The sequence below is a fragment of the Cupressus sempervirens genome, chromosome 6, assembly GCF_028749045.1.
Source record: "Cupressus sempervirens isolate cs-2001-9-10 chromosome 6, ASM2874904v1, whole genome shotgun sequence".
Taxonomy (NCBI): Eukaryota; Viridiplantae; Streptophyta; class Pinopsida; order Cupressales; family Cupressaceae; genus Cupressus; species Cupressus sempervirens.
The window spans coordinates 42324986-42613343 of record NC_143123.1 but is presented as its reverse complement, the minus strand read 5'-3'; the positions used below and the strand labels follow the sequence as shown (position 1 = coordinate 42613343).

The following is a 288358-nucleotide window of genomic DNA, read 5'->3' as shown; positions in this document are numbered from 1 at the left end:
AGAATTACACTAGATTTACACTACAAAATAGAAACCACCACACACTGGCTGAAACCCTATGAATTAGCCAAATTCAATAAACAGGGGACAATAAAAAGGGATGGACCAACCAACAAGATTTCTTACAAACCTTCTACACTTCAAGCCCTCCAAGACTTAGGGTGGACTCTCCGATTCCATGATATTTTCACACGTTCACCTCTCTTGGAATCAATTAAGTAGGTAGCTCCACTATTCAACTACAATACACTAAGGATGCGAATATTTGGGTTAGGAGCCTTCAGATCTTCATTTCAAATGTAGAGGATGAAGTTGGAAGATAACTTACAAATAAGTTAAACATGAAAGGGAAACGTATTTTTATATTTGATTTAAAGGTTTCAACAAGATACATGAATGAACCAACAAAGATGCAAACATATGTAGCTTAGGTCAGTGCCTTATCTATTGGTCTTTCAAATCACAAGACATACAACAAGGTGACACAATCTAATTAAATAGCTTTAGATCTATGAAATGATGCCTTACAACCTCTCATAACTATGATTTCAAATCAACCTTCTTATCAAATCCACATGCAGAATCAATGCAACCATAACCTCTATCAAGAAAATTAATCAATCCCTTGGTGAAGCATGAAAAATAGATCATGTATCTCACATGACAATAAAGGAACATAAAACTTTGTTTAATTTCATTCAAACTTCACTAATTTACAAAGATGGAGATAACAAAGATGAAGCCCTTTTTCTCTTAAAATTCATGATATCTCTATCAAACAATTGAAATATGAATCAACAAATCAAAAAACTACAATAGACAAGTAACCAAATTCATTATTTTTCTCTATGGAAAATATGCAATAGATGCTCAAACAAAAGAAAATGCTGAAGAATGGTGGAAACACAAGTTAGAAACTTGTCCAAACACTTGGAACCAACCATCTACAATGAGAAGAAAGAAGAAGATATAGGAGGAAGAAGATGGGTGGATTTGTTCTTTGGATGGAAAATGTCACCTTCAAACTCCATCTGTTGTTGTTTCAAAATCCATTTCATCTCTCCCCAACTAAAACTAAATCAAATCTCATCATTAGTTGCAACAAAATAAGAAATATCTCTCCCAATGACGATTAAAAAAACCCCTTTTAAACTTCCCAAAAGAATTCAAAACTACTGCTATCCTTACCAAACTACCTTTTAAATGTCTCTAATAAAAAACAAATGTTGCTGGGAGAACCTCCTCCAAGTTTGGACAATACCTAGACGACGGTTTTGCCAAAATATATCTCTAATTACCATTAAAAAGTCATGAAGACTACCTGCAAAGTTCAATTAAGAAAACTCCTGAAATAACAAACTTGAGAATATCTTCTTCATAGTTAGACCTGCACTCATTACACATATAAAATTAAAATTATCATCTCAAGAGCTTTCGAGTGGTATATAATACTCATAGGCTTGAACATTGTTTGATATAGTTACCCCTCTATGAAAAATCTCCTTTGCTAGTAAACACATCCCTTTGCTGTGAAAATTTCAACAATAAAATGAATGGCATGCTCCTTATTATTTTCTTTCTTTTCGCCTCTATCATGCACTTTTACTTTACCACAGAGTCTTTCCTCATTAATTTCTTTTTTCCATACACTATATAATGCCACTATTAATTTTTTTCCCATACACTATATAATGCCACTATAGAATATAGCATTCTTCATTAAAATATATGTGCACACATAAATATTTACTTACATGACCCTGCCTGCCATGATTGGCCAGTGTTCATCGATAATAACTCACTTTTCACTCCTTTATGTTCATAGGGATATTTCCTACATTCACTTGATCTGAATCACTCTGATCCTTGATGTCATCTTGTCTGCCCATTTCCTTTATGTGCATTTCCCTCCAAATTGTGGGCAACCCACATTTGATTATTGTAAAAATTCCACATGACAGTTTGCAATTGGCTACTCCATCCTTGTCACTGCTTTGTCACTGTATACACCATCTATCTACCTAAGCAACATGACACGTCACTCTTCTGCCACATCATCCTTAATCGCCACATGAAATGCTGACATTGGTCCCTAGATCTATCTCAACCTACCACCTCATACTAACCATCTGGGCACCCCTCAACATATGTCAAATTCTCGTGAAGCTGGAGAGAATAAATCATGCTGCAACTTTTAATCATGAGTTCATGATAATTATTAGATCTTCATGCCTTGACTAGATTTGACTCACACATCAAAGGGGGAAATAGATAAATGTTGCTTCGTCACAAATCCATGAAGAATAAACATCTTGCACCTTGTCTTCATGGGTTTATGAAAATCTTTGTATTATTTCTGTCTTTAACCAGATCTTGTCTTCTCATTGCAACTCTCTAAGAACACATGTCGTTCAATTGCAAACCTACAACGAATAATCACCTTGCAGCTTTCCATCATGGCTAGAATGGCAATGGGGTCCTCTGATTCTGAAATATGAACACTTCTCGAGTCACCCTTAAACGCAGAGTAGACATCTTAGTGCTTCTCTGAAACCTTATATTTTATAGTTCTTTCCACTATGCAAATATGTATGGAGAGTGCTTCCTTTTTGAGCTTTACCGTTTTAAGTGAAGATAATGGTCCCTTTAATTTTCTATCTCCAATTTATTGCTAAGGCAAGTGGCGACCGTTACACATTTTCCTTCATTGTATGAATCATTGAAAAGAGGTTCTCCTTGAAGACACACCTCCAGTTATTTCGACTGGCTGGGTATGCCATGCTGTCTATTTTGAATTTCTTATTTGCTAGATTATAAAAATAATATGATCAATTTATCAAAAATTAAACATATATTATTTTTCTAATATTCAAATTTATATTTATCTTATAATTTTATGACAATATATTTAATATATAATTAAAGAGTTTTAAGATTTTATATTAGAATTTTATAAATACATATAGATATATATATAAAATAGTAAGTTTTTTTGTAAAAATATTTATTTTTTAAATTATATATATAACAATTTTAATGGAGAATTCTTTTAATTAATCATTTGTATTAAGTTTATTTTTGATAAATTGACATAATTATTTTGATTATTTTAAAGTCATTTATTAGAAAGTAGATGAGAAATAGATTGGATAATATTGTTGATAATCATGATAATAATAATATTGTACATTTTGAATGTATATTGAATATATAATATATTTATTAGTAACTAAGTAAGATAATTAATAAATATTACTATTAAAATAAATCTACAAAACAATATACTACTTTATTATTTCAAACAAAATAAACTACTTTCATAAAAACAAGTTACTTTGACAAAACACATATAAAATGATATTTTAAACTTACATTGACGTCCCATACTGTAGGCAAAGCTGACACAAACCACCGTACCCACCATACACAACATTGAAGCAGGAATGTCAGAGGAGATGGCTGACGGTATGGGAGAGGTCAAACAGAAGGAAGACTTGACGGAGATAAACGACATGGCATACCCAGCCAGTCGAAATAACTGGCTGGGTAGCCGTTGCCTTGATGGAATCTCTAAAGGAATATTCCTTGAGCTCCGAGTATATTTCTGACGGTGGGGTCACTTTATAGTTTTATCGAGTTGCGCCAAAACTGCCTCTCCTCTAGCTGAAAAAGAAGAAAGAGAGGGGGAATTTCAAACAAAGCTTGATCAAGAAATAACATAAGGGATAAGGCTCTGCTTATCATTAGGGGATAGGTCCTATGAATTTTCTAAGTAAGTTGATGCATTACCCAAACCATATTTCCCACACGCACTTGACTCAAGCTCTTTCCGCACCAAGAAAGTGAGGGAGAAGCAGGAGCGTTGAAATCCTAAAACCCTACACCAAAGGGAAATCCACTAAGAAGCAATTTGGGTTGAAACCCGACATAAAACTAAACTCATATTTGAAACTTGAACTTGGTAATTTCAGTTCATCAGTTGGGCAAATAGGCTCAAAAGCTCTTATAGGGGGTATTTTGAAGCAAAATTTTCAATAAGGCACTTAAAAATCCCTTTGAACTTTCAAGTCCCAACATGATGATTTAAGGATCTTAAAAGAAATTGATGAACTTAATTGTGACATTTTAGTTAAAATGAAATTTATGATATTTTAACTAACAACAAAGATAATATTGTAGTTGTAATCATATTGTTATTCGTTCTTATAGTTTTATCATTGTCGATCTTTATGTTTCCTGGTTGTATTTGATCTTTTCTTTATAAAAGGATCTGGACCCTTTCAAAAGATTTTTTTATATCTTTTATAACGGAAAGATGGCAATGTTGGACACGTTGAAATGGATTCTTCTAATTGTGACACTTTAGTGGGAGGATATTTTTGATCGATTGTTTAAATGCAAAGATGTCTAATATATCTATCTTAACACTATTATATCTATAAATAAAATATTTGAGATTATATTGATATTGAATGTAGAGATGTCTAATATATCCATCTTAACACTATTGTATCTATAAATACAATATTTGAGATTATATTGATATATGATTTTTTGAAGTCCAATCTTGCATATGCGTTGAAGTTCATTTAGCCAAATAGTCAACAACACCATTCAACTTTGAGGAATTTCTGTAAAAGTGATATAATCAATAGCTTGACATAGCTAAATAATCTGATTAATAACTAAAGTAAGTGTCAATTGACATTTGTAAGCTTCTACCTAGTTAGCAAGTTCACAACCACTTGAGAATTAACCAGTCTCACAAATGTCCCTACACCAACCACATATACAACATTGTTCCACAAAACACAAGATGGAAAGAACCTCCATGAATTTATTAGTATGAGAGCCCTTGCACACAAAGAAAAGAAACTGGACTTCACTAGAACTGCTTTGCCCAATTCCAACAATGTCTACAAGTCCTGAATTCCTTTGAGAAGAACTATAAGTTTTATTTCAAAACTAAAGGAAAAGGAGGAGTCTGATGCCTCGCAAAACTGACATGCCACAAAGAATATCTAGTCCTACTATTGTAAGACGAGCACCCTTCCCTAAAGAGGAAAATTGAATCGATTGCAAATAATCACATCCTTAGAGTCCATGCCTTCATTCAACTTACAATTAGATAGAGTTGTCTCCCAAAGAGAGTGGATAATTTTTCCACCAAAGGTGCATGACCCTATCCACATATTGCTCTTTAACCAAATATACCAAAGAATTAAAGAAGTACTAATAGCCTAAGCAACCTAAAGAAAAGGGAATGGGAAGAGAGAGAAGGAAAGAGAGAGAGGGAAGGGGGGGGGGGGGGGTAGAGGTAAAGGGAGGAGAGAGAGAGAGAGAGAGAGAGAGGAATGCTAGGGGTAACGAAGGAGGGAGAAAGAATGTAGATAGATGATATAAACATATTTTTATATGTTATATATAAATATATGTATATATCTAGAGACATATTGTATATATATTTAGAGATAAAAATGTTAGTATATATAGATATATAATGTTAATGGAAAGTTACAATTGAAATTACTTTTACACAGATATAACATGATCACATTATGGCTAGTTTAGTTTTACTATGCATAACGTGATCATGTTATGGCTAGTATGGAAATTTAGTTTTACCATGCATAATGCAATCACGTTTTGTTAAAAATAAAAGTGTGGTCATTTTTAGGCTTGGTAATAGACATGTCAAATGTTTTCCCTCCATTTTCATTTCTTTAGACATTTTTTCATCTTTTGAGATCAATTCTCGTCTTTGACTTCATCAAGTTTGTAAATGGTGAAGTGGACATCTCTAAGATTACCACCATAATCTCACACATTTTCTTACCTTCTAGCCATATAAATTTCTTAATTTTTGGACAACATTAGTATTGTGAAGTTATTTTTTCTATATCAATGTCTTGATAGTCCTCTCAGGCATACGTCTACAATTTTTAAATAAATTTTGATACAATTAACCAAATATAAACTAAATTATATATTATTGTTCTACTCTTGATTCTATACAGTTAAAAAAAACAATGTTGATTTCAGTTTATTTTGATGCAAGTTATGCCAAGGACACAAAGAGGTATTTGAATTTTAGGATGGAATCACTTCAAAACATCATATCTAAAAAAATTACTTGGTGGAAAATTACAAAAAAAACCCAACTTCATCCTACCAAAGGGTTTTATAAAATACTAAATATAACTATATGTTTTATGGAGCACACGTAAATAGCTGTGTTATATTTTTTTTAGCAAAAAACATGAATAATTTTTGTGTGTGCAGGGTTTGACCCTCTTAATCTTATCGATTTTTTAAAACACTTAGTAGTTTAGAAACTAGATTTAGAGTACTAAATTTTTTGCATTTTACACCTTTTCTCATTTTGAGTGCATGACCTTCAAATGACTCTTCCAAGATCAGGTTTACTTGATTTCATAAAAAAAGTGTCTACTTATACCCCTTTTTGCACACCATCTTGGTGCACTTACCCATTCCAAACATAACTTAAACAATGCTATTGTCATGAATACATAATCTCTTATTCCAATTTTCAAATTCATATCTTTATTTAAAAGATTCCAATACTTTATCTAAAACTTTATTAGGTTTTCAATTTGAATTAATAATATATTAATTTTTTTAGTCAATAATTTTATTTTATTTTTAAATAAAAGATAGGAGATAAAACTATTAATTACAGCCATATCAATTGATCATTAGGCTCCACTATTATATGTGATTTCCTATATTAAAAAAAAGTTCAAGTCCTTCCAAAAACTCTTTTTTATCCTTAGTAAAGAGAAGAGAAAATATAAAAAATATTGACATGAAATCTACTAATTATGATATAGTTTAGTTGAAGATATTTTTGGATATATTAATCAAATAAGAAATTACACACGCGCGCATGCACACTTGCACACTTGCACACTTGCACACACACACACACACACACACACACACACACACACACCATTGAATACATAAGGACTTGTTTGGTTGCTAGAATAGGAATAGAAAATTTGGAATATATTTTTTGTTTTTTGTTTGGTTCATCAGTTGGAATAGGGAATAGGAATAAATATTCTCATTTTGCCTCTAAAAATGAGCTTATACCCATTCCAAAAACTAGTTGTTATTGAAATAGCCATTCCTATTCCTAATATGCAAATCCTATTCTCCATTCCCATGCCTGCAACCAAATGAATCCTAAAAGAAAATGTTTTAGATTATATTGTTATATTAATTGATGGGGTGATAGTTGTTTATGAAGTCATTCACTCTATGAAAATTTCAAAGGAGAAAACTATGTTCATGAAACTAGATATGGCTAAAGCATATGATAGAGTTACATGAAGTTTTTGGAAGAAAAATCTCATCATCTTTGGTTTTAGTTCGTAATAACTTAGGTGGACTATGAGTTGAGTTACTTCATCATCCTTCTTTTTTATTCTAAATGTGGAGCTTTTTGATTTATTTAGGCTTCTAGGGGTTTTTATCAAGGGGATACTCTTCCTCCCTATTTGTTTATTATTATGGTTGAGAGCTTTATAAATATTATTAAGTCTCAAGTTACCTAGGATGTCATTCATGGCTAGAGTTGGGGTAATAGGTTGCCTAAGCATTCTTATCTCTAGTTTGTGGATGATACTTCTCTTATGGGGATCAATCAATAGTGCGAATTTGAGTCCTTCAGGTATACATTGTATATTTATTTAGCTACTCTACATTAGAAAGTCAATAAGAATAAATTCTCAATCTTTTTTCAATACTTTAGAAACTACCTTGAGGAGGATTGCCAACATCTTGAGGTTTCAAATTGGGTCTCTCGCACTTTATCTAGGCACTTCTATTGTTTTTAGTAGGCAAATTAGGCTTTTGTGGAAGAAATTTCTTGATAAGTTGCATCAGGGGATCAACTATTGGACTAATAGGCAACTTTCTATAGTTGCTTTGATAACCATTCTTCAATTGGCAATTCAAGATCTTTCTTTTTATATAAGTTTGTTATAGGCAATTCTTGTGTATATTCTTAAGGAATTTGATGCCCTCTCATGCTAGTTTCTTTGGGGTGGTAAATTTTGAAATTCTAAATGGTGTTTAATTAAATCAAATTTTGTTTGTTACTCTAAGAATGATGGGGGTCTTGACCTCTGTTATACTATCTTAAGTGGGTAGGCTCTTGCAACCAAATAATACTGATATTAATGCACCAATCAAAATCATATTTGGGCTCACATTCTCACACATAAGTATTTACAAGGAGACAATTTTTTTGGAAGTTTCTCACTATCCTTTGGAGGGAAAGGACTTTATGTTTTATTGCACCCTAAAAATAAGGGTTTGGTTGGTTAAGAGGGAGCTTTTTTGGATCTTTAATAGGGCTTACATAGCTCTCTTTTGGGCAAATTCTCAGGATGGTAATACTCCTCTTCTTTCCATATATCTGCATATGCAATCCATCTATGATTGTTTTATTGTAGTTGGGTGATTCATATGGTTGTGCATTATAAGACTTTTATAATTTAGGCATATTTGTTGGTTATAGATGGAAGGATTCTTTTGAATGGTTGTCTAGGGGTTTAGAGAGGGATCAACATGAATTTTCTCAACTAATTTATTCTCGAGAGTGTAATCCCTTGTTGGGACTAGATCTCCTAGCTTGGGTAGTAAGTCGTGTGGTAAATGCTATGTTTTTGCATAGTACTTGGAGCTTAATAGCCAATTGTTTGATAATATTAAGGTGCCTTGGTGGAAATAGGTGTGGAATAAATTTTCTTGGTCCAAATACAAAATTTTCATGTGGTTGGTAGTTCAAAATCGATGTCTTGCCTGAGATAATTTATGCAATTAGGGCTTTCATGACCATTCCATGTGCATCTTGTGTTATAATAGTGAGGATTTTGCTTCTCATATCTTCTTTCAATACTCATTACCCAAGATGATCTGGCACTTTTTATAGGGTGTTTTAGGTCATACCCATTGGCGTGTCTCCGCTTTGTTTGAGTTTTTTCCTTGGAGTAAAATCCATTCTAAAAATTATTTTCTTTAGATTGTGTAGACTATTGGTCATTGTTTTATCATTCAACATGTTTGGTTGGAGAGGTATCAGAGGATTTTTTAAGAAGCTATGTTGGTTGTGATACACTTGTGATGGAAAATCATGCATTCTCTTTGTGAGACAATTTTGACCAAGCGTGATTTTTCTTGAGTTGCAAATCTAGGGATATTATTTGTAATCGTTTTGACATGTATGTTAGTCAAGTCAAAATAGTATATGCCAACATCCTTTCTGGAGGGGCACTCGAGAGGGTCATCGGATTTCCCCTCCTCACGGAGTTTAAAAAATGAATAGTGACGGTTCACCTTAGGGAATCCTAGGCTGAAAACAACAATGCTCATAATTTTCATGAGAAAAGGTTGCACAATTTTCATAACTATTGTGGTTAAGACCATTATTCCTCATACAATTTTCAACATTTGGACTAATCCGAGGATAAAGAGACATTTCATATAACATAGGATCACTCCTAACAAAGATATCATCTTTATTTCTGTCACAAATAAAATCAGCATTAAATCTATAATGCACAATACAGATTTCCCCTTTCAACTCTTCAAGTACACCATTGTATTTTTCAGCCTCATTTTTAAAAGTTAAATCAGCAGCATCAAATTTGAGCAAATGAAAAGAGAACTCTTCAACTGACATAATATTTTCTACATAGATTAAGTTAATACCTCGGCCTTTTGTGGAAGCGTCTTATCCTTTAATGGATTCCAAGAACCACTTAGTGACTTCATTTTCACAAAGATTATCTGACCCAACCAATGATTCTTGGGACTGCGTCACTTCATTAGCTGAGAAATCATCTCACTTCTTTGATCAGATTTTCAGAATTAGAAGAATCTTCATCAAAACATGGTTTTATCTTATTGTCAACACAAGCTCCATTTTCAGAATGAAAAAATTCTGCAATGGGTTGGTTACAAACTTCCATGTATAGATAATCATCTTTATTCACTGTTTCAGCGAAACCAAAAGTTTCATACTCTGGTAGCATGCTGATCTGAAAAATTTCATCTTTAATATGACCTTTAGGGTCTTCAAAACTAAATCTTTCCACTTCCAATTGAAGAAAGGAATGCTCAGACATTCCTACAGAAAAGACTACATTGTTCTCATAATCACCACTTTTCAGATCACCATTTTAAAGAGAATTTTGAGCATTCAAAACGTCCATAGAATAAAGATAAACTTCACCATTCTTTTATGAAACTAAATCTGAAAATTCTTCATTCAAAAGAGAGATATGAGATGAATGATACCCAAGTTGCTTTGTGCAAGGGAGTTATCTTGTTTAAGAATTGATAGGAACTTGTGTGCAATTTTGCAATTTCTTCTTCTCAAAGAACACCAATGTCCCAACCAACTAGCAACTCTTGGGGTTGCAATACTTTGACAACATGATCCTTTCCTTTATCCACATTCATTTTAATATTCTCCATTCCAAGAGAAGAAAGGGCATCTTCATCATTTGATGGGGAATTGTGTAGCATAAGGTCTTCTTGTACATACATCTCTTCTTCTTGTCCATCCAGCACATACGATGAAGAATATCCAGACTCTTCAATTTCTACTTTGTGTGGACTTTCCTTTCGTTGTTGATTGTGATTTTGAGGTGCAAAAATTCTAATATTGTTGGAGTATGATCTTGTTCTTCAAGAACCGACAAATTGAAAGATACTAATTCTTTGTTTTCTGATTTTTCCTTTGGTGTCTCTGTAGAAACAAATACCTCTTGTTTAAGGCCCTTGAGCTGATAATACCTTTTGTGCACACATTTTTGTAGCAAGGTAGATCTATGATCTTCAGAGGGATTTAATCCATTCTTTTCAGCTTAAAAAATACTTCCTTTAAATGTACTCCAAATATATTGCAATGTTTGATCATTTTCAACATTTAACTCTTCAGCTGCAGGTTTCTTTCTAATTTGTTTTCTTAACTGGAATTCTTTGTCACTCAGAACTGAGAAATTTTGAGGACAAAAAGATTGTGGGACTTCAAGAACTTTATCATCATTAATTCTCAATCCTTGTTTAAGTTTTAATACTCCATTCTCACGAGCTTGCATCTAATTTGTTTCTTCTTCCAACTTCTTCAACTTGTGAAATCTTGCACAAACATTCCCCCATAATAGAGAAGATCTATGATCATCTTCAACGCTTAGATTGGTTTTGAAAAAATGAGAAATACTTTTCTTGTAGTGCTTTAACAAATATTGCAATGTTACTTTATCATTCATCTGAATGATCTACAAGATGATATGATTAAGTCTCATCTTTCTATTTGGCATGGTCATTGCACAAAGTTGCTAGTCCCCTGTACATAGAGACAAATAAAAACCAAGGAACCAAATGTCAGGAACTGATCTTTGCTTCTGGGTCGTCAGTAGAGTTGCCAAAAATATGTTGGTAACATACTTGTCCTCCAAAAAGAAACACAAATAATGACTCAAAATGCCTGATTGAAGGCACAAATGCTACCAATAGTTGGATGAGTTATCATTGGATTGATAACCCTCCTCTATATTGTGAGGTACAACACCCTCATAGAAAGATTTACAATGAATTAAATATGTGGTTATGTCTTTTACTAGAAGACACACAGGTTTTCTAAAATTCATCTAAAAACATGGGATGAATGCGATTATTAGATTTACAAACTAATCAATGAGAGAAAAACTAGAAAAAAACCACAAGACTATCTATCAAGTCTTTCACATAACAAAGGAAAAAGAGTTACATGACTTGTTCTGCAAATTACAGGTTTGTCAACCAATTGATTTAAAAACACACACATACTTGACATAATGCTACATGAATATATTCTAGAATAGGAAAGAAACAATCACATGATCAATTTCAATTAGGAAAATAAATGTTCAAACCTCAAGATATGACATGCAAATATTCCTCTTTATTTCAAGAAAACATAACAAAACAACCATAAGATCATCTTGTCCCTGCCAATACAATCAAATTGCAGAAAATAAAAAAAATCCTATTTATTCCCCTGTAACAATCACTGCTCAGAAAAATTTAATCTTCCTCTTCTTGTAGCCACAAGACTTTGGTAAGTGAAAGGAAACTTGCAACAAAGAAATATAACCATTTCCACATAACCCACAATAGATCTGAAATAAATGTGTAATTAAAATCCGCATGCAAGAGAATAGACAACATACCCACAAAATTGTTACACAAGATATACCTTGGGAAACCCTCATTGAGGGGAAAACCCAGCCTCTAAAATCCTCCATCACTATGTATTATTCAATGAAAATACCATTGCAATAAAACCATGGAAGCCTTCAAATCCATAGCCACAACCAAGCAATCCATGTGAACAATTATGAATTTGCACATCCCATGCCATGCTTCCAACCTTCACAAATGCTTTCTTTGGCTAACCTGTCAAGCCTTGTCCCGCTCAACTCTTATCTTTTCACCTTCTATCTTGTCACACAACTACCTTTGTAGCTGCTTATATAGTAGCAAGTCTCACAAAACCACCAAGTGGTATTACATAAACTATGTGCTACCTAACTCATTGACCCCACATTTAATATTGGACATTCAATTCTTCTCCCCAATATTAAATAATTACATCAAGTTTTATCACAATCTTACAATACAACTTATCAAGTATATTCCATGGGACTCTCTACTTGTTGCACATCCATCTAGGTGGTCCTAGGTGCAACATTACATAATAAAATAAAATAATATAATATAAACAATATTATGCAATGTGTGCAACACCTATTATCTCAACAGTAAGAAGAAGAGCCCCTTCCCTATTATCATTTTGTATATTTATACTTATTTATCTTTTGTTGGTCTTTTTCATTATCAAAACCGATTCTTGTAAATCATCTCCCTCTTATCACTTTATAAAACTTTAATATTTCACTCATTTAAAAGTTACTAAGATAATAAAAAATATGTTTACAAAACTCATGGTTGCTAGTCTACTTGATAGATCTACACATGATTATAACTTTTGAATCTAACGATATTTCACAAATTGCATCGTTGATTATTTAGAAATTTGATTTTGGACAACATATCCAAAAATAAAAAAGATCCAATGGTAAAGCTAAAAGTTATGCTCCCCGCACTAAGACCCACTTTTTTAGTTTTCAGAAAATATGTCGTTACAGGTTTTTGGTGTTAAAAACTAAACAATTTGAACCTACAAACTTGAACCTACACATCTAAAGCTTCGAACTTGAACTTTTGAACCATGAAAAATTATGAATTGTTGGACTAGTTGAGTTTTTGAATTGCTGAACTCTTTAACCTTGAACCTGAACTTTTGAGCCTAAATTTGGATATGTAGCTACTAAACCTTGCACTTTGAACCTTGAACCTTGAACTTCATAGTTTGAGGTTCAAGTTCAATGACTTCCACAAACCTTGTCACTTTGTGAAGCATAACTCCATAAAAATATTATTAGCATGAATCATCATAAATGATAGGAAAATTTGGAGGAATTTATCTGTGGGGCTCAACTTTTAAAAGTTTAAATATTGGGTGCCAAATGCGAGCCAACACAACTGATAATAATCTTGGAAATTTTTTTAGCACTCTCCTTGGGATTCATGACAATTGATTAACCACCTCATGTATACTATAAGTTGATTTTTTGTATCGAGCATTGATAGATCAGTCTTTTGGTGCAACAACAACCCTACTCTAACAAGTGGTATCAGAGCTTGGTCACATGTTTGAATCCTTAGATCCTTGACTAACGCTAAGGGGGGATTGTTGGAAATTTGTTGAGTGCTCCCCTTAGGATTCATGACAAGGGATTAACCGCCTCTTGTGTAGTATAAGTTGATTGTTTGTATCGAGCATTGATAGATCGGTCTTTTGGTACAACAAAAGCTCCACTCTAACATATAAGTCACCAAATTTTAGTCAAGAAGAAACATCTTCAAACTAAGATGGTAGAAGTATTGCTTAGGGACAACTAATAATGGTTAAACTCTATTACGTCTCTGACAAGGTAAAGAAGTGTAACAAGTAAGAAGTACAATACTATCGGTAAAAAAAGATGAACTCTATCAGCTTTAAGACTATCAAAGAGAAGTTATTGTTGTAAATGCATTAATTGCATAGTTTACTATTTTCTTACTTTTCATATTATAAGTACGTGCAAAGGTTAATTCATTCGACATCTTGCTTTCTAAAAGTTACTACACGTAAGAAGTAAAATTCTAAAGTGATTTACTGTGTGCGTTATTGAGAAAAATTTGAATAGAGTTATTCATTCCTGAAAAGTAACAATATGCAAAATACTTTACTTTACATACATCATGTAAAGAATTTTTCTTGAAGAAATGACAACCATGGATAAGATTCTTCTTGTTCTAGGAATCAATGAAAGATTAGAGCTGAAATTTGAAGTCTATCTAGTAGATTTGAGCTTATGTGATAATGTTGGAGCCCTAACATCTCTACCATTAAGGGTAATACTAATCAAGGATATCACTACCTTCATTCATAACAAGATTGTGGTATTGGGTAATCTTGGATTTGAAGATATGTATAGGAAGGAATTATGTGTAGATGGAGAATTGAAAAATGAATATAGAAGCACCTATAAGTTCAAGGCCTCACACATATGGTGCATATACAATTTTTTTATTGATGAATGTATTAGATTCGTACTAAGAAGAGTACATGATGAAGCACTTTGGTTAGAAATGGAGGAACCTATAAAGATTACAAGAAAAAATTGTCAACAAAGTTACGGTTCTATCGATGCAAGGAAAGAAAAGCCCACTGAGAGTTAGTAGTACCAATGAGTTGAGACAGATAACCAAGAGCACCTTAGAAAAAAAGAGCCACGATGATAGATAAAGTGAAACATGCAGGAACAAGGTTCACTGCAATGATAATTGAGTACAAAATATATCAATCGAGTCACCCCAATAGTGTATTGGGAAAAGGAAAATGGACAATATACGAGATCACCACACAGGGTAAATTATATGATCTCTCAGGTATGGTTGTTAATCAGTTAAGTGTAAATATGGAAAGATTGAAGAAGGACTGACAACTGGATATATAATTCAGTACTTTACTTATATGCATATATTTTTATGTTAAGAACTTTTTCCCGGATATAGGAAATGTACAATGGAATAAAAATAGACAAATTATATATCAAATTAACAAGTATGTTGATCAGTTAGGTGATGAATTTAAAAGAATAATGCGGAGCTACTTCAAAGGATTCCAACTCAGAATGCAAGAGCATTATCGGATCCCAGGTAGAGTAGTTGATAGGTATAAAAACAATTTATGTTTTGTTTCTGACACTAGTAATTGCAAGATTCAACTAGTGGAGTCAAGAAATTCTTGGGTTCCTATTAGAAACAATAGTCCACCAAGATAATTTAGAGGGTGGGGCAAGTGAATCAATTATCCAATAATCAAAACATCTGTCCATCTTAAATAATCTTAACCATTCAACCAAAGTAAAAAACAACCATAACAAGATGCACATAGACAATTACACTAGATATGTTAACTAGGGAAACCCTTGATCAGAGGGAAAACCTCGGTGGGAATGATGCCTACAAGATGATGTACTAATATAAATATTCCTTGTTAGAGGATGGACCCTATTAGGATTTTATTACAACATTTAGTACATATGAGTCCATGTTAGGAGACTTTGAATCCTTGTTAGAAGATTCCAACCCTATTAGGAGTTGTAGAAGACAAAAAGAACCACTGTCCTAACAACTTATGGGGCAAGATCATCGAACTCATTGTCCAACTAATCTCTCAACAATTCCTTGAAAAATAATTGTATATACTATACTTTAACTTCTTTCCCCTATCTTGTCAATCGGGCCAATCACTGTCAGACCTTGTAGACTAGATCATGAACCTCGGATCTAAGTATCAAACCTTGGATCACACAATAAAACATCAGCAATGAAGTTTACTTCACTTCCACTCTACTTTTCTTATCTTCACATTTCGCTCTTTGTACTACTTACAATCATTCACATTCTTTCATACATGATAAAGGAAAATGTCCTTCCTTTATACTGAATCCATAAAACAATTCCCTCAGTCAATTGTTACACCTTCTCAATTAATTATTATAGGGCCACACTAAGAACATGTTACACTTAGTGATAACATTAATCTTTCGCCTTGCAATTTGAATAAATTTCCATATACATAACATTATGGTGAGCAAGCTTAGCCATGTCATCACCAACATGTCTTCTTCACATCTTTAACTTCGGCTTCTCAGAATAACAAATATGCTAAGAGATATAACAAGTTTACTAGAACATGCCTCTGTAAACTCTATCTTAGAACAGTCTTCACCAAAACTTGCATAACTTCTTCAAGACTTAATATCTTATGCTTCCGAGGTTAGCTGTGTATACTAGACACATAGTATAATCTCCCTATAACCTCACTACTGAAAGTACTTGATGATTTGTCTGTACCAACTTGATCTTTACCGCTATTCTTCTATCAGATACCACAGGAAACTGCTATGTTCACATCAAAGACAAAAACAGTCATGAATATAACATATCATCATGATAATGATCTAATCATGTTTCTAAAATACTCCCTCATAGGAATATCATCAATATTCATGCTTCCAACAATTCCTTATCTAGATTATAAAGTTTTAGAAAAAGAGTTGGTCAGTTATGATGACCTTATACTAAGTCTACCAAAGAACACCTCAGGTACATGGTTTGGGACTTACGAGGAAGTTTTCAAAAGAAAATCTTTGAAGACCCCATTAGTCAAGACAGAGAAAAAGATAAAGAGGACATCAAGAGTCACACAAGAGGCATCAAGCAGTTTATTGGTGCATGAGGTCACACAAGCTACATTGACATTTCAGCTATCAACATTGATAAGAAAAGGAAAATACATAGATATATAGTCTACAGGAGAAATTATTGTTACTATTTCAGAACAAGAGGAAGAAGGTAGTGGAGAAGAACTCAAAGTTAGTGCTCAAGGAGAAGTCATTGAGGAAAGAGTGATAACAACCAATAAGGGAAACATATTCAAGAGAAGAAATACGCAACATGTTGCTACAAATAGAAGAATGATGGCAGAGAGTCAAGCTCAAGCTCCACCACCAATGAAGAAACCACAAGTTGAATTGGAGAAAGAAGTAAGATCACGAGGTAGGAAATAAGGAAGGAGAATGTATAAGATTCTCATCGATCCTAGAGAATTAGCAAAGTATATTACCAAAATAAGACTAGTTGAAAAGATGGATCCTAACTCATTTGCAAAGTTGATTGAAGAGGACAATAAATTTATTAAAGATTCAATCATAAAAAAATTCAAAGAAGCATAAAAATATCCTGGAGTTGTGAAGGACAAGGTGCTACATGAGCTATACACCACTCTACTAGAAAGATGACGCTCTGCAAGTTAGAGAGTAGAAGAATTGAGGAAGCAAGTACTTAAGGAGTTGCAACCTGACCTATCAATCGATGATGTAGAAGTTTGGATGGATAAGTATCACAAAGCCTTTGGAAAAAAAGTATTGATAACTACAATATTGTTAGATGAAGAGCCTATTTTACTTCAAAATCAAATAAGTTTGAATTGAGGATTTGTAGAAAGAGAAAAATCAAGATTATGAAGAAGCAAAAAATTCAAATGTCAATGATGTATCTATTGCAAGTAAACTACTTGGGACTCTAAGCAAAAAAACTGAGAAGTCTACAAATGAGCAAGTCACAATTGAAGATATCGTAGATAGGAAAGAAGAGTCAGATTCTGAAGGATATAATCAAGAAAAGTTAATAAAAGTCCAAAAAAATATACAAGGAAAAAATATACAACGAGGAGCGAACACATCCAATTAGGCCATAGTTAGCCAATCTGTAATTATATTGATAATTAGTGTAGGTCAACCACCACTTGATCTAACTACTCAATCAACAACATTGTTAGAAGACATTTTAAATTCTATGAGAAAACATGAGGAGCAAATTCCTACAATTGCTGAGTAGCAGTAACCAACACCGACACCAACAATAGGAGCATCAATAGTTAATGAAGGTAACATAAGTGAACATAAAGACAATGGTGAAATATGGAGTCAATCTAAGGACTCAGACACTCAAGGAGAATAAGGAAAGAATGAGAGCACCAACACTCAAGGACCAAGCCCATCCCAATCGACAACTATCAAAGTAGAGATGTCAACCGAAAAAGGAAAATATGGTGATGATGATGAAGATAAAGATAATGATAAGAAGAAGGATCATGATAAGAGCATATGATCAGAGAAAGTCAAAGGTAAAAGGAAATGAGAAAAACAAGAGGATGAGCTAGATGACAATCCACCAAGTGGTGATCCCTAGTTTGACATACTAAAGCCACTAGCACTCAGTTTGAATAAGAAAGATAGATTATTATTCAAGAAAGTATTCGATCTGAAAAATGAGATTGATGAAAGAAGATCCAAAATAATTAAAAGGAAATTATTGAGGAAGACTTTAAGAATTTTTGAAAGTATTATGCCAGAAGTCACAACAGACAAAGAGAAACCAATTCAAAGATAGTTGAAAGTTTATCTAGACAAAATGGAAGCAATAGGAAGCAATCTAGAAGGGCAACTAGCAAAGGAAGTTGCAAGCAAGATGAAAGAGCAGACAAGGAAAATCTTGTTGACAAAGCTTACCAATTCAAAAGAGAAGTTGTAGGATGATCTAATTGCACTATAGGAGATTGTTGACAATGCATTAAGCAAATGCACCTCTTTGTGTAGTTTTGACACATTTACTTCTAATATAGATACTCAACTTAATGGAGTTCTAAATGAAAGACTAAGTCATATCAGGAGACTGGACTCATCAGTCAATGTTGTCCAACATTCATTGAAACTAAAGAAGTTAATTGTAAAAGAAGGAGAAATTATAGCTGAAAGGGATAAGTTGATTGCTAAAGTCTTGGAGTTGCAAGGAATGATAAGTATACATATTGATGTGCTGAAGAAAATCTTATCGAAAGAACAACATAGTTTACAAGTGCTAGAGGAACTACAATGAGTGGAATGAAGAACATGGTAGTAGAATTTCAGAAGCACATTTTTTGACTATCCAGGCACTGAAGAAAACATGGGAAACATTATTACAACTTAGTGATTCTAAATACATAGATATTGTAAGTAAATTATAAGATGAAAATGGACTTTTCACTGCATATTTTTTGCTATTTGGTCATGTTTATTGGCATTGACTACCATAAACAAAAGGGGGAGAAATACAAATATATGGTGAGTTAATGATGAGGAGATAAAGAGATGGAGTAATAACCAGATTACAAGATACACAGGATATTGGTGCATGCATGTATGGGGGAAGTACATAGTATAGGTAAAAATTAAACAACACAGAGAAGAATTTAGCTTACAAGGTTCAGTAAGTTTTTTTTGTCATCAATGACAAAGGGAGAGATAATTGGAATTAGTTAAAGTTTTGTCATTGATGTGAAAATGTCTAAGGAAAAGTTACTATCAATACTACTAAGGACAAGTTACTATCGATGAGAGAAAACAATATCGTAATGTAGATGACACTATTGGAGAAGGCTTATCGGAGAAGTATAAGTGAGATTATTGAAGAAACTTAAGAAAGAGGTTTTGGGGTTGGACTAACCCTAAGATCTATGGTCAAGATTAAGTTTAGGGTTATCAAAAAAGTAATAATATAAGGAAGTAAAGAAGGAACAAATGAAGAGAGATAGGAATAGAAGGAGTGAACACAAAGAACAATGACAATGAAGATTATAGAGAAAGAAAAAAGGAACAAGCTGATCTGACAAGCTTAAGGAGAAGCACTAGACATGACAAGTTATCTTGTATAATACCTAATCAATTTTAACAATATTTTCAAAGTCTTTTGCAAGACTATTAAGTTCGTCCATGAACTATTGTTAATACCTCTAACAAGGTGAATGCCCAAATAGGCAGGATTAAATTTCTTAGTGAGTAGTCTTAACAGGCTAATGATACAATTTATATTGTTTCAGTCACTCTTGATAGAGTGAGTTTCTAAAAAAGAAACACTATTGTATGCCTAATCGACAAACCTTTTTGACTGTAGTGAAAAAGTTGTGGGTTCCATCCCTACCACAATTTCTCCCTCTAACCAAGGGTTTTATGTGATACCAAAATATTTGTGCTATGTGTGTGAATTTTCTTTCATGAATTATTATTTAATTTCATAAATATATGTATTATTAATGGTCAAGTTCCTATGCTATTGGTTAGATTTGGATTATCTAAACAATGTTGTCATATATTATCGGCTAAATAATGAAAAATGAAATTCACCCCCCCTCAGTACTTAACCTTTCCTACCTATAATTAACATATCTAGCATAGATAATTAAAATACTTAAAAAGTGGGCTTATAGTTTACTAGAACCTTTTTGAGTGATTACACAAAGAACCAGTAGAGACTCCGATGAAGCAAAGGTTGAAGAAGTACCACATGAATAGGTGGTAAAGGAAAAGGATAAGGAGTCAAGGAAGCCAAGCTCACAAACTTGAGCACTAGAAATTCAATAGACTCCACAAAGGGAAGTAGAAGAAATAAGGCAAGATGAAGAACCAATAAAGGAGATGTCACAAGTCTCCAATCTTGATGGACCTACTAGTGACAGACACTAGTCCAGTTGATGAAACTAAAAATATGCAAGAAATACAAAAGGTGAAATATCAGGTCTTTGTAATGGAAGTCGCATTTGGGAGATAACAACAACAAGAGAAAAAATACACACTAGAAACAAAAATGGTAAATTATACTCATAAGGACAAAACACCAATAAAACAAGAGATGCCAATAATAGAGCATGTGAAAAGACAAGAACAAATATTATCTTCTGAGAGAGAAAAGACATCGATGAAATCACAGTTGTTTGCAAGCATGTTGAAGGACAAAGGAGTGTGAAGAAGACAAATATAGGAAAAATAAAATTAGACCTAAAAGAAGAATCAAATAACCAAAAGAAGCACAAAGGTAGAGAGGAATCACCAACCCCTGTCTCATCATCCACATCTAAAGATGAAGGAGAATTGTTTGAAGAAGATGCCAAAGAGGAATTAAGAAGAAATCCATCTTTGAGAAAATGAATAAAAAGGAAACATATCTTGATGAAATGGATCACAAGGAAATAAAGAATTACACAAAATTAGTAGAGAAATATCAAAGGCTAAACCTAGCCAGTAAAAGGCATGAAAGGGAAAGTACACTGGTTAATGCTTGTGATCTCATCAGTGAACTACCACCAAGAATCTCATATGATCTTGAAGTTGATCTAATCAATCAACTTAAGGTACTTCTAGACCATCTATATGAAAAAGAAGAAGATTTGACAAAGGTAGCAACACAAAAGATTACACTAAAAAATCTCAATAAATAGGTAAGTCTTGTTGAAGAGAAGAGAGAAACTCTAAGAAGACTGAAGGGTGAGATGTCAAAAGCACTTTAGGAAATCACTCCACTTTTCCAAAAGCTATGCACATCGAGCACCCTCTCAGGTGATTTGACACTACATAAGGAGAAAACTAAATAGGAGCTTCATGAAGTCACCTAGACATATGATCCACTAACTTTATCAACTTAGGAGCACATAGAAAAACTCTAAGAAACTATTTATTTGGTTAATCAGCTGAGAGCGGAAGAAGATAAGAGGGCAGTTCAACTATGGGAGCTACATTGGTTCTTCTCACCATTGGTAGGAGCCATTAAAGAACACATTCAGGTTGTAGAAGAACTAAAAAAGCCACTGCCAAATATTGTGGAGTTGTTAGAAGCACAATTAAGAGAAATATGCAATGAGACATATGATCTCACTAATCTGAAGAAGTCATGGGAAACCCAACTTAACACTGCAAGATACTACTTCAAAGATGTATTTGAAAAGCTATAATAAATTTATCATACACTTTTTCATTGAATTCCAAAAAGGGGGAGATGATTGTGAGATTGTCAAAGCAAATCCCCAAAGGGGGAGATGATTGTGAGATTGTCAAAGTAAAATTCCCAATGGGGGAGATGATTGTGAGATTGTTAGGGAGATATTCTAGTGAGAAAAAGGAGAATACTAATGTAAAAGGAAAATATTAAAAGGAGGATAACACTATTACAAGGGGTAGCTCAAAGTAAGTGAGACAGAGAAGTAAAAACTAGAAGAAAAGAACAATGCATTACGACAGGGGAAGTTCAACATGTGAAACATTGACCATAGGAGACTATGATGGAGAAGTCTTATTCATTTTTCAACTAAGTCCACACCAGCTAGTCAAAGTAAGAAAATAGTTGTTATAAAGTTTCAACCAAGAGTTGATAGAGGTTTTTCGATCAATGCCAAAGGGGGAAATTGCTTGACTTAGTGATTTCACTTGGCATGATGATCGGTGAATGGTGATGACTAATGCTTTGCATATAAAATATTTTGAGAAAAACTATGAGTGTTGTCATTGATTGGAAACTAGTTAGAATATATGGGAAGGTTGTAAGTTAGTACAACCACCGGCAAAAGAATGCACTCATTAAGATTTCCAAAGGTAAATTAGTCAAAGTCATGACAGGTAGACAAGAACAGTTTGTAAAAAAGTCGAGGATCAAGCATGGAGGATCCTTAGTGATGTGACACAACAAAAGGATAGTCAAAGGAAGTGATGTGACAACTTTTCTAGTCATAATGGTTGTAGGACAGAAGGATAGAGGCTAGTTATAGGGTGACTGGTGGATAGAGCAAGCCTACGATGCTAGGTGCATATGCATAGGTGTCATGGGTATTACGTGAAAAGCTCACCTATGGGATTCAAATTTTGAATTCACAATTCGAGCAGGATTTTTGAATTGGGTATTGGTTCCCAAACATTACAACAAAATAGGAAGGATTAAAACACTTAGTGTGTTGTAGTTGATGGTAATTTGAAGAAGAAGAGCTGCTACAAGAGAAAATGAAGAAAACTAGTTGTAGAAGAACAAAGTGTAATAGTAAAAAAGTTACTCATACTAGGAGTTCTATAGCAAGCATGGAAGAGTGATATAGAGGGATTGTGAGGTAACCAAACATAGATAGAGAGAAGATTGAAGAACTTTTAAGGTAAAAACATAAGACATACCAGGCAAGGCGTTCCACCTTTAGGATCTAAATTTAGTTTTATTTCTTAGCATGCAACTATTGTAAGCCTCTAACCAACCATCCTTGAATGAAAGTATTTATAAATCCTATAGCAAGGTATCTATTAGAAAGATATCTTAAATCCTCTAACAAGGTAGCCTTAATAGGTTTTGTAATCCTACTAGATTATGTACATTCCTAATAGGATGTGTTCTCAGAAAGAACAGCATGGAAAGGCTAGTGATTTCTCCCACTATGGTTTTCATCTTATCATCGAGGGTTTCCATGTGAACAATTCATGTGTTATTGATGTATGCATCTTTCTATGCATTTTTTTTTTCTTTTCTTGTTGCTTTCATCATTGTGATGTTAGTAAAACAAATGATATATAGATTATTTGGAGTGTTATCTCAAGTGACCAATTTGAAAGTCTATGCTAATTCATGCCCCCCTTTCACTACCAACTTTGGACAACATGACTAACTTATCCAAGAACCATTTCATTTGGGATAGTCAACAAAAATATGCAAATATAGATGACTTTTCTCTTTAGTATATCAAACTTGTTTTGTTTGTGTTTGTTGAGACACATTATGTATTTTTTGGATATCTATCTTTTTGTTTGTTTACAATCATGCTGTGGGTCAAGGAGGTGTTTTCATCCTCCTTGTGCCACATTGCAAGCCTTCTATTGTAGCCCATGGGTTGAATCCCACTTAGCAAAAGGTTTGGACCTTTATGTCAATGGATCATCATTTATTTGGGATCATTAAATTTTATGCTCCTAATGATGATTTAGAGTGATATTTTTAGTGGAAGTGGATTTTTGATTCATTATAATTAGCTAATTGATTATTTTAGTGGAAGTGGATTTTTGATTCATTATAATTAGCTAATTGATTATTGTGTGGTGATTTTAGCATGGTTGAGGTACACTCTAACAGATAAAACTTGATTTTAAATTATGAGTTTTTTAAATCCCAAAACCTACCAAAACTATCCTCAAAGTGTCATTATTGCAACATAATATTTTTTGTCTTTTGTAGTCTATCAAGATCCATCAATTTTACCTCTCCCTGAGGTAACCTTGTTATACCGTTATCCCTTCAAATTAAGCATTGAATGGTAAAGGGGTCATGTATTCCCACCCAAGACTCAATTTTTCTCAAGTAAATACCTCTTTGATGATTCGTTCACCCATGATGGTCCACATCCAACATGTTTTAAATCTAGAGTGTTGTCTTACTAAGTGATCCAAGTAGATTTCTTTGTGGCATCGTCCTATTCAACACACAACTCACTTTTTCTAAATTTATGGCATGCAATTAGCCATGTACCACTCATTTTCCTATGAAGTGGTAGCTTTAAATGTTTTCTAATTAGTGGAGGTTATTGCTACCACTCCCTTATCTCCTAGCCTACAACTTAGGGTTTCTCAGCTCCATAAACGGAAGCCAATCACTAACAGTTATACCACTCACAGTGCTTGGATCAAATCTAGGAATTCACAAGCAAGGTGGGGGATTGTGCTTCCAAGGATTTCTTTTTCTATATTCATGCATGCCATTTATCATTGGAAATAAAAAAAAATCAAGGAATGTCGTGTTTTTTGAGAAACTTTACATTCTTTAGGCATTTGTTTGCCATTATGAAAAAAATCCCCACTACTTAACAAGCTTTCCCTGACTATGATAGGAATTTGATTAAGTGCCTTGATATTGTTCCCTCTTAGTTATTTGAAATCTAAAAGGTTTCTTGTGGCCAATCACACACCAATGAAGACCTCAAGGAAATGACTTTCTCCATTGCTAATGACAAGGCTCATAGATGTGATAGATTTCCTTATGAATTCTAAAGAGCTATATGGCCTTTTGTGGGACCTAATTTGCATTAGATATATTCAACAAATAACTCTCAATCTCTTGGTAGGATAGTTAAAAAATGGAATATCTAGCTATAACCTAGAGTGGATGATCCTAAGGATATTAGCTCGTGACTTATTACCTTACCTTTTGTTTCCTCTAATATTAAAGACTAGGCGCAAACTCTGGAGATCCATTATTTTCTCATGTAGATTGTTTATCCTTAATAAAATTATTTTATTAAATTAATATTATTGTAGTGTGAGAAGGTATGGATGATCTCATTATTCCAAATAGAGTTTCATCATTGTCAAAATTGAGTGTCCATTCACTTTATATATGTTGAGAGGGTTAACCAAGTCCAATGTGTTTATTTAACATGAATATAGATCTTTCTAGGGAGAATTAATAATTGATTCTTTATGTAAGGAAATATCACAAGTCTCTACCACTCTCACATTCTTTACGAATTTTCACCTAGCGTATCTCGTAACTTCTCTGAAAAAAATCCCAGTACTCACTTCTGATGGTGATATATCCAAAGTACTATTGTGGAAATATTATAATCAACTAAATATGACTACAAGTAGACATCATAGAAATGGACTCAATATGCTTTATGTTGTGTTTATATATTCTCTTTTGATAAAATTTGTAAAAGAGAAAAGTGTTTGAAGTAACTTGGAAGAAAGTAAATGATTAAGGATGCCTATTTTTGTAGTGCCCTATATTCCCTTACAAAAGGGTAGATAGCTTCAATGATCATTTGTATATGTTTGAAAAGTATTCTGTAAACAAGATCATTTTGATCAAGTTGGGAGGATAGTTAATGGTCATACAAGAAAAATAATTGAAAAATCACAAAACTAGTTTTGTCATTTCTACTCAACATTCTCTCACAATTAGAAGGTAATCTTTAACTACCATTGTTAGAACTAAAGCTATGGGGACATAATTTCAAGAGATAAAACTTAAGAAGTGCAAGGTTAAAAAAGGTTTTGAGTATAGATGTATAAAAAATAAAATAGTGTCTTCATTCACGAACACTAGGTGGAAGATTCCTAGATTGATCTTCTCACAAAATAATGTTGGCCTTAGTGTCTTGAAGAGTAGCCGAAAGATCGACTGGTAGACTTAGTCATCAAAAGTCTTGTCATTGCTGGCAACACATGCAATAGAATCATGACCAATAGAGGCACGCAACTGGAAAGGAATGCTAATGTGCCACTTTGACTCACAAGGGTAATCAAAGTAGAGGAGATGTGAAAGACCAATAGAGGCAATGATGAAAGTGTTCCACTTAGACAAAGCATGCTAAGTGAAGTCCACATAAGAAGAAGGAAGAAAAGCGGATGAAACGTAAGACACAACAATGAGTTGACTCAACCAGGTCATCATGATGTGCATGAAGCAAGAAACCCGTGACTTCCTAGTCATGTAGACGGTAATAGTGCAGTCAATGTCATATTTAATAGTGATGGGATAAATGATTGAGGAACAATTGAAAGAATTCAAATTAGAATTATTTCCAACTAAAGCAAGTCATTGAGAACACATGGCACATGTAACTCCTATATGAACACACTACAATCTAACTAGAGCGACACAATAATACAACATGAGACTGAGCTAGTGAGTAGGGTGAGAATTCGTATTTTGAATTCCTAGATCAAATCGTCCAAGCAAAGAAAGAGAAAAGTATAAAAGAAAATAGAGCTAATAGGGTAAAGTTAAGATTTCCAAGCGAATAGCCAAAGAGCCAGAAGATCCGCGCTAAGGTGGAATCTCATAAAGTCAAGAAGAGTGATTAGACAGATCATCTTCAAGGAGTGATTGTGCTAAGAAGAGGATAGTGTGCTTGAACAATATAAAGAGTATTGTGTGCACCAGAAGAAAGAGGTAAGCACGAAAGCGATAAGTGAATGAAGTTGTAGAGTTGAGAGAAGGCAAAGCATAGTTATAGACTAGTCAAGAGAGACAAAAAAGGATCTATGCCAAGCTAAGTTCAATAGCTAAATTGTTAGATCATTTCTCTATTGTTTACTTACCTTTGCAACAACAAATCCCGTCAAGGATGGACCCTAACCGTTTCTTAGTATAAATCCCTTAATAAGGTGACACATTAACTGGTGTTCTAAAGTCTTTTAACCAGGTTGCTCTTAATAGAGCAAGATATTAACAAGTCTCACCTAAATCCCCTAACAAGGTGACACTCATAGTGTTGTTGTAAATTTTTTACACTTCAGAAGAGTGCAAACTTGTGAGGATTGGCTCATGCACCATGGTTTTTACCCTAACTGGGTTTCCACAAGATAAATATTATGTTGTGTTGCTATTTTCATGTGATGTGTTTTTACTTAACCTTGACCAGTTGAGTTATAGCTTGCACTAACCCATAGATAAGTGAGGAGTGTGATCTAAACTAAAAAGTAGAGAATAGTGAGTATAGGAATATGGGACAACTTCCTTATTTCAAAAGTATGACAACCTAAAAAAGAATAATGATAATTTGAAGAGGGAGAATTCTCAAGTTACTATGGCACTTCAAAAGATCACGAAAAATTCTAAGGTAGTTGATCCATTAACATCTTCCATTGTTGAATAATTCATTTAAAGTATAGAAAGCTAGAGAGAAGGGTTAAGAAATAGATTATTGGGTAGACAAGATATTGGAGCGAGGTACTGAACTTGTGAAGAAAGATGTTCAAATTTAGACCAATGTGAAAGTGGTTAAAATTAACTTGAATAGAACCCTAAAGGCTTTCACTCAAAACTTAGAGTCTCTAGAAAAGATTTAGAAATTTGGCTTAAATTTTCAGACTTGAGAGTAGATGTATTGTGTGGGAATGGTGTGATACAATTGGCGAAAGATATATTGAGTCTTTATTACTCGTAGTAAAAACGATCGGGTCACGAAGGATTTGATTAAATATGTAGATGCAACTATTGAGCCATGTGCTAACAAAGAGTAGGATATTATTGCCAAGTTTGAAGAAATATTCTACAAGTCGGTAGGTGATTTCAAAGAACCGCTATCTAAAGATGTGATACTCTCCAATTTCATGTTGATGGTCCACAAAGATCTAGAAGCTTATCAGTTCTCATTAGCTTCCATTGATAAGCTCACAAGCTATCATGTATTCTTGGAGAAAATGACCACATCTATTACAAAAAATACATCTGGGACAAATTTTAATGAAGCACAAGAATTTGAGGAACTCATGGCTAGGGATAAAGATAATGAGGAAGTCTCTTAGGACACTTAATCATAATTTTCATGCTTTCTATGAAATAGTCATGCATTTTTTTGTTTTGACAAATTACATGCGAAAATTAAACATGTAATTGTAGATCACATTGCAAGTCAAAATAGGTTAATACTTTCAATGTTGAATAAGTCAAAGTTAAGATGCTCCCACCTTTTTCTCATAGCCCATCACCTATATATGTATATATATATATATACATATATATATATATATATATATATATATATATATATATATACATATATATATATATATACATATATATATATATATACATATATATATATATATACATATATATATATATACATATATATATATATATATACATATATATATATATATACATATATATACATATATATACACATATATATATATATATGTATATATACATATATATACATATATGTATATATATGTATATATACATACATATATATATATATATATGTGTATATATATGTATATATATGTATATATATATATATACATATATATACATATATATATATACATATATATACATATATATATATACATATATATATATATATATACATATATATACATATATATCTATATATATATACATATATATACATATATATATATATATACATATATATGTATGTATATATATATATATACATATATATATATATGTGTATATATATATATATATACACATATATATATATGTATATATATATATATACATACATATATATGTATATATATATATATATGTATATACATATATGTATATATATGTATAGACATATATATATATATGTATATATATGTATATATACATATATATATGTATATATATGTATATATACATATATATATGTATATATATGTATATATACATATATATATGTATATATATGTATATATACATATATATATATGTATCTATATGTATATATACATATATATATATGTATCTATATGTATATATATATATATATATATATATATATATCTATCTATATGTATATATCATTTATTCATGCACGCAAACTTTGTTGAAATTGTGTAACAATATAACCTTTGTTTTCTATTGCACAGGTGTATTTCCAAATTAATAAAAGGAGGAAGTGTGACTTTAGACTTTGTGTTGAGATATCTTGGTATGCTATTATTGTGTTCTCATGTCACAGTGATAGTATTATCTTATGTTTATTAGGAATATATATGTGTGAGTTTGGTTTTGTTATAAGAGAGAGATTTAATATGATTAATTTCAGACTTTCAATTGTACATTTCAAGTTAAAAGATAAATGTCAGTGCTTGTGTAAATACAATATCACAACCCTTGTGATGTGTTTCTATTTTCTATTAGTTATTGTAAGTTTTTTTATGTTATATAAGTCTTTGAGTTGTACTATATTGTTACCTTATCAATTGATCATTGAGGAATATTACACGATTTGGTGTGGTTGTATAATTTTTTAGCTAAGCAATTCACTAGTATTCTTGGGATTTCATTCTCATTTAATCTCAAGTCTATCAATATTTTTGCTCCAACAATTGCTTTATAGTGAATTTTTGAAAGTATAAGTTTTATTCAAGTTTTTTAGAAAAAAACTAATACATCCTTCTTAAAAAGAAGGAAGTGACAACTTGTGACATCTCATTATTAGTTGTGTTTACAGTACTAGATAAGTATTTACTTAATTTCAATAGCAATAAGAAGGGTGCCTCCCCTTTATGGAGAGAAGGGATTTCATCTCATATATTGTGTCTAAATTATCCATTTTGTAAGTGGTGAGTCTATGATCACTTAAAAATATTTAGCCAACAATATTGTTTTGACATAGAGAAATTATTATTGAAGGAAAGTTATTGGTTTTTCTTCAAATCACACCCACACCTGCATGTGTGTGCGCATGCACACACACATAACCTCCTAAAATTGAAAATGAAAGATGGATCCTAGAGTTCCTTTCATATAAATTTGCAAATGCATCAAATGTAGTTTTCTTACAAATGACAGTATCTTGTAATGATGGCTAATTTGCAATCATGAGCTAAACCATCTTGCTCTTTATTTCAAAAACATAAGTGATTGTAGAAGATAACTTCAAGAAACATTCCAACATGGCTTTGTTGGTTAAATTTACATAATGATTAAGTATGATTTACCTCAAAAGGGAAACCTCTTCTACATTTAATAACTAGGAAATTACCAAGATATTGCAACTATAACAAAAATTAAATTCTATCTTGTTCTTCCTTTTCCAAAAATATGAAAGAATGATAAAGAAAATTGAAACCTACACTTTTTGTCAATAACTAACTCACCAATATTGGTATGAAATCACTCTCCAAATATGAGAATGTCTTCTTACAACCCTTCTTTCTTTCTCACGTCTCTACCAATGCTTCTCATAAAATTTCTCCTTTCTAGAATGGCGCAATTGCTTGTAAAGGGCATGGTGAAGGCTTTTATACCTATCCAACGTCATGCATTTTCCTCAAAATCTTGCAACCTTCTATGTGTTTGATGGTTTCCATGCCTCCTAATGGATCAATCAGTTCTTTTCACCATGCCCATGCCCATGCCCATGCCTTAACCATTTATTTATGGCTATTTCCTAACCACAAAATAAATAAGCGCATTTCTCATTTTTGTGCAACTCATGTTTTTGTAGATGTATTTCACAATTTATTTTTTCATTTGGTATGTTGTTTTGTATTATCCTTTTTTTGGCAGGCATGGGTGAATAGTTTTATTTTCTTCTCCAAGTGCTTTGATGATATAGTTAATGTAGATGTTTTATTTTGTTTCTATTTTTATTTTCATTCGACCTATTTATTTTTTATTAAGGGCATAGGAAATTAATTTGTTTGTATCATCTTATTTCTTATGCCTATATAATGTTTCCATAATAGGATAAGAATCTTGGGCATACCTTTATTTTGGCTTCATTTAGTTTTGCATTTGAAGTAGGCTACCACTCTTCCTTCTTGGCTTACAACCCTTCCTATCACTATCCAACTTACATCTCAAACAACTTGAAACATTACCTAAATCAATCAATGGAATTAGTTGTTGAATAACTTCCCCCCTCAACCACTAATAATCTTTTATGCTTCTATCATTTTTCAATGATAGGATCACATATACCACAATAATTTCCAATATTTTTAAAACTTAAATCTTGTTAATTTTTGTAAATTCCTTTCTTTGTACTGAGTTTAAGGAAATGGCTGATTTGTAATAGCCTTAAATTATTTTGGATTCATCCCTAAACCATCTTGTGAAATAATAAAGTTAGAAAAAACTAGTTGCTTTTCATAGAGCTACACCTATTAAGATTATCTAGTAATATCTCTTTTAATCTTTAAAAAGTTGACCTCATATGCATTAAATCTTCTTTTATTTGACTAAAAAATAAAGCATGACCAAAATATACAATAAAAACTTTACCAATGAATGCTTTCAATACTTCATTCATCAACCTCGTTAAATATACTTGGAGAAATCAAGCCAAACAATATGACCAACCAACATGTAATTCATCTTTTATTTTGACTAAGGTCTTATATTCATCGTCTTTTCTAATTCTTATTTGATAATATCTACTCTTTATATCATTTTTTGTAAAACACTTCCCCATTCAAACAATCTATTGATTCATCCCTTTAGGGTAACAAAAACTTGTACTTAATTGTTATCTTATTGTTCTCTCTTGAATTAATGCACATTCATTATTGTGTGTACTTTTTGGATTTCAATGCTACTTGTTCTAGACATAAAATTAGATATGAAACTCTTATCCAATACTTGCCTATTTATCACCTCATGGTTCAAAGGAGTCATCCTATAAACTACCTTAAAAAAAACTCACTTCTAATATCAAATCCATAAAATGGCTATTACTCTTCAGAGATGGCAGCCCATTGGAAAAGTTATCCATTGCTATATCAACATGTTTTCTTAACATTTACCTAATTTTTCATTATGTTTGTTTCTCTTTATTTATTTTCTTAACCTCCTCAGGCTTAGGAATGAAATAAAAGCATACCTTGTCCTTTTTGTTTCTTTCTAAACTTTTTTGAAATTATACACACTTTTGAACTAATCTCAACTTCTTCTTCCCTATCCTTTATGGACTCAAAACATACTCCTTGCTATCTTTCATTATGGTGTAGGTATTTTCCCTGTCAACATGCATGGATTCAATGTCATTGTCATAGTCCACCCAATAAGGCATAGCGTGCATACATGGGCATCAAAATACCCACGACCTCATTTTAGGACAATGTAAAATTCAATTACACATTGTCCACTCATGAAGAGTTGATGGCCTTTAAATGGACTAAAACACTTTTCCTTCTTCGATTTTAACTTTTCACCATTTCTTAAGAAACTAAATTAACCATATTCCCACTATCCCACCTAATTTTCATATAGTCAAAAAAAAAAAATTACTTTTTTGCATAGGTTTGTGTCTCTCTCTTTTAGGTTTCAAAAGTACTCATTTGGCATCATTGACTCTCCTTCTTATGAGTATTTATACATTTTGATGAAGCTATACTTTTCCCATTAACTTGTGTAGCATAGTTTCTTGCATTACTAATCTTTTTATAATTTTGTCATGCTTGAAGGTAGTCAAAGGCTTAATGACTAACATGTCCACATGACTATGTGTACCAATAAATAATGTTCCTCTACTTGTTCCATAGTAATCCCTTCCTCATGAAAATTTCCCTCTTCGTATTTTGATTGTAATTATTTTATGTTGTGCTTGATTCATCTTTTTTGTTTTACCTTTCTACTATTTAGATTATCGTCCACCTTGTAGAAATATCACCTCATTTCCCTTACCTCTAAATTCTCTTGTTGTTTTTTGGGCAACTTTTCTTTGGTCTCTAAAGCATATTTCTAGGCTACTTCAACTCTTCCTATTTTGACTAGGATAGTCTTCAAGTCATTAATGCACATTACAATGTTATCTTCATCATCTTGAATTTGCTAGGACTGAATTCATTACTTGTAGAATTATATTGCACTAGGGTGATTAATGACAACTATAATTGGAGGGCTAGCTCCTTTGGCTCGTTAGTAGATAAATTTTGTATCTCCACGGACTAATGAATTTAATCTCATTCACATTAAGTAGCAAAGCTTCATAGTTAGCCATGTTGTTAGCACATTCAAAGTTCAATCTTAACATGAACTTTAATTTGTTTCCCTCTAGGGACACAAGCACGCCACTTACACCATTATCACCTTTTGTATATGCATCATCAAAATACATGTTCCATATGCCATCAAAACATAGATATTGGTGTGGGAAAATATAATAAGTTTTATTTCTTTTTGAAGCTCCTCAAAATACCCCATAAAGAAATTAAGAGTCACATCAAGTAACAAAATTCATTTTTGGCTTTGTCAAGATTCTCCATAATCTATATAATTTTTTTCTCCCTATGCAATCGGACTTCTTCTCTATGCAACAATATGGTAGCATAGAATAGGTCCATTTGAATACAAGCACCAATCGAGGTTATGTCAAACAACAATCAATGTTGCAGGGAAATTTTCTAGTGCTCGAATAGTTTAAATCCAAGGCTTGATTGTGCATTTAGACCCAATTTTAAACATCACACAAAACCTTTGAATGTGTATCCCTTGCTCAAAAATTGTGTGTTATTCCTCTTTATTCTTAATATCCCTATTGTATGTTGAAATTCAAAAAATCTCAAAAGGTTTGAAATACAAAGCATTTTGGCCAGTTTAAATATTTTTGCAATATTGTGAACTTTCTATCATCTTCTAAACATCTCATCCAATTTCATTGCCTTCACTCATCTCACTAAAAGTTTATTTTGGTGTGTTAGATACTTTCTTCCTATGTTTTCTTTTACTTCTTTTGTTCGTGAGTTAATCAACTCAACCTTTTAGAGTTAGATTGGTTTTCTTTTCTTTTCTTCTTCTAGACTTCCTCCATTGTACCTATAGAGAGCTGAAATGGTTGTTTCTACCTAAAAATGCATATACGTATGACACAACTACCATCTCAATTAAAAATCTCATAAGAAGTTGTTTGGCCATGTCATGAATCTCGAGGAAATATGTTGGGTGTGTTCTAACAATCTTCCCCTCAGCATTGCTGGAGGAGATTCAAACCCGTGACATTGCTCCAATACCTATTCGAGGGAGTTGAGCTCATTATTTCTCCCAAAGATGCAGTTGTTCAAAATCCCATACCATCCCAATTACAAATCTTATAGGAGGTTGTTAGACCATGTCAGAATTCTCAAGGCTATATGTTGTACATGTTCCAACACCTCCTATTGGGCTTTGACTAGATTTTAGAATTATTTAAATATCATATCTAGGTGTCCACTTATTCATTTCTTCTTATGGAAAGTTCAAACAACCCCTTGATGTGTAATGTCCCCATCTTTTTGGCATCTCAGTGGAGTTCTTAGCCTTTACATTCTTTGAAGGCTAAGTGGAGAAATATGGAGAAATTGATTAAATTCATTTATTATAAAATCATTAAATAAATTAAAATTAAAAGGTGACTCTATATTTAATTAATTTAAATTTCTAGAAGCACAATTAATTATTGTATTGCAAAGGAGAAGCTTCTAGAGAGTGCATTTTCTAGAAATACAACTAATTATTGTATTGGAAAGGAGGAAGCTTCTAGATAAGATAAGATAAATTTATTAATGTCCAACAAAAGACCACAACGTGGGTCTATGGGACTGGAAGCTTACAACAAGGAAAAAGCAGACAAACGGAGCACCAAACGGTGTCCAAAAAAGAACAAGCACAACAAAAGAAGAAGAAAGCAAGAAACATCACGAAAAAGATTAGGTATCCGTCTTCACAGGGAAAAATTCCAACAGTGACTGATCTGTGTGGCTACCAGAAGCTCTATGATGAAGCTGAGTGCCACGAGAGGAGTGCCGTTGGCAAAAAGGTCCCCTGCGGGGTTTCATTGATTTGGAATGGCCCGTGTTAGGGAAACTGTACGGTCGCTTCACACCCCGAGATGGAGTTAAGGGCGAGAAGAAGGTCGTAATAAGCTGTGCCTGGGTCTAACTCCTGGAAAATGAAAGCTGTAAAGTATGGTCACGAAGCTGTAAGGACTCGTGAAGATAGAGTGCAATGCAACGCTGATCGGTGTACCTGAAAAAATTCGAGAGGGATCTACAATCTCTAAACAAACAGTAAAATCTCCCTCTAATCTCATAGTATATGGGGCATTTGAAAAGAAAATGAATCTTAGATTCTGCCTCTGCTAAGGTACAAAGTGTACACACTCGATCCTCTCTAGCAATATGGTGATTGACCTGAATCTAGAGTTTGTGTGAGCCCATCCTAAAGGAACCAAGAGAGATACATAGGGCGTGAGTCCAGTATTTATGTAAGTACTCAGGGCGTACAATAATCCCATCTCGGATAACTAAGAAGTGCTCAGCGTAGAAATCCATCCTTGGACGTAGTCCCCCTAGAGGATCCACCCAGGTCCGTGTGATATACTTCCTGTAAATGTCAAGTCTAACATGCCCGTTCAACTCCTGCCGAGAAGGGAGTAGATGAGCAAGGGCATCCAATGAGAACTGGTAGGGAGGAAGATGATCAATGTCGATCCCCACTGAACTCAGTAGGATAGTAGCCTAAGCATACCAACTGCGGGCTCTAGTGGTAGGATCGATGTCAGCAATAGCAACTGAGGAGCAGTAGGCTAAATAAGGGTATCTGTGTTGGCCTTCCTCCGAGCTAGTAAATCCACGAAGACGGTGGAGAAACCAGATCAAGTCAAAAATGGCTGCAAGTCTAAATGGGTGAGCATCGAACTCGGCCAAAATAATATTGTGGGGGGTAGAACCATGACATCTGATAATTCGACGAAGGAACATAATCTGGGTACGCTCGATCATGGCCCAATCCGAGTCTAAAAGAGGAGGACCCCAAACCACCGAACCATAGAGCACTGTGGGTCTTACTAAGGAATCTAGGAGGGATAGCTTAGACGATGTATCCTGAAAGTGGTGTCTGAAGCACTGTCTCTCGAGCATGGCAAGGGAACCCAACCCTTTATTGATCCGAGGCTGAATAGATGATCTCAAGCTAAAACGAGATCCAAAAAACTTAACCCCAAGGTATGTGTAAGATGATGTAATCTCAACTTCCCGACCCTGGAAGTGAAAATGGAGATGTGAAGTCTTCAGACCGTTGAAGACCATAACCCGAGTCTTCTCAAGGTTCACAACCAGCTGTCTCATATCACAAAAAGATGCAAGTCTATCTAAAAGCCTCTGAAGACCCTCAGGAGAGGAAGCAAGAAGAACCACATCATCAACAAAGAGAAGGATGGAGATCAATACCTAGTGTAGATGACAACCATCACCTGGAAGCGAGGAGTCACTAAGAAAAGCCTTGAGTTCATCAATGTAGATCCCGAACAAGGTGGGCGAGAGAGGGCAGCCCTGCTTCACCCCAATGGTGCTTTGGATAGGATCAGAGAGGCCCTATGTGGTCCTGAGTCTACCAATCACAGTCTCATATAATCTCATAATAGCCGTCAATAAGATCTCAGAAATACCAATATCTCTCAATCTCTGAAAAAGGGCTGCTCTGGGGATGGAATCAAAAGCCTTACGAAAATCCACAAAACAACAGTAGACTTTCTTCGAGTGATGTCGAGCCTCCTCGATAATAGCTCGTAGTGTAAAGATATGATCTATGGTCTGGTAGTCTGTCCTGAATCCTGCTTGACCCTTAGCCCTACAATTCCTCCTATCAAGCTCACTGGATAAAATAGTATTCAAAGCTGTAGCATAAAGTTTGGCAAATGTATGCCCAATCATGATGGTCCTATAGATTCTCGGATCAGAGGTCAGCCCAGACTTATGGATCGGGTGAATAATGTGTCTCAACCAACAGTCCGAAAAACCAAAACAAACCACTCTATTAAAAAGCGTAGAGAGATAAGGGCCCAAGATCGTGGTATCGAGTTTGAAGAGCTCTGCCTGAAAACCCTCCTCATCAGCCGCCCTGCTGCATCTCATAAGTCTGATGGCCTTGTAAATGCTAGAGGTGGAGAATAAGTGACAATGGGGGAGCGGGTTGGGAAGGGGGGCGAGTTGACCCGGGATGTCATACAACGTGGAGATATGGGAAGCAAGGAGATGAAGGTCGGGGGTGGACTGGGGTTGGCTACGCCTAGGGAACATGATGTGCCAAAACAACTTGGGATACTGAATAAGCGTGTCTCGGGGGGATCTGCCCTATGAAGCAATAAATAATCACTTCTTATGGCGAAGAAAGTGTTTGTAAGAGAGTCATAAATTGGTGAAAGCGGGGGAATGAGTATCAAAAGCTAAGCGCAAGGAGCGGTGGAAAGTTTTACAGTCATCATCAAACCACTGATTCATGGGACAAGTATTTCGTCGAGCCGATCTGTGAGTGGTGGAAATGGAGCGGTGAGGGATAGAGAGGAGAGCCGACTCCCAAATCGCGGTAGCTAGTGAGTGAAACATGGTGGACACCTGACTGTAATCCGTGAAGCTAGATAGGCAGAGGAATTTTCTCAAATGGAAAATGAAGAGGTCTTGACCACTATCCTCGAAATAGAAACGAGCGTGGGGGCGGAACCAGGCAGGGTGAGTAGAGATGGGTGATAAAGGGTGGGAAGAAACACGGACCGAAAGGCTAAGAAGGGCATGATCAGCTAAGGGAAGACGGGAGATAGTAAAATTTTGGATGGAGGGGAGGAAGGAAGCAACAACGAGGATGTAATCCACCACGCTCACACCTCCACTATGAGGCCAACACGTAAAAAGCTCAAAACTCGGGAAACAAGAGAGGCCATTCAGAATCACCAAGTTGGAGGACTCACAAAGTTGGAGAAGGTGGCGACCATAACAAGTTAGAGGTCTACTGTGATCCTCGGATAAATGCTGAAGCCCCATACTAGTAAGATCCCTCTCAATAGTACAAATCAAATAAGACCCACAGTCATATTGGGGGGTCTGGAGATCTTTAGTTCGTGCATTAAAATCTCCTAAGATGATGATGTCACCCATAGCCCCAAACTTGGAGATGCTCTTGAATAGGTCTGAAAAAGGGTTCCCATCCTCAACACTATGAATGGCGTAAGGTGAGGTAGTCGGCGGGAAGTAACAAACAACAATGAAGATATCTTTCTGACGGTGACTGGTACTTCCAACTCAGATCCACATAAATCTGGCATAAGTGTCAGAAAGAACCAATGTGGTATTAGTGAACAAATCATCTCTAATCAAACAAGCAACTCCACCGGAACCACACACACCACCCGAAGCTCGGACCTCCTCTCTGCAAACTGAAAGCCACTAATACCTTGTGTAACCTGGAAGGGGCCGAGCAGGACTCTCATCAGTCTCGGTAACAACTAACAAATTAGCATCCCCAACTACATCATGAAGTAAGCTTGGCAAAGACCATAGGGAACCATTGCCATTCCAATAGTTGACAAGCAAAGAGCCAATGGAGGGTTTAGACTTGCCAAACTGTTGGTGCTCATACTGTCATTTGGCTTGGGTATGTCTCTCATCCTAACCCTTGGGAGGTGAGTCACGAATAATTGCCTTTAGATTCCTTATAACTGCCCATTTCCCGTTACTCCTTGCTTCTACCACAAGACTCCTAGAGTGCTTTAGTTCAGCTACCTATGATTTTGTGAGGTCCTCATCAAGAAATATCTTTCTGGGAAGAAGGAAGAGCTTCTTCTTTGCCCTGAGAGCTTGTAGTCGATCAGCCAGTGAGAGAAACCTAAGAAAAAGGGTGCCATCGTGTCCAAACCATGCTTTGTCTAATGTAATATCTGAAATACCTAGTTGCTCGTTGAGAAATGAGTAGCCTGTGGGGAGAGGATCAATGGAGGACGAAGGAAGACCTCTAACCCAAAGGTTGAGTTCCCTGAAGCGCCTAACTCAGTCTTCTACCAACTTCTCTTGGACAATTTTTTCAACCACTGGCAGAGGCGTAGTGCTGGAGTTTTTGCAAGTAGAGGCCCAAGTTTTAATTTGCTGCTTTGTTTCAGTCAAAAGAGATGATTGTTTTTTAACAAGCTCGGTTTGCTTATCCTTGAGGTTTCCAATGTCTCCGAAGTCTTCAATAATGGAGCTAATATCTTTTGTAATGCCTACCATTTGTGTGGTAAAAGTTTCAAAAAGGTCCTGGATGCGTGAAGAATTAGCTACAACCTGCTGGTTCAAGTCATTTAATGATTGAGATAGGGAGTGAATAGTATCATGGAGAGTTTGATTCACTGATTCGAACTTTTGGAGTTGCACTAAGAGACCTTGGGAAACTATTGAGAGAGAAAGAGTTGTGACTTTCAAAGCTGCATTATCCTTCTCTAATAATGCCAAGCGATCAACTATCTGCTGTAATGTTGTTGGATTGGGTGGGGGGTCCATGATTCAAAGCAATACTAAACAATATATGAAAAAACAATACTAAGCCATAATTGAATAAAACAAAACAGAAACGGTACCAAACATAAATCATGCACGAACTGTCTTGTGGGTCATAATCTTATCTAATCTTATCTTATCTTAAATTTATCTTATCTTATCCACTTTTCCAAAAGCTATGCACATCGAGCACCCTCTCAGGTGATCTGACACTACATAAGGAGAAAACTAAATAGGAGCTTCATGAAGTCACCCAAACATATGATCCACTAACTTGATCAACTTAGGAGCACATAGAAAAACTCTAAGAAACTATTTATTTGGTTAATCGGCTGAGAGCGGAAGAAGATAAGAGGGTAGTTTAACTATGGGAGCTACATTGGTTCTTCTCACCATTGGTAGGAACCATTAAAGAACACATTAAGGTTGTAGAAGAACTAACAAAGCCATTGCCAAATATTGTGGAGTTGTTAGAAGCACAATTAAGAGAAATATGCAATGAGACATATGATCTCACTAATCTAAAGAAGTTATGGGAAACCCAACTTAACACTGCAAGATACTACTTCAAAGATGTATTTGAAAAGCTATAATAAATTTATCATACACTTTTTTATTTCCTTCTAGAGAATGTAATTAAATAATTTTTTATTTCCTTCTAGAAGGGTGAAGGAAAAGAATAAATATAGATGAGAGCTTCATTGTTAATCATCTGATTATTGTGAATTGCATTTGATAAGAACTTGTGAGAAGAAACTAAGGTTTCTAATTTCAGTTAGCCATTGGAGAATGTCAACTCTTCAGTGTTGCGACCATTTGAGGTGGTGAAATATCCACTGAATTTGGTATTCAGGAGAGCTTCAATTCAGGAGTTCTATTTGTGCTTAAATTGGAGAATACATTTATTGTTGGCTGCTACAGTATGCAAGAATGATGCCACGCTACAATACTTATGCTTCATTCATCTCCATTCTTGGGCATCACTATTATCAGGTTCATCTTGCAACTATTAGTAGTTAGCATTGTAATTTTAGGCATACGATTTTGCTGTGATAATTCAGAATCAAATTTTGGCATTACTATAGTCATTATTGTAAGCCCATTTGTCTTGGCAAACTCATAGCAACATTGTACATGAGAATGAATTCAATAAAGGAGATATATGTTGCATACCATTTGTTTGACAAAATGTCCATCTAATAGCATATATGATCAACATAATAGTTGTATGTCAATTGTTTGTCAAAATGTTAGTTGGTTGTAGGTATGCATTCCATATCTAGTTTCCATGTATATGCATTGAAAATACCAAAAGAACTGCATTTGCATATTAGTTCATTGTAAGAGGCATTGTAATATCATTTGCGAACATTCTAAATTTCTTAACATTGAGAGGTAGCATACAAGTGTTTGACAATATTCCTTAAGCTAAAATTAGTCAGTTTGGGCAAGGGATACTACATTGGTATTAGAGCTAAATCCTGCCATCCTGAGGGTTTAGCAATCATAAGCCACCTAGGGTTGGCTCTCATAGATTTTTCATTATTAGGCGAGCTTTGTTTGATAGGGAACAAGATTTTGACAGGCAGCTAGACACCATGGGTGACAGGCAAGAGCATAGCCCACCAAGAGACAATAGAAATGAGGATCAAGAAACAAGAGAATTTTTCAGAGCAATGGTTACAGGATGAGAGGATGGCTCAGGTTTTGTAGGCACTCACCGCCATGGTTGAGTGCATGAACCCACAAGATAGATAGAATCAATAACAAGGGGATAACAAGAGTGCAATGGGATCACCTAGAGCTCATAGAACTCTTTTCAAAACAACAAACATGCCCACACATCCTACCTTTGTTAGAGAAAAACCAAAACAAGAACCAATAGAGGAAGTTGGGGATGAGACATTTGCAGATATCCTTATGGCTGCAAATGATGAATGGGAATTATTAGTTCCTCAAGTTCGAGAGAGGATGACCTTTGAATGCTTTGTAAATTAGAGGAGAGAACATTACAGGTCACTCAGACAAGATAAGAGGCATAGGGGTCAAAATAGTGAGCTAAAGAGGGCTACAATAGTGAGCTGAAGAGGGCTATAGGCAAGCTTACTATGCCTACATTTGATGGGAGTTGTAAGATGACAACTCAAGCTTGGATTCATAAGCTTGACACATTCTTGGCACTGAAGCTAATGACAGAGATTGAAGCTATCAAATATTCCACTTTGCATTTGGAGGGAGTATCACATGATTGGTGGTACCACAGTATGGTAACACTTCAGCATAATCAAGTGACAGAGTATCAAGACTTTGTGGATAAATTGGTGGAAAGATTTCACAAGAAAGATCTAGAGGTTTACTTTTGGGAATTAGCATACCTGAGACAAACTGGCAACTTGGAGTATTTCATTGGTGAATTTCAGTGGTTAGCAGTCATGGTGCCAAACATTTGAGAGCGTAGATTGATAGTTCTTTTCATTGAAGGCCTATCTGAACCACTGAGAGATTGGATAAAGGCATTTGATCTCTTTTCTTTACAGGAAGCTATGAAAAAGGCAAGAAGTATGGAACATGTAGTCCCAACAAACAAATTTCAGTCCAAAGGAGCATCTTCTAGTAAGGATAACAAACCATTTTATAAAAAACCAAAAAGGACTGATTTTAAAAATGATTCTAAAAATAAAACTCCAACACCTTTTGACAAGGAAAAATTAAATGATTTGAGGAAGGAAATATAATGTTTCTACTATAAGGGGCCCTATGATGCAAACCATGATTGTCCTCTTAGACCAAAGGGCAAAGCTAACAAAGTTATGTGGGCATACTATGAGGAATCAAAATTAGATAATCTAGACCAACAGTTTGATACAGAGGAAATAGATGGTGAAAAAAAGGAAGACAAGGCTGAAAACTTGTCTAAAATGGAGTCCAAGGATGGGGAGGGAGATGGGCAACTTAGGGAAGCTAGTCTCACTAGTATTAAGCAGGAAGGGTCATTTTGAATGAGAGGAGTACTTGCTGGACAACGAGTTATAACTTTGGTTGATACCAGTGTCACTCATAATTTCAATGATGCTACGTTGGTGGAGAAGCGTGACATACAAACATAGGAGTTTGGGAGAATTAGAGTGAGGGTAGCTGATGGCTATGTCCTCAATTGTGACCATAAGATCACTGGACTCCCATTGGAAGTTAATAATTATGTCTTTAAGGCAGATTTTTATGTTGTGCCTATGGGAGATACATATATAGTCCTTGGGATGAGTTGGTTGCACGATATTGGTGAGGTCACTCTTAATCTCAAGGAGATGGAGATGCGGTTTAAAATGAATGGGAAGACACAAATTCTTAAGGCAATCTGGGACAATGATTTTAGAATGGTCTCTTTCCGAAGGATGGCTAGATTGATTCGACATGATCAGGTAGAGTGGGTAGCAAAGTGCATGTTAATGTCATCATAAGAGGGACAACAGAAGACTGGATATCCTCCTGATATTCAGGAGCTTAGAGTTAAACACTCTAAGGTGTTCAATGACATTCCACCACGTAGATCACTAGACAGGGGTATTGAGCACATTATTGAGTTAGAGGAGGGGGCTAAGCCCATCATGATTACACCTTACAGGCATCCGATGAGGTTGAAGGATGAAATTGAAAAAACCATAAGGGAGTTACTTGCTATGGGCCACAATAGACCAAGTAAGTCTCCTTTCCCTTCTTTAGTGGTGTTGGTGAAAAAGAAGGATGGGACATTGAGGATGTGCATTGATTACAGGGTGCTTAATAGGAAGATAATTAAAAACATGTACCCCATTCCCAAGATCGATGAGTTGATAGATGAGCTTCATGGAGCTTGCTTCTTCTCAAAGATAGATTTGAGATCAAGTTATCACAAGATCAGAGTTAGAGAACAAGAGATTGAGAAGACAACCTTTAGATGTCATTGTGGCCATTTTGAGTTTGTAGTTATGCCATTTGGGCTAACTAACGCACCTGCTACTTTTCAGGCAACAATGAATAGGATTTTCCATCCTCAGTTGAGGAAATTTGTAATTGTCTTCTTTAATGATGTCTTGGTGTATAGTAGATCTTGGGACGAGCACTTGTTTCACCTTGACATGGTGTTGGATATATTGGGCAGAGAATCCTTGTATGCAAAGGAGTCGAAGTGTGATTTGGGTATGACATAGTTGTATTTGGGTCACATCATCAGTGCAGAAGACATACGCATGGATCCTGAAAAGATTCGTGCAATTGTGAAGTGGCCTTCACTGGTGAACCTTACACAATTGAGGGGGTTTATGGGATTATGTGGTTTCTACAAGAGGTTTGTGGATGGATATCCTAGGCATGTAGCACCCTTGATAGATTTGATGAGAAAGGGAGCTTTCTTATGGACTCCTGAGGCACAAGAGTGTTTTGAGAAATTTAAGGAGTTGATGACTTCCTATCCAGTGTTAGCGTTACCATATTTCAGCAAACCTTTTGAGCTACATTGTGATGCTTCCAGAGAGGGCATTAGAGCGGTGCTTATGTAGGAGAAGCACCCTATTGCTTATGAGAGAAGAAAATTGAGAGGGCCAGAGTGGAGCTTTAGCATATATGATAAGGAGATGTTAGCCATTATGCATGCTTTGGCTAAATTCAGGCAATATTTGGTTGGTAGCAAATTTTGTATCAAAATTGACCATAATAGCCTAAAACACTTTTTGGGGTAGCGAGATCTCAATGATAAGCAGCAAAAGTGGGTGAGCAAGTTACAGTCCTATGACTTTGATATTACATATTTTAAGGGGACATAGAATGTAGTTGTTGATGCTTTATCACGAAGGCCCCATTTGAGCTTATTGACAAACATATCGAAGGATTGGAGACACTTGATCCTTGCAAAGTATGCAAAGGATGCATGGACAACTGGATTTATAGATGGAACTATTTAGGGCAACAGATACACCCTTGTGAATGAGCTCATCATTTACAAAGGGCAAATATTTTTGGTCCCAGGCTCAATAGTGAGAAGGATGGTTCTGAAATCTTTTCATGATTCACCTATGGCAGGACATCCTGGTTTCTACAAGGCATACCAATAGATTAGAGAGCGCTTCACATGGAAAGGGCTCAAAGCAGAGGTACTTTAGTATGTTAGGGAGTGTCCCACCTGCCAATAGAATAAGCAGGAACACTCCTATCCAACCAATTTACTTTAGCCATTTCCGATTCTTGATAAGAAGTGGGAGTGTTTATCAATGGACTTCATCACAAGACTACCTAGAGCCCAAGGTAGGGACTACATATATGTGATTGTGGATCGCCTTACGAAATTTGTACACTTCTTTCCTATCACTATTACATACACTGCTACACAGGTGGCAGAGTTGTTCAAGGAGATATTCATATTACATGGCTTACCTCAAAGCATTGTGAGTGACATAGACAATAGGTTTATTAGTCACTTTTGGCAGGAGCTATTCAGGTTGTGTGCAATAGAGCTCACTCTGAGGACTAGCTACCACCCTCAAAGAGATGGTCAATTGGAGATAGTGAATAAATGGGTGGAGGGATATCTTATAAATTATATAAAAGGGCAACTAAAGACATAGGTAAAGTAGATTTATCTCTATGAATATTGCTTATCACATGTCTATTCATATGTCACCCTTCATGGCCCTGTATGGGTATGAGACACCCAATTTTATGGATTTGCTTTTGAGTGATAGTAGAGTGCCTAGTGCAGGTGATTTGTTACAAAAGAGTCAAGACATTGTTAAGACTCTCAAGGATAATATAACCAAGGCACAAAATCAACAAACGTAGTATGCAAACTAGAAGAGGACTGAGCGAACTTTTAAGGTTTGAGATATGGTGTATCTTATGTTGTAACCTTACTATCAATCCACTCTCCAGAAGAGTGGTTTAGAGAAACTTAAGCCACGATACTATGGTCCATTTAGGATTATCAGGAAAGTGGTAGAGGTGGCTTATGAGTTAGATTTGCCACTCTCTAGAAGAGTGGTGCGGAGAAACTTAAGCCACGATACTATGGTCCATTAGGATTATCAAGAAAGTGGGAGAGGTGGCTTATGAGTTAGATTTGCCAGCGAAGAGCAAGGTGCACAACATTTTCCATGTGTCACGCCTCAAGAAGGCGCTAGGACATCATATTATTCCTTCTATAGTGATTCCACCCTTGGATGATGAAGGAAAATTGGTATTGGTGTCAAAGGCTATCATTGATTTCAAGGAAAGGAACTTGAGGCGGTGTACAATAAGGGAGTATTTGGTGAAATGGAAGGACCTACTAGTAGAAGATGTGACATAGGAGAATGAGGAGATTTTGCAGCATCCAAACTTGAAGTTGCTTAAGGACAAGCATTTTCAAGTAGGGCAGACTATGATGTCCACATCTTTTTAGCATCTCAGCGGAGTTCTTAACCTTTACATTCTTTGAAGGCTAAGTGGAGAAATAAGGAGAAATTGATTAAATTACTTTCTTATAAAATCATTAAATAAATTAAAATTAAAAGGTGACTTTATATTTAATTAATTTAAATTTCTAGAAGCACAATTAATTATTGTATTGCAAGGGATAAGCTTCTAGAGAGTGCATTTTCTAAAAATACAACTAATTATTGTATTGGAAAGGGGGAAGCTTCTAGAGAATGCAATTAAATAATATTTTATTTCCTTCTAGAAGGGTGAAGGAAAAAAATAAATAGAGATGAGAGCTTCATTGTTAATCATCCGATTATTGTGAATTGCATTCGGTAAGAACTTGAAAGAAGAAACTAAGGTTTCTAATTTCAGCCAGCCATTGGAGAATGTCAACTCTTCAGTGTTGCAACCATTTAAGGCGGTGAAATATCCACTAAATTTGATATTCAGGAGAGCTTCAATTCAGGAGTTCTATTTTTGCTTAAATTGGATAATACATTTATTGTTAGCTGCTACAGCATGCAAGAACGATGTTGCGCTATAGTACTTATGCTTGATTCATCTCCATTATTTGGCATCACTATTATCAAGTTCCTCTTGCAACTATTAGTAGTTAGTATTGTAATTTTAGGCATACGATTTTGTTGTGATAATTCAGAATCAAATTTTAGCATTATTGTAGTGATTATTGTAAGCTCATTTGTCTTGGCAAACTCATAGCAACATTGTACACGAAAATGACTTCAATAAAGGAGATATATGTTGCATACCATTTGTGTGACAAAATGTCCATCTAATAGCATATATGATCAACATAATAGTTGTATGTCAATTGTTTGTCAAAATGTCAGTTGTAGGTATGCATTCCATATCTTGTGTCCATGTATATGCATTGAAAATACCAAAAGCACTGCACTTGCATATTAGTTCATTGTAAGAGGCATTGTAATATCATTTGCGAACATTCTAAATTTCTTAACATTGAGTGGCAGCATAAAAGTGTTGACAATATTCTCTGAGTGAAAATTAGTCAATTTGGGTAAGGGATACTACATAATGTCACATTTGATGTACAATTCCACATATTTTCTCTCCATTTATTTCAATCAATTCATTCACTTGCTTTTAATTTTTTGTAAATTTTGATAGAGCTTTAGACTTCTTTGTCATGCACAATATTTATATCCAATCCACAATGGAATGCACATTTGGTATTGTAACCTAACAACTTGAATCAAACTTTCACATTTTCTCCTATTGGCATCAACTACTTCCCAAACCTTCTCACAATCTCATTAGTGACCAAATATGACACTATAGCTACTCATATACCATTGACCATCCCAATGATATCGATTCTCTTACAAATTCAATGGTGGGTCATAAAGAATTTCAGCTAACTTTTATAGTAATAGTTGAATTTATTTCCCAATAAACCTCATGTAATTCTAGATTATATGTCCTATAAATATCATGGATCTTTATCTTATCTTGCATGTCAAAGTCATAACACCATGTTCTTTATTGATTTCCTAAAAAGGATTGAGGAAAGGGATATCTACTTCCCTACAAAATACAAAACACCATTAATGACTTAAGAATGAATGTGGTCATACTAAGAAACCATTATCTTGAGTACATTTGAACCAGTCCAAGGCAGACTTGGTGATAATTTTATAAACTTGATATCTACAAGTTTTAATTGGGGACATGTTTCTGACATAATCTGACCCATCCCAAAAATGGGGACATCCTAGAAGCTTAAAAACTTTTAGAAACCCATCCCCAGGGTGTCCCATAATATTAATGTTTCGTTTTTCATAATTTGTTTGACTTCCACTCTCTTTTGAACTTTTAATTTAAATTATTTTACACAAACATTATATGTTAAGGTTTTATAGTGTATCTAAGCATGCTTTATCCATATTTTCATATGAAAATATAAAACTTCCCTATATATTTTAAAATTTTCCTATTTCTTTTATAGTGTCCCCACTGCCATCCCCTGCTCCAGGGAAAAATAAACCATCCAAAAACCTGTTTCCCCCTCCCTTCGTCCTACAAAACCTGGGGTAACTTAGCTATCTACACTTACCATTTCTTTTTTGAATCCATTTTTAGCACTTGCATACATTCATGCAGATCCTAGACTATAACAAGAAAGATCAAGATTTACGCCTGTTATTTGCTCTGTCTTTTGTTGTTTGAAATGCAATGATATTACTAATGCATAAACAGTAATTTCAATTTGAGCTGTCTAAGATTTGACTGACTACTACAACCCAAAAGTGTTGTTATCCAAATAATAAATGTTTGTGGAAGGTTAAGAATCAGCTTTGATTTATTTTTTGGCTTGGGACATTACAGGCATGGGAATAGTATAAGCCATCTTCCCAATTTTTCTCAAGATTTAAATAACAAAGGGAAAAAATGTTCAGGAACAGATGGAAGTGTTTCCAAATTAGAAGACACTTCTCAATCATGATTCAGAGAGCATCATATTAAAATAGAACTTGTATGCACCCTAGATGTGGTGAATGATATATACACATTTTGAATGCTTCCCTTCTTGCCACATTATAAGTGAGGCAGTTTGCTGATGGCTTCCTGATGATTATACAAGTGTATGTTCAATAATGATTTGTAATGTCAAAATGCCAACGCAAAAAATTGAAAATGATCAAAATTTGTGCAACCTTTTGTTTATTTCTGGAAATTGCTATGAGATGAACCCTCTGATTTCTCAGTAAGATAATGTTCCAGCATATCTTCTTCGTCATCTGCAGCAACAAAAAAATAAAAATAAAACTGAAGTAACAATATATCTAATGATCCAAGGGAGAGAGAACTTGATGTTGAAAATGTCAAAGCAGTGGATCTATATTCTGCCCCAACTGACAAAGTCTCAAAGGAATTTGTGTGCTAAGTGGCTTGCCTTGTAACTATTACCAACATAAATGAGGACAAATATCATTAATGTAATGACTAGTTGAGTCCATCTTGAGATGCCTAAGGCTACATGGCTTAAATGCCACAATAATTAACCTACTATCCTAAGATTTAATTAACATTAGGGAAAACGAACAATGAAAAATAAATGTCAACCAAAGAAGTGTATTAGAGATTCTCACCTAAATTTTCCAAAATTATACATTTGAGATTTTAAATATAATTCAGGAAAGAATGAAGCTTGTTGAACCTATGATATTACTATTTGAAACTTTAAAAAACGGAATGAAAAATTGCATTAATAATGCACAAATAAATAGAGTTTTACAAACACTATAAAAAGCATGTACTAAAAAGCAAAGTTGTCTAGATAAAAACTTCAAAAAATAGACCAGCTTAAGATAACTAAAAATAAAGCCTAAATGACCATTAACTAAGGTTCTAAAAGAACAAGCTAAATATAGCAAGAAGCTAGGATGCTAAAATTTTCAAATACTATCAGGATTCAACTGTGTTCTTCCAAGCCACTACTCATGAATCATGGGTCAATAAGTTTGACTCAAAAACTACACAATTGAATCCTGATAGCAATATCATACTTTCTTGCTGAGGAAAATATCTTATCATTAGTTGAGCCTTACAATTTAACGAAACAAAAGCATGTGTCTTGAAACCAGAACTGAACTTATAATTAATCAGCCAACTTCAAAGTTATATGAAAAGCTAAGAGGGAATAGGGTGTGAAGAAACTAGAAAGTATGGGCCTAAAGCACAAAGGGCTGGTCGTAGACATACCATGGACCAAAGGAAACAATTTTAAAGAGCTGCGTGTTTTTCAAAATTATTTTAAATTCCTTAACTGTAACTCTAAACTAATGAAAAAACCTCAATGTGTTGTCTCTTTCTGCCTGTAATTTATAAAAATGAGTCCAGAAAAATAAAAGTACATGTAAAACATATTCAGAACCGCTTTTTGGAGAAACTGTTGAACTTTTAGCATTTGTCGGATATCTAATATCTGACTATTGCTCAAAGGAACAATACACACACACACACATGCATATATATAGAAAGTATTATAATTTACTATACAAGATGATTCGATCTGTTTCAACCCCTGTTATGTGTTAGATTTCTCGGATCAAATGTATTAAACACTGCCTTATTAGGTATGTGTTTTCCAAATGCAACATCCTCTTAGATTTATATATATAGAGAATAGGCCATGAATAGACATGTCCCTACACGTCCCTTCATGGGACATGTCTATTCATTAATCAGATAATTAATAATAATAACAAATTTAATCTCATATATATATATATTCTCATATAACGATGACCTTATATCTCAATAAAAAGAACACACACACATATAAATTATATATAGGCTTATCTGATTGAAGGTATCAAACATCAACACTCCCTCTTATCTTAGAAGGATAAACACATACGAATAAATATTACTACAATGTAATATTACAAATAACAATTTTAAGGATATCTCAAAAGATTTCCACCATTTGATATTACATTCAATATCATGAGTATTGGTCTCTCAAAATATCAACATATGATATTCACCAAGTACCCAAATAAGGTTTGATATCACATTTGATATCAAGAGTATTGGCCTCCCAAGATGTTGAGATGCAAGACATTCACCATGTACTCAATTTGTTTGATCTCATAATACAAGTTATTGTAAGATCATCACCTTACAGGAATTTTTGCAAATACAAGTGACATCATTTGGAAGTCGTCACTTCCTCATGATGTACACAAGGGGTAGGCCCATTAAAATCACATAGCCACGAGGTATATTCATGAATCACAACTCTCTTGATTGCTATAATTTATTGATCACTAAAGAATCCATCTCAACATAGTTTACTCCCTCTGAATAAATAAGACCGAGATCACCGAAGGTTGACTGAATCGCATCCTCTGTATGCTCCCTCTCTTTCAAGGTTGCCTCTAATGAAATGTCAGGCTCCCTCTGAATCTCAATTTCCCACTTCCTGCAAAAAGATCAATGCAAATAGCTCTAGCCTCTTATAGTATGTATTGAAAATTAGAATACTTATCTCATTATCTTGGGTATGATCTTATTCATTCAATGAAATCTCCTTTATTCCAAAACCAATAAGTCTTTTTTTTTTCTTTTATCTTGAAAAGAATGTCTCTCTTTGTAGCAAACATACCATATGATTTTTGTTTTAATAAACAAATTACATTTCCTTCAAAAAATGCAACTCTTTGTTTATAAATTGGCTACCACCTTACATTTTATTTATATAAACAGATTGGAAACCTTTCTTGGAGTGCTACATAGTGAGCTCTTATATTCGTAACCCTCTACGTGGGGTCCAATGACTAATTATAAGCGTGAGGGCCACCCTTGGCCATGTCGGCATGCTGCCCATTCAAAGGAATCTCCAATACTCAACTTTGTATCCACGTACTTTTCTCATAATTGGAATAGTGATGGGATGTGTCAATCTATGTGCACCGCTTAGATGCTTGTGCCCATCCCTTGTGGATTTTATTCTATGTATGCACTTATAGGTCGTGTGAGACCAATATTAATAACCCCACGTCACGTCTGTGTCAAGGGACTGTTATCTTGATTGTCGCGGGCAATGTACGCAATGATTGCCAGGGGTTTCCTAGTTTCCTTTTGTCTTGTTCCTACTTCATTTGAAATCATTCACTTTTCTAACAGACATGTACCTCTTTGAAACCTATTTTCTTTTATATCGTCTTGCACAACATTTGAAATATAAATTGAATAGGAACAACTGCCCTTCTCATCCCTCCAATCTTTGGTTGACATTTCCTTACAACTCCATTTTAGGAAACATGAATTTGTATATGTATGTTTCAATCACATCTACACACTATGAAAACTATTTGGAACAATTTCATAGTCATTAAGTGTCATGGAATATTTGCTTCTCGCACTATGGTCATCTAGTAAGCATTTCTTCGTGACTTATTCATGGCGATCATCTCTTGATTGATTATTAAATTCTGCGATTCTAAAGATCTCACAGCTTGTGTCATGAATGTTGATTATTGGTTGCGATTCACATGAAGGAAACATGTCTGAAGAGAAATTGATTATCATTCGATTTAATAATTTATTGATGCAATGAATTGTAATTCCAATCTCTACTTGTTGAGCATTGTTATTGCAGATGTCTCATTATTAATACGCCTGGGACAATCACATCTCATTGTTGGAGGTTCACGAAATACATATTTAGTGAGAAAACACCAATTGCTGCAGCACATTTTCTATGAATTACCATCTTAGAATATTAGTATTGATAGCAATTATATTGGAACTCATCACAAATGACATACACATGACTATATTCATTTTGCTTCTATGTCAATGGTGATCAATCCTCCACGTAGATTTACTTCTAGTCTGCTTTTTCGAATGTGTATGCAGATTCAAATGGTCAATCTCATTTTACACTTGCAGTTCGACTCTGATACCATGTTAGATTTCTTAGATTTGCTGCAAATGTATTAAGCACTTTCTTATTAGGTATGTGTTTTCCAAATGCAACATCCTCTTAGATATATATATATATATATATAGAGAGAGAGAGAGAGAGAGAGAGAGAGAGAAGGCCATGAATAGACATGTCCCATAATAACAAATTTAATCTCATATATATATATATATATGTATGTATGTATTTATATTATATTAATTTTTTCCCATATAACAATGACCTTATATCTCAATATAAAGAACACACATATCTATAAATTATATCTCATATATAATTATATATAGATTTATCCAATTGAAGCTATCAAACATCAACATTATGATGTAGCGATCATAGTATCATACTGTGATAACATCACAATCTGTGTGAATCATGGATGTGATTCTGTTACTCACCATTCTCCCAGTGTCGTGGGTTATTTTGTTATGTTATCATTATTCTATTCACCAATTGAGATCGGGTGTTTATGAAATATTAGACGCCAATCATGGTTGTGCTTTTGAAGTACATAAACACCGAATGTGATTTGAGTTAATGAATTTTAACTAATGGTTGTTAAGGGTTGTCTCACGTAGAGTCATGTTTCTACATGAAACATGACCATTCCAGTTCTCATATATATTGAGTGGTATGATCGTTTGGAAACACATCAACTACACATGTTAATACCTACGATCTGCACACACACACACACATATATTCACCTGCAATTAATAAGAAAGCATTAGTATTGTTCATTGGGGGATTCAAACACAAGACAGACATCAGAATTCATATAAAGTATTCTATCTATATCCCTACTGTGATTGATACCATAATTGAAGCAGTTAGATCTATCATTATCTGGAAATCAATTAAAGGATAGAATACTACCATTGATCTCATATTCCTTAACATGGCATCAGAGCCTAGTTGGTACAACAAGCATTTAAAACCGACAGTGATAATTGCTTCAAGATTGCTGAAATCTTTTGAACAAATCAATCATGGTGAATACTATTAATGTTGAGGATAGACTAGAAGGCACCTCTAATTTTGTTTCAAGGAAAATTCAAATCATAGCAATACTTCAAGAACTCGTATCAGAGTCATTTATAGAAGAAAATAAGAAAATGCTTGAAGATGAAACATAAAAGACAACATGGAAAAGGCATAACAATAAGGCTAAGAAAATAATCATTGATGGAGTTAAAGACAATATTCTTCCATCAATAGCAAAATTAACTACTGCTTATGAAGTGTTCAAAACTATTCGAGATACATTTGAAATAAATAATGCTAGCATATTGCTTAAACTAAAACATCAACTTGTCAACATCAAAATGGATAAAGGAGATACAATTTCATCATATTTATCAAAAATAACTAAGTTAAGGGACCAACTCTCTACCATTGGAAATAATCTAGACGATGTGGAACTATCTCTAATAGCCCTTAGAGGATTACCATTATCAGGGGAATCTTTTATCCAATGCATTAGTCGTTCCTCTCTACCCAAATTTGATCAACTCAAAAATGATTGCACTCAAGAAGAGTCACTATTAATCTCAAGAGGTTTCGTCTCTAATAAGGAGGAAGAAATTCAAGCATTACATGCAAAATCAAATAATAAGAAGGGTAAATTCAAAAGGAAGAGAGGAAAGAAAAATACAAACTATAAGAAAAGAAACCTATCCAAAATTCAATGTTACAAATGTGACAAATTTGTACATACTCACATGTATTGTCCCAAAAGAAAGAAAAATCCTATCAACATGGTTGAAATCAACGAAGGGGAAAACTCATTAATTTTCCTTGCCTTGTCAAATGAGTCAAACACTAATAGAAACACTTGGATAGTGGACAGTGAGCCTCTAGGCATATCATTAGAATTAGAAATCAATTTGAAAAACTTTAAGGATATTCAACCGAAGAGTAACTATAGGAGCCAACTCCACTTATCTTGTGAAAGGACTTGGGATCTGCTCAGTACAACTGAATTCTGGAGTAATCTTGCACTTAAAAGATGTCCTATTTGTTCCTGGAATCAAAAGAAATCTTATCTCTATATCTGGTCTAGCAAGTCAAGGGTATTAGATTGCCTTTCAAGAAAATGAAGTCTTGTGTTGGTTGAAAAATTCAAACATTAAAAATGCTATTTCTATTGGATTTAGAGAAGAGGGTCTATACAAACTTTGTAATTCCTCAAATCTAGCCCTAAACCAAGAAATTGGGAAAACAAATGAGATTTGGTATAGAAGACTAGGGCACCTAAATTTCCAAGCTTTACCTTCTATAGAGAAAATTGTAAAAGGCTTACCTAACCTTAAACCTGAACATGAAGGGATATGTAAAGGGTGTGCATTAGGAAAAAAACCCTAAAACTCCTTTTCATCATAGTGAACATAAATCAAAGAGCATTCTTGAACTCATTCATACTGACCTATGAGGACCCATGTTAGTACCTTCATTAGGAGGATACTCTTACTACATCATCTTTGTGGATGATTATTCTAGAAATAAAACTTGGATACATTTCCTTAAACTAAAAGAGGTAAATAAGGTTCTATCCAAATTCAAAGAATTCAAAGTCTTAGTTGAAAATCAAACTGGGAAGAAGATCAAAATTCTAAGATCTGATAATGGAGGAGAATATATCTCCGAGAACTTTAAAGAATTATGTATATCTATTCGGATTAAGAGGGAATATATTGTACCATTTAATCCGCAACAAAGTGGAGTAGCAAAAAGGAAGAATAGAACTATTATTGAAGCAACTAAGGGTATGACGAATGATCAAAATATGCATACAACATTCTAGGTCAAAGCATCCAATATTGATGTATATACTCAAAACAAATGCCCTCATGCAATACTAGAAAACATAACCCCTAAAGAAGTCTTCTCAGGGAACAAACCTAATCTAAGTCACTTACGAATCTTCGGTTGTCCTGTATATATTCATATTCCTAAGGAGAAAAGAACTAAACTAGAGCTGTTAGGAAAGAAAGGCATATTTGTTAGCATTATTGATTTGTCCAAAGCCTATAGAGTAAATGTGCCAAGGTCAAGGACAATTGAAATCAGTAGAGATGTCAAGTTTGACAAAGATATTGCATACAAAACTTTTAAAGATGTAGAACCTAATAACGATCCCATTCCTGAGGATAATAAAAATACTATGATTGAGAGGGAGATTTGAACAGAAGATAATGGATCGACAACACCTAATCCTAAGGATAACTCACTCAATAAGAAAAAGCCTTTATGAGCAAGAAAAATATTTGAAGAAAACAATGTGGCCCCCATTGAAATCCTTAGAGAAACCAAGAAGACAAGAAATCATTCATGTTATGTTACTCACCCAAATTAGTCCACTAAATCTGAACCTTTTGATGTTGAAGAAGCCCTAAAATCCCAAGCCTAGAAGGATGCCATGATTGAGGAATATCAATCTAAATTGAAAAATGATGCATGGGATATTGTACCAAGACCCAAAGATAAATCAGTTGTCTCCTCAAGATAGTTATTCAAAATAAAACATGCACCTGATGGTAGCATTGAAAAATACAAGGCCAGGTTTGTGGCTAGAGGATTTTCATAGAAGGAAGGAATTGATTATGATGAAACATTTGCTCCTGTTGCTCGCTCCACATCTATCAGAACCATAATTGCAACACATGCATCCAAAGGTTGGAAGGTACATCAAATGGATGTAAAGACAACATTATTTAACGGAGTCATTAATGAAGAAGTATACCTGAAACAGCTAGAAGGGTTTGTTATCCATGACAAGAAATCACGTGTATAAAATGAAAAAAGCTCTATATGGTCTTAGAAAAGTCCCCAGGGCATGGTATGAGAGAATAGATAGCTACCTTGTCAAACTAGGGTACTCAAGAAATGAAGTAGATCCTAACATGTACTTCAAGAAATCAGATGGAGATATGCTAATACCAGTGCTCTATGTTGATCTTCTGATAACAGGTGACGACCATCTTATGGCTAAATGTAAGAAAGACCTTATATTTGAATTTGAGACGAAGAACTTAGGTCTTCTACATTACTTCTTGGGCTTAGAAGCAAGACAAAAGGAAGAATATATTTTCCTAAACCAAGAAAAGTCTACTATTGACATATTGAACAGATTTGATATGATGGATTGCGAACTGTTATCCACACCTATGGAGACAAATCTTCATAAACTAAAAACTGAAGCACACAAGTCTGAGGCCATTGATCCTACATATTACAGATAGATAATTGGATCCTTGATGTACTTGGTGAACATACATCCTGATATTTGTTATGCTACAAATGCACTAAATCAGTTTATGTTTGAACCTAAGAAGATTCATCTCATGGCAACAAAGCACATTTTGAGGTACTTGCAAGGCAATATTGGACTTGGTCTAAAATATGACAAAGTTGAGTTATAGCTTCATGGATATTCAAATTCTGATTGGGCTGGATGTTCTACTAATTGAAAGAGCACTAAACGATGTTGTTTTAGCCTTGGTTCTGCAATGATATCCTACTTTAGCAAGAAGCAATCTTCTGTCACTCTACATTCCACCGAAGCAGAGTACATAACCGCATCCATGGGACCTCGAGAAGTAGTATCGTTAGTTACTAGTTGGGATATTTGGGAAGCCTCTAAAATCTACAGTTATACATTGTGATAATCAAAGTTGCATCAAACTCTCGGTGAATCCTATCTTCCATAACAAATCAAAGCATATAGAGATACCCTTCCACTACATCAGAGATATGATATATAGGAATGTCATCAAGTTGGAATATATCAGCATTGAAGAGTAGTCTACCAACATATTCACTAAACCTCTTGCAAAGTTGAAAGTGGAATACTTCAGAGGAAAACTAGGTATGGAAAAATTATGATTAAAATTGTAACTCCTGAGACAAACTCTTAGTTTTGTGTTTTATATATATATATATATATATATATTTTCTATTGTTTAAAAGAGTTACTATTGTGCACATGTGGTTATCTATGAAAGATGACGATCTTTCATTTTTATGAGATGTTAGGTCTCTATTGTGAGGTGATGACCTTAACAATGGATTGACTTGTTATCATAGACTTCATTAAATTGTTGTCCCGGACTATGTCAGTTAGTATGATAACAAAAGTATCATGATTGACTCCTGTTGTTTCCCTGAAATGAGCTAGAAATCATGGTGCTACTTGTGTTCTAAATTTGAGTTCTTGATCCTTTTGTCATGATAAGTCTATGTGAACTTGTTGTCCTGGATTGTGCTAGAACCCTTGACAATAAAATAATCATGATAGACTACCTTAGTCCCGGAATGAGCCAGAAATCATGTTTCTATGTTACCTTAAGATCAAGATGAACATTTGATACACTATACCCAATTACTGTCCCAGAATGTGTCGGCTATCAGATAACTAACATCCTTCTAGGATATTTGTATTGATGAGCATTTTTTAACTAAGACTAATGAAACCTAGATCATCATTTTGTGAGATAGTCATATTCTCCCTCGTTAAGAGGGAGTGTTGAACTTGTAGCATCTGTTAGATATCTAATATCTGATTATTGCTCAGAAGGAACAATATATACTCATGTACATATGTATACATGTGTGTACATATACACACCCACACAAATATATGTATATACTTATAGAAAAAATAAGAAAATGCCTGAAGATGAAACATAAAAGACAACATGAAAAAGGCGTAACAATAAGGCTAAGAAAATAATCATTGATGGAGTTAAAGACCACATTCTTCCTCTTATTCCATCTTTCCAAACGATCATACCACTCAATATTATTGCTCAAAAGGAACAATATATACTCACATGCATATATATACATATACATGTACATGTATACACACACACATATGTATATATATAGAAAGTATTATAATTGACTATATAAGATTATTCGATCTCTTTCAATCCCTATTATGATGCAGCGATCATATTGTGATAACATCACAGTCTGTGTGAATCATGGATGTGATTCTATTACTCACCATTTTCCCACTGTTGTGGGTTATTTTGTTATGTTATCATTATTCTATTCACCAAATGAGATTGGGAATTTATGAAATATCAAATGCCGATCATGATTGGACTTTTGAAGTACATAATCACCGAATGTGATTTGAGTTAATGAATTATAACTAATGGCTGTTAAGGGTCGTCTCATGTAGATACATGACCCTACGGGCCCAAAGGGCACATAGACATGTCTCTACATGAGACATGACCATTCCACTTCTTATATATATTAGGTGGTATGATCGTTTGGAAACACATCAACTACAAATGTTATTACCTGCGATCTGCACAGACACACACACACACACACACACACACACACATATTCACCTACAATTAATAAGAAAGCATTAGTATTGTTCATTGGGAGATTCAAACACAAGTAAGACATCAGAATTCATATAAGCATTCTATCTATATCTCTGTTGTGATTGATACCATAATTGAAGCAGTCAGATCTATAATTATCTGGAAACTAATTAAAGGATTAAATTCTACCATTGATCTCATATTCCTTAACATGGTATCAAATCCTAGTTGGTAGAACAAGCATTTTAAAATGATAGTGATAATTACTTCAAGATCACTTAAATCTTTTGAACAAATCAATCATGGTGAATAATATTAGAGTTGAGGATAGACTGGAAGGCACCTCTAATTTTGTTTTGTGGAATATTCAAATCATAGTAATACTTCAAGAACTCGAATTAGAGTCATTTATAGAAGAAAATAAGAAAATGCCTAAAGATGAAACAAAAAAGACAACATGGAAAAGGTGTAACGATAAGGCCAAGAAAATAATCATTGGAATTAAAGACCATATTCTTCTATCAATAGCAATGGGTAAAGTAGACTAAAAAAAGCGAAGCTCTGCAACCGAGTACGAAAGCTGGACACCTAAGTACCTCAGCTCCCATACCCTGCAACCTGGCACCTTTTCTTTTCTCTCTTTTCTCCTTGTGCCCTTTGTTTGTATTGGCCTCGATGCTTTTTCTTTCATTTCAACTTGTATGGTTTATAGTTAATCTTTCTTGTGCTTCTTGTGTGTGTTGCTTGGGCTTCATCTCTATGTGTAAACAAACTCTACCCCGCCATTATTTCCTCACCTTGGATCACTCGTGGGAGAACGGAGGGATACAATCATGAATGATAGTGGAGGAGTTAACTCTGCCGAAATGATGAAAGAAGATGCAGGTATAAATAGTATTCATGGCTAAGGAATTTCGCAGAATAAGGAAAAGAATTTGCATGTGAAACCATCTTATAAGGCAACTGTTTCTAAGGAACTTACAACATCTTGCCCACCGTCGGCTTGTTTTACTGGGAAAGTTTACAAAGTTTCTGTAGATGGAAACCAGAACGACAGACCCCCAACCGATGGAGATAGACTCGGAGATGGAGGAAATGCTGCTCTAGTAACTGTGGAAAGGAGGAAGGTAAGCCTTTGTCCCATGAACTAAGCACCCTCTCTCTCATCGAATGAGGATATGGTAAGAGCTATTAGGGCAGAGCAAGCTTGGTTAAAAAATATTGCAATTTTCTTTGCTTGCTTGGATAAAGATTTCTTACCTTCCCATAAGTTTTTTGATAAATGAATTGTTAATGTATGGGGTAAGAAACTTGGAATTCATGTTTCATTTTGTAGAATGATTCAAAAAGGGCTTTTGTTCTATTTGTCAAAACCCACAATATGCAAGAAAAAATCCTTAGCAAAAAAAAATTGGAATGTGGGTAAATCCCTCTTTTGAGCCTTCCCATGGTCTCCGACTGGAAATGTTGAAGAAGTCTCTGCTAGGGCTTCACCTAATTGGGTAGAAATTAAGAATTTGAATGTTGAGTTTTGGCCATTTATTTATTAGTTATTGAAGCCTATTGGCTTGGTTTTGCAAATTGAATAGTCTAAAATTACCCTTCCACATTTGAATGCTAAGGTTTTGGTTACTCTTGAACCGGGAATTGTATTCCTTGATAATATTTCTCTTACTATTAATTCTGAAGTTTTTTCGTGGAAAGCCTCCCGACTTGGTACCTTAGGTGCTTGTTTTCATTTTAAAAGAAATGGGCATGCAAGAAGAGACTGTCCGGATTTGTCTAGAGCATAGACAACCAATTTTGAGATTTCCAACAATAATGGTAGTAAAGTACCTAGTTTTGAAAAAGGAAAATCTATGGAGCCATCTTCTGGTAACTCTAAAATTAATCCAAGGTTTGTTAAACCTAAGGAGGTTGATAAAAATAAGAGTGTTCATTCCCTCCTAGAGGAAGAATTTGATACAGTTGCCAACCCTTTATTCGAACCTAAGGATGATCCTATCAATGGTGACATCTCTAGCTCTAAGGGCATCCCAGTTTTTCCTAATTGGTTAAAATTCATCATTTGTCAAAAGAAAAATGTAGACCCAGTGCCTCTGGTCGAAACCCCACTAAACTTAATGCCCAACAACTAGACCTTAATACTCTGGCTGGGAGGCAGAGATGGCTAAGATTGCCAATCAGTCACTGACTGGTAAGAATATGCAGTTGAATGGATTGAAGCCTGCAGGGATGGAGATATCTCCTGAGAAAAAAATAGAGTCCCCTTTTGTTGAAGTCACCAATAAAAGAAGCAAGAAAAGAAAAGGAAATGATAATCAGAGTTTAACTAACTCTCATGAATATAAAAGTAAGCAGGGGGTTATCTCTGATTGCTTTAACAAATCGTATAATGGGAAAAACACCTCCAAAAACGATGAACATGATCAACATCCATAGCTGGAATGTTAGAGGTCTGGAGATGAATGATAGAAAATAAATTGTAAGAAGATGGTGTAGTAAGATTATGCAAAAGGATTTCATATGTCTGTAAGAGATTAAAGTAGTTAAATTTTGGCCCACACTATTTTGAAAATGCTTTAGGATCAAGCCACTGCATTCTACTCGAGTCATGGAAGACAGAGAGGGGGAGTTGCTATCCTTGTGGGACCTAAGTGGGCTGATTATATTTTAAACAGAGGGGTCACTCCTTGTCATAGGGCTTTGTGGATTATGTTTAGTAAGGATGGTCAGAACTTTGGGAATTGCAACTTCTATGCACCCAATGATTATAGAGACAGAGCAACACTATGGGAATGGGCCACATCTAATCTGCCTAGTACCATTGGATCTTTTTTGGAAACTTTGATATGGTTGAATATAGAGAGGACAAAGTAGGAGGCAATTCTTTTAGCTGGAAAAGAAATGAACTATTCTTCTAGCACAAACTCGAGAAAGTTTAATGTGCTAGACCCTATACAAAGAAGAAAATCTGAATTTCAAGACATTTGATACACTTGGTGTAATAATCAAAAAAGCCCTCAAATGGTCTATTGTGGGCACTCACTGAGGACTCATTCAGTAGAGGATCTCTAGGTGGGAACATCAATAAAAGCATGATCAAGTTGATCCCAAAGAATGGTGATAAATCTGAAATTAAGAACTAGAGACCAATAACATTATTAAATATTTCCTACAAGATCATTGCAAAGTTGTTAGCTAAAAGAATTGAGGACATGCTTGATAGGTTTATCTTTGTCACACAAACAAGTTTCATTAAGGGCAGATATATATTGGATAATTTAATAACAAGTTGGGAAGCAATGCACTGGGCTAAGAAGAACAATCAAAATGTGGCTATGATCCTACTTGATTTTGAAAAAGCCTTTTGTCATTTGAATGCTCAGAACTTTTGGATTTCCTGAATATTTTTGCAGATGGATAGAGGCATTGTTTAAAGATTCTTCCAGTCATAGATGTGAATGGTAATCTTACCAGTCCTATTCCCCTTGGAAGATCAATCAGAGAAGGTTGTCCCATTGCCCCTTCCTCTTTGTGATAGCAGCTGATGCTTTATTTTATATACTTAGAGCCCCCTACCTTGGTCCTCCTATTAGAGGTCTTCACCTTTCTAATGAAGACACCTTATAGAACTCCAAGTTTGTTGATGACACTGCATTGTTCCTGGAACTTGAGGAAAGGAATTTTCTTAATACCTTGCATAGACTTGAATTCTTTTGCTTAGCCTTAGGTCCCAAAGTTGCTCCACATAAATCCTCAGTTCTAGGTTGGTCTAAGTCTCCCCCTAACTAGATACAGTCAATGTGTTGGCAATGGAAAGGCCCCAATAAGATTGTCAGGTATGTTGGTATCCCTTTTGCTGTCAATCCTTCAACGAAAGATATGTGGTAGTGGGTATTGGATAAAATACAAAAGAAACATATTAAATGGCAACCCCACTATCTCTCTTTAGTTGGGAGGGTTCAAGTTGTGTAGAAAGTCCCATCTTCCCATCATCTCTACATTGCTTCTACTTGGTTGATGACAAATCATCAAATGGATAAGATTGAAAAGATATTGAGAGATTTTTGTGGTTTGATGAGATGGGTAACAAAAAAAGGCAATGTGTGAATTGGCAGTGATTCGGTAAACCCAAACAAATGGGTTGGGATTGAAAGATCTTAAAAAACATGCTATTGCTCTTGCTTCTAAGTGGATTCTAAAGGCTATACATGACAATGAACCTTAACAAGTTCGAATTAGACATAACATTCTGTAAGAATCTGCCTTAGGGCAGAATTTACCCAAGACCAAGGAACTCAAAACACAAGCACAAATTAGACCAGAGTATGATCAAAATAACTGTATAGTATTTAATACAATGTCCAACTACACTAGGAGTGCCTGAATATAAAGGCCTCTAAGATGCATCTAGAATGCCATGGAATCAGCATCATGATAAGTCATACAACCAAGCACATGTCCACCAGATATGGGTTATCCTCCATTAAGCATGGAAGTAAGTGTGATGATGAAAGGATAAGCCTACAATGGTGTGACACGCAAAACAATGTTGTAGACAACATGTACTTAATTAGAGTTGCGTACTTCTGTGTTGTCAACATGACAACTCAAAGAGGTGCACAAACTCCTAAGTGTCTCATAAAAAGAAATAATAAAATAATACAAAATAATAAAATAATACACTTACCTAAGTAAACTTAAGTAAAGTGTAAATAGTAAATACCTATTTACACCAACACCCCCTCCTTAAGTGCAACTTAGGGGATGCACTTAAACTCACTAATGCATTATGGGTCTCGACTACGAGGCCATGTTAGGTACCCATGTACAAAAGCAAAGCTATAATGATGTAAGAATTTGGTATAGTTTTGATACCATGTAAGAATTTGGTATAGCTCTAATAAAATGTAAGAATCTGCCTTAAAGCAGAATTTACCCAAGACCAAGGAACTCAAAACACAAGCACAAATTAGACCAGAGTATGATTGGAATAACTATATAGTATTCAATACAATGTCCAAATACACTAGGAGTGACTGAATATAAAGGTCTCTAAGATGCATCTAGAATGCCTTGGAATCAGCATCATGATAAGTCATACAACTAGGCACATGTCCACCAGATATGGTTTATCCTCCATTAAGCATGAAAGTAAGTGCGATGATGAGACGATAAGCCTACAATAGTGTGACACGCAAAACAGTGTTGTAGACAACATGTGCTTAATTAGAGTTGTGTACTTCTGTGTTGTCAACATGACAACTCAAAGAGGTGCGCAAACCCCTAACTGTCTCATAAAAAGAAATAATAAAATAATGCACTTATCTAAGTAAAGTTAAGTGTAAATGGTAAATACATATTTACACCAACACCCCCCCTTAAGTGCAACTTAGGGGGGAATGCACTTAAACTCACTAATGCATAATTGGTCTCGGCTACGAGGCCATGTTAGGTACCCATGTACAAAAGCAAAGCTATAATGATGTTAGAATTTGGTATAGCTCTGATACCATGTAAGAATTTGGTATAGCTCTAAAACCATGTAAGAATTTGGTATAGCTCTGATACTATGTAAGAATTTGCCTTAGGGCAGAATTTTCCCAAGACCAAAGAACTCAAAACTTAAGCACAAATTAGACCAGAGTATGATCAGAATAACTGTATAGTATTCAATACAATGTCCAAGTACACTAGGAGTGCCTGAATATAAAGGCTTCTGAGATGCATCTAGAATGCCTCAGAATCAACATCATGATAAGTCATACAACCAGGCAAATGTCCACCAGATATGGGTTATCCTCCATTAAGCACGGAAGTAAGTGCGATGATGAGAGTATAAGCCTACAATGGTGTGGCACGCAAAACAGTGTTGTAGACAACATGTGCTTAATTAGAGTTGCGTATTTTTTTGTTGTCAACATGACAACTCAAAGAGGTGCGCAAACTCCTAAGTGTCTCATAAAAAGAAATAATAAAATAATGCAAAATAATTAAATAATGCACTTACCTAAGTAAACTTAAGTAAAGTGTAAATAGTATATACCTATTTACACCAACACATTCAATGCTCTACCATCTCCAAAGGTAAAAATTGGAGAAATGTTCCATTCTATGGCTTGCTATTAGGTGACTTTAAATCAAGATTTATGGATCTAATGTATTTGCTACCCTATGGAAGGCTTGGACCCAGTCAAGGATATTCCTACCAGCCAAAACTGTTGTTGGTTCTTCTCCATCTTATATTGTTTCAGATAGATCAATTTGGTGGGGATTATATTTAAATGGAAAACCTTTGGCACTTGCACAAAGTTGCTCGGCAAAACATTGGAATGTACTGAGTGTTTCATTAATTAGTGATCTAATGATAGATAACTAGTTGGCCACATGGGATGAAATTAGATCTAAGTATGGCATCCCACAGACTCAAAAAAAAGCATTTACACTAATTAGCAAGGCAATTGGCAACTATAATCTTTAAAAGGTTATTGATTCTGATAGCTTCCTCAAACAATTGATGTGGTGTGACGGAATAGTGATTAATGAGGTTTCTTCAAAGAAAATATACAATATGCTTGCCTCGGATCCGGATATCTACCAAAGAGTGATCCAAGGGTGGGGCTTTTGCTCCCCCTTTTTAGATTGGCGTTTCTTTTTTCAGTCAAAAGTGGAACCCAAAAAACTATGTTTTAGATGGTTATTGTTACTTAAAAAACTTGCTCTAGGATCTAATATGGAGTCCTTGTGTCTTACTCCTAGGCATTGCAAGATTTCTGATTCAATTGAATCTTTTGAGCATGTTTTGTTTCATTGTGATTTTGCTATCATGATTTGGACCATTTTTTCCGGTAACCCCATTGTGTGGAATTTGAAACCAGGTCTTTCCTGGAGTGAAATTTTAGCTGGATATGTTGAAGCTTTTGACTCTAAAATTAATTCTTTTTGGTCTGTTCTTACCTGTGAGATTCTATGGTTCCTTTGGAAGGCGAGAAATGAAGAGATCTTTCAGCAGAAGGATAGAAGGCTTACTGGGTTTACTTGTAAACTCACACATTTTTTCATTATGTCTTAGGTGTCACCCTCTCTAGTAATCTCTATGGCTCAGTGTATGATGCTGGTCCGAGATATGATGGACCCGAATAATATAAGGCAACTTGAAAGAATGATGGAGGATATACACATCTCCACTAATACTCAGCAGTCTACTCCTGTTATCAGTGCTAGTGAAGAGAATAAGCTGAATAATGATTATAATTCTAATGAGTACGTTTTAGCAGGATGGAATGATGAACTATTTGATACAGCTTTCCTACAAGCACTAGACTCCAATGATGGATGGGGCTCGACTAGAAAGGAATAGCATGTTTTGAAATTGATAATCAGTCATACTTTTTTGACAGCTTTGTAAATATTATGTCTCTCTAGCTACCTTTCCCAGCTTGGTTAATTGAGATACCTTTTTTTTCTGCCTTGTAAGTAATGTTTAGTGCTGCTCCTAGACTTTAAAGTACTTGATTCAGGAAGTCACTCTATGCTGAACAGTATCAGCTGAACTTATTGTAATCAGTTTTTATACTGCTTTGATATCAAGAAAGCATTAGTATTGTTCATTGGGAGATTCAAACACAAGTAAGACAACAGAATTCATATAGAGCATTCTATCTATATCCCTGCTGTGATTGATACCAGAAATGCAGTCATATCTATCATTATCTGGAAATTAGTTAAAGGATAAAATTCTATCACTGATCTCATATTCCTTAACAGAAACTTGAGAAAAGGCACAATAAAATTGACAAATCATGATTCCTCGTGAATAATGCTACAATGTTTTTTGAAACACAGGAGTTTCATAACAAATAGCTAAGAAAACAGACATATACCACATGACATAGAGTTCCAAGTATTTGATGATACAAACTTTTCATATATGATAATAATGTATTGCCAAATACTTCGAATCCAAATCTTAGGAAGTAAGAGTGTGTGTGTGTGTGTGTGCGCACTCAATCTGCACTATATGAAAATATTAACTCAGACAGACTGCTTTCAATCAATAAGGAGCAACACATCAAGGAGATGCAATTGAATACCCATTCCGACCATTTTTGACAAAAATGAAATATGTCAAGGATGCTCATAAGGAAGCACCAATCAACTCGGTCACAGGCTTTTCTGATATCCAATTTCACCACCATGCTATTTTGATCAGTAGACATTCTTGAGTGAATTGACTTGTGTGCAATTATGATTCCATTAATTATGTAACATGTTCCTTCTTGGAATAAAACCTCTTTGATCTTCATGATGACGCTTGCCAAGATGAGTTCGAGTCTCTTTGCCACCCTCAATATTATTTGTATATTGTGTTGTAAAGGGAGATTGATTAAAAATCAAAAAAGGAATTGAGATCAGTTGTTTTTGGGCTCAAACCAATGAATCTTGTTGAGATTTTTAATTTCTGGATTTGATTGTGTAGATTTTTTTACCATCAATGTTTCGGATCATAATACATGATCCATCATCATTTTTTGTTCTTCATGATCTCTTGCATCCTGATGATGGATCATGTAGTATGATCCGAAACGTTGATGGTAAAAAAATCTACACAATCAAATCCAGAAATTAAAAATCTCATTTTCATGGATTCTGGAAACCTAATAGATATGAATGAATGTTGTGTTTATCTCTTAAGATTCCCCTAATTTTCTTGAATCTTCCGTCATTTCCCATACATCATCACCAATTATATTACAAGATTTCTGAGAAAGCTAGCTGAAAATCCATCTAGACCAAGACCCATGCCCAAGTGCATTTGACATAAAGCAGAATTGACTTCTTTTTACTAAGGCCTTAAGCATTTGGTTATCCTCTTCTGATGGGATCCTGGGGACAAGGTTTCGGAAATGATTTTGACATTCAATGTTTGACACATCTCTGTGTCAATAAATTTTGAAAAAAGCTCACCACTTCTGTCTAAATGTTGCTTGAACCTAGAATGATGAATCATTCACACATTTGTGGAATGTGATTCTATTTTGCAACCTTTATACTTTTATCAAATTACAAAAAAGTATTGTGTTTAGATCTCACTTTAGCCATAGTTCCTGAGATTTTGATTTCCAATAAATTTCTTCTCTTTCTAGTGTTTCATCATACTCCTTCGTTAATTTTATCTCCAGAAAATATTCTTCTTGGAACAAACCTTTCTTGAGGATTATCTGATTAAGACTTCTGGTTCATTTTCATTTCATTCCCTTTCCTGGAAAATATTTTCAAATGTGCTTCTTTTCCAATCGTCTCAGAATTTTGATTGCAAAAAGTTTTTTAGCCATCATGAATATCTTTGATCCATTTTGAAATTGGCCATAAACCACTTAGTCTGGTAACGATTGTCGTCAAGAAATAGTGTATCGGGATGTTCCCGACGGTGTATCAGGAGCTTCCCGATGGTGTATCAGGAGCTTCTTGATGGTGTTTCAGGATGCCCTGACGGTGTATCAGGAGCTTCCTGACGAGGTATCAGGAGGTTCCCAACGGTGTATCAGGATGTTCCCGACGAGGTATCGGGAGGTTCCCGACGATGTATTAGGATGTTCCGGATGGGGTATCGGGAGGTTCTCGACGGTGTATCAGGAGGATTTTGCCAGTGTATCGGGATGTGTGCCGTCAGGCCGACGTGTATTAGGATGTGTGCCGTCAGGCCGACATGTATCGGGATGTATCCAGAAGGTTCTATTATTGTAGTAAACATGTTGTGTGTGGCCGACGGATAGCTTTGAGAAGTTTCCTCAGACAGTATTTATATCTCCCTTCGGGATCATTGTAATCATCATAGGAGTACCTAATGTAATATCTTGGCATATGCGAATAATAAGAAGAGTTCTGCTATTCGAGTTCGTGTTCATTATCTGTGTGCAATTCTTAATTAACCTATGCGGTAAACATTTGGCGCCGTTGCCCGATGGACCTGGAAAGGCAGGAGAATGAAGAGTAATGCCGAATCAGCTGAACAAGAATAAGAACAAACTAAAGGACAAGGATGAAATATGCACAGCACGCGGCGATATGATTTTGGCGCAGCAAGCCAAACGAAGAAAGAGATTCCAGAAGATTGCTGCCGACGGACGCAGAAGCGCGGAAGCATTGTTGGAGGAGACGCGACAGTGGGTGGAATTAGTCGAAGAGGCAAGGGAGGAGTTCTTGAATTGGTGTTGGCCGAGGGAAGACAATCCAGACGGAAGAGAATCGACTCGCACGGCTCGGAGTGCCGAAGGAGCAAGAGCGTGGAGTGAACTCTTCGTCCAGATCCACTTCCAGAAGGAACAGATTCACTTAACGGAGACCCTTCTTCACCAAACACAGCTGTCGAGATACCAAGTGTGAGCGTTAGGATACCAAGTGTGAGCATCGGAATACCAAGCGTGAGTGTCGGGATGGCGGGACCAAAGGAGAAGTTACCTAAATTTGATGGTGATGGAGCAGCTGATCCCATCAGACATTGTAAAACCTATGAAACGATTTGGAGAGCTAATGGCATAACGGATACAAATGAATGGATGAGGCAATTTTCGGCAACCCTACGGGCTGTTGCAATTGATTGGTTTACTGATATCGATCCACAAAAGTTAAACAGTTGGAATAACATTAAAAAGGAGTTCATCGCTGAATTTCAACTTCTGCGCGATGATAATGAAATTGTAGCGGAGATATTCAATACTAAGTAGGAGAAGAATGAAACAGTCCGCGTTTTCGCAAGGAAATTGAAGGACTTGATCAATAAAATGGAGAATAAGCTAGTTGACGGGTTACAGAAGAGATGGTTCATTGAAGGCCTTCACCCAAAGTTGCGGAAGAAGATGAAGATTGTGCCACCATCGACATACATTGAAGCATATAACCGGGCAACGAACTTGGAAAGTGAGCAAAAGACCAAGAAGAAGAAGAAGAATAGTTCATCCGATTCAGATGACGACGCCTCTTCAGGAGAAGATAGCAGTGATGATGAGGGTAGCAGCAAGAAGGTTCGTGCCTTTCAGAAAGACATGATTCGGATGATGAAGGAATTCAAGAACATGAACAAGGAAACTAAGGGCAATGAACTGTGGTTCACGGAGTGCAAGAAGGAAGGCCATACGAAGGGATCCTGCTCGAAAGAGCAATTTTGCGAGATTTGCCAGATTATGGGACACTCGGTAAAGGAATGCCCTTTCAATCTGAAAACAAGAACACTGCAGCAAGTGTTCCTAACACAGGAAGCATCCGTGTCTGGAGGGAGCGGGAACAATAGTACGAAGGGTGCCACATCGGGAGGATATAGAAATAATCGACGTGGCCAAAACAACAACAATAGTGGCAACAACAATAATGGCGGAAGAAGTCGAATCCAGTATGATGCGAATGGCCGACCGATAGTTCAATGCCGCGCATGCAACCTGTGGGGTCACTTCGCCCGAGAGTGTACGACGGCGAACACACCGAAGTTGCTATGCCGATGGTGTGGACCTGGCGATCATGACAATGCTAAGTGCTCAAAGTTCGGAGTAAACTTGATTACCGTCGGGACGGATGAGGAAGAAGTTCTGGCTATCACTCGAAAGCAGGCAAAGCTCTACCCTGATCCGACGGAGGAAAAGAAGAGATTGGAGGAAGCCCGTGTAGAAATCTAGAAAGCAACACAGGGAGAAACGACACACCTGAAGGACACATCTGGTACCTCTGTATGGAACTGTGCAGAAAAAAACATTGTAAGGCAAATATTGCAGGCTGAGGTACTCGTCAGGATCAATGATCTGTTGCTCACTATGCCTCAACTCCGTACGGCACTCACGAATATAGTCCCCATTGCTAAGCAACCAGTAGAGCGAGAAAAGGAGAAACAGGGAGATGCAAGTGCAAAAGACCCGATGTTGTTAGCTCTTTCATCCGGACGCTATCTGGCAGTTGTTGAGATGGGCATTCTCAGAACTGTGTTAACAGACACGATCGTGGACGAAGGGTCTGGTGTCAATGTCCTGCCAGAGGCTACTTGGAGGAAGTTGGGACAGCCGACATTGTGGCCACCTACCTTCTAGTTGTTAACAGCCACTCAACATGGAATCAAGCCATTGGGAATACTCACAGCGCAACCAGTGACAATTGGAACACAACCATTCCTGTTGGACTTCGTTGTGATTCCTCTAAGGCCGAAAGGGTACGATGCTATTCTGGGTCGGGGGTGGTTGATACAAGCCAAGGCAAAGCACGATTGGAAGAAAAATACTTTATCACTTGAAAGCAAAGGCCGGAAGTATGTTATCGATCTACGCACTTAGATGGTCGGGGAAGAAGCCCTATCGTCAGACTCCGAAGGCGAAGAAGATGAAAAGGGGCAAAGTATGGAACCAGATGGTTACTCCTATTGCAGGAGTTTACCTTCAAGATCATCGTACGGCCAGGAAAGAAACATGTAAGCGCCGATCATTTGTCACGTATCAGAATAGGAGAACTGATAGATGGTGTGAATGATGACTTTCCTGATGCACAGTTGTTTCAGATTGCTGCACTACCGGAGTGGTATACAAGCATCGGCGAATACTTGTCAATGGGACAGTTTCCAAATACCATGCCATCGAATGAAAGATGGAAGTTGGTGATACGGAATGGAACATTTCAGCTGATTAATGGACTGTTGTATAAAATGGGACCCGATCAGATCCTGAGGCATTGTGTTCTGGAGGAAGAAATTCCACGGGTACTGAAGGAAGCGCATGAAGGACCGACAGGAGGACACATGGGCCCGGACACAACTGCACGAAAGATACTTCTAGCAGGATTATGGTGGCCAACGGTATACAATGACGCTAGGGAATGGGTTGTTGCATGCGATACATGTCACCGCACGGGGAAACCCTTGAAGAGAGACTTCATGCCTCTGAATCCCTCTCATGCTCAAGAGCTCTTTGAACGGTGGGGTTTGGATTTCATAGGACCTCTGAAGACGAGCAGAACCAATAGGTGCTGTTACATTGTGGTCGCCACGGAGTACTTGACTAAATGGGTGGAGGCGCGTGCACTACCAGACAACTCAGCGGTAAGTACAGCACAGTTTATTTATGAGAAAATTATTACAAGGTACGGCATTCCATTACAATTAACAAGTGAAAGAGGAGGACATTTTGTAAACCATGTGATCCGACTGCTTACCACTGAGTTCAAAATTTATCATTCACTATCAAGTCCGTACTACCCAAGAGCAAACAGATAGGCCGAAGCTACCAACAAAATCCTAGTATCAATTATATACAAATCCTGCGCAGTCGAAGGGGAGGATTGGGAGGAGAAGTTACCTTCTGCTCTGTGGGCTTACCGTACGGCGTATAAAGTTACAACAAGACACGCCGTTTCAACTGATGTTCGGACAGGAGGCTGTAGTACCAGCAGAATTCATGATACCAAGCCTGCGGATAACACTAAAAAACAAGTTGGGCGACATGGAAAGCTTAAGGGAGCGGCTGTACAAACTGAACAGGTTGGAGGAGAAGCGATTGTTAGCACAGTGGGCCACTGAAGTAACCCAGAACAGGCGAAAGGCGTGGCACAATAAGCACTTGAAATTGAATAAGTTTCAACCTAGACAGTGTGTATTGAAATACGACGGCCGGAATGAGATCAAGCTGGGCAAGTTCAAAGTTAAGTGGGTTGGACCGTATCAGATTCGGGAAGTAGGAGACAATGGAGCAATAAAATTATGGACTTTGGATGGACAAGAAGTGCTCCAGGCAGTGAATGGCTCGAAGCTAAAGGTATACCACGGTCGGAAGACTTTGTGACAGAAAATGACCTTCGGGTGACCCCTTCGTCGTTACAGACCAATGATGCCAACGGTCAAAGGGAAAACTGACTGTGCTGTTTTAAAAAACAAGATTTAAATTAAATTTTTTTAAAATTAAAAAAGTTCAAAATTTTAAAAAAATTTTAAAAAGAAGAGCGAGAGAGATCATCGTATGGTCCGTACGGTGGTCACCGTACAGTCCGTATAATGGTCACTGTATGGAGGCCAACCCATGTCACTGTCACCGTACGGTGTTATCCATGTTACTGTACGGTCCTATTTTGTTGTTTGTGTAAGAGCATAAATTGTAAAGAGAGGCCATTCGACCCTCAGTCAGAGATGACTGAAGATTGATCGTTGAACACAAAGGCCATTGTCACTTCAGTTGTTCTCAGTACAGAGCACTTGCGGATTAGGAGAGATAGGGAGAGGGGCGAGAAAGCAAAAAAACGGGGTTGAAGGCGAGAACCTTCAAGATTTATCCTTTTGGCGTTAGGAATACCAACAAGGCCCTTGACGTGGTGAATGAGTAAAAATGAAGTGGAGAGTTTTCAGACTATCATCAGCCCTACTCCGTTTGGATACTTGAAATGCTACATTTGGAATGTCTTTAGCAATGTGCCCTTGCCCTTTCCAATAGCAATATCATTAGAGGTTTCCTTCAAATGTTTTTGCGCTTGTTGAGGGTCGTTAGTGGTTATTTGGAAGCCGTCTAGACCATAGGTTGGAAGTATTGCTTTCAAGGTTTTCATCGGAGGGCACTCACAACAGGAGTTACAGTGCTTGTTTACCGCATAGGTTAATTAAGAATTGCACACAGATAATGAACACGAACACGAACAACAGAACTCTTCTATTATTATTTGCATATGCCAGAACATTACATTATGCTTGAATGATCTCATCAATACAATGCTTCCCGAAGGGGTTATAAATACTTTCCGAGGAACCTTCCCGAAGGTATCCGTCGGCCAGATACATTATGTCCGCTACAAACTATTTACCCGTCAGCTACATAACAAGAACTTTTCCGAAGGGACCCATCGGCTACATAACAATTTCTACCGACGACATCATCCCCCCCAAAAAGAAAAGTCGTCTCCTGACGACTATTACAAAATCTCTGAGAGAAATCAACAACCAAAATACATTGACTGACTAACTGGTCTTCAACACTGTCACCTTAGCTAATCTGACATCTGACCTTGATAGCCACCTGTGCCGCTTTCTGCCTTCCAATTCTAAATACACTGAACCAAGTGTCGTTGCACTGCATCCAACTGGATGATCAACTCACCCTGAGCTCTTTACGCATCCACCAAGACAGCCTCACGGCCAACACCTACTCTCAGTGCCTCTGGTACACAGACAATCCATGCCTGTAGCAGCTCCAAATCTTCTCAATTGGTCAGACTCCCACGACTGATATCCGCCAAGACCAAATTAGCACTCGAAAACCTACACAAAACTGCACGAAACACACCATTTCTGTCATTTTCTGCCAATTCTACACTCTTTCTGGCAATCGTTGATGCTTCCCTTTAGTATCCTCCGTTACTCATTCTAAGCACGCTTGATTTGTCCACTTTTTTTTTTTTTTTTTATAGAAAACGTCCTGTCACTCTTCTGTGCTACCAATGTACAGCAACACCATACATCCTGCCCTCATATCGACTCCTTCCTTATGCAATATCCTGTAATGTCTTCCAAAGTCTGAATGCAATAACAGGTAGAAGCCGTATGCCAAAACCTATAGAATCAATTCGCCACATTATGCAAAAACCGTACGCAACTGGAAGCTTTAAATTTGCCAATTCATATTGAAGCACACAGGGAACTTATCCATTGAAATCCGTAATGTAGCAATATCCTTCCTCATCCTCAACTCTGTGAAAATCCGTACTATAACTACATGAAAGAAGCCGTACTCTGCTTGCTAAAACTCATGTGCTGGCCACTCGTTTAAAAATTCGTACATTACATTCCAAACTGCAATTTCTGTACGCTGCCTTTACTTCCAACTTCCTCCAAATTCCATATGCCGTACGGCCAAAATCCCTACAGTGCCAGTGGCTCTCCTCAAAAATCCGTACAGCACATGTAGAAATCCGTACTGATCAAACCCCCAGAAAATCCGTACAATCACTATACTAGAAATCCGTACCATAACTTTTGTTGAAAATCCGTACTAGGATACCGTACGGTGATTTCAATAAAGTCCGTACGGTGCATGGTTAAAATAGCTTTGAAAACCGTACATTCATGTGTGAAGGAAACGGTACAATTTTATGCCAATTCCAGACTTAATATGAAATTCCGTATGCTCTTGCCAAACTGAAAAATCCGTACGGCAATCTTCACTTAAAAACCGTACACTGTATCATCATTTTAAAATCTGTACGGTACATATCAGACTTGATGCTTTTTCATACACTGCTCAAAACCTCCAAAAAACCGTAACAAGATGCAAAACCTGGTGAAATCCGTACGGCACAAAAATCCGTACATTGGACTGGAAAATTCGTACACTTCCTTCAAAACTGTACGGTGAAAATTTAAGAATCAGTACGGTGCTTTGTTTCCAAAAATCTATACAGTAGCTTTTTCATGACTTTTTTTATAAAAAATTAAATTTTTTTTTTCATTTTTTTTTTCAATAGCAAAGTCAGTTTTCCCTTCAACCGTCGGCATCATCGGTCTGCAACAACGAAGGGGTCGCCCGAAGGCCATTCTCTGACGCAGAAGTCTTCCGGCTGTGGTATACCTTCAGCTTCGAGCCATTCACCGCCTGAAGCACTTCTTGTCCATCCAAAGTCCATAATTTTATTGCTCCATTGTCCCCTACTTCCCGGATTTGATACGGCCCGACCCACTTAACTTTGAACTTGCCTGGTTTGATCTCATTCCGGTCATTATACTTCAACACCCACTATCCGAGTTGAAACCTACTACACCTGTTCTGTGTCATCTCCATATCGCCCAGTTTGTTCCCGAAGTTCGCTACCATGGACTCCGTCAGCTGCCCCTTCTGTCCGTCAATAACACATTCACTTTGTACTGCTACAACTTTTATTGAACCCTTCCTCTTTGTTGCCTGTGCAGACTGTATCGTGTGTCTTCCTTGCCGCCTGTACCTTTCTACTATATCTGTGGTTCGGCGTAATACTTTCTTCCTGTGTAGTCGTACAGTAGAATCTTTCCTTCTTTTGGGTTCGTACTGTATGTTCTATCCTTCAGCTTCAGTCATATCCGTGTTTCCTTCTTCGGCTTCTCTATGTTGCTTTGAACATTCATTTCCTCCTTCGTCTTCTCCATGTTCCTTCAGACATTCATTTCCTCCGTCAGCTTCTCTGTGTTCCTTCGGACATTCATTTCCTCCTTTGGCTTCTCTGTGTTCCTTCGGACATTCATTTCCTCCTTCAACTTCTCTGTGTTCCTTCGGACATTCATTTCCTTCTTCTTTCTTACCTTCGTCGATCCTTAGCATATTACAACTTAGAAAGAGCTCATAATCCTCTATCTGCCAATGGTAAAGACCATTTACTGAATCCAGATCGTCATCTCCTTCCAATCGTAGGACTCCCTCCTGATCGGGTTCCATAGTCTGCCTCCTCTCATCATCTTCTCCTTCAAAATCCGACGATAGAGCTTTTTCTCCAACCATCTGAGTGCGTAGATCGATGACATACTTGCGGCCTTTGCTTTCAAGTGATGAAGTATTTTTCTTCCAATCGTGTTTTGCCTTGGCTTGTATCAACCACCCCCAACCCAGAATGGCATCATATCCTCTTCGCTTTAGTGGGATCACGACAAAGTCCAACAGGAACGGTTGTGTTCCAATCGTCACTGGTTGTGCTGTGAGTACTCCCAATGGCTTTATTCCATGTTGATCAGTCGTTAACAACTGGAAAGTAGGTGGTCACAATGTTGGCTGTCCAACTTTTTCCAGGTATCCTCTGGTAGCACATTGACACCAGACCCTCCATCCACAATCATTTCCGTGAATACAGTCCCGAGGATTCCCATTTCGACGACTGCTAGATAGCATCCGGATGAAAGAGCTAACAACATCGGATCTTCTGCACTTGCGCCACTTTCCTTCTCCTTTTTGTCCACTGTACTTGCTCCACTTTCTTGCTCCCTTCCATGTTCTCCTGGGAGTTGAGTAGAGGGAATGATGTTTGTGAGTGCCGATCGGAGCTGAGGCACGGTGAGCAACAGATCACTTATCCTGACGGGTATCTCGACTTGCAATATTTGCCGTATAAGTTCTGTTTTGCGCAGTTCCGTACGGAGGTACTTGGCTTGTCCTTCAGGTGTGCCGTTTCTATTTGCGTTGCTCTCTGGATCTCTGCTCGTGCTTTCTCCAGTCTCTTCTTTTCTTCTGCCGGGTTGGGGTATACTTTCGCTTGCTGCCGCATGATGGCCAGAACCTCTTCTTCGTCTGTCCCGACGATGATCAAGTTTACTCCCGACTTCAAACACCTAGCATCTTCATGATCACCAGGTCCACACCATCTACATAACAACTTCGGTGTGTTCGCTGTTGTACACTCTCAAGCGAAGTGACCCCACAGATTGCATGCGCGGCATTGAACAATTGGCCGACCATTCGCATCATACTGAATTCGACTCCTTCCGCCATTATTGTTGTTGTTGATGTTGTTGTTGTGTCGGTTATTTCTATATCCGCCCGATGTGGCACCTTTCGTACTGGTGTTCTCGTTCCCTCCTGACAGGGATGCCTCCTATGTCAAGAACACTTGCTGCAGTGTTCTTGTTTTCAAATTGAAAGGGCATTCCTTGACCGGGTGTCCCATAATCTGGCAAATCTCACAAAATTGATCTTTCGGGCACGATCCCTTCGTATGGCCTTCTTTCTTACACTCTGTGCACCATAGTTCGTTGCCCTTAGTCTCCTTGTTCATGTTTTTGAACTCCCTCATCATCCAAAGCATGTCCTTCTGAAGAGCACGGACTTTCTTGCTGCTGCCTTCATCATCGCTGCTATCTTCTCCTGAAGGCTCGTCGGCATCTGAATCGGATGAGCTGGTCTTCTTCTTCTTTTTTGTCTTGTGGTCACTTTCGAGGTTCATTGCTTGATTGTACGCTTCAGTATATGTTGATGGTGGCAGGATCTTCATCTTTTTCCGCAGCTTCGGGTGAAGGCCTTCAATGAACCATCTTTTTTGTAGCCCATCTGTCGGCTTATTCTCCATTTTATTGATTAAGTCCTTCAACCTCCTGGCGAAGACCCGTACTATTTCATTCTTCTTTTGTTTGGTATTGAATATCTCCGCTACAATTTCATTATCGTCGCGCAGAAGTTGAAATTCTGCGATGAACTCCTTAATGTTATCCCAACTGTTTAACTTTTGTAGATTAGTATCAGTAAACCAATCAATCGCAACACCCCGTAGGATAGCGGAAAATTGTTGGATCCATTCGTTTGTATCTGTTATGCCATTCGCCCTCCAGATTGTTTCACATGTTTTACAATGTCGAATGGGATCAGCTGCTTCATCACCATCAAATTTAGGCAACTTTTCCTTCGGACCTGCCATTATCACTGTATGTTGAGGGTTTTGTTGTGTACCTGCATTGTTTTGCACTCCCGTGCTGTTTTGAGCACCAGCGCTGTTTTGAGCTCCCGCACTGTTTTGAACACCTGCGTTGTTTTGCACACCCATGCTATTTCCAACACCAGCGCTGTTTTCGGCTTCCACACTATTTTCAACACTCGCGCTGTTGTCAACACCTGCGCTATTTTCGACTTCCGTGCTGTTTGGTGAAGAGGGTTCGTCAACCGAAGCTGTTCGTTCCGGAAGTATATCTCGGACGAAGAGGTCACTCCACGCTCGTGCTCCCTCGGCACTTCGAGCCGTGCGAGTCGATCTCCTTCCGTCAGGATTCTCTTCCCGTGGTGTATGCAGGTTCAGAAACTCCTCCCTCGCTTCTTCCACCAACTCAAGCCGTTGTCGAGTCTCCTTCAACAATCCTTCCGCACTCCTGTTTCCGTCGGCAATCTTTTGGAATCTCCTTCGGCACTCTGTCTGCTGAGCCAGAATTAAATTTTCTTGCACAACGCGTATGTCATCTTTTTCCTTCAGCTTATTCTTATCTTTGTCTAATTGATTCGGCATTTAATTCATATCCGCCTGCCTGCGTACCAGGTCCATCGGGCAACGACGCCAAATGTTTACCGCATAGGTTAATTAAGAATTGCACACAGATAATGAACACGAATACGAACAGCAGAACTCTTCTTATTATTATTCGCATATGCCAAAACATTACATTATGCTTGAATGATCTCATCAATACAATGCTTCCCGAAGGGGTTATAAATACTTTCCGAAGAACCTTCCCGAAGGTATCCATCGGCCAGATACATTATGTCCGCTACAAACTATTTACCCGTTGGCTACATAACAAGAACTTTTCTGAAGGGATCCGTCGGCTACATAACAATTTCTACCGACGACAGTGCTCTTAGGGCGAAATTGATGATATGGTTGCACAAACCCTTTGTTTTGTATTAGGCGGCATGATTTTTCACAAATTTTCTTTCAAAGCCAGGTAAACATGAAGTGATGGCGTGAGGGATACTGGATTGCGTATCGAAACTAACATGACTGCCGATGGGAGCAGGCAGGGAGGTTTAGAGAGATAGTTTTGATTTCCCAGCACAGAACTAAGTTTCCTATCAACGGTGACACAGGTAGAACATGTCATCCCATTGTCTATGCTGTGGTGCTCTGCGTTTATGTTGAGCTATTGTAACTGTTATACATTGTGATCGGCAGGGTTTGTTGGCATCAGCTTGTGAACAAATCAGTTCAAGAATGGACATTTTCAAAAAGAAACCCACGGCTAAAGAGGCCCTCCGTACAAACAAGAGAAAGATGGTAGTCGCAACAAGAAGTATTGGGCGTGAGATCACAACACTGTAAGTAGAGGGAAACAAAACTTGTTCATGAGATTAAAAAAGACTGCAAAAATTGGAAATAAGGCTGCCATAAAATTTCTAGCTCGCCAACTTATTTGATAAGCAATTTTCAAGCAGCAGGAGATACGTGGAAAATTAGGGAATCCGTACGACTGTACGGCAGGCACAGGAAAGATAATAAACATTTGCACTCAAGTTAAGAAGGAATTTTTGCAAGTTGTACGGTCACGTCACTGAAATGACAACTTTCTTTCAGCAAAAGGCATAGTATGCAATCAGCCAGTAAGAGAGCTTGAAGGAAACACCTCGAGCAAGATTTAGTCATGAATCAAGAGGTGCAGGCAGGACCCTCGCAAGCACGGCCACGAGGGAAGGACACAGGCAAGCACAGGGCAAAAGTACAGACTCAGCCGGATGTCCAGACAACACCACAAACTGTAGCTTTTGAAGGGCTGAATGGAGGGAACTGTGAAAAATGGTGGGAGGAACATCCAGATACTCACCTAGTTAAAGCAAGCATTAGAAAGGCGCAGGTGGAGTGGGCTATTCGGATGCCACTTTTTTGTATTAGGGACTTTGAGGGCGTTTTGCGGCCGATGATTGAGGCTTATGACAGGCATTCTCGAAAATGCTCAATTCCATATCTGGGGTATGACATAGTAGTATCCTTCCAGCCAACTGATTTTACGAGAGTCTTTGGTATACCAGGGGTGGCACAAGGTGGAGCCAAGATTGATGGTAAACCCAAAAAGATGAGCAAGGAGACGAATTTGCAGTTGATATGGATGGTGTGTAACGACTAAGTACAGAAGCACATCGATTCCCTCATGGACGCTTCGAAGAAAAGAGGGCTACGGAAGTCTGAGATTCGTGAAGGACATTGGAAGTGCTTGATGGATGTGGTGAAAAGCAAGCTTACAGGATCCAGCAGGGCATCTGACATTTCTTTCCCCTTGGTCAGTATGATGAATGGAATCATGAACGGCAAGGTCTATGACTGGGCTTCATTGTTAGCCACGCGCATGGAGTTCATGACCCTACAACACAAAACGTTCTATATGCCACACTACGCCATCGGACTCTTTTTGGACGCCACGGCCAGGACAATACCCCATGAGCAGCTAGAAGTTAAGCCGACTTCGATAGTACCTGGCGAGCCTCCGGTAATGCAATGGAAGCATTTGGATACACCTATAGGTTAGAAGAGCGGGGGCCAGAAGAGGACACGACAAGAGATGGAGGAATCGGATAACACCGATAGTGGCCATCAGGACACATCTTGCGACGAGGATGACGACTCTGAGAGTATGGAGGTAGAACAAGAGGAGGAAGAAGATGAGGAAGGTAGCATAGTCTCAGTAAGTCCCACTTCGCTTTTCGCGACCAGCTGCACCTATGACTATTACTTTAACTCCGGTAATTTCAGCACCCCACATACACACCATGGCAGATGTTCACATCCCAAGGTTTGGTCAGTTTCGGCGTCCAGTGGTGATGACCCTAGTTACTCTACATCCTACATCACGAATAGCAGTAGCACCTATGCAACCAGCAGTGCGCCAGCGGACAGTAGCACCTACAGCCACAAGTACGCAGCCAACAGTTCACGAACCAGCTCCCATACCTGTACTAGAGAGTTTGCCTCAGCCACTTCCTGTGGCGATGCCTGTGATAGAGAAAGGAGTCAGTGAGAAAGGTACGCAGGAGCAGGTTCGGCTGGAAGTGATTGGGTCAGATGCGGTAGTTACTGTAGCAGACACTCTGCTAAGTGAGGATCAGAGTGCTCACTCCAGTATTCCTGAAGTGGCACCCTAAGCCCCAGCAACAAGCGTAGCAAGTTGGGCAAGTGAGTACCTGAGGCGCCGACTACTTGCCCGTCACCAAAAGTCATTCCATTCACTCTCCCATGAGAGAGCACATGCCCTTGGAGGCCAATTGGTCCAAAAGAGAGATAGTCGAGGTACCGACATCACCAGAGGTAGAGGATCAGAGTGCAGCGACAGCCGAGAAAGTGGCTACGGGAGCACAAGCGTCAGATCCTCTACCGGCAGAGACGAAGGACATGGATATTCATTCTCGCCTGGCTGTCATTGCTAAACAGAGCAAGTCCATAGCAGAAATGGTGCTGACAGAGCGAAGAAGGGCAGAGGCTGGGCAGAAGGCTCAGGAGACGGCAGAAAAGGCTCGAGAGGAGATGGCCGACCAACTTACCACCCAACACCTTGCATGGGAAGCGGAACGGACAGCCTTGTTAGCACAGCTCGAGGAGAGTATGCGAGGGAAACAACAGGCAAAACAACAGTTAACCATAGTGGAGCAGTGACTAGCCGCAGCCGAGCAGCGGTTGGTAATAGCACTTCAGGAGGACTTAGCGCAACAGGCTCACGATCAGAAGGAAGCTGAGTGTCAGGAGGTTGCTTTGATGCTAAAGGAAATGGTGGAGGAGAACTTACAGATTAGAGCTGATTTACAGATACGGACAAATCAGGTGTATCAGCTTCGACGCAGCCGGTCGTCACAGTCCGAGACTCAGCCTTTGGGTTCATTATGTATAAGTCCATGTTTTTGTCTTATGAATAATGTAGATAGTGTGGGTTTTTTTTGTTGTCTCGTCGTCAGGAGACGACTTTTCTTTTTGGGGGAGATGATGTCGTTAGGAAACAGTGTATCGGGATGTTCCCGACGGTGTATCAGGAGCTTTCCGATGGTGTATTAGGATGTCCTCGACAGTGTATCGGGAGCTTCCTGACGAGGTATTGGGAGGTTCCCGACGGTGTATCAGGATGTTCCTGACGAGGTATCGGGAGGTTCCCGACGGTGTATCAGGATGTTCCTGACGGGGTATCGGGAGGTTCCCAACGGTGTATCAGGAGGATTCTGCCAGTGCATCGAGATGTGTGCCGTTAGGCCGAAGTGTATTAGGATGTGTGCCGTCAGGCTGACATGTATCGGGATGTATCCATAAGGTTCTATTATTGTAGTAAACATGTTGTGTGTGGCCGACGGATACCTTCGAGAAGGTTCGTTGGATAGTATTTATATCTACCTTCGGGATCATTGTAATCATCATAGGAGTACCTAATGTAATATCTTGGCATATGCGAATAATAAGAGTTCTGTTGTTCGAGTTCGTTTTCATTATCTGTGTGCAATTCTTAATTAACATATGCGGTAAACAACGATTCTAGGTGAATCGGAAAGTTATCCAAGCCAGAAAATGGCATAATGATAGAATACAATAAACGTGATAGGGAGCCAATTCATATTGCAAATAAATCTGTCCAATAGTTTTGCGATGTTTGTGAATCCAACGCATCGATTGGTCCACGAGTACTCCCTATCCTTTGGGGTAGAGTACACGAGTCTATTATTTCCCACAAATTCTTGAAAATCTTTCTGAATTTGACTTATCATGATAAATCTCCACATTTTCCTGACAGTGATAAGATCATATTGAAATCATGTCCCAAAATAACAAATTCTTAATTGGTTGAAGTGATACATCTATGATTGAGACCATAAGTCTGCTTTATCTTCCATTTTGATAGGCCATTAAACATTGAATAGGTGGAAGTAAAAATTTGATAGAAAGCACTGTACGTTTTTAGCCATCCAGTTGGGAAACTCCTGAATGACATCCATCAAAGCCCAGGGAGTGTCATAACATGCCAATTTCACCGGAGGCCCCATTTGATTGAATTAAAAAACAATTCCAGCCATTACAATGAGAGAAACTCAGCTTGGTTTCCTATAGTAATATTATATCTGCATTAAAGCCTGGAGTTGGGGTTTGATTAAGAGACACTCAGTAAAGTGGAAATCTTCATGGCATTTGCCTCATCTTCCGTTCCTTTCTTGTTGGTTTTGTCAGCCGACTAGATTGTCGTCGGTGTTTCTGTAGCCAACGGAGTGATTGTCGTCAGTGTTTCTGTAGCCGACGGAATGATTGTCGTCGGTGTTTCTGTATTCTGTAGTCGACGGATAAATAGTTTGTAGCGGATATAATGTTTGTGGCCGACGGACTCCTTCGGGAAGGTTCGGCGGATAATATTTATATCCCGTCTGGAATCATTGTAAATCATCTTCTACTATCAATCATCTTATCAAGCATAATGTATGTCTGGCATATGCAAATATAATTCTGCTATTCTGTTCCACTGTCTATATGCATTGATTTCTTTACCAGTACGGTAAATATTTGGCGCCGTTGCCTTATGAACCTGGAAGGTGGGAGGAATGAAGATTAATGCCAAATCAGCTTAACAAGGATCGGAATAAGGTCAAGGGAAAAGATGGAATCCGTACTGCGCAAGAAAATTTAATTTTGGCACAGCAAGCCGAACGCCGACAGAGATTTCAGAAGATTGCCGATGGAAACTAGAGTGCTGAAGAATTGTTGGAGGAGGCTCGGCAGCGGGTGGAATTGGTGGAAGAAGCACGGGAGGAGTTTTTGAATTTGTGTTCACCGAGGGAAGAGAATCTAGACAAAAGAGCATCGACTCGCACGGCTTGGAGTGCCGACAAAGCAAGAGCGTGGAGTGAACTCTTCATCCGGGATATACTTCCGCAAGGGACAACTTCAGAACACCCTTCTTAACCAAGGTTCGCAGTTGTTGAGTCTGACGGTGTGGGAGAGCAGTCTGCCGGTATGGGAGTGCAGACTGCCGGTGTGGGAGTGCAGTCCGCCAGTGTGGGAGAGCAGTCCGCCAGTGTGGGAGTGCAGTCCACCAGTGTGGGAGAGCAATCTGTCGGTGTGGGAGTGCAGTCCGTCGGTGTGGGAGTGCAGACCGCCGATGTGGGAGACCAGTCTGCCGATGTGGGAGTGCAGACCGCTAGTATGGGAGACCAATCCGCCGGTGTGGGAGTATAGACTGTCGGTGTGGGAGTGCAGACCGCCGGTGTGGGAGTGAAGAGCACCAGTGTTGTAGGACCGAGCAACGCCTGTTTACAGAAACCAATTGTGATGGCAGGATCAAAAGAGAAACTGCCGAAGTTCAATGGCGATGGTACGACCGATCCCATTCGACATTGCAAAACATGTGAAATGATCTGGAAGGCAAATGGGATAACTGATGAAGACGATTGGATGAGGCAATTTCCGGCCACCCTACGAGGCATAGCAATTGATTGGTTCACTAATACAGATCCACAAAAGCTAAACAGTTGGGATAATATTAAAAAGGAGTTTCTAGCAAAATTTAAACTGTTGCAAGATGATAATGAAATTGTAGTAGAGATCTTCAATGCTAAGCAGGGGAAGAACGAAACCGTCCGCGTTTACGCCAGGAAATTAAAAGACTTGATAAACAAAATGGAAAGTAAGCCAGCAGACAAACTTTAGAAAAGATGGTTCGTGGAAGGCCTACGCTCGAAGTTGCAGAGGAAAATGAAAATTGTGCCACCGTCATCATACACGGAAGCTTATAACAGAGCATTGGACCTCGAAAGTGAGCAGAAAACAAAGAACACTAGCTCATATGATTCTGATGACGATGAGCCTGCTGAAGAAGATAGCAGCGACGATGAAGGCAGTAGCAAGAAGGTCCGCGCTTTACAGGACATGATCCGCATGATGGAGTTTAAAAATATGCAAAAGGAGCCAAAAAGTAGTGAGTTGTGGTGCACGGAGTGTAAGACCGACGGTCATACTAAAGGATTGTGTCCAAAGAACTAATTCTGTGACATTTGTCAGATCATGGGCCATTCGACAAAAGAGTGCCCCTTTAACATGAAGACAAGAGGATCTCCGTAGGTGCTTCTCACACAGGAGGCTTCCCTGTCGGGCAATAGCGGAAATACGAATAGCGCAGGTGCCACATCCGGAGGGTACAAGAATAATAACAGAGGGCAAAATAACAACAATGCGAACAATAACAATAATAATGGGAGCCGAAGTCAAAACCAGTATGATGCAAACGGACGGCCGATTGTTCAATGCCGAGCATGTAATTTGTGGGGTCATTTTGCGCAGGATTGTATAGCAGCAAACACATCGAAATTATTATGCAGATGGTGTGGACCTAACGACCATGAAGATGCCAAGTGCCCAAAGTCTGGAGTAAACTTGATCACTGTCGACACGAATGAAGAGGAGGTTCTGGCAATTACGCGAAGGCAAGCAAAACTGCCGGTGGAGGAAAAAAGAAAATTGGGGGAAGCGCAGGTGGAAATTGGAAAGGCATCGTCGGCAGGGACATCTCAGTTGAAGGACATCACCGGCACCTTGGCAAGGAACTTCGCAGAACAAAACATTGTACGACAGATCTTACAAACGGAGATACCGGTCAAGATAAGTGATGACCTTCTCACAATGCCCCAGTTACGGACGGCCATTTTGAATCATACACCATTTTCGAAAGCAACGGAGGACACAAGAAGGGACAGTAGGGAACTGATGACAACAAACCCAATGCTGCTGGTACTCACGTCCGGACGGCATCCGGCAGTCGTCGAGATGGGGATTTTGGGAAACGTTCTGACAGACAATTGTCGACGGAGGGTCCGGCGTGAATGTGTTGCCGGAGGAAACTTGGAAGAAGTTGGGAAAGCTGACGCTGTGGCCACCTACATTCCAATTGCTTACGGCAGACCAGCACGGGATCAAACCATTGGGAACCTTAAGGGCACAACTGGTAACCATTGGTACACAACCATTTTTATTGGATTTTGTGGTCATTCCATTGAAAAGAAAAGGATATGATGCTATTCTCGAATGGACTTGGTTGGTGCAAGCAAAAGTAAAACATGATTGGAAACGAAATACCCTATCAATGGAGCGCGGAGGCAAAAGATTCATAATTGACCTGCACACACAAATGGTAGGTGAGGAGGCAGCATTGTCAGACTTAGAAGGTGAAGGCGACAATGACGACGAAAGAAATGATGATGAAGGAAAGAGGAGAATGAAACCGAATGACAAAGGAGTATTGACACTAGGAGGATCAAATGATGACGACCTAGACTCGGTGAATGGTCTTTACCATTGGCAGATAGAAGACTACGAATTGTTTCCGAGTTGTAATATGCTAAGGGTTGACGAAGGTGAGAAAAAAGAGGAAAATGAGTGTCTGAAGGAATACAGAGCAGCGGAAGAAGGAAAGGCAGTTACACCTGAAACAGAGGGGAAGAACATACAGTCCAAACCTAGAAAAAAGAAAGATCCCACCATTCAGTACACGGTGAACGGACCGCACAAGAAGAAAAGAATGCATCGTACCATAAAATTACTTGAAGGGTACCGACGACAAGGAAATAAGCTAGATGCGCGATGACCGCAGGCACAGTGGGCGACAGAGTTGACACAGAACAAGCATAAGGCGTGGCATGACAAACTCAACAGGTTTCAGTCAGGGCAGTTGGTACTCAAGTACGATGATCCGAATGAAAGCAAACAGGAAAGGTTTAAGGCAAGATGGGTTGGACCATATCAGATCCAGGAGGTCGGCGACAATCGAGTGGTAAAGTTGGGGATGTTGGACGGGCAAGAGGTACCTCACGCAGTCAACGGATCCTACCGTGCCAGGAAGATGCCGTCGCCGTCGCCGTCATCGTTAGAGAATGATCAGATGATTCCCTTGTCGTCGTTGCAGAATGGCGACGCCTGGAGGCAAAATTGAGGTGCTGTTTTTTTTTTTTTTTTTTTTTTTATTTGAAAAAAAAAAAAATTGATTAAAAAAAAGGAAATGAATTTTAAAAATAAATAAATAAATAAAAATCTGCGAGAGGTGTTCCGCGGGCACTTGTCCACGAGAGGTGCTCCGCGGGCATCTGTCCACGGGTAGCATCTGTCCGCGGGTAGCACCTTGTCCGCGTGAGGTGCTCCACGGGCACCTGTCCGCAGGAGGTGTTCCGCAGCTTATCAAGCCATGCATTCTACATCTTCCGCGGGTTTCGATTCCTCTTCGTTGCATTTCGTGGAGGACCTGTTCCCGCGGCATTATCTAGAGGCCCGTGGAAATGAATCTCTTGTTCATGTCAATCCGTCAGAATGTCGTCACCGGCGTATATAGATGACCACTTGATGTGCGATCTGGGGCGGGGTAATCGCCTAACTGTAGCTGCGATTATCGGCCATGATGGTGGTATTTGGGCTCAAAGTGACGCTCCAGTGGTTTAAAATTTAAAAAAAAAAAAACGACGACAGATTCAAGTTGTTCAGAATTAGTGACGGATAATGCCAAAGGGAAGGGGAAGTCTCAGTGATTGCCAGAAAGAGTGTCGAATCGGCAGAAAAGGACAGAAATAGTGTGTTCTGTGCATTTTTGTATGAGGTTCGGAGTGCGAATTTGGTCTTGGCGGCGAGGGGTGCTACCCCTCGACCCCGCCCTATACTGCGAGCTGCCCCAGGACCCCACGGGGGCGTTGCCCCTCAACCCCACCGAGGGCGTTGCCCCCTGGACCCCGAGTCGCTGCGAATATCAGTTGTGGGAGTCTAACCAGTTGAGAAGAGTTGAAGTTGCTGCAGGCATGGACTTTCTGTGTACCAGAGGCACTGGGAGTAGGTGTTGGCCGGGAGGCTGTCTTGGTGGATGCTAGAGAGCTTGGGAGGAGCTAATCATCCAGTTGGAGGCAGTGCAGCGACACTTGGCTCAGGGTACCGAGGAATTGAAAACAGAGAAAGCAGCACAGGTGGCTATCAAGGTCAGCTTCATTGAGGAGGCAGTGTTGTGTTAGCAGAGGCTACAGGCACGGGACGAAGGTGACAGTGATGTGTCAGAAGCAGATTTATCTTGTTGTAATTAGTCCGTTAATGTATTTTGTTTATTAATTTGTCTTAGATATTTTGTTAGTCATCAGGAGACGACTTTTCTTTTTGGAGGGGGGTGGTGTCAGCCGACTGGATTGTCGTCGGTATTTCTGTATTCTGTAGCCGACGGGTAAATAGTTTGTAGCGGATATAATGTTTGTGGCCGACGGAGTCCTTTGAGAAGGTTCGGCGGATAGTATTTATATCCCGTCTAGGATCATTGTAAATCATCTTATCAAGCATAATGTATGTCTAGCATATGCGAATACAATTCTGCTATTCTGTTCCATTGTCTTTATGCGTTGATTTCTTTACCAGTACGGTAAACAGGTTTCCTGCCCCTTTTCTTCCCTGATTTTAGATAAGGTTTTAGAATTTTGGATGTGGACTGGCTAATAAGATGGGCCTCCGCGATTCCAATCTCATCGTCTTCCATATATTCCTTGTCAATATAGACTGAGTTATCCTACAGTCTTACTACTCTCCATGTTTGGGTGATGTGGGTTTTACAACCTCCAAAGGTGAGAGAAGGCATCAAGTTTTCATTTACAAAGATTTTGGGATTCTCACAAGCCTCAGAGTAGACCAGATTCTTTTAATAATTCAGAAGCATTACTAAATCCATAAATGGATTTTGTTGGTCTCCTCTGTCAGAATATGACTTCATCATTTTTGTGTGTTCTGTTATGTTTGCTCTAGAATGACAGATTGGGACCCAACACCTTGTGGGAGTAGAAGGGTGGTGCACACAAAGCTTTGTTGAATGACAAATAAGTTTCATCTCTTGAACCTCTAAATGTTTTAAGTGTGACCATAGTTGGCATAATCGAAAATAATTGGCGAGTTTCTACTAATCGCCGAGTTTTTGGGACTGGCGAGTTTTTCCCAAATTTAATCGCAAGAAAAAATTGCCGAGTTTTTGCAAAAAATCGGCGAGTTTTTCAGGAAAACTCTTTTTAAATTTTTTGTTTTTTTTTTGTTTTTTTTTTAATTTAAAAAAAAAAAAAATTTGTTAAAAACAAAAGGCAAAAAGCCTGTATATATTATGTAAGATAGAGAGTTACAATATGCTAGTAGAGCTAGGAAGAAGCAAATGTGATTGTAATGATGTTTTTACTTCTACTTTGACACAAATTATTTACTATTATGCTTCCCGCCATCAGCATTCAGCATGAGAATGTGATTTTGTACCCACTATGCATTTATATATATCTAAACTCCTGCTTCTTTCTTTTGTGTTCTCTATAATGAACTCATTAGATGCATCTTCTCATTGAAATTTGCAAAAAAATGTATTTTGTATTATTTAGCGGTTTTTTTAGGTTCCCGAGTTTTCCCGAGTTTTTTTTTTAAATGGCCGAGTTTTTCCCGATTAAACTTTTGGGGGGCTCGGCGAGTTTTTGGATTTGGCGAGTTTTCCAACTATGAGTGTGACTATTCCACTCAGCCATGGCTCTGATGATTTATTTTTGGGTCAAGCGTATCACTGCCCCCCTAATCCTAGCATACACATAGGACTTATTTTCTAATATTTCTTTATCTATATGTTCCACTGTTCCAAAAAGATTTCCACTTTTTTTTCCCTGAAGCAGTCCACTGACCAGAATTCTGACAACAAATTGTAAAGCTATGTATGGAACAGTCATTCAAGGGATAACTTGCAGGAGTGGTAGTGTAGTTTTCTCAAGATGCTAGGGTCCATTATTCATTGTCGCATTGCAATCCACCTCATTCATAAATTTTGCCACAAATAATCCTTTTGGGAGGAATTTAACAATAAAACACATCGCAAAGTTTGATTAGCCCATGATTCTATTTCATTTCATTTTGTCTTCAGCGCAACAAATCTTCCTGATGAGAGTAGTCTCTAACAACATAGCTGAAAACATATCGATACAATAGTTTGATCAATTTTCCTACACTCATCACAACATCTTAGATTCGACTCTCTACATTTCATGCCCTACCATTAATTTGAGGGTTAATGCACTTCAGATTTTGGATGCAAGATTTCTTCACCATTTTTTTCAACGATGTTAGTAATTTATTCCAAAAAACTATATTAATATAATTCTAATAATATGGTTTAGGTTTTTCAGCTCTATTCCAAAAATTATTAAATACTATAAATATTGAAAATTTAAATTAAACTATTTGATATCGAAAGTAATATTGACAGCATTTAAAATGATATATAGAAAATTTATATGCCACAAGATCATAGTGTTTTTGACTTCAGTAAAATGATATTTAAGAAAATGTTTGTTAACTGTTCAAATTTGAAAAATAAAATTGTAATTATATTTAAATTGAGAGGCATTTGTATTGACTAGTAGACGGAATGCTTGTGTCCTAGGCGGGACTGGGGGTTTTCTTACCTGTTCTTTTACCCCCAGTGCTTGCACTTTGAACGGATTTTGTATTGTAAATTGAATTTATAATTAATAAAATCAGCAAAAGCCTATTACTGATTAAAAAATATACAATTTTTTTTTAATTTAAAAATATTATATTAAATTTAGAACTGGAAATATTATTATTCAAATCAAATGTAAATATATCAGATGTTAATAATAATTTATAAGATTCTAAATATATTTTGTCTTAAAAAAGTAAAGCCTATAACTAATAAATAATTTTGTAAAGATCAAAAATTAAACTTATTCCCCTTCCTTGTTGGATAAATGATTGCTAACTATTTCTTTTTCATAAACCAAAAATATACCACCTATCATATAACAATCTGTAGAATATTGTTTCTTAATTTTTAAATCACCTATCTAATCAACTATTTAATCGGTCAGCATAGAAAAACCGAATATTGCTGCTTAAATCACCTATCTAATCAACTATTTAATCGGTCAGCATAGAAAAACCTATCTTAACAATCATATATATAAACTGCCTAACAGATAGACTACATAAAACAACTGAAATCAGCATGGCCAAAAACATTTTGGGTTTTCTGCAACTCACAAGTCACAAAAAAGACCACTGAACTCAATGCCAACGAATAGAATTCTGACATTAATTCTAGAAGCACCACATCACTGTCAGATTCCTGTGGGTTCAGCAGCTATTTAATGGAAACCATTCAACCACAGATGTGACAGCCCGTGGTTAAATCCATTTAAGATATGAATCTGAATCCAATCTCAGGATGTTCTGTACCCAGAATTGGCATGATTTCTTGCTGATTACCATATTTCAAAGATATGTTAGCAGTCAATCCAGCAGCAATAGACCCAGTAGTGTCAGAGAAAGCCCTACTATGGAACTGCAAAGGGATCCAGCACCAGGTACAGATACATATCCAGTAGTAGCAGTTACGGATCCATATTTGGGTTATAAAGGTTGTCAGTGTGCACAATTCATTCCTTTATGACTGTTGAGAAATATTTTTAATGAAGAGGGGTTAATTCTAGTGGGATTGGTTGGTAAGAGGGATATCCTTTGAGATTGTATCTCTATTTAGGTGCAGTTGCTAGATTACTGTGATGAAGAAAGCAATAGCTCTGCTTTGCTGATACAAATCAACCTTGTTTGGGGGATGTCTATGATGGCATGGACACAATGGTAGAGAAGGTAAAACTTGCCACACAGACACGAGGATCTCACAAAATGTGAAGCCTTATGCAATAATGTGGAAAAAATCATTCATTGTCATTGAGAAAAGATGACTACCCCATTGCACCTCCTTGCATATGCCTTAGCTCCGAGGTACTATAGCAAGGAAATACTTGCTATGCTAGATAGAGTAGCACTATATGTGAATGAAGAAGTTGCTAATGGGTGCTACAAAACTTTTACAAGACTCTTCCAAGATGATGACATGCACAAAAAAGGTTAGGACAGAATTTGGCTCATTTGCTTTGGGAGCAAAATATAGTCCAATTGCAATAAAGAACCAAAATGACTTGAGAGCTATCACGTGGTGGTACCTCTATGGTCAACCATTTATGCATGTACAACCTCTTGCAATCAAGATCCTATCACATGTAAGTTTATTTTTGGTTTACCACTTGTATTCTACAATTCGGTGCTGAACATTCTTTAATTTGCCTTCATTTTTATGTTCAATTTTGTGAACTCTGTCTAGGTTGCAAGTTCTTCTGTTGCTGAATGGAATTGGATTACATACTCCTTTATCCACTTGGTGAAGTGTAACTGTTTGGGCTAAAAACAATGTTGAGGACTTGTAATGTCCCCTTTTTAGCATTCATAGCATGATGTTGTCGTTAGCCTATTTCCCCACAGTCCCGTAGGCTAACCAGGACATTAAAGCTAACCAGGACATTAAAGGGACTTAGAGGCCATTTGGCCTAGATAGTTTCAGTTGCAGGTCTTTTTGAGGGGTTTTGAGGCAACTTTGGGCATACTTACTATTTATAGTAAGTCATCTTGGATATGGTCGGACATCCAGTGGCAGCGGTATGTCGATGGTAATTGTTTAAAATCGGTAAGAAGACTTATTTATCATTGATAAGATTTGTTATGCATTGATAAAGCTATTTTATAAAGTTAAATTTAAATATTTAACTTTATTAATGCATAGACTATAGTTTGTGGGAAATATTTAAATTAAAAGAGTCCCCTTTATTTTATAACACATTGGAGACATAAGTTACATAAAGGGAGTGATGTTTTATCCCACATTGAGAAAACGAAGGATTGAGCTCTTGTGAGAACACTATAAAAGAAAGGGAAGAGTTTCTCTTTAGTATGCTTGGAAATATTAAAAAAAATTGGGAAATTTTCTAGAGATTGTCTCAATAGTTTGAAGGACGAAATCCCTTCAAGCTGGAAATCTTGACACCATTGAAAGATATGGTCTTGAGATTCAACATTGTAGCAGTCCGAAAAAGAAATCCGTAAAAGCAGTTCAAAAAGTAGATCCGAAAAAGCAGTCGAAAAAGCAAATCGGAAAAGCAAAGCAAAAGGGGCAGCATTGAAGAAAATCATTACCGCCATCTACAACCAGGTTCTTCTGTTAGTATTGCTTTTTAGGGTGTTATAAGCTTTCAGCTGTAAGTGTGCATTAAACCAGCATTATCATTTTGTAATCCATGTAAATGCCAAAGTCTTGGCCATATTTCATGAGCATTGTATTTTTCATTGCAATTAAGAAGATAATAGTTGCTGGTGTCATTTAAGCAATTTAATATCATTATTTATCAGCTAGTTAGTTTGCATACCAACTGTTTGTAAAAATGTCAGTTGGTTGTAGGTGTTGATTTCTCATGCTTAGATCATATATATGCACTGAATATTGTCAAAATTAATAGCACACTCATATTAGGTCATTGTGTAGTCCATTGTAGTCTTCTAGCACAAGACTCTCATTGATGCAAATTAAAGAAAAAGTCATTTGAAGCTAGCTGAAATACTATATCAGTCATACGTCCCTTGCATGTGAATTGTTTGATGAAATTCCTTGAGCTTTCATCAGCATTTTTGAGGGCAGATTTATTATAGGACTTGGTTTACATTCATACTGACTTGCATCTTTTATCACATAAGGAGGATCACTAAAAAGATAGGGCAGACAAGCTTTGGGATGTAGCCCTTGAGTGTGCCAACTGGATGCAACATACTACAATCATAGGTGATTTTGATAACAACATCATGGCACATGGTGCATCTAGCGCAAGTGGAACTAGTTTGGGTTCAAATGATCTTGAACTTGTAGCAGTTGGAGATGAGGATGTGAATTTTCTTGAGAATCCCTATGATTGTGAATCTGATTAGTGAATCATGAACTAAATTTTAATTTTGTAATTCAAACTGCATTGGAATTGTAGACATGGACGTATATCATATGGCTTATTAGTTATTGGACTTATATCAATTTGAATATTTGTGAACTATCAAATATGAGGATATTTTGAATCTTGATCAATGGTGAAGTATCATACTATCAAATGATTTAATTTTGTATATTTCTTACATTTCTTTGCATAATATATATATATATATATGCATCCAAATCCCCGCCCACCCCCCCAAAAAAATTTTTATAAAAAAAAAAAATCGCGCACCCGAATTGGTAACTTAGATATTTACACATATACAATACTTTATTGCCATATAATCAAATTCTATATCTTGGGAGATCTGCAAATCCTGGAACTTGATCACCACACATCCTTATTTGTTTCTTAGTTATGATCCTTACTCAAGGTTAATGTTCATCTAATTTTAACAAATTCCAAGGTTTTTCCTAAGTGGACTTAATTATAATGCTTTTCCCATTGTTGTTGTGTATCTGTGTATCAATAGACTGGAAAAATATCTGTCACTTGAGCATAATAAAATGGGTTGAAAACTAAAAACTGTGACAACTATGGTTGATCTCTATATTTGAATGGCATAAGAAAACAATGAAAAAATAGGTATTATTAAAAATGGAAAACAAACACGAAAAGAACCAAGGGCCCAAATAAAAATACCCAAATCCAAAAACCTCAACTCTTATGACACAAGAACAAACATTGCTCATCTAAACTTTTATAAGACTTAATTTTGCAATTTGTTGGACAGAAAATTCATTTTGTTTTGATATCAACAGAAAAATTAAATGTTAGAAGTTACCTTCAAAGTCTTCATCAAAATCAATATCCTCCTCTTCCTCCTCTTCTGACTCTTCAACAGTTGTTTTGCTGCCCTTCTGCATAGCTCAACAAAAGTCATGCAATTCCAAATCATATTTAAAAAGAAATATGAAGGCATCCCAAAAAAATAATAAGAGCACAAAAAGAGAGGGATGGTAAAATTTATTATTTAACAAAACAAAAAATTCCTATAAATAAAAATTAGCAAACAATCTCGCTCTATAATCGGTTAGGAATTGCTTTGGTGGGTTGTATAAATTTTAATTTTTGATGGTGGCAGAAAGGACAAACCAGAGGAAACTGGGAATGGGACTGTCTTCAACAATCCGAAGAGTCAGCCAATTCTGACATTTACCCTTGATGTGTGAATGGACAATAAAAATCAGGCTAATGCTATGGCCTACTCAAAGCAAATAGTTAAGGAGGGTCAAAAAATTTATTCTTGGAGGGGATTTTGAAATCATCGTCAACGTAATGCAAGGAGATGAAGAGAGTGATACTAGTTGTACTGATAAACCAAGATTCCTTTTTCTACTAGACTAATTGGGGATAGCATTGTTTCTGTCTTGTCAATTTTAAGCATTTTAATGAGGGTAAATGAGATGTATTCAGGACTTAGAGGCAGCACATTTCAGATATCGGTACATCTTACAGTTAGGCATAGAAAGGTGAACTGAATGTGGGGAGAATATTCAGGTTTTGGGCATCAAGAAGCAATTCTGTGACTGGTGAATGAGAAATTTACACTTGCTTTGGTTTGCTGGATCCATGACCAAAAAATTCTACATTAATATTTTCTGTAAGCCTTGGATTGAATGGTAAAGAATAAACTGGAGCTGGAACACGTGAGTAAAAGAAGATACTGCATATCACATTTTCTTAAGTTTCATAGGTCAAATCTATGACCTAAGAGGAAAATAGATTACCACAGCTCCACTTTCAAACCATTGCCGTCCTGTTAATTTCTTTTCCTTGGGTGCTGTAAGAGCAGAATCTGGAATTAACCTGTGGATGACAACAACAGCATCAATTCAACCATAAAAAATACAACTTCAATTAAAAAAAAACCAAGTACATTTTCCGAAAGTAAAAATTAAAAGGTTATGTTTCTAAAACCCATTGGATACAATCCACTGTATGGTAACTATGCTTCTAAGTCTAGTTATAAATAGGGTAAAATGTTATGTTTCTAGGCACAAACTATTTTGATCGTGTGAACTCTGAGCAATATCTATAACATATTTTTCTATCTTACACTCTGAAATGGTCCTATACATGTTGCTTGAATCATTCACAATTTACACATTATGTTCCAGACTTGACATTCATTCAATGAAGATTCCACTTGATATGCACTGCAAGAGGGAATAAATGTTTAACAATATCTTCAAGTGTCAGCTGTTCTTAGGCCTCTGTTTGGGAAATGTTGGAGTTTCCAACTGATTCCCTGATTTGTAGCTGTAATATTCTTTCCTGATGAACCACTGAGAGTGGTTCAAAATGTTAAAAGAAAACTACATACATAGTTTCATCCAGAAGATTATGGCTAAATTTCATGGACTGGAAAACTAATTCCTGTGATTGAATGCATGATTATCTTTATAAAAAATAGCCATATTTAACGTTCAAGACTTGAGACAAAATGTTGTTCTTCTCTGTACTTCAGGTCTTGCTAGACGTAGGCCTGATTTAGCACCACACCACAAAATTCAATCTTCTCCATTACCTAAATTGAGCTTTCTTTATCCCAATTCATCACCCAAAGCTACCTTAGCCAGCCATGTCACAGAGGAAGACTAATGTCTATCCAATGATAATAATCTCCATCTGAATCAACCACTCTATAAAAATAATCTGCCACCTTCAAACCCGCGCTGCGTTCTACAGTCAATGACATTCCTTGAGATTGTCAAACTCCTTCGTATGTGGGAATACTTCCTACGAGTTTCCCCAAAAAACTGTCTTATGTCCATTTATTTTCCATGTAAAATGTTCAATGATTAATAATCTGCACTCCCACATAAATCTTTAAATAAGGAAGCCTTCTCATGAATTTAAAATAGTGTGAATCCTGCTAGGGTCTGAACTGTCCAAGTATTTTGTTTTGTAAAATCCTACACCACTGCCTCTCAGGAGAAAGCGAACACATTCCATACAACTTTTGCACAAGGGTTATATTTTGTGGCTGCAACTTCATAGCTCCCACACCCCACCCCCAACCCACATTTGATGGTTTTCCTTTCATATCCCAGTGTATCAAAGGGAGTTGCTTAGTCTCAATTGTTCCTTCCAGCACAGAGGAAGCCTTCCTTGTGAGCTGCATACAAGATATAACATAAATTGGAATGGCCGCCAAAACAACCTTAACCATTTTTGTGTGGCCAAAAAGGGTAAGCCACTTCCCAAGACTCCGCTTTTTTCCTGTGCTCTGGTCCACTTCCTCCCACAGAATTGATTTATTAAGGCCTCAGAAAACGGGAGCCCCTAAATATTTGGTCGGCAACAAGTCCACACAAAATCCTATTAGGTTTGAAATCTTTTTTTATCTGCCCTTTCTGGTGTGAAAGGAAAAACAACATTTTGATTTATCCTTGTTGAATGTCTGGCCCGAGTGTGTCACATATAGATGAAGAACATTCTTGATTTTTTCAGTTTGCCTCAAGGAAGATTCACCAGCAATGCTGTGTCATCGCAAATTGTATGTCAGTCACATTTCCAAAACTTGGTGAAGCAGTGACGCCTTTCTACAGCCCCAAATGCTACCTATTTTAGATAAGATGGCTGAGAGCATAGTAAGTAACACAAGGACATGTTCCCGGCCTTTTTCCCTGACACACCTGAGACAGGGACGCAACCGGGATGAGGGGACAACATTCCCACGTCCCCAGCGGCACCACCATTGGGCCCCTGTCTTGTTGTGGACGAGGGGACGGGAACAAGTCCCCTAACCCTTCCAAGGGACGGCTGGGTGTGCCCTATCCAACCAAACAAAATTGAAGTTTGTATTAAAAAATTAAACATGTTTTAATAGTCTATTGGGCGTATTGGATATCATATCGTGTTGCTCAGTGTAATCATCTCTATGATGAGATACTCATACTTTTGATATCTATGACTTATTATTTAATATTTATATAATAGAAGTTAGAACTCTTTCATTTGCTATTTGAGTATTTAAAATTTTAATATTTATTGTTCAATGTTCAATGCAATGTTCATGACTCAAGTATTTAAATTTTTGTAAATTAGTATTTACTATTTTACATCTTTATGTATTATATTGTTATACATATTTTATTATTCTCATTACTAGCATTTTAAGTACCACATGTATAGTATATAGTATATACAACCACCCCACCCCCCCTCCCCCCGTCCTCAGATTGAGGCCCCTTTGTCCCCTCGTCCCCATGTCCCTTAGGCCAGTGTAACTATGGCTGAGAGCCTCTGTTATAATCACAAATAAAAAGGGAGACAAGGGATCCCTACGTCAAATCCCCTTGGATGCCTCGAAGGATCCACATAATGATCCATCCATAAAAATTGAGAATTGAAGAGTCAAAGTGCATATGAAGATGCATTCCAGCCATTCATTGCAAAATTCAAATCTTTTAAGAACTGGAAGGAGAAAGCTCCAGCAAACCCTATAATATGCCTTGCTAAAATCCTACTCGATCAACATAGATTTTTGTTTTGTTTGCACTAATGAGTGAATTGTCTCATTGTCCAAAATGATGTAGTCTGTCATTTCTTTGCCCGGGATAAAGCCATTTTTATTAGAATATTGTAACATTTCTTTAATGGTCACCTTAGTTTTTAGTTTATTAAGTAGTTTCTATTTTTTGACTTTAGTTCATGATTGTTTCATAATAGAAACAATGTTGAAGGTATTTTATGAGAACTTTGTGATTCATCTTTGAAATTTTTTGCTGAAAATCACAAGCTTGTTTAAGAGTTTAGATCGCATGATTTCCTGGTTTGAGCAAAATCCTCTAATTTTCGAAGCTTGAATCTGTTTTTTCATTTTGTGAGTTGCATATTGCTTGCTAGTGCATTTAATGAGATCCAATGTTGCTTGCATGTGCATTTAATGACTTACAAATTTGCATGTGATTTTCGTGAGTAGCATGTTGCTTGCATATGTTTTTTGTGAGTTGCATATGATTGGTCGAGGGTTTAGATTGCACGATTTCCTAGTTTGAGCAAAATCCTTTGATTTTTGAATCTTACATCTGTTTTTTTCTTTTTGTGAGTTGCATATTGCTCGCATGTGCATTTAATGAATTGCATGTTGCTTGCATTTGCATCTAATGAGTTGCTTGTTGCTTGCATGTGACTCTTGTGAGTTGCATGTTGCTTGTGTGAAAAAACAACTATTGCAGTCACTAATAATTAATCTCCTATCGTAAACGATTATTAAACTGTTGAAAATAAATTCACAGCTTAATATCAAAAAATAACACAACTGCAACTTCACCAATAAAAACATGGAAAGAAATGCGCAACACAATGAACACAATATTTTTAGACAAATTGTCCCTGGAAAAACCCCCAAGGGAAAACTAGTTCTACAAATGAGGAATTATATTAAACTTCAGCAAATCAAGAGATACAAAATTCCTTGCCTCTCACTGGCAAAACTCCGACAACCTCCTAATTTCTCCTGCTGATTTTCCCCACTGTTATTCCCACGCTGACATTGTACCCTTGCTAACACTGCAAGACTGTTTGCTAACACTGCAAACTTACAAACTCATTTGCTAGCACTGCAAATGTTTCTCCAAACTTCTTATTCTCCAAATGCCCCCTAGATCCCCTTTTATACTAGTCTCGTTGGTAAACCAACGACCAAGATCGATTTACAATCGACGGCTGAGATATAAAACAACTTACCAACCCCAACAAAATTGGTTTCTAGTTGCTTCTAAAAGAAGTGAATTATTTAATAAATAATTATCCTTACTCTAACCAATTTGTTAGCAAAATCAATTATATACTAAATAATAGCATATGGATGAACAACTGTCCAAGCTACCAAAATTAACACTCCCTCTTAGCGAGGAAGCTGTTTTGCATGACACCCAACTTATCTCTGAAGAAGATGAATTTTGTCTTCCCCAATATGCCTTAGTCAGAATGTCTACTACCTGCTCCTCTGTAGGTATGTATTGTAGCTGAACAACTCCCCGTTGTACACAATCTCTGATGAAATGATATCTGATGTCTATATGTTTAGGCCTATCATGAAACACTAGATTCTCAGACAACTTAATGCAACTTTGATTATCGCAATGTATCACAGTAGTCTCAACCTTTTGACCAAACAAAGCTACTAACAAATTTTGAAGCCATATAGCTTCACATATCGCCATGCTAGCTGCTATGTATTTTGCTTCTGCTGAACTTAGGGCCACAGACTTCTGCTTTTTGATGGACCAAGAAACAACTCCTGATCCCAAGCTGAAACAACACCCTGAAGTGCTCCTTTTTTCCATTGTACTTCCTGCCCAATCTGCATCAGTATAGCCTATCAACCTGATACCTTCACCTCGAACATATTTGATCCCATACTCAACTGTACCACACAAGTAACGCAACACATGCTTAGTTGTTGTCCAATGCATTCTCTTTGGTTCAACCATGAACTGACTAAGAGAGTTAACTGCAAATGCTATTTATGGCCTAGTGTTGACCAAATACATAAGCGAACCAATCAACTATCTGTATAAAGTGGGATCTATGTACCTTCCTCCAATTTGTCATCATGGGTGTAGACATGGCTTTGCAATCCTCCATCTCGAATTTCTTCAAGATTTCAATGTAGTATTTCCCTTGACCAAGGAAAATCTCTCCATCTGTCTGCCGCACTTCCATGCTTAGAAAGTAGTGCACAAGTCTCAAATCCTTCATCTCGAACTCTTCTACAAGGTTCCTCTTGCAATCCACTATGAGCCCTAGTGACCCTGTAAGAAACAAGTCGTCCGCATAAAGAACAAGAATGAGAATCTCACCCCCAACCACCAAGTAGTAGAGGTTAGCATCCGCTTCACTCTTCACAAAGCCCATTTTCTGCAAGTATGTATCAATGCGCTCATATCACACTCTAGGAGCTGCTTGAGTCCATACAATGCTTTCTTTAATCTGCACACGTGGGTCTCTTTGTTGTGTGCTACAAAGCCTTCTAGTTGTTCTATGTATACCTCCTTCAACTCACCATTAAGGAATGTTGTCTTGACATCCATTTGATGGATCTGTCATCCCATCTGTGCTGCAAGTGAGATTACAGCTCGTATAGAAGCATACCTGGCAATTGGAGCAAATGTCTCCTCATAGTCTATTCCCTCCTTCTGAGAGAACTCCTTTTCCACAAACCTCACCTTGTATTTCTCAATGCTACCATATGCACCATGCTATCTTATAGATCCATCATGATCCAACTACTGCTCTATTTGTTGGTCTAGACACTACCTCCCACACATCATTTTGCATTATTGAGGAATATTCCTCAACCATAGCATCTCGCCATACTTGATGTTCTGTAGCTTCCTGATAGCTAAAAGGCTCACTATCTACCGACTAACTAATGCCACGTAGTCATTGAACTTGGTTGGTTGTCTCCACTATCTAGTACTCTTCCTAGGAGCTCCCACAAACTCCTGAGTATCCTTTTGTGTATCTGGAACCTCATGGTTCCTATTGCCAACTGTAGAGGATGAAATGTCGACCTCTAAGTCCGCTAGATGCATTTCTTGTTGCTCCATACTCTGTGAATCTTCACTACTTGAGTCTACACTCATACTGGTAACTGTACTTGAGCTTTGCTGCCCTTGACGTGGTCTTGGAGCTTCTGTTGGCTGCTCACTCTGATCATCTACTGGCAAATCTCCGGATCTCCTAAATGCCTTGTCCTCCATGAACTTGACATCACGTCTGACAATAATTCTTTTAGTCTCTGGAATGAAAATCCTATATGCTTTTGAGTTTTCATTGTACCCAACAAAGTACCTCCGATATAGAACGATTCTTCCTCTCAGCAACTCCATTCTGCTATGGATTGTAAGGCACAGTCCACTCTCTCTTGATTCCTTCTCTGATATAGAACTCCTGGAAGACATTTCCTTTGTACTCACCTCCATTGTCTGACTGAAGAACATTTATCTTCTTTCCTGTCGAATTCTCCACAAGAGCCTTGAACTCTTGGAATCAACTGAAAACCTCATCCTTAGTCTTCAAGAAGTATATCCAGGTCTTTCTGGAGAAATCATTAATAAAAGTAACATAGTACTCATATCCTCTGGGAGATTTTGTCGACATCGGTCCACATACATCTGAATGTACTAGATCAAGAACACCCTCAAATCTGGTGTCACTTCTTGGAAAAGATGCTTTTGCGAACTTCCCCAACACACATCCCTTACATACATCATCATGCTTTGTGCTCACCTCTAGAACACCTGTCACCGTCTCACGAAGCAATCTAAGTGCTCCATGATGAATATGGCCCATCCTCCTATGCCATAGCTCTCCAAAATCTCTAGGATTACTGCTGCTCATTAGTGCCTTAGGAGTATCAAACTGCAATCTATAAAGGCGACCACTCCTAACTCCAATAGTTATGGGTGATTTCCAATCCTTGTGCTTAATCAACACATTTGTCCCTCTAAAAAGTACATTATACCCCCTATCCTGAAAAATAGATACAAAAATCAAATTCATACCTAAGCCTAGCACATACAACACATCATGAAGTGGAATTATCTTTCCATTCTCCCTCTGAAACTGAATAGTTCCTTTCCCAACTAGGTTGAGTTTGGATAAGTTTCCCATAGAAATCTGGATGTTGTTGTCCTCCTCCTTGTAACTAGAGAAGTACTCTCTAACTCCCGTCATATGAAATGATGTCCCACTATCTATATACCAAACACACTGTGAAGTTGAGTTAACCATACAACCTAGGAGTGCAAACTCATCTTCCATTCTACTGGAGAGTTCTTCGGCACTTGCTGAAGTTGCCACTTGCTTCTTACCCTTCTTCTTCTCTAGGCAATCATTGATATAGTGGCCAAACTCATGACATCCAAAGCACTTGACCTTAGAAAGGTCCTTCTTCTCGCTTTGTGAATTCGATCCTTTGCTAGATTCCTTCTTTGCTTTCCCTTTACCCGCTAGGGCAACATTCTCTTCTTCCACCTCACTTTTCTGACTCTTGTTAGCCCCATTGACAAGACAGTCTAAAATCCTCTTGAGTGAAATCAGTCCATAGTCGATCCCAACTCGGTAAAGTATCTCATCCACTAACAACTTGAACAAAGACACTCCATTGTTTAGTAAACCCATTTAAGGCTATTCTCACTAGCTCGTCATCACTAGGGCTATCTCCAACAGTTGCTAACTCGTCCTTGACAAGTCTGAGCCTGGTGAGGTAACTAGTGACATCTTCTCCCTAGTTCATCCAAGTATTCTTTAGCTTCTCTCTGAGAATCAACTTCCTGTTGTTGGTAGCATTCTGGTACAGATTCAGAATGGTGTCCCACATCTTCACTGTATTTAGCTCTGCGATATGTGGAACAATATGATCCTTGACACCGTCAAGGATAATCCTCCTCACCTTGGCATCGTCCTTCTAATATGCTACAAGTTGTGTTGCATCCGTTGGTACAGGCACATCACTGGTAGCATAATTCTTGATACCATTCTCTTCCAACAATAAAGAAATTCTGGCCTTCCAGACACCAAAATTCGAGGCACCATCCAATCTATCCTGATCTCTCAAACCAGCTGAAGCCATCTCAAGGGATTAAAGCAATAATAAATCTAAAGAGATCAAAATTTCTTTCCTAGGGCAAAACTCTTCTACCCTTAACAATGCTTCGATACCGTGTGAAAAAACAACTATTGCAGTCACTGATTATTAATCTCCTATCGTAAATGATTATTAAACTACCGAAAATAAATTCACAACTTAATATTGAAAAATAACACAACTGCAACTTCACCAATAAAAATATGGAAAGAAATGCGCAACACAATGAACACAACATTTTCAGACAAATTGTCCCTGGAAAAACCCCTAAGGGAAAACTAGTTCTACAGATGAGGAATTATATTAAACTTCAGCAAATCAAAAAAATACAAAACTCCTTGCCTCTCACTGGCAGAACTCCGACAACCTCCTAATTTCTCCCATTGATATTCCCCACTGCTATTCCCACACTAACACTGCAAGACTGTTTGCTAACACTGCAAACTTACAAACTCATTTGCTAGCACTACAAATGTTTCTCCAAACTTGTTATTCTCCAAATGCCCCCTAGACCCCTTTTTATACAACTCTCATTGGTAAACCAACGACCAAGATCGATTTACAATCGATGGTTGACATATAAAACAACTTACCAACCCTAACAAAATTGGTTTCTAGTTGCTTCTAAAAGAAGTCAATTATTTAATAAATAATTGTCCTTACTCTAACCAATTTGTTAGCAAAAACAATTATATACTAAATAATAGCATATGGACGAACAACTATCCAAGCTACCAAAACTAATAGCTTGCACGTGATTTTTGTGAGTTGTATGTCACTTGCATATGCTATTTACCATGCTATGTCTCATGTTCTACCATATGAATGCTTCTCTGGTAGGTTTCCATAATCTTTTCCCTTGAAAAAAAATGTGGTGGGTTTTCAATTTTTTTTGCCTTAAAAAATCTCTAATGGGTTTTAATAAATTTTTTCTCTTAAAAAATTATTTGGTGGAGTTTAGTCATTTTTTCCTCAAAAATCATTTGATGGGTTTTACCTATTTTTTTCTCAAAATGAAATTTTGTATTCCCTAATCAGTGTCTTGGATATTGTTTTTTGGTTTTGGTCGATTTCTCTCCTCAAAAATCTTTGGTTCTTGTAATTTGAGAAATTCCCATGGAATTTCTATCGAGGATTCCTGTTTTCGAGTTTTTACCGAATTTTTCTAGAAAAACAAAATTTCAAATCATGGTATCTTGTAGTTTGTTTTGGGGTATCCTGCTCATCTACAGATTGTAGAAGTTGATCATCCAACTTCATAGAACCCAAGAATACCTACATGCAAGAATACCTATCACAAGAGAATAATGGAGGCACAAAAGGCAAGAGAGCTCTAAAAGTATTAAATGTATTAATCCAATAATAGAATGAAAAATATACAAATGCATCAATCCTTATAAAAGGAGATCATGAAAGCCTAAAGAGCGAATATGTATTTAATAATTAGCATAATTATTAAAAACCTATAATGCATAACTATTCTAATTATTAAATAACTATTTGCATAACTAAGTGAATCTTAAGAATGGAATAAAAGGTGACTTAATTTAAACAATTAAGTGAAGTACCTTTTACTCTAAGACCACCCTTAAGATGAACTTAGGGAGAAGCTACAAACAAAGTGCATGAAACAAAATACAACTACAATGCTAGAAAGCAAACTTGGGTCTAGGCAACACACCCATGTTAGCTACCCAATCACAACTAAATCTCTGTAAAGTGAAGAAAAAAGAAAGCCACATGGAAAAAACTCTTCTTCAAAAACAAATGGAAAAGCAGGTACAAATGCAATGTCTCAAGAGACTCCCCCCCAAAAGAGAGAGTATAGAGGCTCTAAAGTCCCCCGTGAAAACTCTTCTCCAAAAAGAAATAGAAAAGCAGGTACAAATGCAATGTCTCAAGAGACTCTCTCAAAACCATTAGTATAACCAAACCCCCCAAAAGAGAGTATAGAGGCTCTAAAGTCCGCCTTGAATGATAGAACCCCCATTGTAGAGATGTTCAACAAAGAATATAGTAGATTCAAGAACAAAGAACAATGTCTCTCCCTTTTGGAAGAAATAACATCCTGAGGAGATATAAAATCTCTTCCGATGTGAGAAGATATGAACTTGAACCAGAAGGATCTAAGAAAAGTGAAGCCCATGATGTCTCTTCACAGTGCAGTTGTGTAACGAAGACTTCGGAACTAGGACCACATGCATCATAGATGTATGGTGATTATTGGACCAAGATGAATTTGATTCTCCAAAAGAATCCTACACAGTAAATGCTAAATGTGGCAAGGCATAGCAGAAAAATTAGAAGACAATGGAGATGCAACTTAATCAAAGCTAACATTAAAGAGAAGACGTATGTCTCTAAGTGTGGAATTCAAATCCAAAAGATGGGATTCTACAAATAACATAGCGATATTCGGTAGATATGAATCCCAAAAAGATGGTGATGGAATAACCAATGATGGAGATGGAATAATTACCATAGTGTTCTACTGCATAGAAAAATTGAATGTGTCAAGTGGTAATTGGTCACACTCCACAAGCATGGAAAAAGCTGTGTGAGAGAAATGACAACAAATCTCATCCCAATGCTAAGAACTCCCACAATATGTGCATGCAAGCTTTTTGCAAGAAGCAATGTCTCTACTAAAAAACAGATTAAATAGATTGTATATCTGAAAAAATCTCACCGAGAGTTTTTTGATGATATGGACTTCCAAAAAAATCGACGCAGGATGCTCAAAATATGGCTCTGACAAGGCCAAAAAGATCTCTGACATCAACTAACAAAAAACTCAAAAGATGAAAATATCAGAAAAGTATAACTTGTACCAATGGATCGAGCTCGGAATTAGCTTTCCAGCGATATCTTGTTTGCCCAATTTTGACTCCGTATGAGCAAGTTATGAGAAAAAAAGCAACACCCACTTTTTATGACAAAAGAAACAAAAAGCGTGACGGTTTAAAGACCGTCAATTTAGGCATGCGTATACTAACATGAGACCCTGCACTTGCAACCATACCTTCTACACAAAGTGTCAGTGTACTTCAAAAGTACCTAGCTTTTCTAAAGTTTTAATTCAAAACTTTTCAAGACAAACTATAAAAAGTTTAATAAAAACTTTATCTTGTTTATTTTCATGAATTTTTTTCGAAAATTGTGCATCCATACTTGTATGGACTAAAGGACAATATTTTGGCCCAAATACTTAGGTCAAATTTAATATCAAAATTCGTGGAATCAGCCTCCAAAACGCAGCCATTAGGTCTATTTTCAGTCAAAATGCACTAAATAACAGAGGTATTCCCTACATCAAAAAGAGCAAACCTCAAACCCTCAAAGCTCCAAAAAAAATCTTCAAAACACAAATAGGAAGTAGCAGATCTGAATCTCTAATACCATGTAGAAGTTGTGAAAACCAACTTTACAAAACCTAAAGAACACTAGCATGCGAGAAACCTATTACAATAGAATAATTGAGACAAAAAATAGAATGCCTCTGAAAACATGAGAGATTTTATTATTCAGAGAGGAAATTAATAAAATATACAATGGATCACTCCTTATAAAAGGAGATCATGAAACCCTAAAGAAAACCTAAAGAGTAAATTTGTATTTAATAATTATACCTACAGTGCATAACTAAGTGAATCTTAAGAACGGAATAAAAGGTGACTTGATTAAAAAATTAAGTGAAATACCTTTTACTCTAATACAGACTACAATAGTTTAGAAGGTTTCTCGATTTTTTCTCAAAATCATGGTAGTCGTTCTCAGTGTGTGCCTCTATCATGTCCCATTTTCTAGCTAGTCGATTTTGTTGCGCCATAAGCATGTTTTGCCTTGGTTCCATGGGCAAACCAAGTTTTCTACGTGATCAAAGCATTTTTTGCCCTAGGTGATTTCAGTTGCGGGCTAATCAGGGTTGCTTCAGTAGGGTTTCTAGACATTGTTTTTAGTAAGTCAGCAGACTCTGCATTCTTAGCATTGCAGGGTAGGACTAGGAGTGTCTTACCAAGACCTCGCGAGCTATCACACATGTATATCTAAGTCTATCTAGTTAGAGATTTTAATGCCTGAAGATTTAATGTATTTATTATAAAGTGACTTATTAAATAAGATGATATTGTTAATTTCACTTTATTGTCTATGGGCACTTTATTTCCTTGAGTTGGAGGGGGGAAGGTATTATTTTAAAAAGGAGATAAAGAAACAAAAAAGGGAATGCAAAGAGTCACCTGTTTGTGCTTAAAAGGGAAAATGGAGCTCATTTCCAACATACCTGGTTTTGTGATTTCGATTTCACCTTTCTCTCTTCGAGAGTTATTCTCAAAAGCTTCAACTTTCAGTAGGTGAGAGGACGAAAACCCTCAAGCTTGGGCAGTGAACAAAACCCCATTGTCAGTTGGAGACATCGCACAGGTGTTCCACATTGTATTCCAAGTTCATTTTTTCTATTATACAATCTTCTTGTAGCTTTTGTATTTGTTAGTGAACAGATTGTCCTCCAAAGAAAAATATACAAATTAACTCCAAAAGCCCAAATAGGAAGATTGAATATGTACTAACAGTTGGGTCACCTCACTATTGAAAAGCATAAATGCCCTTTGAATTTATCCAGGTACAGCTCCTCGTGTATAATTTACAATGAATTCACAAAAATACAAATACGGATGCTTTTAACCAGAAAGCACAAAAGGTATACAAACATCCACTCATAAACACAACGTAGATGCGAGGAAACTGATTAACTACAAGAAAACAAAAAACAAATGATACAAAGCTCATTTACCCGATCTTTACATTAAAGATGAAATGCAGAAAGAAAGACGAATTATTCTCTCCAAACACACGAATAACACAGCCCAAAATCTGAATAATAATCATAGAAATAACTGTATGCATCAAGACTACATTTAGAGACAATTAAGCTAACTCACAAATTAACATTAACTCGAAAGCTAATACACAAACCCAAAGTTCTGATATACTAAAACTCTCTTCCTCTAAAAACAACAGAAAAAAGAAAAATCTGCCCCTTGATACACATTGATTATTCATTCAGAGAATTATATATCCTCCTATAGCACAAAATCCACTAGAAAAATACATTTTCCCCACTCTCTTTCTGTTATTTCTGACTCTCTGTTCACAGGACCAAGTCTGCTTTCGAAAGCCAAAAAGACTAGAACCCCTCACTAATCTCTCTTCTTTGTATTTATTTCCCTTTCTCGAACAAGTCTGTTTTCAATTATGCAAAACAGATTCTTGAAAAGTGCTTTTTCCATTGCCAAGTGTCTCTATGTCGGGTTCCACGAATGTGGAAACATCCCAAGTCCATTATGATATATATCATTTCTAAAATTTTATTCCGTGAAGATTACAAACATTCATAAGAATTCAGGTCACATTTTGTTCTCTTATAAGTCAGACATCACTATGATAGTCAAGACTCCGCACATGAATTGTGATGCCATGTCACATGTGGAGGCTTCCACCTTCCTAAATTATCGGCCATGTGTCTATCATCTTGTTACTTTTTTTTTGATAGGCCAATGCCTTCCTCTACACATGTTCACACTCATACCTTGCAATCAAGAGGGACATTTGAACATCAATAAGGCTGCCATGGGTGCAAATTGAATATTGTTCTTCAAACCGAACTTGGGAATTCAGCCAAGACTCAATTGCCTAATGTATATCTACTATACATTCCTTCCTCTTTGGGATTGAGGTATATGCCTTGCCTCAATATATTTCCAAGCCATAAATTTTGGTGAATATTTTGTTAGTATACATCACATATAATGGACACAAGGAATGGCTTCGAATCCCATATTTTCCATTGATGAACTTGCGACAGACCATGACAAAATATAATTTCAAAGTCATCTCTTCCCATTCGTGCATTTGCCAATGCCGACGTCCATGCTACTCATGATTGTCAAACTACTTCCATGGGTGCCCGATCGCCATCATGAGTCCATGCGCCCGCGAGCACCTTTGATGGAGATCGAGAATGTTTTTCATTTTGGGGATCTCGAACACGGGTATTCCATTGAACGTTTCAAACACACACAACTGATTCAACATTCACCTCCTTTCTTTGTGAGCATTATGCATGACGATCAACCATGTTTTCTCTTCATTATGTTTGAAACTAATACCAATACGAACGTCCACAGTCCCCAACTGTGAAGATGATCTCGATTGGTTGAAGGGCTCAATTCGTAATTCCCTTACTGCTGTCATAGGCTGAGCATAATTTGATACAAATGCATCCAAAATGAGAGCACATCCTCGGTTCCAACTTGACTATGCATTGCCTCAAGCGATTTTTCCTCACTTGACCATGTTTCTGTAAGAATAAACATCTGTTATAAGCATGAACTAACTTATCATTCTCTTGTTTGATGGTTATCACTCCATACACCCATAGTGACTCCAATGTTTTTAATGGATCCTTGTCAGTTATAAGAGCTCATTGACACATATTCAATGTATTATGTATGTAGCTTCGAAAGTAGTCATTAGTTGGGATTCTCGATTAACCATACAACTTTCGAATTCATCCCTTGAATTTATGAATCACATGCATTTAACTTCCAAATCTGCATCTTGGTCTTTCGATGGAAGATCTCTTCAAATGGAGACTCTTCATTGAAGGGAGTCCTGTTTCGACAATGCTTGATGAGGGAAAAGATAAATTCCTTTTGATGTAGATCCATGTATGACCTCAATGTTTTTGACAACTCCACTTTCACAGGGGATGACTATGATACTTCATTAATTGAAGGGCTTCTTGGGTTAAATCTTCCTTGATGGAAAAGAGTGCATGTCATGTAGGGTCTTTATAATTAAGACCAGTTCAACACAAATCTTTAAATATAGATTGTTTCAAAACAATTTTAGCCTTTGAGTATTGAGTGGAATGAGATTTTGACCCTTAGATTTGGATTTGAACTTTAAGGCTTTTGAAATAGATCCATTGGACTACCTAAAATGTTGAGCCTGAATCTATATACCTGAACTTTATACATCAAACTTGTGAATCTCTTCTAGACCAATTAGTGCCAGTCAAGTTATTGAACTCAACCTTTGAACCTGAATTTCCGAAACACTGAATTGCAAGATGAACCATCTAAACCATCGAACCACGACTGGTTTGAACCTTAGTTCAAAGAGGTTCAAGATCTCATACTGAAAATTTTAAGGGTTCATATGGGTACCAAGAGTATCTATGATCGTATTTATGGCTTATTTCATTAAAGAGCTTCAATGAAATGTCAATTCTGAAATGTAATTTTGCTGGAGATTTAATGCAATAATATTTTGGGACTTCTTCTATCTAGTTGTTTATTGGTGTTTTGATGGTAAAATCTGAAATCCATTGCAATATCTATTTGTTAAAAAAAATTGAGATTCGTTCAAGGTTTTTGAGAAAATATTCGGTTAGGGATATTTCAGCCTCTAGCTACGAGGAACAACTTTCTTATCCAACATTAGATTGGACATTTTGTGATGAAATTTTGCTCAGAAGTTTTGCAAATTTTGGGTGGGTTAGTGGTAGACTCATCTCAATGGAAGAGTCGGTGGCAGGTTTTTGTCCCTTGTTGTAAAGCTATCTGAAGAAATGGGCAGTCTTCTCTATTTTTTTTGGATGGATTCTAGCTACTTTTCGTCATTAGCTTTTTGCAAATCCAGGGAGGGTCTCAATAGCAGCAAAATGTTCTAAAGAAATTATGACCACAAGACGTGCACTCTTTTACAGGGTAGTTAACAATGACCATTAAGAGAGAGTATTTGAATATTGTAACATTTATTTGATGATCATCTTAGTTAGTCTTTAGTTTATAAATTGGATTCTATTTTCATCTTTAGTTTATGATTGTTTCATGACAGAAACGTCTACTTTGTAAACCTATATAAGTGACGCAATCAAGACGAGAGAAATCCCCTACGGAGATATCTAACCTTGCAACTAGAGATTACGCAACGGAAATGACAAAACATGATAATAAATACAACCACCAAATTTAGAACAATAGCTTTCAACTATCATCAAGTTGGCCTGCAAGTGCAAATCACAAATGTTTCAACAGATGTGCCTCATTACTAAGGGCATAAACCTTATCCCTAACCTTCACTAACAGATATATTGGCTCTCCTCATTACCAACTCCTATATAAACTACCCCCTCAACAACTATTAACCTACATATATACAAGATCGCCAACCACAAATCGGCTTATCCGATCACCAATCCCCAAGATAAAGAAAAGTTCTAGAATCCATAAGAACAACCCCCAAACAGATATATCATGGCATGCGACCACACATGGAGGTCGGCCACACAAATAAGAGCATAGATCAATGTGTACATAGGCTTTATATAGTTTGAATCTCCTTCACAGGACAAATCTCGCCAACCTGGCCGTTCAAATAGGAAATGCAATATAAGACCAAACCAATAATAAGATATAAATCGGATCAAGTTGTGAAGGTAGACATAGGATCTCCATGATGTCTAGAACACACCATAAGGATCACATAAGATAATGAGCTAATTGGAATGATCGCTACCTATATCACAAAAAATTACCCAATTGGACTAGAAAACAGATAAACAAAAAGATCTTTTGGGGTGATGCAAGATTGCCAGCTACCCAGGGATGCTCCTGCATCAGACACCCTAGGTGTATAGGAAGATGTTCCATAAGAGTAACTTATGAACATTTGATAGGATTCAGGACATAAATCCCATGCTCATTCTTAATCCACATGTCCTCATTTGCAAGTTACATTCTCTGCAAATGGCTACGTTGACTATCCAAATCCACAAGCTCAGTAGTATACCATCTAGCATAAGGCATAACTATGCTACTACTTCCACAATCTTTTCTTTGATTTAACCTGCATCTATTGCTTCTGCCTCTGTTGCTCCTACAGTCAACAATCAATTTTTGCTTCCTTTTTTGTTGCTTGACTCCAAATATGTCATTACTCTATAACTTCCTTGCCACTGATTTATTCAAAATATCCTGATGCTCATCTGATACCGCTTCAGTAGCCTACTGCTTCCACACTCTTTGATCATCACAAGCCTTCAACTCTATCAATTTAGATCCATTTATCGATATGTTCAACAACTGTACAGCCTCAGAAATCTTCTCAACCACCTGTTGCAAATCCATCACCTTCTGTTCCAAAGTGTCTGATCCTCCAAAGTGTAAGTCCTCATCATACAAGTTCCCAACTTTACTTCCTCCTTCAAAGGAATTAGTGTGAATTTCCTGTCATTCTTACAATAGAAACAACATTCCTTTGGCAATCATGAATAGCTCCAATATCATATTGCAAAGGTCTTCCTAAGAAAATATGTCAAGCACTCATGTTAGCAAAATCACAGTATACCTCATCTTGGCATGGTCCAATGTTAAACTTAACATTGTTCTTTCACCTCCATGTGATTATCCTGAAATTGACTTATCCCACAAGGACAAGGATGTTCGAGTCTCATCAATCCAAGTTTTTGGACCATCTTCTTTGATACCAAATTATGAGTATTGCCACCATCCATAATCACTTTACAACATTTGCCTCCTCTGCAAATAGTTTGGAACAACTACCTCCTCTGAATGGGCTGCAGTTCCTTCTTACTCAACATATCCCTATTGAACATCAAAGATTCTCCCATCTCAAGTGCAGCCTTCCTTTCAACAAGTTCATCTTCAACTTCCTCCTCATGTGCCACATGGTTTTGTTTACCCTTACCTTTGCTAGGATCCTCCAGACTTTGATAAGCTTTATGACCAACATTCCCACATTTGAAACAAGTGTCTTTGAACTCTTTGTTGTTCCTACCTCTCTTAAGAATCTTCTAATCAGGTTCTTCAATAACAAGCTTGTCTTTGCCCTTATCAGCAATTGATTTATCCCTTCCTCTAGAGTTACCTTGTCTTCTTCTTCTTAACTTATCTTCTGCCCCCAGAGCAACTCATAAGTATCTTCAATTGAACTAATCATTAACAAACTTAACTCGTCTAGGATATAAAGTCTCAAACACTAACATCCCTAGCCACCTTCTTCTTAGATGACTCAAAGTATCCAGATCTGATTATCATCTTGTAGAATTCTTTAGTGTATTTCTTAACTGTCAAATCCTTTTGCTATAGATTCTGCAACCTTTGGAACAACTCCAATTCGTATGAACTTGGTCTTAGGTCTAGAAATCATAACTTTCCACCTAGAGATATTAGGTTCACCATTATCTTCTCTATCCTTTTGTAACTCTTTCCACCATACGGCAGCATGACCCTTCAACCTAGTCTGTGCTAACCTAACCTTTTGAGGATCCTTAACATCTTCAAGCTCAAAGTAATCTTCTAATTCATTAATCTAATCTATCAAATATTCAAGTTGTAAAGAACTAGAAGAACATGCAACATTTGTTTTACGACTCTTGAACATTTGTGCCATAGCTCTAAATAATATTTCTCTCTGCAAGAATCTCAACCTCTATTGTTGTAAGATCTTCAACAACCTCTTCAAATTCATCTTTGGTCCGAGGGTTCCCCCGAACCCCAGTCAAAGCATTTTGGATCTCAGTCCTCATCTCATTCTTGAATTCCTCCATCATTTAGTCTAGCCTTCTAGGATTCCTTCTTCTAGGCAACATCCTTGCAAATCTTCAGAATCTCTTCACTTCCTCAGATTTGACGATCTGATAACAAGTGTTGATTGCCCCAAAACAATCAAGCAATCTACCAACACCTACAAAATGTTTGTTTGAAATCACCAACTTTCTCTTCAACCGGTTCACCAAGTCTTCCAGGTTCCCTTGTGTAGCCCCCTACAATTGTAGGACAAATATGCCTCCTGCCAGCCCACAACTATGCTCTCAAGGTTCACAATCTTCAAAACTTGATCTGATCAATCCCAATTGTTGAAACTTTGTCTATCATATGTATAACCAAGAGCAAATCCAATTCCAAATCACTTTGTGCAAGCCCCTTGTTGATGTAGGTTAGATCCTTGGTTTTGCCAACCCACAAACAACAAATCTACAACTTTGCCACATCAGGAACTTGGCTATGGAATCTCAAGCGCACAAACAATTCTAATACCATTTGACGTAGTCAATGAAAGAACAATCCCCTATGGAGATATCTAATCTTGCAACTAGCGATTACACATAGGAAATGGCAAAACAAGTGTAACGCCCCACCATGTGACCCAAAAGAAGTTAACCTAAAGTTTTACCAAGTTTGACAAACATTTTTTTTATAAATATAATAAACAACAACAGTTATAGAATAGTGGAAGCAATTAACATACACTCATACATCAACAACACATAAACAAGTTACAAATCTTAAGGGTCCCATGACGATGCATCACATTAAGTTTAATTAATACTAAAACCAATATATAATACAATTCACATTAAAGAATAACTACAAGTACAAATCGGCCAATAGTGGCATGTTTTGATGGTTAAGTTGTTGAGTTGTTATCCTTGCCATCAAGGTTCAAATCTAATGGGGATGAGGTCCCCCATTTGTGGCCTCACTGGTTCATAGCTCTAGGTCAAAGCGTTTACCCCTAAAAAGAAAAACTACAAGTACAAATCCATTTAAATAATATACAATTATATAAGATGCCACTTGGCAATAAACAGAATGCACAATCATCCACTGTACAAGTCGCAAGGTATGAAAGGCTGAAATAATATACATCATTAAATAGATTACATCTTCTTGTAAGATCTATGAAATCAAATACAATACACTTAGAATATAACCATCCATCATAGAAAAACAAGATAAGATAAAAAGGAACATCTCCACAAGCACATCCAACAACGGCATCCAACGGTTGGATCTCAATGGTATAAGAAAAAACACTACCACCTGACCTCGTGGAACCCAAAAAGTCCACTCCCACCACGCTGAGGAGATAGTCTCAAGTCCCAAACAAGATAACAAACGCAAAAGTCAAATCCAACATCTAAGTCAAGGAAAACCTAAAATTAATCTAACTCAAATGTACCAAGACATAAAAGACATCTAAACCTAGAGGCAACAATGACACGTAGGGAATCTATTGTGCATGTGGGTAAGTGTCATCGCACGAGCCAACTCTAAGGTTACCTGGCTAACCTTTTAATCTTTCGATCCCCTAGTGACTCTATGCAGCACTAGTATCCTTTTGTACTGACAAGGCATACAAATAAGTTAGCTCTAAGGTTACTCGGTTAGTCTTTTAATCCTTCGGCCTCCTAGTGACTTTTCTGTGGTACCAATATCTTGTTAATTCATTTTAAACCCAGTTAATGAAATGTTGTCACTTATTAAATAACCCTACAATGGGTTACATGTCAGCCTCTTTAGGGTCTTGGCCTCCATTGCAAGCCACTTCAACATGACATACATATAACCTACCCTAAGCTCAGTAAAAATCAAAAGATCACAAAAGAACACATACCATACATCAGTTCTTAAACAAGCAACTGACAAGTACTAAAAATCACTAATTGTAATCATGGATTCCACCAATACGATCATCCTAACAGGATTGATCCTAAAATCAAGTATACATAAACCAATCCATGTCATAACATGACATCACCAAAAACAAATCATTTAATCACCTTAATCCTATACAAGCAACTGGAAAGCAATCACACATAACTAATCGAAGACTCAAAAGGTTATATCAACTAGGTCACACCATTCACCTCAGTTTTACACAAGAACACTGGAAAGCAATAACAATCAATAGATCAAAACATCTCATAGAGCATACAACATCACCATGGTTGAGTATAAAAGATCGAGATCAAAACATCATCATGACATCACAAAACAAAACTCCCAAGCCTCTATTAAACATCGTAATTTGGTCAAAGTACTAAGTCAACCCCGAAATCCCAACACCAATAAATCACACATCAAAAAAAGAGTACATACAAAAGTCACTCCATAATCATTAGGTTTGAAAACATAAAAGTTCAAGTTTCACTTACAAGTGTTCAAGTTTTCATTTTTGTTCCTCAATTAGTAATCATAAATAGAGAAGTTTTGTTTTAAATTCTCAAAGAAAATTAAAAAAATCCAATTCATATAAATTGATTCCAACTTTCAAAAATAACACCCCAAATCTGAAATAGAAAGTTCTCTTAAAGAAACAAATCGAAAACCTATCTATTCAAATAGTTACAGATATAACACCCTATGATTCAATACTATTATTAAAATTTATTAAATATTATTAAATTATTAATACTAATAATTATTATCTTACTGATAAGATAATATTTTTAAATATATTTTCAATAAATAATTATTATATCAACTAATATAATAATATTAATAAAACAATAATTACTATTTTAAATTTACTAAAAACTATTATTAAAAGAAACATTTAATATGTGATAAAGTTAATATTTAATAACAAATATAAATTAAAACAACAAAATAAATTTTATTATTTTTTTTTAAAAAGCTACCCACTGCCCAATTAATTTAAAGCCCGAAAGCTGGCATTTCAAGGCATCGCTGCCGCCATCAACAGTACCTGTTGCGATGGCAGCAGGCCTGCCAACAGCGCATGGGGAAGAAGGGAGGAGATGGGGGGTGGGGAGTTTGTGGCCCCTGCCCATCCTTTAAAATTATATTTATATATATATATATATATATATATATATATATATATATATATATATATATATATATATATATATATATATATATATATATATATATATATATATATATATTATAATTATGTTTTTAAAAAAACAAAACAAATCCAAAACAAGCCCCCCCCCCCCCCCCCACTTATAAAAAAAATCATGTTTTCCAATCCGAAATATGTTGTGTTCCACAGGGACACATCCCCTATGGTTTTGGGGTCGTACCTGTATCGGGGACGAAACGGGGACACAAGGACGGATTTTAGTTGTCCCCTTTTGGGCAAATTCAGAAACGTCTCTAAAATAGCCAATTTTTTTGGTAGGAAACTTGGGGATGGCCAGCAATACCAGGGACGGTTTTGTCGTCCCCTATCCATCCCCAAAACTGCTTGCTGTCCCCTTTTTTGCAGATTATCTGCTAAAGGCAAAACGCCCCATAAAAATCTTTTTTTTTCCTAAGTTTTACTATCTACACGACCCCTAGTCATCTTAAAGACAATAAAAATATGCAACCCATATTTGGTCCATTAAAACACTAACTCTTCTAATCATTTTTACATTTGACATACTTGTTAAGAGGAAGAAAAAAACATAAGAGCAATAGTAACAGTGAGGAAAAATTGCATTTAGTATTTACGAACTATTTTAATTGGACTTCTCTTTATTTCATTCTGATTTTAGCATGATACTTGGAGCCTTTAGGCATTTTGATTTTTGCTCTATATGTATGTGATATTGTCATAATAGAAGTACTTAGTATTTGCCATTTGATAATATTCCATGTATTGATCTTCTAAAATGTCTATGCTGAATGGTTTGTCAATGTTATGATATGCATATTTGAATTCTGTCTCTATATATAAAAAATCCCCTATGTTGTTAATCGTCATCCCCTAAGGTCCCCGATACCCGTACCAGAAACACGTTCCCATACCCTAAAACATCCCCGTCCCGGAAACTCCGTGGAGCATAGGAAATATGTGATAAAAATTATCACAGTAAATTTTTACTATGGTAATCATTATTACCATATTTTTTAAAATAAATTTCTAGTACAAATCTAATAGGACAAATACGAATGATCCAATCAACGTTGCATTTTAACTTTCGATTTCTTTTCCAAATCTTACTCAATATTAATCAATCAAATCACGAATACAAGATTCGAAACACAAGTTTTTCTATCCTTCCATTTAATTACAGATCCTTTTGAGCATAAAGAGTGATAAAACACAAATGAGGGTTTTCTAAATTTCCAATTCGTTTACAGATGTTTTCGAAAACAATGAACAATAAATATGCAAACACGGGTTTCAATCAAATCTAAAACTTTTGAAAACAGATTTAAACAGACACCAAGAAGACAGGAAATTGAAGAATGGAAATCTATTGCGCAAATCAACCACAAGATTCTACCTGAATCTGATGCTAATTCGACAACGCACGGAGCAGGCAAGTATTTCCCTTTCCTTCTGAAAACCTTCTTCCCGAAAAATTCCTCCTCCAAAACCCGGCTTTTTAACAATGAGTTCTAGATCTCTAATAAAAAGTTCTCTCCTAAATTTTGGGCTCTGATTGTGCAATCACACGAGGGAACTCGCTGATCATTATCTCTTAATATTTATTTATCTTTTACACTTTTATGCACTCTTTTTGCAATTTAAAATATCTTTATTTAATTAATTTGCTTTCTCTCTTTAATTAATTTATTATATTTCAATTTCATGCATAAGCTTTATGCAATATAATTAAAATAAACTTTATTAAATTATGTTTTCTCTCTCTTATTAAATCATGAGACATTTTAATAATATATTTATTAATTCAACTAATAATATTATTCAGAATTTATTATTAAATAAAACTCTTAAATAATAATTATTAAATTAAATAAATATAAATACGCCTAAATTAGAACTTTAATAAAATCTTTAAATTTAATTCTTTTATTTAATTAATTTCTCAATTAATTAAATATTGCATTATCTTAATAATTTTCCATCAAATTAAATCATTAAATATTCTTTTATTTGATTTAATTATGATAGAAAATCATCACATACCCACAAAACCAAAAATGACAACTCAACTAAAGACAAAGGACAATATCAAATTCCAGGGTTAAAATCACGAATTCACGTCACTTGACGAATTCGGAAAGGTGAAACTAACTCAAATACTTGTCCTATTTTCTAAGACAATTGGCTTAGGGTTTAAGATTTGGACTCAAAAGTTATCTCTCTACTTATACCATTGAAATACTCTGATAGGGTACACTCATCCTAGCAATTCAGGAAAGTAGATACCCGGTACCTACAATCTGCATAAAATCCACGCATGTGCAAACACATATATTCTAAACTAAACAAGTAATGGCAGAAAGTGGTGCATCATGTAGATTTCAACTAGCAAGTGACTACTAATGCCTTCCTCAACCACATCAGAAATGTCAAACATAAAGAAAACATACACACACACCATACACATACAAGTATGGGGTAAGTATTCATAGAAATCACATAAAAATCATTCATCTAACTAACATCATGAAATAACTAGAATCACTGCATACAATCATCATCAAAGTATAATCATGCATACATGAAATAACTAGTACTAAAGTAACTCAACACATATATTAACTGAATATGAAATACAATTAATCAATTCCAGTAATCTAGCACTGCTAATCATAAAACATAATAATAGAACAAGCCTAAAAGAATTTGGTCAAAACAAACCAGAAAAGTCAAGTAGGGGTAGGCATTACAACAAGATAATAAATAACACCACCAAATTTAGAACAATAGCTTTCAATTATCATCAAGTTGGCCTGCAAATGCAGACTACAATTTTTTTAACAGACATGCCTCATTACTAAGGACATAAACCTTATCCTTGATCTTCACTAACAAATATAATGGCTCTCCTCATTACCAACTCCTATCTGAATTGCCCCATCAACAACAACCATTAACCTACCTGTATACATGATCATCAGCCACAAGTCAGCTTATCCAATCACCAATCACCAAGATATAGAAATATATTACATCAAATAGGTCAGGGCCCAAATCCATAAGAACACCCCCCAAATACATATATCATGATGTGTGATCACGCATGGAGGTCGGCCACATGAATAAGTATAAAATCAATCTGTTGTCAGGCTTGGCATAGCATGAAGCTCCTTCACGAGCCGAATCTTGCCAACATAGCCGTTAAAACAGGATACGTAATGTAGGAACACACCAATCATAAGATAACATTATCCAAAAACATCAAATTGAATTCAAAGCTAGAAATAGGATCTCCATGATGTCTACAACATGCCATAAGGATCACATAAGATAGCAAACCAACTGGAACGACTACTACCTAGAACACAGGAAACTTCCCAACTGGAACAAAAGACAGATAAACAAAAAGGAAATCTTTTTGGATGTTTGCAAGATTGCCAACTACCCAAGGATGCTCCTACATCAATAAGTAGCCTTCATCTTCTCGGTTTAATATAACACTATTTACCATAACAATTTTGCCGATTTAAAATAATTGGTCGATCACTTTCTTCAGCCTGTTAGCAAAAGTTTCAGCTACAATCTTGTAAAGGGTGTTGCATAAGGAAATAGAACTTTAGTTGGAAAAGGAAAGGCAGCCATCTTTGTTGGGAATCAAAGCGATGATTGTATTATTCACATCTCTAACAAACTTCTTTTAACTGGGTTAGAAAGTTGGTGAACAGCTCAACCCAAAGCAGAATCAGTAACTTAGTCCCTTCGCAATGTGATCTTATCTTCAGAATCTCAGATAATTTGGAATGGCTCCAACATATAAGGATCTTGGTAAGTTAATAGTGTATTAGCTTTTTGTATCTCCATGTTATGCATCTAGCCGTTGGTTGCAGCAAGGGCACTTCCTGATTTTGTAGCCCTAGCTATACAATGCCACCAATTACTATAGAAAATGTAATATTAAATTCTCTTCCAAAGTTATGACAGGAGAGAAAACAGTAATTTGGTTAGTCCACTTTTGGAAAAGACAAGTACTTTTTATGAAAGACAATTGCTTAACAGTATTTACTTTTGTATCTCCATGTTGTGCCGTCAATTAGCATAGAATATGTGACATTAAATTCTCCACTACTGCTATGTAAAAACAGAGAGAACCAAGTTTATTAGTATGCTTTTGGAGTAAACAGTAATGTATTAATTTATGTTTTTGAATAAACTGTGCAAGGTTACACACTGTATTCCAAAAGCATACTAACCATCCTCATTAAGTGGAAAAATCATATGAAGACCAACTTATCATGTGGTACAGAAATTCTGTACCTTTTCTGCACAATAAAAAAAATTTATAAAGTCTATTCCAAAGCATATTAACCTTCTCAATGGACAGGAAAAATCATGAAAAGGTCAACGCATCATTTGATACATACTTTGCACGCTCCAATGCTTGCTCTGCTTCAAAACGCTCTCTCCAGGAAAGGAATGTCTCCACTGTTACTATCTCCCCATGTGGTGTTATTACCTGAAAGAAAATAAAATCTTTTTGTTTAATAAAGAAGCACTCAGAAAAGATTCACTGTTAGCAGCAGGTATAAGACTTGATATTAACATTGAAAATCTACAACTCAAAAAACAAAGTTTTGAATGCTACATGAGATTACAAAGTAAACCACAGAAGCCTGGTGAAAAGCAATTAAGTCACCACTTGAATCCCATCAATACCATGGTTCAGAACAATACTTATCAAGTTCATTTGGAGATGGCAAGATCAAGAATTAAAAACCCAGAGGATATACAAAACGACAAGAAACTTGATTTCTTATGCCAATATGATACAACGAAAAATGCATGAAGAGTAATTTAGGAATCAAATATACAGTCTTACTTGTTATCATCACAGGTGCAAATAGGAAAACAGGACTTCCAGAACCTTCCTATAGCCAACTTTATAGTATATAGAAGCACATCAAATTTTTGAGCAAGCTATGTTTAAGTTCTACACTTCCAATTTGTGAGTTACATTTGTCCCATGTTTCATATGCTATAATGCTACAAAGAAAGTTTAACTTTGATGAAATAGTAGTATGGAACACCATATACAGGACATCGCAACTGTTGAACATTTGAAAGCTCGCAGACCACTGTAGATCTGCTAGGATCGATTGTTTTGTGATGTAGTCAGAGATATTTTGACTGTCCGTGTTTCAATAAACTGGCTGCTATCGAGCAGGCTTATATAAATATAAAACCAGGTCTGTGTTATTCTAATGGCATTTCAAACAGACTAGTGTAACACCAATTATAGTCCACAAGAAGCCCCCAGGGTGTAGAGAGATTGATAGATTATTCAAAGACAAGAATATTAGTTGAGTATTAAATTCCAAGCAATACTACTCGGAGTGGGGCTAGCCTCTGGCTTGGGAATTATAAAGGTGGTGTAGCACACTAGTGTTCATGTGATAGTGAGTCTAGTATCAATTCTACCATTTATAATAAAACAGAATTAAAGTTGGCAGGAGAGCATGTAGGAGATATAGAAAGTAATGTCAATAAACAAATAGCATCCAAAAAAGATAAGGTTAAAGGTCAGAATCTGTAACCTCCAAGTGAACTGACAAATAATTTTTTGAAAGAAAAGAAAATATAGATGACAACTTCAAATTTATTGTTGACCCATACTAATAATCAGCTAGAACACTCTATTGAAGAAATGCACTATCCACTCCAAACCTGCCAAAATGTTCCACATATTATGAGTAATAAATCCAAATACATTACGGCCTATATGCATAGTGTTATCAAGCCCCAAGTCCTAGATGGAAGTTATTAAAATAACTGTATGCTCAAATCTTATAGCTCTTAATGAGGCCTCCCTTTTATTCTCATGCTCCATGTTATTCGAGATCAGAGTTCACTAATCCACTATTTGAGCTCTTACACACTGCAGGCTCACTGATTATTTTACCTGGTTTATTCTTGATAATGTTTGTTTCTATATTTCTCTTATCAAGAATAACCATGCAAAAAGAACAGATTGGTGGTGATGATGGTGGGTTTAAAAACCTTGACAGCTGTTGGGAACCCCTATCTAGGTAGAGCTAGAGGTGTATCATTGCATACAATACTCTGCTTATCCAAACTAATCTAAAGTGTGATCAGTGTGGTGCTTAACCTAAGGAAGCTAAGAGGCTTTCTTTATATCACAAAGAAAATGGCTGCCTATGAGACCTATCCCCTATGGAAAGTCCTTTGCATACACCTGATGCAACCTGATCCAACTCTATAATAGGTGTTCAAATACCCTATCTAGAGGTAGAGCTAGAGGCATATCATTGCACACAATACTCTGCTTATCCAAAATAATCTAAAGTGTGATCAATGTGGTGCTCACCCTAAGGAAAGCTATGAGACCTATCCCCTATGGAAAGTCCTTTCCATATCCTTACTTGTGGTCACTTGAAGTGACCCATCAAGTATGCCCCTAATTACCATGTCTTTCCCTTGAGATTTGAACTTTTGCTCCAAGGACCAGTACTTTTGGAAAAACATTGCAAGGGAAACGCAACTACTGTATATACCCAGGACCATGTGTGTTTCCCCAAGTCCCACAACATAGAATTTATCACATACAATAGAATCTCGAAGGGATAACTTGAGCTATGACATTTCTTTGGTGCAAGAGATAAGGAAATAAAAACCATTAATCACGCCAATATTGAACCTTGAGATATCCTCCACCTTCAATCTCCTCCTACCCACAAGGCTCTCATTGGCAATTGAGGGTGGCCCCACCATGAATAAGCACAATGGTTTTTTTTCCAAATAACTTTCCACAAAATAAAAAAGGGTGATATTGCAGTGCTTTTAAAAGAGTTGAAAGTGTCCCTTCACTAGTGTCGATATCATCTCCCACCAACTACTTAAGCTTTCACCCTACAATATTCTTTCGTTGCGTATTCTTGTTCTAGTTTATCAATCTTAAAACAAGACTCTTTCCACAAAACAACTTTTTCGTTATGAACTTGAATCTAGTTTGTTTATCAACTTTTTTTGCCCCAATCGTCTAAGATGTAGCTCTCTGAGAGTACGAATTATATAGTTATTTTTCTAGTTTCTTTTGGTTGAGATAAGATAAATTTATTAATGTCCAACAAAAGACCACAAAGAGGGTCCAAGGGACTGTCGAAACAAAGAAGCCATCCTGCAGCAAGGACACCAAACAATACCCAACAGGGGGGGAACAATAATAGAAAGTTAGAAACAACAAACTACAGGCTACCGCCCAAGGGCAATAATGAAGAACTCAAGAACCAAAGGGCAAGCCGATGGGCAAGTAGAAACCCCAGACCAACCCTGATGACCTCTAGAAGTGGAAGAGGAAAGTTGTTGAGTAGAATCCCTACGAGGTCTCACAGATCTGGAGAGTTTAGAGGTGGGCCCAAAAAGACGCTTGGTGACACGCGCCAGAGAGATTGCCAATAAGAAAGAGGTGATAAGCTAACTGGAGTATTGGCTCAGAGAGGACTGAAGCTAAAGCTGAAGAGAATGATCCTGCAACCTCAAGGCTTCCTGAAGATAAAAAGTCAAGTAGTGTTGGTCAATGAACCTGAAGAAGGTCAACAAGGAATAAGTCTGCTTGAATAGATGAAGTATGTCTTAGACTTGACCTCCTTCATGCTGCAAAGATGGAAAACTTTGTCTTCCCTAGCAAGGTGATGGTCAGTCTAGATGCGTAGCCTGTGCGAGCCAACCCTGAAAGACCCAACGTAGTTATAGAGAGAATACGACCAACATTGAGAAATGTAAGGAGGGTGGACAATAATCCCATCCTCAATCTCTAAAAAGTTCTTTGCATAGAAAGCCATCATGCGGCAAAGCCCCCCACGAGGGTTGACCCATGTAGTTTGGATATACTACTTGTAAAAGTTTCTCCTGACGAGCATATTCAGCCCTTGCCTAGCAGAGGGGGCATGAAGTGGGGCATCCTAAGACATTGAGAAAGGAGGAATACAATCACTCTCAATTCTGATTGAACTCAGAAAAGTTGAGGCCTGAGTGAATTATCCACAAGCTCGGCTTGAGGAAACATAAGTCATAATAGCCTCCAGAGTGGAGTAATCAAGGTAGAAGTATCTGTGGCAGCCCTCCTGAGAGTCCCTAAAGCCCCTAAAATGGTGCAAGAACCAAATGAGGTCAAAGATGGTTCCAAACCTGAATGGGTGGGCACCAATCTCCACCAAAATAATACTATGAGGAGTGACCTATCTACATCTAATAATGTGTCGAAGAAGCAGGGTTTGAATCTACTCCATCGAGGCCTAATTCAACTCTAGCAAAGAGGACCCCCGAATAACAGAGCAATAGAGAGTCGTCGGTCTAATCAATTTATCCATAAGAGTCATCTTGGATGTGGTGTCTTGGAAGTGGTGTGGAAAACACGGTCTCTCAAGAAGGGCCAAAGGACCATACCCTTTGTTGATATACGGCTACAAGGCCAGCCTCATGCTAAAACAAGGGCCAAAAAACTTAACCCCTAAATAAGTATACAAGGAACCTATCTCCACCCCAGCACCCTAGAAAAAGAAATAGAGGTAAGAAGTCTTAACATTATCGAGAGTCGCAACAAGAGACAAGGCCATCAAGAAGTCCTTGTAAACCTTCCAAAGAGGAAACAAGGAGGACCACATCATCCACAAAGAGCAAGATAGAAATCTTAACTTGGTGAAGGGCATAATTGTCCCTAGGGAGGGAGTGCACACGAAGAAAATCCTCTAACTCATTAATATAAATCCCTAGTAAGGTGGAGGGCAAAGGACAACCCTACTTCAACTTGATGGCGCTCCTAATGAAAACTGAGACCTTGCTAGGGGTCTTGATACGACCCACAACAGTCTCATAGTCTCACGATGCCTACAAAAAGAGTCCTCGAAATACCAATGTCACACAATCTCCGGAAAAGGTTGCCCTGGGCATTGAATCAAGAGCTTTGCAGAAATGCACAAGGCACCAATAGACCTTCAACGAGCGACAACACTTCCTTGAAGACACTGATCCAACTCACTTAAGAGAAGAATGTTTGAAACTATGGCATACAATTTTGAGAATGTGTGGTTGATCAAGATGGTTCTGTAGAAATTGGGATTTGAGGCAAGGCCCACCATGTGGATCGAATAAATAATGTGTCATGACCAAGAAGGGGGGGAGCCCTATGCAAACAACATAGCTGAAGAGATCAACGTGAAAGGGACGAAAACCGTGATGTTGTGCTTGAAGAGTTCTGATTGGAACCCTTCCGCATTCATCGCTTTGTTATCGTTCATGGAACGAATAGCCTCTCTAATGTTAGCGCATGCGAAAGGATGGTAGTAGTGGGGAGGTCAACAAGAATGGAAGGCTAGTCAGGAATATCATAGAGAGTGGAGGTGTGGGAGGCAAGCGAACTATGGTCCAACTTGGGGAGGATAAAGGAGCAATGGGGGAAAAGGGTGTGCCAGAAGGACTTGGGAGAGCAGGTGAGCAAGGTGAGAAGGGCATCACAAGATTGAGAGATGAAAAGATGCATCTTAAGGCAAAGGAAATGTGGTGGGACTTATTCGACAAGGGGTACGAAGCAGAGTGGCCAGTGAAGGCAGGGCACAAGGTGCGGTGAAAGGGTTTGCAATCATCATATACCGCATGTTCATAGGGTAGATGTTCACACTTGATGAGAGGGATCATGGATTAGTGCGATGGTGGAAGGCAAGGAAAGCGGCTCCGGAATGGAAGTGGAGGGCAGCCAAACAAGCCTCAAGCGCACGAGACGGTGGAGGAATGATGGGGGAGCAGCCTCTTGAGATGGTGGTTGAAAAGATCCACGTCATCATCATCAAAGAAATGGGAGATATGGGTGGAGGGGTGGGAGGGGCAGGGGGAAGGGGAGTGGAGGGGCGAGAAGAAAATTTACTCCTCAATGTAGATGTCTTAAGTGTCAAAGCACAACTAATGTTATTCAATATTTTGTTGCATATTCACTAAGATTCAATAACATAAAGATCCATCAAAGTTCGTTGTCTAATTCTAGAAAGCTCCTTCAAGTACTCGTCCTCATCCTTGTATCCAAGCAATCCATAAATCATTGATTGAAATCCTCAATATTATTCTTGTGACTATGTCGTTGTGCGACTAAATCATGGCATCACCAATCATATGCAACTACCTCTGAATGCAATGTAGCAAATTGAATGATATCTTCATCCCCCATAGTGTTGACTCTTTGAGTATAAAGTAGGTTTGCAGCTTCTCCGACCATGCCTGAGCAGAAAATTTACTGCTGCCATTAAAGGTAGAAGCATTTAATTTGTTGACCTTTGTTGCAATTCTCTCCTTCCATCATTCTAAATTCTACTATGGGATTTTCTAGCCTAAATCTTCTTCTACAGTTCATCAAAATAATGAGTAAAACTTACTATAGCCTTGAAATTCTTTTATTTTTCTTCATACTCGAGAAAACCTTAGCTAATTCCCCTGGAGTAATTATCTCAGCATCTGGTTGTCTCTCATTAAGAGAGTACTAAATTGTATTATTTAATGTGTACTAAAAATAGAAAGTACTTGCAATCAAAAAATTGATGGCACTTGAGACTGCGATCACAACACCTATCATAGCTGGGTACATCTCTCATAAAGAGAGTACTACATTATAATATTTAATATGTACTAAAACTAGGAATTAGTTACAATCAAAAAATAGATTCCACCTAAGACACCAAGCACAACTGCCTGAATTGAAGTTCACTACTAGCTATAGTTTACTTTATTATTATTATGATATCCTAACCCCCACAAATGACCAAACTAGATGGATCTAAAGGCTCAAAGTTATGAAACGCAATATGGCTCCTGATAGGTATGAAAAACAGAAATATCTGCACAAGCAATTTTCATGATGCATATGATAAAGATATGCAAAAGAACAAGAAGAAAATGCTTTACTACAAAGTTCTCAATTGGTTTGCCTATCTTTTAAGATGATCAATCTCACATTCAGAGTACCATGGGGCCTCAAAGGAATAACAAGTGAATGCTATGAAGACAAAGTCTTCACTGAAGTCAACCTCTGTATATGCTGAACCTCAATTAGAATGGAGACACCTTAAATTCTGCGTTGTTGATACGTAGGTGGAGAATAACCAGTAAAAGTTTTGCAAGAAGGAACATCTATCACTGAACTACAAGGTACACCTATTAATGGTGCCATAATACCATCTTTTAGTCTTCAGATCCCTAGTTTTCTATCTGGACCAAAATTCCTCCAGTGTAGAATGGAAAATAAATTAGGAAGTTTGTACACACTGCATGACATAGTGCCTCAAGCAATTACTTTACCATAGTTCCCATTATTAATAATGCAATTCTTTCAACAAAATTCAACAGGAATGTAGGGATATTATTCTATAATCTAGCTAGCAAGGGATAAACTTTTGTTCAAACCTGTAACATACTTGACACGTCATACTTAAAGCTCGGGACCATCATTGAGTGTGATGTCATGCCCATAATTTCTTACCCAAAATAAAACATAGATTCTTTTAAGGGAAGGCATTATTTAGATAACTATTTTCTACTACAAATTTTCAGATCTACACTAAAAGGAAACAAAACTTTGTTTAACTAATTTATTTAAACTCGAAAGAGCATTAGATTTAGATTTCCATTTTAAAGTCTTTCAAATATAAATCTTAATAAGACATAGAACTATTTCTAAGGTGTATTATAAACATTCTCTGAACGACATAAAATGATATCTATAAAGGGTTTACTTATCAAGTACACATTTAATATGTAGAGATTTTAGGAGTTCTAACAATGTATGTCACAAACAATTTTTGAAGGTGATCATATCCCATAAGAAAAATGATGTATTCTATGATGATGATCTACCATAGTCTTTATTGTTTGGTCTAATTCTTATGCAATTTTGTTATGTTAGCAATTTTTTGTTCAATCATATCAAGTTTGTTTGCCTTTTTTCAAAAGCATCTAATTAAATTATATTGTAGACAAATTAATGATCCTTCTAGTCCTTACTTGGTTGGGACCTTACATGTGATTTTGACGTCAACTATCCCTTTCATCGTGTGTGACTTGTTGTCACCAAGCCATATAGAATTCCTATGACTATCATCAACACTTAATTTGACATAGCAATCATTTTAACAGGCATCTGCATGCACCTGAATAAAAGAACCAACAATTTTTTTGACTAGTATTGGAAAAGTTGTAAATTTGAACTCCTAGTAATGGTTTATGTGCCTAATACATTTCTATCACAAACAATACTTGACCTCTAGTAACCAGCACAATCAACATTATATATATATATATATAGAGAGAGAGAGAGAGAGAGAGAATCAAGGACTTTCACCAAAAACATCAGTTACCATTCACAAGAAGTGATCATGCCAAAATGAACAGCCATGCCTGATGATATCCTTAATGTTTCTACACCAAAAAAATTCCTCATACACAGCTCCTTCAAAACCAGACTCCTTCACCATGCATAGCTCTAACAATTACCAAACTTCATCATGCACAGCTCTAACAAAAACAGACTTATGCCTGCACCGCTCTATCTCCTTAATTCATTACCTTCAATCCTCAAAACAGTAATCCACTTTATTTTATCAAATCTGTAACATGCTAGTGTCTGAACCAATACAATTTTTTTCTGCAACCAATATTTCAGCTCAACTAATTATTAACACTGCCCAGATAAAACCAATTTCACACAGCACCAAAGAATCATACTTTAACTTCAAAAAAACAATTGCATCAGGCTCGTGTCCCCCAAAAAGAATATCGTTGTTCTCAAAACCTCAAACATATTGTAGAATAATACCTCATGATTCTTACATTGTTCAACCATGCTTGCATGTTTTTAACAACACATGTTCATCCCTCAATTCTTTATCCTTTATGTGAAAAAATGTTCGACTTCCAAGATATCCACCCACACACTCACATCTTCCACATTTCATACAACTATTCAAAAATAATGAACCAAGACACCTTTACATATCTTAATATAAGGAAACAGTCACCATCCATATGGTTCGACTATCTTTGAAAAGCAACTACTGAAGAAGACCAACTATGATGGCTCAACAGCAAAAATTAATGCTGTAAATAAAAATTTATTTATATTCCACCCTTCAAAAATACCCATACCCTGCAAGAATGAATGACGCTGATGTTTTTATTGTCATATGGCTCACAAAAGATGTAAGCACACTACCATAATCACTCAATTACTTTCTAACAAAATGGCTTACTCAATGCATTCGGCATCGGCACTTTTTATGTATATCAAACAATTCCATCATAATAAATTATAATATCAAATAACTCCAAGTCTAAAAAGAAGATAAGATTAGATAAATTTAATAATGTCCAACAAATGACCAAAAAATGAGTCAAAAGGACTGCAAAGAACAAGACTAGGAACCAGCTCACAGAAAGGGAGTAAAACTATGTCTAAGGAAACAAAGCAAAAACAAGAGAGAAACTGAAAATCTAAACAAACAAACCAAATAGAGCAAAAGAGAGGCATTGGGTCAAATCAGGAAACCCTAACGCCACTAAGAGGCCGAAACACCAGAAAAGAACCCATAGGTAGAGGGGCAAGACAAAGATCTAGGAGGGACCCTGGGCTGCCTCTGAGAAGTCTTGGAGGAGGATTGTCACTACTATGGGAGGTCCTAGAGGAGGTAGGCCACTGCTGAAAGGAGCCCCTACAAGATTTAACAGATTTGGCAAAACCTAAAGAGGGACCAAGTTGATGCTTGGTGCTCCAAGCCGAGGGGAGCCTAGCAAAGGAGGTGATGAGCTAACAAGAGTGCAGCTACGCAAGAGCCTGGTCATGAAATGAGAAGCCTACTAGCTTCATGGAGGTAGAGTGCAAAACAACTTTAATTCATAAATTTGAAGGTGGGGGGATCCTAAGGCTCCCTGAAGAAACAGAAAAACCTACCTCCCCCTGATCTCATAATAGATAGGACAAAAAAGTACGAAATGCTCCTTGATCTTAGGCTCTAACGCTACAAAGTTGGCAAACCATGTTCTCCCTATCCAACTTATGATCAGCCTCAATGCGAAAGTTGATGGGATTGGGAGGGAATGGAACCAAGTTGGGATAGGTACAGAGGACAAATGATGATCTTGTCCTTAACCTTTGGAAAGTGTGTTGCATAGAACAGCATGTTTGGGCAAAGAACCCTATAGGGATTAAGCCAAGTAGTGTGAATGAACTGTCTATATATGTCGAAACCTAATACACCTGATTAGCTCCTGCCTAGGGGGAAGGAGATGAGAGGGTGCCCCAAGATAATACTGGTAATGGGGGGGGGGGGGGGGGGGGGGGGGGAACAATCAAACTTGGTACCAATATAACCAAGAAGGGTAACCACGAGCCCTCTTAGAGGAGGTAGAAGCAGCAATAAAATTCGAGGAGCAGTAGGCGAAGTAAGGATATTTGCTACTCCCCTTTGAGGAGTCGGGAAAACCCCAAAGCCAACCTAAAAACCAAACTAGATCAAAAATGCCATCAAGCCTAAAAGGACAAAGCCTCAAACTCTGTGAGAATAATGTTATGCAAAATAGACTTCTTGCACCTAATAATACACTGAAGAAGAATTTTAACCCACTTTGCAGAAGCCCAATTAGTCTCCAAAAGGGAAGGTCCACAAACAATAGAACTATAGAAGATGGTATGTCTAATAAAAGTGCCCATGAGGGTCATCTTGGACATGGTGTCCTGAAAGTGATGCCAAAAACATTGTCGCTCAAGACGGGCCAAGGAACCATACCACTACACACAACTGAAGGGCGGGTTTCATGCAAAACCTAGAGTCAAAGAACTTGACCCCCAAGTATGTCTTGCTCAAAGAAATCTCCACCTCAATGCCCCTGAAGTAGAAGTGAATGTGAGAAGTTTGGAGACCATAGAAGACCATAACCTTAGGCTTCTCCCGTTTAACAATGAGATGTCACAGGTCGCAAAAGAAGTAAGACCATCCAATTATCTTTGTAAACCCTCTACAAAGGAGGCCAAGAGAACAACATCTACAAAGAGTAGAATCAAGATCAAAACCTAGTGGAGGGGACAACCATTGTCCACTGAAGAGTACTGTTGAAGAAAATTCTCTATTTCATTAATGTAGATTCCAAACAAAGTGGGGGATAGGGGTCAGCCCTACTTGACCCCAATGGTACTCCTAATGAAGTCGGAGAACCCACAAGGAGTCTTGAGATGGCCAAGAACCTTCTCATACAATCTCATGATAACAGTCAAAAGGATCTTTGAAATGCCAATGTCCTCGAGTCTCTGAAAGAGGATTGACCTCAGGATAGAATCAAACGCTTTGCAAGAATCCAAAAAGCCACAATACACCTTTGAGGAATGATAGTGAGCCTCCTCAATAATAGCACACAGAGTCAAAACATGATCCATAGTATGGTAATATGGTCTAAAACAAACCTTCCATCTGGCATGGATTCCCTATTGGTCCAAATCCTTGGAGACAAGAGTGCGAAGAGCAATAGCATACAATGTGGATGTGTGGCTAACCATAATAGTCTTGTAATTATGGGATCAGAGATTAGCCTCGCCTTATGGATAAGATGGATGAAGTGAGGTAAACCAAGAGGGGGGAAACCATGTGTGAACCACATGATTAAAAAGGTTTGATAAGTAAAGGCCCAGAATAGGGGAGCCACACTTGAAGAACTTAGCTTGGAACCCTTCCTCATTCATTGCTTTGTTTCTATGAATGATTATAACTACATCCCTGACATTCATACAAGTGAAAATATCGCAATGGTGAAGAGTGGTTGACCTAGAAGAGGGGTTGGCAAATCATATCTAAGTTGCACGGGTACCTCCCCCCCCTCCGAACCACGAACTGGTTCCCGGTTCCAAGTTCGGGTCGGTTCGATCTTGGTTCAACCAGGGTCCTTTTTTTGCAGGCCTGGTTCGATATGGTTCGAACCCGGGCGAACCATGTCCAAAAATTTGAACCAAGGTTGAACCCGCGGCTACGAACGTCATTTTGAATAATTTATTTGCAATTTTGGATTTTTTTTGGCATCCATGTAACCTAAAAAGGTGTTATTAATTGGTTTTGTGCCCTCTCATTGTCATTTGATGTTTCTAAATAGGTTATTTTGCCTTGAAGGAGACCACATAAGTTTTTGACCAAGCATTCGATTGTACAAGGAGGAGTTTGAAGATTGATTTGTTGGTGTTCTTCAAGTGTTTGTGCATCATTCATACACATTTGCAAACTTGCAATGGCTGCAAAAGGACCAAAAGGTAAGATCTTATTCCATTTGCTATTGTTTTTGTTCTAGTTTTTCCATTTTTTCATTTCTCTTTCAATCTTCATGTGTTCTTGAATCTTTTTCATTATTCCAAAATTTGTCATTTTCTTGCATATAGATTATGAACATGAATCTAATTTCTTGCCATAGGGAAAGGTTCGAAAGGAATGTCATCTACCTCTTCATCAATAGGCAACACTGAACAAAAAATGGAACCCAACTCTAATTCTCCTCTATGGAAGTATGTAGACATTATAAAACCCATTCCAGGAGGTGGTGCATTCCGTTGGAGATGTCGAGGATGTGGTGTAGAAAGAAATAGTTCTTATTATCGTGTGGTAGGTCATTTATGTGGTTATACTGGAAGAGGAGTCAAGAAATGCCCTGGCAAAAATGGTGTCCCTATACCAAATCAGACTGTGTTAAAATATATTGAAGAGCATGAGGAAGCAGAAGAGAGAGAAAGATGCAGGGCAATAGAACTCAATACTAGTAGCAATAAAAGTAAAAGAGCAAAGGGAATGCGGCCCCCCTCAGATGTTATAGTAGAAGACCACCCTTTCTTCAATACTGCAATGGACACTGACACTGAATCTGTCCCCATTGTACACCAAAGAAAGGGGCCACTAGAAACTTCTTTACAAAATAAGGCCCGGGAAATTGCTGACATTAAGGTGGGAAGATGCCTGTTTGCAAATGGGTTGTCTTTTAATGTTGTCCGCTCTCCATTTTGGAAGGATATGTTGAGGGGTGCCAATGAAACTCCAAAAGGGTATTGTGGCCCAGGGTATGAGAAAGTGCGCACCACCTTGTTGGATGATGAGGTCCAACGGGTTGAAAATCAATTGAAGCCCATAAGGGACTCATGGGTTGAGACAGGGGTGACAATTGTTTTAGATGGCTGGAAGGATTCTAGGAACCGTCCCTTGATCAATGTCCTTGCGGTGTCCCCTAAAGGGGCAATGTTTTTGAAAGCGATAGATTGTGAGGGCAAAGTAAAAGATGGGCCATTTATTGCTGATATCCTAATTGAGGCCATTGAACAAGTGGGTGCAAGAAACGTTGTCCAAGTCATAACGGACAATGCAAAGAATTGTAGAGCAGCAGGTTTGTTGGTTGAATCACGATATCAACATATCTTTTGGACACCTTGTGCAGTCCATTCACTCAATCTTATGCTACAAAAGATTGGGAACCAAATTGAGTGGATCAAAATAGTGTATGCAAAGGCTGAAGACATACAAATGTTTGTCACAAACCACCACATGACTCAATCTCTTTTCAGGAATCACTCAAAATTGGAGCTATTGAAGGTAAATGAACTTGAACTCAAGTTAGTAATTTAATTTTTAATATTTGACAATTTCTGATTTTTCATGTTTTACTTGTGCAATTGCCAATGACAAATGTGAATACTTTTCTTAGTTTTCTAAAATATGTATCTAATAGTTGTTTTTTGCTCTAATTTATGTCACAGGTTGCTAAGACCCGTTTTGCATCACATATAATTGTCTTAAGACGACTTGTGCAAGTGAAAGATGCACTTCAAGGTATGGTAATCAGCAACAATTGGGGTGTATGGAAGCAAAAGAACACTGAAAGGGCAAACAAAATAAAGGATAGGCTATTGGCTGAGTCATGGTGGGAACGTGTGGAATATCTCCTTAAGATCACCGAGCCCATTATGAGCATGCTTAGGTACACTGACATGGATAGGCCTTGCCTTGGAGAGATCTATGATGGCATAGACTCAATGATTGAGAAAATCAGGCAAGTTATAAATGAGGAGCAAGATCCGCAAAAGACCTTTTTCAAACAAGTGCAAAAAATTATTGATGAAAGATGGAACAAAATGACCACTCCATTATATTTGCTTGCCTATGCCTTGACCCCCAAATACTATAGCTCACAATATTGTGATCTACCAGGAAGGTTGCCACCATATAGAGATATGGAAGTGTCTGACTGGTACCAAGCAGCAGTTAGAAGAATATTTCCTGATGATGATATAAGAGATGTAATCATGGATGAGTTCATAGAGTTTGTCAATGCTAGAGGTCTAAGTAATGATGCTCTTCGTCATCGGTTCAAGAAGGATGCTCATGGTTGGTGGTACCTCCATGGCCAAAAATTCCGAACATTGTAGCCCCTTGCAATCAAAGTTATATCACAAGTAAGTTTTATTTTTTAAAAATTAGCTCACTTTATCTTCAAAAGAATTTTTTTATAAGATTGAATTTTTTTTTTTTAATTGCTTACCCTATGTTGTCTTTATAGGTTGCTAGTTCTTCTGCATCAAAAAGAAATTGGAGCACCTATTCTTTCATCCACTCGGTGAAGCACAATAGGTTGCAATCAAAAAAAGAAAAGAACCTGGTATTTGTGCATAACAACTTGTGCCTTCTTTCACACAAGAGTCAAGAATACAAAGAAGGGAAGACAAAGAAGTGGGATGTAGATGAAGAGATTGCGGACTTGGATTCTTGCACTGCTGGGTTTACAATTGATGATTTTAATGACTTTGATGCCAATACCATTGTTGATTCTGCTACTGATCCCATTGGCCTTGGTGCAAGTAATTGCGGAGGCGGAGAAGGAGGAGATGAAGAAGAAGATGAAGAAGAAGAAGATGAATATGAAGAAGATGAAGATTGTAGAACTTAGAACTAAAAATTCAGAATTTTAATAGATTTTCATTCCATTAGTTACTGTTAAACACTGAACGTGAAACAATGATGCTTGAACTTGATATTTTAAATGTTTTGAATCTTTCATCTTTGATGTTGAAGTTGATTGAACTATGTTACTATATGATGGTATGATCACCATGATATGTTATTGTTTATGCTGTTTTAAAGTTTGTGTTGTTTAAATGTGTTTATGCTACTATGCTACATTCTAATTTTTAAATTTTAACTCATGCTTCATAAAGATGTATATTATATATATATATATATATATATATGTTTTTGTACTAACGAACCCAAACAAACCCAAACCCCTTTCCAAATTTTTTGTTGAACCAGCGAACCGGTTCTTGAACCGCGAACCTGGAACCGAACCCTAACCAGCAATCTTATAATCATATCATAGAGCTTAGTGATATAGGACACCAAAAGATTGTGATCCAACTTGAGGTAGGTGGGAGCAGCGATGGAAAACAATACACCAAAAGGACTTGGGAAAGTGAAAGAGAGAGGCTTGAAGGGTTCTCCTATGCTAAGAGACGAAGAGGCATTTCTTGCAATGGAGGAGATGTCATTAAGAGGTCTTCAGCCAGGTGTAGGAAGGGTTTTGTATAGTGAAAGAAGAGTGTAGTCTTTGATAAAGTCCTTACACTCATAATCCCCAATCTCAAAGTGAAACAGGGTGCGGCAAGGAAGGGCAAGTGGGCAACAATCTGGATGGAGAGACTGAGGAGAGCATAATTAGCAAAAGGAATGGGAATAACAAAAAAAGTGGTAGATGGAAGAGAGGAATGATTGGTTAGAGAGGACATAATCAACCCCACTTGTCCCACCACCATGGGGTCTACAGGTGAAATATGGGAATCTGAGAAGAAGCCAAGCCCACTCAAGGTCATGAGGTTAGAAGACTGAAAAAGTTGGAGATGGTGTCCCCCATACTTCATGAGGGTTCCAAAAGCATCATCAAAAGACCTCTAAAGCTCCAAAGAAGTAAGATTAATGTCCTCAATAAACATGGTATCAACAAACTCATTGTGGAAAGGAGTCTGAGCTACCTAAGTTCGGGCATTGAAATCCCCAAATGAGAATATCCTCAATAGAAGAGAATTGAAATATGATGTCATATAAGACAGTAAAGGGTCCCCATTAGGACAATTGTGCACCGTGTATGAGTAAGCAACCCACAAGAAGTAACACACTGTAATACAAAGGTCCCTAAGACAAGAGACCGTGCAACAAACCCGAACCCATGGGAATCTCATCAAAGAGTCAAAGAAGACAACCATATTCTAATTCCAAAGACAGGCATTGACAAGGCAGGGCACCTCACGGAATCCACGACCCCATGAGAAGATCTAGTCTCACACCTAAAAGTAGAAATCCACTTAAAGCCCTTGATATCAAGAAGGGGACAATCAAGACTCTCATGGGTCTTCGTGAGGAAAAGAAGAAAGAAGAATCAAGAGCATCATGAAGTAAATCAAGAGACAACCAAAAAGTCCCATTACCACTCCAGCAGTTGACCTGTAGTATTGCATTGTTTTGAATCCTGACAGGCTGGTCGTGAACTATAAAGACATCTCTTGTTCTAAATAATAATAAAATTACCCTTTCAACTCATCGAAATTTTGTCAAGCAATTGGCTTGCAATCTGAATACTAAGTTCTTGTCTGTTTACAAAATGCCAATTTAAATGTGATTCATATTTGTTTGCTACTTGTCTCAGATTTTTTTTTCAAACGTAGACCAATGCATAGCAAAATAAGGAAATAAATCCAACTAAGACTTATTTAAGACTCCAAGTATGTTTTAAGATTTACTCAAACTTCAACAATTACATGTAACCAATGATTACAACCAATTTCATCTAACAAATCAACTTACATTACTTTTACTTACCGAATATGTACTCCAAACTTTATCTCAGGCTTGGTCTACCCTATGAATGACAATGTGCAGTTCTACGTGCAACTACAGACCTGTATAGCCCACTTTTAGCTTTACCTTGCTCAATATGGATATGTCCCGAGTGATTGCAGGAAAGTACAGCCCACACCAATGATTTTCCGCCTTGTGAAATCCCTTTTCAGGTGATTCTCAAACTAAATCAAAACCTAATATATCTTTGGTGCACATTAAGGTGATTGGCACAAGTCTAGTCCTCTCTAACTAGTTGTTCCTCTCTTCCATCTGCCACTTTTTTGTTATCCCTATTCCTTTTCCTAATCATGCTCTCCTCAATCTCTCCATCTAGATCGTCGCTCCTCTCCCAACCCCACTCCCACTTGCCCTTCCTTGCCACACCTTGTTTCACTTTTAGATTGGGGATTGGGGACGATGCATGTAAGGACTTTCATCAAAGACCGCTCTTCTTTCACTTTCTAACACCCTTCCTACTCTTGATAATTCCTTGATTCTATGTTCTTTTCATAGGAAACCCCCATTTACTCTAATAACCCTACAATCACTAGTGTGGACATCATGTCTCTAGTACAATTTACCAACAAACTCAGGAATAGTTTGGAATTCACCAAGAGTGATGCAAACTCCAACCTTATACTTAATAATAGGTCAAAGCATGTGGCGATCAAATATCACTATATTAGAGATATGGTGTAAAGGAATGTTATTCAGTTGAGGTACATTAGCACCAAAGCACAAACGACCGATATTCTCACAAAGCCTCTTGCCAAAGTAAAGATTGTGTATTTCTAAGACAAGATTGGAGTTGTGGAGAATGAAGCCCTTGTTAAGAGGGGGTCTCGACATCGATGATATCTTGAGATGTATCTTAATGCATTTTCTCTGAGACAGAGAAAATTGAGGCGAAAGAAATATGGGGATGGTTGGAGAATCAAGACCAGAGGCACACCTAACAGTCCAAAGACCTTGCTGAATAAACACATAGAACAACACCAAGGAAGGAGAGAAACACAATAGAAGCAAATGGTTAAGGCCAATACAATGATCAGATATACATCAAAATGCATCCAACATGATACAGCTGCGATCCGATTTCCAAACTCTTCCTTGCTAACTTCTATGATTCTTTTTTTTGCCTTCATCTCCTATCATCCTCTCTCCAAACCTAAACTAGTCTCGCTGCTTATATTTGCCAAAATGTCTTACAAAAGATTCTAGATCTTTATATAAGAGAAGGCTAACCTCATAACGGTGAGCACGCATCCCAATGCATGATCCTTACATTGAATTCATAGCTCAAATTAAATGAACAAGTCAGCTCTCACTAAGAACCAATCATAGACAAACTTGATCAAAGAAAGAACCGAGCATCAAAAAACCACCAAGTTCACTCAACACTTGAAGGAACTCGGCATCTACAGAAACTCAGCGAACACTGCAAGAACTCGGCCAAAGCAAGAACTCGACCAACTGCAACTCGGCAATAACTGACAGAATGCACAAAGATGAGTGGGATAGCAAGGCAACCCAAGATGCCCTTACATCACACAACCGAGGTTGTAAGAAATGATTCTCCTGAATCATGAAAGTGTGACTACTTGAGCTAAATCTAACTCAAATTGACAAATCCATGAAGCATCTTCCACAAGTCTGTTCTTCCACTTCACCAAATATTCATAGTAATCTTTTCCTCTTGTGCTCTTACCAACTCTCTGATCCAATATATGTTCAACCTCTTCAATCTGCTTCTTAGGATAATCCTCTAGTACAACAACTTCATCATCTGACTCCTGATACTCATACAAATCAGCAATATTGAATATAGGAGATATATCAATGTCATCAGCTAACTCAACTTCGTATGCATTACCACTGTCAAACCTCCTCAAGATTCTACAAGGACCAAATTTCTTCATTTTCAACTTACTGTATATTCCAACAGGAAATCTACCCTTCTTCAAATGAACCATCACCTCATCACCAACTTCAAAAACATGATGTCTTCTAGACTTATTTGCATTCTCCTTATACTTCTGATTACTTTGTTCCAACCTCAACTTCACTTCCTCATGCAAAGATTTCATTAAATCAACAAAAACTTCTCCTTTAGCACTTGTCTTCTCTTCACCAGCAATATCCCTAAAATCTGATACTCCTCCAAGCTGCATTCCAATAACAAACCGAAAAAGGTGTTTTCCCAGTACTCCTATTCACAGAATTATTATATGCAAACTCAACTTGTGTCAATACCATATCCCAATTATAGGTCACACCTGCAAATCTGCCACCCTACAACCAAAAACCAATCAAGGTTCTACACGATCCAATCCCACGAACAACTAGGCTCTGATACCACCTAACACAAGGATGGTTGAAGAATTTGGGCCAGAGGCACACCTAACTGTCCGAACACCTTGTTGAGTAAACACAACAAAAGCAAACACAAAGAACAACACCAAGGAGGGAGAGAAACAACAAATGTCTTTATTTATTCATCATTATATCAGCAAACATGCCTAGCTGTGAGGCCTTCTATGTTACGGTCAATACAATGATCAGATATACATCAAAATGCATCCAACATGATACAGCTGTGATCCGATTTCTAGACTCTCGCTTGCTAACTTCTATGATTCAATTTTTTTTTACTTCATCTCCTATCATCCCCTCTCCAAACCTAAACTAGACTCACTACTTACATTTGCCAAAACATCTTACAGAAGATTCTAGATCTTTACATAAGAAAAGGTCGACCTCATAACCATGTGCACACATCCCGATGCACAATCCTTACATTAAATTCACAGCTCAAATTAAATCAACAAGTCGGCTCTCACTAAGAACCAATCACGGACAAACTTGGTCAAAGAAGGAACCAAGTATCAGAAAAACCACCAAGTTCAATTGGCATTTGAAGGAACTCGGCCAATAAAGTAGGTACTCGGCCAATTGTAACTCGACAATAACTGACAGAATGCACAAAGATGAGCATGATAGCAAGGCAACCCCGAATGCTCCTACATCAGAAAGCCTTTGTAGCATTTTTCTCTGAGATGGAGAAATTTGAGCTGTCAGCCCTCGTAATGCATTTTTTCTCTAAGAAAGAGAAATTTGAGGTGTTATCCCTTGCAATGCATTTTTCTCTGAGACGAAGAAATTTGAGGTATCAATCCTTGTAATGCATTTTTCTCATAGACAGAGAAATTTGAGATAAAAGCCCTTGTTCCAACCTCTAGGAGTAGCCATGGTGGATGTCATGAGAGAAAACCAATGACTTTGCACTTGTGTTTATTCGCCCTCTGGGAGTAGCTATGGTAAACCTCATGATGAGATGGCGACATCACATGAGTGATTATGTTATTAACACTTGCGCACTTGTTCTTTCCACCCTTTACGAGTAGCTATGGTGGATGTAATGTGAGACTCCTTGACTTGTGTTTATTCATCCTTTGGGTGTCGTTATGGTGAACGTCATGATAAGATGACATCACATTGAGTGATTCCAAGATGAGCCCTTGTGTTCATTTGCATTTCCATTTATGGGATTACCTATAAATGAAGCACCCTTTGCAAATAGCCATGGTGGAGGGCATGTCAGAGACTCTGTGACATAACACGTGTTGATTGACCCACTGGGATTAGCCATGATTGACGTCATGATGAGACGACGACATCATATTGAGTGATTCCATGATGAGCACTTGTGTTCATTTGCATTTCTATTCATGGGAGTAGCCATGGTGAACCCACCCTCTAGAAGTAGCCATGGTGGGTATTACTACATAACTCAGATATTAAGAAAGGATCCTCGCTAGCTAAGAGGGAGTGTTAATGTTATTGTAGCTATGGTCGGATTCTTTCAGGCTGACAAAATAGATAACATAAAGGTTGTGATAATATAATTATTGTGATATAATAATTATATTGATAATATGTATTTAGATAATATAATTACATCATATTTATTGTGATAGTATAATTATATTTATTGAGTTACTATAATTATATATTAATTATATAGATTAATATATAGTTAACTATAAGAAATACTTATTATAATTATATAATATAATTATTACATTTAATGAGAAAAAAGAGGAAGTGTGGTGATCCTTGGTGAGGGGTACCACCAATAAGTATAAAGGAAGAATTAAATCTTCTTTTCTTATCAATTGAACACACAAAGAATTGGAAAAACAACACACTCCAAGTCCAATACTAAAATGCCAAAATTACTAATCCCATTGTTGACTTGTTACAAATAGAAAGTATTTAGATACCCTATTGAATCAACTTCGATTGGCCTGAAACTGGAATTGGCTAGGTCAAATATCTCTCTAATCCCTATAAAGTCCTAGTTAGCCCACGGGACAAAAGCAAAATAGACTAATGACACATCATGAATTGATGGGCAAGAAAGGGGACATAACATGAACATCATTTAGTTGTACCATTGGAAGAATGAGATTCCCGCCCTCAAGGAAAGGAATCTCTAATAACCAAGGTTGCACTGGGATAGGGGTACTTGGGGTACTTAGGGTACCGGTACAGCTATTTTATAGGGGATGGGGGTACTTGGGTATGTCAAACTTTATTTTTTCTTATACTTTCATATTTATAGAAAATCTGAAATTACGAGTCATGACAATAGTTTTTCAAAACAAAAACAGTGATAAAGTTTGCAAATATGATGTATTGTTTTTAGTTTCAGATTTGCTATATTTTTGTAATAATAATATATGATAAATGTTTATATGCGTAATAGAGAAGGCAGAATTTAAACATGAACAAGAAGATCATTAATCATATGACAATGATATATTGCAAATGATAAGCTTCTGAAGTTTATTGTTAATTAATATTTATCAAAGTTTCAAACTGATTAGGTATTGAATTAAGTTTGATAAACAACAAGCTGATACACAAACAAAAAACCAGAAAAAAAATTTGAAATCTTGTCAAGGTCCTTAGCTAATGATGCTCTCCATTGAGTACCCGGTACTTGGGTACGTGGGTACATGTGCCAGGGGTGTGGGTACAGGTACCCATGCAACCTTGCTAATAACTGCTTACAGGTTCTGAATAACTACCCACTTCCCTTCATGTCTAGGAGCGACAACAAGTTCTCTTGAGTGGTTGCATTCAGCCACTTGGGATTTGGTGAGGTCTTCATCAAGAAAGACCTTTGAGAGTAGAGAGCACACCTTCCTTCTAGCTTTGAGAGCCAAAATCCTATCCATTGCAGAAAGAAAACAGAGAAATGAAGTCGAACCGTAGTTGACCCAGGCTTTGTCCAAGGTAAATTCATTGATTTCAAGTTTTTCACTGAGAAAGGTGTTACTTGCAGAAATCAGATCAATTGTATATTCAGTTCTTGTGTTCTCCTAGTCCGCTCTTCGAACTTCAATTGAACAAGTTTCTCAATGCTGGCAAGAGGTGAAGCACTGCTATTGCTGCAAATTGAGACCCAACTTTTGATATATTTCTGTGTCTCACATTTGAGTGAATCTTGCATACTTACCAATTCAGACTGTTTGCTTTTTAGTTCAGGAATGCCATTATTGGGCTGTGGACTATTCAGTGTTGGCGTGAAGAAGCATTCTGAGGTCTGTTTTTTAATTCATCCTGCCAGAAATTTACTGCAAAAAGACTTTCAAAGATTGGCAATTAGATTCGAGTTTACTAATTCCCTGCCAATCAAATCCAGAATGTTTGATTTCCACTATTAAATGTGCAAGGGTGTAACTGTAGGTGGAGGGTCATCAGGAGTATCCATGTCACTACATAGAGAGCAAAAATACACTGGCAAAGCCCAGAACGATGACAGCTGAAGCAAAATCAGAAAAGAGAAGAAAAGAAGTTTGCAAACCACGCTAGCAGAGCACAAAATGATGATAGAGGAACCAGAAACTACACAAGAGAAGGAACAAAGATGCCCAAACAACAAAGTAGACACCTCAAATGCAAAAAGTAGAGGAAAGAAGAGATTCAAAGCATAGACCAAGGCTGGAGAAGAACAGAGGTCAAAAGAGAAAGAAAGAGATCAACTTGGTTGAGGAGCCAACAACGAGACACAACCAACAAAAGAAAAACAAGAGTTGGGGAGAGGAAATACCCCGCACAAGAGAGAAGCCAGCACCAAGGAAAGAGAGAAATCAAAATGAAAAAGACAAATCAAGCCCCCGCAGACAGCAAAAGTTCATCCATATCCATATTGAACAAAAACTGACTTCAAAATTTCATTTCATCTCCTTCAAACAACAATAGATTTCTGAAATCAAGGCATTGCTTAAAACTAAAGAATAAAAACAATTCCTTTATTTTATTTAAATGTGCCTCTATAAGATTCAACCGATGTGGTAATTGACGTGGCACATGTCAGCAAGTGAAGTAGACACATAACTAGCTTAAGAAGACACCCAAGTAGCTCAACCAAACAACCAAGCAGCTTAACCATGAACCAAGTAGCTCAAGCACACATCCAACTAGCCCAAGCACACATCCAACTAGCTCAAGCAAGCAACCAGGCAGCTCGTTCCAATTCTGTATAATAAGAGGTTCTTATAAATTATACATGGATATTTAAATGGCTTGTTGTTAGGAGCCCTTTCTTATTACCAAAGTTGTGTTTAGGGGAGGGTGGTGTAAAATTTTATTCACCTTGGATATGTTCTTGTAAGTGTGATATTGTACTAGTTTTTAAAATTTCTTAGGCAATTTATTTTTACTTCGGTGGGATAGGTAATGAGTTGTATATTCTCCATCTTTCATGGGATTCTATTTTCTCCTTTGTCCCCACAAATTTGTAAACTCGGTTAATGCTATATTCCATTGAGTCAAAGGGATGAGGCCGACAAGGTACAGCAGGATATGTTGGAATTGATTTGTCACCAATGTCAACAGTAGTGTCTAGGAGAGATCAACAAAAGTTCTTGTAGTTAGCAAAGGTTATTAAAAATGTTCATGCTTTCCAGAGTCTCAAAAACTTATACAATGTGAAATGTGTTTGGTAAATATTCTCATTAAAAATTAAGAAAATGAGGTTCGGGTTACTATTAATGGATGATTGTTAAGATGCATTACATAATTTGATATTATGTTCTCTTTAAGTCATAAAATACATATGTTGATTGAAGTTGTGATCAAGAGCATACAATGCAAGTTTTTTATTCCTGTCATCTTGACGACGGGGGCAAAGCATATGCTACAAGAATAAAATATCGTGGGACAATAACTTTGATGTTCATTATTAATAATGGTCTTAAATGCAAAAAGTTTAAATTAATACTTTATAAGTAACTAAAATGCAATAAAGAAATTCTGCTCTGCTTGCGAAAATGCCGAAAGCAAAGTTTTTCATTAATTATTCAGGCCCGAATTGAGGGCAGAGGGATAGAAGAAGACACCCTAGGAATTCATACGCTATCGAAGTAGCAAAGCATGGATGTTCTCCAACGAACCGAAGCAAAACTCATAACCGAAAATATGGAAAGACAGATGCAAGGTTCAATGTTCCTACGGCCAACAGATTTGAGGTACTAGATAAATCAGTAGATGAATTTATCAGCTTTCATCAAGGAGGGCTTCAAAAAGTTAAAACCAATGCGGAAGCTCCTTCTGGTTACGAAGACCATTTTGGAGTTCGCTCCCAAATGCCAATCTTTACGGTAGATCAGCTTGACAACCAGATTAGGTTTTTCAACATGACTAAGTATGTGCATCCAAAATCATTCATAACCGAGCCCCTCTCGGGGAACGCCTCATTTCCTCCAAGCCTTTCAAATGTCGATTCAGATTTTAAACCAGTTTCCCCTCCTACATACATACCTCCTCACAGACGGCATATCCATGACTCTCATTCCCCTATCCCTAATAATTCTCCCGGAACGCTGCGGTCTTACCCCCATGATAACCCGATTCACATCACCATTGATGACATCGAAAATTCTTGGCTCGAATGTCAATCGAAAGGGATCTTTACAATTTGGACTCGTCCTTCCAAAGATATCCATCTTCTAATGGAATGGCTATCGGGTAACTGCCAGGACCAGGTAAGTATTTTCCACCATTATGAAAACACATTGTTTTTAAAGTGTGAAGAAGAATCGGTTAAAAATGAATTTATTGTTGTCTCTGAATGTTTTTTTAAAGGCTGCTGTGTCAAATTCGTAGAATGGTTTCCTAATTTTCATATAGATAGGGTGGATTGCATGATCCCATTATGGTTTTCCATGTTGTCTCTTCCTCCGGAGCTATGTGATATTGATATCATTTATGAGATAGGCTCTGCAGTAGGAAAAGTTATTGCTATTGACGCTTCTTTTTTTAGCTGTAACAGTGTTAAAATTCTCATTAATCTGAATAGTAATCACCCTTCAGAGTTTCAAAAGAAAATTATTACCAAGAAAGCTTCTTATACTATAAGCTTTCAAGCTCATAAAGGGAAGAATATTGATATCTTGAAATCTGATATTACACATAATATCAGACCTGAGGTCCTTCCCCTTACCTCGAACTTCAGGAACAAATTCCAAGGCTGAGTTCTAAGATAGTCAGAAGGATCAAAATTCCAGGAAAACAGATCCAATATCCAAAAATCCAGATTGGTCAAGTTCCTCAGACAAGACAAAGGGCTTCATTGAAAAGCATCATTTCAGACAAGACAGAAGGCTCACCATTACCCTCAAAAGCGGAATTAATAAAGGATACAAGAGTAATGAAGACTGGTGTCTCCCCCAAAAATGACAAGGAATTTAAGGGAACAGGAAATTGCAAGAATAAACATAAGACTAATAAAAGTGGATCTGATGGTATAAAAACAAAGCTCCCAAAAGGCAGAAGAAATTGTACCAGTGAAATGGAAGAGCCAACTTGTAAACAGCACAAGGAATCTAAGGGAACAAAAATGCAAGTAAGCAAAGATTGACAACTGAGAGGGATCCCTGACCCTCTGCAAATAGATTATCCAGAAGATATCCAAGAAAATCAAGTAGTAGAGCTAGAAAACCGCATGTTATTCACTTCATGCAGGGATAGCAGTATTCAAGAATCTCAAAAGGATGAAAGCTCCCCAAAACCTAATCAGCCTAGGTTAGATGAAAGAATGCCAGAGAAAGCCATGGGAAAAAACAAGTTTTGGCAAACTCCAGCAGATACCTGCAGCTCTCCATTTACCCCTAACAACAGAATTCAGCATCAAGTCAAAGACAGTGACACAGCAGCTAAGATAACAATCAATGAGTTTCAGGAATTTTTGAATAAGGAGATCTTCTTAGATTCATCATACATTGTACTTGACATGTCAGAGGCAGAAAGGGAAAAGATTGATCAGCTCACTGATGAATTAGTCCAAGCTTTCAGCCCTAAAGATTGTGACAATACTTCAGCAACTCAGAAGGAAGAACTTATTCAGAGAATTATTTAGTTAGGGGGGGAGAACTACACTCATGAAGATCTTAGAAGAGATATAATAAACATTCAAATGGAAGATCTGGCAATAGAGTCTACCAGTCAAACGGGTCTAGCTAAACAAATTCTATCAGAAGTTGAGCTAAAGGATCAGGAACAGTCCATAACAGAAAAAAAGGATATAGTACAGATAGCGGAAGTAAACCTGGATCAGCTAGGTATCTACATGTCTCAAGTAGGACCTAAATCTCCAAATTGCGGCAAAGTAAAGGGTAAAAGAGGCAGGAAATCTCTAAAGATTCTTAGAGAAGCAGAGGGTCTGAGCAAGGAACAATAGAAGATAGACCAAATTTTCCATAATGGGAAGGGGAAGTGCCTTCCCGATCAGGTATGAAGATCACTACTTGGAATGCTAGGGGTCTCAACGCCCCTAGCAAAAAAAGGTTATTAAAAAATAACCTAAAAATTTTTAACTCTGATATTGTTCTAATTCAAGAATCTAAATTAAATTCTATAGAAATAGATAAGTTAAGCAGGATGCTTGGAGTATGGCGGTCCATGTTTCAGGAATCTTCAGGGGCATCAGGAGGTTTAGGAATCCTCTGGGACCCAAGAAAGGTTAGTTTCAGTATCCTTAATAGTTCTAATAATTGGATTAGCAGTAAGGTTCAAAGCTTAAAATCAAACCTCAATTTCATTATCATTAATGTGTATGGTCCGGTTAGTAATACTGATAAAAAACTAATCTGGGAAGAATTAGGTCAATTCTTGAATAGTCAAAATAATGAAATTTTTCTATTAGGAGGAGACTTTAATACCATCCTTAACCTCAACGAAAAAGTCGGTGGTATTCAGGTGTTATCGCAAGCATCTAAAATATTTAAAGAGTGGTGTGCCATTCATAATCTAATTGACATTCCCACCAATAATGGCATTTATACATGGAACAATAGAAGAAAGGACTTTGCTTACATAGCAGAGAAACTCGATAGATTTACGATTAAAGGGGAACTAGATTCCAACAATCTTAACATTCAGTCTTCTATTTTACCCATAGCTGGATCAGATCATTTCCCGGTTAGATTTGAATTCATAGAGCCCCTTAAACTGGCCACAAACCCATTCAAATGTGAGAAAATGTGGTTCCAAGATCCAATTTTTCTCAGTAATGTAAGATCCTGGTGGGACCAAGAGAGCTTCGCAGGGTCTAAAATGTTTGTCTTCGTCAACAAGTTAAAAATGCTTAAGGATCATATCCTTAGGTGGAATAAAGAACAGTTTAACAACATTTTCAGAGAAAAATTGGATATAGAAAACCAACTTAAAGATCTTAATTCGGAAGTGATTAGCAAAGGTATGTATAATAAGAGCTATCTCCTCGAAAAAGAACTGTTAGCCAAACAAGAAGATATTCTATCTAAAGAAGAGATATTCTAGAGGCAGAAATCAAGAGAAAGATGGTTGGCAGAAGGTGACCGTAATACTAAATTCTTTCATAACTACACCATATACAATAGAGCAAAGAACAGAATCACGAGTGTCAAAAATCAACAAGGAATCTCAACTGAAAAACTAGGAGAAATCGCAGACACCTTTGTTAATCATTTCAAAAACTTATTAAATAATCATAAAGGTTCAAATTACACAACGCAAACGAGTCTTCTGAAAGTCATTCCTAAAGTTGTGGATCATCAGGATAACATTAATCTGATCAAACCTATTACCTTAGAAGAAGTTAAGAGTGTGGTTTTCAACATGAATCCAGATAAATCTCCGGGTCCTGATGGATTCCAGGCATTCTTTTTCCAAAAGTGCTGGGATATCATAGGGTTGACCTTTGGAAAGCAATTGAAGCATCCAGAAATAGAGGCTCTCTCCTTGCTGAAATTAATTACTCCTTCATTGCATTGATACCTAGGAAGTCTGATCCTGATTCTCCAGGAGATTATAGACCAATTGCTTTATGCAACACAGTCTATAAAATCTTCTCCAAGATTATAGTGAACAGACTCAAAAAGATCCTCCCTAAGATTATTTCGGAGGAACAAATTGGTTTCATGCTGGGTAGATCCATTCTAGATGGCATCATCACCATTCAGGAAACTATTCACTTTGCAAGGCTCAATAAGGAAGCTTGTATGCTCATGAAACTAGATATTCAGAAAGCATATGATATGGTAGACTGGAGGTTCCTATGTAAAACGTTAGAAGCTTTTGGGTTCTCACACCAGTGGATTAATCTAATCTTCAAATTTATTTCAACCCCTAAAATTTCGGTGCTCATCAACGAAACTCCAAAAGGTTTTTTTGATATATCTAGAGGAATTAGACAAGGGGACCCTCTATCCCCCTCACTGTTCATTATTATGGCAGAAGCATTTGGAAGAGCGGTTCAGGATGCATACAACAAACAGCGGATCTCAGGTATCACAGTCTCCAAAAATTTACCTAATATAACTCACCAACAGTTTGCTGATGACACTATTCTGACCGGGAAAAGTACGATTGCAGAAGCTCGATCTCTTAAAAGCATTATTAACCTATATATGGAAGCCTTGGGACAAAAGGTCAACGATCACAAATCCGAAATTTTCTTTATAAACACCAAGATAGAAATTGAGGAACAAATTTGTAGGATCGTGGGTTTTAAGAAAGGAACCTTCCCCTGCAATTATCTTGGTATAGCCTTAGAGAAAGGAACTAAGTCGAGTAAGGTTTGGGATGATACTCTAGGGAAATTAGATTCCAAGTTAGGTTCGTGGAAGGACAGATGGCTAACTAAGGCAGGCAAATGTACTAAGATTAGTGCAGTACTATCAGCCATTCCTACCTACCTGCTTTCTTGCCTCCCTCTTTCTAAGTAGAATCTAAAGAAATTTGAAACTAAGATGAGAAATTTTCTATGGAACGATAGGGATGGAGATAATAAGTGGGCTCTCATCAAGTGGAAGCATATCTGTAAACCTAAAGAATTAGGGGGATTAGGGGTCAAAAACCTTCAATGGAAAAATGAAGCTTTAGGAGCGAAACTTATTTGGCGTCTCTACAATGAATATAATTGTAAATGGGCTAAGATACTCAATAATAAATCTCTCATCGCAGAGGATCAGCTTTCAATTTTCAGAGTTATTTCTCCTCCCAAAGGATCAGAATGTTGGAACTTCATGATAAAATGTCGTAGTCTAATTTGTAAATTTCTAACTTGGGATGTAGGCTCGGGTGATGAAGCCCTATTCTGGGAGGATTCCTGGGATGGTAAACCACCTCTCTCTCTCCATCTTAATAACCCGACCCTCTAAAACAAATTAACAACCCTTTGGGGCAATAAAGTTAAAGACTACAAGATTCTGTCAGATTTAGAAGGTTCACCAAAATGGTCTTGGAAATTGCTCAAAGGACTAGGTTTTGAAAAAGAAATAACTGAAAGCTTTGATAAGCTGTTGGAAGGTAGAAAAATTAAACAAACACACTGTCAGTAATGGTTATAGGGCTATTGTCAAAGCTCAGCAAACAGAGTTTGTGGATATCCCATCACAACTATGTTGGGATTCCTCTTGTCTCCCAAAAGCTGGCTTCTTTCTTTGGCTAGCTATTCAAAAGAGGATCCTAAATATGGATAGACTATACATTCTTGGTTTTCAAGGTCCCTCCAGGTGTACCCTTTGCCATTGCAATATTGAAAATGCTGATCATCTTTTGTTTAACTGTTCCTACTCTCAAAGTTGTTGGGAATGGCTCAGGTGGATGTTGGGCTGGTCTACACCTTTTCCAAATTCATTGGCTAATCTACTCTTTGGCTGGCCCACGGAAATAGTAAAGGGTGTCTATAGTAAGCTGTGGAACATCTCCCCTTCTATCATTATTTGGGAAATTTGGAAGGAAAGGAATCGACGTATTTTCCAGAGCTTGGAACTCGAACCGGCAGAGCTCATGGTCAAAATTGAAGCTAGTATTGTAGAATTGGTCAACTCACACTTAAGTAAATCAAGGTTAGAGGAAGGTTTTTTTTTAAATTGGGATGGCCTTATGAAGAAGCGTTGGTCTAACCTGATTAACCCCCCTCTTATCTATATGAAGAAAAGTATAGAGGCTAGGAAAATCTGCAAATGGGAGCCGCCGCCAATTGGATGGGTCAAACTGAATTTCGATGGAGCTGCGCGCGGCAACCCGGGTATAGCTGGTATTGGTTGTATTATAAACAATGAGGCAGGATCTTGGATAGCTAAAAAAGCGATGTCTATCCAACCCACCTCTAATAATATAGCAGAACTGGAGGCTCTTCATCAAGGGATTCAGTTATGCCTTAAGCTTAATTTATCCAAAGTTATCATTGAAGGCGACTCTCAAATCATCTTAAACGCTATTAGAAAAAGATCCACCCCCAACTGGGTCCTTAATTCTCATTTAGAAGAAATTCTCTCCCTATTGGATAAGTTGGAAGAGTATAGGATCTGTCACATATACAGGGAAGGTAATTCACTGGCGGATCAGCTAGCAAATTTAGGAGCAGATGGAGTCAACTCTCTCCTCGTTAATAAGAATACTCTAATTCACAATAATATTTGACTAACTTGAGTGTATCTTTTTAGTCTATATAGTTTAATTATTTCTTCCAGTAGGATAAAGTCTTCTTCTTCTTTAGTGACATCACTAAAGAAGAAGTTCAGTCATCTTCGTCTTATAATTATAATTTCTCGGTAGATCTTTCTGAGGTATCCCGAGTGTGTGAAGTATATAGTCTGTATGATTTAGGTACCCTTCTCATCATTATTGCATAAACCACAGTTTGTAGGCAGATTGAAATCTCGTTTAATGATTTCCCCCTTAGGTGATATTCTGCGCCTTAAGGACTTAGCATAGGCTAGCTTTGGAAATTTCATATAGGTATTTTTTGAGATTGTATTTCTCATGATTGCGTCTAGAAGTTTCCCCTCGTTATCTATAGGAGAGCTCGTCTGAGATATCCATCCCCAATTTCCCGGTTTAAACATGGAATCCAACATTTACCTGTTCCACGCCTCTGAAAGTCGAACTATGGCTTTTTGTGGGTCGGTGAAACCAGAAAGGTGGAACCGTATTTTATATCCGGTGGATGACATGACGTGTTTTGCTATCTACAGAGCTCTGGTAGAGGGAGTGTTTGATTACCAATATACCTGGAGGACCAATGGTGACATCATCGGGTCCTTTATCGGATGTTTGGTAAGAGCTAAAGTAGCGGCAAATGACATTGTCAGGCTCTGTCGTGATCTATTTGTCCCGTCATGGAGAAAGGGTCTGGAAAAAGCCGTGTTTAGCATCGATGAAAAATGGAGGATTCCCCTCCCTGAAAGGTATATGAGCCTTCCTTTAGGGCATCCGGACTTAATCACCGCTCCTCGCCGTCAGTCCCTGACCATCCGGGAAAACCTAGCCTTCTATAGAGAATGGCCCAAAATGGAGGCCAGTCTGCATTTTCTCCTTCGCTGGCGAGGGATTATTATAGAAGAAAACAAAGAATGGCTCCTCAACTATCTCTACCGCTTCAATGCCTACATCAAGTCGGGGGTGTCTTTCGACAATCTGGATGATCTGGTATTCAATACTCCAAATACAGAGAAATCAAGCAGGATGAAACACGGCTACGTATTTCCTCCCAATTTTCAAGCGGAGCATCCAAACGACATGGCGGATGTGATTATGTTTTTTGGAAGGAAGGAAAGGGCCCGGCTAGTTAGATACTAGCTTTTCTGGTTAGATATAGCCCTATAGAGATCTTTAGTGTGTATTATGGTAGCGATTTACTTATTACGCTTAATATAGCTAAGATGCTTGTCCTTCGGGTTTAAGCATAAATGTATGGTCTGTAAATCGGTGTGATATATATAAATGTTGGGTCTGTAAATTGGTGATAAGCACTGTGCTGTAAATTGGTGTGATAATACATAATGAAATATATTATATAAGGATATTTGGATTAGGTTTTGTGTATTTCTTGATCTTGGATGCTTTTAGGATCCTATCTAAATTGAGATGGATTTAATTCCTTACTTCGGATTAGGCTTGTGATACATGTTAGTACTTGGCAATGCAAGGCCCAATTTGCTCTGTTTTAATTTTGTTAGTAGCTTTCTCAGCTGTATATGCGATATCTCTAAGGTCCGAATAAATCTTATGAAATTTGCAGACATTAAACACTCCGAGTTTTAATAAATGCTTAGTATCCGCTTTAGATAAAGTTGTAGTTTGTGGTAATTCTCATGAGGATATCATTAATCAAATGGTAATTTCAATTTAGAAATTCTATAGATCTGGTACTTGGTAATCAACTAGCTTTCACGAAGCTGCTTATCGACTTCCATCCTCAGGAAATTTTTCGAGTTTATGCATATTGGGTGAAGTATCATTGTTTGGGACTCTATGTAATTCAGAATAAAGTAGTAGATCTTCAATGAGGATTAGACTCTGTTTCCCAAATTAAGACTAATTATTTAAAGTCGGTCGGATTTGCTCGACTGATCCGTTTGATAGACCCCCATTTTCATCCTTTTGGTCACTGGTTCTATCTCCATTAATGATTGGTAGGCATGTAGCCTCTTGATATGGGTTCTTTAAATCTATAGATCTTTTAGTAAGCCTCCTCTATCAGTTATATTTGGGCGATCTCATAGAAGAGGCTCATCTTCGCTATATTTGGTTAAGTTATGATTTTTAATTGTGGGTTAAGTAATGATTTTTAGAAGTGCAATCATGGCTCGGGACGCCATTTTTTAATCTTTAATTTATGATGTGGTATTTTGTCTTATATTGTTGGTTATTATGAATACAATCAGATTACAGCATAGTGGTCATATAGCAGAATTGCTCGCTATTCCCTCTCTAGTAGATTAGCTCGCTGTCCATTTTTGGTCTCTTTTCTTTCCTTCTTTAACTTCTTTATTAGTTAGGATAGTGTTTTATGTTAGCTCTTTATCTTGATGGGTATCTATGTATCTTGCTCTCTTTCTCATAAGCTACTAACCCTTTGTTTGAGTGTCTAGCATAAAAAATGGTTGGATGCAGGAAGAAAGAATTGAGAGATTATAATCTATCCCTTGTTCGCTATCCTAGCATCACTCGACAGAGACTATGGATTTTCTTAAGTTGTAATTATCAGGGGTATCCCCCAGATTATATGTAAAAATTAGGTAAATAATTTCACTGGGGTATGCCCCTTTTAAATTTGTAATAATAAAGGACATTTTGTCCCGGGTAAGACTGGAGGTTTTCTTCTTCGTTCTTTCCTACCAGTGCCCGCTTGAACGGAGATATGTTCTGTAATTTCTTTTAAATTAATAATATAGATCAAGGCCTTGGCCGTTTACCGATCAAAAAAATAAAAATAAAAAAAATAATGGTCTTAAATGCTAATACCCTTAAACACTATAATAATCTTCACACTTGTTTCTAATGTTTAAAATGAGTTCTTTCATGTTCACTAGTATACGATTAAGTTTTTGAATTTTTAAATTCAAACAATTAACAGCTCAAACAGAAGTCCAATTGTGATATCCACATCAAAATAAGATTTTTATAATTAAAATATAAATGAATAAATAATAAAAAAGGAATAATATAATATAAACAATGATATAATTATATTATAATATCATATAATATATTACATTATAATAATAATATTAAAGTATGAAAAAGAATCAAATGATAATTAAATATTATCATATAAACAATAAAATATAATTTGAGATATGATTAAATTTATAATCAAAATATATAAATTGCAGCATATAATAACATTAATATTAATATTATTATTATTATTAATAAATAATAACATAATAATACAAACATTATGATATCAATATTAATAAATAATAATATAATCAAATTAATCAAATGAAAAGACACGCCTTTTCTCATGACAAAGTGTAACACTGAAAAATAGACATTCAGAAACTTAGATATTGAACAAGTCTGCAAAAATCAGAGAATTGGATTGGGGACATTGCACCAATAGTTGGTTGCCGATTCAGTTCCAAGTACAACAATTTGTTCCAACCAAATAAGATTAATGATAAAGTGTGAAAGCTTGATTGAAGGTTGTTGTAGAGTAGATCAAATGAAGAAATGAGCTTGTGTGCAGAATATGAGCATGATTGATTTGTTCAGACATTTTTATCTGCAGACTTGATGCTATGAAGTTGCTGTCACAGGAAATAAGAAATTTGTAAAAGTTTCAATGATTGTCTTATTGGAAGACTTTATTGAAGTTTGATATGAAGGAGTGTTGAATTGCTGTGAATGTTAGAAGGTTGCAGAGACTTGGAAAGTGGCAAATAAAAGGCAGTGAGTTTAATGTTCCATATTGAAACAAAGAAACCCTCTGAATCCAGATTATTCTCTTAAAATATGATGTGCAACGGTTGGTGCTCCTAGAGCTGGTGCTCTGAAATAGTACCCAGCAAGGATTTGGTCAGTGAGACCTTGTACATGTGATTAGTGTGAGGTATACTTAAACCAGTGAGGTTTTGGCCAGTGAAACTTAATAAAGATATCTTTCATAGTGTTTTTTGACCCTTATAAGGCTTTTTCACTCAAATAACAATGTCCTATGCCTTTCAAATTTGACAATTGTGTTCTATGTATCTTAGTGCTGCTATTTGTTGGTAACTGGTTTGATATGGCATGTTTCATTTGTTTGAAGGCACATTGCTAGTTCATAGACATTATAGTTGTATAAAGGGATAGCGCTCAAGTGCTCATCATTATCAAAACTTGTTTTAGTGACCACTGATCCCAATTGCCCCCACACCCCCCCCCCCCCCACACTTTCACAATGGCCCGGTATTCCAACACATGTTTCTGGGGTATCTTTGGACCTTTTTTCAAGGGACAGCTGTTAAAAAGTAGGATAAAATTTTAAAAGTATAGAGGAATATTCGTATTGTTAAAAATAGAACCAGAAATAAATGCTGAGCAAAGAATTACCCTGGGAAAAACCCTCTTCACAGAGGGAAACAACCCAGCCCACAAAACCTGCAAATTTTATTATCAAATAAATATTACAGAGCTTCAATAGCAGAGTTTTTCAAAGTCCGGAAAGAAATGACAGAGACTAATACAATGATCTCGATCACACACTAATACAATCAATATGAACAATAAGATTAACTAAATCACTTATGCTATCGATATGTAATCCTCAGGAAAGACAATCTAATGGACTATAATCAATCATCTACAACATATCGAACTGAACACAAATAATCCTGTCGACCAAAGCTCAGGTCAAAATCATTGAACCAGAGCTATACCGAATACAATAATAGAGATATATCTCCAAAATGATATTCAATTGCAGACGGAATGATTTTTCTTTGAACCAGAACGTCAACAGTTTCTTCAACACGCAATACATGCATGTCAAATTAACTGACACCAGTCTTAAATTTTCAAACATTCAAGACACGAATGTTGGCACATCCCTTTGCCTACAGATAGCCATTTGGCTTCCAAGCATAACACCTCTGATCTGGCAATTGACAAATTCATTTGTCACAGTTACTCAGCAGTAACCAGAAATACCACGCTAGCATTCACACCTGGAAGAACTAATGTTGAGGGACATGCCAGTTATAGCAGCACTGGCGGTTAACATGCTTACACATCTCTTGATGATATTGAGCTGCAAACTGTTATATAACCAGAACTCTAAGCCAATGACAAGTTTACACATCTCTTGATGATATTGAGCTGTAAACTGTTATATAACCAGAACTCTAAGCCAATGACAAACGTTAGAGTTAATATTCAAACATATAGATATATTAATTTTAAGAACACAGATAGCAATAGTCTCATTTAAGTTCAAACCAGTAAAACTTAGTGTTTCATTTAAAGCTATTAAATTTTAACACTCCCTCTTAACAAATATGAAATCAGATAAGCAGTCATGGACTCACTCAACATGACAACACAAAAACACTTTACTCATAATCGAAAATCATGGAATCACTCAACATGACAACATAAGAACGCTTTACTCATAATCGAAAATCATAAATCACTCAAAATTATAGATAGAATAGTTTATTCACAACTAAATATCATGGAATCACTCAACATGGTAGACTTGTAAGAATCAGAGCTAAGCCTTTAATTACGGACTCTCTCAACGTGAATTGTCACGGAATCTCTCAACATGACATCCAACTCCCATTACAGAATCTCTCAACGTGAAGTCATCATGGACTCTCTCAACATGATGTTCACATCCCTTGAGTGAAGAGTTATCATAGCTAATCTTGCAATCTTATTAATTCACACAAGAATAAAAATAGACAAAACAAAAATAAGACTTAGTTTCATTGAAGCCTCAAAGTTAACCATACCTAGCTTGTCTCTAAAATAAGAAAACTTCACCTTTGGTAAAAGCTTGGTTAGAATATCAGCAGTTTGTTCATCAATACCAGAGTAACAAGACTCGCCGCGAGTCGGGTGAGTCATCCAAGTCGACCAGTCGAGTTACCTCAGCCAAGTCAAAATGACCCGTGACCCTAACTCGCTAGGTCAACTCAGCTGACTCGGCTGACTCATCTGACTCGTCTGATTTTTTATTTTTTGTTTTCAAAAGTTTCTTAATACATCTAAAATTTATCTTTATACTTACATAATCAATGTATGTTATGTATGTGATCAAATTACCTTATATTTAAGCTTTATTGAATAATGGATGCATGGAATTAATTTAAGTCCTAAAAAATCTCTAAATTTCGAGGGTTTTGTCACTTTGCCGAGTCGCTGCCGAGTCACAAGCGAGTCCGAGCTAGGTCACGGGTCGATTTACCCTTGCCGAGTCCGAGCCGGGTCCGAGTCTCATTACTTTGATCAGTACTGATGTATTTCAGCTCCACAGCCTTTCGTAGCACCATGTCCCTTAAGTAATGATATTTAATTTCTATATGCTTGGACTTGTTATGGAAGACAGGATTGATAGTAATCTTTAAGCAGGTTTGATTATCACAAAAAACTATTGTAGAGTCCAAAGACTCCAAATAATCCACCAAGAAGCTTGCAATGCCATACAGACTCTAGGGTTGTTTTACAAGTTGTCACATATTCACCTTCAGCTGTGCTTTGAGAAGCACATCATTACTTCCTGTTGCACCAAGAAATCATAGCAGATCGAAGGCTGAAACAAAAACCTAAGATACTCTTTCTGTCAACAATGCATCCAACCCAATCAAAATCAGAGAACCCAATCAAGTTGAAGATCATTAGAGTAAGAAAACTTCAATCCATACTTTAGAGTGCCTCGGACATATCTCAGAAAATGTTTGGCAGCGATGAGATGATATTTGCTTACCTCACACATAAACTAACTCAATGTGTTTAATGCATAACATATGTGACGCCTTTTGTTGACAAGATACATGAGAGAACCAATCAGCTGCCTATAAAGAGTACAATCAATTAGATCTGAACCAGCAGCAACTTCTTGAAGTTTCTTCAAGTTTGCCTCCATAGGTGTCACATTTGGTTTACAATCAAGCATACCAAATCTCTTAAGGATGTCTACAACATACTTACCTTGGCTAAGGAGAATCTCATTAGGCTTTTGCCAATATTCCAAACCAAGTAAATAATGCATTAAACCAAGATCTTTCATCTCAAATTCAGAAGTCAAGACTTTCTTACATTTAGCAATCAAATCATCTTCACTAGTACTAAAGAGCTCATCAACATACACAACAAGAAAAGGCATTAGATCATTATAACTTTTGAAATAAAGATTTGGATCAACCTCATTTTTCACAAAGCCCAAGCTCAAGAGATAACCATCAATACGTTCATACCAGGTCCGAAGAGCTTGTTTGGAGCCATACAATGCCTTTTTCAGCTTGCATATATGAGATTCTTTGTCATGAATTATGAACTCTTCAGGCTGTTCTACATAAACTTCTCCATCAATGATACCATTAAGGAAGGTTATCTTAACATCCATTTGATGTAGCTTCCATCTTTTAGCAGTTGCAATTGCAGTGATAGTTGTAATAGAGGTGCATAAGAGCGAATGTCTGATCATAATCTATTCCTTCCTTTTGAGAGAAACATGTTGCTACAAATCTAGCTTTAAATCCCTCCACACTACCATCAGCAGCATGTTTAATTTTGAACAATCATTTAGAAAAGATTACAGATTTACCTTTAGGACAAGTAACAATCTTCCAAACATCATTTTTCATGATAGGTTCATATTCCTCCAACATGGCATCTTTCCAAACCTGTTGTTCTATAGCTGAGTCAAAACAAGAGGGTTCAAAGTCAATAATAATGCACATTAGTGCAACATATCCATCAAATTTCTGAGGTCTTTTACTTTCCCAAAAAGTTCACCGAGGAGCTAAATAATTTTCAGTATCTTGCATTGTATGTCCACAAAGGCCTTTTCTTATCATTCATTTGGACACTTGGACCTATATCTGAACCAATCTGATTTTTAGGAGGAGGGCAATCTGAAGGAGAATCCTTCCTCTCAGAGTGGTTGGGAGAAGATGGTGGTGTTACAAGATTCAAGAAGAGTTGGCAGATTAACGGATTTCTGGATGATTGATTTATTAACAGAGGAACAAATGTGTTCCTTATAAAGAATTACAAGGACATTGTTTCTAAAAGAAACAACGTAGACTGAAGACGGAATTAGAAACAAAACTAGAGACAAGATAGGAAACATTCCTATCTGGATTGAAGAAAAAAGAGACGGGATAGGAAACATTCCTATCTAGACTGAAAGACGGACTACAGACAAGTAGTTGACTATTATAGAAAGTATAAGATATTATCTTAATACCCTCCCTTAATGGTCAACGTACGGATGTCTGAACATTCTGTGATAACTGAGACCCTCCCTAGATCTACAGAATGTTGAAACCAAGAAGCTTTGCCAGAAGAGTGCTATGACTCAAAATAAGTTGCAATTACAAAACTTCGTTTTTGTGGAAAAAAGGTAAAACCCAGAATCTCACGCAACCTTGCGTATTACAGACAACTTGAAATGATTTTTGAGGAGAAAATCAACAAACCAATGAAAAACAGAAACAAATTCTAAAGGCGAAAAATGCAGCTTCGCCTTGATCAAGAAGCTCGACAACTTGTGTTGTTGGCTGGGAAGCATTTTGTCTTGCTTGGGCAGCCAAACGTTTCCGGCACTCAAATTTCATATGGCCGAACTTGTGACAGTAATTACACTGTACATTTTGCTTCGTAGAGCCATCCAAGGATTGAGCAGAAGGTTGATGTTGGGAAGGCTGAGAAGACTGATGGTTGCCAATGTTCTGTTGAAAGGATTTTGCAGCAAAGGCTTGCTCAGTGGAGGTGGAACTGGAGCTGCTACCGAACTGTTGTTTCCACCGATCTTGCTGAAGTAGCAGGGTATAGAGATCAGTGAACTTTAGATCAACACCAGTAGATGTGATGTTGAGAGTCTCGATAAAATGCTCATAGGATTTTGGTAAACTCCGAAGAGTGATTACCACAATATCCTCTTCCTCCATCTTGCCACCGATGGCAAGTAACTGATCACGGATTTCCTGAATCCGATTCAGGTGTGCCTGGAGCAAGGTGCGCTCATCCATGACAATAGAAAACAGAGTGTTTTTCAGAAAGAAGGCTCTGCTCTTGTCGGAAGTCTCATGAAGACCTTTTAGATGTGTCCAGATTTCGGCAGCTGTCTTGCCAGATGGAATCTAAGAAAGCTGGTCATTAGCTATGGATAGTTTGAGAAGCATTACTGCCTCTCGATTGTTCAAATCCCATGTATCTTGATCAAGACCCGGAGAAGACGGACGCTGCGTAACACCCAGAACAAGTTGAGCGGTGTTGCGATATTCGAAGAGTGCGATGATGCGCTGCTTCCAGGTTCCATAATTGCGACCATTGAATTTGGAATTATGTTCGAGCAGAATATTTGTTAGAGATGCCATGGCACGTTTTTCAATGAAAACTGCGAAAATCTGTGAAGGCACGTTCTTCGAGGCAAAAATACAAAAGACCCAGAAGAGAGCTTGGAAAACTCAGAAGGAATCTGCTATTGTTTTCTAGATCCGCTGGCTCGAAAATCGAGGCACCCAGAAAAAACGGACGACAACCCAGTTGAGCTCTCGAAAAACCCACCAAGAATCTGCAAACAAAATATTTTTTTGAGCCCAAAAATTAGGGTTTCGAAAAAAAGGGCCCTGGCTGAAAAAAGCTTGAAAAAACTTCAAATTTCTTGATAAAAATGGTCGTTTTTGTTACAGAGTTCTATTAGAGGCAGAGGCCGCACTGAAGATTGGAGTTTTAACTCCACAAATGGTTGAGATTGTAGGTTGTTGGTCGTAAAAAAAATTTGCACAAAAAACGCAAAAAAAAGACCTCCAAAAATCACGAGTTTACAGATGGATATGGTGGGATTTGCAGATGCAGGCAAACAAAAAAGGAAATACGCAACTTCCCATCTTGATTTGTAGAGAAAAAAGGATATCAGGCGCGGGCGGAAATACTAGTTACAAGCTGAAAACCAGATGCGAGCGAAAATGAAGACCAGGCGCAGGCACGAACAAAATGCCAAGTGTGGGCAGGAATGAAGACAAGTCACGATAATAACAAGATCGTGATTAGAACCCTAGACACAAGCATGAGCAGATAAAAACAACTTTCGTTTTGCATGGATGCGATTTTCAGATTCATAAACCCTAGCTGAAACTTAGATGGGCATAGATAAATTTCTCAAAAAAGTAGAAATCTTGGACATGCTATAGAGGAATCCCTAGAAATAATTTCAAAAAATTTAGCAGGTAATTTCAAAAGAAATTATAAATTTTTCGAAAAATTCCTTATCATGGCTCTGATACCATGTTACAAGATTCAAGAAGAGTTGGCAGATTAACGGATTTCCGAATGATTGATTTATTAATAGAGGAACAAATGTGTTCCTTATAAAGAATTACAAGGACGTTCTTTCTAAAAGAAACAACGTAGACTGAAGACGGAATTAGAAACAAAACTAGAGATAGGATAGGAAACATTCCTATCTGGACTGAAGAAAAAAGAGACGGGATAGGAAACATTCCTATCTAGACTGAAAGACGGACTACAGACAAGTAGTTGACTATTATAGAAAGTATAAGATATTATCTTAGTAGGTGCAACAAGGGGAAGATCTTGAGAATTTGTTGGAACTTCCACTTCAATAGCTAGAGAAGGTTCAATAGATCGTCTACATTCAATATTTTCTTCAAAGGATACATCTCTACTTAACTCAATCATCTTTTGACCCAGAATGTAAATTCTGTTTTAGATAATTCACTATGACCAACAAAAATTCATTTCTTTCCCTAAGGTTCTAGTTTAAATCTTTTATCTTTGGGAACATGAATATAAACTGAACAACCAAAGACTTTAAGATGACTTGCACTAGGTTTGGAACCAGAAAAGGCTTCTTCCGGAGTCATGTTATTTTGAACTTTGTGAGACTTCTGTTTTGAACTTATACTGTTGTTTTGCAAGCCTCGGCCCCAAAGAAAAATCTGCAGACCTTGATCATGAATCATGGCTTTAGCAACCTCAACTATGGCCATGTTTTTCCTTTCAGCAACCCCATTCTATTGAGGATTGTAGGGACGCAAAACTCCCTCTTAATTTCTGCTTCAACACAAAAGGATTGTAATGCACATGAACTATAGTCACCTCCATTATCAAATTTGAGTATCTTGATTTTCTTCTCTTAAACGTTTTCAACTAAGGCTTTAAACTCCTTAAACTTAGATAAAACTTCATCTATTCCTTGAATTTATGAAAGTAGATCCATGACTTCCTAGAGAAGTCATCAATAAATGTGACATAATACAAAAAACCACTTAGAGAGGCGGAAGACATAGGCCCACAAAAATCAGAATGAATCAGCTCTAAAATATGTTTGGTCCTACTTTCACTTGAATGAAAAGGACTCTTAGTATTTTTTTCCCAAAGCACAACCTTTGCAAATACCATCATGGGCAGCACTAAGTTTAGGAAGTCCTACAACCAGCTTATCCATTGAAGAAAGAGATTTGAAGTTGAGGTGACCAAACCTTTTATGCCATAACAAATTATTATAAGAAGCATCATGACTTAGAACTTGAACTTGATTTATTAAAAGTTTGTAAAGACTTTCATGACGAACTCCAATCACTTGAGTTGAGCTATAGTTAGAATTTTTCTTCCAAGCAACCACTTTTCCATCAGTAAAAGCCACATTAAAACCTTTATCCTCTGAAGGAGAAATTAAATTGCTTTTGATTCCTGGGACAAACAAAACATTGCTAAGGTGCAAGGGGATGCCAGAATTTAATTTGAATGAAGTCTTACCAGCCCCTTTTACTAAGTAGGATGCACCATCACCAATGATAACTTGCAAGTGAGAATCCTTTTCTATCAAATTTGACAGGTGTTGCTTATAGCCTGAAATATCATGAGAAGTGCCTCTATCTATCAACCAGGCATTGCAATCAACTAGAACATTACTAGACAAGGCTGAAATGAATAGGAATCGTTCTGAATAGTTGCTAGAGTTCCTGGATGGAGATAAATCCTTCACATCCGTCACAGCTACTTGATGATTTAGTTTCACTGTGCAATTTCTAGCAAAATGACCATACTTTTCACATCTAAAGCATTTCTTGGATATACCTCTTTTCCTTTTAAAATCTGAAGAAGAGGAGGAAGGGTTATTATCATCAACCTTCTTAACGTTCCTTTTCCTCCCTCTTTTGCTTGAAGTATGAGCAGCAAGAATTTGATCCTCCACATTATGAGTTTTACGTGAATTTCCTCTAGCCTCCAACCTACATTCCTCTTGAATACAATCTAATCTTAATCTAGCAAAGTTTGGCAGCTCATTTCTACCACTAATGCCTTGGATGAATGATTCCCAAGAGTGTGGGAGACCATTCATGGCAACTATGACAAGTTCTTTGTCATTAATAGAATCTCAAATGGTATTTAACTGATCTTTTAACTCTAAGATTTTCAGAAAGAAGGAAACAATGGAGTCTCCTCTGTTCATTTTCATGTGGAGAAGTTGTCTTCAAAGGGCCAAGGCTCTGTTTGTGTTATTGATCTGATACATGTTGTGAAGATAGTCATACATCTCCTTATCAGAATTTAATGTGGAGATTGTTGGAACTAGATGATCTTTCATAGAATCAAATATGATTCTATTTGCCAAGATTTTATTCTTCTTCCAAGTTGCTTTTTCTGCATCATCAACTGGCTCTGTAATGTCAGAATCTACATGATTTAGGAGATCATTTTCTTCAAAAACCAATAAGATTGTAGACTTCCAACATATAAAATTTGAGTCTCCTTGCAACCTGTCTTCACCTTTAAGACCAAGCACCATAATGAAGTTGATGAACTAACAAGAATGAGCAAGAGAAAGGTTCTCATTCAAGCTTGAAGGCACGAACCTAGCTCTGACACCATGTTACAAATAGAACCGGAAATAAACTCTGAACAAAGAATTACCCTGGGAAAAAACCCTCTTCACAGAGGGAAACAACCCAGCCCACAAAACCTGCAAATTTTATTATCAAATAAATATTGCAGAGCTCCAATAGCAGATTTTTTCAAAGTCTAGTAAGAAATGACAGACAAATACAATGATCTCGGTCACACACTAATACAATCGCTATGAACAATAAGATCGATTGAATCAATAACGCAATCGATATGTAATCCTCAGGAAAGACAATCTAGCAGACTATAATCAATCTTCTACAAACCCAACACAAATATTGTTGTCAACCAATGCTTAGGTTGAAATCATTGAACCAGACCTATGCCGAATATAATAATAGAGATATATCTCCAACAATATCTGATTGCAGATGGAATGATTTTTCTTTTGATCGGAACATCAACAGTTTCTTCAGCACACGATACATTCATGTCAAATTAACTAACGCCAATCTTTTATTTTCAAACATTCAAGACACGAATGTTGGCCACATCCCTTTGGTTAGCAATAACCGTTTGGCTTCCAAGAATACAACCACTAACTTGGCGATTGACAAATTCATATTGTGACAGTTACTCAACGGCGACCATAAATGCCACGCTAGTATTTGCACCTGGAAGAACTAATGTTGAGGAACATGCCAGCATAGCAGCACTCGCAGTTACCATCCTTACACCTGTCTTGATGATATTGAGCAGAAAACTGTTATAGAACCAGAGTTTTAAACCAATAGAAAACGTTAGAGTTAATATTCAAACATACAGAAATAATAACTTCATGAATGGAGATAGTAATAGTCTCGTTTAAGTTTAAACCGGTAAAACTTAGTGTTTCATATGAAGCTATTAAATTTAACACGTCATAAAAGTGATAAAGCCTTCAGCAGAGACATTGTTAAAGCTTGAATACAAAGCATTAGACACGAACTGAGATTTCACATTTGAATCGACAAACAAATTATCAAAATTCAAATACTTTCATTGTATATGACTCATATACATTGACCATACATATTATGCAATAAATTAGGGTAAGTATCTATGAAGCATAGTGAAAATCAAAATCTACAATGATTAGATGGTAGATGCTGATATGCAAGATGGATGTCCAGATTAAAAACAGGACAGATGTGGTAGCTGGAGAGTTGAGTGAAGGAGTATGAGTTATCCATCCTTGGGTTCGGAGGCAAGAAAGAAAGCCATAGAATTGGTTGGGGGTGCCGCTTTGTTTCTGGATCAGGCAGGTACTTAACTGGTAGGGGATCAGGCAACAGAGTTGCCATAGAATTGATAGGGCCACTGTCCATCGAGCGGGGCCACCCTTAAAGAATATTGATAATGGACTTGAATCAAAAGGCAACATTTCTGATGGTTTTTATGCGAACAATGCATATATTCAAAATCAGTGAGTCGAAGGTATAAGATAAAGTATGAATTGTTAGAATTAGTTAAACTTTGAACAAGATCCATAGACAGAATCATGAACAATTAATAGGAGACTAATATCACAAGGTTACATTCAGGGTTTCAGCAATTTTATAAGAACAGTAGAATAAGAAGATGGATTTACAATAGAGAATAGGCCTAAAACTAGAACAAGAAGTCAAACTTACCATTGCAGCATGTCAGTTTGGGTACAACGGAGGGGAGCAAATGACACTGCATGCTTTATGTGTGGATAACTTGGAGGACATGTTTTCTTTGGGTAGACTACCAACGATCAGGATATTGCACACAAGATATTGCATGGACCATGTCGCTTTATTTTTGTGATGACTAGTCATCTACAGATGGGTTTGTAGTGTACAAGTCCAAATTTCTAGATAATTTTAAGAATTTTATGGTTAATATAGAAGCCATTCTAAACCTGTTGGTATGCTCCCTAATCAGTTGACAGCAGTATGAGCATTGCAACTTACCTATTTAAAAACATATTCAAAGACAAAAATATCTGTGCAGAAAAACAGACCTTAAACAATATTCAGACAGATCATTTTAAGTACAATAAAAGAGCTGGAAAAATTAATCAAAGTAGTAAAATAGGAAAAACAAACATACATCATCTTTGGCAGTATCTTCATCATCTCCATCACCAAAATCTGCATTGCTGGTATATTTTTCTGTCAACCATTCTTTGGCTGATGTAACTAGAGTATAAATCATTGCCATACCAAGATTCTCCAAAGCCTGTGGAATGAAATTAAAGAGGATGAACCTATCAATATGGATGTTTACAACAGTTTGAGCAACAACGTCTGTGACTGGATAAGCCCAACCAAACAAATGTATAAAATAAATTAAACTTTGAATAGTATTACAAATAAAATCATAGCCCCATTAAAATGATGCATATTCATGACACATGGGAAAAATTGTTTACAATCAATTTCGAACCTTGACTCTTTGTTTACAAAATTTGCATAAAACAGTGATGCTTTTAGAACTATATTTTATTATATTAATATGAATATATTAGCTTTTTTAATGATTCAAAAAAAAATTAATCAACCAACATTGGGAATATGAAAGGTGGGATTAAGATCTCTCTCGGCACCTTGAATTAGATCACAGCTGCTGTGATGAGAACAAAGTCATCAAAAACTGATGTAAAATAACAAGACCATTACAATCTTAAGAGACAAATTAGAATCAGATGGTTAATACTTAAAATCGTCATTTGGAAGAAGTGGATTGATTCAAGTATACAGGGTTCGGGTGGCCTGTTTCAGGGCATAAAGTGCTTTCATCAGACTGCAAACATGATGCTATTGACATGTTTTACAACAGAACCTTCTGGTTGCTACATGTAAACCTCTCCTGCATGTAACCATTTCGAAATGAAACTGCGGTATCCCCATAATGAAATCTCAACACACAATGGCATGAAGAATCCTCAACTCCAACTCCTCCAACTCAAACTTGCTTTTTTTTCTATTATACTAAACTTGCAACCTGTTTATCTTTTCTTTTCTACTGTACTAAGCTTGCAACCTGTTTATCTTGTCTTTTCTACTGAACTAAGCTTGCAATCTGCTTATCTTAAACTCCTCCAATTACAGAAATTTCCATGCTTGTGTTTATTGTTTCTTCTTATCTTTTCACTTAACAAATTGAAAGACTACAATTTTTCTGGGCAAGTGCATTTGGTGTTTTAATATTCAACCATTTATGGCCAAAGCAAAGAGAATTGCACTTCAGCTTCTATACATTGGAAGAGAAATATTAAGAGAAGTTGATGTGAACATCCAATCTAAGATAAGTTATGCAATTAAATGCATCCAAAGAAAATAAAATTTTCCACTTAAGTTTTACACACTTGATCTCATTAACTATATGATGTGAATCAAATGCTTGCGAAATTACTTGATGAAGATCATACAGAACAACTTCTCTTAGCAGCATTATGCAATGCCAATTAATTGATTAAACATCAATCACAATACTGTTGATGAGTTTTACTTTTATTGAACTGGGATGATCTAATTAGTCCCAAGCCCTTGACTGAAAATGCTATACGCATCCCATCTAGCTTCAAATTTTATAGGTACCATAAATTGTAAAGCATATTTATGGTAACAATGGCCATGCATGATTTGCCCCTTGAAACTATAGATTCAGCTATCCTTATATTCAACCAAGATACAACAGCAGGAGGAAGACACCAGAAGCGTGAGGTAAAAGGTGGTGCTCTGTTGAAAGAATCCTAGCATGCTAGTGTAGCACAGAGCATTTTGAATGAGAGCAGACTGCAGACACAATTTGAGGTTTAAGGCAGACTACTAGTCTGCGCTGAAAGAGCGAAAATTGAGCCAGCAGGGTTTTACTAGCATAGCATAAAGTTCCATGTTTTTATTTTAAAAAAAAAACATACAGTAGGAAGATTAAAAATAGATTGGTGCCCCAGTTGGTTTCTTCCCCTCATCTCAGGGAGTCAGACAAGGTGACCCCCTTTCTCCTTTCCTCTTTATCATCATGGCTGAAGCATTGAGTCGTTTTATTACTTCTTGTCATAATTCAGGGCTTTGGGCACGAATCCATATTGTGGATACATCCATTTTGGTCACTCATTCTTTGTTTGCTGATGATACCTTGCCATTCCGTAACGCTTCTGTTCAAGAGGCTAAGCAAATTAAAAAGGTTTTGGATTTATACACCTCTGTTTCAGGGCAGAAAATTAGTGCTCAGAAATCGAAGATTTATGTTTTCAATACAGCCCCTAGGGTCTGTGATAGGATAGTGAGCATCTTAGGTTTCCCTTTAGATGTTTTACCCTCTTCTTATTTAGGGTTTCCATTTTTTATGGGGGCTAATAAGCCTAGTTATTGGCAGTCAGTTATTGATCGTATTAAGACCAGAGTGGTGGCTTGGAAAACCAGGTGGCTTTCTCTTTCTGGGAGAATTCTTCTTATTAAATCAGTCCTTTCAGCTATTCCTAATTATTACATCTCAGTGTTACAAGCTCCTAAGTCTGTCTTACATCAAATTGACAAATTAATTCGGGAATCTCTGTGGACGGCTAACATGACAGGAGAAAAAAAGATTCCTCTTATTTCTCTCTCTGAAATGTCCCTTTCTCTAGCTTCTGGTGGTGTAGGCCTTCATAATTTGACAAACCTTAATTTGGCTTTTGGTGTTAAACTGATTTGGAGAATGTACTCTCAGCCAAATATCAAATGGTGTAGGTTGATGCAAGAAAAATATTTAGATAATCTCGATCCATCTAGAATGATTTCTGTCCTTGATCCTACTGCTATTTTGGCCATCTGGAACTTCATGGTTAATTGTAGGCACATTGTTACTTCCTTTGTGTCCTAGAAGGTTCATAATGGTGACCTAGTTAATTTTTGGTAAGATTCTTGGAATGGGATACCTCCCTTATCTACTCTGAATGTCGTTCATGACATTTGGGAAATTGCTGTCCTACACTGGGGAGATATGCTTGTCGACTATGTCTATGAGGTTCAGATCCATTCGGGTATTGTTTGTTGGAAGGATTTTCATGATCTCCCTATTAATCCCCAATGTGCAGTTTATGCGAATCAGTTTCTCTCTTCCAAGATTGTTGTGCTTTCTAAAGGCTTTGATCGACTCTTTTGGGCCCCATCTCCCAATGGGTGCTTTTCAGTTAAGACCAGGTATAAGGTAGCTCAATCATGGCATGATAACTTATCTAAGCAACATGCTTACATTTTTTGTTGGCATAGCTCTGTCTCACCCAAAGCTGGTTGCTTTGCTTGGTTTGTTTTGAGAAAAAGAGTTCTTACTAGTGTCAGATTGGTTAGACTTAATATCACGGATGCATTTCACTATGTGCTTTGTAATCAGGAATTGGAGTCGGTTGATGATTTATTTTTAAATTGTCCCTTTGCACAAAATTGTTGGACCTTTGTCATGCAAAAGTTGAATCTTTATATGCCTCTTCCTCAGACTGTTTGAGATTTATTCCAATCATGGCCCACTTTATTTTCTAAATCAATGTTTTCTTGATTATGGCTTTGTATTCCTTCTTTGGTTCTGTGGAGTATTTGGTGGGAAAGGAATAAACAGATTTTTTGTAATTGTTCCCCTTCTCTACTCTCTGCCCTGGGAAAATTAGAGAAGTTTGTTGTTGAGATTGCTAATGCCTATACCCGAAAGTTTAGGGATAATAGTGTCTTTTCATCTTGGGATAATCTGGTTTGTAAAAATTGGAAGGGCCTAATTTTCCTTCACTCCCTTACCCTCTATGCCCTATAAGGATAGATTGCAATCTAGATCTGACATCATATGGACTCCCCCTCAGGATGGTTTTATTAAACTTAATTTTAATGGTTCATTGAAAGGCAACCCAGGTAAATCACGTGTTGATTTTGTTCTTCGTGATTGTCATGGATCAGTTCTCTCTTTTGTGGCTCAACCTATCCCTCTTAAGACTAATAATTTAGCGGAAGCATGCTCTTTTCTTTTTGGTCTTACTGCTGCAAAAAACCTTAATATTAAATCCCTTCATGTGGAAGGTGATTCTTCTGTGATTATCCATTACGTTCTCCTGCAGATCTGGTCCCTTTTGGATTCTTTCTCTGATTGTTGTTTATCACATGTTTATAAAGAAGGTAATTGCCTAACGGATTTGCTTGCTAATATGGGTACTGAGGATCAATTTATTAATTTCCCTTCCTGTCTAGTCTCCCCAAATTCTAATCCTGCAATCTTTAGATTAATTATTGCCTAGGCTCGTGCCTATTCCACTATGCCCCCTTTTTGAGATGTGCCTCAATCATCGCATATCTTTTTATGTATTAGTTTTCATTTTTTGTTTATCATTGTAATAATCGGTTGTGATGGAGTGTTGCATGCCTTCTTCTTGATAGGCGTTCCCATACTTGGTCCTTGATCGTTAAAGTTTCATGTCCTTATGCCATTTGGTGTTTCTCGAGTGTTTGATGGCCAGTCACTAGTTTGAGATGGTTATTTCCTTCGTGTGGCTTCAGGTGTATTTATTTTTCTTACATCTCCCCTCTAGCTTGCTAATAATTGTCTTTGCAGGAGGATACAGAATCTTCATTTTTTCTATTAACATCTCTTATCGAGATGGTGGGAACCACTCTGATATCTAATTATGTTCCATCTTGCTGCAAATTTTGGGACTAACTTTTTTCTGCAGGCTTTTCATACATTTTTCACAACTTGTCATAGCATTTAATCCGTCAGCAATTGCTCATGATTTTGGACACTTTTTGCCTTTTTTCCTTTTTGTCTTCCCTGATGATGACAGGATATTGGATGGGCTGTGGCTCTTTTGCTCATCTCTTGGGGCCCTCGAGCTCGCTGCTGTTATGGATATGCTGCTGCAGTAAGTTTCTTTGACGATTTAAGGCTATGAGACATCTACTGCTTGCCTCCCTTTTTTGGCTCGGGTTGGTGTGGTTTTCAGTGACACGATTATTTCCTCCTTTCCTGGAATGATGGATTTGGTTACTTCTCTTGGGTTGTTGCACCTTGTGCTCGGCTGTTACTAGTATTAATTTCTTTGTAATGTTTCTATGCTATGTAATACAAGCCTATGAGGCTATGATGGATGGTTTTTTATTGATCAATGACTTCTATTTGTAACTAGTTTTATGGGGTTTGGTGCTATCATGTATATTAAGCATCTCTTTTGTATGGGTGGACTTTTGGGCATAATATTGTAAATGGACCAGCCTGTTGGCCATAATTGGGGCTGAGTTTTTGGGTGTCTTTAGGTCTGCTTAGGTTTTTTGTTTCATTTGGGTGATGATGTGGAGATTTGCTTACAGATTCTTTCCTCCATGAGCCCTTTTTGAACCTGGAAAAAAAACGCAAAAATATTATGATATTAATATAAATATAAAGTTTTGCCAAAAATATATATATATAGATTGGTGCACTTGTCTATTTAAAGGGAATTCTAGTCTTTTATGATGCATTTAGAGTCTCTTTTCTAAAACTTAACTCCAGTGCATTTCTTTTCAAATTTTATGAAAACAATTGCAAGTTTGAGAGTTCAACATTGTGCATTCACTATTTATGTTTTCAGCGGTATGTGCTTGTAGATGAGAATATTCAAAGATCATCGTGTAGCTTAAAGTTTTCATGTTTTACACTAACCACTTTAGGATTAAAATTCCTAAGTACAGAATCTGCTTACAATGGTTGAAAATCAACATGGTATCAAAGTGTGTAATTTAAAATCTTCCACATCTATATGTGGAGCAGTCTGCTACTTGTGAGATAAATTTGTTGGAGGATTCAGTGGATATGATCCACTTGTTTTAGTAATTGAAGCAATCTGTAACTGTGCGAGATTGTATGCTGTGATACCCTAAACTTGTGAGTTGATCTACAAATTCAATAGGCTAATTGTTTGAGTTATTTTTGGCTGCTCTATTTATTTCGGTGTGTTTCAGGAGTTATAGCTATGACCAGTTTACATCTCGCAGTGTAACCATTTAGAGTGCACTTCCATCTTCACACCTTGCAAATGCAGACATTGATGTCATTAAAGGCAACTAATCTTTGGATTTCTGTGGAAATGATGGTTATTGCTCCTACTAAGCTAGTTCAGTTGTCCAAACATAACGAGTCAGCCGAGGCAAGAAAATCATCCTAAGTTGCCAATTCGGGTTCGGGTTCAGGGACGGATTTAGGGTTCAGGTTCGTGAGTTTGAACAAACAAAATTTCCCATTTGGGTTCATGGGTGGGTTCGTGAGTATCTCTGTATACACACACACACATATATGCAAAAGAAATAGAGAAATGTGCACAGTTGTAAAGCTAACTTACTAAGTCATTTCATAGTATGAATATATCAATGTTACTTGATCATTGATCAATGCCAAATGTCAAGATAAACATTAAATACTCGCTCATCAATCTATGTTCTTGATTGTAAAGAAAATAATTTAAAATTGGTCATTTTATGTTTTTAAAGTCACTTTTTTGGCCCCACAGGCCACAAGTCTGCATGGATTCCCTCAGGTCCGCAATGGGTCCAGGCAAGGTCCCTATTGGGGACTGTGGGTCTACCCAGGTCCGCTTTGGACCCGGGTGGACCCACAAACCCCAACAAGGACCCTGCCTAGACCCATTGCGAACCCGAGCACGGATCCAAACCCAGACGAATCTAGACCCGGACCTGAGCTCCAGGGTCTGAACCCGGCTTCTTAGAAATCATCCATGATTCAGTAAAGGACCATTTAATCCCTCACATTGCTAAGAAGAAGACAACAAAGGAAATGGTGTGTTGATCCACATTGTGATAGAATAATGATTTGAGGTATTTTTGGCTCATCTATTTGTTTTGGAATGTTCCATGAGCTACAGCTGTAACTAGTTTCAATCTCAGAAAATGACCGTGTAGAGGGCACTTTCAACTTTACAATTTGGAAGTGCAAATTGCAAATGCTATCAGAGGAGGCTGATCTTTGGAGTTTGGTAGAAATGAATTTTGCAGCTTTTGCCAACTGTTGAAGTGTGTTTTATGACCACACCAAAAACAGAATATGTAATGTCCCCATTTTTGGCGAGCTTCTACAGATGATTCAGTCCATTCATTATAGCGACCCTCGTGAGCTAACAGGGTGATTTGAGGATCTCAGTTAGCAATTTAATATTTTTAGTAAGTCTATTTTGGTTAGTTGCCAAATTTGGCAGTGTAGCTTGTGGCACTGGCAATTGGTCGTCACCCGCATCGGATGAGGCCATTTATTGCTTGAGCTCTTATTTATTAATTAATTATTACGGTTTATTTTATTAGAAAGGCACTTTATTATTATATGTTATAAAGTGATGATGTGTTTGTGAAGCTTCTGAAGTGAAGTTATTTAGGAAACAAATGTCTTTGGGGGATTGTAAATAAGAGCTCATTATGAAGGAAAAAACATTTGATTGAAAATTATTTGCTTTTGTTGCTTTGTGGCTTTCTGAGTTTACTGATTTTCAAATCCTTTGCTGAATATAAGGGTTTGGTTTGATATTCTGAGGGGTGAAGTGGAGTTGGATTTGTCTACAAACTGATTTTAGTGAGCTTCTGTAGATTGTAGCTACTGTGGTCAGAAGTCTTCATTACTGTGAAAGATAGATAGTTTAATATCTAATTTACCACATTCATATGTTGACCCTGACATTCTGTAGTCGGTTCGTTCAACATTCGAATGCGATTCTCATTCGATGGGAATTCACTATTTTCTGAGTTATTCGGTGCCAAATCAGTCAGCGGGACCTTGTGCGACTTGTAGACAAATGCCGACAAATTTAAGAATTACAAAAGAACTCGACACCGAATTCACAGTGATTTCGTATGTATTTTCCCAGTCGTTGGTTCAACATAACTTTTTAGCAGTGATTTTTGTTTTTTATTTGTCTTTTTCAGGCCACAAAGATTACAAGCCTAAATATTTTTCGGCAACGTCAACACACTATTAATTGTCCGTCGGGATATATGCTTGAAAAGTCCTTTACATTTGTTGAGTAAGCTTCTTGCTTCCTGTCGGCACAATAAAGATTGTATTCATTATGCAGAGAAGGAATTTTGTTGTCTCAAGTGATGAGCTTTTGCAGAAGTTGAGTAATAACACCATTTCCAGATCTTCGAAATGTTTCTAGTAAATAGGCAAACTCGTTATAAGTCAGACATTGGGGAATGAGCAGTTAAAATTTGTCTGGAGATGCACGTAAAAAGTGGTTCATACTGTTTATTAGTTTATTATGATTACTGTTTGTTTATTATTATTAAAGATTAGTTGCCCACTTGATATAAAGAAGTTGAAACTAATCTCAACTATCACCCAACAAATATATATATATGACTTGGCTTAACTTTAAAGTGTGTTTTGGTCCTTTTGGAAGATAAAACTCTCTGTGTGTGTGTGTATTAAAAAAAACTTGTACGAACGAACCCGAACCCAGCCCAAATTTTTTTTGAGCAAATGTTGAACCCGAAGATTGAACCCGCATACAAACCAAAATCCAAACCAGCAACTTAGTTTAATATCTGCAAATTTGAGGTAGTCGATCTGCCTATCTAGAAATTATTGTGAGTGTTTTTCCCTACTGTCATTTAACTGTTGCTGGGAGACACCAATTCTGTAGACTCATCTGCATACTGGAGGGTTCGATCTTATTTCAGGGCCAATCTATTTGGTGAGTTTCTTGTTGTGATCGAATGCAATTGAAACATTAATCAATACCTGTGACTCTGAAGCCATTCCAGGCAAAGGAAATTCAGTGCATCTAAAGCGTTGGAGATTGTCGATTGCATTTATCAACCTGTGATTTGGATTAGAGGAAATCGTGTGCAAAATCTGGGCATGCCATCCATTCTGAGGCAATGTTTTTGCACTTATAGTGACCTGTGATCACTGGTAACAGGCCTGCATTTTATCCTAAGGGACCAGAAACCAATTTTCTCTGGCCTGTGTGTGTGTTTGGGAAAGCTGCAATTGCTTACTAGGCAGGCAGTGTTGCTTGATCAAAATTAACTACAACTACACAAGAGCCGATGCAATCTTTTAAGGATTATGCAAAGAATTTTCATATTACAATGAACACCATCATAATGAACAATGGGCATTAAATGGTAGAAGTTAAGCATCCATAAACAAGGGGGCTCAGGCTAACTTTACATGACAGCTTACAATCAACAAACTATGAAAAGTATGAGCCATGGTCAGGCTAACTTTACACGACAGCTTACAATCAACAAACTACCAAAAGTATGAGCCGTGGAAATTCATCAAACAATATTACATTCTCCACTGAAATCAAAGCACTTTATCTAATAAATCTACTCTAAATGAGGGAACAATGAACCCGTGAACCCATGCAAGCACCAAAAAAATTAAGTAATCACCATAAAACCAAAATGAAAACTTTATTATCTTGGTAGCTCTTAGCAACTATGTTCCCCCAAGTTACCGGGATGGGGATAGCGAGACAAGTTTCTGGGACGGCAAAAAAATTTGCCGATTTTGGGGATGGGAGGTGGTGACGGCTATATAAATGTATGGGAATTTTAAAATATACACAAAAATTAGCAAATATACATGTTATTCATATGAAACTAAGCACAGAGCATGTCATATGAAACTATACGCTATATCTCGTGTGTTGGTTGAAACTTAAAATGTGTAGGACACATGTTGAAGTGCTTACAAGTTAAGAGAGGGCTTGTCATATTGTATAGAATCAGGAAGAGATTACTGAAAAGTAACAGTAATTGACTGCTCAAAAACATTGTAGTTAACCCATGAAACCAAATTGGCAGTGGGCACACATTGTAACTTTGTAACAATTGGATTGAAAGTATTGACTCTATTGTAAATCTCTCAAATGCACCTTAAATTTAGCATTTTCCAATGCAAGTTTCCATTTCAAAAAAATTATGAACTACAATAACTAGTGGTTCTGTAGGGTTGTGTGCAGTTAAGGGGTCATTCATGGTGGACTGTTTTTTATGCTGATGATATACAAAGTACAAACCATAGTTACAAGAATTGTGGTAAATCTGATAAGCAGGAGAAAATATATTTCAGTTCTATTTTTGATGTATTAGCGCTCAACTTTAATGTTTGTTTTAACTATGCATGTTTTATATTTGTTAATAACAACTAAGCAAATTACCTATCGTAAATTTCTAGCAAAGCCCCTTTAGAACTTTAATCATGTCAGTAGAATAAGGTTTCAACATTTTTATTTTTATTTTGTGCTTTAATGTTGGGGATGGCTGGCCGTCCCCAGTACGGTTGAGGGATGTCTGTGATGTCCCCAGTACGGCTGGCCATTCCCCATTTTTTCCTGTGAGGTCCTCCCCTTTCTTTGACGCCTCTTGCAATTTTTGGAATTTCAGAGACGTCCCATACCCATCCCCCTGTCCTGGGGACATCCACATTTTGAAAACTCTGGGTTTTTCGGTAGGGACACGTCCCCAGGTTACATAGCTTAGCAACAATCTCAAAATCCGCTCATTTACAAATGAAAAGTGAGATCTTTATATATGTCTCAAAATACAATGAACAATGTGTGTAGGTAAAAGGTAAGAAGAATAGTCATAGAGGCCAATTTTTACCTGATGTCACCAAAGAAGAAACAAACTCCGAGATTTCGAGGGTAAATATCACCAAGGAGACTGGTTGAGGTGTTTTGTATTAATGAGGATTTTATGCATATTGTTTGTCGGCTGTTTGGGAAATCAGTGATGACTTTCGACCAAGGACTAATGTGGATATCTCCTCTATGTTTTGTCCTTGGGCTTTCCTTCTGGCTCAGAGCAAAGATGATGTGTTGAGGATGATAGAATAGTGTGTGAAGTCGGTGTGGCGTTTGGGTGTTCAATGTTGGTTGTATATGGCAGAGATTGGTGTAGGTTTTCGAGCTACAGAGACTTTGGAGACCTGTTGAGGGTGCAATTGAAGGTATCCAACCTTCAATGGTTTTTAGCTCTTCGGATCCTATTGTGTAGAGGGTAGGTGAGGTGAGGAAAGCATGGATGGAATTACTTTTTTTCATGGAGCAGTGGGACATGGACCAACGTAGGATGGTAGAAGGATGAGGAAGTGGAAACATACCCCTGGCAAGATTGGGGAATGAGATGCATGGGAGATTCCCAAGATGGTTTCACAACCAGTTTTAGGACACAAACAAAGCAAGGTGTAAACAAAAGGCAGCATTATGGAGAACAAGTCTAGGGAGGTGATGCTAAAGCATTGGGGTCACAATGTGTAATCCCATGCCATGGACCGGTGTTATTTGCATGCCTATTCCTCTAGTAGGGCTTATCTGTCTCTATGCCTAGGTTAGGTGTTGTTTGTCTAACGATGGTTGATGGGGTAGAAGGGTTGTTTGTTGCTACTTTTTCTGGATGGAATGGTCGATTCAGGTTCTCATGCCTTTTTTTGAATGTATATGTTTTAATAATAAAATATTATCACTTAACAAAAGAGAATTGATGAAAAAATTATTAAGACTGAACCACAAATTTTGAAGGGACAAAATTGTATACCTATCAAAAAAATTATGGGAAAAAATTATGAAAACCATCAAAAAAATTCAAGGGAAAAAAATATGAAAACGTATCAGAGAGACCTTTATGTGACAAAACATGAGACATTGCGTGGTAAAACAGCACATGCAAGTACATGCAACTCGCGAAATGCACATGCAAGAACATGCAGCCCTCAAAAATCAGAGACTTTTGCTCAAACCAAGAAATCACTTGATCAAGCTCGCGATTTTCAACAAAAATCTTCGAAGACGAAGCCCAAAATTTTCATAAAATACCTCCAATTTTTATTTTAAAAATTCGAAAAACAAATTTCTAGAAACAAATTCCATATCAAAAGAGGCTCGAACTTTTCTCAAAAAATACACTAAATTTTATAAAATCTCATTGACCCATTTTTATACCATGTTATAGTAAATCGATGTTGTTCTTGTTATATACAAGATCCCTTTGCAACTACAAATAAAAACAAGGCTTAAAAAGAACAAATATTTCAAAAAATCAAAACCCTAGACAAATTTTAAAAATTCATTAAAATCAAGAGGCTATGAATTTTATTTTAAAAATCATCAAATTTCGAAAAATCCCATCAATTCTAATTCCATGTTATGATAAATTGATGTTGAATTAAACATAGGAGATGAAAGTTTCTCATATAAATTTACAATGACAATGGTTCTATTATAAAAAAAATTGTGAACTAAAGACAAAAATAGAAACTACTTAATAAACTAAAGACTAACTAAGATGACCATTAAAGAAACATTACAATAATCTAATAAACTTATTTCTTTGCTTCCACAAATTGTGTAAAAATAAATACAAACTCTCTATGTTATAAATGAGAACTAAGCCAATGTCAGTCGCAGATCACATGCATCTCCAAGAAACAAATGATCGAAGATCAAAATAGCTAAATGAAGAGAAATTTGAAACTAGAGAAATAGAGATAGAAAATTTCGAGAAGACTCTCAATACTCTCACTAAGCTAATTAGTAAGGTGAGTAGAGTTCTTATTATATAGAAAAAGAAATCTGTATACATCCAAGAGGTGCATTAACTCCCATTCCCTATAAAAGGTGGGAGGTTTTGCCTTCTCAATAAATGCCAAAACAGGTAGCATAACCTCCTTACATTAAAATAGAAAAGGAGTTATGAAAGGCGACAACTAAAGCCAAAAGGGAAACCCAACTATCCCACAACTCACATAGGAAATGACAAAAATGTGGTTATGAGAGGTGGCACAATAAGCAAAAAGGTGTGCAGACTCAACTACCACATTTTAGAGTGAGTGATGCATGTAGCTTAAATATTTTGCCACATGTCCTCAAATTAACCACTCCTAATAATGTAAGCAAGCTTAAATTCAATGTGTAGAAAAAATAAATACCCCCTCACATTAGGAAAATAAAAAACCTACACTTGCCACCCCCCCTTAAACATAGGTTAGGACGGTGAAAAGATGGGTCCCGATGAATGAGCCCATGTTAAGTACTCGTGTACTTAGAAATTCCCCAAAAGAAGAAACCCCCCGCCCAGGAGAGAAATACCCCTCCCCCCTCAAATAGAGTTAGAGAAATAATGGACTAAGAAGTCCTAAAAGTACAGACCTATTGCATCCCAAGCAAAGCTTACAAATGAAGGAACTTGTTTTCATTGAAGGGTTTACTGAAAATGTTTATAGTCTAGTCCGATGTAGAACAATACTTAAGATTAACGATGCCTTCCTGAATCTCTCGAATCCAATGCATATGAATTTCAATGTGTTTCACCATATAGTGATGAACTAGAATCTTGAATTTTGTATAGTACTCTAATTATTACAAAAGATGATTGTAGGCTTCTTGATTAGAATACCAATCTCAGAGAATATTCTGAAACCAAATAGCCTCAATGGTGGCATCGACTACCCCTCGATACTCAGCCTCTGTCGATGAAAGAGCTATTACAAACTACTTGCTCAACCAACAAGTTGGAAGAGAATCGAGTGAGAAGCAATGCCTTGAAGTAGACTCGCACTTGCCCAATTTGAATCTCTATATCCCACCAAGTCAATATCCATGCCCACTGCATGATGAATTCCAAAATTGTGAGCACTTTGAATGTAGTGGAGGATCTTCTTAGATACTTTCCAATGCAACTCATGTGGTTCCTCCATGAATCGAGAGACCATGCCTATAGTATATGAAATATATGTCTTGTATGAGTCAAGTAGATGAGACTCCCAAGAAGATGTTGGTATAAAGTGCTATCAACCAAGAGTGAAGAGCACTTAGCCTCACCCCTAACAAAAATGGAGTTGGTGCAAACTTACAGTCAGCCATACAAAATCTGGAGAGCATATCAAGTGCATAGCTAGGTTGTCGAAAGAAGATACCTGAAGATGACTGAGTCATCTCAATCCCCAAGACGTCATGTAGAAGACTTGAATCTAACATAAAAAATCTATCATGTAGAGCAGTTTTCACTACCTTGATGATAGATGATTGACCCCCTATAAATCAACAAGTCAACATAAAGAACCAAAAATGTGAGTGTCATCCTATTGAAGTATATATACATTCAAATAAGAATGGCATCGAGAGAACCAATTGTCAAGAAGAATGAGTCCATCTTGGCATACCAAGCTCAAGGAGCCTATTTGAGGCCATAAAGAGACTTTTGTAGCCGACACACAATGTAAGATCCTAAGCAAACCCCTGTGCTTGATCCATGTAGATTTCTTCTTGAATCACCATGAAGAAAGGCACTCTTCACATCCATCTTATGAACTTCCCAGCAATAAGTTGCAGCGATAGCTAGGACAAGTGATAAGGAATTCATCTTCGTAATTGGTGCAAATCTCTCACAGTAGTCAATCCCAAAAACTGCAAGTCTTATGCCTATCAACTGACCCATATTCTGAACATTATGTTCGATATATCCACTTACATCAAACAAGTTACATTCCCTTAGGAAGAGGGACTAAACCTAACGTGTGATTCCTTTCCAAGGAATTTAACTCTTCTTGCATTACAACATCCCACTCGAGAACAGTTATAGCTTCTCAACAAAAAAATGGATTAGAAGTTGAAGCAACAAAGACATGTGGAGATTGTTGAAACTATGACCTTGTTCTTCTAGTATCTAATGGATCACCACCCCATTCACTAGCTGAATCTAATTTATTTTGGAGCCAAAGAAGTGTTGAGACTTGAAAGGCGGGAGGAGAATCATGAAACTTTGAACGATACATAGAAGACGAATGTGAATCCTCATTATTACTATCAACATATAAAGTGGAAGAAGACTACTCATCAACATTAGGAGGATAAATATCCATTGAAGAACTACCATCGTGATGCAATGTCTCCAATGTGACGGTGGATGGACAAGTTGTATGAGAAGAACTAGAAGAACTCTCCTTGAATCATGCACTTCTCTCAATGAACAACTCATGAGGGTTTGGATGGAGAAGTCTATAGCCTTTGACATCATATGGATACCCAAAAATATACAAGGCTTGCTTTGCAGGTCCATAGCCTTGCGCTAAACCAAACACTCTTAAGTGCTTAGTTGTGCGTTTTCAACCATTCCAAGCTTCAAAAGAAGTTAACCCCTTGAAAGCTTTGTGAGGAACTCAATTGTAGATGTGTCACACATAGTTGATAGCCTCTGCCTAGTACCAATGTGCTAACAATTTGGAGTGAATCATACAATTAGCAATCTCCTTCAAGGATCTATTCTTGTATTTTGTCACACCATTTTGTTGAGGACTATATGGAACTATGTGGTACATGTCGATACCTTCAAAAGTACAAAACTGTTCAAACTAATTGTTAACACATTCACCCCCATTACATGTATGCAGAAGCTTAATAAACTTCTCAAATTGTTTCTTTGCAAAAGCTTTAAAGTCTAGAAAATTCTCAAAGCCCTACTTTTGTTCGAGAAAGTAAACCCAAGTGTATATAGAAAACTCATAAACGAATGTCAAGACATATCTAGCCCTTCTGAAAGATAGTTGTGGAAATGGACTTACCAAGTCATTATGCACCTACTCCAATAGTTATGTAGCTCACATGCTTTAATTGTATCATATTTCTTCTGAGGATGCTTACCAAGAATGCATCCCTGACAAACTCCACTAAAAAATGAGTAGAAGTCGACCCTGCAACCATATCCGGTTGACTAAGTTGTTGCAAGTAAATGTAGTTCAAATGGCCAAATTGTTGATACCACAAACAACTCAACTCGTCTACATAAGTGAGTAAGATTGTCGAAAAAGAGTTGGGAAAAAGGTGATAAAACAGATATAACATGAATTGATGATCTACTTTTCCCGCAACAACAGTAGACCCATTATGCATTTAACTAATTACCACTATATCTAATGTGAACTCAACTTGCTTGCTTGAACTAGGGTGAGTGATTTGATATTGTATCTAGTGTGTACTCAACTCACTTGCCTGAACTAGTGTGAATGGTTTGATAAACAGATAGAAGATTAGTTGATAAAGATGGAACACAAAGGACATCCTCAAATGCTCCTTCACCCACATCAACAAACCCTCCCCTCGCACTTCAACAAGAGTATCATCACCCCTTAGTATGGTAGGCATGGAACATGGTTTTAGAAAGGTTAAATCATCTTCTGAAATAGCATGTAGTGCAAAGCACCTGAGTCAATTATCCAAGAATTTGATTGTGAAGCAACAACCACTAGGGCCTTACCCTTTCCTTTATCCTCACTTTTATTTGTGTCCTAACACAATCCTTCTAATGAGATCTGTTTGAAAAAATTAGTCACCTTGATATAATTTTTTTCAAGAAGATATAAAAGGCAATCTATTTGTTTCTTCAGACACCTATGTTCATCATGACCAGACCTCTTACAAGAAAAACGCTTGATATTCTCCTCCTTAAGTTGTTCATCTTTTGATGAAGAGGTATGATTGTCTGCTTTTGAAGTAGCAGATTTATGATCTTTCTTCTTCTATCCTTGGTTCTTTTGTTTCTTATCCTACTCATGGATGCTTTCAGTTTTTTTGTGCCTTGATTGATAGCCAAGGCATGTGACTTAAGGGTTTGATTGTACCTATTAGAACCAAATAGTCCTCCCTAGTGACTTATGCAGCAAATTCATCTAGACAGGGCCTTTTGTATGTGGAACCTTGGGCCATTTTGTAGCATAGAATGTAGAAACAAACACTTACCAACCTTAGAAAGAATGTTCAAGATTAGTTGCTTATCATCCTTCTTGATTCCACACTAATCCAATTGCAATCTTACAGATTTGAGCTTCCTGAAGAAGTCTTCTATGGTGTCAAATTGGGTCAGACTCAACCCTATGAGTTCATTCTCCAACTAATGACCTCTTCACTCATCCTGCTTACCAAAGAGGCTTTCCAAAGTGGTCCACGCTTCATTTGGTGAAGTGGTAGATTCAATGTGAAAAAGAAGGTCAAAAGAGACTGACATACATAGGGTACCAAAGGCTTCATCACATTTATTGAACCATCTTATCTTTTCTGCATCATCTTGAGATTTAGTTTCAAGCCCCATTGTAATTTGTAACACAATGATAGCCATTTCTTTTCAGACATACTATCATCTTAGATTTCCATTCAAAGTAGTTATATGATGCTAAAATAGGAACTGTAGATGCATCCGTTACAGGAGAAAAGAAGATTACAACAAATAACAAAAAGTGCAAGAAATAATATGATGCAAAATCTGGAAAAAAATTAGCCTTCTAGCTGTATAAAGTACCTTTCGAAAAGCCCACTCATTTTTGAAAAGCGGAGTGTTGAGGCGAAAGATATGGCCTACCAAAAAGAAAAAGAAAAATGCAACTGATTCAACCTGCAATATCTGATAGAAAATGACAGAATTTTTAATTGTGACCCACGAGGATAAAAAGTGCTTGTTTCCAGCTTTCCATGAAGTACTGGCTTGCAAAAAATCCAAAACCCAAGGCAAAAGTTTTTAAAAAATTAAAAGATGTTAAATCTGCCAGCCAAAAAATGGCTCAGACCTGATTCAAGCACAATTTCCGCAAGATATATTGAATTTATGCAAAAAAAATAAAAGATACCCAAATGGTTTTTGTCCTTTGGGTAATACCCAGAAATCGTTTTTCTTGTAAATGAGTGATAGCTGGATTTCTGAAGCAAAACTAAAAATAGCTCTAGTAAAGAATTCTGAAATTTTTTACTTTGATTTGTTATATCCTCCAATCTCTAAAATTGGTGAAATAAAAGTCAATCTTCAATTTTTCAAGCCTTCCAGATTTCATACAAATGCATACATATGCAATCTAGATTAGCCAGATGACAATTTTCTTAACTGTTCTGATTCTCCAGCTCACATGAGAATGCAGGAGAAGAGCATACTTGGTTTTTTAGGAAAATATTAGCTATCTAATAGTTTCAAATCTCTGAATGAAAACCAGAAAAAACAATGAGTTATACCGGACAACACTGCTCTGATACCATATTCGATTCTGCAAGAAACCAGAACTGAGCCAGGATCTGATGTCAATCATAGATTACATGCAACTCCAAGAAACAAATGATCAACAATCAAAATGGTTGAATGAATAGAGATCTAAAATGAGAGAAAAATAAAGACAAAGAAAGAAAATTTTGAAAAAAATCTCAATACTCTCACCAAGCTATCACTTATTATTATATAGTAAAATAAACCAATATACATCCAAGAGGGTGCATCAACTTCCATTCCCCATAAAAAGTGAGAGGTTTTACCTACTCAGTAAATGTCAAAATAGGTGGCATAACCTCCTTACACGAAAACAAGAAAAGAGTTATGAAAGGTGGAAAATTAAATCAAAAGAGGGTGAGAACCCCAACTACCATGTAACCTACTTCCAAAATGACAAAATAGTGGCTAAAAGAGGCAGCATAATAAGCCAAAAAGTGTGCAACTCAAGTACCCATGTTTGGAAGTAAGGGACACATGTAGCTTAAGTATTTTGCCACATGTCCTCATATTAGCCACTGCTAATAACCTAAGCTTAGATAAAATATGTGTAAGAAAAATAGTTACGCATTAACATAAGGAAAATTAAAAACCTAAATTAACACTCTTCTCCCCTACTTATAGGCTTATAAAATCCTCAAGGAAGTGAATTACACCACTTTAAATTAAGATTTGGTTTGATATATTCAAAAAGACAAGCTTTTCCTCATTAAAAAACTTGAAACCATTTAAATCTATCTACTTCCAAGCATGACAGTCTAGCAGAGTTACACTGCCGTTGGGGATGGGGGCTGTCAAAATGGTGGGACAAGTTTCCAGTACAGCAGGACAAAGGGGCCTCAATATGGGAACAATGGGGTGACGGCAGCAGGGGGGCAAGGGGGCAGGGGGTATGTATATACTATATACTATATATATGATAATTAAAATGCTAGTTATGAAAAGATGTATAAGACGATTAAAAAGTAAAATGAGAAATACTAAATACTACAATAGTAAATACTTAAACATTGAAAGTTAAAAGTTTTCTCAGCTCTTCACTCTTCTTCTTGCTGTAGAAATCAATTAGAAATGAAAATGTGGAAACAAATGAAGCTTGGAGGCAATTCGGAGGAATGGAAGATCATAAATGGTCCCACATAACCTTAGGGTACAAAAAGAACCAAAGAAACAATTAAAAATGATTTCTTTTTTAAATACTTTGTATGTTGCCACAAAAGGGGACACTCAAAGGACATGCAGACATCCCCCTTACCATTCTGGGAACACTGAAACGTTCTTGCATTCCTCACAGCAAGAGCAAAAAAAAGGTGACGCCATTGGGGACGTCAGAAATGTTGTCCCCAAGTCTTGGGTGCATCCCCATAACAGGAACACTCGGGATTTAGAGGGGGGACACGTCCGCAGGGTACACTGCAGTCTAGTTATTACGTGTAAGAATCAAATGACAATTAACACCGGGGTCTACTGATCAAATTTAAGCTGAATGGTGAACCCATCTAAACATTCAACAGATTCTAAAAAATATATGAGTTTCATGATGCTCAAATGTGCCATATAAAATATTTTTAGTCCGAAACAAATATTTTTAGTCCGAAAAAAGGTCATTTTATATTTATTACAATAATGTACTTTTCCTTCTTTTTTGAACGTTTGTTTTTTCTCTACTATAAAAAGAAAACACTGTTCATGCATTTTGTTCCACAAATATCTACTTAGAAAGGAAAAGGAAATCTTATAGATTAGTAAACATAATAGAAACTCCCTTTTTATAATTTATTTATAATTACAATTTGCACACCATAAACAATAAGAAATAAAAGTACAATGATCTATTCAATCTATATTCATAATGCCATATAATACTCCAATTAAATTAAAGTCAAAATTATAGTGCATTACATGTGTACAACATTTTAGAGATGATTCCCAAGATGCTCAATTGAAAATCTACTATAACAATTGTTCTAAGTTGCATCAATGTACTCATTTTCTTACGTCATATGCTCATTGTTTTATATGTTTGTTGAACTTTATATGTCAAATAGGCTAATTTTTCTTGTAACTTATAACATCATTTTGTAGCTGGCATTTTTACACAAGAATCTTTTTATGAAACTTATCAAATAAATGTAAGAATCGGCCCTATTATTTAAATAACTAATTCCAATAGAAGTTCAAGAGAACACATAAATTATATTTTAGTGCTTCAAACCTCTTGTTCAAGCTTTTCCCTCAATGTTTTCAAGTCATCGGATCTCATCCCTTGCAAGCTGCCAAAATAGATGCATAAAAGTCAAAGCCCTGCTAGCCAATTTTATGCATTTCATTCTTGGATCAGATCTCCAGATTCAATAAATTGCATTCGTTGACTTGCAATCAACAAAGCATATACAAAACTAGTTATCACAACAATTCTCGACTCCTCTTATTTTTGAATCATGCTTCACATTACTACTGAGACAAGTATAAGCATTAGGTAGAAATTACCTTTTCACACCAAGACGTGGCGGTTCGTCAGGATAGTTTGGTGTATGAGAAAATGTCAATGCCACACGAACTGCACACAAATGCAACACACAAGCAACCCCCAATTTATTAGTTTCCTAAACGGTCAATATTGCAACAGGTTTTCAAGGTCCCAGCTAGAACTCATTTATGGCATGCCATGCATGGCATTATTAAAAGATTCAGCATTTAAAGTTGTTGAGGTTACTTTCATTTGTAGACACAGTGAGGGAATAAGACTATACTATATTCTTCCAACATGCTGAAAATAAATCATTTTAACCCAGTTAATCTAAATCATTTAAGTCCACAAACACTCAATGAAGGCTAATAAAGTCAGATAGACACTGACAAGTCCAAAACAACTAAACAACATGGATTAAAGGTTTATTTTCCAGTATTTTTACCTAACCTGAATTGTATGCTGTTACCAATGTTGCATGATATGCAAAAACACTGTCAAACGATTCTTTATGCCTCAATATGCCACATTTGCTCAGAACTAATATTAACAACACCATTAACCATAATTTTTTATGGGATTGAATGTCTTATCTGAAATTCTAATCCATTATTAAAAACATCGTACAGGTGGATGTGTTTTTACTTTTTACTACAAAGGATGCACTCACTGCTAGTATTGACAACATAAGGAGGCCATGGCTTCAATTAATAATACTTCCGATATAATCATTTCTAAAAACACCTTTGATATTTGAGATAAAAGCATTCAAAAATCAACAATAGTTCACTACCTAGTGAGGTTGACAACAAATTTTATCAGATGATCATAATGTTGGCATATCAAAACTCAAAGCAAGCTTTATCCCAAAAAACTATAACTTGAGATAACTAATTTGTCTAACTTGACAAATGGGATAGATATCTAAATTTATAATTATTATATATTTTTATTTAATATATGTTTATTATGATGAATATTAAAAATCTTAAATTAAAGGCAAGAGCCTACAACACAATGGTAAAATTGCAAGCCTCTTATCTAGGGGGTCTTGGGTTCAAATCTACTCGAGATTAATAAATAATAAATTATAATAATTGATAACGCATAATAATAATTAATCTTGGCTTCGGCCTCTTACCAATCAAAAAAGAAAATCTTAGATTAAATGTTAGATTTATAATTTTAATATAGTTAAATATTTATGATTTAAATTTTTAATAGATAAAATTTTAAACATAATTTTAAATTTATCACAAATTTCATAGCTGAATATTTAATCACTCATTGTTTCATCCACGGGCACAAATTCAAACCTTGTGGGCCCCCACATTGTTGATTTGGAAAAAAGAATTTGAGAAAAAATTATTTAATTTTTAATGCCAAAAATCATCTGAATATTTTGGGGATGCTTTTTTGTTTTGGGGACATTTCAGGTGTCCCCCCGGCATTTCATGGACAGATCACTGTCCCCAAATGTCAGGGGACATTTCCTACGGTTTCTTGCTCTTTTTTCAAATCGGGGACAGCAGGGATGTTTCCTTTTCATCCCACTTCCATGAAACGTTTTGGGGAAGGAAATGAGTCCTCTAGGGATAGGAAACATGCTTACGTATGACATTGGGACGAAGTGAATCTTGCAGATTTTCTTTCAAAGCTAAATACATTTTACAATTCTCTACCTGCTAAAACAGATGGTGAGATGGCACATTTCCATGAGTAGGATGCACAATGGTAATGTAGATAAGGATCTCTCCAATTTATGTGTACATATCCTCTAAAGGCTTCAGTACTTTGTCTTAATGACCCAAAACTATATAATTTTATAATTTTAATTTACATGCTACATACAGCTCTTGAAACAATTTTGGGATATTCTATGATTAGCTCAAAGCATAAATCCATTTTCAATTTATATGCTATGACTTTACTTAACTCCATGGAGATCTCATGTTATGGAATTCTACTTTCATTTGGTCCCATTTATCAAGTATATGTTTTTCACTTTTTATATTCAATGATTCACTATTTTAACTTTAATGTTATCTAGAATACCCAAGTTTTATACCCTCACACCTTGCCTGCCCATGTGGTCATGCCCACCCATCCAAGTTTCAGGAGTAGCATACCCATACTTTTGCACCCATAGATTTATTTGGATCTCAAACTAGAGAAATGAATAAAAACTTAAAAGGGAGATGATATCATAAACATTTCCAACAGGAATTGGCAGCCACAAAAAAGGTAACTGCAGACTTACATACAAAAATCAAGCAATTACAAAAGCTTGACATTCTAAGACCCACAATGTTTGATGCAACTCTAATAAAATAATCTATGAAACCCCAAACATGTGATATAGAATATATGATGGATGATTTTAAAACAGATTGGGGTGATACTTGTGTACAATATACTAATAATATGAGTCGAGTTTGATGAGTAAGAAGAAACAAGGCATTGTTGAACCTAGTATTCATCAAACCAAGAATGATGATGAATTGAGTACCATGGAGAACAAGCAAAAGCAAATTGTTGTGATGGAAAAATGAAGGAAAAGCCGAAAGGTCAAAAAAAACTACTCGTGCAAAAACTATAACAACTCTCATAAGCAATAAAACAATCAGTCCCATGGTTAACCTTTAAATTGAAAAAGATTGCTACAATAGCTACTGAAGATGTCCAAACTGATCTTCATATAAAAAACCATGCATACATTCTGTGAAACATTACAACAATCACAAAATCGTTAGTACATGGACTATGTGATCTGTTTTAATAGGCAATGGGCAGTCACTTTGTGGATTCCACATGAAGCAATAAAAGCAAGAGGTCCTCTATGGAGGGTACATGACATCAAAACTAGTGTTATTAGAGCTTTATATTATAATGGTCCCTAATATGAGATCATGATGAGTTGAATTACAATTGAGTGTAATGTTAATCAAGACCATGTGATTCATGTTGAGGTTTAAAAGAGCTGGCACACACCACAGTACCACTGATGAGCATTTAGAGGATATGTCACCATAGTAGATCAAGTAGTCTTATCTTATGTTTGTGGGATTGCAGAATCAATAGCCCACTGACCCAGAGCCACCCTGAGGGGAATTCTGTTTATGAAAGAGTGAGCCACTATAACTCCTGCCAGCACAGGTGCCCGTCTGAGCTATGGGCAAATAGTTTTCTGACCTTCTACCATTATGCTTGTTTTTCACAGGCCTAAACCATCCAATCTCCACCTGGGAGCTTACACCTTGGCAATTCAAAATAGCAACTACACAGATGATGAAAACATGAGTATGTTGAATCTTTTTTGGTGTTTCCCACCAAATAAACATTTTAAGCAAGATGTTGTAATAAAATATATTTGTGATTCATTGGATCTTGAGTTGTTGTGAGTCAGCCCCAGGCATCAATCAAAATTATTTTTTTGTAATAAATTATATTGGTTTTGTTATGCAGGCAGATCTTACTCTTTAGTTTAACAAAAGTATGCCATATCATATAGTGTCCAGCTAATTTGATGTTAATGGACAGCTCAGTTAAAATCAATTGTGTGTCAAATCCTGCATAACTTATGACTTGGCTCATGTCACTTGGTGACAAACAGCTGAGTTAAAACCAATTGTGTGTCAAATCCTGCATAACTTATGACTTGGCTCATGTCACTTGGTGACAAATTGGAATAGCAAGAGCAGTAAAATATGAAGTTATGAAGTATAAACAAGTTTAACCTCTCAGCTAGATTCCTTTCCTGATTCATCCATGGATTAATTCTCAAAGGTTTTGTTACACTTCATTGAATATGTTCACTCGTGTTGTTGGAAATATTTCTCCAAAGATTGAATACTACTTGACAACGTATGTATTCAAGCATTTGGAAAGCATGGAAGCATTGCAAACCTTTTCTTGAATGGGTTGCACATGAGTCAATGAAAGGATCCTCCTGTAATCAGCACTGTTTGATCACCCATATTTCAGCTCGATAGAATCTAAATAGGATGCAGCCATGGTTTAAACTTTAAAGCATCGAAATTTTATAAACAAAATAATGATTGCATGGGAAAATGTATATTTGTTTAATTTCTAAGCAAATTCAAGCTATCCATTTCACATGGATTTGCATGTAAAAAGAGAAAATGCTTGAACCTACTGTTCTTGGCCTCAGTTAAAAAACTATTTACCATCCCCTGGATGAGAAGAACGGCTAGATTTATAACACACATCCAAAACACTCTAAATATTCTCCCTTAAATCGCTTCCATTCTATGGATTAGCTTACTGATATGAGGATTATTGTGAAGCACAAGTTACACTTGATACAACGGAAACTAATTTAGAAGAAATTACACAAATGACAATGAAACAAACCTAAAGCTCAGGACCAAAGGTTTGGTCTTGCCTACAGTATCATTACAAAACTAATGCAGCCAAAAGTTAAAAAAACATAAAAGCATTTCTAACAAAATGTATATGATCTTGACAATAAAATAACAATAATTCAAATGCAAAATAACTCGTCTCACCACTAGGAAAGAATAATAAAAAATCTTTACATTTTTTCTTAAATTGTGACACGAATATCCAAGTTTTATTATTGCAATTCTATTTTGTCAATTTAGAAAAGAGTCATACAAACATTCAGCTCAAACCTTTCGTTGGATTACAAGAAAAGGAAATATGTAAAGCTGTAAACCTGGTGCTTACACACATTTCTATTACGATAATAGGTAAGTTTCTATTATTAGTTAATGGTTATCTATTTGTAATCTATTGTAAATATTAGAATGTTTCTATTATTAGTTAGTCTGTAGTTATCTGTTAGCTTTCTTTAGCTTTCTTTTAGCTAGAATAGAATGTTTCTATTCTTTACGATCGTTTCCTAAGGAAACATCATTTTATTCTTTTGTATATAATAATATATTGACATCTCGGTCTCTATTAATATCAAGCAAGTATTTCACCAATTACTTTGTAATATTGTATTAGAGTCATTTCTTTGAATTATTTTGAAAAATATTATAATTTCTTGTTCAAAATTATCAAAGCAATATTTTTCAAAATTATTTTCTATGATATCTGCTTCTTATGGCCATTTTTTTGCAACTATCGTCTTTTTTTTTTTTTGGCACATTTCTGCCATTTTTTGTGGTTTTTTTTGCCACAGGGCTGCTTTTGTTCAAAACCCTAATTATCTATACCAAATTATTAAAAAATTATAGATTCTTGATAGGTTTTTATAGATCTCAACTAGGTTGTCTATTTTTTTTGGTGAATCAATTTTCGTGCCTCGATTTTTGAGCTAGCAGATACAAAAACAAACATTTCTTTATGGGTTTTTCGAACTCTCTTTTGGGTTCCCCTTCAAATTTTCTAGGTCTTCCACTTTTTGCCTCGAAGCAAGTGCCTTCACAAATTCACACTTTTTCATTGAAAAAAGTGCTATGGCATCTTTGACTAATATTCTGCTCAAGAGCAATTCAAAATTCAATGGTCAAAACCATGGCACTTGGAAGCAGCAGATAATAGCAATTTTTGACTATCGAAATACTAATCAAATTGTTCTAGGTGTTACACAGTGTCCAACTGCCCCTAGTACCGATCAGGATACATGGGATCTAAATAATCGGGAAGCGGTGATGCTTCTCAAAATATCCGTAGCTCATGATCAGCTCTCTTAGATTCCATTCGGCAAGACAGTTGTAGAGATATGGGCACATCTCAAAAACCTTCATGAGACTTCTGACAAAAGCAAAGCTTTCTTCTTGAAGAACACTCTGTTTTCTATTATCATGGATGAGAAAACATTGCTCCAGGCTCACCTGAATAGGATTCAGGAAATCCGTGATCAGTTGCAAACTCCTAGGTGTCTACATAACAACTAATATGCTAATGCATTAACCTAAGTAAACTTAAGTGTAAATAGTAAATACTTATTGACACCAACACCCCCCCTTAAGTGCAACTTAGGAAAATATACTTAAGCTCACAAAAGCTAAATTATAATGCAAGATGGGTCCCGGCTACTAGGCCATGTTAGGTACCCATGTACGAAATGCAAAAAGCATGCAAGCTCTCATAAAGCAGAGAAAGAGAGAAAACCTCATGGGAAAAACCCTCCCCAAAAAGAGAGAGAAGAAAAATAAAGTAAGATACATGTATGGATGGAGTAATCAAGAGCCCCCCTTTATGACATACATCATGCATATAAAATAGAGAATCCCTCCATAAGAAGGAAATAAGGAGAAATGAAATCCCCCCATAGTGAATGATCTCCTGCAAGAATAATGAGTGCTTGAAGACAAATGAGAATCCAATGCCTACAAGCAACATTTCTCCCTTTAGGAAGAAGATACACCAAATATGAATGCAAGAAGGCTTCCCAATATGGATAGGAAGATGGAAGGGGAATCCATATGAAGTATGTTGTCTCTGAAGTCTGAAGATGTGTCACCATGTCCTTGAATAATGAAGATGTCACAAACCAATCAAGATCAAGTCCAATAGAAGAAGGTGACAAATAAGGAACCAATGGCAACTGCTCCACATAGGAACATGGATAAAACTCCAAAGACCAAGATGCCTCCTCAACAAAAGTAGAAAGAGAAACAAAGAATCCCCCCCCCCCCCCTCAATATAGAATCTACACCCGTGAAATATGCTCCTGGATCAATGTAGAAGCTGCACCATGAAAACTGAATGATATTTCTCCCTTGAGGAAGAAATGGTGTCATGGGTGTACAAAAGAATCCTCCCCAATCAATAGGAAAAACTCTCAGAATGTAATTTGTCTCAGGAAACTACATAGGAATCTACAACACATGAGTATAATCAACCATGCAATCTGACATCTCAAGTGAAGTTTGAGATTCATGTAAAGCAATGTCCAAAGACTCAAATGTATTCTCTGAAGTGAAAGGGACATCCTGCAAATGTTGTAAGAAAGTATCCACAATCATGTCAAACTCGACAGAAAGATCAAGTGGAGAATCATGAGGGTTAGAGTGTTCCCTCAAAACAACTGAGTAAGGATCATCCTCAATAAAGAGATGTATATCATCAATAATGTCTCCCATATCCTCAATGTAGGACTCCACAACAAACCTGCAATGTCTGTCAAGAAGTCATCCCAAGGAACTGAGTCTGGAAGACAACGAATATCTTGTTGCACTAAATCATGTGAATCCATGACTATGTGAATATAAGCATCATCAAGAGCAACAGTTGATGCAGTGATCTCAATAGGAGAATTAGTAGCTGCAACTGGAGATAAAAGATCTTTTGGGAATGGAGGAACATGTAGATCTCCATACATCTCTCAAAGATATATCCAAATATCATAAAAATCAGTTGACTTCATGTCATCAAGTGAATCCATAACCTCCATATCCATATGTAGAAAGAGTGCACGACAAATGATTGTAGCAATGCCACTATTGTATGAAAGTCTTTTCACATATGGCAATGCATTATGCTCACTCAGATAAGTGAGAACTAATTCACTCCATTGCTTATAGTTTTGTGTCGTCAAGGTAATTAAATCTTCCTCATCCATGATGTACTAATCAATGCAACCCCCACCCCCCCAAAAAAAAAAAAAAGATTTTTGGCACTTTACACAAAGTGCGTGTACAATTGCCACTTATCAAAATGAACTAAAGTAGACTTCTAATTTGATGGTTAAAACAACAAATATGAAGCTATATATGACTCAACAAGACACAAGACCTCTCAAGGATCTATTTAATTATAAGTGCCAAAATAGGCCAAAAATGACCAAATGTTGAAAGTACTATGTCCACTCAAAATTACTCCAAACTGATATCATATCTAGAAAGTATACAAAAAATTACACACTTTCAAAAAAAAATAGCACCTAAATGTGCCCATGTGAGTCCGAACAAAGCCTCTGAAGTTGTAAAAATCGGGATTGGCAATTTTCAGAAAAATTCAGGAACATAGATCACAAACAACCTACACCAATGTGTAGATCACGAAATTCTACCCCAAAACAAAAAAAATTGCTCGAAAAAAAGAGTTCGTATGAGGGAGATATCACTGTTTGAAAATCACCTCTGTAATTATTTTTCCTGAATCACTGCCGTCGCACCTCGAAAAATCAAATGACTCTAAATTTCACCTCAGATGTCCGATTTTGGTGAAACAAAAGTCAATTTGGGAGTTTTTTAACTTCTAAATGTGATACCAATATCTGATTTGCACCAGCAAGCTCCAATCTTGACCTACCAAAAAAATCTCTCCAATGGCTATGCAATGGAACTCCTATGGCTCTGCTACCATGTAAGAATTTGGTATAGCTCTGATACCATGTAAGAATTTGCCTAAGGCAATAATTCAACGCCAAGATTAGGAAGCTCAATAGATAGCACAAAAGAAACAAATAATGATCAAATGAGAATGGGTATCAAATGATTGGATATCAGATAATTGGATGAATACAATATAGAAGTGCCTTGTATATAAAGGCAACTAATATGACTAGGAGTCAGCAAAGAGATAAGCATAACGACTAAGCACATGTCCACTAAGAATGGATTATCCTCCATTGTGCACAAATGTACGTGCAACAAAGAGAGGATAAGAATACAAAGGTGTATCTTATAAAGAGATGTAGTAGACAACATGTACTCAATTCAAGTGCAAACTATTGTGTTGTCTACATGACAACTCTTATGAATATGCAAACTCGTAGGTGTCGACATGACAACTAATATGCTAATGCATTAACCTAAGTAAACTTAAGTAAAGCGTAAATAGTAAATACTTATTTGCACCAACAACCCAGGTCCTACGAGCATTTTATCAAGACTCTCAACATCACGTTTTCTAGTGTTCATCTGAAGTTCATAGATCTCTACACACTTCTGCTTTAGAAAGACTAGTGGAAATAACAATCTGGTAACAGTTCTAGCTCCACCTCCATAGAGCAAGCCTTTGCTGCTAAATCCTTTCAGAAGGATAAAGGAAAGTCTCAGCAGTCTTCTCAACAGAAGTACTCTGCTCCAACTTCATAAGGCTCCTGGAAGATCATTCAATGCAACTATTGCTACAAGTTTGGTCACATAGAGGTTGAATGTCAGAAACGCTTAGCTACCGAATCTAAGCAATCAGGGTCACAGGCCAAAGCAAACAGTGCAGAGCACACAGAGTAGACAAAATCTGCCTTTTAGGCCTTAATGGCTAAAAGACCTACAGATCATGTGAAGTCATATGCCTGGTACATTGAGTCAAATGCCTCTCATCATTTTACCCAACGCCGAGACTAGTTCATTAACTACTAGCCTTACTCAAATTATGTTATTTTTGGTGGTGGAGTAGAGTACACTGTTGTCGCCAAAGGCAACATTCAGATTCAATCTATTGGGAGAAATCTCATTTTCCTTGATGTGTACTACGTTCCAGGGATGGAACTAAATCTACTCTAAGTCAATCAGTTGCTGCAACATTCTCCACAGTTAGGTGTCACCTTCAGTTCACATCAATGTACCATTACTGATAGGGCAACTCAATCTATTGTTGCAGTGGGTCTTGAGGATCATAGTCTTTTTCGACTTACTGATTCTAGTGATTCTCAAGACTTAGCTATGGTTGCTCGGCAGTCTTCTGTTAGCACACTTTGGCATCAGCAGTTTGGGCACTTAAATGTGCATTATCTCTCTCAGCTTGCTCGGGAATAGCTTGTCCTTGGTTTGCCATAGATTCAAACTCAGCAGCTTGGACTTTGTGATGCATGCCAAGCTGAGAAGCAACATCGCACACCTTTCACGAATGGCAATTCATGGCGAGCTCCTCAGGTACTTCAGCTTGTTCACGCTGACATCTATGGCCCTGTGGCCACTCCTGTTCTTGGGTCCAGATATTTTCTATTGTTCGTTGATGATTTCAGTAGAAAAATGTGGGTGTATTTTCTTAAAAAGAAATCAAATTCATTTCCTGTTTTTCAAAAGTTAAACCTTTAGTTGAAAAAGAGTCTCGAAAATCTATTATTACTTTAGGTTAGACAAAGGGGGGAATTTTGTTCTAATGAATTCTCTAGCTTCTTGGATACTCATGGCATCAAACGCCAATTAACCACACCACTACAGAATAGTGTAGTTGAACGTCAAAATAGAACAATCACCGAAATGACTCGCTCCATGCTCTAACACAGACACGTTCCGAAGAAGTTCTAGGCAGAAGCAATTAACCTTTCAATTTATCTTTTGAACCAAATTCTCTAGCTTCTTGGATACTCATGGCATCAAACCCCTATTAACCACACCACCACAAAACAGTGTAGTTGAACATCAGAACAGAACAATCACCAAGATGACTCGCTCCATACTCTAACACAGACACGTTTTGAAGAAGTTTTGGGCAGAAGCAATTAACACTACAGTTTATCTTTTGAATCAATCACCCACAGTGGTGGTCAAAGATAGGATTGCGGAATAGACCTAGTCAAGCCGCAAGCCCATAATCATTCACCAAAAAGTTTTTGGCTCCCTTGCTTTTGTTTCAATCCCTGATGCGTCCCACACCAAGTTGGATGCCAAGAGTTAGAAAATCATGCTTATTGGATACAGTAGTCTTCACAAAGCCTACCACTTGATTGACACTGAGACATCTCGTCTCTTTTACAGTCGTGATGTAGTCTTTGATGGGTAGCGAGGACCATTCATGTTTGTTTCTCCTGTTACTGATCCAACAGACCAACCTATGAAGGCTCATGATTTGTGATTTAGACTTCCATTTGGTCAACCTGATGCGAGGGCTCCAATAGCTCCTGCAGCTCCAATAATCCTTGTACAGACACCTCTAGCTTCTCCTACAGGATCACCCAGATTTGTAGATGCTTCACCTGAGTTTGATACAAATTCTTCAAATGAGGAACATGATCATAGAGCATCTCTTGATACTAATGATGGTCATTCTCCTCTCCTGCCTAAGTGGTGGACTAAGGCACTTGCTAATCTTCATGATGATGAGCTTATTGATGGAAGCACTGCGCGGAAAAAAATCAAACCTACAGAATCTGTTAACTTTGCTCTCATGGCCAACATTCATAGTGAGTTTGAACCTCAAACATATTCCGAAGCCAAAGGAATTCCACAGTGGGAACAGCCCATGACATCTAAACACGAAAGCCTATTGAAGAATAACACCTAGGTCATTTCTGATCTTCCACCAGGAAAGAAACCCATTGGCTGCAAATGGGTTTACAAAATCAAATACAAATTTGATGGCACTTTGGATAAGTACAAAGCTCGTTTAGTTGCAAAGGGCTTTTCTCAACGTCAGGGTATTAATTATGAGGAGATCTTTCCCCTATTGCAAAGATCAGCACAATCAGATTAGTCCTAGCCATGGCAACATAGTTTAGCTGGAAGGTCCATCGGATGGACATCAAGAGTGCTTTCCCAAATGGTGATCTCCACGAAGAGGTCTACATGACGCAACCTCTTGGTTTCAAGGTTGCCAATAAAGAACATCAAATTCTCAGATTAGTGAAAGCTCTCTATGCCTTTAAGCAGGCCTCTAGAGCATGGTACATAAAAATTGATAAGTATCTCAATGATCAAGGCTTCTTGCGGAGTTCTTCAAACTCAAATGTGTACATCAAGACTACTAACAGTGACATCATCCTTCTGGTTATTTATGTGGATGATTTAATCATCATTAGTAGTTTGGCATCTTTGATTCAAGGAATCAAACAAAATTTATGCCAGTCTTTTGATATGACTGACCTTGGGCTCATGCGTTATTGCCTCGATGTTGAGGTTTTGCAACAGTCTTATGGTATATTCATCTCTCAATCCAAATATGCCAAGGCTCTGTTAGGCAAATTTCATATGCAGGATTGAAAGCCTGCCTCTACACCCATGGAGAAAGGTCTCAAGTTATCAGCCAAGTTTGATTCTCCTCCCATTGATGATACTACATACAAGCAACTAGTAGGCCACCTCATCTACCTCTCTGCTACTAGGCCTGATATCAGCTTCGCAATCAACTACAAATCTCACGATTTATGCTCCTAAGGCTGATCATTGGATGGCAGCAAAGCATGTGCTTCATTATGTGAAGGGCACTACAGATTTTTGACTTCTTTACTCTCGAAGTTCTAATCCTAGACTCAGTGGGTTTACAGATTCAGATTGGGCAAGGTCAATTGACGATAAAACTAAAAGTCAACTTCAAGATATATGTTCAGTTTGGGATCCGATGCTATCACATGGACCAGTAAGAAGCAGCAAGTAGTTTCTCTCTCCTTTTCAAAGGCCGAATACAGAGGGATAGTCAAGGCAAGTTGTGAAGTTGTTTGGCTTTGTTGAATGCTTGGGGATATGCAGATGTCACCAGCAAGACCGGCCACTTCATTTGTTGATAACGAAGGCATTATCAAATTAGCATGGAATCCAATCTTCCATGAACGAACCAAGCATATGGATGTTCATTGTCAGTATATACAACAATTGGTTGAAGAAGAGACAATAGACTTGCAGTATGTTCCTACCACAGATCAGACTGTAAACATTCTCACCAAGCCTCTTGGTCCTAAGTTTGTTAAATTGAGAGGACAGCTTGGTGTTGTGGATAGATTAACCGTTAAGGGGAGGTATTATGATAATATATAAGCTTCTATTATTAGTTAATGATAATCTATTTGTAATCTATTGTAAATATTAGAATGTTTCTAACATTAGTTAGTCTACAGTTATCTATTAGCTTTCTTTCACTTTCTTTTAGCTAGAATAGAATGTTTATGTTATTTACGATCGTTTCCTAAGGAAACATCATTTTATTTTTTTTGTATATATTGACCTCTTGGTCTCTATTAATATCAAACAAATATTTAACCAATTACTTCGTAATAATTTCATTATGAAAGTAAAATCATTTTTCCCACCTTGTCTTGATTCTCAGCTTCCAAATCACAAGTAACAATTTCTTATACACATTGTCTTGGAGATGCATGAAAAAACCTTACCTGGAATATCAGTAGATTCATCCTCATCATCCTGCAAAAAATTAATACAATAAATAATTAATTTTTGATGAACCAATGTGTCAGGTTGATAACCATTCTGTATATGGACAACTTTCATTTGATAAGCAAAATAAAAATCCTACTTACATTAAAAGTTTAGCTTAATAGTGAAGAAATACAATTAATCAGTACTGGAACATCAAATATTCATATAATGAACTAGAACCTCAGAGATTATAAAATTGGAGTTAAAAAGCTACGAATAACTAGAGTAACCACTGACTTTGTTATGTGTTACTTTTAAATACATTGTAAGTGAGCTCAAAACAGGGAACTCTTAGAATGCCATCGATATTGTTTCAATTTGCTTTTGTCGTGCTATCTGATGAAATTTAAATTTGCACAGCTGATGTGTCTTTGATATCTTGAATAGAATGAAAGAGAATATATGTATATTTCTCCCTGTAGAGTCTGTCCGGCTTATGGAGGCTGCTGGATGTTACCAGTTATTATTATCTGATAGAGTATAGGTCTACTAATTTGTATGTGTATATAGACATTTAAGCAGACTTATATGTTTATAAAAATATATGTATCATTCAAAACATAGATACATAAGCAACAATCACAACCAGGGTGAATTAATTTGCCATATTAGACTTGCTTTCTACCTGTCTCTTTGTGTTTGTTGAAGAAATACAATCTGTCACAGAGAATGAACCAGACAATGATGAAGAGTATGAAATCAAAACCCTTCTTCAAGATCTAGAAATCATGTTTGTTGGCAAAAAATAAGACCAAAATGGTTTGGCCAAGAGCTATGAACATTATTCAAAAGAGATGTTCAAACAAAGCTGAAAGAGGGCAAAGCAAAAAGAAGGGAACTCTATGACATGTTTCTAGCCATGCAAAAGCAAAAACATACCAGCAGAGTAATCAACCACATTTGAACACTAAAAGGGAAAGAGCTTTAAACATCTTATTATACAACAATAGGCTAAAACATTTTATTGTAATACAACATGCTAAAATGAGTTTGCTGTGTAAAGATTCTTCAGTATTGTGCTGCAGGGTAGATTTTGTAGCCCTTATTGAGGGCTAACATGTAATATCCCCTTTTTAGCTCACCATAGTTCGTAGATTGAATTAGCCTATCAGTGGCCATCGTGGGCCAAGTCAAATGGTTAGGGAGTCTCAATTGGCAGACCCGGAGGCCAAATCCCATTCAGAGTGCAGGAGTGTTTAAGATTGCTCTTCCTTAGAATCAAGTTGGCACATTTACTATTTATACTAAGTGTTTATTTCAAGAAAGTCAAGATTACTATCTTTAGCACAGCACCTGAACTAGTTGGTGACAGTGTTGGGACTTGGTATTGTTGACTGAAGCAGTTATTCAGGGACTTACTATTTAAATATTTAATATTTATAGTAAGTCAATATTGAAGAGTTTCTATTTTTGGCAGGGCACCTGGATCCACAGTCTACTCAGTCATTAAATTGAAATCTCAGTTGACTTAGCAAATGATACAATTCAGACTTATTGATATTATTTATCATTAATAAAGTCTTTTTGTTAATGATGAAGTTTAAGTTGCCGGTACAGATACAGGTTCAATAATTCATCCAAAAAAAAATTTGGGTTGGGTTCAGAATGGTTTTGGGTTCTTCCTCACAAGAATTTAAATATATATATATATATATATATATATATATGATGAAGTTTAAGTTGCTGGTACAGATATAGGTTCAATAATTCATCCCAAAAAAAATTGGGTTGGGTTTGGAATGGTTTTGGGTTCTTCCTCACAAGAATTTATATATATATATATATAGCGTCACCCAGTTTAGATAATATTGTAACTTTATATGAATATAATGTTTTTTTAAGGTTTAGATTTTATGTGAAGGGTTGCGCTCCCTCACGTCCTTTATTTTGTTTGTATTTTTCTGTAAGAAAAAAAAATAGAGAACCTGTTGGGTCGTAGGGGATTGCTAGTCTAGTCTCTGAAATTTTGGTAAAAACCTCTGGCATGTTTTCAAACTAGACAAAATATTGGGAATGGCATAAGGTCCATCTCTGATCCTACATACTTGAAACGTCCACTGCTGGGGACATCCCTAGTTTGGCCCTAAAAATGCATCCTTAGGTTTCATAGGGTGCGATCATTTGTTGTTAATTTAATTGACAACCAAGTAACATCAGGTAGTTGCCTTGCCATAAGCTGCTTACATTTAATGTCCTCATTTATTGATAATAATTAAATTTGGATGTACAGAGTATATGATATTTTGTTCTCTGCTTGTTGTGTGGTCCATGCATTGCATTTCACACAGATGATTCAAGCAATGGTTAGGGTTGTGGAGCTGGTACAGAATATTTATAATGTTAGTGTTGTAATGTGGATATTATAACATTTCACACATGATTTAACATTTGGATAGGAATTCGTCCCAAATTGGCAACACTAACATTATAACATTACACATTACAAGTGATATATTGTCCCAAATTGGCAACACTGACATCATAACATTACACATTACAAATGATATATTGTCTGAATTATGCCTGATATATTTCATCCCAACTTCACCGAAACTTCATCCAGGTTCACGCGGTGTTTTCAAAATTTGTCAGAATTTGCAGCAAATTTGCTCGGGTCCTGTTCGCTGAATTTGGAACAATTTTCTCATACTAGCACCTTATTTTGGACGATTTCGAATTGCATATGAAATGAACTTCGAATTCCAAGGTTCCTGAGCGGATGTGGTAATGTAGGATAAAATCAATATGAAGTTATAATATTAAGTTATTTAATGAGTGTTAATGTTATGTAGCTGCGAGAGAGATCAACTTCCCACAATGGTGTTCCTTTATTATTTCCCAATTGTTGATATCGTGCTCAGGCTGTATTTATCTCCTTGTGAATGAAGAGCTTTGTGAAGGAGCTCATATGTGATGACTTGGCAACGGTGTATATTCCTGTTGGAGATTTTGCATTGTGAATGCACACAATCAGCTGTGCCGGTAGTTTATAGTGGCCTTTATTGTTTGTTAGGTAAATGGTATTGGTTCACTCTCCTTGTCCGTTGGATTCCTTTATGTCTCTCCATTTCCCCTTGCCACTATGATGTCATCATATGTAACTGTCACTGCTTGGTGATCGTGCAAGTCACTTCAAGCTTCGAGTTTTCTCTATTCTTGCTTTTGTCTTATATAAAAAGATATATTATGTGGAAGAGTTTTCCTTAGCTCTAATTGCTTCCTTCTTGCTGTGTGTAGCAGAGTGTAATGAGAGTGGTGTGAGTACTTGTATATCAGGTGCAATCATTTCAGCAGGCGGCAGCACTATTTCTTGGAGCATTTATGTTCATGTTATTGTTAACGATTTCTGAAGAATATGTGATCCATGCCAGATGCTAAATGTAGGCGATGCTTCTTCTGAAGACTATATGTATTCATCTTGGATAGTTTGTTTGCATTAGCCAAACTTTACGTATGATTGAGATAAATCTGTAACTGAAGAACTGTGTATTGTGATCTGCTGTGAACAATACCTTGTTGATTATGTTGTATCTGTTCATCTGAGGCAGAAAATTTGTAGTGTATTTGAAAATCATAATGAAGGAATCATTATTTTGGTGGGATGGGTTTTTCCCTCAAGAAGCAAGGTTTTACCAGGATAATAGTGTCATCTGTTATTGTATTTCTGGTTATTACATTTTTATATTCTAGTTTGTAAAACTTAACATGGTATCAGAGTCAAGTTTATGTAAAGATCTCAAACCAGATTTATACAGGTAGCTTTTAGTCAACTGAAGAGTTTAGTAGACCTGATCTCAGTTATATCAGACACTGTGATGCAGGCTCTATGAATATCAATCAACACTTACCATTTCACTCCCAGCAGCTCTTGAAGATCACCTTGGAGGGGACCTTTATAGGATTGATGTGGTGACAGTGATGGATTCGTGTTCGGGGTTCGGGGTTCGGGGTTCAGGTTCATGGGTTTGGGCAATTTTTTTTTTTCCTATTTGGGTTCGTGGGTGGGTTCGTGAGTATATATATATATATATATATGCATTATATATACAAAAAATATATATTTATGCATTATATATACAATACACACACACACACACACATATATATGCATTAAATATACAAAAAAAAAATGCATTACAGTCCAAATGAAGGACCCTGCCCGGACCCGCAGCGAACCCAGGCGCAAACCCAGACACGCACGGACCCGCACCCGGATCCGGGCAACAGTGTCTGAACCCAGTAACGTTGGGTGAAATAGATCATGTTGCAGATACCAAGGAAAGATATGGAGATTGAAATCTGAAAGGACATTTCAACAAGGGGATTAAGTATTTTATGTTTATACATTTGAATAATGTAGTTAATATTACTTCACATTGTATCACTGGGAATAGAGAATCTTGCATGCTTTTAGCATTTATCTGTATATTTCTCTTCATGAATAGTTTGATTCTATGAATCATTATTAACCTCTCTTAGTTGCAAGGTGCAACACAAAGCAATGAGATGAGATGAGATTATGAACATGAGGATGTTTCTTTGATAATACCATTTACAAGAAATGATATTCAGAATGAGATATTTCAGCTTCAGAGGGAGTTACATCAACTATCCTACTGTGGTGATCAAAGCTATCCCTATTGAGGGGGGGGGTCTCTGCAGAATCTCAGCTATTCTTGTTATTGATTTCTTCTTTGTGAGAGAAGTTCAAGGTGAAATCCCTTGTTAATGAATTCTCCTCTCTAAGAGAAATTTGAGGTGAAATCCCTTGTTAATGAGTTCTTCTTTATGAGATAAGTTCAAGGTAAAATCCTTTGTTCTACCCTCTGCGAGTAGGTATGATATATCCACCCTCTGTAATGAGGCATGGTGGAAATGCATTCTTCTCATGGAGAAATTTGAGGTAAAAGCCCTCGTTCCACCCTCTACAATGAGGCAGAATGTAAATGCATTCTTCTCAGAGAGAAGTTTGAGGTGAAAACCCTCATTCCACCATCTGCAATGAGGCACGATGGAAGTCATGTGTCTAACTCCACGACTTTAATTTTATGCTATAATGATGAATTGTGTTATGTTGAGATAACATGTGATGAGGATTTATCATTGACATCTTTGGTTGCAGCAATGTGTACGTGACATACTAAAGATCTCTCTCTTGCTAAGAGGGAGTGTTAATGTTATGTAACTGCAAGAGAGATCAGCTTCCAACGATGGTGCTTCTTTATTATTTCCCAGCTATTGATATTCTGCTCAGGCTGTATTTATCTCACTGTGGATGAAAAGGTTTGTAAAGGAACTTATATGCGATGACTTGGCAACAGTGTATATTCCTGTTGGTGATTTGGCATCGTAAATGCACACTCAGATGTGCCGATAGTTTACACTGGCATTTATTGTTTGTTAGTGCCGGCTTGATAGTACATAGCATTGGTTCACTCTCTTCATCTGTCGAATTCACCGATGCAATGTCATCATCAGTAACTATTACTGCTTGGTGATCGTGCATGTCACTTCAAGCTTCAAGTTTCCTCTACTCTCATTTATAATATATTAAAAGATATATCTATCATGCACAGTTGTGTCAGGGCATGTATTCTGTGGAAGTTTCCTTAACTCAAATTTGCTTCCTTCTTGCCGTGTGTAGCAAAGTGTAATGAGAGCAGTGTGAGTGCTTGTATACCATGTGCGATCATTTAAGCAGGCAGCAGTACTATTGCTTATGGTCGATGACATTAGGGTGGCCATCGTGGAAGTCTTCTTCTGCAGTGAGCATTTCCTTGGAGGTTTTTAAGTTCCTATTATTGTTCACAATGTTTCTAAAGAATATGTGATTCATGCCAAATGCTTTTTATAGGCAATGCTTGTTCTGAAGACTATATGTATTAATCTTGCATAGTGTGTTTACATTAGCAGAACTTTATGTATGATTTTGATAAATCTGTAACTGGAGAACTATGTATTGTGATCTGCTGTGAACGATACCTTGTTGATTATATTGTATCTGTTCATCTGAGAGGCAGAGATTTTGTAGTGGATTTGAAAATCGTAATAAAGTTATTATTATTTTGGCGGGCTGGGGTTTTCCCTCGAGGAGGGTTTTCCCAGGACAATAACAGTGTCATCTGTTATTATATTTCTCATTATTGCATTCTTATATTCTGGTTCAAAAACTTAACAATGAGTACGCTCAATTTTACTCTAAGATGCATTAAATAGATATAATAATAAGGGAGTCTATTTAATGTTTTTCTAAGTCAACACATTAAAAGCAAAAGCAAATATGTTTTTAGTTATGTGAAGTGTGATTGAGAAGCTTCATGATCCAATTTTTTGAAGGAAATATAAAAAGCCATAAGAAGGATCGATTTCATTATGCATTGAATATTTTGGCTTGCAAAAGAGAAGTGCAAGGGTTTCTGTAATGATCTTTACCTGAACTATTCTGTATGCTAATGAAGCTCCTAATTTAGTAATGATTCTCAAGCACCAGAATTTAGTTGCTACAGCAGATTGATATATGGAGTTCTGTTACTGTCCAAGATAGTCTTAAATGCATTCATTCAATGTTGGTTGTAATACAAGAACAGAGTATCAAGAATATCAAAATTCAGTCTTCCTAACCGATCTGAGAGTCTTCAGATCATTCTGATATGCAGAACATAGACATATCATTACCAGTAAAGAAATTATATTGCAACACTTCTCTACCACAACTTCGAAAAAATGAGATCATACAGATATCCACAACATAATACTGGGAGAAATCCAATGTGCATCCTATAGACTCATTGTGAATTAATGAAGGGTATCCTGAGAAGTTGCCAGTTCTACCGGTCAAGGCACCTACCCATGAGCTTCCTGTAGCATATGGTGCAGATGGAATTGCCAGCAGCAACCAGAAAAGCAGTACCATGACTTCCCCTTTTGATTCCACCATAGATGAAGATTGCTAAGTCGTGTTGCCACCTAGGCAATCAAATGATGCAGATAATGAACCAACTGAAATATGCAGTTTACTTCCACTGTCCTCCAACCTGCATGTAAATCTCCTCGTGAATCAATAAGTATCAACTAGGGGTAAGCAAAGAAGCACGAACAGGGGCTACGTCCTATTCATTAATGAGAGAAAGGGGATTTTGTCCCTTCTGAAACTTGGTACCTTGCATATTGTTTCTTCATAATTCACCATGCCTGATAATCTCCCCACGCTTGCCCTAAAAACTCCCTTGCTCACATCGGCCTCCATGAACAAGTGTTACCAAAAGCTCAACATGCGTGCAAAGGCCCGACCGTTACCTCTACAACGCGGATAGAGAATCTCAAACATGGCTGCCAACATGGAGACAAGACAAACCGAGAGTCTCCCTCATTGTCGATGACAAACACCGCAGGCACGTTGAGGGAAAATAAAACATTAAAACATTAGGCAGATTTGACTAATAAGATATGTTGCCATGCCTAATTACACCCCTTGCAAGAGACTTAGGCCTATCGGGGTGAGGAATAGGCTTAAGTGTTGTCCACGAGCTCACTTGACAGAAAGGGACATGACAGTCCTCCCTTCCTGGGATTGCTTGTCCCCAAGCAATAGAACTTCGTGGTGCTGGAGAATCTGATCACCTTCCCATGTAGCATCCTCAATCAGTGCGTTGGCCCACCTAACCAAATACTCTCTAATAGTTTTGCTCCTCAATTGTCGTTCTCTGGTATTAAGCACTTCTGCAGGAATAAGCTCCAGCTTACCCTCTTCATTAAGTGGGGCAACCCTGGTGACGCAATGACATGCTGCCCCAAGGCCCTCTTTAGGCAAGAGACATGAAAGACATTATGAATCCGGCTGTCTGAGGGCAGTTCCAATTCGTACGCTGCTTCCCCAACCTTCTTTGTCACCTTGTAGGGTCCGTAGAACTTAGGCCTAAGCTTCTCAGCCCCATTCCTTCTGAGAAAACTCTGCTTGTAGGGTTGGAGTCATAGAAATACCATTTCCCCAACCTCAAATACCCTCTGCGTTTGATACCGATCCACAGATCTTTTGTTGATTTTGCGCATGCTGCATATTGTGTTTAAAGGAGGATAGGAAATCTTGTTGTTACTATAGCCAATCTTTGGCCAAGGATGTCTGACTATTTGTTAAAGCTAAATCCACAAAAGAGTAGGGCTCGTACCCACAAAGTGCTCTGAAAGGGGACATGCCAATGGTCATATGATGAGTTGAATTGTAGCAATACTCACCCAAATGCAATGACCTTACCCACGCTCCTTGCTGCCCAAAAACATAGTTACGAAGGTACCCCTCTAACCATTTATTCACTATCTCTGTTTGACCATTTGTCAGGGGGTGGTAACTGGTGTTGGGTGTTAACTGAGTCCCTACCAACCTGAATAACTCTTGTCAAACGTTGTTAAGAAACTTGTTTTCCCTATCACTGATTATGGTTTTAGGAAGACAGTGCAAACTAAAAACTTCTTTGAAGAATAATGTTGAGACCAGTGAAGTTGTCCAAATTTGGTTAGTCCGTCTACCACCACAAAAATATTGTATCTACCTTGAACCTTTGGAAGGCTTGTGACAAAGTCCATGGATATACTCTCCTACTTGTGCTTCAGAATTGGTAAGGGCTGTAATAAACCAACGGGATGTACATGTTCGGATTTGTTTTGTTGGCAAGGTAAGCACTCCCTAACATGAGGAAGAACATAGTCCTTTAGGCCCTTTTACGTAAACCTCTCACATATCTGCTTGTAGGTTTTAAAGTACCCAGGATGGCCTGCTGCAGGGCTGTCATGAACCACCTGCATAATCTGCCCCTTCAATTTGGATTTTGGGGCCAAATAAATCATGTTTTTGTAGTAAATAATTTCATTCTACTACCCTGTACCTGTCGTCCTAAATCTGCCCATCTGTAACCTCGCAAGCAAAGGTATTTTTGGAGTACTCAACTAATAGTTGAGATTTCCAATTGGCTGAAATCTCTAACATAGAACAACAAGTGGCACTAGTTGGTCTCCTAGATAAGGCATCTGCAACTACATTGTTCTTCTACTCGATGTAGTCAATGTTAAATTCATAAGCTTGGATCCTACTAATCCACTTTTGTTGCCTCTCATTCAGCTTCCTTTGTGCCAAGAAAAAACGTAAACTATTATGATATGTTCTTACCACAAAATGCCCATCCATCAAGTACTATCTGAATTTGGTCAAGGCATGCATGATAGAAAACATCTCCTTGTGGTGGAGTACAGTTTCTCATGATCTTTCAATTTCTTGCTCTGACAAGCAATAGGATGTCTATCCTGAATGAGTATCGCCCTAATCCCAACACCTGATGCATAACACTCCAAGATAAATGGTCTAGTGAAATCGGGTTGCGCTAACACTAGGCACGTGCTCATTACCCTCTTGACTTTATCAAATATCGGCTCCAAATCTATAGACCATCTGAAAGCTCCCATTCTCGTAAGATCCATAAGTGGTGTGGCAAGCTATGAAAATCCCTTCACAAATCTCCTATAGTAAGAACACAACCCTAAGAATCCCCTCAAATCTAACACATTCTTTGGAGGCGGCCAATCTAAGATAGCTTGGATCTTCTCTTAGTGAACCTGGACCCCATTAACACCAATCACATGCCCCAAATATAAAATATCTATCAATCTAAACTTGCATTTGGATTCCTTAGCAAATAATTAGTGCTGCTCCATAACCTTTAAAACCTCATCCAAATGTTGCAAGTGTTACTCCCATGTCCTGCTGAAAATCAGAATGTCATTGAAAAACACCAGGACAAACTTATGCAACTGCCTATTGAATATATGATTCATGCATGACTAGAATGTCGCAAGAGTGTTTGCAAGCCCAAAAGGCATCACCAAAAACTCATAGTGGCCATAGTGACATCTGAAAGTCGTCTTGTGCACATCCTCCTCACAAACCTTAATCTAATGGTACCCTGAACAAAGATCAATTTTCAAAAAATAGACATCTCCATGTAGCTCATCCAAAAGCTCATCAATACGGGGTATAGGGTACCTGTTCTTAATGGTCCTCTTATTTAATGCCCTGTAATCTATGCACATACATAGAGTCCCATCCTTCTTCTTGACCAACACCACGAATGAAGCAAACAGACTAGAACTCGACCTTATCTGCCCCATGTCATCTAAATCTCAAATGGTCTGCTCTATCTCTTCCTTACAGTGTCTAGGATATCGGTAGGGTGTCATGATAATAGGCTTGGCACCTTCTTCCAAATCTATCATCAAATGCTCAAACCCACGATCAGGTAGTATACCAGGGGGAATATCACCAAAGATATTCAAACCCACGATCGGGAAATATACGGGGTATAGGGTACCTATTTTTAATGGTCCTCTTATTTGATGGCATGTAATCTATGCACATACGTAGAGTCTGATCCTTCTTCTTGACCAACACCATGGATGAAGCAAACGGACTAAAACTCAGCCTTATGTGCCCCATGTAAAGTAAAGCTCTATCTCTTCCTTGTAGTGTCTAGGGTGTCAGTAGGGTGTCGTGATAACAGGCTTGGAACCTTCTTCCAACTCTATCACATGCTCAAACCCATGTTCAGAAGGTAAACCAAGGGGAATATCACCAAAGAGCATCTTGTGCTTGTCTAATATTGCCTAGACATCAATGTAGAGCTGCTGCCCTAAGTCTGAAACAGACTATGTGGAAATGAAACAATGCGTTGCCCATTTTGTATCCTCATGTCTCAAGATGGATTCCATTCTATGAGCTGAAACGATCCGGGGGCCTCTATCAATCATAGCCTTAAGAATGATTTGTTGCTCTTCCTTCTTAAATACAGTTTGTTTTTGGTCATGGTCAATGGTATATCTACCGAGAGTCTAGTGCCCCTGCAGGCCTAAAATGACATGTATCCCTCCTAGCTCAACCACATAAAAATCAGTTGTAAGAGTGTTAAGTACCTAGTTGAACATCCAACTAAGAAAGCATACCAGAACAATCAAGAAGATCTCCTCCAACAACCTTAACATCAAAGTGTGGAATGGGGTCTACTTGTAACTTCCTTCTAGCTGCTATGGACGTACTAATGAAGTTATGAGTAGCCCCTGTGTCCACAAAGCACACCATTTTCTACCCCTTAACCACTCCCTTCAAACAGATGAGGCTACTTGTAGGAACCCCTAAGAGAGTAGCAACGGTAGGTAGCTGATCGTGAACCTGTTTATCCACCTTTCCCAACTTGGGCTGCTCATTAACACCATCCTCCTCGTTGTCGTCAGATTTGTTACCATCATTTTCATTTCTAAAACCACTTCAATATAATGACCTTGCCTTTCCCTCTACATCTATGATCCGGTGACCAAGGTTCCTTGTATGTAGAACATAAATTTATCCTTCTTAGCTCGTTTCTTGAGTCAAAATCAGTTTTGGGTGGGTCATCCTTATTCTGATTTGATGTTTTCAGATTGGTTTTGGATCCTTTGAAGGGCTTTTTGGAAGGCTAAACCGTTGAAGATGAGCTATCCAAATCAAGTGCCATCTTGATTGCATCCTATAGAGTACTCGGTTTCAACATCTTGACAAATCCCTTGAATCTCTCACTCAATCCTTCCACGAACAACATTACCTTTCTGTTTTCAGTCATATTGGGGACCATGATAGATATCCTATGAAATTCATCAATATATCCAAGGATCCACTGTGTTTGAGCTAAGCTAATTCCCTGTAGTAAACCTCTATGTCCTTCCTGTCAAATCTACAAATCAGTTTATTGCTAAACTCCTTATATAAACTAATCTTGCCATGATCTTAGGTTACCAACCCATGGTGCCACCAATCAAAAGCTGGTCCATCTAGATGCACGGTAGCAAACTTGATTGCATCGGGTTTAGACATGGGTTGAAGTGTGAGAAAAGTATCCAAGTTTGTATCAAGGCCCTGGCTGTAGTTTTCCCGCTACCATCAAATATTGGTAAAGAGAGCTTGTTAATAGCATGTTTTAAATCTCTATTAGGAGTCCTTGGCCTCCTATCCTGTCTAGCTTTCATCATCTCCCTTTGCTGGTTCATATATTGGACAAAGCCTAAAACTGCCTTAACATTGTTTGGAAACAAGTCCCATTCAGCATGTATAGCCATGACATCTTCGGGCATGTCTCCTAAAACTCCTGCATTAACAACCTCATCATGTTGTTCAGCAAAAACCAACATTAATGGCCTATCTACAGTTTAAGTGAGTGTCTCTCTGCCATGTGTTGATCCAACTACACTCCCACCCATATAGGCCCAGCATTCATTTGTTGTATAGCTTGTGTGAGTTGTTGCAGAACAGTAGCAACCTGATTTTATCCATCTCTCAGAGCCCTTAAGGTGTCTCTTGCTTCTCTGTCTGCCTCCTCTCCTGCATTTGAAACCCTTTCAGCCATTGAATGTACTCCAATGTCCTCTGAAGTTGTTTTCCCCTTGGAAAGTTGTGAAGGTTTCCAAATTCCACACGGTCCTCTATTCTGCTGGCGCATTCAATAAAATAAATCCATAAAGCAACAGATTCGCTGCTCTAATACCATTGTAATGATCTTTACCCGAACTATTTTGTATGCTGATGAAGCTCCTAATTTAGTAATGATTCTCATGCACCAGAATTTAGTTGCTACAGCAGACTGATATATGGAGTTTTGTTACTGTCCAAGAGAGTCTTAGACGCATTCATTCAATGTTGGTTGTAATACAAGAACAGAGTATCTCAAGAATATCAAAATTCAGTCTTCCTAATTGATCTGAGAGTCTTCAGATTATTCTGATATGTAGAACGTAGAGATATTATTACCAGTAAAGAAATTATATTGCAACACTTCTCTACTAGAACTCAGGAAAAATGAGAGCATACAGATACCCACTACATAATACTAGGAGAAATCCCACATGCATGCTATAGACTCACAGTGAAGGTATAAAAGGTATCCTGAGACGTCATCGGTTCTATCGGTCAAGGCACCTACCGATGAGCTTCATGTAGCATATGATGCAGATGGAATTGCCAGCAGCGACCAGAAAAGCAGTACCACAACTTCCCCTTTTGATTCCACCATAAAGAAAGATTGCTAAGTCGTGTTGCCACTTGGGCAATTGAATGATGCAGATAATGAACCAACTAAAATATGCAGTTTACTTCCACAATCCTCCAACCTGCATGTGAATCCCCTCATGAATCAATAAGCATCAACTAGGGGTAAGCAAAGAAGCACGAACAGGGGCTATGTCCTATTCATGAATGAGAGAAAGGGGGTTTCGTCCCTTCTGAAACTTGTTACCTGGCATATCGTTTCTTCATAATTCACCATGCTCGATAATCTCCCCATGCTTGCTCTAAAACTCCCTTGCTCATGCCGGCCTCCATGAACAAGCGTTACCAAAAGCTCAACATGCGCACAAAAGCTCAAGCGTTACCTCTACCCCACGGATAGAGAATCTCAAACATGGCTGCCAATGTGGAGACAAGACAAGCGAGAGTCTCTCTCATTGTCGATGACAAACACCACAGGCATGTTGAGGGAAAATAAAACATTAAAACATTAGGCCGAATTGACTAATAAGATATGTTGCCACGCCTAATTACACCCCTTGGTAGAGACTTGGGCCTATCGTGGTGAGGAATAGGCTTAAGTGTTGTCCAGAAGCTCACTTGACAGAAAGGGACATGACAGTTTCAGTGTTCTTAGCTTGGAAATGGTATTCTTCCTGAACTGCAGCAATCAGAGATGGTGAAAGAGTTGTCAATTCTTGCAGTCAGCTATGGCTTCATCGAAGAGCCATGATTGTGATTAATTGCATTGAAATTGGAGAAGTTTGAATGTGTTTAATTAGCCATAGTGCAGAGATTGAAATTTGTGACTAGCAAATAAGGAAACGCAGCCTCCAGAGCAGTAATTGTGGTGTTGTGAAGGCAGCCGATCCAAGAAAACCCAGCCGTGTGAGCCTTCAGGCAATGACAACCAACCTTTAGCATTGATCGTATGGTCTCATGGGTTGGTCTTTCATTCCAGATATTAAAACCTAAGGGGTTATTAGCATTTGATCAAAGATTGTAATCATTCTGAGGCAAATTACAGAGCTGTGACTACATACCAGGTTCTCATAATTCTTGTTAACATTATTTGGAATTAAAGATAGAAATCTGTAGCTTTCATGTCCATTAAAATAACATTTGATTTCTATACTGCTATCATTTATTAATCTGATATATTTGCCAATCTAATTATATCCAAGCCTGAAATCAAATGGTTGTATGAAAACATGATATAAATATTCCCATGGTTCATCAACTAAGTCTGTAACAGCAAACCTTTAAATCCAAGTTCACATTAGAGGATTTCACTTGTGTCAAGAGGTGGTACACCAAGTGTTTGACAAATTGTCTGTGGTACAAGTGATTGCTCCAGCATGTTATGACCATATGAATATTTGACAGAATTTCTATGCATAGCACTTGTAACTTGTGTAATGTTTTGATGATACAAGAACTCAGAAAACTAGAACAGACTTACTTGCCAACTAGTTGACAAAATTCCTCCAAGACATATTTAATATTTTAGGACAAATGCTGCATAACCCATTGAGGCCACCACACAACATTTCTATAGATATGTTCTCTTGGTTTCATCGCAGTTTGAAATCTTAGCCTAATATTAATAGTTCATGAAGATGAAAAGATCCATAATAAGCCTGCCGTAAAACTTAATGTCTCAGATCCCAAGTTGATCAGTTAAAATTTAAGATCTTCATTTAGAATGAATAACAACTAGGGAATTATGATCTAGGTAAAGCAAGAATGGGTAAAGATAGGTCATGTGAGATTCCACACTTGGTGTTAGGATGCATCTTCAACATGTTGAAGAAGGGGTGAGGCTGATGTTGAGGCCATATCAATATAGATGTGAAAGAATAATAACCAAAGCCAAAGTACAGAGTGTTGTGTAACTCATTAAATTCATTTAGAAACTATTTCAAAAGGAATTTCATTTTATGAATATAAATTGAATGCATTTTTTTATGTTAGCCTCAAATCGCTTATTAGCATTATCCTCAAATTTTTAGTTTGGTAAGGGTTGTAAAGTTCATATATGTTTTTTTGTGGTAGGACCTTAGGATACTATTTTAAAATTGACTTCATCTTTCATTTGGAATCATTTCATCATTTTCCTTGAATAGAAAAATGAAACAGGAACATCCATTTGTAATTTAAACAATTTATGCTGCTGAATTGCAATCATTATATTGTAAGATTGAGCCTGGGGTGCAATGGTAACATGCTTAAGCAATGTGACTGGGGTCTTTAATTAAAACCATGGGATACTTCATCCACTGACTGTGGGGGTAGGGCAAGGAACACTTGATTAATGTGCAAACCAAATAGCTGTGAAAATGATATAATTGTATGAGTGTAATGTTAATGGTAAGTTGCCTCTTCTTCCTTGGTACAAAAAACGGAAGATGGAAGTTCATAGCTATTGGATTAAATGTGGTTACCAGGTCAAAAAAAATATAACAACTATTTTTCAATAACCCCACTTGGCCGCTAAACCAGTTTTAATTTCAAGTATTTATACTGTTTCTCAAACATTATACTTTGAAAAGCTTTTATGAAAAGCAACTTTACTCAATAGCTTATGACCATTTCTTATGGTATTGTGCAATTGCGTTATTTGGCCACTAAAAAGACTAAAAGCTGTGGTCCAGTTTTTTACGTAAGTGACTACAAATACACTTTTCCTCCTTTCACAATAGAAGGTGGAATATAAAACTACTCTTGTTGAATGAGTTTTCATTTACAAAGGTATTTTCACTACTTCTTGGTTACATTTTATTATTTATTGGAGTGATGTGTTCAACAAAAGTATTCATTGTTGACATGTGTACCTTCTAAAAGAAATAAAAAGAAATAACTGTATGGATGAATCGGGAAAAACATGGGAAAAGATGGAGAGAAAAGCAGAAGGAAAGAAAAGGGAAATTTAATCAAGACATTTTAATAAATAACAAAAACTCTAAAAAATATTTTTCTAACATGATTTACGATTAAATAACTTGCTCGGCATTTGCTTAAAGCTATAAAAGAATAAAGAATGCAGTTTGAAGATAATGAACATTCATCATAACTAGGAAGCACAATTTGACCAGCTCTCCACCAGACCGTTCCTTCCATTACTACAATGAAGCTATACTCGCTCCAATTCTTGTATAATACCATTATAATTTATGATGTCTATTTTAGGAATTTGATCCATTTTGTATGGTACATATAGAAACTTGATTCAGTTTTTATAATACATACTTATAGATGTTTGATTTTCAAAGGTTTTCCTTTTCAAATATCATAAATGTTGGATTTTTTGTCTGATTCTTGTTATTAGCAAATTTTTTCTTCCATGCATGGCTTTGTTAGATTTCTTTTCTTGAAATATTATTATTTGTAATAACTATTCATTCATATTCTGGTATAGTACTTTATGTATACCATTCTATTTATTCAATTATTTTCCAACTAAAGGTCGCTGCATATTTTTTTCTAAAGATTTTATGTTTCGTCAATGTTAACTTTTAGTTTCATAGTTATTTCATTAACCTAATTTATTGTTACATGCATATAGATTTTAGCAAAGTTGAAATGATTATTAACTAGGATGTCCATCTTCACATGGATCGAATATGTACCATAAGAAATCCAAAAGACTCAAATTTCCAATCCCAACCCAAGTGTTAAAACATAAGGATTGACACCTTGGGTCTTTGAATATTTCTCAGTACATATCAAATCCATGTTAAGATGGATAAAAATAATGTTATACATGGGCAAAGCATGAAAGAAAATATAATCAATAATAATTATTATGATATATCATGCATTCACTGCCATCTTAACAGTTGATAAACTAGGCTATACCTCAGGAGACAGAATAATTTGAAAGCACCGACCACTTGTATTTAATCCACTTTCATTGCAGTCAATCTCTGTCATTATAAATTAAATTGTAAGGTTGGTTAAAAACTTTTTCATCGCCACAGAGAAGCAAAAAAAAAGCAGTAAGTGAAATCTGAGACTTTTAGGACATGGTAAAGAAACAAGTGCAGAAAAAATGATTGTGGGATGCAAATGTAATTGGAAGATGAACCGTTTATTTCATCCATGAGGATTGCTTGCAAAGCCTCAATTTCCATCTCTTGCTCCTGTACATAGTCTGCAGATCAATGACAACTTCATGTCAAATATTTCTACAATCGTAAGGAAGTGTTAAAAATAACCTCCAACACAGACCTTCACCAGAGGAAGAAAATGAAACATATCAACAAATTTAGGAATTCCACCTATCAAAAATAAGTTCATAGTACCAAATTCAAGTTGATATTGTTTAACTTTAATGAAGTTTAAACTATAATTCAGTGACTGTTGATTTTGTGGAAGCTGGATATACTTTTAAGCATTTAAACAGCAAATGATACTGTTGTTCCCAGCAACACATGAGTTCCTGCACTACTTGGGGCCACAGGTTTGAAAGTCTTAAAAGTCTAAATTAAATTGTAAATGTGCATTTTAATGAATTTTATTTTTTCGGTTGGAGAAACGTGATTTTCTTTGACTGCAATTTTCTTCATAATATTCTCAGAGCTTCTACACAGAAAACAAATATAACACCGAGATAAGAAATGGTGCCTTCTGCAAACTATCACAATGAACAAATAAAATTCTACAACCAGTCATTCATTTATCAGACCAGTGCTCCTAGGATAAATTTGAAGAGGGAGAGAGCAAAGCTTCAAGGCTCTAAAGCATCATAATATACAGCTGCAACAAATAAAACAGAGAAGAATTTCAAAGCATAAAAGTGTGTGTCTCGTCATGATCTGAGTCCACCTACCATGACTCAATGAGTTTACAAAAATAGTTATACACTCCCATGTTTTTTTAAATGTATAAGACTCTTCGTTTTTTATATTCTTAGCTCTTCATGTTCCAACAATTTCAAAAAGTGCCCTTTAGTAAATACTTAAATTCTGATTCCCTATCTACAAAATTAACAATGATAAATTTTACCAGTCAGCATGTAAAATGAAATTAGCAAAATATTAAAAACAAGAACAAGGAAACTAACAAATGGAGAGAACAAAGAAAACCCTGTAGAGAGATGCAAAGAAATTATAGAAATGCAATTGAAAATAGGCAAACTTTGAAAAAAGAGGCAACAGTTGCTGATGACAAGAAGTCTTCGCAGGGTGAGTGTCATGTTGCTCGTATCATGCCTACAGTTTTTCACATTGGTGAACTGCTTTCTCAAATTAAAACCATAAAAGTTGAGATTAAAACCCCACAAAAGAACCTTTGAAGATTCACTATGACAACATTAATGTTTTCGCAAAAACAATAATATGAATTTATCAATATTTAGCCCTATTGACCAGATTCACCTAATGATATCACCTGACCAACCCGCAATAGTAACAATTATTAATGCAAATAAAAAACCTTCATTTTCACTGCATCTTCTTTCTCCGAGACATTAAAAAGTGTTATAACCAGAAAAGGTAATGCCTAAACATCTGAGGTCTTCAGATTTATAAGTGTCACATGATATTGCATCCTGTTTTATTTCTCCACCATTTGGATGACACCAGTGCAAGGTATTTTGGCACTAGCATGGGAAGCATTTGACCATGTTGACTGATTTTGAGATTACAGAAATTAAGTTGGATGATGTAAATATTATTTTGATGATTTTGAACTCTGTAAACTGCAGTAAAAGTAGTAGATTACTGTTGTTGCACTGTTTTCTTTTCATGCCAAGTGTTAACATTATTACCTTTTGCCTTTGGTCCATTATTACCCTTGGGTAAATGACCAAAACTTTTTTAAAATTTATTATTTGTGCTCCTGATGTGACAAAATATGATCCATAAATCAGATTGAATGACATACCAGCCCAACTATTCTCACCTACATCTGAGCTACATCTGAGCTATAACGAGGATACCCACAGTGCCCAGGACACAGCCTGGGTGTGCTAGCACATACCAGTCAACAGAAAATGTCTTGTATATTTTCTTTTCAAAAATACTTGCAAGTTTAAAATCCCCATTACCCTCTCTGGCACCCAGTTAAAAAATGTGTTATTAAATAATTAAAACAAATTTTGTGCTTCTGTAAAGTTTATTTTCATTAATGCTGCACGTTCCAGCATCCTTGTTTATTGCCTGAAAAACGAGTAAAATTATGTACCTGACGGTACCCTTAGTCCCTAGGCACACCCCATGCATGCCCAGCAAATACTTATACAAAGAAAAAAGCTTTCTACATTTTCTTTTAATAAATCCTTGCAAGTTTTGAATCCCCATTACCATTTCTGGGATTCTATGAAAAAAAAGTATTTGAGAAAAACCCCAATTTTGGTGCCCAGTGAGTTTCAACATCCTTATTATTTCCTGTAAATCACACCCAATATTCCATTTCCACTGTGATCAAGGGTGTAATGGAGTGAGAGGTAGATACAATGGTCTAAATCCTCAGATCCACCCACTTTTTTATCATTATCTGCCTGCCATCTGCAAATGCCTTGATTTTTTGGTTTTACAATCGAACTGTCTAAAGGACAACTATCTTACATGTTTTGATTTCCATTTTGCTCCACCCACCTAAGATTTAAACAATTTTTTAACTTCCAACAAAAGAAAATAATACACTGGATTTTCATTTTGTTACTTCTACTTTAGTATGGAGTAATTGGCACTAGTCAAGACCCCATATTTGAGGCCCTAATTACTACCAGTTAACATCGGGCCCCATGACCTGACCTTAATCATGCAGTGATTGAAGCCAAGGATTCAAACCTATGGCCACAAACACCATCCATCTCTTTCAACAGCTCAATCATCCAAGCTATGTCTCATAGGCTCATAATGGAAATTTTATAAATACAAATTGCTGTTATTTATATAATATTTTATTTCTATGACTTAATTGTTAGTCCCTGCCTTTAAAAAGGCAGAGACTATTGTTTTCGGCTTAATTAAAAGCATTAGCCGTCAATTGATATGGCAGGAAAATGTAACATATCATATAGTTTAGACTATGTGATATGCTTTATTTCCAATTTTTGCGGATTATTTGCTTTTTTCCTATTGGACGGTTGATTTTTCCTGGTGGTTTAATTTGTTTTCTGTGTTGAAAATTAACGGAAAAAAAATAAAGGGGCACGGTAAAGAGATGGGGTCAAATTTTGAGGCGAGAACAGGTGTCGTGTTCGTGTGCAAATAGGAAGGCAGAAGAGCTGTCATGCTTGTGCAGAGTACGAGGTTTAACTACACCATTAAATCGTTGGCCTGGCTTCCATGGATGCAGCGGGTTAAATGTTTGATGTGTCTTTAATTGTTGGTTGCCGGTTCTAGAGCATTCAGTGGTGATTCGCAGGGTTTTGTTGCCGTCTGTGCAGAGCAAGCAAAAGGTAAATATTCCTGCTATTTCTCATTGTCTGTGGCAGCTTCTATGGATTTCATGCAGTGAGGGGGTCAGGGTTTGGGTTCTCGTAGCCTTCATACAGCAGGTTAGAATTTCATGTTTACCTAATTATATTTCTCGTCATCTGTTTTGTTTTCAAGGTAAGGCAAATGGTAGTTTAGCATTACAAAGTTCTTGTTCTTATTTTTACACATTGTTTTCGTTTTAGACAGGAATGCCCTCTTTTATCTTCATATGTAAAATGCATTTGCATTTGGTCTTCAGACATTGATGTCGTTGTTATGCTATTTTAGATTTAAGAATGAAGACCCCTGTTATAATTTATTTGCTTTCTCAGACACTTGTTATAATTTTGTTGTCTATTTAATCTTCGACACTTGTTATTTGTTATCTCAACGAGTTCGTCTACGGTATCTTATTGTGTCATCTGGGTTCTGTTTTATGAGAACATGTTTGATAGCATATATGGATTTTGGTAGTTGAACGATTTTAGGTTTTTAGTGTTTTTTGGAGAGAATTGCAGCTTCAATTTCGTCGTGGCTGGGTTTTGAAGAAGTCGATGGTATAGGAATGTTGCTCCTTTCGAGGTCTCGGGCGACTATGTAGACCCGAACATGTGGCCAAGGGGAGAATGGTTAACGCATATACTAGGCAGCGAGGCATTCAGTAGCTGTAGTGTCCTACCCACACCTAGTGATATAGACATATACATTTCAAATCTCTCCAATACTTCAACTTATACAGTGTTAGGGGTTTTTGTTCAACTCTTAGGGTAGTATTTCAGTTTCTTGAGCATGTGTTTGTGGTCCATGTGTGTACTTGATCTTATGCTCTTTGGGTTTTTATTCAACTCTTAGGGTATTGTTTTAGTTTCTTGAGCAGATGTCTTCGTTGTCGATGTGGGTATTGTATTTTTCCCTCCTTTGTGGTCTTTTGTAGAATTCTATCGAGTCCTAAAACGTTCAATTCCAAGCTAGTGAATTGGGCTATTTTGAAAGGAGGCTATGAGTTTGGAACCTAATGCTGGTCTGTAATAGCAGTGGATCTAAAAGTAGAAATTTGTGGTTCTCATACTAAATGTTAGGATTGTTCTTTGTTTTTCCCGTTGTCACCTGTTTTATCCAAAGAAGAATATAGCTATGAAAAGCAAACTGAGGCCTGCAGGTATCAATTCGTCTAAATTGTATTAAGTCATAAGACCTTTAATTTCAAACTAGTGTATTTTCAAGTGCCATGGACCTGCTTTCAGTCATCTATGGATATTTATAAAATTTATGATTTCTTTTTCTTTATCAAGATGATTAGATTAATGCTAAACAATTTCTTTAGAGTCTATGGGAACAGCTTGTAAAGAGAATCTCTATGGGCCACATCTTTACAATTAAATAACTTCCTGAAGCTGTGATGTGTTCTTAAGCAGGCCTCACCTTTTCCTATAGAAACTTCTGTTAACTTTTTGACTTTCTTAGGTTGTTTATGAAATGTCTGATTTAATTTGAGTTCAATGAACTTTGGGAATTAGTGAATTGGCCCATTTTTAAAGTAGGCTGTGACTTTGGAACAAAATGCTGGTCTATAATGGCAGTGGATGTAAAGGTAGAAATTTGTGGTTCTCATACTAAATGTTAGGATTCTTCTTTGTTTTTTGTCATTGTCACCTGTTTTATCCAAAGAAGAATATAGACATGAAGAGCAAACTGAGGCCTGCAAGTATCAATCCATCTATGAATACAGTCCTAGCTTTCCATGCAAGATCCTTGACTAGGTTTTTGGATATTTAAAATTGATTGACATTTTTTAAGCGTAGATGTTTGGAAGATTAAGGTCATTAAATTTGGCATAAGATAGATAGAAACTGTTATACAATCCATAACTATTCCTCTTTCTGATTTAAGTATTAAATTATACAAATAAGCTGATTTTAGTCTGATATAAAACTCTTAGATAGAACATTCTCTGAGACAACTGCAAGTTTAAATTCAAGTGCTCTTTAGTTGATTCTGTTTGTGGATTTTGGGCATATGTTCGTCTTTTTTGAATCAGCTGTTGGGCTAGAGGACTCTTTCTTTATGAAATGTCTGATTTAATTTGAGTTCAATGAACTTTGGGAATTAGTGAATTGGGCCATTTTTTAAGTAGGCTATGACTTTGGAACCAAATGCTGGTCTGTAATAGCAGTGGATGTAAAGGTAGAAATTTGTGGTTCTCATACTAAATGTTAGGGTTATTCTTTGTTTTTTGCCATTGTGACCTGTTTTATCCAAAAAAGAATATAGGTATGAAGAGCAAACTGAGGCTTGCAAGTTTCAATCCGTCTATGAATACAGTCCTAGCTTTCCATGCAAGATCCTTGACTAGGTTTTTGGATATTTATAATTGATTGACATTTTTTAAGCGTAGATGTTTGGAAGATTAAGGTCATTAAATTCGGCATAAGATAGATAGCAACTGTTATACAATCCATAACTATTCCTCTTTCTGATTTAAGTATTAAATTATACAAATAAGCTGATTTAAGTCTGATATAAAAATCTTAGAACATTCTCTGAGACGTTGATTTGAAATTGAAACTATGACATTATTTATTCTAACTACTTTTAAATTTTATGAAATTAATTTGCTTCTGTTTTTTTAACAGTTCTGATTGCTGAATGTTCAAATATGGTCTTGTATTCCATTTTATGGCATGCTATTTTTTTTGTGTCTTTCTATCTATCAGTTAGAGTGTTCTTCAATTCCTCTAGGATTATATTAGGTTGTTTGTTTTGAGCTTGAGTTAACTTTGATCTTTTTTATACTTAATCAAAAGACATATTCCTTTATTACCGTCGTGTTGCATTGTTCTACCTGAAACTAAAAAATATAACCAAAGCTTAACATATATCTTATGTACTTGGTAGTAAGATTGCTACAGATATATGTTTCACTTTTTCTTGATTAGCTCATCTGGTTCTAGAGCTGAACATCTTCAACTCTGATCATTTACTTTGCCTCAGTAATGGTCTTTGCAGCATGTGAGGTAACATTATCTCCTTGTTCATTGCACCATGATATCTGGTAGTTTTCCTTTTCCTTGATTCGTTTTCCATTATGTTCTTGTGTTTCTTTTGTCAGCAAGTGCTTATATTTAGCTATTCTTGGCATTGTTTCAGGCTACATCAATCTCTTAGATATATAATCTTTATTATCTTGTTTTGTTATTACATATGAAACCATGAATCTATACTGATATTTGTCTGCACGAAAGTCAATCTTATAAGAACTTGTACTTTGCCAAAATTGTAGACTTATTGGTGTTCTTCAAATATCAAAATAATTATTAAAGGACATGGCTGTAACATACAAATTTAAATAGCATCCATAGAATGGATTATGATTTAAGGTTGAAGTTCAAGTTTGAGAGAGCCTTTGACCTGCACGGATGCAAATTATGTAGGATGCAGTCAATATATTATGATTCTAAAACTGTAGGGTGAACATTATCAGTTTGATTTTTCCTACAATGAGCTAAACTAGTAAACAAGACAGAAATCAGAAATGGGTTATATTTGTCTTCATGTGAATTGCATTGTTGGTTAAGGTATTGTCATTCAAAGTTTATATCAAGTCAACAATCTATCAGATTATTAATCTGACATAGAAATAGTTTTGTTTGTGCATCTTAATAGGAAAAGAGACACGTTCTGTTATTATAGTTGAGAGCTGTTAATTTGTAACCATTTCAAGGTTTTAATTATATTTCATATTTTCCTGCATATCTTGTCATAGTCATAGCTAGGAAAAAGGACATTATAAATAAACTAATTTTTCCTTTCAACTGTTGCCTATATTTATGTATAAAGTATTCAAGAAGAGCCAATTTCCTTGACGTAAACTTGATGCCTGCCTTGTCTCATAATGTCTGCTGTCTACATACTTATACTCTTATATCTACAGAGTTGGGTCAACACAAAATAGTAAGACATCTGACAATGCTAGGAAAAGGCCAAGATTTGATGATATTGTCTGAGTGCTATAAATGATTCAAATAGAGTACTAAGGTGTTCGACTAAGTTTCCATACATATTTAGTTCTCGTGCTAAATCTTCTTTCTTTATATTTTGTAGACTCCTGTTCATATCCTCAGATGGACAACAATTACTTCTCTTAATGTTAGATGAGAAGTCTTGTCTTCTCAGGGTTGACATCTGGTTGCAATGTTCCAATAGTAGTTCCTATAATATGTAACTGCTTATTCAATGTTTGTGTCTACACTCCCAGAAATCATTTTCTTCTTCGCTTCCACAAATCTGCTCCCTTAATTCTGCTTTGTTGCCAGTGTCACCTACTATGTCTTCCAAATAACAGCTCATTTCTGTAGCTAAGCAAGTTGACCATAAAATTGTTCTTCAACTTCTACCATATGAATACGGTATCCAAAGCATTCCTCTACCATATGAATAGTGTTCTGATATTATGTTATCGATTTTGTCATTTTCCAACACTCCGAGGTTTATAACTGTAATTTACTAACTACTTCTCTCTGTGTTGAGATAATGGGTGTTGCACACATTGCATAATATTGTTATATTTTATTATGTAATGTTGTGCCTAGATGGATGTGCAATATGTAAAGATTCCCATGGGATATACTTAATGAGTTGTATTGTAACATTGTGATAATATTTCATGTAATTATTTAATATTGAGAAAAATAATTAAATGCCCAATATTAAATGTGGGGTCAGTGGGTTAGGTAGCACATGGTTTATGTAATACCACTTGGTGGTTTTGTGGGACTTGCTACTATATAAGCAGCCACAAGGGTAGTTGTTGTAGAGTGACAAGGAGTAAGAGTGAGAAAGGCAAGAGTCGAGCGGGACAAGACTTGACAGGTTAGCCAAGGGAGCATTTGTGAAAGTTGAAAGCATGGCATGGGATGTGTGGATTCATGCTTGTTCACATAGTTTGCTCGATTGTGGCTATGGCCATGAAGGCTTCCATGTTTGTATTGCAATGGTATTTTTTGCTGAATAATACATGGTGATGGATGCTTTTGGAGGCTGGGTTTTTTCCCTTAATGAGGGTTTCTCAGGGTATATCTTGTGTCATAATTTTGAGAGTATGTTGTCTATTCCCTTGCATGTGGATTTTAATTCCGTATTTATTTCAAATCTATTATGGGTTATGTGGAAACGGTTATATTCTTTATTGCCAAGTTTCCTTACAAGTGGTATCAGAGCTATGGTTTTATTATTGTAACCTTAGATTGAATCCATAAGAATGCATGAGAGGATAAAAGAAAAGGGCAAGATATATGAAGGATTTATTGCAGATTTGAGGGTTTTGGATTTGCTATTATGATGGGATGTTAAAAGATTTGGGCATGTGAAATTTTTTGAACAAAAGGATTTTTCAGATGTTTCATTTAAAATGAGGGTTTTGGGGGGTAGCATGCAGAAATAACCTCTTGGGTAAAAATAGACCTCACTATTGGATCCGGGTTGATATTTCCATAAATTTTGATATATATTATGTCCTAGTTTGGCCATGTTCAAATGAAATGAAAGAGTTTTTTTTAGTTTCAGCCCGTGATGGCCGTCAAATTTAATCCCGTCGGAATTTTCGTCACAGAAAATAAAATAAAAAATGAAAAATCGCAATGAAAATGGTAAAAAGACTGTCTTAGTAAAACGGCCATAACTTTCTCTCAAAATATCGGATTTCAGAATTCTTACAGGCATTGGAAAGCTAATTCAAAGCGCTACAACATGATATAGGTCTGGTTCTATGGTTTTGATATTTTGTCAGGTTTTAAGAGCCCTAAAGTCAGATGTTGTTTGTTTTGAGCACAAATTAGAGCATAACTTGGGCATACGAGGTCGGATTTTGGACTTCAAGTAGTCAACGGAAAGCTCTTGGAGAGCTCTACACATTGGTTCAGATTTGGTGCAAGTTTGGCATGATTTATTTGTTGATATATTTATCTGAATAGTTTATGGTATATTTTGACTATAGTAACATTGTGAGTTTATGGCATTGGAGATTTAAGATTTGATGTCATTGTATACTCAATTCATTATTCAGATTGGTTTCATGATGATATGGTTATCAGTGTTTAGCTTGAATATGTATGATGACTTGTTGGATCTACAAGTTGTGCAGTGTTGTAAGCGGTCTATACTTACAAGTTGCATTTATAGCTTGGTTATGAGTTGTCTTTGCCCATTTATCTTTCATTATTGATGCATATTCAGATTGGTGGCTCGGATTTGGGTTGTCTATGCCTTGAGTCACATAATTTGCTGATTTTATTCTTCATATAGAAGGGATGAGATGTTGTTACCAGGTACAGTCATGGTGGAGGATTGTGGTTGACTATTTTATGCTGACAGGTTGGACATATTGAGAGCCAGATGCTCGGTTCATGGATGTGATCATGGTGTCATGGATTTTGGCATGACATGATTGGATATACAGCTTGGATACACAGTTTAGTGGGAGCTTGTGACAGTGATGGGGTGACAGTGCAAGATTAGTTCCTGGTTTGATTTGGATCTTCATATAGGAGATGGTTCTTCCTGGTGTGTGGAGATGGTTTTCTTCATGGTGTGTGGAGATGGTTACATTTTGAGGACTGACAAGGTTCTTGGTAAAAGTACAGTTTATGCTTTTATTTGGCATGTTATCCTTGGTGTGAGGATGGTTTCATTATTATGTCATGATATACTCTTGATACACGTTTAGAGTTGTGACATGTTATGGTATGTTCATGTGGAGCCTGTTATCTCTTTGGTTGAGATGGTTAGATCATGTTGTCATGTTTATGTTCCTAAGGCAATGGTTTGAACTTTGACATTGATCTTGATTTAGTTTCTTGGTATTGAGTACACTGATCATAAGCTAGATACTTCATGATATTGCAATGTTGCATTTGCAGTTGGCATGGATTGATTGGTTACAAGTGCTCATGAATACTTAGAGACAGTGGTGATGCTGATTTCTCTTGGATTAGAGAAGTATTTGTTGGGACAGTTGATGGTTTCAACAAGAAGTCCGAGGGGCAGTCACCTGATATGGACTTGAAAGGAGATTGTTCTTAGATGAGTCTTGGTTGGAGACTTGGGTATCTTGATGGGCATTCTCATTCCCCACTCTTGGTCTACTCGGCGGTTTGCTACTTGAGAGGTATAGCCCATTGTTTCTTTCAGTTGCATTATATTTATGCTTGTCTTTCATGGATATAGATCTTGAGCTATGGTACATGAGTTAGTTCTGGAGGGTTCATTTGAGAGATGGTTTAACATTGGTTATCTCCGTGTGCATATGTTGTTATGCTGGTTGAGTTTGGGAGATGGTTTTATATTGGGCATTTTCTTTGGATTAGGAATGGTTTATTGAGTTTGATCTTCTTGTGAGAGGCGTACATCCATGATTAGTTATATGGTATGGTTTGGGTGTTGTTAAGGCTTCTTATTGGGGTTTTATGGAGGAGATCATACTTGCACAGTTTACATCTAGAGGTGTGTGTAGAAGGACATGATATAGGTTATGATTTGCATGGTTTCTCCGGTCTTGGTTATCTTCCCCGATGTTCAGTTTTTCTTACATTAGATTTGAGATTGGTTAGAGATTGTGATCACTGGTTTGTGTTCATGTATGTCATGTGAGAGATGACATGGTTATTCTTTTATCTCTTTCCTCTATTGGTTGTGGAGAATTTGAGAGACTATTGGAGACTTGTTACAAGAGTTGTTCTTGTAGGATATCAGTTTATGTATTACGGATGTCTTTGATACTACATGGATTCACTTCTTTGAGATGTTGTGAGTGGATTGGTTATAGATTTGACATTATCTTTTGCAATGGGAGCTTCTTGGTATATATGTGGCAGGTATTGCTCTTGAGGCTTGTGATTGCAGGTTGCAGATTGGATATGTCAGTGATATGAGATTCACTTGTTATACCTTTGGAGGTATGGATAGTTGGATGGGTTTGGCACTTGCTGTGGGTGCTATTTCAGCTATGGATATTTTGACAACTACTGATACATGCGATTACCTTTGGATCAGTTTTTTTTGTGCTTGGAATTCAGTTGGTACAGGATTTTATGATCTTCTAGTGCGACAAGTTGGGTGGTTTTTCTCTTTGGATGGCTTCTATGTATGTCTAGTGGCAGTGACATAATAGGAGGTGAGATCATTCATGTTTGACATGCTGGATACTTTGATTTTGTTGTGGGTACCAGGATGGAGCGCTTGGCGTATTTTGATCCATGATGGTGGATGTGCTGGGAGGGATTGTTCCCTTGTTCATTTATGTGGCTACGGCTTGACCCTAGGCAATGTATACAACAAGTGGGAGATTGTTGAGATAATGAGTGTTGCACACATTGCATAATATTGTTATATTTTATTATCTAATGTTGTGCCTAGATGGACGTGCAATATGTAAAGATTTCCATGGGATATACTTGATGAGTTGTATTGTAACATTGTGATAATATTTCATGTAATTATTTAATATTGGGAAAAATAATTAAATGCCCAATATTAAATGTGGGGTCAGTGGGTTAAGTAGCACATGGTTTATGCAATACCACTTGGTGGTTTTGTGAGACTTGCTACTATATAAGCAGCCACAAGGGTAGTTGTTGTAGAGTGACAAGGAGTAAGAGTGAGAAAGGCAAGAGTCGAGCGGGACAAAACTTGACAGGTTAGCCAAGAGAGCATTTGTGAAGGTTGAAAGCATGGCATGGGATGTGTGGATTCATGCTTGTTCACATAGTTTGCTCAATTGTGGCTATGGCCATAAAGGCTTCCATGTTTGTATTGCAATGGTATTTTTTGCTGAATATTACATGGTGATGGATGCTTTTGGAGGCTGGGTTTTTTCCCTCAATGAGGGTTTCCCAGGGTATATCTTGTGTCATAATTTTGAGTGTATGTTGTCTATTCTCTTGCATTTGGATTTTAATTCCGCATTTATTTCAGATCTATTATGGGTTATGTGGAAACGGTTATATTCTTTATTGCCAAGTTTCCTGCTTGGCCCTTTTTCTCCTTTCTAGTGTCAAGTTCATCAACATTTTAAATACATAGCATTGTTAAGGCATTAGGCAAAAATTTTGTTCCCTAAAATAGAAGTAGCAAAACATCAAATGTCAGCATCAGCTTCCTTTATATTCCTGTCATATTTTTGAATTGAAAGTCATATCTTTTGATGACTAGGACTTGTCAAGCATGCAAAAAGTTTCATATCAGGCTGCTGTGATTCAATTATTAGGCCATTTGAATGATTACTTTTCCTGCACAGCTCTTACATACGCCTACAATTTAATCTTCGCTCTGTGTGTGGCTTTAAAATCCTTCATAATATAAAACAAATGGTTTGACCAAAAGAACAATAATCATTAGTCTACATCAGTTTCAGTTGGAATAAAATTAGCCTACTACGGAGTCGTATTTTGTTTTCATTTCTTCCTTCTCATGACTAGGCATATATCTATAACTAGGGTACTATAATACCTACTTGTCTATAGAATCACATAGATTCCATCTTATGATTTGATAGCTTTCTTTGATAGATTCTATTGGAGGGACATTATGAACCTACTGATTAAAGTTATTTGATTAGTGCATAACATGTCTTCTAACAAGTTCTTACTCTCTTGTGTTCATTTTCTTCATTATGATTTTTACATTTAACTTTTGTATATTTTATTTTTATTAATTATTAAGAATTCATTTCTCACATATTTTATTTAGAATTTTAATAATATAGTATTTAAATCTTAATTCTACATTTGAATTGATCATTTCTATCCTTGAGATAGCTTGTCTATGGAACTTTTATATTCTAAACCAAATCATATGTTAACATGTTATAAAGATGTAATAGCAAAAACATGATAACAAAAAATAATCACTACTTGACAAGATAATGAAAAGAAAAAAAGATGCCAAAATCCATAACTAAAAAATATATAATATTATATTAGCAATATCTGTATAGAGACTTATATCAAAATTGATTAGCATTGAAAGTACGGCATTTTGAAAAGAAAACCTGTAAAAGATATATTTAAACTATTGTTTGCGACTGTTTTATTTCTTACAAATTCTTTTCCTGTTTAAATTTAGTATTAGTTTGGAATATAACTTCTTCTTTTCGTTCATTAGAGCTAATATTCCTACCGTTTCATATACTGTCTACGTAAGGATTGACTCCTGATTACAATATCTGAACAACCGAATCTAGAGTTAGCTCTAGTTTGCTTGTGTCGTGTTATATGACTATGCATATAGTTTTTCCCCCCCTCCATCTACGTTGTCTGTTAACTTGAAGATGGCTCCTTTAAGTAGCTGAATATGGATTTCGTGACCATTAAATATACATCTAGCATCATATCCTATGGCCTCTTATTTTCCTGTAGCTTTTCATTTGTTTGCTTTTGATATCTTTCATTGCTTTTGGAATGTTTACCGGCTTCTTCCCCGTGGACTGATAACGATCCTAGATTTCCAAAAGCTTGTCGATTTCCTTGGCTTTGGATTGTCCTTTTTTTACCTCAAGCTTGCATAGCATATAGACTTCGACATGGTCGATGTAAATATGTTTGACGTTAAAAGAAGCTATGATCTTGCCTATCATCTAGCCTTCACTAAGACCTGGTCACAGACTGGCTACTACAGATGTTACGATCATAGTCTTTCTTCTCTCACACCATGATATGAATAATGTTTTGATATTATGGTATCAATGTTTATATATCTAGGCATAAAAAGGATAATAACTTTAGTAGTGTGACATGGTTCTATATCTTATGGCAATTTCCATTCCTACCACAATCTTTACCCACTTCTTCGCCATGGACTAATAAAGATCCTAGGTTCTAAAAAGCTTTTCCAGCTACTTGCCTCTGCTTAACCCTTTTCCTATCTCATTGTTGCAGAATATGTCATCTTGAACATGTGCGATGCAAATATATTTCACCATAAAAGAAGTTGCATATTTGATAATAACATAGTCTTCCACTGAACCTGTTAGAAGAGTAGTTCCTTTATATGTATAGATCGTAATTTGATTTGCTTATAGGAGAATCTGTAGTCTGTTCAAATATTATGCAATGCTTGTTCATATATGTAAGCACAGAGACATTAATAAACCTAATTTTGTCAAATAGTTTTATTTATCATCTGCTCCTTTGTATTCTTGTTCCTAAGATTTACACAATATGTTAGTCCTGGGAACACTATAGAACGTGTCAATGTCTTGTGCTAGTTTAAATAATCATCTACATTCCAATGAAGAAGCATCAATCTATAGGCATATTCAGAATACTGAAATTAAGATTATAGTCTATATAAATGACTAGAACTATGGCTCATTCTATTCTCCTATATCTGAATGGTGCATCTATAAGATACATATCATACATCTTATAGAATTCATTGGAGATATCTTATGTAAATGCATCGATGTCAAATAATCTTGTCTTGCAGATAATGTCTTCTTCAGACATGATTGCGGATTAGCATGTCTTTTTCTTGAATGAATCAAAACCTTTGGCATAGCATAGCTTTCTGTTAATATTTCTGCATGGAAAGTAAGCATGTTGTCTCTCCACTTGTAGAGTTGACAACATTTTTTCCTTGCTTTCTTGTAGGTAGCTAGAGTAGGAGGCTTGTCGTAGCTCGTTCTTATCTTCAACACGGACTTATTTTATTTTCCCTTCATCCATTAAATGGCGAAAACAAGTATGGCTAGCTCAATTATAGCAAGCCAGGGATCAAGAAGTCCATTGATACTAGACAAATCCAAATCAAAGACCACGTCTGAAGCTATATCAATTGATGATGCTTGACAACGTACAATGCTTTCGAATGAGCTCGTTTAACTACATCGTTGGCGATTGTTTATTTGATACAATACAAGTATTGCTTCATTGTCAATATACATGTGTTGAACTGCATAATGGACTTGTCAATTATTTCTTGCACTTGCTCCACCATGGTTCTACTATGGCGGCAAACTCTCTTGCAAGAGCTTCATCCTTCACTGCTCTATGATTTGCATAAAGTAACTGACCATGCAGCATACCTGCGTAGAATACGTCTCTCTGCATCTGAAACCAACTCGCTAGGTGAATCAGGCCTCTGGGGCGACACATTTTTTATCCATTGGTTGTCTCTTTGTCTTGACATCCCCATATGTATCTGGTCATCTACACGCAAAAAACCATACAGGCACCTCATTCTACAATATCAATCCTCTTCCATGACATCACTCCGTTGGCTGGGCACTATGAACCTATCTTCTCAAGACTAAGTACATACAACATAATACAAAGTATAGAACAACAAATGCCAGCTTTATCATCTCCCATACCAAATATTGGAGACATAATTGAAGCAGAGTTAGCTTCAATTGGTCTAAAACAATCTCCTGAATTTACTTCTCTGTATGGTGAAAGCATGTTTGCAGCTATAGCTTTCTTGGTCGACAACCGGTTTGAAGCCATTGTGTTGCGCTTGTTCATGGCTCAATCATGGGCCAATGCACTAAAAATTAAGGACAAACATGCATTGCATTGTTTCCATATCAACAATGAATCTTCCATCTCAGCTAACGAATTGCCGTTTCAAGCACACACACTCAGTTGGAATGTAGGACTAGAATATGCGAAAAGCAACTTGGAAGGCTATCCAACGTGCTTGCTATGGCTTTCACACATATTCAACATTGCAATCAACATATGGCAATCAAATCTATTGTCTAAGGTGCACGCCTACTGCAACTGTCTTGAACCAAGCACATCTATTGACTTGATCTGTTTCAAGGATATGATAGGTCATTGCCATTATGCACCACTCAAACAGAAGGACCAACTCTTTAATGAGCCCAAATCAACTACACATATTCTTGTCCAAGATGGCGAAATTGCATCTCAAACAAGGAAACGGAAACCGCCCTATGCAATGACATTAGGGGTTCCCACTTCTACACCTATAGTTGGCACCAATATCAAGGTTCGTTGTTCACTAAGACATTTGAAAGCGACAATTCGCAATAGAAATCAACCACCAAAAAACTTGAATCAGAACCAAACATTTCCCCTTGAGCAAGTCATCAAAGAAGAAAGGACAACAACGATTGCCAGTAAAAAATACGTCTTCCGCAGGCCACGTAAAAGACATCTAGCTACATCCTCCCATCAACAATTGTCACAAAACAAAACACAACATAAATCGATTCGACAATATCTACATGAAATAAATGATACGCCGACTAAAGCTTACACAATATGCGAAATTTACTGCTTCGACAAGGACACCTACAAAGTCACTGATGCATTTGTCGACACTTTCTCCATGCTTGAACTTCAGTCGGCTACAAAGATAATTGCTACAAACGATCTCGTATGCAGACGTTGTGTATATGCCATTCTAGATGCAAATATCCCTGATTATGCTGCACCATGGAACATTAGCCGAAATAAACCGAACCATGTAATATAGACGTTGACTAGTCTAGAAGAAAGACTTGTCTCCTTGCGTAGTGCTTTTGCCCAGATCAGACAATTGGGTTACAAAAGAGCACAGTATGCCTTAAATGGTACAATAATCAATGTTCCTGTTGATTTCGATAAGGTGAAACATGCATTGCCTAGAGACATTGATGAGGCAAATACTATTGCAATTAGACTTAAGCACAAATTGCACTATGAAAATGCATATGCACAAGGGAATTTCAGACCTGGTCATGTTATGAATGCGTTAACAATCTTGTCAAAAACACCCTTATATACGAAGGAAAACATCTCTATCAACCAAGACTAGGAATGTCTATTTGCAAATAAGAAGATGCAACAACAAATAGATACCGTTATAGATGGCAAAATAGATGCCAATGATAATATCCTTGAAGATGAAGACGAAACTAAACCTGAATCACTTATACATTGGTTTAATGAATCGCATGCAATTAATGATCTTGGTTCGACTATTGTCGAAATTGCACCGGCAGAAGGCTTGAAACCTTTAGGCATTTTCCAAGATACCTACTCAAAAGAAATGAACTTCCCAACATTGTTTTTTGGATCCCCACGAGCTGAAGAAATAGCAAAAAAAATTAACCTACCAAAAAATTGCTAGGTGGGAGCTTATGCATAAAGACGACTTCTCAACACATATAACAAATATTTTCTTCAAAGCTATCAAAATAATAATCCAACAGATATCATCAGTAGCATGGGTTTGTATAAGAAAGGCTGAATTAAAAGGTAAGAAACTAAATGCAAGGGATGTGCGAGACCCTAAGAACTTAGAAAAGATTTTGAGATCTCCAATAGGGTTCAGATCACTCAAAAGTATTCGTACATCTCCCGACTACTTACACAATACAAGGAAAAATATATTTGCTATGATTCGGCAACTTAGCCCTCCAACCTTTTTCGTTACATTAACGAGTGTTGAACACTTCTAGCAACCACTATGCAATGCATTCCAACATATCCCTAATACACAACAACGAAGCCAACATGAATCCGTGGAAGATAAAGACTTGGACTTTGAAATAAGGAAAAACCCAGTAATTTGCAGTCGCTATTTCAATCACAAGGTTAATGCATTTCGGAAAATGATGCTGAAAAATGATTCCTTGTTCGGAAAAGTATTTGATTTCTTCTTTGTAACTGAATTCCAAAACCGAGGCAATGAACATGTCCACTTCATGTTATGGATCCAAGGTGCACCTGTCTTTGGACATTGCAACAACATTAACATAGAGGATTTCATTGACAAGTACATTTCATCTGACTCTACATTATTAGATCCACATCTTCACAAGATGCAAACTCACCACCACACAAAAACATGCAAAAAATATAGAGCATCTAACTGTAGATTTAGCTTTCCCTTTCCTCCAATGAGACAAACAACAATATTGGAGCCGTTACTAAACGCTGTTCTTGCACTTATAGATAGATCAAAACTTTTCTTCAAACAATTAGAAACCAAACATTACACAAAGCAAATTACATTTGACAATTTCCTTGACGAATTCCAACTTCAAGAAGCCGATTACATTCTCATCTTGCAGGCATTGTTGTCTCAAAACACTGTCTTCCTCAAAAGGCATCCAACTGACATATGGATAAATTCATTTGCCAAAGAAGTACCTGCAGTATGGTATGCAAATACAAACACACAATTTATCCTTGATGCATCTGCTACTGCATCATACTGTTCCTCGTACATGATGAAGCAAGATAAGACATTGTCGCGAGCATTTAACCAAATACGGAAACAATGCACCTATGTCTACAATGAAAAGGCACACTTCATACGCAAATTAGGAAACGCATTGCTAAATTACCAACAAATGTTCAGCCATCAAGTAGTCCATATTGCACTGTCCTTACCATTGCAGAGAAGCTTGCGCAATACTGTATTCATCAACACCTCTCCACCAGAAACGAGAATTGGTATGCTTAAAAGTCCCAAGCTATTAGCAAAAGAGAAGGACAACTCCGAAAATATCATTTATGCATCTAAAATAGACAAGTACATAGGACGACCAAACTTTCTTGAACAAATGTCTCTTGCAGAATATACAGCTTTTTACCCAAGCAACCCTTCAAAGCCTAACAAAAGAACAAGAGCACGCATCATACGCTCCGTGCGATATAACCCGCACACTGATTATGAAAATTTCTGTCGAGAAAAACTCATGCTTTATATCCCTTTTAGGACTAGTAAAGCCTCATTGTTGACCTGGCATACATCATGGGCTTCAGCATTCGACACACACAAAGTCCACATTGCTCAAACTGAAAAAAAATTCATATCACCAATCGACAGCAAATGGGGTGACATTGATGAAGCTGCAACAGAAGCTACTGAAAACAGAAACCTCATAGAAGACTTTGACATTGCCCATGCAAAGACAAAGACGCATACTGAAATTGAGAAGTATGACATTATGTCTGACATGAAACATATAAGAGCCTCAGAAAACATGCATGCCAGTAGATCCTTACTGTTCTCAGAAATTCCGCACCCATTCATTCTTCCCAATGAAGTATACTTTAGCTTACGAAGACAACTTAATGAAGAGCAACAATCAATAGTGAAAGATGTTCTTATGAAAAAGAGATTGGTATTTGACAAACCCCAATACTTGTTCTTAACAAGTGGGGCTGCAACTGGTAAAACGTTTACAGCTTAAGTCCTCTTCCAAGCAATTTTTCGGATCTACAATAAGGAACTAGACAATGACCCGTACAAGCCCAAAGGCATTATTGTTGCCTCCACAGGGAAAGCTGCATTCAATGCAAGCGGCATAACTGCACATTCTATCTTTCATTTTCCATGTAACTCTTCAAAGATGTTGCCATTGGACTCAAACACTCTCGATAGCTTAAGTAAAATATTAGATCAACTTCAAGTCTTGCTCATTGATGAGGTGTCATTAATTGGTTCACGAATGCTATATTATATTGATACAAGACTTCGCCAAATCAAACATACACCAACAAAACCATTTGGCAATGTTAGCATCATATTCTGTGGTGACTTTTATCAAGCATAGCCTATATGCGATAATTGGATTTTTGAACAGCCAATAATACACGGTCAACAAATGCCATACAAATTTTGGATAGACAATGTCATATGCTTTGAATTGAACATTGTCGTAAGACAAACAAACAAACACTTCATATCTATGCTCAATCGTGCACGAACTGGTGAAAAAAATGATGCAGATCTTAGCTACTTGAATATGACATGTTGCAAAACAGCTCCTAACGACCCTAAATTCCCGTACTTGTTCCATAGAAACTCCACTGTTTCCGAGCATAATAGACGGATGTTGGACCTTTTGCCTGGTACAATTTATACGCTTGAAGCTGTTGATGAAGCGGAGTCGCACGCTGAGCATTTCATCCCCAGATTTAGAAATCGTCATTGCCAGTTGTCCTATATCTTAAGATAGGCATCTTAGTCAAGCTAATAGGTGCTAATCTTGACACACAAGATGGACTAGTCAATGGTGCTGATGGAGTATTCCAACTACATACAACAAATGACGAAGACATTCTATGGATTGAATTCAACGACACTACAATTGGCATATCGCGACGCAAGAAAATGCAACACTTATACACAAGTTCTATTTCACCTTCTTGGACCCCAGTTATGAGAATAGTCAGGAAAATGAAAACTTCTACTAAATTTATTACACGGAAACAATTCCCTCTCCAATTGGCATCTGCATGAACTATTCATAGAGCACAGGGTTTGACAATGGATGGACTCGCCTTTGATCCTCAAAAAGTATACCAGCATGGTCTAACCTATACAGCCCTTTCTCATGTACGAACAATTGAGACATTATATTTGATACGTAAACTAGAACATCAAAATTTTAAAGTCTCGCCAAAAGTAGACAACGAAATGGAACGGCTTCGAAATCAAGCAGCATGCAAAATTCAACATAGCCTACCACTACTATCAACGCTCCATCTTATCATATGCTCATTAAATACTCGCAGCCTTCCATTACATGTAGCTGAAATTACTCACGACCATGACTTGATCAAAGCAAATGTATTATGCCTCCAAGAAACAAGATATAAGACCGATGCACATCTCCCAATGCTACATGAATTATACAATTGTTACTCTTCATTTTCTATTCATGGTATTATGACTTGTTGTACGAAAACAACTACAATACTCAATACGAATTGTTTTGCAACAAACTATTTGGAGTCATTTACAATTGATATATTACATCTTGGCCATGCCATCCGAATTACTAATGCTTATATTAGACCAGGTGCACCTATCAATGACATATCAAGCCTAATGCTTAATACTTTCACGTCATTGCCAGCAACGTCAAAAGCTATCATTACAGGAGACTTCAACATCGACATGCTACAACCTAGTAAACGGAAAAATATGCTTGCAGAGCTGATGCAACAATACAACTTCTCTTTAATCGTTGACAAAGCAACAACATTTATAGGTACTTTACTAGATCACTTCTGGATCCGTAATATAAATGAAGACTTTGCAAGATTTGTTCTCCTTGATACATATTGGTCAGATTATCTTGCAGTTTCGCTACAAGTCCACTTCTAAACTACAAAGCTCATGTTTACCCTCACACCTGATTACATTCTTTACTCATGCATAAGAGAATGAATATCTCTTACAGCTTTCTGAATTCTTGCACAGCGTTCTCTGATACAATCTCTTCAAACTCCTTCTTTATGTCAAATGTGTTATGTAACTACTAATATTTGTCTCCAATACATATATTCAAGTTAGGCTGAGCCACGATATGTATGGAGATAAGGATACTGGTAGAGCTCCACCTCCTATTTACAGTGGAACGATTCTCGTTCTAGAACCATTTCAAAGCTACTGCATACTGCTTTGATTGTTTCCAAGCTCATACTACTATTCTGCGAATCCGATAGCAGCCTGGAAGCCTATTACACCATCGAACATCTTCATGAAGAAATGGATCACCAAGATGAACTAACAGGAGGAGACATTAACCAGCCAAAAGAAACTAACAATATATGGCATTTATAAGTGTTTTGAATCAGTACCTTGATCACAAATAAAATACAAGTGGCAGTCCAAAACAATGCCAGCTAACAAGCAGCAATCAAACAACAACAAATATGAAAACCGCTGCATTCTGTCAAAGGTAACTGCTGCTTATATTGTGCTTTTTTTAAGACATTTCTTTTCTCGAAGACCAATTTTCCCCTTTCCAAGCACATAAATCTGTCATCAGTCATCAACTAATCATCTTGTTTTGTAATTACATATGAAAGCATGAACCTATACTGATATTTGTCTGCTCGAAAGTCAATCTTATAAGAAATTGTACTTTGCCAAAATCGTAGACTTATTGGTGTTCTTCAAATATCAATATAATTATTGAAGGACATCGTTGTAACATACAAATTTAAATAGCATCCACAGAATGGATTATGATTTAAGATATAAGTTTAAGTCTGACAAAGCCTTTGAGCTCTACAAATGCAAATTATGTAGGATGCAGTTGATAGATTATGATTCTAAAACTCTAGGCTGAACATTATCAGTTTGACATTTTTTACAATGAGCTAAACTAGTAAAAAGGACAGAAATCAGACATGGGTTATATTTGTCTTCCTGTGAATTGCATTGTTGGTTAAGGTATTATCATTGAAAGTTTAAGTCAACCCAACAATATATCAGATTATTAATCTGACATAGAAATAGTTTCCTTCGTACGTCTTCGTCCGAAAAGAGACATATTCTGTTATTATAGTTGAAAGGTGTTCATTTGTAACCATTTCAAGCTTTGAAGTATATTTCAGCTTTTCCTGCATATCTTGTCATATAGTCATAGCTAGGAAAAAGGACATTATAAATAAACTAAGTCTTCCTTTCAACTGTTGGCTATATTTTTGTATAAAGTATTGAAGAAGTTGATAAGTAGGTGCTCTTCAAGTTGTGTTTGCCTAACTATGATATCTCAAACAGCCAATTTCCTTGACGTAAACTTCATCCCTGCCTTTGCTCATATTTAAAATGAATGGTCCACTAACCACTCATTATATTTAACGATTGGATATCTAATTCATTTAACAGATGTCAGAGGTAAAAGTCATCCAACTAACATAGGCTTTTCTTCCACTTAAGACTCATTACATATAAAAGTCCCCCATTTGAAATAAAGTTCAAATAACTAAATTCAAACAGAACATGTAGCCCGTTTATAGTTATAATAAAAACCCAGTTCAGCATTAACGTCTGCTGTCTGCATACTTATACTCTTATATCTGCAAAGTTGGGGCAACACAAAATAGTAAGACATCTGAAAATGCTAGGAAAAAGCCCAGATTTGAGGCTATTGTCTCACTGCTATAAATGATTCAAATAGAGTACTAACGTATCAGCTGATAGTTGTTACTTCTTTAGTGTGAGGCATACAGAAGCCATAGTGCATTCAAAGGGAGCATTTCATTTTCCTTGTTCCACTTTCAGATGCTAATCAATGTTACTGCAGTGCACCAAATATCTTTTTGTATGTTCCAAGTCTTCATTTATTTCCCTCATCCTGCTTGTGTTGTGATAGACTCTTAATTTGACCTGCTGTTGTCTTATGGAAAATAGTGAAACAATCTTTCACCATTTTCCTCTACCTCTAAGCTCTAATTTTTATACCCAACATGGGCAATGAATTTTTTTTCATATCTTTACTATCCCAAAACACATTAAGCAGGCCTGAGTTGTAAATTTTTTATTCCAGCATCTCATATTCTGAAGGCTTGACTTGCTCATCCTTAGTGGAGATGGAATTCCGCCATATGAGAATTTTTTTATCCTTAGTGCCAAGGATTTTGGGCTTTTTTGGATGCTAGTTTCTTGTACTCTTACATGTGTACCTATAGGTAGGAGTTTCTTCAATTATCATCTTATAGCCTTGAACATAGATGATTTCTTTGCACACTTGTATTTTTACATTTGTCCAGATTTGTGATTTTTTAACTCAAATATTGATAGCTAATGTAATTTACATTTAGCTTTGTAAATGTTTTTAGAAATAATAATGTCTTTGATGATTTATAAATATTATTAGTAATAGGGAAAAATAATTTGGCTTGTGATTTTATTCGTTTTCCTTAACATTTGAAAGTAGCTATGTTTATTGTGCATATATATGCAATCCTCTATTTTTGTCCATATTTTGTTCTTTGAGGATAGAATTTAAACCTATCCACACCTCTTCCAATGATATGTATGTGAAAACAACAGGTTGATTTTAAATGCACATGCTAGCTTAGGATCACTTTTCTACCATACCAGTAGGTTAACAAATGTTAGAGGTCACACTCCATGATTCATCATGGAGATGATGAGATAAGTGATGGGTGACCTATATATGACATAGGCTCTAAAGATAGAAGATTTCCTAACAACTTTAGTCCAAGTAGAATGCACAAAGATTATTTTTAGACGGCTAATAAACATGTTTCTGGTGGTGATGGTATTCCTGACATTGGGATTCAGCAGCTTCTAGTGGCCAGTTCCTTCGACAGTGGGAATATGGATGATGCATCTATACTTTACCCCACTAACACCTATCCTAAGTGGTGGATTAGCAAATGTATTGATTTCAGAACCAGCTATGTTGAAAAAGAAGTTCAGAAGTTACTAAAGCAATTGATAAGAATGACGAAGCTAAGGAAAATGAGCTTCATCAGATACTGCAGTATTCAGGTTTTTGTCTGAGTCCTAAGTATTATGCTGGTTATTCCTCTGTCATATTACTCGTTTGATGTAAGTACTGTCTCATTTTGTTAGTTCTTTGTGAGCTACTCATTACTAGTTTCACCATCCTTGGTCAGAATTTTGCTCTTCTAAAGCTAATTTAGGTACTATTTGTAATCAGCTGCTAATAGGAGCTATATTAGTACAATTTTGTACAGTATTAATATAAGGTAAGGACACATTCGCTTGATATAATAATATAGTTTATTCTGATTTAGTTATTCGCATTAAAAATAAGATTTCGTCTATTGGTCATTCATGAAATTAGGAAAAATAAAGACATGCAAACACCATAGATGGATAGTTTAGAGCAACTTTTGGAATGTTTCATGAAGAATCAAAAGTTAGTTATTTTTGGACAAGTTTTATTTTTTTTATTGCAGAGAAGAATGATTGAAACAGGAAATTAGTTATACATGATTCATGAGATTTTGTAATTGTACAATTTATCTGAGAGAGTACTTGTAGCTAGCAGATTGGTTATTTATTTTATATTATTGAAAAATATCTAAAAAAATATAGATTGAAAATAAAATTGTCTCAGAAACAGGAGATAAAATCTTATAATAGTAACTAAAATTTAAACTCAAAATATATAATAAATACAACATTTTATAGATATGATAATGCTAATAAGATAATAGCATTACATTTGTTATAACTCTTTAAAAATTACTAAAATCTCTTAAAATTACTATAAAAAGATTTAAACAAATTATGTTTATATAAATATTCGTTTAAAGTCTATGTATTTGTCATGTTCAATTTGTTTCATATTTTCATTGGTTTCTAATAGATAATTATTTTATACATTCTTTCAACATTTTTTTAAGATTTATCATCTTATATATAATATTATATTAGCAATATCTGTATAAAGACTTATATCAATATTGATTAGGATTGAAACTACGGCATTTTTAAAAGAAAACCTGTAAAAGATATATTTAAAATATTGTTTGCAACTGTCTTATTTTTTACAAATTCCTTTCCAGTTTAAATTTAGTATTAGTTTCAAAGATAACTTCTTTTCGTTCATTTGAGCTAATATTCCTACCATTTCATATACTATCTACGTAAAGTTATCAATTATCTGTCACCATCTCTGATACTGTTCTATAATATAAATTTTTTAGGTTCTTCTTCCACTTATACCGATTGCTCCTGCCTTTCTCGTGATCTCAACTTGACATCTGGACAGGTAAATTGATTGTGCTTGCTTCCTCTTTTCCATGGATATGTCTTACGTCTTCATGTGTCATATGTTTACATATCTTCATTTTTTATGTAGACTAATCAACATCTTCGATTAATACTTTTCCAAATTAAATAGAGTGTCTGCTCAATAGAATTTATTCTGTTACTAACTTCTGCATATAAAACAAGAAATAAGACAAAGCCTTAATCTAATCCCTATGTCTGGCCTTTCTACTATAGATTACTCTTTGAGCAATAATTTTGTCAACCAATTGTTATAAATGGATCTAAGCCTACAATTATCTTCCTAAAATGGTTATTGTCAATTGTAATAGGCTAGTCAATGTCTTTGACAGATACTTTTACAAATTAAATAGAGTTGATGCTTAATACAACTTAACTTTTCTTTAAACTTTGCAATTTGTTATATATTTTCTAGCTTCTCCTTTGCTGGATTGAAGAACAATTTGAGCACACAATATTTGCTCTTAATGTTAGCCATTAAGTGTTTTCCTGCCAGGATTGACTCCTGATTACAATATCTCAATAACCGTATCTAGAATTAGATCTAGTTTGCTTGTGTCGTGTTATATGACTATGCATATAGTTTTTTCCCCCCTCCATCTACGTCGTCTTTTAACTTGAAGATGTCTCCTCTAACTAGCTGATCACGGATTTCCTGACCATTAAATATACATCTAGCATCATATCCTATGGCCTATTATTTTCCAGGACCTTTTCATTTCTTTGCTTCTGATATCTTTTATTGCTTTCGTAATCTTTACCCGCTTCTTCCTCATGGGCTAATAACGATCCTAGATTTCCAAAAGCTTGTCCATTTCCTTGGCTTTGTATGGACCTTTTTTAACATCAACAATAGAATTTCTCTTCAACACTTTACTTCATGTACAGATATTCAATGGATCCACTCAAAAGCAACACAGATGAAGTTGCCAAGAGCAATGATACGAACGAGCTTAAAAAACAGAATTCATCTTCCACTAAAAGGTAATGCACTAAGATACAAAACACTGGATACCTTTCCATGCATCTACTCACTTTCCATACATTTTTGGTTCTTGTGCTAAATCTTCTTTTTTAATATTTTATAGACGCCTGCTCGCATCCTCAGATGGACACCAAAACCTTGTACTGTATGGAAACAAATCTCTTGCTACAGACCAAGGGAAAAGGTGTAAGTCTTTGTCTTCTCTTCAAATTATATGCTTCATGACGCTACAATTGAACCCTGAACAATACTAATCTAATCTTTCCACAGGCTGAGCACAGAAGAGAACAATGTATCCACCATTGCAGAAATCTGTGCAACACAAACTGGGACTATTTTCGAAGGTGATGTCCTCGTCACATATGGACCTGCATATGCCAAGAATCCAACAAGCCCAGCAAAAGCTCCTATAGTGCACGCTGATCTTGTTGACGGTGATCGTCACATGACCATAACATGTCAACATAACCAACCAATTGGTCGACAGATTTATGACAAAGCTCTTGCCTGGAGCAAGTGTCCGCATAAAAGGTTTCTCTCTGAAAAAGAAAACACAATACGAAAGAGGTGATGCAGACTACTGCATTCAGCTAATTGCACAATCAGTTGTTGAGACAATTGACCAAGTATTCAGCCACCAAAAGCTGATGCCTAACACAAGAATATGTCAACTAATTCAGTCACCTAACAACTATTCAATTGGCACTATAGGTGTTATAGTCACAACTCACAAGCAAACACCAAAGGAGTACTAGCTTCACATCAAAGATGGGGAATGTATATCAGATACATCTATTGTAATCTTCTTTTCCCATTTTTACATATGCACTTGCTTTTCAATTCCTTTCAATGTACAGTTGTGTTCCCTACTGACTGACACATTCATTTAAACTACAGGTCACCATTCCTGAATTCCATGCGCAAGCTTTTACAGTAGTACAACAAATCCTGCATACTACCACAACACCCCTCCTCCTCCTAAAAAATGTCGTTCACAGTGGCCCTAGAGGCACAAACAACCTTAAAACAACACCATCAACATACATAGACAACTTGAACGATGAAAGCACAATAAAGGCTTTAGAAGACATACTCTCTTGCAGTATCCAGGTAGCTGACAAAACTATACGATCTAACCACTGATCTTCTAACCATATTCCACTTGTAAGACATTTCTAGCTTACAGATTATTTTGCCCTGCTTTGCTAGGTCACAGGAACACTTCGGGCAAAAAATGCTTACCTGCAGCCATACCAGCTACTATGCACAAAATGCAACCAGCCAACTTCATTGTCGATATCGTCAGACCAAACAACTACACACTGTCTTCCATGTGGCCAAGTCACATCCTTCGCCTATGCACCTTTCCTACACTGCACAATAGAAACTGACACTGACATTGTTGAGTGTACCATAACTAGGAAATTGCTTCAAGAACGCTTGCCACAGCTTGCAAGCATACCATTCGACACCTACAAGAAAAAACTCTCAATAGTCGTGTACCTACTTCGAACATTCGAAATACAAGGCACCTTTTCTATTGCCATGAATGACAATATCATCTCCATTATAGGAGAAAACACCAACGTAAGCTGCAACTAATTCATCTTCGTTTTCCTTTTGCTTTGTCAATGATTAATTTCCCTTCCCCGCTTCTCCACTAAACGAAGCCCCACTTTGGAATATTTTGCAGGTCAGCTCAGGTTTATAGACCACGTGCCACGTTTTCAAATCTTTGCAAGGCTTCAATATACCCTGTCAAATCAAATGGACTGCAGAATTCGGAGATTTGTTAGAGCCAATATTTCCGACAAATATGCCTGCTATATGACAATTTTTTTGCCTCAATTAAAACGCTTCGAATAACAATATATATGACAGAGATAATTTTGAATCATAAACAAAGCCTTCACAATTTTTAAGTATAAAATTTTGCTTCCTTCAGGAAAATGTTGTCTACATTCAAACTGTACTTCCTCATTAAAGTACTCAAATGAATTTATATACTGTTCTTACTAATAGTTTATTTTATCTCATTTCGCAATGTTGATGTTATGCCTCTTTACTAATCTTCTTTTAAGCATTATACAAAGTCAATTAGGAAATTAAAACAATTATAATTATAATTCTTAGTCAAATTAAGAGTTTTCATCGTTATTTGCCTTCTTGTTGACCTTGTGTTCCATCAGCTTTAGGTTATATTTGGGACCTTTCTAGGAAAAATTTCATATGTTTGCATAATGATTGGATTGATTGCATTAAAATTAGAGCTCTTTTGGTGGATGTTGGTTAATTATTCTTCATTTACTCATGATGGAGTATTATTCTCTGTACTGGTACCAATAAATTTAAGGCACATGAGGTTGCTGTATATACTTGCCCATCGTCAATAAGGTGTACATGATAAAATGTTGTATTTCTCTTAAACTATTCGTACTATATTATGTTCTCTGACAATCTTTTCCACTGATTGGACCCTGATGAAACAGCAGAAGTTTCACCAACCTTGCCCAAAACACATATCATTATATAAATAAAAGAACATTGAGACAAATCCAATCTAGGATATATTCTTGCCATTCTACTAATTATGTTAATACCAAATAAATCTGCGTTTCAGCATGAGCTTGTGTCTGTTTCTGTTCTTTCATTTCAGTTTTTCAGGTGCCTATGCAAACTACACTTAGTGTTGGAGATGCAACAGATGTAATATATGAAGAGGCACACAAAGTTGAACCAGATTTATTAGTTTCGAAAAGCCATAGGTGCAATGCCTTAAACACTTCTGGTATTGTTGTTCTAATTTCAATCTTTTTCTTTGTTCTTTTCCCTTCCTATGCAAGATATGTTGATATTTATCAAATTTCATGTTTGCAGGGCATCTTTGAGGAGTGTAAGCAATTACTGTGCACAAAATGCCAAGTGCCAAGTTATGATTATAAAACATATAAAAAAATAAGACAATATGCTCAAACAGAGCTGCAGTGCAGTATTTCTCATAATTATCGTCATGAGCTATAGTTTTTTCTCATGTGTATCTGATCTTAACTTCACTTGTGCTTATTTTATTCACTGATCTGTTCAATATTTGCAGATGCCTTGATCTCTGCAGTTCATCCATCAGGAGAGTATGTGGGGAAACCTGTTGATCATTGCAAACTTGCCCCACAAAATGGAATCTGTGAGCACCAAAATAACACTTTCTATTCAACCTCTTCCCAGATCCAGGTCACACCAGCGGAAATATGCTTACCTCAGGAGTGGACTTATTAATTTTTCAACTACTGCTAATATCCAATGCTTATTTAGGATCTACATATAATTTCTAATCTACTCAAATGAAGAAAGCTTAGGATTGTATTCGGGGAGATGGAACTAATCTGTTGGGAGAGTAGTCTGTTAGTTTTTCTGTTATAAAACACATAATAGAAGTGACGGGTCATTGATGGTGGCTTGTATTTTGCTTGCGCAAGAGTTCTCAAGTTCTTATCTGGACTATGCAGTAGTGAAAATTTTCGGGATAGATTAATTTGGCATTGTCATAAGCATCATTGCATCAAAGGGGCTACTAGTTGAGCACCAGCAAAGGTATTATCCAATAATGTGTCGTGTTTCCAAAGCCTCAGTCGAAACTGTTATTGCATTTTGTAATAAATCGAATATAACGAAAATTCATTACAGTAAAGGTTTTTTCTAGAATTGGCTCGAGAATCTGCTATTTACTGATTCAGAAAGTGCTATCTCATGTCCCACAAAAGTTGTGCAAGAGCATTCACCTGTTTTGATTTAATTGTCATCTACGTGCATTTCCACATGGGCCTTGATTTCAATATTTCAAAATACTAATATCAAATATAGCAATATTATAATTAGAGTGGTTGGTGGCACTAGGAAAAAGTTTGTCATCATAAACAAAATGTAGTACTCAATAATTCACATTTCTTCCATCTTATGCCAATAGGCAGGGACTCCTGCTCGCATGGAGCTCTTGTTTATATTAAATTATTTATATAATATATTTAATATTAGTTAATTACATATATTATAAATTATTTAAATATTTTATATTTGTATATTGAAATTCCATTTTTTTTTGTGGTTATTTAAGTCAAGATTATTAAGACTGCCGGAATTGGCATGGTGTGATGGCTAAGTTGTGATGGAGTTGTCCTTGCCATCAAGATTCAAAACACCAGGGTGCTATTGTTGAATTTTTATATCGGGGATGAGGTCTCCCCTTTGTGACCTACTAGGTCATATCTTCAAGTCAAAAGCACTTACTGCTTAAAAGAAAACGAGGTTATTTAGACCAGCCTTGCACCAGTGGAAGTCACGGGAGATCTGTTTCCCTAGCATTAATGGTAGAAATTCAAACCTACAAGCTCAACAGCCAAGCAAGGGTACAAGGCTTATGTGCTCAGGAGCCGAGAAGGCATTTGAATCTCAGTGATGAGGTTCAACCCATAAGCTCAATGGCCCAACAAGGGCACAAAGCACATGAGCTCCAGCCCAGCAGCCCAGCAGGGTTTTGGAATTTGGTGGCAATACCAACCATGCCAAGATTAATCGATGCAACATGCCATCAATAGCTTATATATTGAATTTACCATTACTAAAATTATAGTCATTTATGTTTTATATTTTATATATATTGTACAGGCAACTGCCCAGCCATACAGAACACGGGACCTTAACTAACAACATAGGCTACAACAGTTTCAAAGCCAACCAGTCATTCCTCAGTGATGAAGATGACTGTGGGCTAGTATGGAGCACCCTGGGGAAATCAAAAAGTAGGGAAAAAGGTGAACAATCAGGGAATTTGTCAGTTGGTATCAAAACTCATAGTTGAAGCAGATGGGGGTGGTTGTCTACTCACCGGTTTGCTTGAAGCACCGGTTTCACAATTTTGTCTTGCCAGGGCAAAGTAATGGCTGCCGCAGTAATACTTCTTATTAAATGCAATTTTTGTGTGAAATCAACCTAATTGAAGCTAGTAAACATAAAAAACACCTTAAGGGCATTATCCAATGGCTGGAACTATTTGGAATTATTCCTGTATGGTTTAGATCTCTGAACAGGAAGCTGAAGAACAGATGTGTCACGTGGCTAGAACGATCCCCGTGCGGTACTGCCTTTGAAACTCAACTATGAACTTAGATCTCAATACAGACTACACCTTCACCATTAGTAACGTGGAAATTAAACAAACAAGGTAACCAGATCGAGCATACAAGATATCAAAAGACTTAACCATCCATCAATGCATAAACCCAAAGATACAGGAAAGCAAATAGACAAATCAAATAGGGCAACATGGATCCTTTATTCCATCCAAATACAATCTTTACAATAAGCCATCTGAGCATGTAAGTCGGCTACCACTGATATTGCTTACACCCAAGTTAAAACTATGCCCATAAAGAATTAGTTACCATACCATAGCTCGATTCAAACCGTGTTGGCTACCCAGGAAAGTATGTGTATCTACTCTCAAAACAATACTATGCATTACAATGCTTAAGACACTTGCCAACTAGCTCAACTTTGTTTCCTCGCGCTCTTTGCTCTCTGCTTGAATCACCAAGCATCATCGAGCTTATATGGACAACTCAAGAAGCTCAAGAAGATCTGATCCAGCTGGCGACAACTATGCAGGCACCTTGGCGATTCGTGGCTACAAGTCCTTCACCAATGCTCAACTAGAATGCCCGCGTAGCCTGCCACGTTTCTTAGCACCAACTTGAAGCTTGTGCTTCTTTGAACCAACTCGGGCCGTTTGATTCTAATTCATGCCAAACAGACTGCATAGCAACCAGCCTCAAGCTTTAATGGATACCGTCTGATCAAGATCTGTGTGCTCTTCATGAAGCATTGCGCCTTCATGAAAGCACACGTTCAATTCAAGCTCAACAGTGGTGTTTAGGAGAGGAGTGTGATTGTTTCTAAGCCCACTCGCATAGATAGCATACCCAATCTCAAATTTATATCGACACCGCTTTTAAGGACCACTACATTCTCCCCTACTTAAAATAGGCAACATCCCCGATGCCGGTGCACTCTGCCTCTCTCAAACTGGACGAAGATCATTCCAACTTCTTCAAGCTTGTCGGGCTGAGCTCCCCTTGGTTAGGAACTTCATAACACGCTCTTCATCATGCCATAGGTTTTCTAAACACTCCCAAGTCGCCTCTCCTCGATCTGCACCTTCCAAAACACTAGGAACTCCTTGTTTGCATTCTTCCCAACAAAACAGAATCCCACTGCCAACACCTCCTTGACGAGTCAAGTCGGATTATCCAACACATTAGTTGGGCCTCATTCAGGGACATTTTGAGCCAAGTCTTCAGGATCCGCATCATGCATTCTAAGTTGTGAGACATGGAACACCTAATGTACTCTAAGGTGCAAGGCAAGATTTAACTTATAGGCAACCTTCTCAACCCTTGCAACTACCTCGAATGGTCCATCCCAGCGACAAACCAACGAAGAGCTTATACCTTTAGGGGTCTTGAATTGTTTTGGATTCATCCTTAAAAGCACTTTATCTCCCACTTTGAACTCGAGGTCAAGTCTCTTGTGATTTGCAAATCTCTTCATCCAATCACTAGCCTCAATCAAGTGATAACGAGCCACATCCACTTGCTCGTTCCACTTTTGCACAACCTCGACTGCAATAACATCACTTCCATGGTCACCACCCAACACAGTGTGTGGTGTCAAAGGTTGTTGTCCAGTAGCTAACTCAAATGGTGAGTATAGACGTTATCCGCTCTTTTGTAAATTATAGCTGAATTGAGCCATTTCCAACAAACTCGGCCAATTCATTTCGTCCCTATCCACAAAATGCATCTGATAGTCCTCTAGCAATGCATTAAGCCGCTCTGCCTGCCCATCCGTTTGAGGATGACAGCTTGTGCCCATTAACAACCTCTTGCCAACTAGCTTAAACAGTTCTGTCTAGAACTTGGAAGTGAATCGGGTATCCCTATCGCTGATTAGGCTCAAAGGAACCCCCCAATGCTTAACCACATTACAAAAGAAATACTTAGCCACCAACTCAACCGAGCATGGATACTGGCATGGCACAAATACACTATACTTGGTGAATCTACCATAATACTATCATAACCATCAACTGGCGATAACTAAGTTACGAAATCGAGTGAAACGCTTGCCCAAGAGCTATCTGGAACAAGCAACAACTACAAAAGGCCTCCTAGATATCTTAACACCGGCTTGCCTTGTTGGCAGACAAGGCATGTTCTCACATACTATTTGACATCCAGTTTCATCTTAGGCCAGTAAAGACCTCTTTCCAAGAGGGCGAGTGTCCTCTGCTGCCCTAGGTGACCAGCCCAGGTAGAGTCATGGCACTCATACATCTCTTAGTTCTTTCCAATTCGCCACATAGATCCTATTGCCCACAAAGTAGAGTATACCATCGACAATATTGAATCGCCTAGTCCTCCTAGCTTGGACTTGCAAGATGATTTGAGGAGCTTGAGTATCAGCCTCAAGGCCTTGCTTGATTCCATCTAGCACATCCCCACTTAGCTCTACTCGAATACTAACTAGCCAAATCAGCAACGACACCTAATTGAGCTTTCCTGCTCAATGCATCAGCTACAACGTTATGTCCACCCGAATTGTAGACCAACTCAAAATCAAATTCCAACATGAACTCTCGCCACCTTGCTTGCTTGGGTGTCAATTTGGCATGGATCTTGAAAAAGGTAGAGCTTATATTGTCAATTCGCACCACAAATGGCATGCCTAGAAGGTAATGATGCCATATCCTTAGGTAGTGCACAATGATCATCATCTCCTTCTCATGTGTAGGATAGTTTCTTTCCCTTTCATTCAACTTGCGCGATTCAAAAGCAACCAAGTGCCCATTTTGCATCAACACACCTCCAACTGCATAATTTGAAGCGTCAGTTTGAACTTGAAAGGGCTTGCCATATCTAGGAAGAGCTAGGACTAGCTCCTCAATCAGCCTTTGCTTCAACAAATCAAACGTCTCTTGTTGCTTCGCGCCCCAACAACATCCTATATCCTTAATCAACAAATCGGTTATGGGAGCAACTATCTTAGAATAGCCCTGCACGAACTTCAGATAATAGTTAGCCAACTCAAGGAACTAACGAACTTCATGAACACTACACAACAGCTTCCAATCTTGAATCGACTACAACTTTTCCAGCTCGGGTCTGATCATGTCGTGGCCAACAACATGGCCCAAAAAACTAACTTCTTCCTGCAACTTTCTGCACAAACGAGCACTTCTCCTTGGCATAAAGTTGGTTATCCCTCAAGATGGAGAACACCTCGATTAGATGCTCTTTGTGTTCTACATACCAATAAATCGTCCAAGTATACCACCACACATTGATCCGAAAGATGCCTAAAGATATCATTCATCAATGTACTAAAAGTAGCCAAAGCATTTGTCAACGCAAACGGCATGACAAGAAACTTGAAACTTCCATACCTCGTGGTGATCGTCATTTTCTCCTCATCCTCAAGAGCAATCCGAATTTGGTAATAGCCTTGCCTTAGATTGAGCTTGGTGAAGAACTCTACCTCCACGAGCCGATCAAAATTGTCTGCTATCAAGGGTGGTGTATATTTGTTCTTTCCCGTGAGCTTGTTGAGAACCTGGAAATCCATGCACAAGCTTAGAGTGTTATCCTTCTTTCGTTGAAACAACATAGGTGACGCATACGGCAAGCACGAGGGGCATAGATTGTCAGCTTCAACTCAATCATTTCTAGCTCGGAGAGGCAATAATGTGCTCGCGTTGGTGGCTTAGCTCCTCCCACCAACTCGATCGCATAATCGACATAGCATCTCGGCAGTAAACCTTCAGGTAGTCGATTCAGCATTACATCTGAAAACGCAGAGATCATCTCCTCAACAACGCCTAGGTTGGTTTAGTTTGAAGGTTCCCCTTCAAACAAACCACCAAGGATCGCTGCCAAGAAGAGATCCTCGTCTCTTTTTCTTGCAACCTTCTTCAGACTTGGCGCATTAAGTCTTTGGCTCAACTCCTTAGCTTGAACTATCGACACCATAAATGGTCTAGCTAGATCTAGTACCATAATACATACTAGGTGAGGAGCGATTACGGCACCAACCCGACAAATGAACTCTTGCCCAATTATCAAGTCATAATTCGTCGTCTTTATGGCCACAAGGTCTATAGACCTTGCCAAGATCCAACCCTGACTACAACGTTCTTCACATCACCTTCGATCTCCCTTGTTGACCTTCTTACTACCTTAAAGCAAGTGTTAGAGGGTCCACCTTTAAGCCCAGACTTCATGCCTTTTCAACCAAGATGTAGTTGTGTGACACTCTAGAATCCACCATTGCAAAAACCTTCTTGACACCAAAGAAAGACTCTACATATCACAAATTGCGTTGATGTTCTTTTGTGAGACAGTCGCCTTGGGTCAATTCTTTCAAAGCGTTCAAGAGTTGCAACACTCCCATTTTCGACACCTTGTTCTCGACTGTCGTCGGTAGATATTATGTAGCCGACGGGTTGATGTCGTCGGTAATTGTTATGTAGCCGACAGGTCCCTTCGAGCAGGTTATTGTTATGTAGCCGACGAGTCCCTTTGGGAAGGTTCTTGTTATGTAGCCAACGGACCCCGTCAGGAAGGTTCTTCAGAAAGTATATGTACACCATCCAAGGTCATTGTAATCATCATTATAAGCATTATGTAATATTTTTGGCATATGCAAATAATAAAAGGAGTATTGATGTTACATGTTTCTGTTCATTGTTTGTATGCATTAACCTATTTACCCCATACAGTAAACATTTGGCGTCATTGCCCGACGGACCTGGAACGAAGGCAGAGGAATGAAGACTAATGCCGAATCAATTGAACAAAAATAAGAATAAGCTAAAGGAAAAAGATGAAATACGCAAAACACAAGGGAATTTAATTTTGGCACAACAGGCCGAGCACAGACGGAGCTTTCAGTAGATTACCGACGAACACCGAAGCACCAAGAAATTGTTGGAAGAGACTCGACACCGGTTGGATTTGGTGGAAGAAACAAGGGAGGAATTTCTGAACCCGTATACACCATGGGAAGAGAATCCAAATGAAAGGGAATCAACTCACACGGCTCGAAGTGTCGAGGGAGCACGAGTATGGAGTGAACTCTTTGTCCAAGATACACTTCCAGAAGGACCTGAGGAAAACCCTTTTTCACCAAGTAATGCGGCTGTTGGAAATAAAACGACTGTCGGAAACAGCTTGGGTGTTCCAAACAGTGCGGATGAACAGAACAGCGCGGGTGTACAGAACACCGCAGGTGTGCGAAACAGCGCGGGAGTGCAAAACAGCGCAGGTACACAACAAATCCCTCAACCTTGAATAATAATGGCTGGACCAAAGGAAAAATTGCCAAAGTTTGATGGTGATGGAACGGCCTATCCAATCCGACACTGTAAGACATGCGAAACAATTTGGACAGCAAATGGCATAACTAACATAGATAAATGGGTCCGACAATTTTTGGCAACCCTGAGAGGTGTAGCAATTGATTGCTTTGCCGAGTGGATCCCCAAAAATTAACTAATTGGATAGGAGTTAAAAATATACAACACAAAGCAAGGTAAAAATGAATCAGTCCGAGTATATGCCAGAAAATTAAAGGAATTAATAAACAAGATGGAAAGTAAGCCAGCAGATGGGCTACAAAAGAGATGATTCATTTAAGGACTCCCCCTGAAGTTAAGGAAGAAAATGAAGATTGTGTTGTCATCATCATACACCGAAGTATACAATCAAGCGATGAACTTAGAAAGTGAGCAGAAAACAAAACAAAACAAAAAAAGTAGCTCATCTGACTCAGATGACGCATCTTCGGAAGAACATAGCAGTGATGACGAAAAGGGCAGCAAGAAGGTCCGAGCTCTTCAGAAGAATATGCTCCGAATGATGAAGGAATTTAAGAATATGCAGAAAGAGACAAAGGGAAACGAGCTATGGTGCACAGACTACAAGATAGAAGGACACACGAAGGGATCCTGTCCGAAGAGCCAGTTCTGTGAGCTCTGCCAAATTATGGGACATTCCTTAAAAGAATGCCCCTTGACTATGAAAACAAGAGAACCTCAGCAAGTACTTCTAACACAAGAGGCTTCCACGTCAGGAGGGAGCGGAAACACCAGCAACGAGGGTGTCACGTTGGGAGGGTACAGAGATAATAACAGAGGGCAAAACAACAATACCAGCAATAATGCCAATAATAATAGTGGGAGCCGCAGTCGAATTCAGTATGATGCGAATAGACGGCCGATGGTTCAATGCCGAGCATGCAATTTCTAGGGCCACTTTGCTCGAAACTATACAATAGCAAACACACCGAAGTTGTTATGCAGATGGTGCGGTCTTGGAGATCATGAAGATGCTAAGTGCCCAAAATCAGGAGTGAATCTGATCACCATCGAGACGAACGAAGAGGAGGTTCTGGCAATCACACGAAAACAAGCAAAACTCTACCCTGACCTGGAAGAAAAGAAGAGACTGGAGGAAGCACAGGCAAAAATTCAGAAAGCAACGCAAGCGGAGAAACCACACCTAAAGGACACTATCGGTACCTCAGCAAGGAACTGCGGGGAACAGAACATTGTACGCCAAATATTACAAACCGAGGTACCCATCAAAATAAACGATCTACTGCTCACAATGCCTCAACTCCGATCGGCACTCGCAAACATCGCCCCAACAGCTAAATTACCAGCAGAACAGGCAAGAGAGAAAGAAAGTGGCGCAAGTGCAGAGGATCCAATGCTACTAGTCCTCTCATCCGAACGGCATCCCGCAATCGTCGAGATGGGAACTCTGGGGACTGTTCTGACAGATACGATTGTGAACGGAGGGTCTGGCATGAATGTGTTACCGGAGGATACCTGGAAGAGGTTAGGGCAGCCGACGTTGTGGCCACCTACATTCCAGTTGCTCACAGCAGATCAACACAAGATCAAACCGTTGGGAATCCTAATGGCACAACCAATGACTATTGGAACACATTCGTTCCTACTCGACTTCATCGTCATCCCGCTGAAGAGGAAAGGATATGATGCCATTCTGAGCCGAAGATGGCTTGTACAAGCAAAGGTTCAGCATGACTGGAAAAAGAATACACTATCAATGGAAAGCAGGGGACAACAATTCATTATTGATTTACACACACAAATGGTGGGCGAAAAAGCCATATCATTTGATTCCGAAGAAGAGGATGAAGAAAAGCAGCGATTGGAACCCAATAAGGAAGGAGTCCTACGGTTGGAAGGTGGATGACGGACAATGATTTGGATTTGGTGAACGGCCTTTTCCACTGGCAGATGGAGGATTACACGCTCTTTCCGAGCTGTAATATGTTAAGGGTCGATGAAGGTAAGAAAGAAGAGGGAAATGAATGTCTGAAAGAATACAGAGAAGTGGAAGAAGGAAAGGCGGTTACGACAAAAACTGAAAAGAAGAACATACAGTATGAACCCAGAAAAAGGAAAGATTCCACGGTCCGGTACACGATGAACAGACCGAGCAGAAAGAAAAGAATACACCACACCACGAAGTTAGTAGAAAGGTGTTGGCAACAAGGAAAACACATTGTACGGTCTGCACAGGAAACAAAGAAGAAGGGTTTAATAAAAACTTCAGCAGTACAGAGTGAAGGTTCTAAAATCAAGAATATAGCTATTGACAGAAAGGAATGGCAGCTGACAGAATTCATGGTATGCGACATGGAAAGCCTGAGGGAAAGGTTGTATAATCTAAACAAACTCAAAGAGAAGAGATTGCAGGCACAATGGGCCACAGAGGTGACACAAAATAGGCGAAAGATAGGGCATGAGAAGCATTTGAAATTGAATAAGTTTCAACCGGGACAGTTGGTGTTGAAGTATGACGGACAGAATGAAATCAAACCAGACAAATTTAAAGTTAAATGGATCAGGCCATACCAAATTCGAGAAGTAGGCGACAATGGAGCAATAAAGTTGTGGACATTAGACAGACAAGCAATACCAAAGGCAGTCAACGGTTCAAAGCTGAAGATGTACCACACCAAAATGATCCCCTCATTGTCGAAGAAGGACGAAACTTAGAGGGAGAATTAGATGTATATGTTAAAAAATTAAATTAAATTTTTTTTTTTAAAAAGAGGAAGAAAAAGTACCATACAGTGTTCATTACATATCTTTTCACCGTACGGTTTGGTATAGCACCATACGGCAAGAAAGGAGATTTGAAAACAATAAAGGAGGCCAAGGATTATTGAGATTTTGATCCTCTCTTGCAGATCAAAAGTTGGAGGACCGCTAGAAGCCAAAAACGCTCGGTGAAACTCATATTGACTCTTGCAAAAGGGATGGCTAGTTCAGAATCTGTCTTTCTCCTTTCGAGATGTTTTGCTACTCTTGGCCAGATCGGAGACTAGGATACGGAAACTGGAATTCAGAAGGGGGCTTGGCGCTTACTGGAACTGTACAGGTTTTTGCCTGAGGAAATTCCAACAGTTCGTATGATATTAACCTGGTAGGCATCGTACGAAGTTTTTCATAGTCGTACGCTCTTAAAAAAAACCTCTCATACCGTATAGAGAAGGCAGTTGTCATGTTTTATATACCCGTATGGATTCTAAAGGTTGAGTCTTCTATTGGTCACTATACGGAATTTTGAGTTTGAACTCTATGTTGGGCACTGTACGATGACTATAGTGCACCTGATATGCACCATACAGAAGTCTTGCAAATCGTCGTACGGCCTTGGTAAAGACTCATACCCATACGGACTTTAACAAAGAAACTTGCAACCTTTAAAAACATCGTACAGCCAATTTGAAGGAGGGTTATAGCATACAAAAAGCAAGGTGTGGAGGTAACTTTAAAACCATACGACGTCCAAAGAAGCAGAGGCTGAGTTATTATATTTAACACAACCACTAAAAGTATACTAGCGTATGAACATCAGGGAATTGAAGGGCTCAACTGTACATGCCTTCACCATACGGCTTCTTCAGGGAGATTAGTGGAACAGTCAAACACCATATGCTGGTAAGAAATTTGTTTGTTCAGGATTGCAGAGGCCGCCGTACGGGCATGCACTGGCAGAGGTCGATTTTGGCTAAGGGTTTTGCACGCATCTTCTGTCTAGTCAAAGAAGAGAAGGCAGAAGGAAGCAGTAAGAAGAGGAGCAAAAAAAAATGACGACAAATCAAAAATGTTCAGAATGATTAATGTATAATGCCGAAGGAAAGGGAAAGACATAAACAGGTAGTAAAACACAAGCAGTTGCTAGAAAGAGTGTGGGATTAGAAGAAAATCACAAAAATAGTGTGTTCCATGCAGTTTTGTGTGGGTTTCAGAATCCTAATTTAGTCTTGGCGGCGGGAAGACTACCCCACGACCCTGCCCATGCGATAGGGAGCGCGCCTGGAGGGGCACTGCCCCTCGACCCCGCTGGAGGCGATGCCCCCTAGACCCCCAGTCGATGCAATTATCAGTCATGGGAAGTGTGACCAGTTGATGAGACCTGGAGCTGCTGCAAGCATAGAGTGTTTGTGTACCAGAGGTAGAGAGAGCACTAGAGCAAGTCTTTCGAGAGGGGTGATACACTTTGAGGCACTTGGAGTAGGTGTTGGTCGTGAAGCTGTCTTGGTGGATGCATAGAGAGCTCGGGAGGAGCTAATCATTCAGTTGAAGGCAGTACAGCAACACTTGGCTCAGGGTACCCAGGAGTTGGAAGCAGAGAAAGTGGCACGAGTGGCTATCAAAGTCAGCTAAGGAAACAGTATTATGTTAGCAAAGGCTGCAGATGCAATGTATTTTGGAAACCAGTTTGGTGCTAGCACAGAACAAATGTGAAAGTGGTATGATGGAAACATATCTATCTTATTGTAGTTAGTCAGTTAATGTACTCTATTTTGTTAATCTGTCTCAGATATTTTGTAATTGTCATTTGGAGACGACTTTTTTCTTTTGGGGGGATGATGTCGTCAGTAGATACTGTGTAGCCAACGGGTTGATGTTGTCGGTAATTGTTATGCAGTCGACGGGTCCCTTCAGGAAGGTTATTGTTATGTAGCCAACGGGTCCCTTCGAGAAAGTTCTTGTTATGTAGCCGACGGACCCCTTCGGGAAGGTTCTTCGAAAAGTATATGTACAACATCCAAGATCATTGTAATCATCATTAAAAGCATTATGTAATATCTTTGGCATATGCGAATAATAAAAGGAGTACTATTGTTACATGTTTCTATTCATTGTCTATATGCATTAATCTATTTACCCCATGCGGTAAACATCGACTAGCACAGTTGCTACCTTAGCGCGCTTTGAAAATTCCCTCACCCAATGATCTCGATGATTACACATAAAGCAGGCCTTCTCGTTTTTATTTTTTCCCTTATTCGTCATGGACGGCTTCTTGGTCTACTTGGGTGCACGATTCATAGAAAACTTAGACTTTTGCTTGACATCGCCATTTCTTTTGTAAGGGGAGTTGTTACACCACTCATTCTTAGGCCGAAAAGCCTTTCTTGCATTCATGTTATCAACTCAAGCTCCTCCAAAGCCCTTCGCAGCATCTCCCTTGTAATCCAACAAGCGATCTGCAGTCGCAATTGCTTCCACCAAGGTTTGAACATGTCATCTCAACTCATTTACAACCCAAGGTTGCAAATTGTTGCTCGCGAAAAGATAAAGCTTCTCAAAGTCATTCAGCTTCGTCCACTCAAGGTCCAAGACCTGGAAAGCAAGCACATAATCCCTCGCTTTGCCAATGTGTTTGAGCTCATCAAAGCAAGCTCGGATAACCTAGTCACTATTACCCGATATGAACTACTTTTGCAAAGCCGCCTTCAATCCTTGCCAAGTATTGATGGATCGCATGGACTTTCTAGCTCGGGTATCTACTAAGTGCGTTCGCCACCATAGCTTCATGCTCCTTGTGAGCCAAGTCGCGACTTGCTTTACCTAGGCCTCATCAGATAAGCCCACAACATTGGACAGCATTGACATCCCATATAAAGTTGTCGAGAGCTTTGTCATCTCAATCTCCACCATAGGTACCCACAAGACTTTGGGGTTTCAGCATATGCATCCACCTTGCAGCAAGGAGTTGTGCAATGAGTGGTCGTCACACATGTATTGCAGCTCATCCTTCAACGTATCAATGGCTTCCTCATAACTTTTGACCTTCTCAGCAAGAGCAAGACTGGATGCCTCAAGCGTGCCAAGACAGTCTTCAAATTCTACCACCTCCAATGCTTCAATACGTGCATTGTGATCCATCAACCAGTCCTTAGTCTTGGGCTGGCTCACATTGCCACCGCGTCCCGTTCTCACATTGGTGGTATCATGGTGAGCCGTGTCACCATGATCCTCTGATTCCACCATTGGAGCCTGAACTCGAGCTTTCTTGATTTCTTAAGACAGCTCGGCTCAACAAACACCATCTTTCTGATTTGCCCCAAGATAAATTCCAACTCAATCACCAAGTCGACAGACACCTTCTCGAGTCAATCGGCTCTGCTACCATCACGGGGCCAAAGCGATCCCGATGCAGTGCTGCCTTTGAAACCCAACTATGAACTTAGATCTCAATACAGACTACACCTTGACCATTAGTAACACAGAAATTAAACAACCAAGATAACCAGATCGAGTATACAAGATATCAAAAGACTTAACCATCCATCAATGCATAAACACAAAGATATAGCAAAGTAAATAGACAAAGCAAATAGGGCAACACGGATCCTTTATTCCATCCAGATACAATCTTTACAATAAGCCATCCAAGCATGTAATTCAGCTACCACCGATATTGTTTACACCCGAGTTAAAACTATGCCCACAAAAAAATAAGGTACCATGCCATAGCTTGATTCGTACCATCCTGGCTACCTAAGAAAGTATGCTTATCTACTCACAAAACCATACCTTGCACTACAATGTTTAAGACACTTGCTAACTAGCTCAACTTTGCTTCCTTGCGCTCTCTGCTCTCTGCTTGAATCACCAAGCATCACCGAGCTTATATGGACAACTAGAGAAGCTCAAGAAGATCTGATCCAACTGGCGACAACTGTCCAAGTACCTTAGCGATCCATGGCTACAAGTCCTTCACCAATGCTCGCCTAGAATGCCTGCATAGTCTGTCACATTTCTCGGCACCAACTTCAAGCTTGTGCTTCTTTGAACCAACTCAGATCGTTTGATTCTGATCCGTGCTAAACAGACTGCATAGCAATAGCCTCAAGCTTCAATGGATATTGTCCGATCACAATCTGTCTGCTCTTCATGAAGCATTGCGCCTTCATGAAAGCACACCTTCGATTCAAGCTCAACAGAGGTGTTTAGGAGAAGAGTGTGCTTGTTTCCGAGCCAACTTGCATAGACAACATACCCAATCTCAAATTTATATCGACGCCACTTTTAAGGACCACTACAAGATGTTACATGGAGTTGCAAGCAGTCTGAATTTCAACTCGGTTACAGTTTGTCAATGGCTCATTCGTGCTACTCGTGACATTTATGTGTGCAAAATTACAGCCTATAGTGATTTAAGGAACTAGATGCTACCTCGTAATGAAATATTTAACAATTAAGGGTTTCTCTAAGGTATGTTGATGTTTCAGTCATGGCATGTATCCTTCCTGTTTTTTTCTTTTCCTAGTGTTTTTATATGTTTTATGTGTGTTAAAGTGAACTAGATTGATGACATGAGTTCTTCAAACTGATTTCAGTCATTGAAAGGATTGTATTAGAACTTGAGTTGCAACAGTAATTGAATTGATGATATAAGTTATTTTCACAGATTTCAGTGATTCAAAGGATTGTGTTAGAACCTAGCTTGCATGGGTGGTAGGTACACGTACCCACACCCCTGGGATGCGTACTCAAGTACTGGTTACACATACCTAGATACCGGGTTCTCAGGGGAGAGCATCATAGCTACAGATCTTGACTAAGATTTCTGATTTTAATTCCGATTTTTTGTTTATGTATTAGCTTGCTGTTTATCAAGCTTAATTCAATACGTAATCAGTCCGAAACTTTGATACAATACTGATTAACAGTAAACTTTATCACTGTTCAAGTCAGAAGTTTATAATTTGCAATATGTCATTGTTATATGATTTATGATTTTCTTGTTAATGTTTAAAGTTTGCCTTCTTTGTTATGCAACTAAACATTTAGCATATATTATTATGAACATATTGCAAATCTGAAACTGAAAACAATACATTACATCTGCAAACTGTATCACTGTTCTTGTCTTGAAAAACCGTTGACATGGCTCATATTTTCAGATTTTCTATAAATATCAAATTATATTAATGCAAAATTTGACCTGCCTGAGTACCCCAGTCCCCATGCAACCAACTTAGAACTAGTGAGTTGCAACAGTGATTGAAAACTTAATGAAAGATTCAATCCATTCAAGGTTTCTCTTTGGTATATTGTTGTTTCTATCATTGTCTGTTTGCTTTCTAATTTGTTTTCCCCAGTATTTTCATATGTTTTAATGAGTGCTCAACTGACCAGAATTACCGTTGCAAGCTCTTTTCCAAGATTCCAACCATTGGGAAGGTTGGGTAGAGCTGGTGAGTTGTAATTGTAGTTGAATAGCTAATGGAGGACTTTCTATATGAGTTTACAGATTGGCGAGAACGATTGTTATTACGATGGATAGTTCAGATTTATGTCCTGGCTAACAACTATCCTGCCACCCTGTATCTTTCTTCTTGACTCTACATTTTTTACAAACATATTCTCTGCTAGTACTTGGCATATATGTTTTGCAGTTTCTACCCTTCATTTAAAAATGACTACTTCATTCTTCAAAAATTGTGGGCTTTGAATCTGTTGATGTCAGTTTTGTACCACTACATAACATATAGGAATTGAATACTTGATATGGAATATCAAGCACTCAACCCTCTCTTGAAAAGTAAATACTCATGAAGACATGAGAAAAAACTCCAATGTTCCTTACACCTGTGGATACTAACTCAGTTATATTAATGTGATTTGTTGGTTAATCACATAGGCGGCCTTACGTTGTTCATTCAAGGATTGTCGAACTCTCGTTGTGATGGTGATGATGTCTGGTTTTGCAATGTATACAAGCGCTAAATAATGTTGATGGTGGTGGTGATGGAGCGTGTGTTTGCCAACGATGCTTCTCCTTTCTAATTTTCTAAGAATGAACTCCAATTACTCAACTACTTGCTGCTTTACCCTACCCCTATGAATGGAAAGATTAGCAAATGGACGGGGATCAAATCTGATAAAAGCTTACCAGCGGCTCTACCTCCATAGATGCAATGATTCAAGGGAAAAAAGACTAGATTACCACGCAAGGCTTCCTAACCAGCCACTAGGATGCTAGTGGCCTAGTTTATAGATCCCTATCAAACATCCACTAATATCACCATACAACTATACATCTACTCTTACTCTTAACAACTTTCTTGAAATAAAATCTACTTTAACAACTTCAATGAAATTTAATTCTATTGGAAGTAGAACCATGCAATAACACCAAGTGTCCCTAATCACCATGCAAGTCACAACAATGATAAGAGAAGCAATTTTGGTTTTATCTTAAACAACAATTTTCTTCAACCTGTATTTAACTTTAACTATTGGAAGTAGAAATCATGCAATAACACCAAGTGTTTTTATCACCATACAAGTCACAACAATGATAAAAGAAGCAATTTTGGTATTATCTTAAGCAACAATTTTCTTCAACCCTTTACATATGAGAGCAAATGGCCTTATATAGAGGCCAAAATTACAACCAACGGTAGAGATTAAGAGGAAAAATCAACGATCCAGATCAAATCCCAGAAACCCTAATTAGGGTTGCCACCCCATCGGCCAATGAGAAGACGCCACTTCATCAATGGACCAATAAAAAAGGAAAAGTGGCAACCAATGAGAAGGCACCAAAATGGTAGCCAATCAGAATCAGACACCTATCCTACCCAAGAAGGAGAATTTGCCACTTGGGCATACATCAAATGATCTTCCAATATAATTCTACCCTTTTCTTTCATCTTTTTAGCCAAGGAAATGAACTTGGCTACCTTGTCGTTGACTTCCTTCATGGGAGGGCAAAGTGTGTGCTTCATCTTAACCTCAGCTGAATTCATCATGTTGTTTGTTGCTTGCAGTGTCTTCTCATGACCCTTCTCATATTCATTTGCATCTCCGATAGAGGCATTGAGGGAGGCAAGGGTGCCCAAATGTTTCTTCTTGATGGCAACCTTCCCCAACTCATCCAATCTTGATCCAAATTCTATCTCATTGACGTTCTCCTCTTTGATATCTTCAAAATCAAGTGCAATCCCAACATCGCCCAACATGGTTGAAATGGAAGTGTCAACGCCTGGGCTGTGTTGTGCAATCTTATTCCATATCTCTTCAAGTATCCTTAATCTAATAGTCAAGGCAACAAACCAAGACTCAACCATACTCACTCGTCCTTCATCTACCAACTTGGTTCTTTCCAAATATCTCTCTGGTAGCTCGATAAAAATGCCCATAGCCTGGGAATGGCCAAGTCCTTGACAGGAAGGAAATCCTTCCACTCCCCTTCAAATGTCCTGAATTTGTTTCTAATAGTCACCAATGATCTGAAAGTCGAGATAAAGTAAGTCAAGAAATTTCGCCCATCTTGAATTATATCATGGATCCAATCTTTGATTTCGTGCAGTTGAGCTGATATCTCTTCTATGTTGTTCCCACAGTCTTGCAGAAGGGTTGCCTAATGCAACTGTTGGATAGGCTGGCAATCTCTCCAATATTTGTTTTCGGCCTCCAACTTAACAATCCTCTTGTTTGCCTTCCTCAATCTTTCTATAATTGAAACCATGCCTTCCTGGATCTCCTCAAACTCCATGTTATCCATGATTCTTCCCAAGTTATACTCTACTATCTCATACTCCTGGGCTACAATCTCATCTACTGCCTTGTTAGCCTTTGGTATAGCAATCTGAACTTTTCGGTGACCCTCATCATCACTTCTGATTACCTTCGTCACCGTTTTTGCAATTTGTTTCTGCTTCTCGATGTCTTCCCTTTCCAATAACCCTTGAATATCTTCAACTGCTCGAATAGTCACCACCTTGCCTTTTGGCATAAGCATTTGTCTTAACCATAGTGTTGCAGTGCATCCCCCCAAATCTGGATTTAGTTCGATTAGCAAAGCATCACCGACAGCCTCAAGCGCCTGGCTTATTTCCTCAATATCAATTGGCCTATCCTCTTCTTTACTAGTGATTGTCACATCATCTCCATATTGGTTCTCCGAGAGAGGAGAGTACTCAGTACTGTTGTTGTAACCGATTGATTCCGAATCAGAGCTCACCTCTACCACAGCCCCTTGTCCACTTGTATTATCCCCTTGGCCTCTAGCCTCAATTATGCTCTCCCTTGACAATGTTGCATTCTGTCTCTTTCTTGGAGGTTCCTGATGTTCTTTATTTTTCTCAACCTCCATATTTCTCTTCTTGCTCTTAATTGTTCTTGGTTGCTGGCCACTGCCTTCACCTTTCTGTCTGACTGACTCAACTAGACCTTCTTCCTCTAGTTTCATCTTCTCATAAGTAAGGCATACCTTCCGACTTTGTAATTGCTTTAACTTCTCATTGTACCATGACTTGGTGTGTAGATCAATTGTCCTCGTAACTGCCTCTAAGGAAGGATCCTAATGATCATCCCAATCCACTAGACCCAATTTTGTTCCATCCACTGTATCATAATCTTCTCTTAGCATTTTTTCATCATCTTCCAGTTGATCAAGAATATCAAGGCCTCTCTATCTGATCAGCCTCATCATGCTCACTAACAACCTTGAGAAAGCTAACTTTCTCACATGAAAGTCATCCCGTGCATTGGCCCAAAAATCTTCTATAGTAGGAATATGTTAGAATGTATTTCCGTGAGATGCCTTGATAAGAGCATTTGGATCGAATCCTTGTCTTTTCCTATACCATCCTAGAGGATACTATTCTAACTCCTCCGCAGTTGCAAAGGCAACAGGATTGGGGCAAGTACCATTGCCTATTCCAAATGAGAAGGTAATCCATGTCCCACCTTTAAGTTTCATCATTTTCTCATAATGCCCAAGTTGCCTAGCCAACTTCATCAAAACTACCTTGTCGGGTGGGTACCTTGGAAGTCTCTTGGGACAAACTATACTTCTTGCTACTCTGATATATGTGAATTGTGGAAATTGGATGAACCAACTCCCATACTTCTTAACTTTTGCTTCCGCTTCCGATGAGAGCCTTCTAGTAGGTTTCCCTTGTAATATCCTTACAGTCTTCATGGAAAAGGCGTCATAAAACATCTTATAATCTTTGGTGTTGTGCAAATGAAGCTGTAGATAGCACTCATTCACCAAACATTACCCCGGCCCATTGCCAATCACTCCTAAGGCTTTAAGTCCAGAATTTTCATATAGTCTCGCAATAAGATAGAAAAGATAGGATCCCATGCAAAATTGCTTTTGATTTTTGCACAATCGTAAGTTGCAACTCTAGATTTTCACTTATGATTCTAGCCCAATCAATCTTTCTCTTTCCATTTTCAATTTCATCAATAAAGTAATACATCCAGTTCTCGAACTGCATACCTTGAACCACGCCCATGATCCGGCTAAGAAGCACAATAAGGTCGCCATACTCCCACTTGAAATCTGACTTGGTGAGCTTTGATGACTTGGTGACTCCCTTCTTGCCTTCATGCAACCAATTTTGCTTTAGATGAATGAGATAAGCCTCCTGATTATCCTGGAATAACTTGGCCACCTGATCCATCATTACCACTGTCATGCCTTTATGCTAGGGACTATTGAATACTTCTTCGACCACTTGTCCGTTGATGTTAGCCAACACTCTCTTCCATTCATCAAAAATGATGGACTTGGTCACAATATCAAACTGGGATGCACATTCCATTACCAATTCCGGACAAGGCAAGGTAGGAGGGAAAGTCGCCGCATGTACAATTCCGCTCTTGTAGATCTTCTTTGCCATGGGGGATTGTCCTTCCTTCAATCTATCCTTTAACTGTACCATGTTCACCGTGCCGATATTGGTATCACTTATTCTCCTCACTTTCAAGAAGAAGGTGGTCTTAGGCATTGTGTCTTCCTTGTCTTTTTTGGTATTTGTACCCTTTCGGTTCTTGCTTGCACTAACATCTACCATGCTAAACACTTATTTCTGCCCCTTCGTTCTAAATGATATGGACTACACTTATCAATCTCCAACCTTCTTTCTATCGATGGAATCTAGCTTATTTTCGCCTCTCCAAGTCCTATCTATACACTTATTAATATCCAAACTTCTTTCCTAGGGATGGGACTACCACTTATGTTTGCCTCTTCGTTACCTTAGGATGGACTACACTTATATCTCCCAACTTCAATCCTAAGGTGGTCTAGCTTATTTCTGCCTCTCTAAGTGTCCTATCATGAAATCTACACTTATATCTCCCAACTTCAGCCTATCAATGGAATGATGAAGTGGTGGATGATGAGTGCAAGAAGAAAATACGGGAAACGAACCAAGCAAGAACAAGGAATAAAATTTGCCTTTAAAACCACTCTTCACCTCTAAAAATGAATAAAATTTTACCTTAAATCTACCTTTACCAATAATCGGGCCCTTTCAAATTCGGATCTAATCTCAAAAAATTCAATCCTACTTGCAAATATGATGCCCTAGAAAAAATCAGAATCCACCAACCTTGCAAAATCTACCCATGCCACTAAATCAGACCTTAAATCACATTGCCCTTTCACCAAATAAAATCGCCAAATCCTGGAAGGAGAAATCATTGCCAAAGATAGAGAAATCAGACTAAAATTGTTGCCAAATCACCAAAAATCAGGCCTCAAAAAAAAATCGCCCAAGTTGAAAAATATCGGATCTACTCCAAAAATCGTCCTAGGGCAAAAATCACCCAAGCAAGGAGGAGAAAATTTCTGTGAAGAAATGGAAAAATCTGCCCCAAAAATCGCCCAAGCTGGAAATTTGCCTACCTTAGAAGAAAATCACACATCCAACGAGGAGGAGGAAAAAGGAATGAGCAAATAAGAGGGGAAGCCCCTCTTATACCAAACATGCCTCTCCAAGTGGGTTGACCTGCTTGGAGGGAAAACAAAATTAAGTTAGTCCCTTAATTAATGGCCTAGATTTAAATGCAACATTAAATTTACTTAGCCCATAGTGAAATTGGCCCGTTTAATTGTCAGTTTTGATCAAAAATCGCAAAATAGAAACAAGGAAAGCCTAGGAGATTCCAAAATTTTCATTTAACAACACTTTGGTAATTAAAATATCATTAAAATCAAATCTAGCAAGTCAAAATCGATTTTCAATTCCAAATTACCAATTTCCTTTAACATTTTAAAAATCCTCTAGGCAAAATTTCAACCCAATTAATCCAATTTTGCAATTCAATCCAATTTCAACCTTACAATACCATTTCAATTTTTTTTTATTTTTTTTAACAAAATAAATCCTTTTCCTGGCAGTCAAAATTCAAACTCGAATTTCAATTTCACTATCAAAAATTCCTTTTCACCAAAAAAGATTCAAGATTTTCCAAAACAACTAAATCTAACAAATTCATTTTGAAAATGCTCAAGTTTATACAATTATATCAAATTTTCAAAAAATCCGTCTAAGTGCAAAATTTGCAAATTTATCCTCCCAAATATCGTTTTAACCATCGATAAAATGTTGTCATTGAAACCTAGTTGGCCTAAGGATAAAATTACATGTTCCAGAAAATCAAGTTAGCACCGGGTGAAAAACAAATCAAATCCCCTCTTGGCCTGAAGGCGTCCAAGGTGTAAAAATGTCAAATCGAAAACTTCTTGACAACTCCAAATTTTCTAAGGCAACTAAAAAAAAGGGGGTCCCCAAAAATTTTGGGGCAATAGTGTGAAAACCTCACAACAGAATCCTCATTCAAGCTAAAACTAGCTACAGATTATGAGGGTATCAGAAAAAGCTACTTAAAGCAACACTGGCTAGAATTTAAATTTTCAAAATTTGATAACCTCATCTACAAAGCAAATGATTGACCACCATACTTTCTTCAGTTTTATGAAATGCTCAGAACTGTAAGCAAAATCATTAATCTTGTACTATGCACCTGTTTTTTTATAGAGCATACAAGTCTCATTCCTATTTTCCCAGGTAATCTTATGCTTCCTTCCAAGATCTTGATCCATGAGGAATAAAACCATCTATGGTGATTACTCTATTAATAGCAGAAATCTCTATCCAATGCTGCTTATTCATCAAGTTTGAAACAATTTAAAACATGAAAGCAAGCTACCACAAGAAGCTTTCTATCCCATTCTTTTATCTACCGACTCAAATGATAATTGTTATGTTGAATGGACAATAGATTAAACAAGAATTAGGATCTCCTTTTATTACTAACCAGAATTGTTCAATGAAAGATAGCGAAAAGGATATGGCAAATTCGGAAATTCTCATTTTAGATGTATGAATAAGACAACCCTCAACCCATAAAATGTCATATCTAACTTTCAAAATACAGTATGTGTTTCTAATGTCAAATCAATAGAAAAATTATCAAGCAGACCCTTTGAAGGGTGTTTCTAGTTAAGGGAAGAAGGCGATTAACACTTTTTATAAAAGCAAATAGTATTTTCACAAAATGTTTGTCACCAAAATATTATGACATATTTTTTTAAGACATTAGATTAGGTCCAATGGACAAAGAATTGGCTAGATTGGTAAGGTTTTAGGTATTATAACTTTTATTAAGACACTAAAAAGATTGCTTCTCATATAGATGCCGAGAATCTAGTCTATGGTTAGTAGGTTTCTGAGAATATCCAGGATTAAAGGAATTTTAAGGAACAACCAGTTTTATTTATCAAATAAAGGACCGTAGAATTCAATTGGCTGCAAAAAGCTCCTTTCTCTGATCATATTTAGGTAAGTCTTTGTTTTAAACAAACTGGAGCCATTTCAGACTCATAACCGTACAGTTTAGTACGCAAATAGTGAGTACTCTTTAAGTTGCCGAGTACTCTCTATTTGTTTTTTTTGCTCCTCGAGTTTTTATGATTAACTTGTGAATTTTAAAAGACGTAGGAAAAACAAGGGTAAAAACACAGACATAGATACAACACAGTCAAAAAAATTGCGCTTGTCAAGTACCCTCCAAGTCTGAAATAATTTTGCATGTCCATTGATGAGAGTCATTTATGAGCCATTTGAAACTGTCTTTTCATCATTTTATATACCATTATATTCACTTTCATATCATGTTTCTATTCCATTTCATCCTATTTTACCATCTTATGTTGCATATGTTTAAATATGAATAAGTAATATTTAATATATTTTTGGATAAATTAATGTAATTTATTATTGATTGTTTTTAATAATGATTATTAAAATTTAATGCCTTGGATTATTATCATTTTATACCTTGGATTATTATTTTAGTTTATGATCAAATGTTTCCAGCCAAAAATTGGCTAACAACAATATGAACAGTCAATTTTGTGTTGTAATTTCTGAGAAAATGAGGGCAAATCTGAAAAATCTAAGACATGGGTATGGTCCAAAATATGCCCAATTATGTTTCCACACAAAAAAGTCTCCATAAAGTGAACCGTTTAAGAGCTGCCAATGATTTTCTATACATATTAATTTGAGATCCATTATTACAGCCAGCCAAATCTCCACATTTTTCTGCAATAAGTGATGGCTCTAATCACATGGAAACTGATATGCGGAGGATCCAATTTACTGAAAAATATATGGTTGATTTGTTAGTTCTTTGGTGGAGCAAAACCACTAATTTCTAACATGGAGAAGGTCTTTATTTGCATTCAGTTATGCTATTTGTAATAGTATACACTTCATCATTGTTGGTTTCTATAGATTTGTGATGAGTAACCAACTGAAATATGGAGGAGAAGCTTTGGTTTATGTGGCTGCATAGCCAGAGATAAAGACAATAATTTCAGAATTTATTTGGGCTTCTTGTTTCAACAGATTTGTTATTGATTTGTGGCTATTTTCAAAGGTCTTAGTTGAGCCTCTTATTCACTCATTTATTGCAACAAATTATTTAATTCTCCTTTCATTCTTATGTAGAGAATACTTATATATATGCATATGTTGTAAACAAAAAGGGGAGAAGATTTATATATCAGATTTGGTGTGAGATAAAAATGCAGATTTCTGTGAGAAGATTGTTCCTTAGTAGTAACTTGTGTAGACTCTATATTGTTGGATGAATAAAGAAATATCATTTTGATCGAAGGAATGTAAAAGAGTCTTTAATTTTCATCACCAGATGTATTGAGGAGGCAAGATCCACTTCTCAAAATGTCTAGTGATCTAGTTTAGGATGTTCGCGAGATTTAATTTTCTCTGTGTTGCTATTTTCATTTGATTTCATACATAGAATTAGTGTATAGTTTATATACCTTAATTTATGCAATCATATTAATGATTCATTTTAGATTATAGTGTGTTTTATTTCCTGTATATTTTGATTTGATTTCTTATATAAAATCATTATATTAGCTTACTTACTTTAATTCATGTTATTGTAAATAATTATTGATTCATGTATTGTTTAAGATTTAAGTGTGAATTCATATTTGTGTGGTCTCTTATTTATTTTCTGCAATGTTAAATTCTAGATTAAATTTTACAGTTTATAATGCTTTCTAGCTTTTAGAATAGTTTTCTTTTAGATTTAAAAGTTTAATTTCTGTCGCAAGAAGTGACAGTTCCTGTCGCCAGTTCTGTTTTGATTTATTGTAGGTTTCAGCTTAGCTCATGTCTCCAAGAAGTGAAAGTTCATGTCGCCAATTTTGTTTTGGTTTGTTGTAGGTTTCCTTCCGTGTGTTCTAGCTGCATCCATCCCCACTTGGAATGCTATCTTCATCCCTTGAGCAAATAGCCACTATACCTTTCACGAGTTTATGACCCTAGATTGATAATTAAATGCGAGATGAACTGGCTCTTAATCTTATCAATTATCCTTAATATTTGAACCATAGTTTGTCCATACACCCATGGTCAAATCTTGTCCGTACATGAAGGAAATGTTGCCATCCTTGATCGAACTCCAGCTGTTTTTTATCTAAGATCAATATGCAGATTGTGAAACACTTTAATATTCCTTTCAAATGAAGGTGATGATCAAATATGGGCATTTCATATTCATGTTAACCAAACAAAGACCTATAAGGACAAATGACAGACTCAAATGTGGCTGCACTTTTGGATGTGAGAAAAGAATGGAAAAGAGTACCTAAAAAGGTCCCACCAAACAATATAAGGAGGTGAATCCTTCAAATTGTGTCCTCCAAATCTATTAATTTTGAATTTTCTAAGATGGAATCTGATTAAACTAAGAGACTCCTAATCAAGATCTACTGTGAGCATTCAATACTGAAGGCGCTACCTTTAAGAACTACGAAAAATAGCTAGTTATACCATAAAAGTGAAAAAAAAAACTTGAAGACACAAGCAAGAGCGTCCAACACAACGGTAAATTGTGAGTCTCTTATCTGGAAGGTCTTGGGTTCAAATATATTAGAGCTCAACAAATAATAATAATTAATCACAACACATAATAATAATTAGTTTTGACTTCGACCTCTTACCCATAAAAAAAAAAACCTTCAAGACTACCAAATAGAGCGAGGTCCATTAGATCCTTGTCATAAGATGGATGAATAGACAAATCAGACTCGTGATAAGCAACCAATTCAAAGAGAGAAACACTATGTATAATGAATGCCAGTTATAAAACCATCTCTTGGATTAATTTGGTAAAAAGCTAAAGTCTATCTTCATATACAAGCATAGTCGGATATGGCTGATTCAACAGCCAACTTCAATCAACCAATAATCAAAAACATGGACCTCAAATTCTCTGACTTCATTTTTCTGCCGAGAGTAGATTGGCATCCAGTTGCCAGCCCGATTGCTATTGTCTCGAGAGAATTCCTTCAGGCAAAAAGAAAGCCAAAAACAAACTTCAAGCATGATATGAACAATTTGGGCATTGAGATTAAGATCTTGACCACAGAACCCCTTTCTGCACCGTTTAAAATCACTAATGGCCTTCAAAGTGCAGTTTGGATTTGATTTGCCAAACTCCTGGGCCTTTGTCTATTCAAATACCTTTCTCTGCAATTCATTTCTTCCATCCATTGCACCAATGGCAAGTCAACTTTCTTAACACGAATCACTTCTAAACACTTCAAATGCATTATAATTTATAAGGCTTCTACATTATGTTGTCTTCTCCTTATGTTCACGATCCAACAATACAGCATAACTCATAACAGAAAACTATAAATTATAATAGACATTGGTCCAACATGCAATCACGTAATCGATGCCGCTAAGTTCAAGCCCCATACCGCAACAAGGCATCCTTAAAGTTCCAACAGGAATACGATGTGTGAGAGGTTGTGCAATAAATATTGTTTCACATGTTAACTTATGGCCCATGCTTACAGATGTGAAAAATGCACTACAAGACTAGTGATAGAGACTAACCTCGCCCTAAATTTACCAACGATAACAAACATAAAATTATTACAAACACAGACAAGACATAGTCATAATCAAAGGTAACATAACTTCCAGAATAGCTGTCTATTGTATTTCAACACACAGTTTAATCCTTCTTAATCTTAGCCGTAAATCATCAAAACTGTCTGCAATCAAAAGCTATATCTCAAACTTCAGACACCTTATTCATGACCCTAACTTGGTAAAGGCGCCTGTAACAACTGCATTTGTCAGATTCTTCAATAATTTGGTTGGGGTTTGGCTATAATAGTAGGTAAAGTTCGATTAACGGTAATGACTAAATTTTACCTCAACACTCACGTAGAAAATCTTACCATACGATATCAGTTATAACTTGACCTGTGTGATATGAAGCAGTAAAATTCTTTGTCTCTGATCAAATTGAAGCAATCCGTTGTCGATTAATGCTTCGAGAAAAATGACAAGGATATCCAAAAACATACCAGACATCGTAGAAATGAGATATGCCGGCGCCACGATCAATTCTTTGTGATGGGAAATAATTTCCCCAACTACGGACTTCTCTGCGCGTTGCCGCTGGATATCTGCCGCCTCGACAGAGTTTAATTTGGTGTAAGTTGGGAGATCGTGAAGTGAAAATGGCGTACTCTGTGTGAGTTGCCATTCACCCGTGTATCCATTTTGATGGCATTTTTTATTAAAAATATATTTATTTATTTTTAGTATGTATAATTATGCTATTTCATTTTATTTGTCTCATTTATAGTAGTTTTAATATATATATATATATATATATATATATTAGTGTGTTTAATTATGCTATTTCATTTTATTTGTATCATTTATAGTAGTTTTAATTATATTATCATAGCATATTATTTATTTATTTATTTGTCTATGTGTAAGACCATTTTGATGAATAGGTCTTTTTTATTAATCTATATTGTGCTACTTCATTTTATTTGTATCATTTATAGTAGTTTTAATTTATAAAAAATTATATATTTTAGTGTGTTTAGTTATGCTATTTCATTTTATTTGTATCATTTATAATAGTTTTAATTATATTATCATAGCATATTATTAATTTATTTATTTGTCTATGTGTAAGACCATTTTGATGAATAGGTCTTTTTTATTAATCCATAATATTAGAGTACACTATTCGTCAAAAAAAAAAGGGCACAACCTAAAGATAACCATCTCAGGTGGCTAAAGCATTGTTGGTTAAGGGGGGAGGATCTTGTCAATCATCTTTACCCCATACGTCAGTGGGGTCAGGTGTGTAACACCTCACTAGAGAACCCAAAAGAAATTAACCTAAAGTTTCACTAAGTTTGTCAAACTTGTTTTTTTTTTTTAAGATAATAACTTAACAACAACCGATATAAAATAGCATAAGCAATAACATACACACATACATAAGCAACACATAAACAGATTACGTCTCTTAAGGGTCCCATGACATTGAATCACATTTAAATTTAGTTAATACTAAAACCAATATATATCAAATCCATTTTAAAGAATAACTACAAGCACGTATCAGGCAAAAGCTTACAACACAATGGTAAATTGTGAGCCTCTTATCAAAGAGGTCTTGGGTTCGAATCTACTTGCAATCACGCTTAATAAATAATAATAATAATAATTAATTACAACACATAATAATTAATCTTGGCTTTGGCCTCTCACTGATCAAAAAAAAAAAACTCCAAGCAAGTATCCATTTAAATAATATACAATTATCTCTAATGCCACTTGGCAATAATCAGAATGCATAATCATCCATTATACAAGTCACAAGGTATGAAAGGTTGAAAGAATATACATCATAAAATAGATTACATCATCTTGTAAGATCTATGAAATCAAGTACAATACAATAGAGTACAACCATCCATCACAGTAAATAAGAACAGAATGAAAGGTAATACATAACAGGGAACTCCAACAATAGCGTTGAACTATTGGATCTCAATGGCAAAAGTAGAAAGCACTACCACCCAACCTCGTGAAACTTAAATGGTCCACTCCCACCACTCTGAGGAGATAGTCTCAAGTCCCAAACAGGATAACAAACTCAAAAGTCAAATCCAACATCTAGGTCAAGGAAATCCTAGAAGTAATCCACCTCAAAGGTAACAAAGCACAAATGACATCTAAACCCAGAGGCAAACAATGACACATAGGAAATCTACTAAGTAGGCAAGTTTCATTGCATGAGCCAACTCTAAGGTTACCCTGGTACCCTCACTGGACTCCAGCCCACTAGTAACTCTATGTGTCACTAATATCCTTTCGTACTGACAAGGCATACTGACGAAGCAAGGTCGCAACCAAACATCCTCCCTGCTCCCATCCTAGCCTATACTAGCACTTGAGGCATGGGCAAGGAAAAACAATGACTCTTATTAGTTCATTTTACTATCATTTAATAAAATGTTATCACTTATTAAAATAATCTACAATGGGTTACCCACGCAGCCTCCTTAGGGCTCTGGCCTCCATTGCAAGTCACTTCCCAGCATGACATACAAATAACCTATCCTAAACTCAGTAAAAACATAAGGTCTCATACGACCACAAACCAAACATCAATTCTTAAACAAGTAATTGGAAAGTACTGAAATAACATTAATCAAAATCACAGATTTCACCAATGCAATCATCTTAACATGATTGATCCTAAATCAAGTACACATATACCAAACCATGACATAACATGACATCACAAAAAATAATAACTCCTAGCCTCTGATAGACATCCCAAAACTGGTCAACACTCTAAGTCAACCCCAAACCCAACAGAAAAGAAAACATACAACTAGCAGTGTAGTTTTGTAATTCTTGTTTGGTTTTGAAAACATATAGTTTTGGTTTAATAGTAAGGTTCAAGCTTACATTTCATTGTAAGTTTTCAATTTGATTAAGTTCACAATTTTCCCATATATAATGAACCCATTTTATTTTTTAAATTCGATCACACAATTACCACTAACTTCTCCAAATAATAAAGCCTCTATTAAATATTATTAAATAATATAAATAATAATTATTAAATTATTAAAACAATAATTATTGATTTATTAATAAAATACTACAATTATTAAGAACCATGATTATCTAATAATAATACAATAACAACTTAATCTAAACATTCTAATAACATTTAATATTAATTAAAGTAATTTAATAATGATAAACATAAAACTAAATTAAATTAAATCAACAAAAACTATATTAATTAATATTTATTAAAATATATTAAAATTTTAATAAAATTAGCATAATATAAAAAAATGTTTGTCGAAGCCCGTTGGCCTACACGTCCATGAACTGTCATAGCAGCCTGTTGCGATCGCAATAAAGTACTACTACCGCAGCAGATCTGTTGTGTATACAGCAATAAACTGTCATCGACGCGGAGAGGAAGAAGGTGGGTGGGGGGTTGGTGGCCCCACCCATCAATGTGTGTGTGTGTGTGTGTGTGTGTGTGTGTAATCACAGGTAACCTCACCATTTAATTTATTTATTTAATTTTTAATTTTTAAAATGCAAATTAGATCTAACAAGGAAAGCTTGAATAAAGAATCTTTTTTTTTTTTTTTTTATAAATCGATTTCTCTTCCAAACCCTACCTGATTAAAATATCATTATATTAAATTAACAGAATGAGGGTTTCTAAATTCTCAATTTAGATAATCTCATAACGATGAACAAATAAAATTTACAACAAGGGTTTCAATTTAATTAATTCCTTCATAGATGTTTTCAAAAATAGAGAACATTTAATTTCAACACAAGGGTTTAAACCAAATTTAAAATTTGCAAAAGTAAATTTATCTAGACACGAAGATGATAGGAATTTTGAGAACAGAAAACTATTGTGCAAATAACCCACAAGATTCTACCTGAATGCTAATATGACAAATGCATAGAGCATGCAAGTAATCCCCTTTCTTCTGAAAATCTCCCTCTCAGAAATTGCTCCTCCACATCCCTGGTCCTTGAGAAATCAAATCTAAATCTCTAATAAAGAGTTTTTCCCCAATTTAGGGCTTCGCTCATGCAATCACACAAAAACCTTTTATCCTATATTATTTTATTATATTTTAGTTTTCATGTGCAACCTTTTGCAATTTAATTAAAATATCTTTATTAAATTAATTAATTTCTTTCTTTAATTAATTATTGAAACGTTTTAATAAAATATTTATTAATTTGACTAATAATTATATTTAGAGTTTATTTTAAAAAAATGAAACTCTTAAATATTTTATTATTAAATTAAATAAATAGGGTTACGCCCAAATAAGAATTTTAACTATATCTTTAAATTTAATTCTCTTATTTAATTAATTTCTCAATTAATTAAATTTTGAGTTTTCTTAATAAATTTTCCATTAAATTAAATCATTAAATATTGTTTTAATTTGATTTAATTATAACAAAGAATCATCACAGACCCACAAGATTGACTATGAAAACCCATAATAAGGTACAAAATACTAGATCAAGCTCAAGGGTCAAAATTGTGAATTTATGTCACTTGATGAATTTCGAAGGGTAGGCAACTTAGATACTTGTCTTACTTTCTTGGACAATTGGCTTAAGTTTAGGATTTTGACTCAAGAATCATCTCCCCTCTTTTACCATTGAGATATTTTGATAGGGTACGCTCATCCTGGCAATTTAGAGGAGTCGATACTCGGTACCTTCAATCTACATAAAATTCATGCATGTACATACACATATATTCTAAACTAAATAGGCAATGGCGAGAAGTGGTGCATCAAGTAGATCCCAACTAGCAGGTGACTATGACTTCCTCTCTCAACCACATCAGAATCATCATACATAAAGTGAAACATATAGGTACACCGTACACATGAAAGTATGGGGTAAGTATCCATAAAAACACATTAAAATAATCCATCTAACTATCATCATGAAATAACTAGAATCCATGTATACAATCATCATCGAAGTATAATCATGCATACACGGAATAACTAGTACCAAAGTAACTCATCATAAAATCAACTAAGTATGAAAATAATATCCAATAATCTGGAAAGAAAATGTCGTTAATCATCAAGCATAAACATAAAGCTGGCCTAAAATAGTTTGACAATAATAACTGAAAAGTAAACTAGGGGTAGGCACTCCAAGGGGTGGAATCTAAAATTGACCACTCGTCTTTAATATCTTTTTCTTTATCTTCTCCTTCCTCCCTACGGGGAGACAAAATTGTCAAAGTTAAGCAAGGAAACCCCTTGGAAGAGATGGTAGTAGGCCAAGTAGAATCTTCGTTGATATTAGACCACCCAAACCTAGCAAGAACAAATTGAGCAGTAGCAAGGGGGGACCACCCTATGGCAAAGTCGCAATGTGCTAGAGAAGCCAAATGAGACCTCCACCCATCACCACCATTACTAGGAGCAATGCAGTTGGGACTATGGGGTTTGGAACATGCAGACAGAAGAGTTGCAACCCCCATGAGGCAAAGTGTGGTTGACAATAATAGAGTATGGTGCCACCCTAGCGACCATACAAGTATTTCCTCAATGTTATAGTCATTCCTATATGTGAGCTATCTCCAAGGCCATGTTATTGGCCTGAACTTGAATCTACATTGACACATTATTACATGTACAAGCTTTAGTATACATAAAGACATTTATTTCAAAAAAGTTGCAAGTGTAAAGAAAAAATTTCCTATCTCTCCATAAAATGAATAGAAACTCCATCCTAAAAGCATGCCAAATCTAAGAGAACTTGAAGAGGATTATGGATGAAACACCTAGTAAAGCTATATGACAAGAAAATGACTTAGACCTGAATACCTTGAAGAAATTATGAATTTAACTTCGATATTGTTGAGCTCCCCAACAAAACCAAAAATAATGCAGAGAGGTTTTGGGTTTCCCAGAAAAGTGCACTTGGGATCAGGAACCCTCAAATTTTTGAGTTTAAAACACATGGGCATCCCTTGAAAAGCACACTTTAGGCAAAATGTTCAATTTAGGTTCAATGATGGCAAACCAAAAAATAAGAAATTTAAGTCCCTAGGCTTTATAGGAAGACCACAAGTATCAATGTTGGTTAACAATGGTAACCATTAGCAAATATGGTACCAACCAATGATAACCCATTATGTGTTTGTCACTAGAAAGAGGAGTTCAATGATACCCCTTCAAATCGTTCCACCAAGGTTTAATTGATTGGATGCCAAGCTTGTGAAGCAAGTCTCTTGATCTAGGTGACCAAGGCAAATTTGGACATGGAGATCATCCCACATCCAAAGGCTCATAGTGGATCTAGAAAAAATATTTTTTGAGAGTCCTATTGCCTCATCTGTAAAAACGCATAACTCTGACCCCCTAAATCTTGACAAGTGGAATACCCTATAGAGAAAATAGAGAATGCTGCGAGAGATTGTATTGATTCATAGAAATCTCATCTCGAAACCCATCTCCAACCCACTGAAGGCAAGGCTTGATGGCTTCCCAATAAGACACATTTTTCGATTTAATTGTATCTGCATTTTTTATAATCTAATTGCTTGATCTATTGAGTGGTTTGTCTCCATAGATTCAATGAAATATTTTGGGATTTGATTATATATTAAAAATATTCCATTTATTCTTTCCTTTGAATCTCACCTTTCTTATCTTCAATTTTTAAGTCTACATTGAAATATCCTCTTAGGATGTGGAGATTGGTGGATTTGGAGCAATAGAACATCTTTTACACAAGTATGTGCAGTGCTTTGTATTTATCAACTTCAAATGAGCTATTTTAAATCCTTTGTGTTAATGGCTCCAATTGATAAGAACAACGACACTCAACAATCATTTCAAAGTTCTAGGAACAAACTAAAGTTTTTTCAAGATCAATAACATCACTTGAAATCATGTTGGTACACAAGTAGCAGTTGCAACATTAGGTGTGGCCCCTAAATCCTTAATCTTTACACTTCAGAGTTTTACCCCTCTTTCTGAATCATTCCATTATATCATGCCATATTTTATAATGCTAATGTGACGAAGCTTCCTCGCATCAAAGAAATAAATACTACCAAGCCCTTAAGAGTTTTAGTTTATCCTACAATGTTTCTCATTACCACTGTCAAGCTAAGAAGTACTTTAGATTAAAGGATGGGATCCAAGACCTTACTGATTCCAATACTATGAATATGGACGGTATGAATGAAAAAGGAAATAAAATAATAGCACCCTCTATCAAAATTTATAAATTTTACCAATCCCTTGCCTTCTTATTTCACCAATGTTATTGAGCCTACCAAATTCAAATCCATGATTATTGATGAGGCCAACAATATTGTAATTGTTATTGAGCAACCTAAACTTGAGTCTAAAATCCATACTACCTTTAGTTCAAGGGAAACTATTGAGGCACCCAATGAACCATTTCATCACTACAAAAAATAAAGGAAGCTCTCACAATGAGTGCATGTCCAATATGTACGATGAACGTTATTAGAAAATAACAACAACTTACATAATAATTGCATCAAGATAAATATGGAAATTTTGATATTATGATTAAGGTGCGTGATGATTATACTTTCCCTACTATAAGTTATATCATTCTTCCTACTAAAGTTGGTACTAAATGTTTGGATGTTACCTTTATCATTACTCCTACCTCTAACAAATTTCATATGAATTTTAGGCATCCTTGGCTAAATTCCATGTATACCTTCTATAACCCATAAGTGTTTGAAGTTGCCTCATATTGGGTGCATTATCACGATTAATCATGGTCTCCATAAGCCATTATCAAGATGTGGAAACTTCATCATTGATATCTTTTGGCCTAAAAAACCTGAACTTTTAAAACCTTGAGAAGGCATCTTTTTATATCTTGTCAAAAAATCAAACATGAAAGCATATTAACCTCAAGAAAGATAAAGATATTTCACCTTCTTAACATGGACCTAATCTCCTTCATACACCTTTTATTCATCCTATATATGTTGTAGTTGTTGGCAGTGAGCCAACGTCCCTCACTAGATTCACAACATGGTTTAACAACCTCTAGTGTCTTCTATAAGTTCAACGGTTGTATCAAGCATTAACAAGTCAATCGTTGGATGTAGAGACAATCATAATAGTTAACAAGTAGTATCAGAGCTTGGTCATAGGTTTGAATCCTTATAGACTAGAACAAGTAATATTAGGTGGCGAATTGTTGGCAATGGGCTAGCATCCCTCACTTATTTTTTTACATAACTTAACAACCTCTCATGTCTTTTGTGAGTCTAGTGGTTGTATCAAACATTGACAGGTTAATATCTTGGTGTAACAAAAAACCCTAGTAATTAACAATAGTCTCATCTACTACATCTCTCATACGTCCACCATATTCCATTTCTCAACCCAGTGAATTTCCTTCTACTTTCCCTTCTTTATCTAAAACTTTGTAAGTCTGTAGTTAAACCAAGTGAAATCAAAGTACAACACACCATTGAGAAAAACATTGTGTCAAGTTCCATGAGCTTTCTTGAGAAATAATTTCCTCCCCCAAAATGCCAAGTGTTGACTTATCCCATTTCACCAATCTTTTCCTAGATCGAGAGAGGGAGAACATATTAAAAAATTAAAATTATCTAAACAAAATGATTACTCATTTCACATAAAGATCAACTATTGTGAGTGATTTAGATGATGATATTGATAATAAAATTTTATGCTATGAATTATGATGATATGCATGAGGTTATTGAAATTCATCACGAGTTTTATATGGGATGCTCAAAAGCTTTGATCCTAGCTCCTAGCAACAAACAAACATATTGATCATCATCGCATGGTCCTTGTCTGTAACTTGATGTAGCTTCGTCTATTATGCTTGATGTTTATCTTCTTGTATTTTTGTCCATCATCCCTAAGTGATGTTAAGAAATATTGGGAGTCAAATAACTTACTTGACTAGTTTTGCATATTTAGTATTTTTTTTATGTGTTTGCTTTCACATAATGTGTTTCCCCTATTATATGTTACTTGACATGTCTTTGTGTTATGTTATTCTCTCTTTGGATGATCCTTGTAGTTCTACTAGTGCAAGGTAATTAAGGGCAACATTCTTTTTGTAACATTTCTCTATTTTTATCTACATTCTTCTATATATCATATCCTTGTTATGATGTACACGTGTTATTTTTGTAAATATGGTTTTTGTGTTGCCTACTTAGAGATGGTGCAAAGCATTGCAATCTCTATTTTTTGCCTCTACCATGTTGACTCACAAATACATCTAATTTTGTTATGCCATTAATATTGGTGTATACAGGGTTATCAAGTCAACTTGTGGCTATCTTAATCCTTAATTAAGTCATGTTATCATTGTTATATTATTATTTAGGTAGGTAGGTCAGCCTAGGTGTTATGTAGGGTTGTGTTTATTCAACCTAAAGCATAATTAGGCATATATAGGAGGTCGTGAGTCTTATTTCAAGATCATATTGTGAAGTGTGTTCTCACTGGAGATATTTGGAGGTTTCCCCCTCGAAGTGGCCTATTACTCTCAGTTATTATCAAGTATCTATATATAATATTTCATATTATTTCTTCTACTATGTAAGTTATTTCGTTACAAGTAATATCAAAGCATGATCTTGGCACCATAGAGGCAAGATTTTTTCTCAACACTGGGGCAATTTTCAAAAGAGCATATCTTTCAGATTTTAGTGATTTTTTCAAAGATTTTTAAAGGGTATTTGAAGACTATATTAAAGAAGTTGTAGTCCAAAATTTTGAGAAATTGGAGCAAATTTGAGCAAATTATTGCAAAATTACTATTTCTACATAATTTATTGAGATCTACACATCTCTCACATCCTGTCATATTGGAGTGTAACTTGTATTGGGTTTTTGACTACATAGTAAAGGAGCCTAAATTTCAAAGCTTGGGGAAATTGAAGCAAAAATAAGCAAGTTATTACAAAATTAGGAAAATTCACTTTCAATGCAATAAAATTGAAGAATTATTTGGATTTTCCCTAAGGGTATCTTGGCCCTAGTAAGTTAGAGTGAAAAATAAATTAAAAATCAAAGAATTAATATTTCATTTGTGTGATTTACTTCAAAAATATTGGTTTCCATAATGATAGGGCCTCCACCAAGAGGCAAAAAGAATGCTACCACACTAGGGAAGTCCTCTAATCAAGATTGGGAAACAAAAAAGGATAGTACTCCCAATGAGGAAATAAGTAAGTTCGGGGAAGAGGTTAAGAGGGATATGTGTGTCCTATGAAGAGATATATTAGATATACAAAGCATGTTAATAACCTATATGAATGAAGCAATGAAGGAGTTGCCAAGCAATCAAGGTGAGCCCTTCAAGTCGACTAACAATGACACAAAGTTTAATACTCCTATGGGATTTAGGAATTTTTTCCAAAGGTGGATATTTGTAAATTCAATGGCAACGATCCACTAACATGGGTAAATCAAATGGATAATTTTTTTGAGGTACATCAAACCCCATATGGACAAAAGGTCACGATGGCTTCCTTGTATCTAGAACCAGATCAATTCATCTGGTATCATTGGCTTTGTACATATAGAAGGAAAAAGGGTCTCACCGTGTCATAGTCAATTTTTACAGAAGAACTCCAAGCACAATATAGCAATTATGTGACAAAAAACTTCTTTAGCCAACTTGATAAGCTTCAACAAACATGATTTGTTAAGGATTATATTCAAAAATTCCAAAATCTATCTTTAAGAGTGGATACAATTACAGAGGAGAACTTGAATGATTTATTTTTGGGCGGTCTCAAGGATCACATTCAACATGAGGTACACATGTTTAGTCCTAGCTCAGTAAATGAATCTTTTATATTGGCATGTAGGGTAGAGGAGAAGCTTTAAGTTCCTAGAAAGCAAGGGGCTAATGTGACAAGAGAAAAAGGTTATTCAACAACTTATCTTCCTCAATCTACTAGGTTGACTCCACAACAAATTGAGGAGAAAAGAGCAAAAGGATCATGTTTCAATTATGATAGAAAATAAAGTCAAGGACATAAATGTAGTGAAAATAAATTATTATATATTGAAGGTCCAAGTGAGTAAGAAGAGGATGAGCCCATATCAATGGAGGATAGGGAGTCAAGTGAGGAATCACGTGATTCTCAACTAATCATTTCTTATCATGCACTTTCAGGTTTCCGTACACCATAAACTCTCAAGGTAGTGGATTTCTTAAAGAAGCAAAAAGTAACAGTGTTGATCAACTCAGGTAGTACTCATAATTTCATCAACAAAAAGTTGGCAACTCTTCTAAATTGTTTTATATATCTAGCCCCAAATTTTTAGGTTTTGAATGCAAATGGGGGCACAGTTAATTGTTTAGGGAAGTGTCATACCATCAAATTATCCATGAGACATTAACAACTTGATACCCCAATTTATGTAGTATCTATGGGTTCAATGAATATTGTTTTGGGAGTACAATGGATTATTACATTGGGAACAATTGAGATGAACTTCCAAGAACTATTCATGCGATTTCAATCACAAGGAAAGGTAGTGGAGCTAAGGGGATTGAAGGCAAGATCCCCACAGATGGTAAGTTCTCATCAAATGCAAAAGTTTCTTAAGAAAGGAGCATGTGGATTTGTGGCCCAACTATGTTTATTAGAAGTATCTCAATCTAATGCTCTTACTCATCTAGATTTACAAGCAATAATTGATCGTCACTTAGTGATTTGCTTTCTCCTTAACTATTATGATGGTGCATAAGAAGGATGAAACTTGGCACATCTGTCCAAATTATAGAGTGCTCAACAAGTACACCATTAAAGATAAGTTTCCTATTCTAGTCATTGATGATCTTCTAGATGAATTAAATGGAGCTATGCATTTTACCAAGTTAGATCTTAGATCAGGTTATCACCAATTTCACATTAAGGAGGAAGATATTTGTAAGACAACATTTCAAACTCATGAGGGTCATTATGAATTTTTGGTGATGTCATTCGGTCTTACCAGTGCACCATCTACATTCCAAAATTTGATGAATTCCATTTTTAAGAAGTTCTTGATAAAGTTTGTGTTAGTGGTTTTTTATGATGTATTAGTTTACAACAAGACTTGGGAAAAACATTTGCAACATGTAGATCAAGCATTAAAATTACTCAAAGATCATCAACTGTATGATAAGCCATCCAAGTGTGCTTTTGGTCTTAAGGAGGTGGAGTATTTGGGACACATAGTTTTGCATGAAGAAGTACAGGTGGACCTTAACAAAATTAAGGCTATCATGGAATGGCCTATTCCAAAAACCATTAAGAAGTTGAGGGGTTTCTTGGGATTGATAGGGTACTATAGAAGATTTGTGAAGAATTATGGTCATATAGCAACACCCCTTACCACTCTATTGAAGAATTTTTTTTTCATTGGAATGAATCTACTAATGTAGCATTTGAGCAATTGAAGAAGCCTATGTGTGCCACTCTAGACTTCACCAAGGAATTCATTGTAGAATGTGATGCTTCTAGAAATGGGATGGGAGCAGTTCTCATGCAAGAAGGTTAACTGATTGCTTTTGCAAGTCATCAATTAAAAGGTAAAAATCAACTCAAACCTATTTATGAGAAGGAAATGCTAGCAATCCTTCATACAGTTAAAAAATGGAGGCCTTATTTAATGGGTCAACACTTCAAGGTTAAGACAAATCATGATAGCCTAAAATATTTTTTGGAACAAAGACTATCTTTAGAAGATCAACAAAAAAGGGTCACTAAGATGTTGGGATATGACTTTGAAATTGTATACAAGAAAGGGAAGGAAAATATTGTGGCTGATGCACTTTCTAGGAAGGATGAAAAAGATGAAGCCTTACTGTGTGCCCTTTCGATATTACAAGAAAATTGGGTGGTAGAAGCCAAAGAAGAGTGGAAAAATGATGTTGCAACAAGTAATCTCATCTAGCAAATAAAAAGTGACCCTAGTAGTTCAGATAAGTTTTGTTTTAAAGGGGGATATTCTTTGGTATATAGAGTGTTTGTATCTCTACAAGAATTTCGCTCTTAAACACAATATTCTCAAAGAAATACATGAGTCCCTAGTTGATGGTCATTTAGGGTTTTTGAAGACATATCATCGGGTCAAACAAGGTTTTTTTTGGGAAGGGCTAAAAGGTGATGATCAAAAATTTGTGGCTAAATGTTTGGTTTGTCAAAGAAATAAGGGGGAAACAATTAAGACACTAGGTCTCTTGCAACCTTTATCTATTCCTAGTCAATGTTGGGAAGAGCTATCCATGGACTTCATCACAAGGCTTCCCAAATCTAAAGGTCATAATGTCATCATGGTAGTAGTTGATTGCCTCACTAAATATGCACATTTCATTGCATTATCACATCATTTTATAGCAAGTATTGTGGAAAAAGTTTTCTTGGAGAATATCGAAAAGCTACATGGTACACCTAAGGTTATTGTTAGTGATCGTGATCCTATCTTTACTAATCACTTTTGGAAAGATTTATTCTCATGTTTGGGTTCTCAATTGGCTCGTAGTTCTTCATATCATCCTTAATCAAATGGAAAAACTAAGGTTGTTAATAAATGTTTGGAAGGATATGTATGTTGTTTCTTTTCAGAAAAA

General features: G+C 36.8%; 1 protein-coding gene across 9 annotated transcripts; it reads right to left on the bottom strand.

The window, feature by feature from the left end:
* Nucleotides 1–48535: 48535 nt before the first annotated feature.
* LOC149551019 (Ubiquitin-conjugating enzyme family protein) lies at nucleotides 48536–275371 on the bottom strand. 9 transcript variants are annotated; one of them, XM_089786591.1, is made up of 14 exons: nucleotides 275200–275371; nucleotides 246584–246852; nucleotides 246323–246467; nucleotides 218214–218279; nucleotides 217985–218052; nucleotides 201009–201039; nucleotides 188038–188107; nucleotides 187763–187820; nucleotides 167627–167755; nucleotides 122111–122202; nucleotides 96094–96172; nucleotides 95148–95223; nucleotides 48920–49003; nucleotides 48536–48830 (listed from the first exon to the last, which is right to left on the bottom strand). In XM_089786591.1, exons 3-13 carry the CDS (start codon nucleotides 246369–246371, stop codon nucleotides 48927–48929), a joined length of 795 nt encoding a protein of 264 aa, XP_089642717.1. In that variant the 5' UTR covers nucleotides 246372–246467; nucleotides 246584–246852; nucleotides 275200–275371; the 3' UTR covers nucleotides 48536–48830; nucleotides 48920–48926. The 9 variants fall into 9 exon arrangements, with proteins under 9 accessions (XP_089642717.1, XP_089642711.1, XP_089642712.1 ...); XM_089786585.1 differs by having other exon boundaries at nucleotides 48536–49003; XM_089786586.1 differs by having other exon boundaries at nucleotides 48536–49003; nucleotides 246323–246453.
* Between the last annotated feature and the right edge of the window lie 12987 nt (nucleotides 275372–288358).

What these genes read in the sequence shown, in the direction of transcription:
- LOC149551019 (XM_089786585.1), bottom strand. Translation starts at nt 246,371, where the DNA reads ATGAAGTTGGCTGGTTGCATTTTGTGCATAGTAGCTGGTATGGCTGCA. An exon ending in AAATTATTCTGTCTCCTGAG is followed by an intron (nt 201,040 to 217,984) that starts GTATAGCCTAGT and finishes AATTTTTTGCAG; the next exon opens with GATGATGAGGATGAATCTAC. An exon ending in CAAGCATTGGAGCGTGCAAA is followed by an intron (nt 96,173 to 122,110) that starts GTATGTATCAAA and finishes TGTCATCCACAG; the next exon opens with GTTAATTCCAGATTCTGCTC.